General features: G+C 41.4%; 7 protein-coding genes across 9 annotated transcripts in view; 5 read left to right on the top strand and 2 right to left on the bottom strand.

Moving 5' to 3' along the window:
* The first annotated feature begins 1233 nt into the window (after positions 1 to 1233).
* dhx58 (DEXH (Asp-Glu-X-His) box polypeptide 58) lies at positions 1234 to 7941 on the top strand. Its single transcript, XM_061712737.1, has 12 exons — positions 1234 to 1338; positions 3180 to 3370; positions 3478 to 3682; positions 3765 to 3955; positions 4039 to 4152; positions 4959 to 5091; positions 5221 to 5406; positions 5976 to 6226; positions 6333 to 6644; positions 6890 to 7080; positions 7169 to 7268; positions 7352 to 7941. Exons 2-12 carry the CDS (start codon positions 3194 to 3196, stop codon positions 7535 to 7537), a joined length of 2046 nt encoding a protein of 681 aa, XP_061568721.1. The 5' UTR covers positions 1234 to 1338; positions 3180 to 3193; the 3' UTR covers positions 7538 to 7941.
* Positions 7942 to 32144: 24203 nt separating this feature from the next.
* Positions 32145 to 191739, top strand: znf385c (zinc finger protein 385C). Of its 3 annotated transcripts, XM_061711748.1 has the most exons (10): positions 32145 to 32198; positions 91119 to 91454; positions 159258 to 159400; positions 169598 to 169708; positions 173593 to 173836; positions 182479 to 182856; positions 184000 to 184187; positions 186650 to 186748; positions 187163 to 187252; positions 188598 to 191739. In XM_061711748.1, the coding sequence occupies exons 2-10, from the start codon at positions 91130 to 91132 to the stop codon at positions 188826 to 188828; spliced, it is 1809 nt and encodes a 602-aa protein (XP_061567732.1). In that variant the 5' UTR covers positions 32145 to 32198; positions 91119 to 91129; the 3' UTR covers positions 188829 to 191739. The 3 variants fall into 3 exon arrangements, with proteins under 3 accessions (XP_061567732.1, XP_061567733.1, XP_061567734.1); XM_061711749.1 differs by lacking the exons at positions 32145 to 32198; positions 91119 to 91454 and adding an exon at positions 132913 to 133053; XM_061711750.1 differs by lacking the exons at positions 32145 to 32198; positions 91119 to 91454 and adding an exon at positions 133522 to 133601.
* Positions 191740 to 197262: 5523 nt separating this feature from the next.
* On the bottom strand, positions 197263 to 201993 carry nkiras2 (NFKB inhibitor interacting Ras-like 2). Its single transcript, XM_061711328.1, has 4 exons — positions 201925 to 201993; positions 199772 to 199893; positions 198810 to 199051; positions 197263 to 198616 (listed from the first exon to the last, which is right to left on the bottom strand). The coding sequence occupies exons 2-4, from the start codon at positions 199863 to 199865 to the stop codon at positions 198374 to 198376; spliced, it is 579 nt and encodes a 192-aa protein (XP_061567312.1). The 5' UTR covers positions 199866 to 199893; positions 201925 to 201993; the 3' UTR covers positions 197263 to 198373.
* A 34-nt stretch (positions 201994 to 202027) lies between these two features.
* Positions 202028 to 210397, top strand: dnajc7 (DnaJ (Hsp40) homolog, subfamily C, member 7). The gene is made up of 14 exons (XM_061711030.1): positions 202028 to 202083; positions 203424 to 203512; positions 203619 to 203743; positions 206370 to 206483; positions 206676 to 206750; positions 206833 to 206951; positions 207214 to 207367; positions 207788 to 207952; positions 208107 to 208198; positions 208335 to 208408; positions 208574 to 208720; positions 208823 to 208975; positions 209091 to 209153; positions 209273 to 210397. Exons 1-14 carry the CDS (start codon positions 202028 to 202030, stop codon positions 209308 to 209310), a joined length of 1464 nt encoding a protein of 487 aa, XP_061567014.1. The 3' UTR covers positions 209311 to 210397.
* A 3170-nt stretch (positions 210398 to 213567) lies between these two features.
* Positions 213568 to 236542, top strand: tbcd (tubulin folding cofactor D). The gene is made up of 39 exons (XM_061711187.1): positions 213568 to 214021; positions 214117 to 214167; positions 214272 to 214369; positions 215015 to 215116; positions 215302 to 215448; positions 216318 to 216373; positions 217886 to 218018; positions 218721 to 218766; positions 218945 to 219077; positions 219702 to 219844; positions 219954 to 220014; positions 220240 to 220314; positions 220481 to 220575; positions 224849 to 225005; positions 227264 to 227321; positions 227425 to 227454; positions 227762 to 227847; positions 228239 to 228319; positions 228443 to 228516; positions 228646 to 228763; positions 228927 to 228987; positions 229073 to 229095; positions 229185 to 229216; positions 229307 to 229369; positions 229452 to 229525; positions 229643 to 229724; positions 229840 to 229958; positions 230060 to 230151; positions 230494 to 230634; positions 231293 to 231376; positions 232407 to 232565; positions 232764 to 232902; positions 234652 to 234773; positions 234879 to 234956; positions 235064 to 235150; positions 235244 to 235331; positions 235976 to 236085; positions 236194 to 236278; positions 236372 to 236542. The coding sequence occupies exons 1-39, from the start codon at positions 213838 to 213840 to the stop codon at positions 236393 to 236395; spliced, it is 3591 nt and encodes a 1196-aa protein (XP_061567171.1). The 5' UTR covers positions 213568 to 213837; the 3' UTR covers positions 236396 to 236542.
* znf750 (zinc finger protein 750) lies at positions 220640 to 224430 on the bottom strand. The gene is made up of 3 exons (XM_061711186.1): positions 224289 to 224430; positions 221639 to 222892; positions 220640 to 221533 (listed from the first exon to the last, which is right to left on the bottom strand). Exons 2-3 carry the CDS (start codon positions 222883 to 222885, stop codon positions 220954 to 220956), a joined length of 1827 nt encoding a protein of 608 aa, XP_061567170.1. The 5' UTR covers positions 222886 to 222892; positions 224289 to 224430; the 3' UTR covers positions 220640 to 220953.
* A 44240-nt stretch (positions 236543 to 280782) lies between the features above and the next one.
* metrnla (meteorin like, glial cell differentiation regulator a) overlaps positions 280783 to 288358 on the top strand; it is a 10165-nt gene continuing 2589 nt past the window's right edge. The window contains exons 1-2 of the mRNA XM_061712241.1: positions 280783 to 281109; positions 283462 to 283847. Of these exons, the coding sequence (XP_061568225.1) occupies positions 281012 to 281109; positions 283462 to 283847 (484 nt within the window). The 5' untranslated portion in view covers positions 280783 to 281011. The remainder of the gene's footprint in view (positions 281110 to 283461; positions 283848 to 288358) is intronic.

Raw genomic sequence — 288358 nt, forward strand, 5'->3', positions numbered from 1 at the left:
GTTTTTCCTTTGGATTTTTGTTTGTCTGAAGATCATTTTAAAGATGTAAAAAGTATGACTTGTAATTGTATGATGAAAATTACAGACCTCATCTTTTTAAGTGGGAGAACTTCCACAATTGGTGGCTGACTAAATACTTTTTTGCCCCACTGTATGTTATTTCTATATTTAATTTCAAAATATGCTATTTCATAAACGAGTGAGGGTTTTTATATCTACTGTAAGTATCATTCCCTCCTGACGCTGAGTGGTGGGCCTGGAAACAGACTAATTAAATTAGATAAACTGTTCAGCCTGTGTTCAGATTGCAGCTTTATGATCGCAACTTGATTTAAACTTTAACTTTTTGTCTTTCTTTCGATCTGATAGACTGTAAAGTTTGTGCTCATAATGCCTTAAAATGCTACACAAACTTGAATCAAGGGTTTTTACAGGATACATCAGTCACTTTTAGTTCGCTTAATACTGAAAAGAAAGATATGTAAGTTGTTCATGTGCCAGCATTTGTTTTGTTTGATAAAACATATGTAAATGTTATTCCTTCAGTGTCCAACAGAGCTTTTACTTTCCATGACCATCAGCTCCACCTTAAATCACAATTTATTTACTGCAGTCTGCATCAACCAGTGTGAAACACCTGGCCAAGCACATTATGAGCAGTTTAATTGACTTTATTCTAATATATTCTTTAACAGAATATATTATTGGATATTGGATGGACATCATTCTGTTGCCATTCAACTTATTCTGGTGGTATTAGTTCTGATATAGTCCTGGTTCCTGCAAAAGTCTTGTAAACCAACCTGAAATGAAAACATTAACTCAGTAGTCAATTTCCATACTGTTGGAGGGTGGGGTGGGTGAGTGAGTGTAATGCTAAAATGTGTGCAGACACGGGGATTTCATGAAACTGCCTTTAAGTTTTGTTTTCCTGGAGAGCAGCAATGGCAGGGGGCCAAGTTAGGGGACACCAGAAGGCCGGGAGCTTTTCAGGACTCAAAGCATTACATCTAAAACCAATAATGCAATACTTATAAAGATAAACAGGGTTTAACATGGGATTGAAGTTTCATTTTAAAAGATATAAAATGTTTGTAAAGTGTGTTTTTTGTTGTTGGCACTGTTGTTTCAGCCCTGTCACTGCATTACAGCGACTGCTGTCGCTCCTCACGGAACCCCTTCACTAGGGCCTCCTCCCACACTCATGTGCCTTTCGCTTTCGTTTTCCCGTCAAAACCTCGCTCAGCTGACGATCACAACAGGGTTTAAAAACCCCCAGCTGCTGTGTGCAGTGGTAGAAGCAGGAAACACCACACCGAGCACCATCACGAATCACTGGTGAGTTTAAAATCCCCATTTCCTAACAAACGCAAATGAAAATAGCAGCTCATCTATAAGGCTCTATTGTAATTACTCTGTTATTGTTATTATTATTAATTGTAGTTCTAGTAGTAGTCGTGGTGGTGGTATATTATCACCATCTCATCATTATTATTATCATTATTATTTACCCCTTAATGCTTTTGTGGGAGCTTAAGACATCATCAGGTCTGACGATAATGTACAAATTCCAACGGTTCTCAATAACTTATTGAGAACCGTTGGAATTTGTACATTATATATAATAAGTGTTTAAAAAAGGTTCAAATATGGTGCCACCTAATGTTCATATAAAATTTAGCCTTTCTAATGAGTTTTGCTGACATGCACGGAAATGTGTGGGTTTGTGCAGAGTTCTGATTATGCAGAGACTTTATAAACACGAATGTCTAAAATGAGTTGACGCAGAAAAGACGTCCACATCTGGACTATCATCACTTAAACAGACGTCCAAAAGGGGCGTAGACTCAGGTCTTCATGCATCAATGTGTCCCAGGGACCAAACTCAGATGCATATGACAGGACACCGTCCTGTACCAGAGTAGTACCGCTCTGAACAATCGTATATGCGCCTGAATTATGGTTCTGCGTTAAATCGACGCAGAGTCTACGCAGTAGGGTTACGGCGTAGGTTCTGCGTTGGTGTCCAATCAAGTTCAACCTCACCACAAACTCTGTTCACCTTAATTTCATTCATGCAGATTGGTGAAACGGTTCACATATATTTATAACAATTGGAAAAATGAAGCTTTTTTTATTACAACTTATCTAACTTAGCAGAAATATAGCTGTATGTATCAGCAAGAGCTTTTTTTTTGTTTTTTTCCTGATTTTTTCAGGAAATGGTTGAATTCTGATGATTTTTTTTTACCATATTAGAGGGCTTTGCTGTGCAAAATCAGCTCAGAGGTGTCTGTAGCAGTGGCTTTAACTCAGTCATACATTGTTTAATATACCCCAAATTTGATGTGCATGATTGCAGCCCCACTCTAACCTACGGTAAAATATTCAGAAACAGTCGTAGTGCCACGTTAGTAAGAGGAAATATCATGTTTACCTGGGATGAGGCAGAAAAAACAAGTCAAACTTGTTAAAGCAGTTATAGGAGACTAAATTTAAAAAAGAATAAGAAAGTGTTTTGTGACTCGTGAGTGAGTGAGTAAACCTTCTGAAATTCAAGCTTTAGTCGACGGAGCCAATAAATCGATAGAATTGAGTTTCAATCAGAGGACCTTCCGTGGTGGTGTGATGAATTTCAGTGTCTGACATGAAGATTCAACTCACTCCAGTTCTGGCATGAATTGTCCTAGAGGCCTCAGGCGTCCTGTGCAGGATCAGAGTCCTGCTTTGAACATATGCCCATATTTGCTCATACTCATAGCGCCACCTTGTGGTAAAAGGAACTGGCTCGCATTGCCATCTGGATGTGGCTGTGTCTCTCAGAATGATCGGAGATGTGTCAAACATTGCGAGAAACTACTTAAGCAGTTGATGATGCTTGACACAAATAAAGGAAAGTAAACATTTAGGATGATGTGATATTGTTGCGAACTTGGTAACAGGTTGCTGCTTGCTTTTTTGCCTTCTTTCAGCTCTATATTATAATCCACAGCTGGATGAGTGCTGGTCCCCGGTGGCGGTTGGGGGTGCGAGCCTCATATCACTGCATGCAGCTCTTACAATTGCCTGTTTTTTGTTGTTTCAGCTTTCTTATGGTCAAAATGACACAGCTTTAGTGTGTGATTTGGTGTCTGTTTCCCCCCCTAATCTGATCCTAACTCTAACGTGTCATTGACCAGGTGGAAAGTGCAGAATGGCAGATTTTGGACTGTATGGTTATCAGGAGGAGGTGGTTGAAAGGGCGATCGACGGAGAAAACATCATAATTTGGCTGCCAACAGGAGGCGGAAAGACTCGAGCTTCCGTGTATGTGGCCAAAAGACACCTGGAGACCAAAACCAACGCTAAAGTGATGGTTCTGGTCAACAAGGTACAGAAAACAAAACAAAAAAGAACTCCACTTTTGTATATTATTAATACCTGTGTAGTTGAAGTTGACTAAATACAATATTGTTTTAATGCCATTCTCTTTTATAGGTTCACCTTGTCGACCAACATTACACCAAAGAGTTTAAGCCTCACCTGGGTCAGAGTCATAAACTGGTGAAGGTCAGTGGAGACAGTGAGGAGAAGGACTTCTTCGGGTTAGTGGTCCAGAGCAGTGATCTGATCATCTGCACGGCACAGATTTTGTATAATGCTATGATCAACACGGAGGAGGCCAAACACGTGGAGCTCTCAGGTCAGTGCCAGAGATTTTGATTCTTAGTCCTTATTATGGGATGATTGCAAGGCAAACTGACCAGTGATGCTTTCATGCACAGATATTACTCTGCTGATAATCGACGAGTGTCACCACACCCACAAGGAGTCGGTGTACAACCAAATAATGAGATATTATCTGGAGAGGAAGCTGAAGGGAGAGCGACCGTTGCCACAGATTCTGGGTCTCACGGCGTCGCCGGGGACGGGCGGCGCGAAGAGCCTGCAGAACGCCGTGGAGCATGTGCTGCAGGTCAATTCTCATCTTACACGGAGGACAAACGCCTGCTGCAAATGTCTACTCTTTCTTCATCATTGTCTTTTCCCCTTTAACAGATTTGTGCTAACTTGGACTCAGCCATAGTCTCAGCTAAAACCTACGCCCCTGAACTGAAGGAGAAGGTACCCAGACCCATCAAGACCTTTGACATTGTGGAGAAAAGACTCTTGGTAAGTCGGATTCTCTCCCTATGACAAATCGGATAGATTTCTAGAGTTTTCAAAATCGAGACGGAGTAACAAAGAGATAATGTCAGGCGTGTACGCGGTAAAGAAGACAAGTGTTTTGGGAGAAATCTCAATTAGGTTCTAGGAGTGGTCGGCTGTATCAAAATGAATCACACACACACACCTCGCCTTTGCTATAAGATATGAATACATTTATTAGCAAAAAGCAAGCATTTACATAGAAGACATCCACAAAACTGCCAGTTTGCTAGAATAATTTGTCGAGTTATCCCCCGCAGACAGCAGTACACACAAAATTACTCGTTTGCTAGGATAAAGTGTCAAGTTACCCCCCGCAAGTGGCTGAGCAATATTCATCACAGACAACTACAAAGGTTTTTAAGGCCTATCTTACCTCGACAAAGGGACTGGAGAGCCGGGACAGTCCGGTTTGAGTAGGCCAAGGAATAAAAACCGCGCCGGGCGTTCTGACTAACCCACGGCAGACTCTGAAATCTACTTCCGGCCACCGGGTCTTTATACCTTTCCCTCAGCACCTTGCAGAGGGGGGGGGGAAGGCCTATTCGCCCCCCCGTCCGCAAGCTCTCAAACTAAGTTTCGGCTCCCACGGGACCAAAATCCCGTGCGAACCAGGCTCTTTCTCACAGAAAAACAGGCATTTGCTATGATAAACAGCAGGTGCGTGGCTGACTAAAACTAAAGCTGTGTTTTGGGAACCCAGGGCATCTTCAGGACACCAAATTTATTTTTTCTCACTTCAACATGGTTGCCACCCTGCTTTCTTTCAGGATCCATTTGGAGATCACCTGAAGGAGATGATGGAGCTGATCCAAGGGTTCATGGACCTTCCTCCCGACGTCAAACTCAGAGAGTGCGGTACACAGGAATATGAGGCCGATGTGGTAGTTCTAGAGCAGCGAGGTAGGGGCACTTCTGAGCTATTTTGCGGTTGTTCAGTCGATACAGAGACATGACCACAACTGTTGTTGAGACTCACACGAGAAGTGAAGTGATCACGAGTTGACACTCCTGTTATCTGTGTTGTTGCAGGAGTTCGAGAGAACAACAGAGTGCTGGCACAATGTGCGCTCCACCTAAGGCAGTACAACGACGCTCTGCTAATCAATGACACCCTACGAATGATGGATGCCTATGGCTCCCTGGAGGACTTTTACAACACCAAGTTCACCACGGCCATTGATGGGACAGACTTCTTTCTGGTGGGACTTTTTCAAGGTGGGAATCATTGGTTGCCTGACTGCAATTATTATTATTATTATCATTATTATTATTATTATTATTATTATTGTATTATTATGATGATGATTATCATCATCATGGTTACTATAATTATTACTTATTATTGTTATTATTATTATTATTATTATTAGTAGTAGTAGTAGTAGTATTATCATTATTATTATTTTTTAATTATTGTTATTATATCATTATCTTACTATTATTATTGTTATTATTATTATTATTATCATCTTCATCATCAACATTATTATTTATGTATTTATTATTATTATTATTATTATTATTATTATTATTATTATTATTATTATTATCATTATTATTATTTTTTAATTATTGTTATTATTATCATTATCTTACTGTTATTATTGTTATTATCATTATTATCATCATCATCATCAACATTATTATTTATGTATTTATTATTATTATTATTATTATTATTATTATTATTATTATTATTATTATTATTATTATTATTATTATTATTATTATTATTATTATTATTATCATGTCAGGGGATGTAACAATCAGTGTCTTTGTTTCAGAGAACCAGGTGGAGCTGAGGAAACTTGCAGCAGATCCTCGCTTTGAGAACCTGAAGATGGCCAAACTTGAAAGCACTCTGCTGAAGCAGTTCGGCCCCGCCGTCCAGTCAAAGGGGATCCTCTTTTGTAAAACCCGCAAAACTACTCACTGCCTCTCCGACTGGGTCCAGAATAACGATGCCTTGCAATCAGCAGGCATCAAGTCAGCCGTCCTCACTGGGGCTGGCAACGGCATCACGTACATGACACAGGTGTGTCCCAATCTCCTCCAGATCATTCAAACTCAGACTCCCTTTAAAGCCTTTGTGTCAGTTCTCCGTCTTTACTTGCTTTTATCTGCGTATGTTTTTCCTGCAGCACGAGCAGGTGGACACTATTCGCAATTTCCGCAAGGGCACTCTCAACCTCCTGATCTCCACCAGCGTGGCTGAAGAAGGCCTCGACATCCCTGAATGCAACCTGGTGGTGCGCTATGGGCTGCTTACCAATGAGATCGCCCAGCAGCAGGCCAGTGGCCGCGCCCGAGCACGGGAGAGCCAGTATTCAGTGGTCGCCCAGGCGGGGGGCCGGGAGGTCCGCCGAGAGCTACTCAATGAGTGTCTGGAGGAGCTGACAGGGAAAGCGATCACCCGTGTCCAAAGTTTGAGCCCCCAAGACTTCCGCAGAAAGGTAAGAGTGCGATCATTTTATCACACCTTTTTTTTTTTTTTTATAGAGAAGAAGTGTTTACATTTGTGTATGTGAAATTTGCTATACAGAATGAACAGGTTTATAATAAAAGTGATGTCATTTTCTTCATGGACAAAATAAAATATCACACTCCTACAGTCAATTGAGATGTTTATCTTGAACGCACCGTTGCACCTTGGTGTCACTATTCAGCGTCTCTGACGTCATTCTTCCTCATCTTCTAGATAGCAAGGCTGCAAACAGAGGAAATCATCAGAAAGAAAGTTTCAGAGAAACAGAAAGTTGAGAAAAAGAGTAAGTATGCTGCTTCCAGCGTCCAGCTCTTGTGTCGAAACTGTTTCCATCCAGTGGCCTGGGCCAGTGACATTAAACTTCTGGAAAACGCCCACTTCGTCAACATCAACCCGGACTTTGAGTGAGTTCAGAAGTCATGCAAAAGCATACTGTATATAAGAGCATATATAAGAGCAGGTAAAACATCATTCATTTTCATGTGTCTGCAGGAATAACTACAAAGTCGGTGGGCAGGTGATGCTACCGAAGACCTTTGAGGACTGGGAGCCCGGGTGCACCATCAGCTGCAAAAACGGCCAATGCAGCATGGTACGGAGCTCAGCGCTGCCGATCATCAGCGGAGCTGATGGTGTTCATGTTGAACTAAGTGTTGTTTTTGTTTAAATTCACAGAACTGGGGATTTCAAATGAAGTACAAGAAGATTGCCTTGCTGCCAAATCTAGCCATTAAGAACTTTGCCCTGGAGACTCCAGACGGGAGGGTGACGGCGAAGAAGTGGAAGGATGTTCCTTTTATGGTTGAGGACTTCAGCTTTGAGGAGTACTGCCAAAACGTCCTCCATGACTTTCTTGACTAAGACCTGATGGAGCTAAGCCCAAAGGGGCTAAAAAAATAATAATAATGACGCAATCTTTTTAAAGGCACACTTTTTTTTAAAGGGACTGCTTAAAATGAGCAGCTTTGCTTCTGCCCGCGATGGTAACCTCTTTGCATGACACTCCGTTTTACTTCTCTTAGCTTTTTAAAATAAGTTTAATCAAACAGAAATGAAATATATATGCAGTAATATGAGTGTTTGTTTGTCAGAAGATATTGTTTTATGTTTCTCTGGTGATGTCTGTAATTTATGAACTAGAACTAAAGCTGAAATCTTTTTTAAATCTTGAACACATTCCCTGTCGTTTTGTTGTGTTTTTAATCCACTAGGGGGCAGTGTTGGCTAACTAATGACGGCGTGCTGCCTTTCTCACCTGTGATGGCGTTGCATCTAATAAATAGTGTACATACGTCCAGTATGGAAGTTTTATTTATTTATTTTTTCTTATGTTTATGCCAAGAGCTTGTGATGTGAGAGATGTGCTTTAAACATGATGACGGAGACAGGTAAATGTGATGTTTTATACTGAGGAAAATCTTGCGTATAGATCTGTGAGTGAGAGAAGTGTCTCAGGAGCCACAAACACAAGATTAGAGGTGTCTCTGGGCAGATCTTGACGTGTGTTTGGAATTTCTAAGAAGACGAAAATGCAATCACTTAGTAAGACATAAACTTTTCCTCCTGTCTCTTTCTGCTTATATGTAAGTAAATTTGAGCAAAACCAGATTTGAAACCACACTTCCTGCAAAGCTCTACTCTTATAAGGCTGCAAATGTCACACTGAGTTCTGGAAGTGAAATGTTTTGAATATTGCAGTTCAGTTTTACTGCAATCCTGCACCAGCGGATCACTACACAGTAATGTGTTTCATCTTGGATGGTTTAGTACTATCTAAACAATCTACATTGTGAATATATTTAACGTGCTTGCAAACCGGTGTAAAAAAAAAAAAAAAAAAAAGGTTACTGCATTATAAGATGAGTGTTTAGTGTTTTTTGGAGCCTCTACAGCATGATTCCCAGAATACAGATTTCGACAGCTAATCAGAGCTTCATTCAGCCGCTCCCTTTCCAATATTATAGAAGAGACCAGATTTGGCTAAAATAAGCAATTTCCAAAACAAACTTGCATTGTGAAATCAAAACAACTGCCAAGGAAAACAGTAACGAATAGTTGGATGTTGACAGTCACATTGGATGGATTCCTATTTGACCTATAAAATATCTGCAGTTCTCCGAGCACGGCACACTTAGGTCAGCCTCACAGTGCCACATGTGCCGTAATCCTTTCAAATCTGGCAGGGAGCTAGAGTCAGCCACACTGCCCTGGACATAATCAGACTGAAAACCGTTTGTGTTTGGTGTCACGGGTTGTGGAGATGCAGGCTGCAGGGAGGACCTGTGCAGCTCGAGAGCAGGCTCCACAATCACACCTGATTGCTTCCTCTTACTCACTGACTCAACGGGGTCGTGCATCTTAATTGCAATTATTGGTTTCCTGAAATCAAAGCAGGTTGGAGTTAAAGCAATAGGTGATCTTTTTTTTTCTGTTGTCATGCATACGTTTGTGTAAATGCAGAAGATTGTTCTCACAAAACAGACTTTTCTCAAGTACATATTCAACATATGCAAAAGTAAGACAGTGTTTTTTTTAGAGAAGCATTAATAGGAGAAAAAACCACTGTTAGATATGATGCGAGATACAGAACACAAGACCTTTGTCTGTAAACTGGTGTTTTAACATGTTCTGTCATTCGGAGTTTAGCTGATCACCAGATTATTCAGTCATTTTACCAACATAAAAGCCCAAAACAAAGACGAGACACAAGTACGGTATGTATTCTAGATAGTAAATAATGCTCGGCCCAAACTTCTCAATTTTCTTTGGGCTTCTCGGTCACAACACTTGCTGTATCACACATCAAAGCCTGCTGATGAAATTTGGTCCACACCTGACTCATATGACACCTGGCAAAGCCCAAATTAGGCCCGGTTCATCAACTTCGGGACTCATCTGGACCACATTGCATCTGCCAGTGCCGTAATTGATCCATAAAGGGCAGAAGTAGCCCAGATTAGTTGACAGATGGCTGAAAGAGATAACAGGGTTGTTTCACCTGGCGCTGTGCTCCAGGTGAGTGCTCGTAATATAGATGAAATATGAATTAGCGCCTCATTTTTAAATCAGTTTACTTCCATAGGACATATTTTACTTTCACAGCTCCGGGTGTTAACTGCTTGGTGGTTGCCAAGGTAACGAGAGATGGGAACCCTAATGTAGTTGAAACAGTTTAGCACATGCTGATAAATGATCTGAAACTGAGATAAAAACAAAAACAGCAAAAGTTCCTCTGTTTGCAGCGTCGCCAGAGCCAGAAGAGACTTAAATTTATATTTTTTTAACTGTTGATTACTTTGTTTGGTATGAAATACAAATAAAGTTTCATTGACTGATTGAAGTTTGATTATAATTTGGTGAAATTTATTTTATTCCAGTCAAAACCAAGAAAACAACAAATAAAACAACATTTCACAGCAAAGGTATCCATAGTGGATCATAGAGACTTTAGAGATTTTAATGCTGAGGAGTGCTACCTGTTGGTTAGAAGGGCTTTGATATTAAACAAAAAGTGTAATTTATGAATTAATTTATTTGAAGCTTTGTATGGATGATAAAACAATTCAAAAATTGCAAGAAATCATATGGTGTACCTTTAGCAAGTCTGACAGACAGATGCTACCTCCCACCTCAGTCGCTGATAAACAGCACAGGTGCCGTCGGATGGTTTTCACCTCTCACACTGTTCTCTGCCCCACATTTAAAACAACTCTGGCTTTATTATCAGATCGCGAGGAGCGTAAACTTCCGTTAGGGACCAAAACAAAGTCAATTTGAGCAGTTTTGAGTGAGAATGAAATGTGTGTTTGCACTTTAGCACTTAGGACGATTGAGCCACATCAAAAGAAATTGCTATTGCAAACCTCCTGCAAGACTCAAAAATGCCATTAAGCTCCGTGTGGATTGGGTCGCTTCAGGCGAGCTAGGGTTATTTTAAAATTGTGTGTTCTGAACGTGTATTAAAAGGACTGTTTGTGCAGGGATCTCCTTCCAGTCCATCCAGCAGAGGCAGAAGGGTCTCTGTTTCAAACACTTCAAAATCACTTCTATGTGATGTGATGGACGCTGAAAACGTTATTATTAGGGCCCGAGCACTTACAGTGCGAAGGCCCTATTGTATCTGTAGGAGATGTTCTGTTTTTTTTTTTTTTTTTTTGTTTTTTCCGACGAAATGAAGGCCTTTTTTCCCCCTAAACGTGCCCCAAACGTCACCAAATTCTGCACACAAGCCAGGCCTGGCGAAAAATTTGATATTTAATGGTTTGCATTAATGGGCGTGGCCTAATGGCTCAACAGCGCCCCCCGGAAGACTTTGTGCCACAAGCCCCACAATACGATGCACGAAAATCGGTACACACCTGTATCATGGCCCAACTTAAAGAAAAGTCTCTTGGCACCATGGCCGAAACCGAACAGGAAGTCGGCCATTTTGAATTAATCATGTAATTTTGGCGCAATTTATGCCATATCTTCGGCCGCTTCTTCGCCCGAACCATAACGTGCACCCAGGTGTGTTATACATCAAAATGTGCGTCTCGATCCTGCGACGATGGGCATTTACTTTACTTATTTATAGATGCCAAAAAGCGCGCCCACCCTTCATCTGATTGGTCCATATGTGATAGTTCCTACTTTCTGCCATAACTTTTGAATGGTTTGACATAAAGAGTCATGGGTGGTGTCATCGGACTTAGTTTTGAGTCCTTGACTTTTATCGGTGAAACTTGCACGTGCGAGGCCCTGTTCATCGGTGCTTGCAGCTTTAATTATTATTTTTATTACTTTTCACGTAATGGCTTGACTGTAACCACTTATTTGTGTCATATGCAGATTTGTCAGGAAAAACATTGTATTGCCTTCTCAAACATCTGTCGTGTGCCACAATAACAGACGTCTACAAACGTTATCATTTGGTCAAGTTTCCCGCTGTGGTTAGAAGTTCCACCTGTCGAGCCATGTGTCACACTGGTCCCTCACAAAGCCACGCTGCTGTCATCAGTTTTGACTCCAGCACTATTTTCTTCATTCATAGTTCCCCCACACACTCACCTCGGGACATTAGCAGCTACTCGTGCCGCCTGGAAGCCCGCTGTGAAGCTGTCAGCCTTCTCGTCGAGGCGACGGGACGAAACCGTCTCTATTCTCATCCCAACATCGCAGGGTCAGATTACTGCCACTGACGAGCTGCTCGCTGACATTTACATTGTCTTCCGTATGTCGATATCTATATTGTCTTGACCTTATTTATAGTTCACAGCGCTTCTAAAGTGGCTGCCCGCCCTGTGTGAATGCCAGCGAGCACGAGTCAAATGTGTTGGGGGTTATTTGTCATCCTCTGTCCGTCTCTTGACCTTGACCGGCGGCGTTAACCCTGCTGCCATCAATTATTTCACAGCAAATTTAATACAGAACAGCCCTTTGTTCATGTTAATTAGAACTCCCTGACACTTGAAAATGATTGTTTCTGCATTTGAGGCAAAATGAACACGACTGCAGGACATTATAGAATCTTCATGTTGTTCATCTCCGTCTGGAGCGTCCGAGTCAAGAGTCAACCAGAATATTTCATGCTTTATTACGGAGCAGATAAAAGAAGGGCTCCTCTCTGTCCGCCACTTGGTGCTTTGGCTTCCGTCCACCGCTGCGCTCCTTTCCTCTGCCTGCTTGATTATCAGAACCTGCAGGAGCTCCTGCTAGTAAGGTCCTCATCAGGCGCTCATGCACGGCGAGATGATCCACATGTTTCACTTGCATAAGATTTGGTCTAAAAATCCAGAAAAGGCTGGTTTTTATTTAGTTCATGAAACATGATGGCTTCAGATTAGTTCTGTGTATAAAAAATAGTTTTCTCTTCTGTTTAGACAGAAAATTAAATTTGCAATTCCTTTGCAAGTCATTTAAACGTTTAGTGCAGATTAAATTATTATGTGTTTTCACCAACAAATATGCGTAAATCTAGATTTTGAATCCAATATCTCACTCAAAAATATTGTGAGGAAGATAAAAAAAAACAACAAATGTAGAGAACTGCTTTGATGACAGGTGAGGGAGCCACAGTTGGATATAAAAGGAGCATCTAGCAAAGTCTTAGCTGTTCCAAGTACTTGCTGCCAAAATCCTGCAGCTTTCTACATCCCTATTGGTTAATATGATGGAAAGAGCCAGAAATCCAAGTGGCTGGAAACCATTGTTAGACACTCATGATGTCTAACAATGGACATAAGAAAGTTTTGGAAAACCGTTTTCTCTCCTTGTCATCCAGAAATTTAATCTGAGACTGGTTTAAGTGGAAGTCAGACGTCAACTGTGAGCAGAAAGGCTGCAGAGCTCTGGCATCAACATCTAGATTTATCTAAACTGTTCTAATACAATACAGCTGGTTAGTGCCGGCATTAAAAATAACTTTCTTTGTACTTGTGTTTTAAATAAAGGTTCACATTACACAAGTTCCCAACTGAAAGACGAACCTGTCTCCCCTCCACTGATGTCTCCGGTGGTAACGGCAGCTTCTCTGCGCTAATCCCTGTTATTAATCTGTGTCCAGTCTCTTTGACTCATTCAGGTTGGTGAGGATTATTGTGAACTCCAGCAACGGCTCTGTTTGAGTGAGCGTCCCTTTTTTGAATGCCTTTATTTTATTATCTTTTCAAATTGAAGGTTTTTTTTTATCATTACTATTATCTGACTGTAATTGTACCAATCATGGAATAACAAATCAGAATTATGTCAACCAATAAGCCTTTATGGTAAATGTATTTATACATTTAACATTTTAAAGTACTTGTGAGATTGTCACTTATTCACATGGTGCTGTGTCACTAACTGATAATTGTTTAACTCTCCGTGTGCATCTGCGTGATAGATGGTTTTAAATCTGCTCCCCTACAAAGGGGTTTATGGGGAGTTTTCATGGGCGACACAGTTGGACACACAAGAGGAAGTGAACAGGCGGTCCCTGAGGTCACTGCTGAGGGTATCGATTACACCATGAAATCCTCTTTAGTAGGAAGCAGTCAAGGCTCACATCTGCCCGTGCCGTCGTTTCGCATGCCAACTGCAAACATGAGAGAGATGATAAAGGCAAGAAAAACAACAACAGAGTCCAAGTGTTTACCGATTATACGTGACGGATGGAGCGAAAAAATGACATTAAAATGTGGAGCTGGAGAGAAAAGCGGTTCAATAAAAGCCAAAAGAGAGTGAGCAGCGCACGTCCTGGAAATGAAAGCCCTCCCGTGAAGTCAGTCAGTATTTGTAACTTTAACGGGATTTAGGACGAACTGGAAACCCGATGAGATGACAGCAGCGCTGGCAGAGCAGGCCATTCACGTCAGGAGTCGAACCCTTGTTTCTGTGTTCCAGTGTAGCCAGAGATAAACAGGGGGCTCATGGAGCGTAAAAAGATTTCTGCAGATTTATTGGGATCTGGCGCATCGAGGTATTGATCCCTCTGCTCTGTCTGGGATGGGTAAAGCTGAGAGGATGCTGCTGCAAACCTCGCCGAGGTTTTCTTACAGTTTGCTTTGGATCAGTTGCTCTCATTTCCAGTCAGATGGGCTGTAACCGGAGAGCAAGACATTAGTCGATGACTGTGATATACATGTATTTACTGAACTCTTTTTTATGCTTGTTTGTGCCTCATGGTTTTGTCTTTTTTGTGGTTTCTTTTGAGGTTTTGTTAGTTGTTTTGCTCCACTTAGGTTTCTGTCTTGTTAGAGTTGGATTTTCTTGTTGTCACTGAGACAGTGCAGTTACGTGCACATCTAAATCAAGCTATTGGCAACAATCTAGCTAAGGATTAAACTTGAGCTTCAGAGAAATCCAAGTATACATGCGTGAGAAAACCATCGATTAATGAGTGAGGTGCGTTCGACTCCGCGCCACACGCACTTACGTGTTAGCATTCATCCAGTACAATTAGTAAAAAGTGCGAAGGAAGATAACAAAATGCAAAAAAATGGATGCTAATGATGCAGCAGCTCTGTAAATTTCGTACATACTAAGCCTGATCATGTTGCAGGTAAGATGCACACAAAGTCTCCCTCTTCTTCTTCTGGTACCGTTTTATTATTCCCGCTGCCGCGGCTCGTCACTTCCAGAAGGAGGAGTCCCGGGGCAGTCAGTAGCTCGGCTAAGCGTGGTTTGCATATACATGCTGGAATAACTTGAATTACGACCGCATTATCTGGCACTAAAAGATCGATCTCAAGAGCTTCAGTTCAGTTCGACTAAAGCCCGACTAAGGTGTAAACGTGGATTTTAAAAATTCGATATTGGTCGGATTAAGCCAACAATTCCTATGTCTTCTCATCGTTGTCACCTTTGCTTTGTTATCACATTAGCTCCCAGGGTGTGTTTGTACCTCGTCTTTCCCTTTTGCTTTGTTAGTCCGTTTGTTGTCCTCTTGCCCTGCCTGGAGCTTCACTTTTTCAGTTACCCTCAGTTACTTAAGCAGTTTGTTTATTTTTCTAAATAATCTTCAGCATTTTGCGATTCTTTGCTTTCTCATGTTTATTTAATTTCAAAACAAAATTCATTGTAACAATACAGCTTATCTTTATAAAAGCAATCACTTTTCTTAACAGTCCATCCCATTTTTTTTCTTCTGTATGTATACAATGGAGATATAAACATAGTTATTGCTCTTGTGTTTGGGGACGACACACACGTATGTGGCACTGAAACAGAAATACATGGAAAAAGTCTTCAAAAGAGTTTAAATTGTTTTAACACCATTATTATAACCAATGACAGTAACAACAGCAAAAAGGAAACCTGAGCAATTGATCACGCGCGGAGAACTGCAGGTCATGAGCTGAAGCTTTGCCTAATAGAGGTACTACATTTCCTGGTAGCGGGTTTTGACAGATCCATTTAGAAGCAGCTCCATACTTCTGCCGGTGCAACCCGGAGTATAAACGTCTCCATGGTGGCGTGTCATTCACAGGGCCCCTCTTTTCTCTTTGGTGTTCTTGTCATTTAACACATCTGAATATCAAAGTGATCTTAAAATCTCCATATATTGCCACTGGTGTACTGGATCATTGTGTGTGTAGTTTGGAACAATCTGCGGTGATGATGTCACATTCAGCAAACGGCAGGCTACGCAGGTTAACTTTGTTAATAGGCGCCACAGATGGGAGTTTGCAGCCCACAGTCCAATATCCGAGGTGGAGATGTGCTTCTTCAACGTTCACCCCCAAAAAAAAAGAATTATTGCGTTAGCCCAAGTCAAACTGCATCTTCTCAAAGTCGAACTGACAGATTCAGTTGGCATGGTTGTAAAATAAACTCCTCCTTATGTATGTATGTATGTATGCAGCTTTTAACCCAGAAACAATAGAAGCAGCCGATATATAGAGAACAAGAAAGAACTAAAGCGTTAAAAATCTGCGAAATGTGCAGAACTGTTTAGTCTACCATTGTATCCATGGATACAAGTGGCAGAAATGTGTTTCCTCCGCAGGGTGTCCTGCCCCTCTAGAGACGGGGTGAGCCGGAGGAGGTGGCTCGGGTCAGGTAAGATGCCCCAGGATGCTCCAGGTGAGGTTTTCCAGACACATCCAACTAAGAGGAGACCCAGGGAACACCCAGGATGCTGATGTGGAGGGATTATGCTTCTCAAATGGCCTGAAAACATCTTGTGATTCCCCCAGATGAGCTGGAGGAAGTGGCTGGGTAGAGGGAAGTCTGGCTTCCCTGCTTAGGCTACTACACACGACTCCAGATAAGCGGTAAAAGGTGCATGGATGGATGCTTCACAGTATTATATAGGTGCGTTACTAATATTTCTATGGCGTCCTTGTCAGTTTTCCAGATTTGTCCATTTCATTTGCCAGTGATCCCACATTCCTCATGATGATAGGCTGATCCCACATAGAGTAGATGAGATATAGGGTGATGGAAGGAGTGAGTGGTGTCAAGGTGTCAAATATGACGTCCGTCAGGCTTGAGCGTGGTTCTCCAGCTGCTACACTGATGCTAATGCATGTATGCATGCTATAGTATGCTGCAGTCTCTTGAAGTTGCTGTCAGAAACCTGGAACAGTCTGCAGCGTGGGTTGCCTTTGTGTTTGTGTGGCATCATCACTCGCTTCATCATGTTACAAAGACCCACTGATGATCCCCCCTTCATTCCGCCTACGTTCTCCAGCTGTGATTCACAGTAATCCCACAATAGTGCCATATTCAGTCCCTAGTGTGTGCTTTCAAAAAAAAACATGACAGTGTTCTGCAATTTAAAGATTCCTTAAAGGCTCCTTTGTCGCTGCTGGCGTTGGGCTGTGGATGCGGGAGGGAGACACTCCAGCTGGTGGAGGCTTCTTGAGGTTGCTGAGGAGGGAAGCAGGGTTCACTGAGTAGATACTGTCCCAAGTCGAGTGGCACAATTCCCAACAGGGCGAGTCCAGCGGGTCTCTGGCTGTCCAACCACAATCGTTTAAAACCAGGTGGCATCTTTTTTTCTTTTGCTGCATCTTTAGTTTGCATGTCACCTGGCCAGGAATTCTGAGGGCAGACCTAAACACGGTTGTTCCACCAGGCGGTCTCTCACCAGCTCTGCGATGGACCGATTCCATCGTCTGCAGTTTGCAGCCATCCTTGCACACTTGTTCTTCCTTTCTGAAAAAAGCCAATTCACACAGCGCTTATTTTGCACCACTTATTCCCCTGTCACTACATCCCAAGGTGGTGCAGAAGCGTAACAGCTGCAGGAAGAAACGTTATTGCAATTTGCCTCCTTGGTGACGGCACAACAGGACATTAGAAAAGCACTACAGAGGAAGGAGAAGCAAGGTTTTTGATCCTCGGTGGGAAGTAGATGGACTAATTTGACCTAAATATAGCATCAACTATGGGACCATTGTGAGCCTTGTTGACTTTTTGAAGTACTGCGCATACGCTTGTCTGCTTTAGCTGAACTCTGAGAACACACTGAGCGAAATTCATGCAGACTGAATGAGCTCTTTTTTGTTGACATTTCGGCGATATAGAATGACATTTCCTCGTCACCATTTAGCCTACTATTGGTGCAGCCAGTGATTGGTTTACCACTGCATAGCAACATGCAACTGTGGATTAGTTCAGAGGGTCGGGCGGTGCACGGGAAAGTGATGGTAAATGGGCTCTCTGCGAGTCGAAAACTGATGCAAAGTACCATCTACTGAGAACATGTTGCTTCACGTTGCATATTCACTGCGCTCTCTTTTTCAGCATCCCTCAGAAAGTCTATTCGTGTCTTTGGTAGAGCTTGCATTTCATGTGTCTGACCACAAATGTCCAAATGATAGGTTTTCTGTCGCAGGCGAAAAGGGAGCCATGTTTCACAAGATGGAACACAGCAAAACATGCGACTCCTGCCAAGGAGGCGAAACAAAGCAGGCTCATTTCTGCAAAGTGTATTCTTTTGTGCTCATCTGCGGCCTCTTTTTCTTTGTGTACCCTTCAGTTTCCCTCCAGCCGCTGTCCTCCCTTTCAGGGCTCTTGTCAGTCTTTTCCCTTTCAGCAGCTAATGGTCTGTCCTCCTCAGCCAAACAATTAAGACAATTAATTCGATCAAGTTGTTTGAAAGTAATTTTCAGCCACAACAGGAAGGCAGCGACACACTGACAGCGCGACTCAATGTGACTATTGTTAAAAAAAACGAGAACCGAGGTAAATTAGCCTGAAACGATCCAGGATTGTTCAATTTTATTTTGATGTGCACCGTTTTCCTGTTGTTTTCTTTGTCACACCAGACGTTTTTACACTTGGCCGTGTGCTTCTGCTTCTTTTGACTTTTAGTTCCTAGGAAACCTCAGAGAGAGTGGGACATCTGTCAGCAGTGCCCTGCAAGATGATGAGTAGTCCAAATGGTGCTGGATGAGAATTGTGTGCAAATAATTTTTCTTCCCTTTTCTGCTGATGTGAGCTATCAAGCCCCTGATGCAGGCCTTTGATGTGGCACTCCATTGTCTTCCCGGGCTGCAGGAAATTGAAAGGGATGAGCAGGAGAGCATTAGTGAGGAGAAGAAGAGGCGGAGGGACGGGAGTGACACGAAGCCCATCAGGGTGTTTCTGGGACACGACACGCGGAAATGAAATAGCCTTGCATGACCCGGGGGAACTCATTCCCGCACTGTGAGGATGTGAAGCAGAGGAAAAGATTTGTTTTAGAAAACACAACATCAAATACGTGTCTTTGCTGAAAGGACTGGTGGCTACGATCCAGCTGAGCATTTCTGCAGCATCTTTTCAAGCTCATAGATCATCTCCTGATTGCATAAAGGGGTCTTTTCTAATTCAAACAAAACACCTTACAAATAGCAGACTCAGTGTACCTTAAAAGCAGTTTCTTCCAACAGAGTAGAATATAAAATTTAATGGAACTAAATTTGATTTGAAATTCTCGTTGCCTTGAAGATGTAATAAAAATGTCTTTCCTCCGTCATTCCCCTCAACAGCGCTAAGTACTTTCTTTGTTTCTGTCAATGAACACGCATTACCCGTACCCTTTTCTCGTTCCCTTCCTCGCGCTCATGGTGATAACACTACAAACAGTCAATTTCTGCTCTATTGTAAGCCCAGGAAAGTAGAATTAGCATTTTTCAACACCGTTGTTGCACACAGTGCAAATATATTAGAATATTCCAGCCCTGTTTCAAAGCTTGATTTATAAAGTTCGTCCTTGAGCGGGCGCAGGTGCAGACATATAAATCATGCAGCGTTATTCTTCTTAATTTTAGTTGCAAGCCGTGTCATTTTCAAATATTACTTCAGCTCCTAAGAGCAAATGTCAATCGAACATGCAAGGACATTTATCAAGACCAGGCTGAACAATCAGGAGGGAAAACTGATTCGTATTTGCATGACAGTCTGCAAGTGTTTTGAAAGCGACTCAATATTTTCTTCTGTTCTTAATTATAATTTTGCAACTGAAGCTTAATTAATTAATTAATTAAGGTTTGCCAAAATCAACCCAAAAAACTGATTAACTGTTGTGGAATTACTGGGACTTTGTTTTTCCAAAACAGGCCGCCAACTGACTGATGAGCAGTTTCATAGTCATTACTTCCCTGGTTACACTCAAAAAAACAACAAAAGAAGATTAGACATTGCATTAAAAACTTTTAACCGTCCCCAGTTGAACAGACAGATACTTTAGACTTTAGGCACAAGTTTAGTGTTATGAACAGAGGTGTATAATCTAGGTGCCATAAAGTAAAAATCCTGTCCAGCAGTTGTTCCAACCCTCTGAAGAAGCATGTGAAGACAATGCTACAGCAATTTCTGCTGTTTGCAACATGGGAATTGGTTGTTTTTTGCAGAGGTGTTTAATCCAGATGCCATAAAGTAAAAAGCCTGCTGTGTTTCTGGATCAGCCTGTACATTTAGAACAGGTGTTTTCACTAAGGACCTACCATCTACCTGCAGAGGAGCTGGTTTAGTATTTGGTTGGAACAACTGCTGGACAGGATTTTTACTTTATGGCGCCTGGATTATACAACTCTGGTTATGAAAAGAGAAGAGTAGGAAAAGAAAGACTCTTGATCTAATGGACATCACTGCATTTGCCAGCATGACAGAAGGAGTATTAGGACATGAGCCCGGAGAGTCTCGTGTCCAGGAGTAACTGAAACCACCAGCCTGTGACATCACACCTGGCCAGTCTCAAGTTTTGTCTCAATATTTTTGTTATAAGTCAGTTTTAATCAAAAGCATGATATTTTCCTTCCTTATTTATTAGAACCGGTCTTGGTGCGTGGATACGACCAGATGGTAAAAGTTAAAAAACAGACTTTGCCTTGTTTCACACTCCGCTTTGTCCTTGAGCGTGCACTTTTTTCACCTTTATTGTGGCAAAATGCAACATGGACATGTTCTCCTGTACTGGACCAGCAGGTCGGTTAGATCCTAGAGAATCCTTTGCTATGATATCATGATGATGAGCCAGTTGATTTAAACCAAAAAGGATGAATCGCACCACATATTAAGCTATTATTAATTTACATCTTGCCCCTTTAGTTTTCTATGGGAGCTACTGTGGTCGCCTGCGTGTGGAGGGACTGACGGATCAAGGGTTCTGACTGCTACCCCATCACTCCCCCTCCAGTTGTGGTGTTTTATTTTCGTTGAGGTATTGCTGTGTCCTGTGTTTACCACAGAGAGCAATGAGCGCTCTGTCACAGTCAATCTGCTCCTGCTGTTTGCACTCACGGGCGGGTCCAGCAGTTGCTAACAGAATCTTTTTACTGCATTTTTTTTTTTCATATATTGACTAATATTAAGAGGTTCCTGGTGCCTTTCTGGGAAATATTTTGATCCATTTATCAAGTATGATTTTTAGTTCTTTCATTTTCACCACCCCCTTACGTCTGTACACGTGCTGCAGATAAAGCTGATTGGGTTTGAGTAGCAACTGGGCCAGACCGATGAAGTTACCTCTACACCTTCCTCTCATCTTTGCAACAGCAAATTAACCAAAACATACAGGAATGTTCTTAAATAAGTGATATTCTGTTCTTAAAAAAAACAAACACAACAAAAGAAACAAGACAAAAAGAAAACAGTCATTTCATTAAGATTTTCCTGCAGTCATAATGAAATGCCTGTGACATGCTTAGGTCACAATCACCACAGAGAAAAAGTACTACAGCTCCATTTCAATATGTTTTTTTTTTTTTTTTGTTAAAAGCCAAATAGCAGCAGGATAAAATTAAGTGAAGTGACCCACTTTTGTCCCCACACGATACCATTTTTTTTTTTTTTTAAAGGTGTCATTGCAGTTTTTGCTCAAATCACTTTCCTGAAAACAGTGAATGAAGCATGACGTAAACTTGGGTGGAGAATCTTTCTACCCAGAGCTAGGCCTGTGATGTCACAGTTCTCTAAGTGATGTATCTTCACGTCCACGTTGCTTAAACTACCTGACAAGGTTGCATTATGTTCTCAATAACAGAAAAAAAAGGCAGTCACCTCGCCGTGGAAAAAGTGAGAATTTTTGTGAAAAAACCTTGAAACCTTTTTTGTGATTTACAGACATGAAAACATTAGCACGCCTGCTTTTAGTCCTGTTTTTGTGTATAAAACCATAGATGGATTCACACTGAAGCCTTGCATGCGTCTGCGTTCGTCACCGCGGACTTTGATTTGGGGGATGTCATCTGATCCTAAAAGGAATTGTGGGCTGCATGTGCCAGCCAATCAAGTCGCAGCTACAGCCTAGCAAATGAACATGACACAGGGGTGGGGGGAACTCCATCACTGTCAACCGTGAAATTCTCCCCTCTACCTGAAGCTTCTGACGAACAGAATGCTCTTGAACACGGTTGGCAGATCGCCTATAATAAGAAGCAGAGATGATCCCAGGCCATGACGACGGTGTCGTCAGGACCGTTACCCCAAACTCCGACCCTACAGGCCTCAAAACAAGACTGAACAAGGGTTTCTATCCTTTTCTGTACTCAGCACGACTGAGGTTTGCAAATCTGCATCTGAATGGAGAGCAAGACAGGAACAATGTGCCATGGACAGATGAGACCGAAGCAGTTATTTGCCCTCGGTGGAGCTATTTGCCCTCCGTGCTCAGTTCTGTCATCACCCCCACTGTCAATCAGGGTGTACAGTCTTGTTTCATTATCCAAAACCAACAGCCAATCCTGGCGGCTGAGCTTCTCCCATCTACATTATGTGAACGTAGAGTAAGAAGTAATTGAGTACAGTGAACAATGGCAGCAGTCACTCCCTTATGCCCCCCCACCCCACCCCTGCAGTGTTCAGGTAGCAGAGTGGGAGGTGGGACGCGCAACGTGTAACATGGCAGGTCATACACGGGAAAGTGGGTTTGCTCTGGCGGGAAATGGCTATTTACGTAGCTGGAAATGGAGTGTGCCTTTCTGACATTTTCATAGCCCTGCAGGCAAACGTAACCTTCAGTGGAAAACAGAACGATTAAAGAAATGGGAAAGAGAGAGGCAGCAGCAGAGGTGGGGCAGAAATCGGGGGGGAAGTTATTGCATGTGAGAGTTAAAAATGCCTGGGAACTGAATTCTGCTAAAAGGGGAAGCGAGAGGGGAATAAATATGGCCAGAAATAGACAAAAACTCTTTGGAGGTCACAGGAAGGTATTAAAGGAGAATTCAGATGTTTAGAGTAAAAAAAACATGGCAGTTAATACAGGACAAAGCTCACTTGAGTCCCTTCATAGTTCAGCTTTTACTCCACAATTTAGTTTTTAAGTGCTATGCTTGCAAATATTGTGATGATGATACCATCCAGAGCAAGTTTCAAACTCTTGAATGATATGATATAGTGCAGCGGTCGGCAACCCAAAATGTTGAAAGAGCCGTATTGGACCAAAAACACAAAAAACAAATATGTCTGGAGCCGCAAAAAATGAAAAGTCTTGTATCAGCCTTAGAATGAAGGCAAATGGCGAAAGGCGAAATCAAAATGTTGAGAAAAAAGTCGAAATGTTGAGGAAATAGTCAGAATTTCGTGAAAATACTCGAATTGACGAGAAAAAAGTCGAAATGTCGAAAAAAAAGTCAAAATTTCGAGAGAAAAGTTGAAATGTCGAGATTAATGTTGAAGTACAATCTTGAGAAAAAAGTCGAAATGTTGAGCAAAATGTCGAAATGTCGAGAAAAAAGTCGAAATGTCGAGATTAAAAAGGAAAGGAAAAAGGAAGAAAAAACAGAGAAAATGGAGAAAAAAAAGAAAAAAAGAAGAAAGGGAAAAAAAAAATTAAAAAAGAAGAAAAAAAGGAAAAAAAAAGGTCAAACATTTTTGAAAAATTATCCAGGGAGCCACTAGGGCGGCCCTTAAGAGCCGCATGCGGCTCTGGAGCCGCGAGTTGCCAACCCCTGATATAGTGCAACCGAATGCAGGTCCTGAGGTTTCCTCACGGAGCTCTGTGGAATAACGCTTTCCTCCCCTTTACAAGCATCTGTATCTCCCACCCTCGTGGAAAAAGGGAGTTGTCCCTGTCAATACTGTAAAACTAACTTTCTTTTGAGCAAACGTAACATGCCCTCTGAACATATGGGTTCGTTCAGGTTTTCTCTGCTTCCAAAATACACAGAGCACATTCTACCTGCATGCTTTGCTCCATTGAGGCTGATCATATTCAGCCTAAATGACAAACCTGGTCGCCACCAATGTGCTGGCATCTTGGGAGTTTGATGAGTTGGAAAATGTGGCCCCAGGATGCCATCTATACTACGTTAAGCACTTTGTAATATTGTTTAGAAAAGTACGTAGATATAGATTATTATTATTATTATTATTATTATTATTATTATTATTATTATTATTATTATTATTATTATTATTATTATTACTGGTCCATTGATCTTGAGAACCAGCTCCTCCATGAAGTAAAGAGGGGTGGTGCTGGTCAAGGCAGTGACTGACTGATCCATTATTTGATTTAAGAAGAAAAATAAGAAAGTCCTACTGTTTTCTATTTTGAAAATTAAATGTTTGCATTTTGCAGCATCCTTCTTGGGTGGAGTTAAAACAACATGCCTATGATGCAGGATGAGAAAGAAGCAAAGGCCATCCAGAGAGAAGCGAGGGCCCACAGCTTTATGTTTTAGAAGATTCAGCTGAACGTGTTGTACAAATTAATTTCAACGTCACTTTGTAGTCAAGGAGCTTTAATTATATCTAATTAGAAGAACCTAATTTCCTACAAGTTATTCCTTCAGAGTTTTAAGGAGCGTACAAATATTATTTGTCTTTAATCCACACTCTTTCCTTGATAGAATAATAATGTCACTGTAATGAGAAATGTGTTCAAGATATAAATATTGGCTGCTCACGTTGATGTGGAGCATCCATCTTTCCATAATTACGTAAAGGTGCAGGTTCATGAGCTATGCCTGTTTCATTTATTTGAATAAGACGAGGGAAGATGAAAATGGGTCAGGATTAGATATCAAAATACCCACCATGCTACGGCACAAGCCTTTTATTAATAGTGTTTTATCATTTCCTTCGTTCGTCTCATCCATTGTGCTCTCAGGTCTATAAAGGAGAAAAAAAGCAACATTTTTATTGGATGATAATTTGGTGATATATTTATCCCCTTTGAGGCCTAGTTTTGGTTCGGATAAAGCCCTTGACATGCTCAAGTGTGGTGAAATCTGAATGAAGACTTTTTGATTGTATTGTGTTGCTGAAACCTGCACTGGATTTCTTTTGATAGACCAACGGATGAAGGATAAAGGTCGGTAGTTGTTAATCATTATTACTATTTCTGCATGGTGAATCGCTTTTCTACATCTCTATGCAGGGTTATTGTCTGGATGGCACTGAACTGCTTTTGAAACCCCCCCCCTTTTTTTTTTTTTAGCTAAATAGCCAACAAATTCTTCGTTTGCCAGCAAAAACATGCGCACACAAAGCCAGAGTGGAGAGCCTTTTGTACACCGAAAGCAGTTCAACTAAGAAGCAGACTTGTCTGTGTAAGAGATATGGAAACAGGTATTTGTACCTATTAATATGTATAGCTTTGGTTTCTGCGTGTTCTCACAGGAATGAAAATCTGAGAGCAGTGAATTGTTGTTTCCCTCATGGGGAGAAAAGCCATGGAAGTCAGCATCAGCACCAGAGGTTAATTGCTAAGTGATAAATCACACAAGACAGTTCAGCTGTAGGCGCTGTTAGCTTATGGCTGCAGTTAGAGGTTACTGTCGCTCAACAAAACATTATTGATATATCTTTGTTTTGTCGTTCCACATGAATAAAACATGACGGCAGAAATACTGGGTGTAATTTCAGCTGATATGAGACCCTCTTGTGGTGAGTTTACTGTGAATCCAGTTCGGCTCGATCCTCCGTGATTACGTCAGGTGGTTTGGAGGGACTTGGAGGGAGGAGTTTGTCAAGATAACTGGTAACAAATACTGATTATGGAATGTTATTGATGTTGATTGTGCCTTGAAATTAAAGGCACCCTATCTAGTAATATGACTCCAAATCAAACGGAGAATGTTAGAGACAATTTTGTATTACGTTGTGCTCCCCATTTAATAACTTGTGTGGGTTTGTGAATTGTTGTGCCATTTTTGCACATTTTACCACAGTAGTTGGTATATGGAGTTTGGGGGAATAGGTTTCATAAAGGTGAGGCTAATCACAGGCAGGTGTGCTGAGCTACACAGTTTTTTGACCGTCTTAACTTTGGCGTGGCGTTGTTGCAGTTTTGGTCTCACAGCTTTACTGATTTCATGCAAGTTATAGTTTTATAAGTGCATGTAGTTCGCTGAAAGGAGCTCGTGTGTACAAATAAATACCGTTTTTGAGCATCACAGAGGATGTTTATGGACAATCATTCATTCAGCTGAAATGCTGCCCAAGGAGACACGTCATCTGTTACCGGTAAATCAGCGCCTCAGTGACTTGTACGTTTTTTTCTTGTTTGGGTCAAATCAAGTCAAGTCACAACAGAGAGGGTTCATGATTCTATCTGAGTTTTTTACAACACCTCCTCCTTCCTCACAGGGACCTCACCCCATTCTTCTCTCACTGGCTGCAACTCAAATGGAGATTCTCTGATGCTTCTAGGCAGTACTCGAGTTGTAAAAAAAAATCAGGGGGGATGGTGGATTTTATCATATGGGGACAGATCATTTGTGCTGATTACAAATAATATAATATATTACAAATAATAGCACTGACCAAAACACCTGCAGAAATACTGCAGGAATGACATAGCAGCAGTTAAATGCAGCCTTCTGTAAGCTTTAAATATCCACTGGGCTTACATCAAATACATCAAAACACAACAATAAAAAACAGTTTTCTGAACTTATCAATATGTCTCTGTCCTTCACAGGATAAGTAAAATGGATCACTGCAAAAATTCTAAATCTTAACAAGAATATTTGTCTTATTTCTAGTTAAAATTTCTCATTTTAGTAAAAGAATGTCATTACACTTAAAACAAGACTCATCACTGGAAAAAACAACAATTTTCACCTGTTTCAAGTAGATTTTCACTTGAAATAAGTAGAAAAATCTGCCAGTGGAACAATATTTTTTTGCTTGTAATGAGAAGATAAATCTTGTTCCACTGGCAGATTTTTCTACTTATTTCAAGTGAAAATTTACTTGAAACAGGTGAAAATTGTCAAATAAGTTATTTTTCTGGTGTTATTCTTCTGGTGATGACGCTAAATGTTGAAATAGCAGTAAAACCACATTCATTGATGAAATGACATATGGGATGGAAAGTGGGGGATGGCAGTTTTACAGGGGGGATGATTTGGACCGTTTTTATTTCAGGGGGGGATGCCATCCCCCCTCATCCCCCCTCAACTCGACTACTGCTTCTAGGTAAATACAGTCAGCGATGGCTCGCTGGCAAGTGTGGTTTGTACGTTAGTGCAACGACTGTGTGATGCTGGATGGTGACGCCTCATTTATTTTCCCCCAGTCATTCTGTCAGGTTGGCCTAAATGGTTTAACCACTCAGGACTCTCAGCATGATTGACATGTGAGTAGAATATCTCCTCTTCATTTCAATGTGTGAAGGTTGAACACTGCAATGATTTTAAATCATCTATATACTGATACTAAGTGTTATAAAAAGGTCAGAAATGTCTCCAACCTAAGCACGGTATTTTCAGCAGCTCTTTCAACACACAATAACAGTTAGGGTATAAACAGGCAAGGAATTACACTAAACTACATGTTTTACCGTCAAATTCTATACATTAAGACTTTTATGATAAAAGTGCTGCTACTTGTGGCTGCATATGGCGCCACTAAACATGAAAATCCCATTTTTCAGTGATGTTTTATTTTATATGGTTGTTTTTACGAACAGTACATCCATATTTATAATTCTGCACAGCTTCCACTCTCCATTTCTTCTCTCGGCCTTTTGCAGGGATTCTTCATTTGCTGACTGCCAGTCAAACACGACTGCCTCACCGCTGACATGTTGAAAATTAGTGTAGCTGTCAAAGTCTGTGGTGTCGATTATTAGGCAATTTCTCCTCTTGGGGGTAAATGTCTGCCTTGCCCTCAGTGACCATCTTACCTAAATTATTTCAACAAGCTTCCCTTGATTTGGCACCAGCCTGTTTCTGTATTTGTGCCTTAATGAGCAGTCAATATATTTAGATTTATTGTCATCTCCCTGGGGTCATCCGTAATTAAAGAAAGGCAAGCCACAATGATCGGAGCAGCGGAAAGTGTTCCCACTGAAGGGAACGACAAAAGTAAACAATGACTTTAGTTCTTGTTGATTATGAGAAATAAAATTGCTCTATTTACACTAAATATTGGACTCAGTCATCACAATGTGGAAGCCACATTAATCATGTTCGGTCATAGACAGCTGCTCTGGCATCCTCTCGCACAAGCGTTGGTTATATTGGATCCTTTTACTTTTCACAGATTTTCAGTCTGTTTTCTGTTCGGATGCTGTGGCGATGAAGAGATGTATTCTACTACTTCTGGTACCAGCGTGAAGTTGCACTTTTTGTTGTATAGCGGCTAAGTCCTATACTGTAGCACTACTGGCTCCTAAATGTTTGCTGTCATGGTTTTTATGTGGACACGAGCAGAAATAAGCACAAGATTTTCTTTCCTGTCTGTTTATCTTTGCGTTTATAATGAACCAAAAAGGAAAGAAACCTAGGCGAGCACCGTTTGCCCCTTCCAATTAACAACGCCTGAGTCACATCACAGCTGCCCTTAAATAACTCGGCATAACCACGTGCCAGGGTCAGCCGCAGGCAGCGTACAAGAAATGAAAATACAGCCCCCTAGTGGTTGGGAGGGAAAAACTTCCCCATATAAAAGTGAAACACGGATCTTACAGATTGTTTAGATATATAAATGCCCAAGAGAGATTTCCAAAGCCCAACTAATTCTTGGTCCAACATCCTAAATCCACACGACACTGGAGATGCAGGGCAGGAGCAAAATGGCAGGAATGTTTGTTCTCCAAAAGATGGAAAATCTGAGATCACTTGCTGACGGGGATTTTTAATTATCATTTTGACGGCAGCATTTGAAATAAAGATGATTGGACAGTTATGATCAGAATCAATCCAATATAATATGAATGAACATCACAGATTAGCAGAAACGAAGCTAGTCGCTAATAAAAATGGCTAATTTGCCGTGACTGAACTAGGGTGGATGTGTCCCAGGCAGCATCCAGGAACGCTTGTCCTTCCTGTTTGCAACAAGGCAACATGCACTAGGAAGTGTAGCAGAAGTTAAATTGAGTTTTATTCATGTAGCTTCTATTACAATACAAACTGCCTCAATAGGTGCTTTCAGAGACCCTGAGCGTATATTAAAATAAACAACTGCATGTAAGAAAGTTATTGGACATAACTGAAGGAAAGTCTGTGTACCCCGGATTTTGAACCGTGTTCAGTAAGATGCCATTGATGCTGTTCACCTATTTATACCTGTCATTGTTCTTATCAAACTACAAACACAACAGCTCCACTTACGCCTTTTTAAGAATTTCTCAACTGATTGTTTATCTTCATAATTATTATTAGTTTTTTTTAGTCACCTGATCATTCAGCAAACACGTTTCCCTTTTGTGGGATTTATAAAACTGTAGAATGTCACCATTTACAAATATTTCTGTGATGACATATTGAGTCTCAGAAAAAAGGCATTTCATTCCAAAAAAAGATAAAAATATATTTGTCTTTACAATTCAGCATCAAAAATGTCTTTCCCAGATGATACCATTCAAAGGTGGACATTTCATACTTATAAAATACTCAAATAGAAGTCTGCAATCCCTTCATACCTGCATTGTGTTGGAAACATACTGTTATGAAGTGGAAAGAGATGTTTGTGAAAAGAAATCTTGACAAGACTCTTAATTCTGTTCTTCTTAACAGCTTTTAATCTAGCCTTTCCAAATGACTTGTTTTCCACCTTCATTACACACAGCACTTGAGGCAGTTAGCCGGCTGCCTGACGCACATTCGTTCCTTCACCCACACTCGCCCAGTGTCTTGCTCCTCTCCGTGTCTACTCACTCTCATCCATCAGAGGCTCCTTTTTAAGATGGGTTTAAAGTTCCCGTCTCGTAGCTTGCATCTTGTGCTGCCATGGGAACCTGGTTGACGCAGGGACAGATTGAGTTCAGTGTGAGTGGGAGTTTTGAGAGGCTATAGAAGCCTCTCAAGATTTATGGACTGTACTGCACTTTATCCACCTGAAGAGGAAAGGGTGTGTTTGCGTGCAGAAAAAAAACCCACGTAGTTTCAGGCACTAAATTTGAAAAAGAAAATGCTTTACACAACCTTTTAACTGGTGAATCAGACATAACATTGATCAGAACATTTTGAAACACTTGTCTTAGAGTCAGATGAGAATATTTATTCCAATTTCCTTTCAGGATAGTAAATATGAAGTGACAACAATCTTTAGATTGGTGCAAGCAGCAAAGTGGACCCTTAAACCCTAAGAAGACGGTGGGCTTCCCAACTTACTCATTTAGTTCACGCTGTTTTCCCGAGTGTCTTACGAGTGACGAGCAGGGCTCAGAAAGAAAAAGTACCAAATATTTTTATAAGACAGAGGACAAGTTAAACAGGTGGTTGCAAAACAATTGTGACTTGGGAGTATTAATAATTCATAGGTGTTGGGTGAGAAGGTGTTCTTGAGAAATTGGCCCTCAAGAGATTCTGGAAGATAAATGGAGAATCTCCTGCTCTGGCGGTGTTTGGGGGCTCGGGACCGACTTAACATGCCCTGACCAGCACCCACATACCGACAACAGAGGCTGGAAGACTGGTTATCTGACGTGATTTACATTTTTTCCTCTCTTTCAGTTTGCTGTTAATAAATGAGGCATAAAATCCTCTGAGTTTTGAATGAATTCTGCAATAAATGTTTTCATTTCAGCATCTTCTGAGCAACTGTGTAGTAATTTATTATTCCTACATTTAATTTTTTATGTGATTGAACAAGCAAAAGTGTCATTTGTTTAAGAGAGAGTGAATTCAGCACTTATCAGATCATGACTAACTTTCTAAATGACAGGCTGTTTCCCCCGTGGACGCTGCTGGACAAAGGTCAACATGTTGACCCATCTTTATACAGATCACAACACGCAGGCTATAAGCAACACTGTCAGCACCGAAAGGGCAAGCTGAATCCACAGCGTGGTCTGAACCGTCCTGTGAGGCAGCGGCGAGCGAGTTTAATGGGGTGCAGGGCTTGGACAGTGACCAGTCAGATACCTCTGAATATGGCTTCCATCCATGCAGGCAGAAGGGATTAGATCCGGACCCTAAAGTAAACTCTACGGACACTGAGCACCATTTACCCATTCTGGGAGCAGGTCTTTTCTCCACAGGCTTAAAGCAGCTGTGCAAATGATCAAAATCTGCACAAATACACTGAATTCTGATGGAATCTGAGGCGGTAGTGGCTGTCGTTGGTGGAGAGTGATGGTCGTGTTGTGTTTCAATCACTGTAGTCCACATGTTCTTGACTGGAGGTTATTTTTACGGTCACCGCTCGTGCCAAATCAATTGCATCAAGACGGGAATACATGTATCTATTGCTCATAAGTATGAGTGCATGTATCCATCACTTCACTGGCGACAGGCTGCTCTTTGCTTTACTCTTGGCTTGTCATGTCACTGCGAAGGCGTCCAGCAGGCTATAATCAGGATGATTGCTTTCCTGTTAGTCACGTCAGATTAAAATCAGTAAGCCACTAGGGAAATCAAGGTTATGGGACAAATTCACTTCAAAAATGACCTGAAACTGGTATTTAGATGATATCAAGCGTGAATTCGGCACACTAAAATGCATCTGTTGGTTGTTGAGAACATGGCTGGAAAAGCTGGATGACTAATGTTCCTGCAGTAACTATTTAGGAGTCTGGGAAAACATTCAAATCTGCAATCCCCATTTTTGACTAAACTATACTGAGTTGAGAAAACTTTCTCTTGTTTTTAAGTGTGTTTAATTAGATCAACTGGTCCTGAAAGTGGAAGAAAGAAATGTCATAAACTTGTGAAATAAAATCAGATAATCATATGAAAATTGCATTAACATTATATTACAGGACCAGATTTTAGGGACAGTTTGATGTGTGAAGTGTTGATGCCTTGCTGGACTTAAACCAGCGCTTGAGTATGAGCCGACCTGTCAAGAGGAATATATAAAATACAAGTATATCTGGTTTGGATTTTCAAAATAAAAACTCTTTTCACGTATGAGGAAAATAAGAATTCAATATATAACTTCTAACTTTTTTGTGAATCTAGATTTGATTAGATTTTTTTTAAATAGCCTATCTGAGCATGTTTTAGGCCATGCAGTAGGACTGACCTGCAGGGACACGCATCAACAGAGCGGACTTGTTTAATGCTCTTATTGTGACGAGACGCTTCCCTCCACGGTTTGTTCCACCACCTTGGCACAAGCGCGTCTCTGGACAGGTTTGCTGTCTGCTGGCTGGCAGTCTTTGGCCATCTGTTTCCTCTGCTGCTGCGCACGGACGAGCACCGAGGAGGTCGGGGACGGAACGGGACCGGTAAGACAAAGAGCTTTCACTCCGCACTGTTCCCTGTGCGCACACGTGAGATGCGCTGCCACTGGGAGACATAAAAAAAAAGAAAAACAAAAAAAAAAAGTTTGGATTTGAGTCGACTGATCGTTGGTGCGATGTTTTGTGGTGTTCTCCTCGCTTGATTTCAGACAGACTGGAATAAATGAAAGCACTCCTGTAAAGTTTTATGTCCCCAACTGAAATATTAGCTGTACTTGAGGTTTGGAGAAGGAAGTATGGCTTTTGTCATTCATGCGTAATTGCGCACCGGCAGCATCATCTACGTAATCCTCTTTCTGTTCTTTCGTTTCAAGGGGAAATATTAACTTCTGATGAAATCCTTTATGTTTCAAACTAATATAAAACACATATTGCACAGTCTGAATTTACCATCAGTCATTTTAAAAGGTACCCTTTCGAGTATAAATTTAATGATATATGTTATTGGATATTGTGAATTTTACTAAGAAAATGTGGGAATTAAATATTAATAACCCAGAAAAAAATCATTAACTTTTATTCATATTATATAACTTTGACACAGATATACAGATGAGTTCCACAGTTTCAAAGAAAAAGTATTTAATTATTAGAGTAATCCTTGTAAACATTCTCCAAAACTGACTTGAGGGACATGCATGTCACATGTGATAAAGCGTTGCAAAAGATTTGAGATGTCTTTTGCTCTAGTTTTTGTTTTGTTTTAAAGTGTCTGATCAATCGTGTGTGGAAAAGAATCACATAGTTGATTTAGAGACGTAGATAAATTGAAAAAAACCTTTTTGGAATTGTTTTTTTCTGCTAAATGGCCCAAGCTAATGAATGCATCAGTCTGTCTCACTGCCCTGATAAAACGCACAGCTGCTTTGTGGGGTTCATTTGGGTTTGGGCTGTTTTGCCTGTGGATGTTGGATTGGGTTTCAGCATTTTATTTTATTTTAAATGGAGCAACAGGAGATGGTGTGTGAATGTATATGAATGTTTCATCCACTGACAATGGGACTTTTGGTTTTGGTACAGTGCACATTTCACTTGAAAATTACATTTTTCAGTTATTGTCTGTTACACAACAATGTAAATTAAGCCAGTCACATCATTATTAAACACACAAATGATGTGATTGGGGAAAATACAGAAAAGAAAACCCTCACATTTGATTTGCATATCCTGCTTGGCGATATGAAATTTTCAACAATACAGGATGGTGATCAAAAGCAGTCTTGATTAGCTCTGCAAAGCATTTTTACTGTTTTCAATCTACCCATTCACACACACACAGAATAACCAATTGTGCTTATTTCCGCCAGTATGCCTTCTTTTTAAGTGGAAAAACTCTATAAAGCTTAACTGGATTATGAATTCATATCGAGCAAGCAGGAGGTTCTCAATAAGGAGGAACTGTTAGCAATGATTTTCTTAGTTTATTTTTGTAACTGCATGTATCTTTACGCTAAAGTGAGTAGGGCCTCGCTGCAGGATGTGACGAAGTGGCACTCAGGTGTAGACTGGAAAAATTTCACTCTGTGGAGGATCTTTCTCTGACACATTAGCGTAACCTTAACGACTCGAGAATGGTAGGTGTAGTCGTGTTTTAAAAGGGACATTGTATTTAAAACAAAGCAACATTTTCTTTGCTTGAGCGCATATTTTTGGATGTCTGAAGTGACTAGAACTGCAAATGAGCATAATTCAGTCACTTTGTGGCCACCTAGCTCTAAAAATATGTGGTGTAGGTGTAGGTTTTTTTAAGGGTGCATGTGAGCATCTTTTTCCCCTCTCTGCACAGCACCCTGTCGGCAGGAGCTGTTACAACCTGACTGGTTAATCAACTGGAACTCATCCACTTTAGCTCAGTTAACACAAGTGAGCCATTTTGGCCTCGCTGTCTTTCTTGTGCTAATCTATGATGCTAACTAATGTTTATACTGATCATATGCTCATCGTTCTTCCTGTCGATTCTACTGAAACAATACCTGAGCTGAAACAAGGACTGATGGAGCTCAGATCGAGCTCTCAGTGAACTGGCTCGGCCTTTGGTTCCACAGGGCTCCATCATTGTCCTGTGATCCTAGCTAGCGTTACCTTACATTCACTGCAATCAACTTTACCCATCCATCCTCATTTCAGATGTGGGGACTGGAATAGTACTGCCAGAGCTGCAAGAAGAACCGGGGGAGCACTGATTGAGCACAATGGGTAGCCAATGCTTACATTAACAGATGAACGCCTTTAGGTCCTTGAAGACCCCCAATGCCTGCAGCTTCGCCAGGCTTCATCATCGGACCCTTTCAGGCCAAATCACAGCCACCTGCGAGTCAAGCCAGTCTGTCAAATTCAAAATTACAACATGTGAAATAAGGCCCATGCACTGTTTAAATATGATTATTTTATGTGTTTCTTTGATTTGTTTAAGACATTTGTGTTTTCCGGCTTTGCGGGCAGCCACATGCGCGACTATATGTTTTGATAATATTTCATGACGTCACCCCCTCGTCTTTGTGTGATAAAAGCCCACACACACGCCCTCCTGCATACTTATGAATGTGACCACATGAGCAGCAGAGGATGCTCAGTGTAAAATGTTTTTCTTTGAATCCGTCTTATTTTACATCGCGTTCAAAACTCAAATTATAACCCTAGAGGCACTATAAAAAGTTTGTAGCTTTTTAAAAAACGTTTTCTCTCACTCTCTCCCTCTCTCTCTGTCTTTTTCTAAAAAAAATTCTTCACTCTCTACAAAACACAGCCATTACACCAACGTGCGGTTTGTTGAAACTGTGACTTTTGGATGTTGTTACACCACGTGCAGTCTTTTTGTTGGAAGTCTTGCTTAGGTTTCTTGGTTTTGTCGTTGGCAGCAGTGATCTGGAGTAACAAGAGACAAACCCAAAGCCCATCTGTCACTGCGCGATGTTACTTTTAGTACTTACTGTTTCCACTTCAGGAGGATGCCAATAACAAAAGAAAGAAAGAAAGAAAGAAACACTTTGGCAGAATACTTTGAAGTGACTTTATTCTTCATGGATGACTCAGTGCTGAGGACACTGTCGCAGGCTCATTGACTGTAAGAGAGAATAAAGACGTGATGTAACTTTACAGTTTGTCCGCTTGAGGTCAGGTTCAACTGGACTCCGACCTTTCTGTTTCTGACCTTCTTGCCATCTTTCCCCTTGCTGTTTTCCTTGATGCTATCGTGACCTGCAGCACAGGTAGCAGCAAGATTCTGCCTTGCTCAGGACTGAATGTATATACATACTTTTGGGGTTATTGGCTCCTCTGGCCCTGTATTTCTGCATCTCTCAGTGAATCTTACACTTGATTTCATCAGGCATTGAAATCACACACAGTGACCTTCAGTAGGTTCCAAAGTTTTGTGCTAAAATTGTGATGTGCTTGCTGATCTCTGTGCTGTTTGCCAGTTCAAACACGCAGCTCATTTCCTATTAGCTGATGGAAGCTCGATACTGGAAGATAGCATTGCTCTGTAACAGTCAAACTGAGCATCTCTGTCATATTGTACTGGGTTTTTGTACGCAGCAAACATTTGTATGTGACAAGCCCTTTGGGATTTTTCACTGGATTGGATTTATTTTGTTAAATCTCCCCCCAAAATTCCCACCCTTTGTATCAGGTGTTGTTTAACAATTGGCTCCAAGAGGCTAGCTTGTTGCAGAGTGAAGTGATGGGGGAAGTGCACGCTGTGCAGAACTTTACATGACAGGTGAAATGAACAGAGACATTTATATTAAAAAGCAGTCCTACTACTAAAGATGGAGCGATGGCGTGATTGTACTCCTGCACCCCTGAGTGCAGGCCTGCATGGGTTGTTGACCCGTATGAGGCTGGAGGGGGCGAGCAGGCGAGTAGTGGACTTGCCAGTGGTCTGGGATTCTGACAGCTGCATGGCGCATGTCTCAGGGCATGCAGACTTGTCCTTTTGCTGTGGTGAGCACCCTCGCTCAGCCCCCCTGCCCGCTGGACTGGCACGGCTCACTGGAGGCGCGCCGCCCGAGGACAGAGGCAGATGCAGCCTGCTGCTCAGTGGGGCGCTTGGAGGTGACATTCGTGACCCTTGTGAGACCTGGTTTCATTTCAGCCTCTCCTCTAACCTTTATTCTCAAACAGGACTGGAGCGCTGACAAAAGAGAGGAGAACGGGAGTCGGGTTTTTGCACGTACAGTAACGTCAGAAGGCAGAGTCTGTTCAGTGACCTGTTCAGCATCTGTGTTGATAATCATCTCATCTAATTTTGATTTGTTGTGAAATCATTATCCTCATTAACAGAAGGCAGCAGGACTCAGCCTCTCAGGCATACACCCGAATGTCTACGCTAACACACGCTCACACGTGTAATGACTCACACTCACAGTGGCTCCAGTGTGCGTTCACTAACACAAACACATGCACGTACACAGTGGTGCATTGATGCTGCTGCTGAATGACGCCGCTCTGGGGACGAACACTGGCTGAGTGTTTCCAACCAGGTACACCTCCTCAACCAGTCCGCACAACAACAAAAACTAAATGGGCCGCTTGTTTGGGTCCAACCGAACTCCCCAGGAAGGGCCGTGGCTGGATCATTTGATCAAAAACACACTATTACGGACCGTTTTCATGAATATTCAGATGTGGATGTATTTGGTGTTTTCCTTTTTTTTCTTCATTTATTTATGTAGGGATGGCTTTTTTTTTTTTTGGCAACGCCCTGCTTTACATACAGTCATATGCATTCACATCTGGCAGCTGGCAGCACAACTGCAGCCTTTCAGTGGAGCTCTGTGGGACCTTGTGTGGGTTACTCGCTTAGCTCCAATTCATAACAGTCTTCAATATTGATGAACATAAGAGCTACTCACTTGCTTTCAGTGTGTCTAGATCATTTATATTTGAGGTGACTAGTTTCTGAGTCAGGTGGTGTATAAGTTTAGTCTCTCGGTTTTATAATAGCATTATCTGAGAAGGATTTTTTCAGTCATGAAACTGCAGTGTTCAGATTTAAGCTTTATCTTTTTTTTCATACAGTTTCCTTGGACTTTGCTTAAATATTCTTAGCTCTAAATGAAACATCTCTGTCCTGCCTTTGGTGATAAACACCACAACAGTTCAGCCGTGTCTTTAAAGTTGTGTTGCTTGCAGCTGGTTTTAAGCTCTGTGCTGTCGGTCTTCTTTGAGGTTGTACTTCTATGAAAATATACTTTTTGCACACACATTACTATCAATCTCCCTGGAGACACTTTATTAGGTCATGACAGAGTATGCAGAACGTGTCGCTATCGCTCACGCTACCACACACCAAACTGATGGAGAGATGACTCGACTGGCAGTTTTATTCTCATGTGCTTGTGTTTCCCATGTCACATGGCCGTTTTAGTGCTGATTCCTCTTTCAGGCACAGTCTTTTAGCAATGTATGCATTGAAGTTGATCAAGTTGTTACAACACTGAACCATGGATGGAAACATTCAGCTAGTAATTGACAGACAAGTTAACATTGCACTCTAATACATTTGTTGATTTAGGCTCTATTAAACTTCCATTATTCTGTTTTGTTCATGTTTTTAATGGCTCACAATGCTTTACTTATTTTATTTGAACTGCTTTTGCAGTTATTCAGATGCTTTTATATAAAGTGACTTACAAATGAGGCACAATGATCAAGCTACACTAAATGCTAAGTCAATTAAATACATTCAAAAAGAGAAAGATATAAAAGTGCAAAGTGAACCTGTGGAGGAAGTTCATGTAGAAAAGATCAGTAGATGTGAGTTTAGTTGGGACAAGACTGCAGTGTGGAGTATCAGGGATGTGTAGTATCTCTGATGGTGGACGGTGGGAGGGGGCTTCCTTTTTGTCCACACTTAGCAGTCATTCATGGCTCCTCGTAGTTGTTTGTGTGCGGCATAAGCCATAGCCAGGACTTCGACCGGCCACCTTGTGTGTGAAGTAGGGCTGGGCGATATATCGAGGATAGCCGATGTATCTCGGCTTCTACTCTGTGCGAAGTACAAAATGACTCTATCGTGCATATTCGAGTATAAATTTTCATGCATTTTGCTTTTAGTCGCGGGCATTAAATGACAGACTTTTCTCACTCTCTCATCTTGTCTCTCCTTCTCTGAGACATAAAACAAGCGCACCCTGTTACACATGTCAGTCACGTGCTGTCGTGTGTGCATTATCATTGGCCCCCGACCAGCTGCTGGTGTCAGCGCTGCTGTCCGGGACCAGCGCTCACTTCCCCGCTTTAACTTTACTTTAACTTTCCTAAACTCGGCCTGTTTGCGCCGTGAGCTCATCTGCGCGGTTGCTACGCGCGGCGGACTCTTTTCAAAGCTAACCGGCTTAGTAAAGACGGGAGGGGATGTTTTCCCCTCGCACGGCTCTCTCCGAGCCGAGGAGCCGCTCAGCGCGACACGCGCAGCCGAGCCTTTAGGCTGATTTATGGTCCCGCGTTACACCAACGCAGAGCCTACGCCGTAAGTGTGCGTCGCCGCGTACCCTACGCCGTAGGCTACGCCGTAGGTTCTGCGTCGATTTAACGCGGAACCATAATTCAGACTTTTCTCTTCCAGAACTGAGAAACGTCACCTAGTGTTGCTTAAATGTGGCCACATGAAATTAATCACTATCATTGAAACAAAGTCAAACAAGACTATATGAGGTCATATTTCTAACAATAAGTGAAAGTGATGCAAAGTAAAGGAGGAGAGGATGAAACATTGCAGTCCCTGCACCTACAATTTAATATAATAATAATAATAATAATAATTTAATATAAAAGTGCTCTAAGGGGCCCTTTATTCATCCTAGTAAAACCAGGTAAAACCAGGTGAAACCTGGTCATCCTGAAACCAGGACCAGAACATGTTCTTAGCAGATGTTCTTCAGACGGGGAGTCAGAGATGCAACGTGCACTTTTGAAATTACACTTTTTATGTTTGTGCCACTCACTGCTTAGTAACTGTTTAATAAATACATTTTTGGTAAATTTGACTTATTCCCCCTTTTTGTATGAAAGTTTAAAATGAGCATATATTAATGCAGTATGAACAAGAATGTTTTAATGTAGATATAGAATCATCATACTGGTGTGATTGTAGGCATCAAAGTGTTAATTCAAGGCTAAGGCAAAATATCGAGATATATATCGTGTATCGTGACATGGCCTAAAAATATCGAGATATTAATAAAAGGCCATATCGCCCAGCCCTAGTGTGAAGACTGTGGATCAACAGAGAAACATGAGGTAGGACGTCTTGGTCATCAGCTGTCTCCATCGCTAGTCCTCTTGACCTGGTCTTGTCTCTGGACTCACAGGGTGTGAGTCACAGGGTGCTTAAAGTGTGAGTCAACATACTGACTTTATTAGGAAAACCATAATTCTCTTAAATGACATCAAACAGGAACATACTTATGAAGTATTTAATTTTGGTAATGTTTAATGTACATTTTTGAAAGGGATGACTGCCATTTGGTAATGTTCATGTCAAAGGTCAAATATTTGACCTTTGACCTTTACACAGCAGTGCATTGATCTGTTATAGATGGAAGGAACATACATTTTTCATATAATTTGTGTATTTTTTCAGTAAATAGTTTCAAAAAGGTCTCGTGCCATTGACAAGAATGGTCATAAAAAGGAATTTTAATAATTACATTTTTTTATTTTTTTATTTTATGCCTAAAAGACTCACATTTATGCCTTTTAAAAAAAAAGATCCCCCTTGATTTATTATGCCAACATCTTGCTGGTAATTTGTGAGGCATTCCTGAAAAGCCCCTTTGAAGTTTGCCCTTAAAATACAATATTTGGTCACTGTCGTGTATTTAACTCAAATATGAGTTGGGGGTAACTCTGACAAATACATAAGACTGATTCAGAAACATCTAAGTATTTGCTCTGAAGTTATGATTCCTCAGTTAACTCAAGTCTTAAAAGCACCAGTAGCTCAATGTTTGACAAAATGATGCTGCTTTTATTGGGGATCTGCACACACAATAACTTAAAATGCATTCTGAATTTAACTAAAGCTTGCCAACTCCATTAACTAAATAAGCTATGTGTATTGGCAGAGTGTGCAAATGACAAAGTGCTTTCATGCTCTGTTTTATCCTCTGCACAGCAAAAAGCTCCACTCCCACCTCCAGCAGCTCCAGATATCAGCCATCAGATTCATTACAGCCCACGGGAGGTACCAAAGCTTCCTCCACGCCACCAAGCCAACAGCCCCATCTCTCATTGATCAGTCTGGAAAGATGCCTAATCCATGCTGATCACAGTATCCTCCGCTATCTGGACAGTTGGATCTCAGGCACACGTTCCGCTTTTCCCGCGTCTCTTATTGAACCATGTTGGTTGCAAGGAAAGGAAGTAAGATATTGATCGGTGAAACTCAGGTCGCCTCACATTGTCTGATGGCTCTGGCGAAGTGAAGATGGGCGATTCACGTAGCAGTTGGACTCTTTCATCCGTGTGCCGTCTCCTCACAATGATCCAGGGCTTAGCAAGTCAAATAGAGGCGGTCTGGACTTTGATTAAAAATCAGATTATCACTCTCTTGCTGCATATGTGGGCTAAGCAGCTTTGGAAAGTAAGACTGTTTATCCTGTCCACTGTCTCCGGGTGCTTTCACAGCAGTCATTTTTGAGTCTTCTGTTCACCTTTTTCCAACAGTACCTTCCTCTCTCCATTTTCTCATTTGTAGCTGAGGGGAACTTTCATTTTCCTCTGCGTGTGTGTGTGTGTGTGTGTGTGTGTGGGTGATGCTCTGCTTGAGGCCTCTTATCATCTGTGTCAAACCGGTGGGCTGAGAGTGGATCAGGAAAGCAAGGCCAACGCTCTGCTCTTCAAGATCCCACATTAACTCCACTTCCTCCAGTTTAAAATCCTTCTTAGCCCTTCAGCCCACAGCTGACGCAAACATTGACTCACTGATCCACTCAATCCTTTCTGCCAACAGCACGGATTCACCGTCCCTCTCCATTTCTTTCTTTTTTTTTTAACATGTTTCTTTATTGGGTAATCCATGTAAATTATATTACACAGTAAACATTTCTTTTAAAGGGTTCGACAGAATACCCCGTTTTATATTTTACCATACACACTCAAAAAAATAAATAAATAACTAAATAACTAAATAGAATAAAAAATAAATAAATAAATAAATAAGGACACAAGACTTAACATAACAAACACCCCAAAACACACACACTGCAAAATACGTAATTATAAACAGGTCCCAAAGTAAGTACCGATTACCAATCAGACTCTGACTGAAGACAATAATAATAGGAAAAATAAAGTAATAAACTAAAATACAGGACACGCAAAACAGCAGCAACAAAAAAAATTAAAAAATAAAAATAAATTAAAAAAACAAAATAAGATAAATAAATAAAAATTAAAATAAACTGACGTAAGAGGAACCCTAAAAAAAAAAAGAGACATGGTTAGCAATATCATACTTCTCTGTAATTAAGTTAAATCAGATTAAATTAATCTTCCAAGGATGCCAAAGAATTAACAAAAGAAAGAATAGGTTCCCAAATATAAGAGAACTTATCAGAGCCATACCGTATTTAATTTTCTCTAAATATAAAAATGACATCAGGTCTTTCAACCAAGAATTGGGAGATGGAGGTTTTTGGTCCTTCCATTGAAGTAGAATACGTCTTCAAGCTACAAGAGAGGAAAAAGCAATTATATTGATCTCCTTCTTAGTAAAACTATTAAAATCTTCAGGTACACCAAAAATAGAAATTAAAGGGCTAGAATCCACCAGTTTATTAAGGGCTTTTGAGAGAGTATTATAGAAAGATGACCAAAATGAACATAGCTTTGGGCAGGAAAAGAACATATGTGTCCCTCTCCATTTCTAACCTGTTTGCCGTCTCATTGTCTCCATGGTGCTTCCGTCATATCCGTCGAGTTGACCTGCAAAGGCGACATAAAAGACTCATCGATCTTCTTCATTTTAAATGGAAAAGTCTAACTTTTTCTTCACCCTGTTTGTTATTCTGACTCTTCATGAACGGTTTCTGAAGGAAATGAGTCAAACTCACAAATAAACTACACTTTTACAGGGTTAGTTATCAGCTTGACTTTGTCCCTCCCAAGCTCACCTCAGGACATCGCAAACTCATACGGGCCTGACAGACCCTATAATTGAACCATATATTTTTCCTGCTCAGTACAAAGAGGAAGGGGCATTTCTCAGCGCAGCGCTCCTGGGAGCATTTCTGCTGACAACACAGGGAGGGCTGGGGTTGGGTTAACAATTGCAATGAAGCTGCTGTCAGAGAGTGGGCACGGTGAAAGATAAACAGAGAGGAGGACTGGAGGAATCTTCTCCCGGGTAGAACCAGCTTTTTTTCTTTTTTTTCCTCACCTAAAGCAAGAGAGGAGAAGACAGGCACCGAATTTAAAAGGTTTCCTGAAAGCAGCATCCAATAGACTGCTTGTTCTCAGTAGGTTGTTTTATTTTTTTAGGGGGGGGCTAAGAAAAATACCTCATAGGGATGTGTTCGTTATGATAATGGATATGAAATGCTGTTTTGGCAGTGTTGCCATGATGTAAAGTGTAGGTCTGTGAGGTTGTTTCTTCGTTTTTATGCACGACATAATGACGTAAAGGACCCACTTGTTGGAAGAGACAACCAGGATGGGAGTCCAAAGTTACTTTGGATAGAAGATGCTCCTTAAAGTAATCAAATAAAATGTGTTTCTCTAACACCTTACCTTGGCACTGATTTGTGCATTTTTGCTCTTAAGGAGCTCATGGACTTATACAATCGATTAGATTGGATTAGATTAGAGCTTTATATGTCACTGAGCCAGTGTCCTGTCACAGTGAAATTACTGCCAGTACAACCCATCAAGAGAACAGATGACAACATATGACTTGGCCACACTGGTGCAACTAGCTGAGAAAGGATGACACTGGGATAATGGAGGGAAAAAAGGCATCTTCACACTGTGTATAAATACACACTGTGAAAGTGCAAAAAACACCTCGGCACCAGAAAAGAGACGTACTCATAACAATTTTAACAACATCAATATCGAAGACTTGCATGTGTGGAGGGGGTTAGGGTGGAGGGGGGAGGGGGTTCCAAGTGAGCACCGCAGCCTTCATGGCGCATCTCTCCAACCTGGTGGTTGTGTTAGGAGCGGTGGAACGGGAGGAGCCAGGGAATGCGTTGAATAATGAGGGAAGTGTATTTATTATTATGTGCATGTGTGTGTGTGCGTGTTTGTATGAGTGGTAAGTCTGAACTAAGTTCCAGAGCTACTCCTCAGCCATTGTCCATGATGTTATCAGCCAGCTCGGTTTAGTTCTGATACAGGTCCACAGGCAGTACTGGAGTTGAGGGGGGATGAGTGGGGATGGCATCCCCCCCTGAAATAAAAACGGTCCAAATCATCCCCCCCTGAAATAAAAACGGTCCAAATCATCCCCCCTGTAGAACTCTCATCCCCCCTTTCCATCCCTTATGTCAGTGTCTCCCAACCTGGGGTCTGCCCCCCCCCTGGGGGGGGGGCGCCAGGGATCTCTGGGGGGGGCGCGAAACTTTGTCTGCTTTGAAGATATGCAGTTGTAAAAATGATATTTGCGCATGTTAAATATATAAAAAATCATAATAACACACCTAATGGAATATTGTAATCCATGTCTGTATAAACCCACTTAGAAATATATTTTGGTCATTTTAAAAAAGTTATTTAGCAGGATAAAAACTTAATTATGTCATTATTCAACATTTAATCATACTACTACTCTGACAGGTTGTTAAAGGAAAAATGTTAAAAAATTTTGATCTCATATTAAAAGAGACATTTTTTAGAAATGTTTTTATGTCCCAGCAATTATTTTTTGTGCGTATTTTATACATTGGTGACACAAAAGGAAGGTGAGAAAAACAAAGTACAGGGTAAACCAAATAGAAATGTATTAAAAAAACATAATTAATGTTAATTTTTTTCAATTAAAGATTTTTAACGAATCACTTTACTCTTTTGGTGCCAGTACGTACGGGTCGGGGGGCCCGGCTGGTCTTAGACACAAGGGGGGGGAAACGAGGAAAAAAGGTTGTGAACCACTGCCTTATGTCATTTCATCAATGAATGTGGTTTTACTGCTATTTCAACATTTAGACTCATTACCAGAAAAATAACAGCAGAAAAATAACTTATTTGACAATTTTCACCTGTTTCAAGTAAATTTTCACTTGAAATAACTAGAAAAATCTGCCAGTGGGGCAAGATTTATCTTCTCATTACAAGCAAAAAAATCTTGTTCCACTGACAGATTTTTCTACTTATTTCAAGTGAAAATCTACTTGAAACAGGTGAAAATTGTTGTTTTTTCCAGTGATGAGTCTTGTTTTAAGTGTAATGAGATTTTTATTTACTAAAATTAGACATTTTAACTAGAAATAAGACAAATATTCTTGTTAAGATTTTGAGTTTTTGCAGTGATCCATTTTTGTCATCCTGTGAAGGACAGAGTCATATTATATATTATATAATATATATTATATATATTGATAAGTTCAGAAAACAGTTTTTTATTGTTGTGTTTTGATGTATTTGATGTAAGCCCAGTGGATATTTAAAGCTTACAGAAGGCTGCATTTAACTGCTGCTATGTCATTCCTGCAGTATTTCTGCAGGAGTTTTGGTCACTGCTATTATTTGTAATATATTATATTATTTGTAATCAGCACAAATTATCTGTCCCCATATGATCAAATCCACCACCCCCCCTGATTTATTTTTACAACTCGAGTACTGTCCACAGGTGTCATGAGGGGAAGGGGAGGGCTAGTGGGAGCAGAGCGTTTTGTTTTCATTCATCCAGGGAGATTCTGACTAGACCAGCCTGACAAGCCGCTCTGTCAGCGTCAGATTGTAGTATCAACAATTGTATTTGGGTCAGGCCAACTCCAGTAATTTTCTGTCTGCCTTAAGTCTCTCCGGTTCATTTCAATGGCGATTCCAAAGAGACAAATTTATGGTCAAATTGGAGAAATTTTTATCACCTTCTTTTTATGTGGGTAATGGTGTGCGACAAGGTAACATTTTATCTCCTGGCCTTTTACACGTGTACATGGGTGATTTATCTACGTTGTTGAATCAATGTAGGGCTGGCTGTCGAGGTGGCAATAGAACCATCAACCGCCTGATGTATGATGACGATCATGTGATCTTTTGTCCATGTAGCGCTGGTCTGCAGCAACTGTTAAGGGTTTGCTCTCAATATGGATTGGACTTTGATATTACATATAATGCAAAAAAGAGTAACTTCATAATTGTCAGGAGCAAACACTAAATGATCTTTTCCTGGCTTCACTCTGTCAGGCAGCATCCTCCAAGTCAGTGATGAGGTGAACGGTCTTGAGATTTACATAGATAGAGAGATGGAGATATTTACAGGCAGCGTTGTATGCAATATGTACAAGCTAACATGCTGCTTTGGATGTTCTCCATGTGCTCAGTACAGTATATGTCAAAAATGCACTCTTTAAAGCATATTTTACCCCAATGTATGCTGTCCACCTATGGCGGCATTACAGAAAAAGGAGTATTGTCTGAATAAAAAGGGTGGATTGATTGATGGATCTTATGAAGACTTTGTCTCAAATTATAGTTAGTATAGCCTTTCTGATGGTCAGAGTTGATGTCCTAAAACAAGCAACTGAAAAAAGCTGAGGACTACTTGATGCTTCTCAATGTAGTTAAGCATCTGCCTTCCAAGGACGCCTCGGTGGCTTTCTTTTATGAATAAAAATCACTCCCCACAACACAGCTTTTTTTGTGCACCTAAGAAATCAGTAGCCATATAGCTGTGGTGAAAGGCAAACGTCCAGGCTCTCTTGAGCTTTTTCTTTTATTTACAGCAAACCGAATAGAGTGAGTAAACTTGAGGGCCTCTCATGTTCCCATTTTCTTTAACCTTCACAAACACTGAAGAGTAGATCGTTCACATCCTGCGCTGCAGACACTAGACTTGTGCAGGACACACAAGCTCGCTGTACCAGAATCAATATCAAAATTGATTATATTCCAGGCAAAATTCTTTTTAGGACTTAACTAAGCAAGTAAAAGTCTACATGTTAGTCTTATTATGGGATTTTGTATGTCCCCTCTGTAATATCTACATTAAATTAGCACTGATTTAACACTGGACAGATCTCTGGGGAGCATTCCGCACAGCATTTGGTCACCGTCTTCAATCCTTTCAATCTTATAGAAGTATAAAAATGCATGAAACTAAGTGGATTTAAAGATGAAATTGAAAATACAAGGAGTTGTTGTGTTTATAGCTTGGCAGCAGCTGAGGTGGCGATGTGACATGCAGCTCCTGCAGGTAACACAGGAGATGAACTCCCTCAAATGATCGCATGGACAGAAACAGTTCAATATCTGTTCTTAACAAGCAATTTTACTTTTAGTTGTTTAGCTACGTCTACAGTTTGGTAACTCTTTTGGAGAAAAGACTCATGTTGTTGGTGTAATGTCCCCTCGTACAACCATCTGTATGAAGAAAGACATTTTTTAAATTTTCTTTCCTGTTGTCCGTGAATATTAGTTAAAACGTTTGGAAGAATTGACCTTAACCAATAATTTAGTCGATTTGTATCCAGATCAGAAATTGAACCAACTTTTTTAAATTATTTGATGCTTGGAGAAGAACTTGGTATGTCAGTGTAAACAGGAACAAAACAACAACCTGGATAACCAACCTGGAACACTCTCACACCTCAATTTCCTGCAATGAAAAATCTCTAAACGCTTCACAATTCAATTCTGGAATGTTTAAAGTTTAAACGAAGGTATAAATGCCTGGTTGAACTGTACCCCTGGGGTGTTTGAACCAAAGCATGTCATAGGCATTTCTTTAAGACATCAGAAACTAAATACTTTATAAAACCTTTGAACAAAAGGAGCAGAATGTGTTTCCTTTAACCCTTTTTGGAAAAATTGTTCCATTAACGTAAATGACACCAAATGTGTCCACTTTAATCTCATTGGGACACCCGACGAAGGGCACGTCCTTCTCTACTGTCTCCATATTGGCAGTAAAACAATATCTTCATGTCTGTGGGCAAATATGTCAATGAGTTAAAATAATTACAGTCAGTGTTATCTGAAGTTACCCCGGCTGAACATCCTCATTATTTTCTGCTTCAATAAAACATTTACTCTGGATTCGGCCTTGAGTTCCAGGGGCCGGTACTGATGGACGCAGGAGAAACTGCCTTGAATGACATCGGATAAGCATACACGTGAGAAACAAAGAGAAACAAAGCGTCAGACTTTTGTCAACAAAAGATATTCAAGAATGGCATGAAGTAGGAGCTGGGTGAATGACTGTTGATTTTGTAGGGAAAAAAAATGTTAATCTAAGATTTTATTATCAATTCTGAAGTCATCTTGGGTGTTAAAGTTGCGGCTCTTGTACTTTCCTGTCGGAGTTATCCCGTAAAGCCTGGTATGTTCTGTACCAGTGGAATTGGCTGTGAATGTGAGGGGTACCACCTTATTTCATAAGAAATCTTTACGACAAAAAGATCTATGGCTAGCCAGGCTAATCTGGGGTGAAAGTCGGCAAGATAAGCCATGTTTCATCAGATGAACAGGTGCAGTTTTAAGTGAAAAATCTTGTGGCATCCTCTTAAATATATTTGCATTATTTAAACTGAAACAAAAACATGTATTCACAAAAAATAGGCACATGAATGAATGAATGAATGAATGAATGAATGAATTGTTTATTTCGGTTACATTACATTATTTGCAATTCAAACTGTGTGTGTGTGTGTGTGTGTGTGTGTGTGTGTGTGTGTGTGTGTGTGTGTGTGTGTGTAAATGACAAAACACTTTCATACAAGTTTACACTCATCAGTTTCACACAAAAAATAATAATAAACTCTGTAACCGAAAAAGGAATAGGCTGAAGCCAAAGCTTATATTTGCCTACCCTGTACTTTCCAACAGAAAACCCAGATTATCTGCAATATGAAAAGAAACAAAAAGAGAAATCTCCCTTTAAATTGTTCTGCTTAACCAAATTATACTCCAATCATTTAGCATTGTAATCCTTAATTATTTTACTTTTCAATATTTTTTTTAAATTCAACAGAGATTTACACAGTTTCACTTCATCACTAAGTTGATTCCATAATTTGACTCCCAAAAATGAAACACATCTATATTTAACATTTTGAAACTATGAAACATGAAACTATCTTTGCTTAATACAACTGCTTGTGAATCAGGGCCTTCTGTGAGACTCTAGCAGCAAGTATCTTCTGCCACATAAGGTTTCTTCTGTGAAAGGACATTTGTCCCACACCTTTTTTTTTCACAGTATCTCACAAATTTGCTTAAATCCTCCTGGCAATAGAAGTGAAACTTGGTCCAAGCGCAGTGAATTTGTTGAAGTTTCTTGATACTGTGTTCAGTCATGGGCTCTACCGGATCTGAGCCTCTACCCACTTCACAGGCAGCATCTCGGCACTCCTCCTTTATGGTAAACTTTCCTGTGGCAGCAAAACACGCAGCCCTCCACAGGATTCATTTTTAACCCCAATAGTATCCTCTAAAAAGCAGTTTGCCCGCCAGACTTACTCCTAACAGAGTATAGGAAACACAGAGGACAGCCTTGTTCCCCCGCTGGCCCAGGACAGAGGCGTACATTTGAGTCTTCAGGGGGATGAGGGCATAGGTACCTGGTCAGTGGAAAGGACATACATTGGAGCTCTGTATTTCTGTATTTACCTTTCTCTGGCATATAGCCCTCTCTCTGCTCCATCTTGTTTTTCTTGCTTCCAGGCAAACCCTTCGGAGACGTGTATCACTCGTTCTTGTGATCTCCTGAGCCCAGATGCTTTTGCCCAGTTGATCCAAATGCCACAGCACAGAGCCGGGTTAGTTTTAATGGCATGGAGGAAGAAGAGTGAGTCTTTTCAAAAGAGAGGAGTAATGGCAACTGAAGGCCCTTCTCAGCTCCCTCGGCTTTCAGCAAGCCAAGAGAGATGCTATATAAATCACAGAATATCCTCGATTGCCACTTTTTGTGTGATAAAAGCCTTCTCCCAGGTTGGTGTTGATATTAATGATTTCACTCGGGGTTCTGAAGTGCTCGGGTGATGAGCAGTCAGCCTAGAAATGAAGGAGTGGCTCTGACCTTGTCCCACTTCACAGATTGCTCTGGTTTCTGACTAATAGAGTATGCCTTATTCTTTCTCCCACAACATGCTCTCAAAATAGCTCTGGCATGCCCCATTAAGCAGTATTTTAATTGTTAACACGGCATACTCTGTCCTTGGCACCCATTAACTACGTCATTTAAATGTCAATCCCAATTAAAGAAGGGCTAGGAAGATAATTGCCTGGTGCTACACGGTGCTACAACTTCAAAGGGTTTTATTAGTATCTAAGGGTGACTGTAGCCTTGGATGTTGACTCTTTAAAAAAAAAAAAACTCAGTCAAAAGAACCAAGCGTATATCATAAGAAAAAAGTGTTAAAAAATGTAGATGTTAAGACCAGGTTAATTTGACAATTTGTCTTGGAAAAACAGAGCATTTTCATCCAAACACCAGCTTACAAAAAGGAAGCATGGAGTTTAAAAGGTTTTACAGTGAAGCCTGTCCAGAGTCTACAACTGATTGGCTGTCATGTTTGAAACTGATCTAATGTCTTCTTGCTAGTTGAAGGTGAGCTGGTGCAGCTGTTATCTGTAAAAAATTAAAGAGAAACTCCAGAAATGCATTCATGTTTCATTCATGTCAGTGCAGAACAGTGTGTAACGTGATGTAAGGACTGTGGCAGGGTGGAGGATTGGGCGTGGTCTGCGAGGGGGAGCAGCGCATAGGTGGCGCGGGTTGGATCAGCTGATTGGGCACAGGTGTGTCCAATCAATCTCTCCACCCTTGTGCTCTTAAGGAGTGGGCTGATTGTCCTGGGTGGGGCTGTAGAGGGTGATGACACAGAGCTGTTTGAGACCCGGACACGACGGCTGTCGCGTGTCGTACGTGTATGTACGTGTATTAGGGCTGGGCGATATATCGAGATTTTAATATATATCGATATATTTTCAAACACGATATGGTACGAGACAATATCGTTTATATCAATTTAAAAAAAATATATATATTTTTTTTTACATTTTTTTTTTTAATGATTTTGATATATCTTATTTTGTGACAAATTGACTTGAATGTTTTATTTGAGATTTGCACAAATGTTTTGTTATTTGCACAACTGTCAACCTCAGTGGAAAAGTCTGCCTGTTACTGTCTACATTGTTTTAATTGCACAGTGTATTTTAATTTAATTGTTATGCAGGAAAGGGATATTTGTTTTATTTTATTCAAGAAGCATTTTATTCTATATATGCAGGCAGTTTATTTTTATTTCATTTGTTTTATACATTTTGATATTGTGCAGACCTCTGTTAATAAAGGTACCTGTGTGACATTTGGCACGAGGCTTTGTATTAAAACTGACTGTTTTTTTAAGGGTTTGCCTCAGAAAAAAATGAAGCTAACAGAGATGCTATGCTATAATGCTATGGGGGAAACCCCAATTATGGCACAGAAAAAATATCGAGATATATATCGAGTATCGCCATTTAGCTAGAAAATATCGAGATATGACTTTTGGTCCATATCGCCCAGCCCTAACGTGTGTGTATGTGTCTGGTGACGAATAAAGCCAACCATTTCTCCGCTAAACCACGTGTCCTCATTCCTGTCGGCTGACCCCAGTAGCACGAGTCGGCTACAAGGACGACTGAACATTCATCCGTTTTCCGTACTCGCTGTTGTTGTCGATATTCTGGAGAAGGTTCAGCCAAGCCCAACTGTCATCAGAGTCTAGGTGGGTTACACCCTGGACAGATCGCCAGCCCATCACACAGCCACACGAGACAAGAAACACTCTCAAATCACAAATCACCCTCATTTTCTCTTGGACTGTTGACAAAACCTTGGTAGAACGTGTCAACTCCACAAAGGCCAATCATAGCTTCATTTTTGGAAGCATTTGAGCACCAGACAAGCACTTGTCTTAGAGTTGACCCCTTTATGGAAAGACAGTACTGATTCCACCTAAGTTGTCAGTTTCATCTATTTTTCTACCATCAACCATATTCTGCGTGATGCGTGAAGAGATTATAATGCTGTCGCAGTAGTTTGGTAAGTGTGTGTGGTTTGATGCAGGCTGCTGTACAGTTTCCAAACTCAGGCTGCTGTACAACGTACTACTGTTTGAATGTGTGTAATTGTCCTATAGAGCTCGGGGCCGTGATGTCAGAATTTCCAGCGTGCACCAGAACGTCACATTAGCAGTAAGGCCGAAGCGGGTGAGAAAGACGTTTCCGCGCCGGTAAACAGTAGTAACGATGCCCGATAGGTGTTGTGCAACGGGATGCCAGAATATTAAAAAAGGGAAACAGATAGAGCTTTTTGTCGGATTCCTAAAGATCCAGAGAGGCGAGATAAATGGATTTATGCCAAAAAGCGTGGCAACAAGACAGCTGACGCAGTGGGCTCCAAGCACAACACCATCCTTTCTGTCCACTATCCATGCTTTCAACTGAGGGTCATTTAGTCTTTGAAAATGACTCACCTAAAAAAGAAAAAAGGCACCTGCATTATAAATATTCATCATAGACGTAAGAAATTAAGGCTTGAGGTGGTGCCTTAAAATGTTCATTCAAACAGTAAACGGTCTAATTTATTAAAGAAGATTTGATTCTAATTAAAATGCCGATTACATTAGCCTACACTGACTGTGTTGGTGCCTTTATTTTTTTTACTAATTAAATGAATGTAGTGCCACTTACACTTCCAGTCATGATATAAAAATAATTTGCTGAAAGATTCCTAAGCTCTGTATTGTTCACAAATCCAGGGCATAACGTCCATTTATACCCTTCCAGGCTTTTGTAATTTTTTTGAGAGAATCCCCGGAGAAGGACGAAGGTAAGTTGATCACGTAGCTGTAGATGTCGGGATATTGGAGGTCTGGCAGCTCCATTTGCAGTTGTTATGCTTTTAACAAGTACTCCCGGAGCTTTGTAAGGGTCAGTAATATTGAGCCTTTCAATTTCAATATCCTTTGAGTTGTAAATGTGCGTAAAACTAGAGTGAAAACTTCCATGTTGGGTCTCCTGCTTCTTTATGATCACGGTTTACCTCAATGGTCCCAGCCCCCTCCCCCAACCCTGGGGACCTGCTCAACTGTGCAGGGACACAAACATAATTTCCCCTGAAGAGCAATAAAGCGAGCTTTAAGTTCTGCACAGAGAGATGCTGGCACACAGTTGCCCCCTGCTGCAAACACAAGCGCACAAACACTGAATCCAGTCCCAGCAGCAGAGTACCAGATGGATGGCAAACAGGGATGCTCCCAGGTCCAAATCACCTTCTGCAGCTGGATGATAGCGTCCCGGGGGGAGGGGGGGCAAACAGGGACAGGAACATACTGCCTCTCCTTCTGTGTTCCGTTTTAGCTTTCACATTTGCTCTTTTAGCTGTGTCATTTCTTTTGTTCCCTAGTGTGTTTCTGCTGCTTTGTTGTTTTATTAAGCATATTTTCAGATCATCTATTTGATAATGGGAAATGCACCATGGGCCATCTGGCTGATGACTTACAAAGTTAGAGGTGCTCATACTGGCAGGCAAGCATAGTGTTGTCATGGGGATGACATGTGGGTCTCTCCTCCTGTACCAGTCCTTGACAGCCTACCACCAAAATCCTCAGAAACACACACACACACACACAAATGCTTGCACACACACAAAAGCATTAACATTGCAGTACCAGCAGAGCGGATGGAAAAGTGAGCTCTTGAGCATCTCAAAGAGGAGCGGGGGTGGTGGAGATGGGTTGTCTTGGTTGATCTAGGCACAGAGAGCAAGCAACAATGAATCAGTGCTACCTCTGTTTTAATCAACACTCTGAGGGTACAAATGACTCACCCACATCATTTGCATTACTGTTTGCTTGCTCACTGCTAATGTGTTCTCCTGTGCCCGCCAACCTACTTCAACACACTTTGTAATTTACTCTTTCCTTTTATAGCATCTCTCTTCCTCTATACAGGCATCTCTTCTTTTCTGAACCCTGCCCTCCATCCATCCATCGCCCCCATCTCACAGCAGCCATGTCTGTCTGCTGCCATGCTGCCATGCCTCCCATTAGGAAAGCAAATGAGGCGAAGCACCCATTCAAATAGCTCGGACTCCTTGCTGCTCCCCTGACTCATCACCCAGAGACAGAAACAAGGATGGAGTGAAGACGAGGGAAGGGATGGGAGGGAAGGAGGGAGGGGAAATGTGGAGGGGTGCTGCAATTAGACAGAGAAACAGATAACATGTAGCTGATTGTTACACAATGAAAGAACAAGGGCGGAGGGTGTGATCACGCTGAAAGATTTCTCCGGCAAGGCAGGACAAGAATGAAATAATAAATTCAAGCTCATCTCTTATCAGTTTTCTCACTTTGCACTTCCTTACGGTGCAGCTGACGGGTTATTCCAGCACAACCTGGGAAACCATCCGAGTCCTTTTCCTTTGTCCTTTTGGGTTTCACTGAGATTCCCAGGGGGCAGGACGGAGAAGAAACTGCCTCTGGATGCCGTTGGTTAGGCATACAGCTCATCAGAGAAATTAACATCAAATAGGGAGAAAAACAACCAAACTGAGATCCAAAATGGTTTGCAGTGGAGTCGGAGCAGCGAAGAATGACTGCAGTAAACCTTGCTGATCCAAGCTGGTGTTGGCAGGTCTGCAGCGATCTTGGCCATGTTCTTGGATGTTCTTTTCAGTTAATGCAGCATTGATGATGTTTGGTACTGGTGGAAATGGAAGGGGTGCCAAACACATGTCAGAAGAGAGGATTGTTGCCATGTTAGTTAATTTGCCTGGACATTTCAGCAGTTCTGAAGGCTGTTATTTCTTTGTTTAAATCTAATTTGTCTTGTGTACTTCTTACTTTCATATTGTTCTTAGGGTTATACTACAAAGTGCTCACCATTGCAACTTTGTCAGAAGCTAATTGTGCATCTCTCTGCGTTCAGTTACTGTGTGTGTGTGTGTGTGTGTGTGTGTGTGTGTGTGTGTGTGTGTGTGTGTGTGTGTGTGTGTGTGTGTGTCTGTCTGCTGCGTCCTTGCACATACATTTCTACTATCATTATGTACTTCTTGTGATGGAGGCAAAAAAGATGAAAGGGTGTAATTAATTTGACGAAAGAGTACAAAAATAAAAATGTGTTATATAATTTTTCATAATTACCCTAAAGCTGGCAAAACTTAAAACTCTGACAGCCAATCGGTCGTACGTGTGATGCGACTCGGTGCGCGCAGCGTGTGATTATCAGAAGCAGCTGTTGCATCAGTATTCAGTCAGGAAGACTTAAATGTGTTGCTCATTAGGTTTTAGCTGTCACTTTGCTCATCTGTGGGATTATGGAAATTAGGAAGAGCATCGGTGTGTCACACACATCCACAATAATACCTGAAGGATAACAAAGAGTCCTCAGTTGCTCATGTTCTCTGTCAGTTTCTGCTACTGCAAAATATTCAAATTGAAATTAACTGAATAATACTTTATTAATCCTCAAAGGAATGTGATATAATTGGAGAGTAAATTCAAATAAACATGAGGATGGTATGAAAATCAGCATGGAAGAAAACGTTTTTTAAATCATTGTTTAAATGGATAAAATCCCAGCAAAAAATCCCAGATTCTAAGACACGATTTGACCGAGCAACCGCAACACGATGCCACTCATGTGGCGGATTTTTGAATAAAGAACAGATGAGAGGCTTGGAAAATATTTTTTACGTTGGATACCATTTATTACTTTAAGCAGTCGCTTTTCTGGCCTTTAAGCTACATTTTTGCATTTTTAGAAATGCAGGACCCAAGTGCAGGAGACTGGAGGCAAGAGTTTAGTTTACAAATCAATGGATTTTGATGAATCAATAAATGCACTCTGCAACAATATCAATATCAGGCAGGAAATCCAGAAAGAAACCACAAACAGAACTCTGGCGAACAGAAACCAGGGCAGTAAGGGAAAACCCAGACGTTAAATAAAGGCAAACTCACTGCGTTGACGAGACAAGGGTGCAGATGTTCAGGCGAGGTTTGGGTAAGGGAACTAAAATAGCTCAAAGCAGGCTAAAGACAGGCTTTCAAAATAAAACAAGAACTAATAAAACCCCAAACCATGACACGCTTTAGTTAGCTGCAAATAAGTTGCTGCAAAACTGAACTTCACATATTTGTAGAAATATTTGACAAAAAACAGAACAGGGCTTCATGCGGGTGTGTGAAAGAAAACCATATAATCAGGTGTCATTTAGTGATCACTTGATTTATCTTTTGAAGGAACATTCTGGCATTAAAACAACCATAGGTCTGTTATTAGATGGTAACGAGACGTAAACTTGTGTCAGAGACCCAAACCACGCAAATCAAAAGAGCTTTTAGTCAGAGCGGGAGATGTGTTTGCTTACTTAAAACTGTATCAGAAGTCGTATATTTATGACTAATTTCTACAAATATTACATCTGAAATGCTAAAGACAGTTTTGAAGCAGTTCTTTGGCGGACTCTAGCACTACTGATCCACATAAATGAAACGCATTTGACAGAAGAATCACTGTTAAAGCGGGCACTTCAGTTCTTCCCTGTATTTCCATTTGGATGAAGGTGATGGATGGAGCAGGTCTAAACTGTGCATTTCTATGTCTAAAAATAAGACTGAGGTCGAAAAATCAAATAGATTCTTGCTTCAGGTTGGCATCTTTTGTCAATAAAGCGACAATTCACCGCCATGCGAGGACTTTTGTCCCAGTTTGCTGGATGGTGCATGACGCGCTGCCTCCAGCATGACAGCTTTATCTTAATTACACGTGGCGCCCAATGATTTGAGGACAGCACAGTAGAATCCTAATGACTGTGGCGATTATCTCTGCGGCCGGCTGAGCCATTTACCCGGCTGGACGGCGGCTTTGCCGGTTCCTGAGTGCCGTCCGTACTGAAGTTATGTACGATCAGAAGGGGGGAACCTTTTCTCCTTTTGTCCTTCTGAAGAGAAAATAGCCGCCATACAGACAAAAATTGAGATGAAAAACACTTGGGTGGCCCGTGGGGGCACAAATACAGGTGTGTTTGTGTGGACGTGCACGCTGCACTCGCCGCGGTACGCTTTACCTCCAGTGTTTGGCGGTGTTGCTCACATTTCCCATGAACCCTCCTGTCTCACCTCCCCCTGGACTCCACCACGTCTGTAGGACCTAACTCATCTCCTAAAACCTTTTACATAACTCTAACCTTGAAGGCTTGCAACTGGCTTGCAAGTAATAATAACCATTATGTGAAAAAATGAATTAGTTTGAATTTTTGTTATTAAAAAAATATTTAGTTTGCCCTTTTGTCCCTGCAGTGATGTCAACTGGCACGTGTAGCTCACCTTCTTCACTGGGACGGGGAGGGGTAAAGTCATGAGGGTACGAGGCCGCTGCTTTTGGCTCTGTCCTTGAGTCTGGTAAAACGGGCAGGGCCAACTGATTCAAGGTGAATATCCTGATCAACATTTACCTTCACTCATTAAGTGTAGGCTAAAAAAGGAGTGAAACGCAGGCTAACACTCATTTGGAGCTCCCTTATTTCACTTTTGACTTTAAGCTAAGCTCTACCATTCCTGCAGGCAACCCACATTACTTGGAAAAAATCTGGATCGGATATTGCTGCCCCATTCTTTCCCCCCTACTCTCTTTCCTTTCTTTCCTTCGCTTTCTAAAACCCAGATTTTCGAGGTAGCATGATCCTGAGTGGTGATCGTAGTAGCGCTATGGGTAGGGTTGCCACCCGTCCCGTAAAATACGGAATTGTCCTTTATTTGAGAAAAAAATGTTGCGTCCCGTATTGAACTAATATGGGACACGATTTGTACCGTATTTTCATTAAATTTTACACCATATTCTAGTTGAATTATTGAAATAAATTAACTTTTACACCATATTCTAGTTGAATTATTGAAATAAATTAACTTTTACACCATATTCTAGTTGAATTATTGAAATAAATTAACTTTTACACCATATTCTAGTTGAATTATTGAAATAAATTAACTTTTACACCATATTCTTCACCTGTAGGCTATATTACATCTTGGCTGATGTGGACATACAGAGCATTTCAGTTACTAGTATGCTATTAAAGCACTTTAAACTTTAAATCAAAGCATTTTGTTTTTTCATATAAAATAAACACATTTTTATTCAGTTTAGAAGTTTTGGGGCTTTTTTTTTTTGGCTCCTGCGCTGCTGAAATCGGGGCGTCCCTTATTTCTATTTCTGAAAGGTGGCAACCCTAGCTATGGGCCACTACTGGCTGCTACTAGGCATCATCACTGTCAGTGCGGTGAGGCAGCACCAGACATTTTCATGCAGACGGGCTGCTCTGACAGGATGACATTCCTTGGTCAAAGGTTGAGATTTAACTTTTACCGCCAAAAACTAGTAAGAACAAAGACACCATTAATTTCGTTTGAAAAAATACTCTAAACTATGATGGTTTATTCATTCTGAATTCATTTTGAACTCATCATCCTAACTTTGCTATACGCCGCCCCTGATCATGGGTAAATGGTAAAACGGTGGATAAAGACCAATCAAAAAGCACTGCATCCATAAATGTATGAACTGATGGGAGACTGGGAAGATGCACCATTGAAATCCTCTCCGCCTTGAGGTGTGAGCTTTTTCCTTCCAAAAGTTTCCTTTCCTCATTCTTCTGCGCTGGATCACAGGGGGTGCGGGCGAACTAAGACCCAGCTTATTAAACAAGTGAGCCTTAAAATAACAGCAGACCGGCGGTGCATGCATGGGTGACTGTCAGAGCCCCTTTCCACCCCCACGTCCGCTGTGAAAACACACCAGGGATGCGCTGAGCTTTGCCCGCCCTTACGTTACGTCTAGTTCGAGGTGACCTGAGCTCACAGGACTGTCAGGGTGATTTAACATGGTGTCAGTGTGTGTGTTTCGTTAGAGAGAGACGGATGAAGCCAAATGTTTAATATTCTGTTAAGTATTTTTTGTCTGTTTTGGATGCGGTGTGTGTTTTTTATGGATGTGTCATCGTTGTGGTCTGGAGTTTTTGTGTCTCCATCTCTCCGTGTTGAAAGATAAGCATGTTGCGTGATAGAAAGGGCTTTATCGAGAGCAGCGAGGTCAGAGGATATCATTTTGTGTCTGTGTTTTTTAGTTATTGTTGCTGTAAGTGGTGGATGTTCCAGAAACATTTCAGAGTTAAAACAACTCGAGGTCTATCATTACATGGTAAGGAATGTAAACTTTCATCTGGGGACCAAAACAATGTAAATTAAAGCCTTTTTGAGTGGGAATGGAAAATGTGTTTTACAACAAAATCATGAAATTGAACGTTAGCAATTAGTGACCCAACTAAATTGGTCTCTGACACGACTCGCGTGTCATTTCAGTTAAGTGGTGGTGTGGATAGGGAACTTACATACAAACAGAGTCAAATTGAACTCATAACATTGTTTTGTTTTTTTAATACAGGTTACAGTGACTAGTGTCGTACAGGGAAGTGATCAGGAAACGGAGCTCTATATCTGATCCTGTATGTACTTTGAATTAGTGATGCACCGAATGTTCGGTAACCGAAATTGTTCGGCCGAAAATTGCAGAAAAAAACACTTTGGATGTTCTGTGGAATAAGTGGGGAAAAAAACCAAACAATTAATAACGGCATGTTTAGATGACGCAATCAAACAGCGAACAGCGTGGAGTAAGGGCCATGCGGTGTAAAATGCAGCAAACATGTCAGCATGTCAGATCGTTACTTGGATGTGGAGAAAAAGCAGTGGACACGAGAAATGATCCAGGCTGAGTTAGATTTGGGAAAGCCGCTTGGTGATGGAGACGGTCACGGGATGCACAGCGCAGGAGATCGGGGAGAGAGCAGAGAAAAGGGCCCGTATTACAGATGCGCAAACCCTCACTGTCTGATATGTTTGACAAGATCCTCCAAGAAAATAACCCAGATTTGTACAATTATTATACAAGGTTTCAAATTGCGGAGATCAGCCCCGCCCCACCGCGACCCGATTAATTGGATTTGAACGGGAGAAAATGAAAAAGGATTATGAGAAAAAATACAATAAGTACAGTAAGACAAATTGTGACTGGCGGGTATTTCACTGCACATTTATTTGATTTATGCAATGGTGAAAAAATTGGCAAAATAAATGAAAAACTGCGAAGACCCATTGTTCGGTATTATTCGGTTTCGGCCACAAATTTTCATTTCGGTGCATCACTACTTTGAATCATGGATATGCTTCAAATCAGACATGGCTCGGTGGAGTAAACATAAATGACATCAGCACTGATTTAACCAGATGTTTGTTTTTTTAAAGCGTTTTAAAGAACATTTGTACCACACCAAATAGTTTCAATATCTGTTGAAAATTGAGTGAGTCGTAACTGTTTTATTCATTGTGTGTGTGTATATATATACATGTCTCTGTTGATTTAAAACCAGACTTGAAAGCGAGACGAGACACTGTAACAGCTGTAACAGCTGGGATGTAATTAACTAAACAAACAACAGTCTGATTTAAATCGTAAACTTGTGCTGTTCTCAAGAGATCGAAGTAAAGAGATATAGTCTTTGTTCTGCATTAACCTGTACGAAGTACATCCTTGTAGGTGCTTAGTCGTGCTGGCAGGCTTACAGACGTTACTGCCGGATGTGCATTTCAGGTCTGCAGGGCTACCAAGGTGCTTTTTGTCCATAAATGTTGCATAAATGTTTATTTTCTTTTTTCGAATCACTGTTAGGTACTGCTAGGGACAACTCTTTATTTCCACGTCTCAAACACCCCCCCACTAACCAACATACTGTAAAAACATGCTATGAAACTTTCCTGTAATTTTCCAGTTGTTCATCTTGATCTTTATAATCTTGCAATTCTCAGTGGGTCATGCAGTTGTGGCATCACTATTATTTGTTTACTTATGGGCAAATAACTGTGGAACGCCCACCCGCCGCTGTTCAACACAGTGTGTTTGTTCCTGAATGAGGCCACGCATCAGTCACATCAGCTCTTTAGCCCGTGGTGTCGGTGACGCACCGAGCTGCTCTCATCGCTGCTAAGGAAGCAGATACAATGTGAGAGAATTATGAATACGCTCTCTAACATCAGGGCTGTCCGCAGCTCAGATGCTTCATCCACAGGGGACCTTGGGAACCTGCATGTAGAGGAATTTGAGTTTTGTATACATCCAGCCGGTCTGTTCAATATTCTGTGTGTAAGCTTTGAACTGATTAGTTACTAACGTTGACTGGTGCTGATATGGCTACGGTTTGACAGAAATGAGTCACAATGTAAAAGGATGGAAAATAATTTGTGGATAATTGAGTTTAATAAACTAATACATGATTCAATACATGTGGAATTTGGTTCCTCTACCGGTGTGGAGGTTAAGGAGCTTTAACAAAGCATTTACTCTTCTACAGCGTCTTAAAGTCAGTCTCTAATTTTCTCTTTGCTTTCTTGAGTCTGTTAGGGTGTTTTCTTGATTCCATTATGATGTCCACCATACCTCTGCGAGCCACTTTCCTTGTTGCCGACACGTGACACGGTTTTCTAAAGCGATATGAAGCTTTCATAGGATGTGACCGGGGCTGGAGTCCAAAGTTATTTTGGCTGGCTTTTGCTGATAGCAGGGACGGTAGACGGTAGACGAAACAACGCTTCCTAGAGGTAAACAAATGCAATCAAAAACAGTATTTTATCTTGAAAGAGTCTTTTAAGCTGCTTTAAGAGACCCGTATGTAGGATGTACATCCAGACAAGAGTTTGAGAGTTTGTGCTCCACCTGCTTCTCCCAGATATGTCAAACAAACCTCACCATCGATGGCAGCAAATGGTCCCATTTGCTGCTGCGAAGAGATTTAATTTCTGTCTGGTCTCTATGATGTATTAAACTTGAATTTTACTTGGCAACAGTGATGCTGCAAGCAGTCACTGAGTATAGCAAGTAGTGCTACACCAAAACATAATTCCTTATATCTATATGTATAAGAATGTCAAACTTCATTTTACATGGTTATTTTGCAGAACCTAAATGTGCTTCTGTCACAACATGTACGAGACTAAGACTAACTACTTGAATGACTCAATGAATCAACGGAATAGTGGATAAAATACAATAATCAATAGTTGCAGCCCCATTTCACATGCGTTCACAGCCGGAGCTGCTCCAGATTCCTGCCATCATGCGGCTATTTTCTCCTGAATCTTTTCCTCCATCATGTCTATTATTTTATTAGATCCCTGAGTGGTGTCAAAGCTAAGTTGATTGCTACTACACATACAAATGGAGACTTTAAAAGTACCTGGCGCTGGGCACTCTAGTGTCGTTTCGGCCCATCATGCTCCTCTTGTCACACACTGCATGACTGATGATGGAGATGCTTGAGGGAGGCCCATCTCTGCAAGCATCAACTGTATATGACCCACATGAACTAAACTTTACAAACAACTGTTTCAAATGTAAATAGAGGAGTCAAAACTGTGGAAGGATCACAGTTGTTGTTGGAATCCTGCCTGGGGCCTCTCTGTCTGGAGTTTGCATGTGTCCTTGTCGGTGTGAAGGTGTGTCTGGACTGGAGACCTGGAGCGTGCGTCTCGCTTCTCGCTGGGTAACTAAATACTGTCATAATTCACATGTGCAAAGACCAACGTATCATGTATAAAGCCGGCTAAAGCCTCCATTCTGAAGACTGAAATAGTGAAACATATTGAAGTATATGCTCTTCCTGAGAAGCTGTGTCTAAGTTCACCAAAAGTAATGCCTGTGTCTTATTACAGATGATCACAGGCTTAAATATATATATCCGTTGGTGTATATAGAGACTTTTCTTATATTAAGACTGGTGAGCAACTTTCAGAAACATAGACACTCATCATGGAATATGTATAAAACGTTGACGCAACAGAGGAGAGGAGGTCATGGGCAGATGACAACATGTCCAGTTGCCACCTGATTGACGGAAAGCAGTTTACATCTGAAACGGGGTGATAAAAATGATTTGAGTAATGCACTCTTTATTTAATCCCCTGTATTTTGGTGTGCAGTGTGTGTTTCCTTGTGTGTGTGTGTTTGTGTGTATAAACTAAAACCAAAGTAATCGGCTAAAACGTTGTGCTTCAGGGCTTTGGATTGCCAGTACGGAGGAGTTAAGTATCTATGATGCACAGGTTTTTTTTTCTTTTAAGGATGTAGGTGTAACAAATGTTTGATGTATGACTGAAGATTAGGATAGTTTTCAGCCTTATCCATATCTTCCAGGATCATATGCCATTGATCATTTAAACTGTAGACTAGTGATGCACCGAAATAAAAATTTGTGGCCGAAACCGAAAATAATAATAAACACTTGGCCGAATACCGAACAATACCGAACATGGTTCTTCAGCAGTTTTTCATTTATTTTGCCAATCTTTTCACCATTGCATAAATCAAATAAATTTTATTTAGGCATGCTTTTCAAAGAAAAAAATCTTTTACAAAATTACAAGGTAGAAAATATTTATTGAACATAAAAATAGATTGATTTATGTTGTTTTGGTTCCACCTCCTGGTGAATGTTAGGTAAAATTCTTATGTGGTTACTTTTTGGTTGGCCAACGATTTATGTTTGTGGTGCGCAACCGTTACGGGAGCGGCGAGTCTATTTCCTTATATTACAACGCCGTTATTAATTGTTCGTTTTTTTTCCCACTTATTCCACCGAACACCGAAAGTGTTTTTTTGCCATTTTCGGCCGAACAATTCCGGTTACCGAACAATCGGTGCATCACTACTGTAGACATTTACAAATTTGGCTTCAGTCAAAGTGAGGGCATAAACCAAACCACCGTACAAGAAGAGTTGGACAAACCCCTTGAGAGGGCCTCGGCTGCAGTGGCCTGTAGGTCCGGAAAAACTGCTGCTGTCGGCCTGCAAGTCCCACTGGACGTCCGCGTGTTCTCCTTCCAGCTGTGAGAGCGCTCGCTCCAGATGTCAATGCCTGTTTGTTAGGCCTTTGTTCACAAATCAAGTCCATCAAACGGCCACGCCACAAAATATACATACGTTTGTTGCTTCATGTCACTTTAAATAAAATATAAAAACTTATTGACATGCATTACTTTCCATTCAACTGTACATTTTGTTGTCTTGTCACACTGACACTCCCCGTGCTTTATATTTTATATATTTTGCAACAGCAGTTTTCAGGAGTTTCATGCTGCACAAGGAATCAGACTAATAAATAACAGTGCTGTCTTGCTCTGTTTTTTCTCCCGTGGCGTTCAGACCAAATTAGTGAAAGAGAAAACTGATTAAAAACGTTTGATTTTCTTTTTCTGCAACCAGTTTTCTGTAGATTGCAATGTCGTGTACTTGTTAGGTTGAAATTAATTTTTATGGCAAAATGATATTTTGTTGAAAACAGTTGAAACTTTTAAGTTTTAGGACTTAGAGGTTTTTGGGCGGATATTGGGCTTTGTACTTCACTTTGTACATGACGTTGGAGATAATGATATTAGCTGTTACAGTGGCGCAATCAGACTTGAGCAAGTGTAACACTGAATGCTCTAAAAAGTTAAAAGGAAAGTGTTATAGGAAAAAAAACACAACCATTTGTGTTTGTGTGTCTTCAGTGACTTCCAAAACAAAACCTTTGGCATAAATAAACCTCGTCGCTTTGTTAGTGGATGTCCCTGTTTTCTTTGCAGGGTTCTGTGACATCACAGATCCAGACCAGACCAGTGTTCTCCAGCTTCCTCATCTGTGAGTTTCACATCACGCTGTATCGGCTGTGCTGGGGTCACACTCTTGGGCCCCGTAAAGCTGTAACATTTCAAAAAATGCAAACGCCACATAGAAGGGTGGAGGTGAGTGACTGGCTCCACCTCCCAAATCCAGTCGAGCTGAAAAGGCACTACGGTGCTGCATCTTTATGTGATTTTGAGTTTTTCACAGACATTTAACTTAGATCTCACGATATAGTGTCAAAACAAAAGAATGAACATCCCTCATGAGGAATGTTTATTGAGGAATGTGGTATTTTATTTTATTTACAGACAGATCTCGCAATTAAAGACAAATGTCATGGATACACAGGGGCTCTCCGTGGCACTATCACAGTTTTGTATGAAGCATCAGAAAAAACACTGATTGTGTGGCCAGTGTGCAAATGACTTCATGCTTTCTCTTTAATGATTTCTTGACGAAGACATGATGCTGATGTTATGTATCTTATTTCAGAGAAGGGTTAAGACAACATGTTCCCTCGCCAATGACTGACATGTTAATCAGGCCGTCTTAGACCTCCAGTCAGTACAAATGAGATGGAAAAGGGTTTGAATTACATGCAAAGCCTTTGCGTGCCTGTAAGCCGCTGTCCGTCCCTGGGAAAGGTCATCCACGGGGTAAATAGTGTGTTTTCTACCACGTGTAAGGATGTGCCTTCACGTGAGCCCACATTACCCGCCCCACATTAACAAAATCCTAATTGTTTGCTCTCCTCCTCCGAAAACATCCAGCGTCATCAAAGTCTCAGTGACCTCATCTGCTCATTCTGGGCTGAGGAGACACATTAGTGCATTAATGTTATTACGTGTGGAAGGCTGGAGAGAGCATTAAAACATGGAAAAGATGGATGGAGGGATGATCTGACAGACTTGCCATCCCCTTGCTGTTTTCTGAGTGACATCTAATCAGTGGGTCTGCCCCCCTCGGAGCCACAGATGGCCTGCATGAAGATAGTCTCGCCAGAGAAGCAATAGATCAGTATCTCAAGGACAGTTTACCCCCACACTCATCACCGGGTAAATAGAGCACAGGCTTTGTAACAGGTGTTTTTACCCTTTTTCTGTCACTCACTTCTCACATCACCTCGTAACCCTCTCTAATACGGTGTGGTATAACGATCCGTCTGACCCCTTCCTCCCTCGTTACTCATCGTTTCTCTGCCAGGTGGCCGAGGTTACATTATCAACGTGATTAACAGATGGTAAATAATCTGTGCTGCCATGACTAAAATTCCTTCAGCAGATGAGGAAAAAGGTGAAATCCTTTTAGATTGGGCTCAGTTTGAGATAAGTTTGTGGTTGAACATGTTGGTAAAGCATTTATTACTTATTAGAGAGCTGATAGAAGCTGTCTTGTTGATGGTTTCATGTAAAATTCACACAGCTGAGCTTCAGATTGTCGAAACTTTTTCAGTGAATGAGTTGGGACTTCAGGTGCAGGTATAGTTTGCTTTGAGTGGGGGGGGAATGGGAATGGCAGATTTGCAGGCGGATTGAGGCGGAAGTGTACTGGTCCTTAGTGGTTGAAAGGGGGAAGCGCTGAGGTTGGACGCTGTCAGTTTACCGGCTGATGTACAGTCCAGCCGGCCCCTGTGGTCATGAGATGTGGGTAGCGACGGTAGGAGTGAGGCCGAAAAGAGAAGTGACCAAAATGTCCTTCGTTTGAGGAGCGGCTGGGGTCATCCTTCAGGCTCAGAGAACAACTGGTCATCCTTCAAATCCAAAGGCGCTGGTTGCGATGGCTTGGACATCAAGCCAAGATGCTTCAAAGTCTCTTTCCAGGGAAGAGTTTGGAGCAGATCCCATCGGAAGGAGGTTTCAAGACAAACACAGGTTTTGTTGGTAGGATTATGGTCATTTTAAAACCCATATACTGCAATGCAACCCTGAAAGTGACTGCACCAAAAACCAGAAGCTAAACCACTGTTAAAGCCTTCTGCTGTAGTGCATTATGGGATACAGTATGTGAAGTAGATTGGTCAGTTGCAGAGTGGATTTTTATTTTTATTTTTTACCATCTAGGCCAGGGATCAAAAACCCGCGGCTCTAGAGCCCCATGTGGCTCTTTAGCGCCACCCTAGTGGCTCCTGGAGCTTTTTAAAAAATGTTTGACTTTTTTTTTTCCTTCTTTTTTTCTTTCTTTTTTAACTTTTTTTTTTATCCTTTTTCCTTTTTTTTATTTTTTTTCTCGACATTTTGACTTTTCTCGACATTTTGACTTTTTTCTCGACATTTTGACTTTTTTCTCGACATTTCAACATTAATCTCGACATTTTGACTTTTTTCTCAAAGTGCATAATGAAAAAAAAATGTTCCCCCAGTTATAACTAATATAGAAACATGCAGCATGTGTTGCCTTCATTCTAAGGCTCATACTCATACAAGACTTTTCATTTTTTGCGGCTCCAGACATATTTGTTTTTTGTGTTTTTGGTCCAATGGCTCTTTCAACATTTTGGGTTGCCGACCCCTGATCTAGGCAATAGTGGTACGGTAATGAATAAAGTATGAGGTTTTAAAAACGGCTGATATTATCCCTCCCTTGATAAGACATGTGTCACCCAGTAGAGCTGAGATGGATGGAGAGAATAAGGTCTGGGATTTCTTCTCAGACTGGTGCATCTGTGACCTAGTCCTGGATAAGTGGCTCAAAATGAAACATAAAAAGAGGAAATTTAGCAGCATTCACTGTACTGAGCAACATCAAACAAGCAGAGAGCTGTAGTAGTTGCTGATTATGCGTCATCGAATCAAGATACTGTGAAGGATTTAAAGAGAAACGGGTCGACATCATGTTAGATGCTGTGAAATTTTGGTGTACTTTTGGCCGTATGAAGTGGATGCCATCTGTTTCTGTTTTAATTGGAGTGGGATCATCAATCTTTGTGGCAGAAATTTCTGCAAAATGCAGTCATGTTGCTTTTACTGAGAATTATGTAACTACAAAAGCAGGTGCTGGCTGAAGAGTGCAACTTTTGTCTCTCTCAATAAATAGACTCAGGAGATTTCAGGACAAGATACTATACTCCCTCCAGTGTTGCCAGGATGAGCGTGCAAAGTGGTGTCTGCGTATAACTGTGCACATGAAAGCTTCATTGTTCTGCTCACCTTGGAGATGCATCAAGCAAATATATTAAATAAGAGACGTGCACACACATCCTCAGCCGTCCGCTCGCGAGGTGTGTGAAAGAGTGTTGCCGTGTGACGGGGGGGAATCTCAGAGGGGTAATTCTCGTTCACACATCATTAGCCCTCCTCATCCTCATGCGTGCACGTGAGTTTACCAGCTGCTGCAGCCAATCAGAGCTGCCTGTCGGTCCAGCTCCACGTCTGCATACAAAGGCATCTCATTTCTGTTTCATCTCTAAATCTGGATGGGCTGTCGCCGCCTCCTTCTCCCGATGATGGAGGGCCACAATCAAAGTCGCCGCTGTTTCTCGCAGGCAGGCAGTCCATTTCGGTGTTGCAAAAGTGATTTCATTTCTCTCTCTCCTCATTCAAGCAACCTCCTGTTATCATATGGTGGAAAATAGGTTGTAATGGCCGCGCACTGGCGCTCTGCTAGCGGGGGATAATAATTGAATGAATTTATAAGTAATGGGGCGATAATGGCGTAATGGGTGGAAGAATGAATGTGTTCTTCCTGCCTGTAGAAAGATCATTTTTGAACCAGGTAGTTACTGTGAACATTTGGAAATCTTTTTTCTTCCATTTGCTTGCAGAGGCGGTCCTCTCCACTGCTTTGCCATCTGTGCTTTGCCATTTGCCAACATGTCAGTGATTACTTTAACAACCAAAGTCATCATGATAATTACTGAGATTGTTGTGTGTGAATGCTCATAGCTTCTTCTCTCCTGACTGTGATCTACTTAATGTAATGGCTAGTATGGCTAAATTGTATAAATAATAGTAGCTCCACACCTAGTTGGAAGAGTGCTGACGGCAAAATGAGCACATGGGCAGCAGATGGGCGTATCACACTGCAAGAGCGCTTTAATTGTTTCAAAGGATGTCACACTTTCCTCTTCGGTGAGAGTCTCCAGTGAAATGTCGCGTAACTGTTAATTGACTTGGCCACAACTGCAGCTGTGTCACGAGAGTGGGGAAGAAGGAATGCCTGCAGTCAGTTTTCCACGTGTTTCATGCCACTCGTCCGTTCTGTGCGTGGCGACGTTGCCGAGCACGATCACATCATCCTAACATTTCTAATTCCTTCCATATGACTAACAAGGCTACGGTTGTCACCACAATATTTAAAAATTTAAGATACCATTTAAAGTTGTCAGAAGGCTCATTAAAATGGAAAAGAGTTCAAGCCCCAGTTTCAGATCCATTTTTTCTGCACAACTGCAGTCAGTAGTTATAACCAGTACTCGAGTTGAGGGGGGATGAGGGGTGATGGCATCCCCCCCCTGAAATAAAAACAGTCAAAATCATCCCCCCTGTAAAACTGCCACCCCCCCTTTCCATCCCTTATGTCATTTCATCAATGAATGTGGTATTACTGCTATTTCAACATTTAGAATCATCACCAGAAAAATAACTTATTTGACAATTTTCAGATTTTAGATTTTCACTTGAAATAAGTAGGAAAATCTGCCAGTGGGACAAGATTTATCTTCTTATTACAAGCAAAAAAAATCTTGTTCCACTGGCAGATTTTTCTACTTATTTCAAGTGAAAATCTACTTGAAACAGGTGAAAATTGTTGTTTTTTCCAGTGATGAGTCTTGTTTTAAGTGTAATGAGATTTTTTTTACTAAAATGAGACATTTTAACTAGAAATAAGACAAATATTCTTCTTAAGGTTTTGAGTTTTTGCAGTGATCCATTTTACTTATCCTGTGAAGGACAGAGGCATATTGATAAATTCAGAAAACTGTTTTTTATTTTTGTGTTTTGATGTATTTAATGTAAGCCCAGTGGATATTTAAAGCTTACAGAAGGCTGCATTTAACTGCTGCTATGTCATTCCTGCAGTATCTGCAGGTGTTTTGGTCAGTGCTATTATTTGTAATATATTATATTATTTGTAATCAGCACAAATGATCTGTCCCCATATGATAAAATCCACCATCCCCCCTGATTTTTTTTTACAACTCGAGTACTGGTTATAACATTCAAATCACACGCCTTACAGTATATCAGACAGGACCCCATTATGCTGCTGATACAGGTGTTCCCTGCTGTCCTGTGGATCACTGTGTTCTGGGTGTCCATAAAATAGATATTTGATATGTTTAGTAATATAATATAACTGCATAATATAATATACATGACCAATTTGTAATGTGACAAACTAAAAGGTGTTCTGGCATTGAGAAGACAAAAGGCATTTTTAGATTTGACCCCGTTATTACCTCCCTGCATGAAGAACACGGCGCCTGAAGACGAGTTTAGGGGAGTGAAGATGACCTGAGACGTCATGGAGTGGTACTACGTACCACAACAGCCTGCCGTCTGGTCAGCCATGCTGGCTTCACCCACATCAGAGGAGCTGGCCGATGCAGGAGATGAGCGGGTGGCGTGTCCATGCTGAAGAACAGCCGTATTTGCGTAGCGACTTCCCCCGAATCGTGTTGCCAAATATAAAGCAGCAGTCTCCCTCTGCTGTAGTGTTCGTAGACCGCAATAAATAATCATATTTATTGTTCAGGATGAGGAACTTTGTCATCAACAAATCTCGCCACTCTGCGTCAGTTTTGTTTACATTAGTCCTGATCTGCGATTAAGTGTGCCCTGGGGGGCGAGTTATTGGCTGGGTCAGCTCGACACACTAGATCGGGGTGTTAAACACACCATCCGCCAATTTAAAAGCGGCTTAAGTGTGGAAGAATTTGAAATACTATCTCGTCCCAAACTTCCTGCAAACTTGTCTAAATGTGCTGTTGGACTTGTTTTTGTTTTGCTTTCAAACCTCTCAGCACATCCTCGGAACATGTAGGACCGCAGGCAGGCCAGCCTAGTACCCACAACTACGTCTTCCTCAGCCAGGCCCGTAGAAAATGTGCAGGATGTGGTTCTGCAGCCGCAGAAAAGATGTATGTATAATGTCATCTTCAAGTGCAGTTTAGGAGGTTGAATAGAGAGCACGGTTAATGACAGAAGGTTTTCTTGGGGGAGGAAAGAGAGGGACAACTCTGCTCTTGTGGCCACTGTTCATCTAAAATCTATGTGCACTGAAACTAAGTGATGTTTACCGAGGCCACTATTAACAGAACCTGTATTTTGAAATAATTTATCATATTTCTTGCAAAAAAATTATCTGGAATGTTGATTCATCCAACCCAACTGCATATTGTGATGTTCCTCTGCTCCTCAAAGGCCTGGATCATCCCAAATGCCTTGGACGATGCCTCTGGACAAGGTCAAAATAAGGCTTTTTTTAAAGTGTCATCTGTGAATGTAGCTCTGCATTATACCAAAGTATCCCAACGTGGTCCCTCGCTCATGTGATTAAAACAACTATTGATGGATGACGGTTCTTGAGGCAGTGTTTCACCTTTTATCCAGAAAGCCCCATCTGAAATCTGAAAGGTTTGACCACAAGTCTCCACCTCATGCCTGGTGTCCACTGCATGATATCGTTGGTGAGAAGATGAAAAATGACAATTTCAAAAGACTTGGGGTGATGTCTTTTGTCGTAGCTCTCAACAGGAGTCCTTTTTTTGGATGACAGTCGCCTCAAAGGTCTTGTGACCAAATATCACCTGCCGTCATTTTCTGACATTAACAGGAATCCAACAGAACTTCATCTACTGACTGAACTGAAATAACATATTAGTTAATGTCTCTTACTCTTCTACCTCACCATAAAGCTGAGACCTACGTTACCCTTCTCCGCCTCTTCTTTTATTCAAGCATTTTTGGTACACATGCAAGTGGTCCAATTCCTTGTCTTGCTTGGTTTAGATTATCTGCAGCGCATGCTGATGACACTACGATGTCATACAATTTGCACATAACATATACAACTCAGCTTTGTATGTAGTTTCTGGTGACCACCTATAAATCAGACAAAAATGGATTCTCTTCACTTTTTGTGAGGTTTAAATGCTGTCTTCAGGCCTAATGTTGCTGCTCTGTATGAAGAAGCTTATTAAAGTCATGAAACTGTTAGATTTTGTTTAATCTGGATTAGCAGAGGTTGGAGGATGCTGTCACACTCCTGCTGAATCCTCTGTTCATGCATCTGCAGGGCTGAAAGACTCAGGCCAGACTTAGTTTGGATAGCCAATCAAATGTTCAGCCCACATGTTCTAGCAGATAAGATGCCGTCATGTTGCCTTTGACGTAAATCTCGTGGGCTGGGTGAAGGAGGCATTACGACTAATTAATCCCATCAAGCAGGAAAATAAATGGACAGCTCTACATTCCTCTCATCTGCTACCACAGCTTTACCACAGCAGTATTTGATATTAGATAACCAGAAAAATATATAAAGTGTCAGTCTCATGTCAGTTGATATTCTACCCCTGCCGTGTGGCCTTCAGGGGTTTAAAGTCCAGAGCTGTATTTCGGTGCCCAGGGAGAGACTGGGCTCCGTTAGCGACGAGCCCCCCTCCCTCGATCGTTTTTAAAAAAAAGTTCTTGTGTTTCAAGTTTTGCATCAAGCTTTTTCAGCCAGAACCAGGTCAAGAAACTGAATTTACTGTCTGGCTAAATCCAGACAATTGATCCAAAACAATCCGCATAAAAGGAGCTGCAGAGTCGAAAGCCAGCGGCTGATCCCTGTTAAGACGGCAGTTGCTGATGATTTGGAAATCACACTCTTTGATAGTTTAGGCAGGCAGAGTTTGCAGCAGCCAACTTCCAGAGTGCCTGTGCAGCGCTGCCATATATCAAATAATTAATAAGTATTTTACTGCTGCAGCCCCCCGGTGACATTCTCGTTTGTCACCACTGTTTACTCTGATCCATCACGCTATTTTATGAGCGTCAACTGCACAATTGCCGACATGGAAAAAAAAAACAGCTCTTCGCTGTGTCACACTGACCCACCAATGTCTTTAACGTCTGGTTGGCTGCCAGGTTGGAGAGTTTAGTTTGAAAATGTGTTACATGACCACACATTGTCACTTTCCCAGATTGCTGTGCTGCCAAATGTGTAACAAATATCATGGCTGTCAAAATGATCACTTAAATACCCGTAATTGTTCTCCTTACAGTATATTTTTAGTTACCATAATACTGGAAGGTCATTGTTTCAATAAAAAGTAATCAGAAGATTTATGAGCTATGCCATCAGGAAAATAAATGACTATTTTAAGTTCTGGAAGACCTGTCCACGGTTTACCCCTGCCTTTTACCCAACGAGAGCCAGCGGACCCCCGTGACCCTAAATTATGATGAGTAGGTATGGATGGATGGATGGATGGATGGATGGATGGATGGATGGATGGATGGATGGATGGATGGATGGATGGATGGATGGATGGATGGATGGATGGATGGATGGATGGATGGATGGATGGATGGATGGAAGTTTATGGAAACCAGAAATCAGTGCAATGTGTTTATTCCACATGTTTTTTCCCCTTTTTTTAATATATTCTTTAAATGAAAAGTGTCAACATGCCTTGTTAGACATCAACAGGGCGGGTTGTTGATGCCAATAATTAAACAAACACATGTTTTTTTTGATTAAATCGGAGTTTTTATTTGACTAAGAAGTCACTGCTGGAATCAAACACTACTTCACAAGGCTGGTATTCCACACATCGTTCCCACATTTGTCCAAAAAGTAAAAACAGCACATGAGAGGTAATAATGTTAAACACACTTATGTAAAATTTCGATGTTGTATATATTTTTGATTTACAGAAACATAAAATGGCATATTTTCCTGATGACTGAATCGCTTTTATTGATGATTTGCTTCATTTTTAGTTTAAGTATTTTTCAGATTTTAATTTTTTTTTAATATCATTCATATTTTTTTATTTTCTCTTTGTAAATAAAAAGAAAACAAAAAAAAATTCTAAGGACTTAATCACTTGTGTTGACATATAAATGTACATGTTTTTATTGATTTGCACTGGTATTTTATGATGATTGATATTGACGATGACTTGAAATATTATAATTTTGTAAATTCATCCAGGATTTTACACCTGCTTTTATCCTATTTCATACTTTCCTATAGATCTTGTTCATTGCACTGCTTGACATTGTCTTGTATGATTACAAAAGACTCAAATTGAATTAAAGCTGCAAGCAGCGATGAACGGGCCCTCGCACTCACGGCCACCGCCCCCATAAGCATATCAGAAATAACACCACCCACGACTTCCTATGTCAAACCATTCAAAAGATATAGCAGAAAAAAGGGACAACCAATCAGAAGAAGGGGCGGGGCTAATTCAGGCCAATTAAGGTCAAGGACTCCATACAGAATCTGATGACACCACCCACGACTCTCTATGTCAAACCATTCCAAAGTTATAGCAGAAAATCGGGACAACCAATCAGAAGAAGGGGCGGGGCTAATTAAGGCCAACGAAGCTTAAGGACTCATTACAGATTCCCATGACACCACCCACGACTTCCTATGTCAAACCATTCCAAAGTTATAGCAGAAAATCGGGACAACCAATCAGAAGAAGGGGCGGGGCTAATTAAGGCCAACGAAGCTTAAGAACTCAGTACAAAGTCCCACGACACCACCCACGACTTCCTACGTCAAACCATTAAAAAGTTATAGCAGAAAAAAGGGACAACCAATCAGAAGAAGGGGCGGGGCTAATTCTGGCCAATGAAGGTCAAGGACTCCATAAAGAATCTGATGACACCACCCACGACTCTCTATGTCAAACCATTCCAATGTTATAGCAGGAAATCGGGACAACCAATCAGAAGAAGGAGCGGGGCTAATTAAGGCCAACGAAGCTTAAGGACTCATTACAGAGTCCCATGACACCACCCACGACTTCCTATGTCAAACCATTCAAAAGTTATGGCAGATAAAAGTATTCTAGGGGGCGCTGTTGAGCCGTTAGGCCACGCCCATTAATGCAAACCATGAAATATCAAATTTATCGCCAAGTCTGGCTTGCATGCAAAATTTGGTGACTTTTGGAGAACTATCAAATATGGACCAATCACATGAAGGGGGGGCGCGCCTTTTGGCGTCTAGCGTCGCCACGGTAATACTTTTGAAAGAGAAAAGTAATGCGTGGTGTCGCAGGATGTAGACGCACATTTTGATGTATAACACACCTGGGTGCACGTTACGGTTCGGGCTGAATTAACTGCCGAAGGAATGGCATAAATTTCGCCAAAATGACACAATTTATTCAAAATGGCCGACTTCCTGTTCGGTTTCGGCCATGGCGCCAAGAGACTTTTCTTTTAGTTGTGACATGATACAGGTGTGTAGCGATTTTCGTGCATGTACGTCAAACCGTATTGTGGGGCTTGAGGCACAAAGTTTTCCGGGGGGCGCTGTTGAGCCATTTTGCCACGCCCATTAATGCAAACCATGAAAGATCAAATTTATCGCCAGGCCTGGCTTGCATGCCAAATTTGGTGCCTTTTGGGGAACTATCAAATATGGACCAATCAGATGAAGGGGGGGTCCGCTTGTTGGCATCTAGCGTCGCCACGGTAACACTTTTGAAAGAGAAAAGTAATGCGTGTAGTCGCAGGATGGAGACGCACATTTTGATGTATAACACATCTGGGTTCACGATACGGTTCGGGCTGAATTAACTCTCGAAGGAATGGCATATATTGCTCCAAAATTACGCAATTAATTCAGAATGTTCAAAATGGCCGACTTCCTGTTCGGTTTCGGCCATGGCGCCAAGAGACTTTTCTTTTAGTTGCAACATGATACAGGAGTGTACCAATTTTCGTTCATGTACGTCAAACCGTATTATGGGGCTTGAGGCGCAAAGTTTTTTCTGTCTGAACCAACCAGATGAAGGGTGGCCGCGCTTTTTGGCGTCTAGCATCGCCACGGTAACGCTTTTGAAAGAGAAAAGTAATGCGTGTAGTCGCAGGATGGAGACGCACATTTTGATGTATAACACACTTGGGTGCACGTTACGGTTCGGGCTGAATTAACTTTCGAAGGAATGGCATAAATTTCGCCAAAATGACACAACTAATTCAAAATGGCCGACTTCCTGTTCGGTTTCGGGCATGACGCCAAGAGACTTTTCTTTCAGGTGCGCCATGATACAGGTGTGTACCGATTTTCGTGCGTGTACGACATACCGCATTCTGGGGCTTGAGGCACAAAGTTTTCTAGGGGGCGCTGTTGAGCCATTTTGCCACGCCCATTAATGCAAACCATTAAATATCAAATTTTTCGCCAGGCCTGACTTGCATGCAAAATTTGGTGACTTTTTGGGCACGTTTAGGGGGGCAAAAAGGCCCTCCTTTCGTCAGAAGAAAAAGAAAGAAAGAAAGAAAGAAAAAATTCCTACAGATACAATAGGGCCTTCGCACTGAAGGTGCTCGGGCCCTAAATATAGATGACGTTTCTCTCATTTTGTGTTCAAGTCCAGTAACTACTGTAACTAAGACCTCTGAAATTGACGTTTGAAATGAAAAGATTTATGTGAAATGAAAACATAATTAGTAGACTGTTTACGCCATCTGCTTTTATTGTACTCCTGCATTTCTTGGTTAAAGCCGTTTAAATCACCTTAATAGCAAGAAAGGGAGGGGTTTATATTACAGATGTGATCTGATGAGCTACAGTTATGAGCATAACAGCTGGGCGGAAACATGAAATAACTGCAGCTCCTTTTAACAAGTGCTATCGGGACATGAAATATAGATGAACATCAACTTAAAAAAAAATTGAACTTGAAAGAATTGTGCTGTAAAATGGTATTAAAATAGCAGCAGGAGAGATGCAAGCGCTTTATGGTCATTTTATGTTGTATTGTAGTGCAGTTAACATATTAGATGGAGTATATACGAGTAAATGCACATTTTACACAACTTTACAGGAAACTTTTACTGTTAATCTACAAAGGCAAGGCAAGTTTATTTGTATAGTGTATTTCTTTCAGGAAGGCAATTCAGCGTTTTACAAAAGCATTCAGAGATAAAGAACAGAAAAATGTAATTAAAGTAAGAATGTAGATTAAACTGTCAGCAATGAACCATTCAGCACACAGTGAGCCATCAGAGGTTTGAGACTGTTTGATACAGTCACCGTGGCCTGTTTCTCTGCTCCAGAGTATGTTTATTTGCAATAATCACCACTTATCCAGGTTTGTTTTCTACATAAAAAAAAATCAGCTCGGATTATAAAGATCCACATCCAGAAAGCAGCTCATCCTTGGATGGAGTGTTTTGACTGGAGTGTTTTGACTGGACCGCAGGCCTAACCTCAGACCTCGCCGACCTGTCTGGTTCACACGCTCGAGGATAATTACAAGGTGTCAACCGCTGTCCATAAAACACCAGCACGGGGTAAAGGATAATGCAGTCCATGCATTCAATGCTTACACAGCTATAACCAAGTCAGCAGAAAATACTTTATCTGCCGTTGTTTCATCGACCACATCAGCATTCACGTGTTCGCAGGATTTCTGCAGTCAGAATATCGCTTAGTTGAATTAACTTAAAAATGTTTCTGTCAATCCTAATCCGCAGAACCTCATCCATCCGCTTCCCGTCGACTACTCCCTGAACTTTTCCCACTACACCTGTTCCCTTGTCAGATCTTCGCCATCACATTCCCAGCTTCCACAAGCAACCCTGGTGTGGTTCGGCTAGTGGTCTTTGAGCACCAGGTGGCTCTGGACATGAGACAGTGATGGAGAGAGCCCTTGATCCAGGACTTATCCAAAAATACATTAGGAAGCAGACAGACTACATTACCAAAGGGGAATTGTCCCGACAGCCATAAAGTGCATGCGGTTGTGTTGACTGCCAAGTGGTGAATAATTGATATGGTGATAAAACTATTTTCCTAGTGGAGTCATTCCGGCAGTTATGGCTGTTGTGGCGCACACAGCGGAGCGTTTTGTTATTAATAGCTCCATAATTATAAGTGGCAACCTGATTGATTCACTTCACTTCCTGTGAGAGCAATTGACGAGACACACATAATCACACATCGTACACAATCAGACGGTTGTGCCTTCTTGCACACGCTCATCTCTCTCTCTCTCTCTCTCTCACACACACACACACACACACACTTGACTCAGTGCTGGAAGTGTCTGCTTGATAATTAGCCCAGTTTAACAGTGTTAATAGGTTCCTCTGGGTCTTTTATATCCTGATACAAAAGACCAAAATGTGCAAGCCACTGCAGGAAGTGTGTGTGTGTGTGTGTACACGGATTTGTGCATGTAGAATGACAGCTTGGGCCTTTAGCGCGACATCTTGTCATTACACACATACATGCTGCAAAGCCTTTCCTCCCGAGCCTTCTCTGACCTCCATCTTCCCAGGCTTCCTTTGACCTTCTCACATCCGACGGCAAATTGGCCTCCCAGTAACACGTGTCTGTGCTGTGCCAAGTCACAACACGCTGCTGAGAGACGGATGTGGTGACACTACAGCGAGGAATGGTGAGGGTCAACTTTCTTTCCCCACAGAGATCAGAGGTCATACCTGTTTTGTCTTTAATGAAAACATGGCACTTTTGTTTTATAGGCACCACTAGGGACTTGAATGAGGTCTCAAGTGTGTTTGTCTGTGCATCTGCATTGGTGTGTGTGTGTGTGTGTGTTGGTGCACTCTATCAATCATGCTGTGACAAGCGACTCCCTGTTGAGTTTCTGTAGGCAAAAAGATTGCAGGTGACCCAGATACCAAACAGAGGTGACTGAAGGCTGATTTATGATTGTTTACGAGTCTTTTCATTTGTTTTGCTTTGCCCGCTCACTTTAGCCTCGCAGCTCTGACTCGTTTATGGCCCTTTTCTTTTTGGAAAGCATCCAATCACAGAATGTGTGAGCAGTCTTGACTGTGGGAGCGTGGGGGTTAACAAAGCAGACAGACTCCCTCATCAAAGTCCAGTTGTGCCTCCATTCAGCCTCCTTCTTCCCTCCCGCTGCTGTCCATCTCTGGCTGTACTTCGGGGCCAGCGGGGTAACGCCTCACTCAGATTGTTCTGACTATCGATCACAGCGGGGCCGCCGCCGCCGCCGCCTGAAACTCACGTGGTCGGTTCCTCTGTTCTTCTGCAGCATATTAAAGGGAGAGCAGCTGCAGGTTTTGGATTTGTGTCAGAAATTCTAGCAGATTTGATATTGATGTCCAGCCACTTTAAAACTCACAAAAAAAAGAAAAAAAAAGAAGGTTGGCTATAAGTGACAAACAATAACTTATGATACGGCACAAGAGCATTATGATACATCAGACATTACCTTTCACACCAAACTTGAAAGAGTGGATGGTGAAAAGATAGTCACATTATGTGTAACGGCTAAATCTGAATTTGTTTCAGAATTGTTTCAGAAAGAATTGGACTCTTTAACAAGTTTTTCTTTTTCTGATATAAATAATCAATCCACCTTTTTTCATAATTCTTGCACTTTCTTCTCTTTTTTTTAAGATACAAGGATTTACTTTGTATTAGTTGCAGTTGTACCGAATCATCCATCCATCCATCCATCCATCCATCCATCCATCCATCCATCCATCCATCCATCCATCCATCCATCCATCCATCCATCCATCCATCCATCCATCCATCCATCCATCCATCCATCCATCCATCCATCCATCCATCCATCCATCCATCAGCTTCCACTTCCCTGGTTTCTGTGTGTCTTAAATCTGCCTCAAACCCTTCCTCCGGTCGCCCCTTTATTTATTATCATTAATAGTTTTTTTTTCCTTTAATTTACTTCATACAAATTGAAATAAATTCTGACGAAACAAAAATCTTTCTCAACAACACAAATTATGTTGTTTTTTTTCTCAGAATTTAAGCTGTGATTTTGTTGCTTTATGTAAATCTGCGACTGAATCCGTGATTCAGAGATCAGGCCTTAGAGGGGACACGCCATCTGTTGCAGGACTCCTTGCTCTTCTTGTCACGAAACGTTGTCCTCTTTGACCCTGGGAGTACGCTCACTTGTTGTTGTTGTTGTTCTGCCAAATACATTTTAGACCCATCAAATTCCTCCATGATAGTCTTCTGTGATAAATACAAATTAAAAGTGCCTAAAACCTTCGCACATCACTGTATATACTGCCTCTAATAATCACTTGCTTTATTGTGTGTCCCCTTGCGTAGCATGGCAACATAAATAACAAGTGCTTCAGTTCTGGGGAGGTAATCCTTCCTCTTATCGGAGCTGGCAGGGACTGATGGATGCAGCGGCAGCTTATTGGCAAGGACAACTTGCATGCCAGCATCAACAACGCGGCTGATCCGTGGATAATACAGTTTGATACTCTCGCCTAGAAACAATAATATATACACACACACACACTCACGCAGAGATAACTTTGCTTTTTGGTCAGAGATCACATCCTGGAGAGCTGATGGGGTTCAGTCATGTGTATGAATCTGCTCACATTTACATGGTCTTTTTTATTTGAAATCACAGAATCGCTGTGTTAGAGTAGCGTTTCTTCCCCTTACCAGGGGGGATTCACTACACGATGCAGATGCGCACTGTCGAGCCAGAGTTTCTATGCTTTCATAAGTATCATCAGCCTTACGAAATTAAAACTTGTTTTTCAACGCAGCAGGCGATTTGTCAGTGTGTCTAACCGCATGTGAGGGAGACCACCTCAGCTCTCTGTAGCTAATGAATTTCCTCCTACAGAACTAATGTTATTAAAAACAGGTAGGGATGAAACTAATGCAATCAAATCCTCGCAGTAATTACAACTCTCCCAAGCAGGCGCAGATTTACTACTCTGATAAATCGAAGCAGCTCATCAGGAATGTGTATCAGCAGTACTGCTTCCTTAACGGTACCATCAGAGAGAAGATGATGGCATGTAGAGAAGATGTATGAAGGAAACTATCTGACGATCGCTGTGCAACGCCCCAGCCAGCAGGTCCATGTGGGCCCCATCTGGGCTGAAAGTCGGTTGTTTGAGTACAAATTGAGCTTGAAATAGACAAATGGCTTCAGTTCCATGTGATTTCAGTATGATAGGCTCCAAATGGGAAGACGACTATTTGTACAACACCACAAAGGGTTTGAAGTAAAACAATCAAGACGTGATCAAAGTGTAGACAAAATACATCCATTTAGAAAATGGAATGAAAAGAAGTTAACCAGCCAGGTGTGATCCATTCCTTCATTACTTCAAGATAAATGAAGCAGATAAAAAGTCAGGAGTTGATATTAGATATTGAGTTGGTGTTTGGCTGTTTTCAGACGGTGACTGGATCTGGATCTGTTACTGGCTACTGAGATCTCAATGTGAGTGAAGGAGGCGGTCAAAAGATAGAAACAGCACAAATCTACGAGAGAGACAGACTTCAGGAAGTCACTGACTACAAAGGATTGTCTTCCAAGAAGTAAAAGTAAAAGTGGTTCATTTTACGATTGTCACTTTTTCCAAATACTTTTTAACTTCCTTAAAATGGAAAGGTTTTGATTAAAATGGCTGGTCAAGGCCATATCTTTGTTAAACCACTGAAATTATAGCTGAAAGTCTATATTTCGATCACATATTGATGTCACTTCAGGTGTATTATAATGTTACGCAAAATCATAAAATAATTCTCTATGTCCAAATTCTTCTGGTCCTGCTGTTTGTGGGGTGAACAATTGGGACCTGTTAGGGATGCAAATGGGTTAAATGGGTACGGGCCAAGAACAGGGAATGTTGTGTGGGTCCACTGTAGTCCCATGTCGTCCCACCATGGAACCCGTGGTCAGATTAACTTGGGACACATTTTAATTGGTTTACGTTTAATTGGTTTACAGCATATAAGGTGAAAGGAGGAGACAAGAGGACAGCAGAGGTTTTTGAAAACCAAAACTGTTAAGGAAAACCGAGTCGTCAGAGTTTTTGATGCATAGATACATGAGTATGAATATGAAAGCAAAATTGAAAGTTCTTACATGACCCGTTTTCAGACATGGCTTTGTCAAGCAGTTTGCAATAGGACTTAAAGATAAAGACTCGTCACTTTTAATGTTTTTTCATGGCTTCATTCAGACATGTGCGTTGCAGTGACTGAGAGCGCTAGACTGCAGAGAGACTAAGTTAAATGAATCAAATCCATTAATACCTGAGAGCAGGGTTTCGCTCCTGGCACAAGTCACCATAGGAATTCATATTATGATTGTCAAGTGTGCAGCGTTAATGCAAAATGTGTTAAGGGAGGTTGAAATTAGCTGAAAATAATCACTTTTCTACATGTTTCAGCTTATTGAACTGCTAATGTTATTCTTAGTTGTTATAGCTCCAGAAAAAATGTCTTTTATTTCATCTCAAAACACTGCTGCTCAAGTACGGAACTAAACAAAACTCTGTAAATCCTTGTACAAGTGTAGGCTGTAATAACCTTTTCTCAGTTTTCTGTATTTAATTTGGCTCAGATGAAAAAAAAAAACATCAAAGCGAAAACCATCAAGGAGGAAAGTTTGCTAAGAGCTTTTTAGTCATTTAGAAACCTGTCGGATTTCTGACCATATGTCAGATTAAGTCAGCCCACCGCTGCTGATCATGTCTGTTAAAGTCAGAGCAACACTTCAGAATTAAAAAAAAAAAACAAGACTTGGATGAACTCGACTGAATTGAATTTATTCGCAGCAGGGAAGAGAATCAGCCTCCAAATCTGAGTTCTCAGTAGGAAAAGAGTGGCTTGCCTTCTACAAGGATTGGGATGAGGTGTTTCCTCATGAGGATGAGTTTGAATCTGAGTCTTGAGGCTTTGTTCACAAGTGAGGCATGTATTTGTATTTGACTGCATTTTGGTAATTTGCTTTGTGCCTTTAGATGACTTTTGCTTTGAATATTTTCTTTGAAAATAAAGTGAGTTGTCGATGTAACATTTTCTAAAATACAGCAATTGGGCAGTCGTTCAAACTCAGACGTGAGTTTTATTGTAAAGAATTGAATGTCTGAGAACAGCTTTAGAGAATCAAATGAATAAATGTAAGCTATTAAGTTCTGCGTTCTAGCAATCTTGTCTTTTATTTTCTTGAAATAAGTTATGAAGGACTCTGCAGTTGGCTCTGATAGAGAACTGCCTAAACTATTATTGTCTGACTTTTTCACAAATTCACAAAATAGAAATTGAAACAAGCAATTAGAAGCATAAGCTCATTAGAGCATTTTTACAGCAGGCACAACTTTTGCTAGGCGTCTTTTTTTCAGCCTCAGGAGCACGATTCATCTTCCTAAACTGATTGGTTGGTTGATTTTTCTTCTCTCTCATCTCCGAACTCCTCAAAAAAAGTGCGAAATACAGTTACTTGTTTTGCAACGTTTGTTTATCAACTGTTTATGCAAATGAAAACATATTTACGGGCATTATTTTAACTGAAGACATCATTCTCTTTTATGATCCGACTCCTGGGCCTGGCGGGAGTTTGCATGTTCTCTCCGTGTTTGCGTGGGTTCACTTCGGGTACTCCGGCTTCCTCCCACAGTCCAAAAACATGCATAGTAGGTTAATTGATTATTCTAAATTGCTCGTAGGTGTGAGTGTCAGTATGCCTGGTTGTCTGTCTGTATGTGTGGCTCTGCGATGGACTGGCGACCTGTCCAGGGTGAACCCCTGCCTCTCGCCTGTAATGAGCTGGGATAGGCTCCAGCAGACCCCCGTGACCCTGCGAAGGATAAAACAGGTATAAAAAATGGATGGATGGATGGACATAATTCTCTAACTATGAATAATCGGCAGAGGAGGATTCTTGCATAGATTTTACCCAATAATTCCCTTTTTTAGTTTGAATATATGGAATTTCATAATTTATTTTTATTGATGAATTATTTTGTGTATTTCTAACCCTAACCCATCCCAGCTCATTACAGGCAAAAGGCAGGGGTACAGGTTGACAGTCCATCACAGGGCCATATATATATATATATATATATATATATATATATATATATATATATATATATATATATATATATATATATATTAGGGGTGTAACAATATATCGTGCCACAAAATTTCGTGATACAAAAACGTCACAATACGTGTCGTGGAGGTGAAAAAGTGTATCGCGATATTGGGTTATTAATATTAATCTATTGTGTTGACTAGTAACGCGCATCCGAAAAAAGAAAAAAGTCAAATCATACATGAGAGAAACTATTCAGTTTGTGGCAAAATATTTTTACTTGTATGAAACTGAAGATGCATAATGCAAACCTGACATTGACTTTTAGTTCAGTTTGTGGAAAATGGTTGGCCTGGCTTTCTCTTTAAAACTTAAACAGTTATAAAGCATTACAAACTGGAACAATAGGGCAAACGCACAGTATTGTTTTGTATTTTGTGTCTTTCAAATAAAAGACAATTTTTTCCAGTCATATGTTCCTCATTCAAGGTTGTTAAAAAAATACTGCTATAATATCGTATCGTATTGTATCGTTATCGTGACCTCAATATCGTGTATTGTACCGTATCGTGAGATTAGTGTATCGTTACACCCCTAATATATATATATATGTATATATATATGTGCATTTGGGTCCTCCTTAACTCCTACATCGTGACACCATGATACCTCTTTGCAGGTTTATTGAGACGTACATCGTGTCATGTAACTATATGAGTGGGAAAAAAAAATCCTCCAGAGTCCAAGACTTAATCAAAATGATTCCAGTATTGTTTCAGGGTAAGGTTGTGCCCAGAGTTTGCCCCACAGCCACGTCACACTGACGGTTTTTGAACGTGACAGATTGATTGGCTCCTGTGCTGATGTGATGCTGGAAAAGACAGACGTGATTGTTTTAATGTCAGCCCAGGGGGAGTCTATAACCGTCTCGCCCTCTTGCTGCCAGCTGAAGAAGCTGTCTCTCTTGTCTAAATAGAGTGTGATAAAAACATCAATGATCCCTCTGTTATACAGCTATAAAAAGCTGCATGAGAGAATGTCTGCTCCGCATATTTTCTCTGGACCTTAAAGCCAAACAGACCAGAAGCTATTCTTGGCCGCTGACGCCTGCTGATTCACGGTGTCCGTCTTTTATTTCAGGACTTACAATCAACCACCCACTTGAAAAACATATTAGTGGCATAACATGTTTACATGTGTCAGTGTGTGTGTAGGACCGTGCACGCTGAAAAGGATGCTCTTAACAGAACACTTTCAGTGCTTCTTGTAAACATTATACAAGGCAGCAGCAACTGCACCTGTGCCTGACTCCCATCTTCCTCTCATCTGCCCTGAAGTCAATCTGTTTCCCTCCATCATCAGCAGCCATGCCCTGTTGTGAAGCCTGTTGTCATGCAGATTTGGTGTAAAAAAGTCATGTTTCTGTCTCTGGAGCGCAGGAGCTCATACGGGCTCTGCAGTTAATTATCAGAGCGTGCTAAATGACAAATCCGTCGATGTTTTGAGAGATTTTTAAGTGCATGCTGGATTAGACTAATATCTGACGGCAATCCTCTGTGCATCTCTGGCTTATTCACATATTCACACCGACACAGAGGGCTGTAAATATAATTACTACTTAAAATGAGTGAAATAATATGGTAAGGGTTCTCCTTGGGAGCACTGGGCTGTTTTTTTTTTCTGGCTCAGTTTGGAATAACAGTGAGGGAGGAGACGCCGACACGAGTCAGCACTAATCATTCTAAGTGATTCTCTCAGCCGTGCAGGTTAAAGCCGGCGGTGGCAAATGTCCTTGATGCTATTTCTGAGCGCGGCCACTGGGATACCTCTGCACACGCCAAACACCCCTGGCTCTCGAATGTTGAGCTTTTTGTTTCAAACCTCCGGCAGTGGATTCCTCATGGGCTCAAGATAATCGGTCATTAAGAGGCATTAGATTAATTTCTGCATCGATGTTGGTTTAACCTCATCGCTGCGGCCTGACGGTGCTATTTACCTGATACTGATCTTATTAGGCTTTTGCTGATACAGCGAAACGCTGATAAAAGTTTAAATTCTTCAGCCCGTGCAGACTGCATATATTTCCAGACCTGTGTGCGAGCAGCTGATCGACTGTCCAGTGTGTGTGTGTGTGTGTGTGTGTGTGTGCATTGTCACTGTGGCTGAGCCTGGGTTAGTCTATGTCTAAGTATATCTGGTGTTGAATGGAGCCGCTCCCAGTCCCTGTGGTTACTCCAATCGGGCATTTTCCCAGAAGTTCTTGCGGTCAAATGTGAACGAGGCGAATATGGGCTTGTTTTTCCTCCTCCGGCTAACTTTAGCCCACTACGGGCTGCACAGATGTTTGAATAGCGGTGGTCAGACTGGTGCGTTTTGTGTGGTTGAACAATATAAAGGGCCACACTCGCCTGTTCAGCGTGCTGGGTTTTTCTGTATCGTTTGAAAACTGTTTGAACCTGTTCTCTGGCATCAACTCCACCTGAAAGGCTCGACGGGGTGCAAGATTTTAACGGGTGAAGAGATATGTGTAATTTCACAAAAAAATATCACATTAGAGAAAGGCACGTTGGGAATGTGGGCCTGCTTCCACGAGCCTAGATTACAAAAGTGGAAGTTTTATTCATATTTACTGGTGCAATTATACCATTATATTATTTACAGGTAAATGCCTATTTTATTTATTTTAATCTACTGAATTGGCCAAATTGATTAAACTGGATATAACTGGAGGAGGAAACTGTACACCTTTCTATAAAAGATTTATGTTTACATTCACAGTAACTTATTGTTCTACACTGTCTGCATCACTGGTTACAATGACACCGGGCTTGCAGTCCTTTCTTCTCTTTTAAGCTCTGCAAACAATGCTGCAAGCGTTCATGCAAATACACTGCTCACACATTTCTGTTTTATTTCACACAGTTTCAGACCATTCGGCACACCTTATTAGCTGCCCCCCCGAGGTCTGCACGTTGGAGATGTTGGGAATGTATTCACATGTGAATGAGCAAAGAAAACAGGGAGGAAAGAAGAAGGATTGTTATCTCTTTAGGGTTTGGGTCAGTTCACTTTGAATAAAGTGGAGAGCCAAGCTCAGTACTCAGCCGCTAATTGCTTGTTTTTACCTGTTAACGTGCCACTGTGAGACAGGAGCCATGAATATTAACTACTTCCAAATAAAAACAGGGTTTGTATCAAATTACAGGCTTCACTCCAGCAAGACAGCGCCTCTGAGCAGGGCGTCTGCCAAATCAATATTTTTGTTCAGTGTGAAACAACCATGGATGGATTATCACAAGGCATCTTACAAACTATTGACTAAGTTGCGACCTGTTGTTTGCTTGCAGTGCTTTTACTGTCACGAAGAACTCAAAAAAAGCACTTGTTAATATGTAGAATGATGTCACAATGTGATCATTTCCCACCTGAACTGAACAAATGGCTTCTACTCAGAGTCACGTTTACATGTGAGTGGTTTATACTGAGAATTTAAAATGCTGCAAACAGAAGCACAAGCACGCCAACAACTGGAACCCCACATGATCATAATGAATTCTGCTAAATGTTTTTGTTTGGAACAATAGAGAATAATCTCTCAGAATTAGAACCTGGTGTGATGAAACTCCTGGCGGTCCTCTGTCGGGACCATTGCCTTCTTTTAAACCTTTAAAGCCATTCAGCCCATCTCTTTATTATATAATATATATATATATATATATATATATATATATATATATATATATATATATATATATATAATATATTATATATTATATATATATATATATATATAATATATAATATATATATATATATATATATATATATATATATATATATATATATATATATATATATATATATATATATATATATATATATATATATATATATATATATATATATATAATATAATATATATATAATATTATTACACTTGCTTGTAGGTGCTGCACCTCCAAACTTATTTTTGGTAAAATCTCTGCAAATGATAAAAAAAGAAAATATGAACGCTAATAAATGTCACCTAAGTGAAGGATTAAACAACTAAACTCAATTTATGGTGTCAGGTGATCGTTGGGAGTCTTTTTCAAAAGCAGCCTGGTGCTTGTTTTTGCATTTATAACTCCCAAAATACTTTCTTTGAAAATATGGATATGCAAAACTATACTATTTACTTGACATGCACTTCAAAGAGTTGGTTCATGCATCCCATCGCTACGTAAAACTGAACATGCATGAAACGTTCACTTTAGATTTACTTGTTAAAGAGGCTGTCTTTAATAGACAGAAATATCTCCTGTGGTGCAGCTAATGTTCTCTCCTCTCCACAGTCACATTCATACACAAATGAAATATATTCTCAGTTACAGAATCACTTTGACCCGATCAAATTATCTTTCTTTTTTTTTTTTGGTTAGGGCACACACACACACATATATGCAAAAGCAAACACATATCACACACACCCAAACAAATGTGCCCCCTGCGCTCTGCCAAAGAGGCACTGCAAATAAAGATTAGAGAAAACACACGGGTTTATGTGCCACTGCTCTTTATTTCCTCTGCAGCTCGGGCAGGGGTGATAGGGGGAGCAAACAGTCGCTCCCGACTCCCGACAGCCTCGCTGCAGCTGAGGCTTCTTTTTCATAAGCTCTCCACTGATTCCTGTATAATTGCACTCATTAGACGACCTCTAAAGCCTGGACTTTACATAATCAACACCGATGCACTGGACACAAAGACACAGACTTTCAAAGACCTCGGGCCGGTTATGTAGTTGCAGCGATAACAATACAGTTGCGATGACGGTAATTGATCTTTGAAGATGCTAATTATAAAATTGCCTTCGTTCACCTCTCGACAGTCTCCCCCTGAGTCTCGTTCTGCCTCTCTACCATCCACGAACGGATCTGGTAAACGTCCGGGGTTCTGGTTGATTGTGAGGAGAAGCAGATGACCCCCCCCACATAGGTTGTTACTTACAGTTCTGTATGCGCTGGTCAATGCTGCTCAATCAGAAATGTGTTTTTCTTCCACTTTCCCTCATATTTAACGCGCATATATCCATCCATCTCCTCAGTGGCAGCGTGTGATGTGGCTGCGATTGCGCTCGATTATTTTTCCACTTCTGTGTCTTTATATTGCTGCGGCCAATCAATGTGCAGTGTTCAGTGGATGATATATGAGGTCTAAATGCCTCTGTTCTGTTTGCAGCTCATACATTTTTGCAGAGATGCTTAATCTTTGTTTACAAAATCCAAGGGCAACTGTTTGTTGGCCTCCATCATCCTATTGGCTTTCCCTTGCTGGTGTCTCATCAGTGTGATTTAGGAGCAGATAACAGCCTGCAGTACTTACATCTGAACACCTCGTCCGTCAGAAGGCCAGTTTACCCCCTAACCTGGAAGAACCGACACCCCCCCGTGTCAGCTGTGGCCACGGAGGACGGGTGGGGGTCCTTTTCAAAGGTGGGCTTGTGGTGAGAGCGGCTTGAAGCCGGGGAAGCGCTGTAGTATTTCAGGATCAGTGAGTAACAGACGTACGATCATAAATAGTTTTTATTGCTGAGCTGCTATGCGGGGTGCGCCCTGTTCTTTCAGCGAGATCGCAGCAGTGATTGATGGTTCCCATGTGCTGAGGGAGGAGGGGGTGTATCAGGCAGGGGAAATGGCGAGCCGCACCATCCACCGCTTCCTCTCCTTCCCCAGGGTTCGCCCCCGACAATCTTCTATCCCGCCTCACCCTACAGATCTCTGTGCGGGGACACAGCATGGGCTCTTGTCTCACACAGCTTCCACCTCCAGACGGAAGTCTTTAATGTCACTCGGAGACATATAGTGCAAACACGCTCAGACAGATGTGAGAAACCTTTTAGTCCCGGCGAGCCTTCATCCAGCAGGTGGATTCACAGCTGATATGCATAAAAGTCACCCAACTCATCCGCTCTGCTGCACACAGTCCTGACGGTGAAGAGCGTACTAAAGTTAAAGTCCTGCCTCTATCGCACAAAAATCTTTGTAAAATTACAATTAATTTGTACGAGCACTTTTCTCACTCTACCCGGCTCAGCTATGAATATATTACCATTACATTTCCCCCTTAAAAAAATAGAAATACAAACGGGATTCATGCACCTGACGCAGATTACATTTCAGGCTAAATGACTTTGCTCTGTGTGCTTTCTGCTTTCGTGACATGCCGTCTGCTGATGCTTTAAGGCTAGTCATATTTACAGCCATTTACATGAAAGAACAAATCACAGAGGAATCCAAAATGAGTTGTTTTTTTTTGCAAAGGTCTAGTCGGCACAGATCTGTCGGAGCTGCTCTGGAGTGGTTTCTGTGGTAACGGTTGTGTTTAGGCCTGCGTTAGTGAGGGCAGACTGTGACATCCTGAAACACAAATCCTTTTTCAGGCGAAATATTCAACTTTCCTCTCCAAAAACTGAGCCTTTTTATTTGAGTATGATGAATGCTTTATTTTCTATAAGGAACAGCGTCTTGACACCTGGTTGCCATGGAGGACGGGAGGGTGTAACATGCATGTGTATGACATTCTGGACTCCTTCATTTAGAGTTGTGCTATGCTAATCTGCCAGTCGTGCTGTTTGGCTGGCGTGTGCGGAGGTTGCCTCGGTTAAGGACTACAGAGGTTTTTTTGTTATTTGGTGCCAGAGAGCAGCATTACTCAGCTTTTGAGAAAACATCTGATGGAGCCTCTTGAGTGCTCCCAAATTGGCAATGTGAATAGCAGCTTTCACAGAGCTTGCTTGCTCTAATGTGTTTTTATGAACCGTGTGCTGCGTGTGCACTCATGTTGGTGTGTTTAAGTTGTTTTTTTTTGTGTGTGCATACATGTATGCGTGTATGTATGTTTGCATCATGGTCTTTTTCTTCTGCGTGCGTGTGAGCGGTTTGGGGTTTTACATAAATAACTGAAGTGAGAGGTAGCAGAAATTCACAGCTGTGTGTGTAATTCAGGAGCATATTTCCAGTGGTGATGTCTCAATCATTCACAAAGCTCCAGTAGACCTAGCCTTTTATTTATTTATGGGGGGATAGTAGCTAACACAACAAACAACTCCTCTCCCTTTCTCAGTCCTTTATTGACCACAGTGCTCCTTTATATCTCTGCTGGTATCCGACTTCCCCGGGAAGTCTTTCCAGGTACTCTCACAGGCATAACCCTCCAATAAAACCAGTTTTACTTTAAAATCCTACCAACTTGCATTTCATTCATCATTCAGTCCACGATTCTGTTCTGATTTGAGCGTTCCCACCAGGAGACTTGGTCAGAAGTGTTTCTGTGAGCTCTATTATTTCAGCTGTTTTCCTCTCCGCCGGTCTGATCCAGCAACAGCTTGGCCGAGAGCCTCTACAGAGGCTGCTTAGCTCCTGCTGCAAGTTTCTTTGGCTTGCAAGTGGGCACGGGCATGGAGTCATCACTTGTGGAAACAGCTTGGCAGAGGGTCGCCAGCGCTCCTCCTCAGAGAGCGGCGCTGCAGCACTCTGTCTCCCCCAAGTGGTGCCTCGTAGCACCCAGAGAGCAACCCAACTCGGGTTTCCCAGCGTGGCTGTGCATGAATTTGTGCCAGGCCTTTCATTTCAGCGTCCTAATGTCTTCATTGATGCGTACGGAGCAGGTGTTACTGTGTTTGGAGAGTGCTGACAAGCATTAGTGACATGGGACATGAGTGTGGTTGGATTCCACACATCCCACTGCAGAGCTTTGGAATCAGGAGTATTTCTGCCTGTGTGTCCTTTGCTGCTATCAGGTTTTAAGAGGCTGCTTTTGTGAGTTTAGTGAGCTTATTTGTTGACCAAAATGGGGGAGAGGATAACTCCCTGCTCGTGAAACAGAATGCCGTTCATCACTCTTATTCCAGAGACAGGGAGACAGCATCAGACATGAGTCCTCTTAATAAACACAGACCAAAAAGTAACATAACAAACAAAAAAATCTTCTGAGAATGACCTTTTGTTTTCTATTCACCGTCTTCTCCATCTTGTCCTCTTTAGCCGTCACAGTTATGAAACATCCTTTCAGTCCGTCATCTCGGCCGAACACGGAGCCAAGCCGGAGTGGGGTCGGCGCGGGAGTCGTGCAGATGGACGGCGAGCCTCGCTCTGAAACGCCGGATCAAGGTGCAGTACTGGAGCAACAGGCACCGGGGGGCGCTCTGCACTCTTCGCTATGCAGACCCAAGCGGGAGAGGAAGCAGCGGACCTATACATTGTGTGAGGTCTGCAACATTCAACTCAACTCGGCTGCACAGGCCCAGATCCACTACAACGGCAAGTCCCACCAGAAGAGACTCAAGCAGATCAGCAACGGCAAAATACCGAGCAACACAGGTAGGCCCGGCGTGCTGCCCGGATGACCGTTTCCTCGTTGCAAAAAATGAGACACAACAGCAGAACATTGCCTTCAGTGGCATCCCAGGGGAGTTCGTAATGCTGTCTAGCACAATAGGGTCATGCAGATTTAACAGAATCCCATGCATATTTCTCAGTACATTGACAGCAGCCTCCCTCTGCCAAAACCCCCCGTACTCGTACTCAACAGAAGTTAAACAAATTGGATTCTACTTGCTGAAATGTGTTCAGACACAGCCTTGGGCTGAGGAAACACACACTCACGCACAAACACGCAGGAGGAGCAGAGCTGGGAGAAGTCAGCGAGTGAGAAGCTAATTAAGTGCTGGTTGTGTTTTGATGGTGGTGTTGCTGGGAGTGGAGCTGCTGGAGTGGACCGTTTTTATTTATTTAGTTAGTTATTTCATTTTCCGATCTAGTCACAGTCTCGTTTTGGAGGCAGCTGCTGGGACTCGTCCTTTTGGTCTCACGCGGCTGAACTCTCTCCGAGTGGCAAAAGTCACTCCAACCTTACCAGTAAAACATGCAGTCAGTGCGTAAATAAAAGGGCTGCACCTGTGAAAAAGTGAGACCATTGGCATGTCACATACACATGCAGTTTTTATTTAATTACAGGGTGATCCGTCTTGGAACAGAGGAGTCATATTTACATAAGACTGCTCATTTTTCGTCTCAACAGAGACACGCGTTGATTGTGTGTTTGCTTGAGGAACATAAGCTGCTGCACATCTGCCCTCCAGAAATGAAAAACAACTGTCAAAAGGGTGTGGCAGATCATGTATTTGGATGCCTGTGTGCGGGTGTGGGTTCGTGCATTTGTGGGTGTCAGCCAGGGTTTTTCTAAAGATGTCTGATGTAGCAATATTTCAACACCACCACCCAACAGAGGCATTTGGTAACATCAGGGTGAAGAAGTGGAGTAACCTCATCTAGTAGGAGATCTGTGAGGTTCACGCTGCATCTAGCGTGAGGTCGTAGGCGTTCTCAAAGCATGTGAGGCCCCGATATTTTTAACCAAAGTACTTAACTGCAACTAAAAAAACTCAACCGTGAAGCTGAAGGCTATTTGAAAGACTTAAATAGCAGCACTATTATGTAAAAAAAAAGGATTAAGCTATTGAGAATTAATCCTTAAAATAAACTTGAGCAGATGTCTGAGCAAGCTCCAAGAAACGCTACTTTTAAAGCCATTAGCGTAACTATTTGACTTGAGGAAATTAAAATAGACAAAGGTTTGGGAGGCTGTGTGAACCGCAGAACGCTACGAGCGCTTCAACGTGGAATATTTGCACAAAGTCAACAGTGGCGATTTATTTCATTCCAGATAACTTTATTTAGAAAACCGTTTGGCTTTTCTCGATGTTTGAAGACTGACGCATTTTCTCAAACAAATCACTGAACGTTTATTTTTCATGTTTCACTTCCCATTTGGCTTTTATTATAGTTGGAGGGGACGTGGGGGAAAGTAGCAGAGGAATGTTATTCAGTAAAAGTTCTGCTGGCTCGGAGCTTATACAGACTCGGTTTTTCCTGCTGTTGAGTAAAAACTTCTGATAAACAGTTAAACATGATCTGGGTATCAGTTATTTTTACTTTCCGGCAGAAAAAAGAGATTTCCTTTGATTGCATGAGGTTGATCAAGACTAAAAGTGAAGGATTCGAGGTGTTAAGAACCAAGAAAATGTTTTTTTATTTTCTTATGATACTGACTTACTTAAAGCCAGGGAGGATGACTAAGCTTTGATTGCACAAGTCTTCATATCTTCAAACTAAATCCCTTAGAAGAGGAGAATGGCTGGCACCCTTCCACCCTGCAGGAAGCACTGAATTACTGCAACTGATTCAGTCATCACATTTGCTCCTTCAGGATCAGTTAGATCTAAGAGACGCATGAATAAACTTACCGAGACATCATCCGTGTGCCGTTTCCTCATTCATGAAGCCTTTGTCAATCTGTGAGTAGATTTGCACATAAATCGCCTCTTAACCTAAAACCTACTGGATTAGAACACGCGTACGTTTATGAATGCCATCAGCGTGACTCCCCACCCAACGACCACCACGTGTGGAGGTGCGAAGGCGCCTCCTTTGCACCTCCATATTAATGTGTGTCTACCTGACACATATTAAAACACAGAGAGAGAGAGAGAGAGGAAGAGGTTTCTCAAACCTGTTGATATAACTAATTTGAACTAAAGTGGAGCGTGATGGGGGTGCCACACAGCTTCAGGTGACTCCAGCAGCACGTATGGACCAGCTGGTTCCACTCACATCATTATCAGGTACCATGTTATGTTATGCAGTGACATCTGGGACCAGGGGGCGGTGGATGACGAGAACACCGGGAAAGAAACATATTCTGTGAAAAGAATATTAAACTAATACAGTGGCTGTGTGTTGATGGAGGAAGCCATAGTAACTGAATCCTGCAGCACGGGTGTGACAGGAGCCTTTGAAGCTCAGGCCTGGCGAGAGGCGACTAAAGCCATGTGTCATTTTTATTTATTTTTTCAGATTTGCTTTTAACCAACACCTAAAGAAAATATGCGTTGGACGAGCTGCATTAATCTTTCTTATTTAAAGTTCAGTTGAAGTTTGGCAGCACACAAACATTGCCTTTTTTTTAGCTCCAATAAATCAACCTGCGGGAAACAAGATAACACGTTTTACAAATATACTTTCGCAGTTTAGGTAGCCTAACCAGTGCTGATCGAATCATTCAATAAGTCGCTGGCGGGGCCACGTGGCGCCATCAGGGTTATTGTGAACTGCTTCTCCAGGCGCTCATGTGCATTCAGTTCTGGTTCGGCAAGGTTTCTTCTCTTTTCATGACCATGTCGTAAAGGGATTTAGCCCTTAAGTCAACATCATTTTGCACACTCTGGGTTTATAGAGGAAGTCCAAGTACAACTGCATCACCCTCACGACAGCAGCGGTGAGCTCTATCGCTGCCCGAGTCTTTTGCAGGAGTGTCTGTTGGAACATCAAGTCCATTTAATCCATCATTAATGTAATATGAAGCTTAAATATGCAAGATGCCGATCTAGTGCGATGCATGTGCTGCATACCTTTAAAACAAGTTTTAAATATCGGGAAAAATAGCCATTAGCGTTGTAAAGCTGGTGAATGATCATTAATATTTAGGCGCTCTCCTCCTGTACGTAAGCTCTACACGTAGTTGGAGGCAGGAAGAGATTTTGTTTGTGTCTATGAGACGTTCAAAACTACAGTACTACAACATTTTAATGAATGTGAAGAAAAAAGTGTAAATTTTGCTTTCTTCAAAGTTTACACTCAAATTCGTTCTGCTCACATTATGAAGCACCCAAACCGTTTTATCAATAGAAAGAGTACGTGGCGAGAATGTGTGTAATTCATAAAAAAGGACATTTCTGGTATCTGTAAATGTTTGTGCGCCTTTAGTGTGGTTGCTGAATAATGTATTAATAGGCTAATTGAATTTTACTAAAGAGGGGGAGGACAGTCACTTCATCTGACCACCCAAGGGCAAATCAAATAAACCTTATTTGCAGGCTGAACAGAAATCATTACACATCCTGCCTTTCATTTTCTGTACCTGCTTTGTCCTGTTCAGAGTCACTGGGGGCTGGAAACTAACAGCCGTCATGTGTTCGTGATGTGGGGTGGTGGTGGTCCTCCACCTCAGGACCACACAGACACAAACCAGCTCCAACGCCCACACTCACATCCACGGACGCATTAGAATCACAGATCGACCTGACGTTCATCTCTTTGGATGGTGGAGGGAAGCCGGGGAAGCTGGAGAAAAACCCACACAGCCAGAACCAACAACTTCACAAATGTCTTTCAAACATCAAATATGTTATGTTTTTCTGAAGTGGCAGTTGTTGTAAAAGTAACACCAAGAAGTCTTCTTTTTAATGTTTAAATAATAGTTTCATTGTATTTGTAGGAATATTTGACTATTATTTTGTAGCACGTTGTTACCCGAAGTAACTTTTAACATCATCTCTTGCAACAACTTCACTGCATGTTGCTACGTGAAACGTTGCAAATGTTTGCTCACAAAACTGCAGTTGATATCATCAGAGGCGACTAAGAGACTCAAGAAAGCAAGAATTCAAGAGAAAACAGACTGGTCGAGAGAAAGAAGAGGGGTGAATCTCTGACAGTGTTGTAAGAGCAACTTCCCCTCCGCACCTTTAGGGGGAGCCTCTGAGCAGAGTGGCATCTTTTCAGTGGTCAGGAAGGATGTCCATTACTGAGCAACTGGATATCAGTCCATAACTAGCATCTAGGATTTGTAGTTCTACGTGATCAATCAAAGCAGGCCTAAAACGGCTTAAAGTCGGACAATATTGCAACGTTTTATCTGAAATATTCTTGACCGCTGACACTGACACAGATGCATGAAAATGTAGCTTCCTTTAAACGACTTTGCCTCCTAAATCTGGATGTTTATTATCCTAATCGCCTCTGTCCTCTACTGTCCTCCACATTCTTGCATAAAGTGCAGGACACACACACACATTGCGTCAGCTCTGTGGTCTGATGTTGTGTGTCTGTGTACCTTCTAGCAAAGGATAGGAACTAATACAAAGTGGCGTTTGCATGGAGGGCATTTAGATGGAGCAGATTAGCAAGTGCAGAGCAAACTATTTTCTACAGTACGCTATATCTAAAACTTTTTCATGCACTCGGGCCACGTGTCGCGGTCTACATTCTCTGTTTTGGTACGCTGCTGCAGGGAACGTAGACTGCATGTATAAAGGTTTGTTTTTGTGTGTGTGTGTCCTTGTGCCGTGTGTTTGGTTTGTGTCGTGTGTGTGTGTGTGTGTGTGTGTGTGTGTGTGTGTGTGTGTGTGTGTGTGTGTGTGTGTGTGTGAGGCACAGGGCTTGCTGCACTGTTGTGGTGTGCAGATTCTCTCTGACACACAGTCACAATCGCACAGCTTTATCTCTACTCACCTTCTGCTGACTCCCCCAGGCAGCCAGCTCTGCTGCGTCCTCAGCTCCACCGCCGCCTCTGTGCCCCCTGTTTGTGTGTGTTTGTGTGTGTTTGTGTGTGTTTGCGTGTGTACGTGTGCATCCTGCTTGTCTGCTTCTGATATTTTTAGAGCTCCTAAATGTTACAGAGCCCGCGACTTGTCCTGTGGAGGCAGAAATACATTCTCGGGCGTATATGCATGCTTATGTCAACCTTCATACTGTTTGTAAAATGATGCATCTGGACCTGGTACGCTTGTTTACAGGTCTAAAGATTGCATGAATAAAGAATAAATGAAATTTGTGTGGGTTTGTATCCAGCATGGGCTCTGTGTGTGTGTGTGTGTGTGTGTGTGTGTGTGTGTGTATGTGTGTGTGTGTGTGTGTGTGTGTGTGTGTGTGTGTGTGTGTGTGTGTGTTACTCCCAGCGAATTGTCTCCATGTCGGCTTTAGTTTCCCCCCGTCTCTGCTTCACTGAGCTGACAGTGGGTCCTGGCTCTTCTTTCGCTTCCTTTCCTCTCTCTGGCATGGATAGTGGACATGTGGAGCAGCAAGTCGTACTGGACGATACATTTGCCCATTATTTAGAGATTTTCCTTCATTATTATGGAGAATATGTTGAGAGGCTCGCTTCCACGTCAGGTTGGTCAGATGAAATCCAAGCGTTTTAGTGACAGCTTAAAACTGACAGAGGTGCAAAAGTCATAATATCATTATGCAGGCTGCTAGTTTTCAGGCTAGAACAAATTGCTCTCCCGAAAATCAACTTTTGCAGCTGGACGTCATTTTTTAGGTTGTCGTGGTTTTACTACAACTTCTAATGGTGGCTATATTTCATTCTGTCCATTTAGAAAAACAGCCACAATGTTTTCTTTATTGAAAAGCTGCGGTAAATGTTTTAAACAGAGCAGGAACTCACAATGAACACATATTTTACAGTTATTGGTATGTGATTGTGTATTTGACAAACTTATTTACCTTAATAACAGAGAAACAATTCCAACGAAAGCAAATAATCAATTAAACTTTAAACATTATTATAATTTACATATGAATCCAATTGGAAAACAATCTAATTCAAGTCCAGATGCTTTAGCTCAGTATGTTGTATTTTTTTAAATTTTTTGCACAGGTTTTCGCCCCAGCATGATCCGTGTCATATGTGAAACTGACGTGTACACAAACATGCAAACACAGAAACGTGTCTTAAGGAGGTCACATTGTGTTTTTCACTTCATGAAAAGCTGCAGGTTAAAACCCCAAGTCTGCAGTTGAAAGGGAATTATTCCAACTCCATTCCAACTCTATTCCAAGATGCTGCTCCCGAGCTTCTTAAAATTCCTCGTTTGCCAGTAGCAGCGTGTGTCTGAACCAGAAGAACCAAAAGTAGCCCTGATTGGGTTGTGAATTTGGATTTCCCTTTGGATTTTCGTTTGTGAAACATCCGTGAAACACTGTCAAGTGGATACAAGAAGAAACAACACATTATAAACTATAAGTTAAAAAGTAACTATAATCTCTATTATAATAACCAAATAAAAATAATATTTTAATTTACACAGCACTCTCTTCTTTATGTACTGTAAAAACTGTGTGGGTTTAATCGTCGAAACAAATTACTCTTTGCTTTGAAGAAACTCACTAAATTAACTGGGATAAACTTAATTTGCTTATCAATGGAAGCAAGTGACTTAATCAGGATAGCATTGCTGCCACGGCTACTTTGAAGGCTTTTAAATTACGACCAAAGTTTTTTGACTTGTGAAGGACAATTAAAACCAATTAATCCATAATTAAAATTAAAAATTGATTAAGTGCTCTTGAGAACTGAAAGTACTTAGAAGTCAGTTGCAAGTCTTTTTGGTCATTATTCTGACTAAAATGATATTCATGAAGCTATAGGTTGCTTAAAATCATTCATATAGAATACTATAGTATTATAGGGTAGTAGTATCATTCAGAGATCCAGATGTTTTCAACTTTACAGTGTCCTTGTGTTTCTTATTGGCTACTGCTCGACCTTGCTTTTCCTCCAGTGCCGCTACCCTCAGATGTGTAAGGAAGCATCAGAGTTCTTCTGACCCTCCAGTGAGCCAGGAAGAGTCCAGGTCTTCAGAGAGACATAGGTCTTAATCTAGTATTATGGTGCTGTCATGAGTGTTGGCCGAATGAATAAGCCAAAATATAGAGACGGTCATTTAAAGCGTACTCTGCCCTGAAAACTCTCGCTTTTGCATGAGCTCATACAGTCACTGTGACATTGACGAGCACGCCGCTGCTGTAAATCACTTATTTTCAGGGCAGTTCATCAAATCATGACAGTGAGAAGAGAAAGAGTGGGAAGAGGAAAGGGATGAAGGGAGGAGGCAGCGGACTGGACTGATATGACCCAGAATCATAAATCTCAGTCTGACAACACACCAATAAGGCCGCGTGAGGTGCTTTGTGTTTTTTTGTTGTTTTTCATTCGTAGCCATTAAAAAGGCATAAATGTGGGAGTTTTCTCTGCCAGTCGTAAAGAGTGAGGTGAGAATTTGTTTTTGTATTTTTGGGGGTTTCTTTTTTCTCTCCTACGAATCTCACTTCCTTTTAAAATGTGCACATTTTCTTTCTTTATTTTTATTTTGCTGTGTGTGTGTGTTTCTGTAAGTTTATGTAACCTAAGCCACCTTTCCTCATAATCGTCTCTGTTTGATTCTGCTGTCTGGGTTCGGTTTTAACCAACTGTGTCATATTGGATTACAGGTAAGGATTTTCTACATGAATGCTTTTGCACATTTGCAGTTTATTTTTGCACTGCTTTGCGATTATACATTTTTTTCCACTTCAAACAGTAATCTTTTCCCTTTCTCCACGTTTTTCAACATGCATGTGCATCAGCTCTCTATGTTGTATTTATTCTGGAACCACTTTATAGAACTTTACGATATCACTATTTTCCAGACTTTTTTTGCATCTATTCTCAAACATTCCTGTATTGACATTTAAAAATTATTTTTCCCTAGGCTCTCTTTTTTTGTCATGTGGGTTTGTAAAATGTCCTGAAATGTGACATGATTGTGGAGTCATGTACTATCGTTGCCTTTTCTTCACCTCTGATCCCCTCAGTGTCACTCCCTCTCACCCTTTCCCTCTCTGCCCCGGGGTGCAGCTTTATTTGTGAGAAAAAGGTCGCCAGGCAAACCAGGTCGGCGCACTGGGCTCCGCGTAGCAAGAAAGCAGGTTCTTATGGGGTCGCAGAGAGGGACACATCTCACAGAAAGCATCCGACATTTGTGTTTACCCGCGTTCTGACAGGTCAACTGGCGGCGTCTGTGAAGAAGGCCAAGCCAGTTTCCCAATCAGCCGTTATCTGACTTGTGTGATACACAAACCCACACTGCCACAGCTGCTGCAGACATATCAGCTAGATGCGCTGAACTGTTTGTGAATTTGCTAAATGTCAGAAAATATCAGGCAGTTTCAACCGTATTTTGTCAATTTGGTCACCTAGCGTGACAATCTTTCCTGCTCATCACTGGCCTCGTTCTCTCAGATCTCAGAAAGAGTTTAATTTATCTTTCATTTGACAAATACCGGGTGTGCTTGGGTCGATGTGGTAGTGAAACGTGTTGTTTTTTTTTTTCGTCTCTGGCATTATACTGAACATCAGTAGACATATTGTACATTTGATGCAATAATCTCAGCGTGACTTGATGCAAGGCTGCACGATGTGTCGCCGAGCATCAGCGCCATGATGTGCACATGTGCCACATCACAGGAACTGAAATGTCAAGTGAAGCTAATGAATTCAAACACATCATGCAGCAACTTTTCTGCCGCTTGATACAAAAGGAAAGCCAGAACCATTCTCAGTTTTTTTTTCTTACAGATTAATTCTATAAATGTGACAGAAATGAATGAATTCACTCTGATTTAAAAGCCTAGGATGCATATACCGGTAACTAAAATAAGCTGAACATCCCATACCTCAACCTTTGTCAGTTGTGAAAGAAGAACTGTAGTGGCTGTGAAAAACACAGCAAAGTCAGAAAGGAGATAGCGTGTGGTTAGTTGCTTCTGGATTTACTGTAGCAATGTTGTACTGCAACATGCTACTGATTTTTATGGTCTTTCATGGTTACCGCAAATTTCTTTGCTTCTTTTGCTTAAGCTGGGAAATATATATATGGAAAAAAAAAATAAAAATAAAAAAAAATATATATATATATATATATATTTATTTATTTATTTATTTATTTATTTATTTATTTATTTATTTATTTATTTATTTATTTATTTTTACTTACTTATTTATATTTCTTTTTCTATTTTTATTTCTCATTTCTTATTGCTTAGTGGCGCTGTTTTTACCAGGTCAAATTCCTGTGTACATTGTACATTTGGCTAAATAAAGCGCTATCTGATTTCTGATTCTGATTCTGATGAAGCTTTAATTGAATTAGATAAAATGAAATGAAATTGTTTCGTATCACTGGTGTACCATGGAAAGTGTAATTACCCAAAAATGAAGATCATAGTTCATCATTGTTCATATCTGTTGGTGCCGTTATTAGTTTTTTTTCCTAGGTAGAGATCGCATGGCATCATGGGTGGAGTAGTAACACCCCTTCAAGGAAACACATTCTTAAAGTCTAGCATTATAGGATCCCAATCCACTCAGTGGTGGATTGGGATCTGGGACCCCCAGAGTAGAACACGGACAGCATCTCTAAATCTTCTTTTCACTGACCTTTGTTGTTTTTTTTGGGTGGTTTTGATGGGTTTTTTTTTTTAAAACCAGTCTGTAAATATGTTTATTTTGCCGTTAAAGTTGGACATTTTGACATATGTGTCCATGGAAAGTCGTGTTCTTTCGGGGCCATCGGGGCCTAGTGGTGAGTGAACCACAAGGGGATTGGAGAAAATTGGAGAATACTCAAATTTTCTTCACTTTCTGGAATCGTAAACCAGGGTTGAAACAAACCTATTGATCTTCAACAGATGCTGGTTCAGGTTTTTCAGTTGCACCCAGATCTTGTTGCAGTGAATTGAAGAGAATTAGTTCATTTATTCTTTAGATTTGAAGGATTTTGTAGGACAACCATAGCCTATTCCAGTGTTTGCAGTCCTAAGTTGATGAGTCTCTCACTCTCTCTCTGAAGCTAACTCTCTTTTTGGCAACCTTTGCCTTTTTTTTTTCTTTTGGGCCCCCCTCTCAGTCTTTCACAGCAAAAAGCTTCATGAAAGGTTTTTTTTCTGAGCAGAGATTGGGTCCTTTATGCACCCTCATCTCACCTCCACCTTAGCCATCCTCTGATCCCCATCATTACGGGCCTTTGGAAGGGCTAAATTACAGCAAAGTGACTTATTAGCAGCTGCATCTAAGGGCAAGAATGAGAGTTAGAGAGGCAAAAAGGAGACAGGACTAAAGTGAAGATGGAGGGTGATAGAGTGCATGAGGGAGAGGAGAAAGGAAGATGGAGGTTCTAAGAGTGGAGCACATCAGCAGGACAGTGAGCATGGCTGGAACAGAGAGGGTGGGTGGTGTATGTGAGGGACGGTGAGGGGCAGACGTAGACAAACACTGTCATTTACACTGCCGGGCAGAGCTGTCTACTAATGGACTCCTGATATATGGCCCCTGAAAGTTTGCTGTGCCTCACAGCTCTCAAAGTTCACGTCCACCTCGCATCCTTCACATTCTGGCCAACAGAGCTGATGCACCACGAGATAACAGCAGCATCTCTGCAGAGAGTCGGCAGGGTTTTTGTTAGCAGGAATTAAGATGTTGAAGTATCTTCGTTGGGGAATTTGATCTGATCTCACGAGAGCCTTTTGTATTATGTCCAATGATTGGAATCAGCTGCGAAGTAGTCTGACAGCGTCGGAGCAGTTGCTTGTGTGCAGCGTGGTGGAGCTCCAGAGACCCTTGCTGTGTAGTACATGTAACTGAAGTAGACAAGCGTTGGTAAACAAATGTAATCTGGGCCGAATGAGACGAGGATGAGGTTGGGAGGATGCAGGGTGCACTAACGAAAGCAGAAACAGACGTCTCACTGGGGTGGGCAACTGGGCCTTTGCCGAAGACGCAGCGTCACCTCTCATCCTTGCGTCCCGTTGCCATACGGAGATACAAACATGTTTATTTGTGCCTTTTTTTAATATAATGCTAATTTATAGTTGGCAAAACACATGCAAATTGTAATTCTATAAATAAAAAACAGGAGAAAAATCAACAAGTTTTCATAAGGCCAAAAGAACTACGTGGAAGTATTTGGTTTGTTTATTGACTTGTGACCTTGCTAACAGTGCTGCATATGTGCCGCTTCTTTAGATTTTATGCAAATAGCAAGATAAAATCAGGACTTTGATGCACAGGCATACACACACACACACACACACACACACACACACACACACACACACACACACACACACACACACATACACAGAATGCCATTTAAAGAGCGAGAGCGGCAATTCATGGCTGATTTTCATTGTTATTCATGTATTAATTTATTCGCTCATGGCTGACGTGAAACAGGGCTATAATATGCAGATGTGGGTTTGTTTCTCGATGGGAATTTTCCGGTCCACTGCCTTTAGCTGCCACTAATAATAAAGACGGGCAAAAGAGGTGGGGGAGGAAGGGGCGAGGAATAACAGATAGAAGGCTGGAGTTGTTGAGATGCCTCCAGTCATGTGCCGGGTCTCAGATCTCCTGCTTCTTTTTCTGCACGCACGCGTGCAGACGGTGGCCAGGTGTGATCGAGCTGTGAATGATCTTGTCCTTGACATGAAGGTGAGCGTGTCGTGCTGCCCCCCCACCACACCCCCCGCCGGTGACGAGACTCCTGAGCGGCTGCAGGGTGCCAATAGTCCAGCGTTCAGCTGGTAAGCTGATTTTAAACTGACTGTGCATCATGTAACGCCACATGATATAAAAAAAGGAATGTCTTTTATTAAGTTCATACATTTAGCGTGCGTTTCTATCTCAAGGTGTCGGCACCCGGTGATACTAACCTGCAATGAGGCTTAAAAGGTTTCAGTCGACTACTTTCTGAGGTCATAAAGAAAAACAGCTGATAAGAAGCCTCGGACTTTTCCTTTGCGTCTTCGCTGACATTGTTACGAGTCTCTGCAAATAACAGTAAGCAGCTGAGGAAAGTGACTTTGTCACTTCCCAAGACATAAATAGGCAAAGAAATCCCCTGTAGGCAATTGGCTGTGAGACATGTTGTTTTCTGCATGTGTTGCTGCGTTGTTGGGCTGGGGTTAGGTCCTGTGGGAGGGTCACAGGAGTCGAGCACTCACATGCCGGAGGAGTAATGATGTCAAGGACGAGATGCCAACAGGCAGCAAAGGATTCGGTCTATTTTCTCTTGGTTGCTGCTTTTCTAAAAGATATTAACCCCCGCCTGTCTGAACCACAGAGTGATAGAATAACAGCCAGAGGAGAGGAACGAGAGAGTTGCTTGTGGGAGAGTTCACGCAGACATGGCTGAAGTCGGAGCCAGGCACGCAGCAGCGTATTGTAAATTACATTTCTGCACACGCTCACAATAAAAACTGGAATAAGTTCATTCATCCACATTTCAAAAATGTTTTTTTTTCATGGAGGGGAGCATTCAGTTGACATGATGTGGAGCTACAACTACATATTTATTAATATGCAGCTCTGATCTTGTTTTATTTTGTTTTTTGTTTTTAATCTAACGCTAACCAACCACGGCTGATAGTGAAGTTAGTTTTCATCCCTTCTTACTTCCATGTTTTTGAACATATTATACTTGTGCAATGTCATCGTTGTTGCATTTTCATTGCTAAATTTAGGGACAATTGCGTGCATGTATGTATCATATTTTGGCCTTTGAAATATAGCCTATTCATTCGAAAGTTCACATAATGCAATGAATGTTATCATTTTAAAAAGCCAACATCGACCTTTGACAATGTTTTGAGCCCAGAAAGTTCAATAATTTTATATCTTTGGAGCTTTTATTGTGAAACTGCTGCATTTGAGCTGTGCCATTGTGGTCTCCTAGAAATTATGGGGTGAGACTGTTTGAAATTAGCTTTTTAGAGTAACTACTGCAAAGTGACCAGCTTCAATGTGTGCCTTGGCATAGTTGTTTATAAGATGGTTTATTATACACTAACCATGCCCACCGGACCTAAATGCAGTACACACTATATACTACATTACAAGTAAATTGTATAATATTTTGTCAATTCCTTTATGTCCTTTGATGTTTTCTGATCCATTTTCTTTTTTTAATGCTTTTTAAGCTCTTTATAGCAATAAAAGGCCTCAGTTGGCTACTCCTGACTACCGCCTGTCTGCATTTGGATCCTTGGATTTTGTTACCTTTTTTTGCCCTGATTTATAATTATAAATCTTAATAAGTCTTTTTTTCAATTATAGGCTTATTTATCATCATTCTTTTATCTTAATGCATTTGTGTATAAGCTATACCAAAAAACTATCCAAGTCCTTTTCATGAGGGAGAAATTGGACACTTATGTTCCCAAATGGACATTTATGTAGTCAAAAACTGCATAGCTGATACATTTCTTAAATTGGTCATATAAGAAAAATATGTGAAGGTTTTGATTTCAATCCCAGAAACATAAAACATTTGCAACTATGTTTCTAATAACGTTTTTACACATGTACAATTTTACTACGTCTTTATATTTTTGACTCCGGCTTTTTTCTGCAGTTATTAGCACAGTGACAGCCATGTCCTGGTTTCATCACATGTTTGCATCCAGATGTGAGCAAATGACAGAAAAACAGAAACTGACTCTAACACTCCACTAACAGTATCTGCATCAGTGTAATGGAACAAGTACTCCAAAATAAGTACGATCATATTAGCATGAAAATCTGTCAAAACAAGCAGCAGATTTTCTCATTGATTTATTAGTCAAACAGAAGCGCAATAAGCACCACAATATTTCCATCATAAATTATGCAGAGAAAATAAACGCCATAAAATAGAACTAACAAAGCAAAGTACCTATAGCAGTGATGTTGGTAGAATATCCTGAGATGCACTGAGAGAGTTATGCTCCACCGACATAAACAAAAGCCTCACAGCAACCTTCATGCATGCTGACATCTCCTTCCCCTCTGATTTGGAGACACACATGCATGGCTATCTGGAGCTGAAGCCCACGGGCATGCGCCCAGGCCGTAGTCCAAGCCGTGTCAAATCAGCAGAGTCTTCACCAGAGGCCAAATCTGTAGCGTATAATTAGCTTTTAATCAGCACCCTCATTCAGGCGAGCGGTGAAGATTAGCCCAGCTTGGGCTCTGCTTAAAATAAGCATTCATAAATGCGTGTGAAAGCCTCTGACCCATCGCATCCAATCATACATACACAATAGCAAGCTTCCTCCCTGCGGTGCTCGCTCTTTTCTTTTTCCCCTTCCTCTCTCCATGTTTCTTCCCTGAATTTGTTTCAAATCCTCCAAGGATGCCGGTCTAATTTTCCACAGGAAATGCACAGCAGCCTCGGCCGTTGTAATCCCGCCAGCTGCACGAGAGCCGAAATGGACACACGAGCCTGCACATACCGCTGCAAACGTGACCTTAATGACGCCTCCCGCGCTGGAGAGTCTATTTGGATAATCCAATATTGAGAATTTAAAATGAGTGTCTTTATTAAAAAACTGCTGGGGTTCAAGAGCGTAACATTTTAGATGAGCTCGTCTCATCTAATCCCCGCCTGTCTCTGGGGTGAGCCACGGCATTTATGCCAGTAATGAAGTGCAGTGAGATGAAAGCCTTTTTAATGGGATTTAGTTAAACCAGGACACAAACCAGAAAAGTCAGGGAGAGGGGGGGAGAAAAACACTTCCTCATCATTACTGCCAACGTCATTGTTATTTCTGCTCCCATGCATGACTCATTTGCAGGCGTATTTTTTTTTTTCTTCATATGAACATGTGTGTCAGCTCTCTTTTTTTATTGGTTATGGGAAATGTCAGTCACAGAACTCTTGTTTTAGCATCATAATCATGTTACTCTTGTGGTTCGTCTTTTACGCTGGTTTAATTTTCCAATCATCCCAGCGCTTTCCCCCCACCCCTTCGTTAGTCACTGCTCAAACATGTTGGTTTTGTTTTTTTTTGCACATCAAAGGACTGCTCATCCCGCAGCCGTCGCTGTATTTGTGTGCATGCTCTTCGGTGACAGGCTGCGGTGGCTCGTCGGTCTCGGTTCACCTCGTAACATGCACGCGTGTGCTGATTCAGTTCAATATTATTTGCGTTTGCATGACACAGCGGTTGCTGCTGCAGACATCTGCAAGGTGGCGTGGTTCGGAACAGAGCGCGTGCAAGTGCAGGAGCTTGTTTGCCTCGTTCAACTGTTTCTGCGATACATCAAGACATGCTGATGTGTGCCGGGACGCAGTTGGTGTGCAGAAGAGAAGATCCTTTGCTGAAAGGTGACACGTAAAGCTGGCACCCCCGGGCAGCTCCTCTCTTCTTTGATCTCAGGGATAATGTAGATAGAGATAAAGACCGTCATAGTTTTCTTTCTTTTTTTGTAAAGCTTCAAACAAGAAGCCTGCTTAGTAGTACATTGCTACAAAGCTCTCTATATAGAACTACCCGTGTACAGAAATGCATTTTAATTAGATTTCAATGTCTTATTGCAATATGCCAGGCTTGAGTCCATTTTTTTTTCACCAGTTGTAGCTCATTGTTGACAGTGTGTCCCAATTATCGCCACCATTTCCATCCTGATTTAGATTTCTTTTTTGCAGCGCCGCTCTCTCCTGAACCTCTCACGCTGCAGACGGAGCAGAAAGGATTTTGCTTAGCAGGAACCAAATCATTTCATTTAGCCTTTGAGATCCAGTGTGTGTGACGAGCGCCGGGTCCAGCTTCCTCCTGCCAGCCAGCAATCCTGCTGCCGGGTTTGGCTCATGACCTCTTCGGGGCCGCGCTACAGTATAGGCCCCCCCGCTTATTGTTCTGTCAACAGCATCTGTTAGACCCGATAACAGGATTAGACCAGCCCCCCCGTAGGCCCGCTAAAGCGAGCCCGGATTAGCCAGAAAGGCACGTCTGTGTTTGTATTTGCGTCTGAATGTGATTTTAAAAGTCTGTTTTTCCTTTTCTCCTGTAAAAAGCATCTAAACCACAGCAAAAAAGACCACTCGTGCTGTTTTATAGAATGGGATGTTTTTCATATTATTATCACTGTCTGCTGATTTTTACAACTTCGAGAAAAAAAAAAGTCCTGGCTGTCCACAGAAGACACCTCTGGTGGAGAACATTAGCATCTTTTACATAACAAAAAAACCCTTCACAACATCCAAGTTTACAACACTCTCAAAGAGGGAGGCATATTATCAAAGTCTTCCACAAAAGAGAAGACATCACAAGAGGAAATGCCGCACAGAAGCGCTCACCGCAAGGTGCAAATCATTTGTACGCTTCAAGAAGTGAGAGGCCCAATTATACGTTGCCAAAAGTGCCATAAAAAGCCCGGACAGATGAAACTAACATCAACACGTAGCTGAATAATAGGAAGGAAAGTGTTTGGAGAAGGCATGCAACATCTCTCATTTGATTTAATTGTTGGAGTTTTTCATCAGAAAATAACTCTGGCACCTGACTGGGATGCAGAAGATGCAGAGGACCGGCACGCTGCTGGGACAGACTGCTGGGCATCTCGAAGCGGCATGGCAACAGCACACCCAGCCTCCTCCACTTCCCCCAGGAATACACACAGCTCCTCCTCCCTGTTTTTCATCCTCTGAGAGTCATCCCTCCCAAACCGGTCGTGCTCCTGTGAAACTTTGCCAAGCTACGCGCCTGCTAACACATTCGCTTTCACTTGAACCAGGAATTTGGCAGGAATCTTGGTCATAAGTGGAAGAGATATTTTCTAGGCCATGTGAGAGCAAGTTTGATGTGTGTTTTTCACACGTCTGTGTTTTTTGCGTCAAAAAAATAAATACATTTTAAAAAAAAGACTAGAAAAAATGTGAACTCTGCCCTCAGGGTTCAAAGCGGAGCAGTGTCTGTTTAGGAGAAAACTAAGGAGACAATTTCTCCTGAGCTGCCTCTTTGATCTCCATGCCAGTCCCATCATCGGGGAAAAGACTGAGTCGTTGTGGAGCTTTACATCATCCAAAACCCCACAGAAGACCATCCTTTTTCCGAGCTCAGACTGGTAAATGACTCGAGACGTTTCACAGTAAAGCAGCTCTCCCATGTCCTCGTCAGTCAAGGGCTGCGTTTCAAACGGCTGGCGGATGGCGTACTGCGGCGTGGCGACTGTCGGCGTGGACGGCGTGTCACCGAAACTCGTTGTGTCAGGCAGCGCCATTCATTTCCGACCAGTCAGTTTAATTTCTTCAGAAGATGCCCGCTCGTCTTTATCTCGTGCCTCCTAACGGAAGCAGAGCAGAGGAGCAGAATCCAGTCTGAATCTCTCCTGGCTCTGTGCGCGCTCCCACTCAGGCCAGCCAGTCACTTTCCACATTGATCAAACAGTCTCAGTTTTCCTGGTCGGCAATACATGAAGCATAAAACATCAGTCCTTAGTTTTATGAAATATGTACGTGTTTACACTCTGAGTTCGCATTTTGATGCCGTGCCAAATAAATAGACAATAAGCTGTGCATCCTTGGTGAGACTCGTCCTGATGGACCCCAACCTGAGAAAAACAAAAGCTCACAATAAATCCTTAATACAGCACAGCCAGACAAGAAGGATGAGGAAATATTTGACCCTGCCAAGCAGGTTTAAGTTGGAATCACAATTAATCTCTCCAGCAGACAGTTATACAAGTATTGCGTTTATCATTGATTTTGAAGACCATATTGTCCAGTAATGGTGAGGAGGTCAGGGTGGTGAAGGGGCCGTCACGCTGGTGCCAGACTTACATGTAAACTGTTCGAACTGCAGTTAATGTTGGCTTTATTCAACCTGAAACATGACTGTTCCTCAGTCTCAACCTCAAATCAAATCAATCAATTCAAATAATCTTATTGGCTAGACCAGGGGTCGGCAACCCAAAATGTTGAAAGAGCCATATTGGACCAAAAATGTAAAAAACAAATATGTCTGGAGCCGCAAAAAATGAAAAGTATTTTATAAGCCTTAGAATGAAGGCAACACATGCTGCATGTAGCTATATTAGTTATAACTAGGGGAAGATTTTTTTTTTCATTATGCACTTCGAGAAAAAAGTCGAAATGTTGAGAAAAAAGTCGAAATGTCAAGAAAAAAGTTGAAATGTCGAGATTAATGTTGAAGTACAATCTCGAGAAAAAAGTCGAAATGTTGAGGAAAAAGTCAAAATTTCGAGAAAAAAGTCAAAATTTCGAGGAAAAGTCAAAATGTTGAAATGTTGAGATTACAAAGGAAAGGAAACAGGAAGAAAAAGAAGAAGAAAAAAAGGAAAAAAAAAGGTCAAACATTTTTGAAAAAGCTCCAGGAGCCACTAGGGCGGCGCTAAAGAGCCGCATGCGGCTCTAGAGCCGCGGGTTGCCGATCCCTGGGCTAGACTGTTGTTTTTTTTCTTCTTATGTATCTCACAAGCATGTAAGTGATTCACTTGGTATGCACATGGCTGAGACCTGAAAGAGTGAAAGGTTGGATTTGAAGATGTTTGAATGGCAGCCTCTTAAGAAACATTCAAAGATCCAGTATTCAATGTTTTGAACCTTACTGCAGCGGCTGCAATGGTGTGATGAAGAGCTAAAAGAAAAGGTGTTCTCCCTCCGACAGCAGGGGCAGCAGTTGTGATGATTTGTTCCAAAACTAAAACTGACTGAATAAGTACTTCATAAAAGTTGTGGGGACACAGACATATGGAAAAAGATAAAGTTCTGTTTGGTGTGTAACCTCAGACATGAATGATGTTTGTATTTTGTCCACATGCTGAGATGCTCCTGTTAAGGAAAGACCAAAAATAAGTTTGTTGAGGCTTTAGAAGAGAGGGCGTCTGGCTTTGGATACCTTCCTTGCTTTAATTATAAAGCCGAGAGAGTTGTAAATCCGGAGCATCTTTCTGTCCTTCGTCTCAGTACCACACTCCCTGCACGTCACTACCTCTGTGTTTTATCCAGACTCTTCTGTCTTGTTCTCCTGAGCCTCTTTCTATCAAACAGTTCTTTCTTCCTGTTTGTTCTTTATCCTGATACTCACCCTAAAACCACATCTCCCTCAGGCTCGAGTCCGCTCTGGGTCACTTTTGATGACGACTTCACACGTGTGATAAGTGCAAACGCGTGCAGGTCCACCTCAGCTCCGGAGCACGCCTGCTGTAACACAGGCCTACACATATGATGTACACACAGATACATGTGTGACACAGAGCAGCTAACAGTTCTGCCTCCAGTCCAGCTTTCAATACCAAACAGCTCCGGACAGATTCCAAAGGCGCACTTCATTCCTCCTTATGGCTGTTTGCTTCTTTTTTTTTTCTTGTACTTCTCAGAATATTATTGCCTTGTATCTACCAGTGGGCCTTCTGATGCTTTCCGAGGACTCTGTCTTATTTTTTTATTTACCTAAAGATTGACAAAAAAATTCATGGTTGTACCCTCGGGTCTACCTCACATTTGTGTTGTAGTTACACGGTTACGCATGCAAACGCAATGGGTTTGCGGTTTGCACAGTGGTGCCCACACACCACTGCTTTGTGGTTTGTTGGTTTTTTTTGTATGTGGATGTTTGTTTATCTGTGTTTGCATGTGGAGGAGGGTGCAACGGTCGCAGATTGTGCCTGGTCCACTGGACCCCCCTCAGTCAGAATGAAGCTGTCTCAACACGTCAGCATTAGACACGCGTAGCATCCTAATCTACCCTGACAGTCAGCCTCAGGAAATGATGGGATGTGAAACCACCCACAGCATCCATGCGACCCGGCGCACGGGGGTGGACGAGTATAAGGAAGGCATGTTAGAAGGGGATGGACAAACATGAAGGCAGCAATGAGATGCTTTTTCACAATGGCAGCGGCCCCAACCCAGCCTGACGCGCCACACAGATGGACTACGCTACACACTATGAACACGCACACACACACACACACACGGTGCCACTGGGCGCAGGCCAGCACTGCTGTGATATTTTATCTGGCTGAATGGCGGTGCCGTGAATCTCAGCGTGCCTGGCTCTGGACCTTTAAGATTTGTGCTTTTGCTTTCCACTCCACGTGCCTCAGCTGCTCGGATAAAATACAAATGCAAACGGTAAAAAAAACAAAAACAAAAACTGATGTAAAAACGTCATTGCTTGCAATATAATATGTCTATCCCAAAATAATATTCCATTGATAATTGCCAAGATGACTATTCACATATTTTCTTGTTTAAACTGCTTGACATTGGAAATCAGTGTGCTTTTATTAATTGATGTTTTATGAATAACTGATTCAATTTGCTTAGAAACTATTATTGTAAAATTATTGGTTGAGAAAAACATGTTCTGCCTTCATGTTGAGTGTCTACCTCCTCCCAGCAGGCCTGTCACAGTTTGGTTATTTAGTTCCTGTTTTATTTTGAAACCTGTGTCTTTGTTTCAGTTACGTCTTGACTTCCCTTGTTCCCAGCTGCCCTGATCATCTGCACCTGTGTCTCGTCAACCCTTCTGTGTATATCTTGTCTTGTCTTGTCTTGTCTTTCCCTTGATCCCGGCTGGTCCGTTCTGTCACAGTGTGGTAGAGTTGGACCCAGATGCAGGAGACCTGGGGCCTGTACTACGAAGCGGGATTTGGGGTTAGCGAGGTAACTTCAGGTTTAACCCTGGGTTTTCAGGACTACGACGGTGGTTCACTTCTCACCGGGGTACATCGCCATGGTAACTTATGCTGAACCGCTAACCTGCTCCGGAGCAGGTTATGTTCGAGATACAGATCGCCGGGTATAAAAGCACCGCCCACTGACCAATCAGCTCTCTTGGAAAATGACATGCCCTTTCGAAGAGAATCCAGTGGAGCTTGGTGCGCGGATCGTGAGAGGATCCCTCCGAAGAGAACGCGTATTCAGGGACCACCAAAACCCCTTTGCTTTCCCTGATGAGTACCTGTATGAACGATCCAGAAAAAAAGAAAAAAGAGGTGGAGGAGAAAATAAAAAATAAATCAATCAATGAATAAATAAAACAAATCATCACCCACAATCCGATGTACAGTCAATCCAAAACTAATACCAATTAAATAAATAAATCAAGAAGAAATCAAAAAGAAGATGCATTTGTAAGGGGATAGCAAAAAAGGGATTTTCAATTTCGTCCCTCGAACATTCTGAGAAGTCACTTTAAAATACTAAATACCCCCCTCCTGAAAAAATAAAAAATTAAATAAAATAAATAAAAAAACCCAATTCTTTGGTACAGCATCAGCACAAGTTATCGGTCAACAACAATAGTTATAGAACCAATATATACAGGACTGTCTCAGAAAATTTGAATATTGTGATTTTCTGTAATGCAAACACAAAAACAAAAAAATGTCATACATTCTGGATTCATTACAAATCAACTGAAATATTGCAAGACTTTTATTATTTTAATATTGCTGATCATGGTTTACAGTTTAAGATTAAGATTCCCAGAATATTCAAATATATGTTTATATCCCTATGAATTTACGCATTTATACAGTCAGCGATCTTTTGCCAGCTATCTTTCCTGCATTTTGCAGCTGCAACTGTGTTGCTTTTTGCCTGTATTATATGCCTATACTCATCATATTTCCGTAAAATTATTGTTTGCTCTTCGCTACTGAAATAAGCGGCTCTGACAGCGGACTTCTTCATGCTTGCGATTGGTCATGCGCTGAAAACACCGCCCCTTTTATGTGCACGCGCTCATATCCAGATTGGAGAAACCTGGGTTGATATACCGAGTTGATAACCACCGTCGTGTGACCGCTTAGCGTGATTGCAATTGTCCGGGTTAGTGAATCTGGATAAGGAAAAGATATCCTGGGTATGTTGAACTTGCTTCGTAGTACAGGCCCCAGGAGGCAGGAGGTTCAAAAAAGGTGTGCCAAAAAACAAACTAAAAGCTCTGCAGAGCAGGGTTAACAAAAAACATAAGAACTTACCAAAAACCTGACGAGGATCAAACAATACGGACCAATACGGGAGCAAGGGAAAGACAAGAAAAGATATACAAAGAAGGGTTGACGAGACACAGGGGCACACGATCAGGGCAGATGGTAACAAGGGAAGTTAAGACGTAACTGAAACAAAGACACAGGTTTCAAAATAAAACAGGAACTAAATAACAAAAATATGACAAGGCCTTCCCAGATGGGGCGGAGAGAGGGTATGTGTCAGCCAGGGTCGTAACTTCAGTTCGGTGTGTTTTCACACAGGGAGATTCACTGTTCACTTTTATGGGCATTTTTCTATTTTTCTATTTTTCTATTACACATTTCCCAGGGCTGGCATCAGGTATGTCAGACTCTGTCATACTCTGTGACTTTATGTGATGGTTTGCAGGTGCCACATTATGTAGATCTGATAAAACCACACTGGACTCTTTTTGTATCTTGTTTTTTTTTTGTTAAAAAAAAGTCAGCGAATTACCATTTCTGATGTTTCAGAAACTGCAGAATGCTGTACTGTGTCTCTATGATGTTTTTGGATGAAGAATATCTGTAGGAATGCTCTTTTATAGCGGTATATTCATTCAAAACATGATGGGTTGATGCCTGCCATCAATAAACATGTGAAGATGTTCAGAGTGGCTCACTTATTACAGTTCAGTGTGACATGCATCTCATGGCTCCTTTCATACTTTAGCTGTAATGTAAGTTGACCTTGCCGGTGCCAGGATGAGCCCTTGCCTTCAACTCTGAATGGCCTTATCTTCAGGGTACAAAGCAGCATTCTGCCTTTACAATGACTCTCTTTATCTGACTCAAAAAGCACACGCACGTCTATTATTTATTAGCACAAAGACACATGCTCTTTCAAGGTGAATTCTAAAACATTGCAGAAGTTGTTGTTTTTTTCCTCAGCATTTTCAACAAAAAATAGCAGCTTCACAGAGCTTATTTGATATGCTATAGCCGCACTCTCACAACCAAAGTGTACCCTTCTGTTGGAATCTTTTATGTCACGCTTGTTTTTACTTGATTTCATAGCTTACCATTTCTAAATAAAGGTGAAAAAAATCTCTTCCCTTTCATCATTGCCTCCAGGCGTTCCAGACTCAAAAATCTGGCTGCATGCACAGACATTCATGTTGACTTCTTCTTGTTTGTTTGGTTGTTTTTTTTAAAGCACACTAAATGTGAATATCTTGCAAAAACAACAAGGCAAGAAAAGTCTATTATGTGGTAATGTATAGCCTGGAGCCACTCTACTGATAATGAAAAAGAGATTGATTTTTGACGTCTTGTAGCGTTTGTGCAGTAATGGACTAAACAGGAAGATGATTCTGTATTCAGTGTCAGTCAACCTGGCTAACGTCACTTTTATTTTTATTGTATTTTTATATAATTTGCTGTATGGCTAAATGGCACACCAGCCTATTGAGTGTAAATCAATCTTCAGTTTCAGCAGATAGTCATGGATGTATGCTAAAGTAGTCTGAACTCTCCCAACGTAGTATTACTCATTCCTTGCTGAGTATTAGTCACTTCTGTTGTCCAATCGAGAGAGTGGGAGAGTGAATGACAGAAGACTTCAAGTAAATCACATCGTGTAAGACATTTAAATATTTCAGAAAATATGCAAAGATCCCAGTAAAATGAATTTGATGTTCAGGTGTTTTGGTTTAGCGCAGAAGCTCAAGAACATAAGTCTAGGGCTTTGTTTCTCACTGTGGCTGAGATTGTGTCGCATTTGATGGCTCAGTTTCCCATCTCTGACAGTGGAAAAGAAAAAAATGAAAGTAGCTCAGATAAGGTTTCCCATAACAGCAATTTTTTAAAACATTTTTGGTGTGGGGGGGTTCTTTATCACAATCTAAAGGTTGAAAGTGACATGAATGTGGGTTCCAGCTATAAAAGGACATCAAATTCAGCATTACACTTCAACCACTGGCAAAAACCTTAAAGTATAAAGTGAGAGCAGTAATGAACATTTTATAAACCAACCCGGAAAACTGGGATGAATCTTCTTCCTGGCAGTTCAGTTTTTTTAACTCCTCTTGAACAATCGGCGGAGGTGGTGGGGTAATATCAGTATTTAAATCAAGCTTCGGGTGTCAATGGGCACCATCTGACTCATTCTCCGGCTTTAAGCTACAAACATTTCTAATCACTTTAAGTTCTCCTCTTTACCGTCGGCTAAAATTTAAAAAAGGACATCATACAGGACCTTGCAGACTTCACGACAGGAGAAACAAAGAATTATGATTGGTTCCTGATTATTGGCGATTTTAATATTCACATCTGTTTCAAATTTAGACCCTTGATTGAAGAGTTTCATAATCGTGCTCAATCTGTGGCTGGAAAGACTCATGACAAAGGACACACATTGGAGTTGTCCTTTGGTTTAAATGTACATGCCAGTGACATCTGTGGCACATGTATTTCAGACGATTTAGCTGTTTTATTCATTTTATTAAGATATAACTGCGTGCCCAGGCACTCTGTAGACACACGCTTAACTCTGTAACAGCTTTAGGTTTCTCTGCAGCTTTTAGGGACTTTTATTTTAATATCAGGTCTGATGAGTTCAATCTTTTTAATTCTGCTTATATTTTATAAATTGGGCTGAATGATCACATTTGTGCTCTCAGATGCACTTGTAGAAGCACTGAAAATGTTTAAAAGCAGCTTAAAGGATAACCAAAGAGCAGTGAAATCTTCGAAACCCTTGTTTTTATTTAACCTTGTGTCGGACATTATTAACTATCGTCAATCTTTTTAAAATTCTCATTTCTCTTATGTGTGATTCAGATGTTCTATCAGCTGCTCTTTGTAACAAATCATTTTTCAAAGAAAAAGATTTCTATGATTAGATTTTCTGCCTATTTCTGTTTAGTTCCCAATTCTTTTCCTGCACCTGCAGTAGTTTTTGAGAACTGTGAGCAGGTGTCTTTTCCCACATCTGAAATGTTCTCGCACATGCATGCTACCATCCCACCTCGTATTTTTAAGGAGGCTTTTAATACCACTGGGCTATGTGTTGTGGGTCTGATCAATTCTTCTATGAGATTGTTGTGTGTTGTGGTGTTCCTTTTTCTAAACTGCCTTTCTTGTCTACACTTCTAGAAAATGTTAGTTTTAATCAGTTACACCTGGACTCAAAAGGCCTTTCTAAGAAAGTTTCTTTTAAGCTTTTAAGTTTTGCCACAGAACAGAAACAGTCTTTTTAAGTTTTTTGAGTTTTGAATTGCCTAATTTTAACTGTAACTTTCAGGTAGCTCTGCTTCAGAGCTGGCTTGATCAGCCAGTTGGATCTTTACTGCCACCCAGCTGCATTAATATTGAGAAACACGTCAGTGCAGTGTTCGGTGATCAGCATTTTTCACTTAAGACTCCTCATTAAGGTGAAGGCCGACCTCCCTTTACAGGATTTCAAGAGAGTTATTTAGGCTTTTATTACATCTCATTTAGATTATATTAGTAATTCTTTGTACAATGGTCTTGATCTTCGACACCTACAGGCTGAACAAAAACGGAGCAGCTCGCATTCTGACAGGAACAAAAAGACGGGATCACATCACTCCTGTATTGGCCTGTTTCCTCGGCCTTCTGTCCACTTCAGGATCTATTTGAAGAAGTTATTGTTTGTTTTTAAGTGGCTCAAAGGCACAGCACCTTATCTGTGTGAACTCCTGAAGCCTCACTCTCCGACTCCAGCGCTGAAGTCTACAAATCAGTTACTCCTGGAGGTTTCCAGATCCACATGGAAAAAACAGAGGTGACAGAGCAGATTAGGTGGTACCCCCCCGACTGTGGAACAGTTAACTGTTCAACATCAGAGCCGCTAACAGCCTCAATCATTTCAAAACTCTTCTGAAAACCTACTAATTTCCATAACCTTTCAGTACCGGCTGAGCAAAGATTTATTTTAATATTGCTCAGTTTTATCTGTGCAATTTAAAAAAAAAAAGCATTTTGGTCAACTATAAATTAACTGGGACTTTGAGTTGAAAGTGCAGCTGTCAGGAGACGTTCCATTCAGTGTGAGGCCCTGATACCCAGAAGTACAGTATGTTTCCTTTTTTTATTTCTGAACGGTAGGATAAAAGATTTATTGAAAGACTAAAATCCCTAACTCACAGAAAATAGCTAACTGATGTCTTTTTGATTTAAACAATGTGCATTTACTCTCTAAAATGAGTTCAAAGATATTTTTCGTGCATCAAATAAAAAAGTAAAACAGGGAGCCAGTTGTAACACATATATATTGGCTGCATCTTAATGCGAGAGCTTCAACCTCTGATTCAGATTCAAATAAATACTTCAAGGATTGCATATACAAAAGGTTTGGTATTGACAAAGGATACACAATCATATGAATATTGGTCAAAGGATATTCCAGAGTGAAATCAACCCTAGGTCTATTACTATATGCTAATGAGTATTAAGTTTTATTAAGAGGCAAAACGATGCGAATCTGTGCATTTTAGAGTTAGAATGGATCTTTATTCCAGGTCTGGGAAGGCTGTAGCCCTGAGCTGTCCTCTTCAGTTTGTGTTTATTGTCAGTATATCCAACATTTCAGCTGGTATGGACTTAAGATAGCTGTGAAGTGAACAGAAGGACATTTGTATGCAAACAGTCCTTTTTACACAAAGGGGTACCAAATAAAACTCACAAAGTTAAAATGATTTGCCTGTAGGGAACCCGTCCAAGCTACTTGCCCGCTGGGCTAACGCTAAGTACATTACACTGCAAAAACATTTTCCGTTATATCCTCACTGATCGTTTTGCTCTCCAACTACAGTTTACACTCGTTACTGTCTAGTAATAGATTTAACTCTTGAATATTCCTTCCAGCATGCAGTTTAAGGTTAATGTTCCCCTTGCAGTGCATGCCTGTTAACGTGATTGTTAGCTTTTAATGAAAGGAAAACTGTGACTGACTGTGATGCGTGTCCTCATGGTTACTAGGGGTCACAGCTTTCTTGTAGATATACAGTTGGTGGGGACAGGAAAAGTAGCTGGGAATCAGTGATCTACAGTATAACTGGATGGGTTTTTAAACAGCTGAAGCCTTTAGTCGCTGTTGGCAGGAGATGTGTCGGTTTAAAAGCTGACCTCATTTCTCATTTCTGTTTCATTTGAGGTACAAAGTAGACATCAGGATTCCCACCTGCCTTCTTCTCTCAGCCAACAGCTTCCCCCTCGACATGATCTGTTTAACTCTCCCCTACCTCCTCCTGTGGTGGTCCTCGCCTTCATCTCCCCATCCGTGAACTCAGCCATGGTGACGAAACACAATGATGATTTATTTATGTAGGCCCATCTTCCCCTCTTTTGACTCTGTCTATTTCTTAAACACACAAACACACGGAAACACACACCCAAGAACTGTCAGTCTGTCTCTTCTAGTGTTTGTCTGTCTGTGAAAATGTATGTGACAGTGATGCTAAATGGGGTGTCCTCTCTCCTGTTGTGATGAGATTAAATGTGCAGGTGCCAGAGTTTACAGTCACATACACACATCCCTCCTTTGCAGTGTCTTGCTGAGATGATGGCATGTTTCTGCTCATATGATCTGAGTATTTGACACTATCTGCTGCACATTTTCTTTTTTAAGGACCGTCACATTAGCAGCTGATATGATGAGTGGCATGACGTTACGTTTTTCTGACATAAGAAAACATTTCAGTTGGAGACAGTTTTATGAGATCCATATACAGTATCTGTTGTATGAAGGCTTATTTTCAGAGCTATAGTCTGGAACTACAGTCTCGACAGCCGTTACCTACACAATAAGGACGGCTTGTGAATTCATATTTGTATCTTTACATCCTTCTCTTAAGCAACACGTCTTAATGTGAAAAACAGAACATGTATTTTACTAGTGGTGTGTAAGTTATTTATTAATTCTTGATACAGCTCTTAAAAATCACTATGTAAAAAGAAACAAACAATACGCGCTTGTGAACACCCATCTGCAACAGTTCCTCTGAGAGTCAGGCAAGAATCAATCACGCTAAAATTGTTACGGTCAGTTATTGATAAAAGTAACTGGGTGCAATTTTATGGAGATCCCTTGTAAAATGAATGATAAATAAATGTGGATAAAAGGAGAAAGCAGATTATTATAAAGGATGCATGTCTTCCGAACCAGTTAGTTCATTTCATTCAGCTCTATATTCATAGCGTCAAATGTCATCTCAAGGCACTTCAACAATACAGTTCAACTCATTCCAAAGTTGTTCCAAATAATACAAAATCAATAAAATAACAATAATAATTAAAGCTGCAAGCAGCGATGAACGGGCCCTCGCACCCTTGTGCACGTTCAGGCGTGCTGCAGTGGAAGCGCTTGTATGACTTGCATGTAGATGTCTTCAGGCCTGGGGCCTCATTTAAAATGGACTGCGTAGGAGTCATACTAAAAGTGCACGTACGCTCAAAAGCCGAAAATGCCGGAAAATCCGGATCAATAAAACCATGTGCACGCAGATTTGCACGCAACGTTCCTTTATGAATCACAGACCTGCGCAGCTGACTCCGCCTCTAATCCCGCCCTCAGTAGGTATGCTCAGTATGCTCAGTAGGATGAGCCTACTGAGCATGCGCAGTGGCTTCCTGCAGCCAGACTTTCACGGAGACAGAGATGTTGTAGATGATGTGGAGGACAGAAAAACCACATTATTTGGTGGTCACAGTAAAAGTTAGAATAACTAGCCTATATAAATAGTATACAATAAAATAAAGTGAGTGGGTGGCAGCACGCCGTTGCTGCGCTAAACGCCGTGAGTTCCCCGGCGCAACAGGGGGGGGGGCATGTCCCCCCGTCTTTTCAAAATCATGTTTTTTTTCCCCCTTACTTTTTACAGTTTAAAAACTAACGGTAGGCTCAGCCTTAAATTGCAAATTATCAAGACACTATGAAAGCGATACGAAAACGGCCCCGCAGCCCCGCTTCACCCCCCGCACCCCCTCCTCCTCTCCCGTCTCCCCTCAGAGCTGCTCAGGGCGGGTTTATGGTTCTGCGTCACACCAACGCGGCGTAGGTGCACGTCGCCGCGTACCCTACGCCGTAGGCTCTGCGTCGTTTTAACGCGGGACCCTAATTTAGGCACCATACACCTGCACGTAAAGGTTTCACGCGCGCGTAAAACTCATATATATGAAACAAAATCTGAGTCCCTTTAGGGGCTCCGTGGGGCTCCCTAAACGCAGCCCCTCATTTGTTCTGTCCTAAAGCGGGTGAAGAGGAGGCTGCAGCTCCAGCAGCACCAGAGTCCTGACAGACTGAGCTTCACACAGAGGAACACGATCAGCGCTATTTTATTTTATTATTTTAAGTCTGATATATGTTGTGATATGTGATGACATTATTAAGAGTATGACATGAATCTGGCTTCATTTCACCACCTCAATCCCTGCGTCGCCAGTTCCCCGTGTCTTAAGTAAATTCTTACGGGAGGGTCCGAGTTGCCGTAAAGATAAGCAGATTTTTCGGTTAGTTTTTTCTTTTTAGATCCGAGGATTTGCGTAGAAGGTGGCTTCCGCAACTTTCAGGCGCTTTTTCTGCGCAAGCAAGCTTTATAGATGAGGCCCCTGGACATTTAGCGGATGACACCACCCACGACTCTCTATATCAAACCATTCAAAAGTTATGGCAGAAAATAGGAACTATCAGATATCGACCAATCAGAAGAAGGGGTGGGGCTAATTTGCACCAATTAAGGTGAAGGAGTCAAAACCGAATCTGATGACACCACCCACGACTCTGTATGTCATACCATTTAAAATTTATGGCAGAAAATAGGATCTATCAAATATCGACCAATCAGAAGAAGGGGCGGGGCTAATTCATGCCAATGAAGGTCAAGTACTCAATACCGAGTCCGATGACACGACCCACATGTCTTTATCACAACCCGTTCAAAGGTTATGGCAGAAAATAGGAACTATCAGATATCGACCAATTAGATGAAGGGACGGGGCTAATTTGCACCAATTATGTTCAAGGACTCAAAACCGAGTCAGATGACACCACCCACAACTCTATGTGAAACCATTCAAAAGTTATGGCAGAAAGTAATGCATGTTGCCGCAGGATGGAGACGCACATTTTGATGTATAACACACCTGGGTGCACGTTACGGTTCGGGCCGTATTAACTGCTGAAGGAATAACATAAATTGCGGCAAAATTACACGATTAATTCAAAATGGCCGACTTCCTGTTCAGTTTCGGCCATGGAGCCAAGAGACTTTTCTTTAAGTTGCGACGTGATACAGATGTGTACCGATTTTCGTGCATTTACGTCAAACTGTATGTCAAACCGTATTGTGGGCTTGAGGTACAAAGTTTTCTAGGGGGCGCTGTTGAGCCGTTAGGCCACGCCCATTAATACAAACCATGAAATATCACATTTATCCCCAGGCCTGGCTTGTGTGCAAAATTTTATGACTTTTGGGGCACGTTTAGGGGGGCAAAAAGGCCCTCATTTCGTCGGAAAAATAAAAAGAAAGAAAGAAAAATTCCTACAGATACAATAAGGGCTTCCCACTGTAAGTGCTCGGGCCCTAATTACCAGATTGCATACAATCCCCCACCCTGAGCAAGCACTGGGTGATTGTGGGAAGGAAAAACTCCCCTTTAACAGGAAGAAACCTCTGGCAGAGCCAGACTCAGGAAGGGCGGCCGTCTGCCCCGACTGGTTGGGGGTTGAGAGGACAGGAAAGAGGAGAGAACAGCAACAACAGATCAGGAGTGCCTGCTGGGAAGAAGACGGGTTTTACATCAACAACAATAGTGTCATTAATACAGTTGGAGAGGTGCATTATGGGAGGTCCCCCTGCAGTCTAGGCCCATAGCAGCATAACTGAGAGATCTTTCAGGGCTGCTGAGCCATATAAGCTTTATCAGAAAGGAAGGTTTTAAGCTTAATCTTAAAGGTAGTGAAAGTGTCTGCTTCCCGAATAGAAACTGACAGCTGGATCCGGAGGAGAGGAACCTGATTACTGAAGGTCCTACCTCCCATTTTACTTTTAGAAACCCTATGGAGACACAAGTAAACCTGCTGTTACAACCTGCCCTCCCAAAGGTATTATAAAAGGTTTGTTACCATTTAATCCCATTTACACATTAAACAAATGTGCCTTATCCGTATTAAGGGCTAGGAGTACAGTGTTGCTGATGTTTCAAACATCAACAGACACCACCCGGAAATCGCTTACCTTACCATTTAGAAAGAAAAACAAACTTTTTTTTTAATTCCCCTGTAATCAAATTACCCTAACTGTAAGGGATGTGTTACATATCACATGTATTCCATTATTAATGGAGCGTTGAATAAATGCATAAATACATAAATACTCAAATAGATGTTACCAACAATGAATAAGGATTTAATATGTATATAATGGCTCATTTGTTATATTTTTGTTTTTCAATTTTCAGCTGCAGTCATTCATCTTCATGCCAATAACCATATTTATTTACTTCATCAGTCTTTAGAGTTGTCCTCAGGTGCTGTAATGGGAATTGGGGTCTATCACCGTCAACCATCAGCATCTGCCTTTCTTGTCTGCCATTCTTCAAATTACTGTAGCTCCTCACAGCCAACCCTTTCAGTGCTCCCAGAACCTCCTGTCAGTCTCTCTGTCATTTAGTTAGTCTCCCCGTCAGTCAGTCAGGTAGACGGCCTGGCCGTTACGCTCTGAGGATGTTCCCTTCCACTGCTCTTCAATTCATTTGTTTGTCAAAGTAAGAAGCTGAGAGCGATTTTCATCCAGCGAGAGACTGTGAAGAGGAAAAAATATGCCACTGAAGTAAGCAAATTGACAGAAGGATTAGGGAAGAAGGAGATTGGAAGATGTCAATTTAGAGAGTGAGAGCTTTGTGTCAGACTTTCAAAGTTAAGAGAAGTAAATGAAGAAAAAGTCTGAAGTTTACTTTAGTTAAAAGGGGTTGGGACGTTGAAAATTGATAGTTTTGAGAAAGAAAGAGGGAGAAACGATGGGTGGCTGTTTCTGTGTTCAGCTGCTGCCACTCATTACCTATCTGAGGCTCGGCAGCAGGTTGGCAGAGCGAGCTCTAATGAGGAGGCCGGTGGCTCGGAACCACGGAGACGGGGCTGGATTTCCTCTTTTCTTGTTCATAAATGAGCCTGTCACTCGTTACATCCCGGCATCTGCTTTGGATTAGAAAAAAGAACAACACAATTTCAAAACAGATATCCATTTGTCACAAATTCTTTTATGATTTAAGTCACGACTGAATGTGAGTTTTCTTTTGTACATTTTGTTGCATTTGTTTTAGACCTTGTATTTACGCTTGTTGAAAGCTGTTGAGTAAATTAGACGACAAAATATGACTTCTGTACAGTGAGGTGTATATATATATATATATATATATATATATATATATATATATATATATATATATATATATATATATATATATATACACACACACACACTTGTACATATACATATATACTCGGAGAGGGAGAGTTACAGATGCCTGCAAAATACACCCTCATTATAATAATTACAATAATTAAAGCTGCAAGCAGCGATGAACGGCCCTCCCACTCTACATGTATGACTTACATGTAGATTCTTCAGGCCTGGACATTTAGCGGATGACACCACCCACGACTCTCTATGTAAAAACCATTCAAAAGTTATGGCAGAAAATAGGAACTATCAAATATCGACCAATCAGAAGAAGGGGCGGGGCTAATTGGCACCAATTTTATTCAAGGACTCAAAACCGAGTCCGATGACACCACCCACAGGTCTTTATGTCAAACCATTCAAAGGTTATGGCAGAAAGTAGGAACTATAAAATATGGAGCAATCAGATGAAGGGGGGGGTGCGCTTTTTGGCGTCAAGCGTCGCCACGGTAACGCTTTTGACTGAGAAAAGTAATGCGCGTCGTCGCAGGATGGAGCACACCTGGGTGCACGTTACGGTTCGGACCCTATTAACTGCCGAAGGAATGGCATAAATTGCGCCAAAATTACACGATTAATTCAAAATGGCCGACTTCCTGTTCGGTTTCGGCCATGGCGCCAAGAGATTTTTCTTTAAAGGAGCATGAGGCAGGATTGAGGCAGGATTTATGAAAAAAATTCGTATACGTTTTAAGTTTTCTAGTAATAATGTCAGATGAAGCGTTCCAAACCAAAAAGAATGAGCCCTCTAGTGTATCTCTCCGTTGCCTTGAACAGGCTGTGTGCTGCAAAATGTGCATCATCACACCAACATAGTAGGGCTGGGCGATATATCGAGATTTTAATATATATCGATATATTTTCAAACGTGATATGGTACGAGACAATATCGTTTATATCGATTTAGCTTTTTTTTATGATTTTGATATAGCTTATTTTGTGACAAATTGACTTGAATGTTTTATTTGAGATTTGCATAAATGTTTTATTTGCACAACTGTCAACCTCAGTGGTAAAGTCTGCCTGTTACTGTCTACATTGTATTAATTGCACAGTGTATTTTAATTTAATTGTTATGCAGGAAAGGGATATTTGTTTTTTATTCAAGAAGCATTTTATTCTATATATGCAGGCAGTTTATTTTTATTTCATTTGTTTTATACATTTTGATATTGTGCAGACCTCTGTTAATAAAGGAACCTGTGTGACATTTGGCACGAGGCTTTGTATTAAAACTGACTGTTTTTTTTAAGGGTTTGCCTCAGAAAAAAATGAAGCTAACAGAGATGCTATGCTATAATGCTTTGGGGGAAACCCCAATTATGTCACAGAAAAAATATCGATATATATCGAGTATCGCCATTCAGCTAGAAAATATCAAGATATGACTTTTGGTCCATATCGCCCAGCCCTGATATAAATTGGCTCTGCCAGCTGTAAATCAGAAGTCCACACCTTCGTCAAACATGTGTGGTCTCCAAAAACATGACCCTTGTTGTCATTGACGTGGAATCTATCCATGGAAACCAGAATTGTGTTTTGAGCCAAGCTGCTTCTAGGTTCAAATTTTAACTTGTATGTTGGCCGTTGGAGATTGACTCACTTTTGGAGCCAGCCCCCAGTGGTCAGTTGAGGAACTGCATGGTAGTATTCAACTTGGAAGTTGGCATGTTGCCATGATGCTAACTTGGCAAAACCAGCACAAGGGATAGCAGTAGTAAGTTAAAATGGTCAGACTGTCTGATAGTCATGCTGCATGGACCTGTCTTTTCTGATCCACCTTACTGGTTCATGCATTTGAAATTTCAATTAGGTAATTTATGGCAAATGATAAACAACTATTTAATTACAGCAATCTTAAGTACTTGTGCTTAATCAGACCAAACTGTGTGTTTACCCGGCTATAATTGGCCAAATGAACCCAAGGTGAATAAAGCAAACAGCTGATTGTCCTGATGCTCTCTGCTCTCTGTTCTGATTAGGGATGCAAATTATCGATTATTTCATTAATTGATAGTTGATAACCTTATCGATCGATCATCGATTAGTTGATAAGCAGCGTTTTTCCCCCATCTGAGATACAAACATAATTTTTTTTGCTTATATAAAATACAAAGGACATTTTAATGTATTCCTTAATCAAATATTTATTTGATACAAAAGTAACAAAAAGACATTTTTGTACCACAAGGAATATAATATAAAGTGCACTTCAAGGCTATTAGTAGTAGCAGCAGCCATAATAGTGTCATTTGTGTCAAGCAAATTTTAAGTTCTAGTTACGTTTTAAGTTAGAGTTTCTGCAGTGTTCAAAATAAAGAGACCTGCTGTATTGGAGCACATTTTCTTTTAGTTAAAACTGTAGCGGGGACAGATGTTTAGAGAAACCTATGTAAGTACCGGGTGAAGGCTGATTTATGGTTCTGCGTTACAACATCGCAGAACCTACGCCGTAGGCTACGGCGGCGGCTCTGCGTCGATTTAAGGCGGAACCATAATTCAGGTTTTAGGGGGACATATCGGAGAACAACCAGAAGAATATAGAGTGGATTAAAAATAAAAGTTAAGCACTGAGCTACATGTGTCTCCCGTCTGGGTCATTGCAGACTCATTGCCTGAGCATGATGTTACTAAAACCAAACATATCCGCCGTCTCTTTCTTCTGTGCGCGCCGCGGCGGCGGCGTGTTGTGTCGCATTAAATGTGGTCCGGGCGTAATACCAGCTGGTGAAATTAAACGAAAAAAATAAATAAATAGATTAATTGTAATCGTTAATTTTAATGGGGTAATTTCATAACGGCAATTAATCGAAATCGATTAATTATTAACATCCCTAGTTCTGATGCCATGTGTAGCTCTTGCTTTAACCTTTTATATGTTGATATTATGTATATAACATTATAATCATGATAATAACTTATATATATCGATGAAAACGTGTCATCATTGCAGTGAAGTCAGAAACTTGGTTTGCCAGTATTGATGTGTTGCAAGTAATACGTAGTGATTTATGCAGATGAGGTTGTAGAACACACACTGACAGGTATGTACCAGCAATGTGTTTCATACATCGTCTCCTGCCTCCTGTATTCAAAATGAGCTCACAGAGACAATTTCCTGTTCACTGGTACACACGTGGTAAAGGTCATCGGCAGGTAACGTGTTACAGAGTTCCTGTTTGAAAACAGCTATAGACTCATCTTCATCATCTCTTAAAAGACGGCTGAGCCACTCTTATCTCACTGGATTCTTATCCACCCGTAATGGAAAGAAAAACGCCGGATAGGGTTGTAGCACATTGACGGTGGGATGCCCTTCACAGCAGTACCAGAACTTCATCCCCCTATCTGGGGGAGTTTGTTGCTATCTGTGAATGACTAATAAAAGTTGGGACATGATGGGTGGAAGTGAAGAAGAAGAGGAGCTTACAATCTTTAGATAAATCCTGGATGCCACTGCTTAACAGATGTAACTGGCTGTTGGGGCGATTCGCCTCTACAGCGTTCAGCGTCATATACGTTAGAAGTCGTTCACACAAAAATCACATCCAAGCATATATATTTTTAACACAAGTTATACATTTTTTTTTACGTGGAAACATTTGTTTCCATGTTTTTCTTCCCGTGTTTCACATTGAAGACAAAACATGCAGAGTATTACCGGTCCATAGCAGAAAACTACAGGAAAGAACACCATTGTGGAGAGACAATACAGTTTCATTAGACCTTTTGAGTGACAGCTTGACCTTCTCTCCTCTCCAGGGTCCGTCACTCGTCACCATAGCTACTTGGCTCGCAGCAACTCTAGGCGCTGCCGTAACGGCCCACCACTGTTAACTCTGTAGTCGATCTTCTGCATTCACAAAGCGGCGTTGGACATTTCTTTCATTATAACGAGCCCATTTTCATGTCAGTCTAGAACGAACTACTATAAGAGCATTTCCACTGCTCTTTCATATGTTCGGTTTGCAAAGGAGTGTAAAGTTCAAATCATTTGTAAAAAGGGGTTGTTAGTTTTGTTGTTTATTTGCTGGCCTGATTTGGAAAGGTGCATTAACTTGAAACTGCTATCATTTCAGCTTTGACGTGAAATTAAATCTTTGCTGGTGCTGATCTGTTCTCTTTGTTAAGCACCGCCTGTAAAAATAAAGTCACCAACTGGAACTGCTGGTCAATGTCCGTGTGGAGCTCAGGACAAACCTCATTACCTCTAAATAGAAAAAAACAACAGTCGTTTATGCTAATAAATAGACCTGTACACAGTTTATTACATCCAGTGAGTAGTACAAAGATGTGAGAAAATGAACGTGTCGAGAAGCAAAGGTTTGAAGTAAAAAGTGACTAATAACATGATCCTTTTTTGTTTTCAAAAATGAGATCAAATAATATAAAACATCCTAATCTTAATAGCAGGACCAGCGGTTAAAGATACAGCTGTGTGTTTGGGTTGCACGCTTCACCGTATTCTGAATTTTAATTGACATAAAATAATTGATAATCATGTTCTCATAGTTCTCGTGCCTCAACGTTTGTCCTTGGCTCTAAAAATGCTTCCAGACCACACACATGCACAATATAGCCTGAGGGCCAGATGCAGGCCCCGAACTGATCTAAATCCCACCTTCTTTAAATCAAAACAAAATCCCACACACACACTCATGGGGTTATGGAAAACACTCCACTATTTATAATGCCTCTTCATTTTGCCACAAGAAAAAAACCATTGTCTGTGCTTTAGTCGGACTGAAAATGTTATCTGGTCGGCACTGCAGCGATTTTGATGCCAGACCCAGAAATAGTATGAATGCTTCAAAGACATTTCATTTTGATTTTATTCTCCGTTTGTCACAAGGATGGATTCATCAGCAGTCGGCGTGCTGAGTCGAGGTAGAGTCGCTGTGTTCAAGGAGTACATCAAGATGCTTGAGCAGCAACAGTCAACTAAAAAGCTGTTCAAAAAGTGAGAAAGCGTCAGTCTAATGTAGAAAAACACATCCGACCCTATCTATCTATCTATCTATCTATCTATCTATCTATCTATCTATCTATCTATCTATCTATCTATCTATCTATCTATCTATCTATCTATCTATCTATCTATCTATCTATCTATCTATCTATCTATCTATCTATCTATCTATCTATCTATCTATCTATCTATCTATCTATCTATCTACATATTTGTTAGAACACAAACTTTATGCACTCTTCAATTTAAAAGATGGTTGATATAAAATTGGATGAGAACGGGGCAGCTATTAGATTACTTCAGCAGTTTTAGAAACTCATATATGCTGTCAAAGTGGAGAAAAATATCCTATAATAGAGTCAATGACTTCTTTTCTCTTTCTATTTTCCTTTTCCAATGCTTTTCTGTGGATTTTATCTCTTGTTTTTTCATTCAAATGAAGTTACCTTCGGTAGGAGGTCGAGTGCTGCATCAACATCTGACCAAATGAATTTGACTTTTTACACCAGACTCACTTTTACCTGGTTTGATATTATTACTCTTCTTTCTTTTTGTGAGTCTTGTCACAGTCTACCGAGACAAAGACATCAGATTTTACCCCACAAATAAAAGGTAAACGGTTTGTGTTATACCATTTGGACTCAGCTGGAGTTTTTAAGGCAACAGACAGCAGCTAAGAAGACTTGAAAAGTACCGTGTCATAACTAAATAAACAACAGCAATTTTTTAAAGGAAATGACAGATCGTCATCCGCTGTCCTCTTTTTGAAGAGCAGAATTTTTCAGCTCAGCAGTACATGTGCTGAATTTCTGCCGAGCACAACACATTAATTGTGTCTTTTCCACCAACTCGTGAGGGATGACTATAGTGTTTAAAGTTGTAACCATGGTAACTGCCAAAAAGTGGCTACAAGTGTAGTCTAAAAGTGCTTAGAAGGATGAAAAATGACTAAAGGCGTGCAGCAGAGGGCTGGGACTCGATTACGCGAGGACTGTAAAGCTGTGTTCATGGGTCCCAATCACTCACCCGGGCTGTGTGGCTCCACATGATAGTTGTTTTTTTATTGTTCAAAAGTAATCAATTCAGACTTAAAAATTATTCACAATTCTCAAATATGCGTAGTTGACAACGAAAAGGATCTGATTATACTACACTGGTGTTTTTTTTCTCTTTTGTTTGTTTTTATTAGATTTGTTGGACTTGACAGGATTGATAACTGGATTATTCAAGGATATTTACTGCAATCTAACCTTTTCTATGATATGTATTGGGCTGATTCTTTTAAATTATAGATGATATATTCTTCATATTGATCAGGCAGCATATTAGAATCTGTTTTTATTTTATATTGTCTAGATTGTGCCACCTATGAAGCCTCTATTTTCTGGTTGCTGTGTGAGCAGCGTCCACCTCCCTCTCCCCCCTCTGCTCCCTCTCCTCCCCACTCAATCTGCTGTCATTGGTAACATTCCTCAACCAATCAGGCACGTCACTGCCAGTCATGTGCCACATCGACGGAAATAAATGCCAGGCGTTTTGTAGTTGAATTCACCGTATTTAAAGGGGGGCAGTGCTGACGTCACATCCGGGGTGGTTGCATGGGCCGGGTTGATCTGCACTTGGACTTTGGAGGACCAATCTCCTGATGCAGGAGGTCGCTTTGAAAAGCAAATTGCGGAACATAACCTAACCCAGCTCTCTCAATATGTTTATTTGCTGCTTGATCATTTGTGCATCTGTTAAAATGAAAGCCAGACAGACTGAAAACTGGGTAGCTTAAAGGAATTTTCAACCTTTTAAAGTCAGGGAGAGCCTGATGCGGGTCCCTCTGGTGACATTTCAGTGACCCAGCATCTGCAGCTGTTTCTTACAGCAGCTGGTTTTAGGGGACCGAGTCAAACATTCAACTCAACTCCACCTTCCTCTTCAGAGCAACGCTTCTTCTGAAACTCTGTTGTTAACCTCCCGCCTCGTTACAGTGAGTGGAGCTCAGAAAGATAATATTTCCCCTTTTAAGCTTCTCTGTATGAACGCACAGTCGAGGCGGCTCACCAATGCTTAATCACACCTATGATTTATTCATTAAAAGTGTTAATAAAGTGTGTGAGAAATATTTAGATTACTTTTGCAGCAAATTGCTGCGAAATGCATATTCATAGAAACGGTTTTGCAGTAGGAGCACAGACCTTTCCTGTGGCGTAATCACGTACTCGTTTTCAATTTTTTTCAACATACAGAGCAAATAGGCCAGAACAAATCATCTTGGCTGAGGCTGACTGATGTCAAGCTTGGAGCCATTCCCATGTTTCTAATTAGCCCCGGCTCTGACATGCCAGCCCGCGGGCCGCCGGTTGGCATGAGGCAGCAGGACAGCCCAGCTGCCCCTGTGTCCTCCACGCTGCCTCCTGGGAGAGTTTAGGTCCACTGCTGCCACTGCGAATGGTAACAAACAGAAACCTGGATCTGAGGAGAAAGGCAGCTCACACCCCACATAACACTCTGTCAGGGGCAATATTTCTTGTTTAAAAGGGAGCTCTCCATCAGCAACCCGATCGCTGCAGCCCCTCGCTGCCATCCTCCGCTTTCACACTTGCTGCGTTACAGCACTCTGAACTGCATGATAACAAACCGGCAGATAAAGAGCATAGATTAGCTGTTTGCTGGTGTGAAATTAGACTCTTTAGATGCTCAGCTGAGACAGGTGATGTGCATTTTATTGCTTTTCCGGTTGCCAGTCAGAGAGAGCTGAAATACGCGTGGAGGCCTTTCACGCCAATGATTACAGGAACACAGCAGCCCCAGCAGGCACTTCCACAAAACCAGCAAATGTAAGAAAACGGGAGGGGGGGGAAAAATGAGTGATGAGCATGGGGCCACAAATGTAGATACACAGTTTCTGGAGAGGAGGGGTTCAGCAGACGGAGGGAGACGGCTGGAACGGGGAGGAAAGGGGGAAGAAGTGGAAGCGGATTGCGAGGCAGAGAGGGAGCAGTTTAATGCTGTAATTAAGTTCCTGATAGCACCCTGGGAGATGTGCTTTGGCATAGCTCCAGAACAGCTTAGCATTGCACCAAGGCTCTTCAACCCACAATCTACATCCTCACACTGTTTGAGCAAGCAGGAGTTTTGAAACTAGCAGCCTCTCTGTTCTCGCAAGCCAATTCCAAACACCAGAATATGTGTCAGCTTCACCGAAAGATGCATCCACGAGAAGAGGCTCAAAGGAAGAGAGACGCCATGTGAGAAACCAATGCTTGCTGTCACTCCCATTCACGCGCTGCCGTGCACGCAAGGCAAGCTGCTTTGAGAGGCACACACACAAACGGCCTGTTTTATGAGCACAAGTGGAAGCTGTCTCAGAAAACACTATTTTTTTCCTCCATTTATCTTCCGTGTTCCTGTCACGGCAGAGCTGTTCGTTAATTCTCTTCTTGATGCAAAATTGTGCTTCCCAAATCTTTTTTCTTCTGGTGCAGCAGCAGCATGGCAGGACGTGAACGCATGTCCAAAACATATATGCTGCATGTGCAGCCCTGACCTGTGAGGCAGAAAGTTTGACAAGAGGGTTGATGTGTTGCTAAGTTGTAGAGGGATGAGGATGAGGAGGAGGAGGAGGGGGGGGGGGGGGGGGGGGGGGGGGGGGGCGCGCTTCTGTCAAGTCAACAGAGAGGAGAGAGAGAAAGAGGTAGGACAGAGAGGAATGGATGACAAGGAGACTCGGAGAGAGCGAGAGAGAGAGAAGGAACGAGCGTTGCGCGCAGCCCCTTCCTCGCCTCCTCCAAGCCGAGCGGAGCGGCGCGCAGAGACGCGGGATTGTAACTGAGGAGAAGGCGCATCAGTGGGGATCTGATATATTTCTCGGGGATTGGTCACCAAAAGCCGCGGGAGAGAGGGATACGCTGTCGGAAAGAAGAAGAAGAAGATAAAAAAGCTGTCATTTCAAAGACAGGAGGGAGGAAGAGGTCACCGAGAATCGGCTCGTAAATAACTCGGGGACTCCAGGTCTCACCTGCGCGCCGGCACGTCCTCTCCCCAGGGAATAAAAGAAAAGTGCACAGAAAAAAAAAAAAACCTTTGCTGATTTGAAAGCGGAATACGGTCCTGGAAGCACGATGCTGATCGGTAAGTGTTGAACACCTCCGGCACCCCCGTGTTTTGGCTGCTGAAGTGCGCAATCCCTGGGTCGGATGCATGAAAAAACACTACCAATATCACGCACGAAGGAGCGCCGGTCAAGCGGGATCTAAGATGTTTAAACATGAAAGAAAAACTACCCGGGTTTAGCTCATCAACTCGCAAGATGATCAGTCAAAGTGTCGCTTTTATGTTTTCATTTGGCGTATCAGCGCAAGCACTCGTGCCGAAACGGTCTCATAAACGTAGACTTGTTTCGGTCGCTGCATCAAGTAAAGGCTGATTTATGGTTCCGCGTTACACCAACGCAGAGCCTACGGCGTAGGGTACGGTGCGCGTTTTGCGTAGTTCTGCGTCGATTTAACGCAGAACCATAATTCAGGCTTAAGTTTTATGAGGCTCTAAATTCGTCCGCTCAAAGCCAAGTGTGCACCGCGGCGCTGGTGCGGAGCTCCCGACGGCAGGACCTCCTGCTCGCTCTCAACCCACTGCGGGCGCCTGCTTCCATCATCGGACGAATGAAGTGCACCTCCACGGTAGAATAATGCTGACTTTTTTCTTATTGAAATAAAAACTATAAAAATCTGCTTTATAAAACCTGTGCCTGCAGAAACTCCACTAGTTATCAGCATTTTAAAATATTTCAACCTATGCTTTAACATTTATTGTGAAGGAATTATGGAAGATTTTCCCAAGAAGGTCTCCAAAATATTTTATACTTATTGTCTAATTATTTGTAGCTTTGATCACTGATTTTATTCTTGTGGTAATATTCTAAAATTATTTATTTTCAGATTTCTCAGTGTTGCTTTTGTGAAGTGCATATTGATTTGATTTTGTTGATAAAATGTATCAGCTGTTTTCATTATAAAGAAGGGGTTTCAAAGCCATTAAAACGCTCATAATTCACCACAGGGACATTCTCCACCTCATTTGCATAATTAACTCAGTGTTATCTCTGCTGATGTGAGAGAATGAAGGTGCTCTTTTGTGTGGACTGAGCTAATGGACCTGCTCTGCGGGGCTCCTGTGCTCCACCTGAAACACTGATTCAAGTCATCTTTACCTTCCTTCTGCTTAAACTGCTCTTAATAATTTGTGTTTTATTGGATGAATATAAGTTGTAGTTCTGGAAAAAAAAAATAAGGGAGAAGGTGAATACCAGATTTTGAAGGTTTAAAGGACTGGCGCTGATGGCCCTGTTTACTGGCTTGGATGCAGCGGTTGCACGCCTCGGAGTCAGACTTAGCGGACCTCTGGGTATGATGGATGTCGCCAGAAGTGAGATTGTGTGGTGACTTGAAAATTCATTGCTCTTAAAATGGCTTCGGTGCTTGGGCAAATGACTCATGCAAATGGATGCCACATTAGCATTCCTCCAGATATTTACTTCTCCTCCCAAACACCATCTACTAATCCCCCCCCCCCTGCGGGCTGAACCACAGAACCACCGCCTCCAGCGTGGATCTGCTCGGCTAAAATCCCAACGTCTTTTCCCTTTAAATGTGCTCATGAAGGGCTGCCCCTCTGTCAAATAAAACCCTATGCTTTTCACCTCAGTCATTATGTCGCCTTAAAAACTGATTGGGTCACAGGAGAGCGCTGTTTCTGCTGTTGCTTCTTCTCAGTTCAACACTTTACTGTGTGGTGGCCACTATAATTCATGCTGCTGCCTTGTGGGAGGCAGGACTAGGATCCAGTATTAGACAGAAACCTTGAACACCTGGTGGTTATGGGCTTGACTTTGTCTCACTTCACTGTCCATCCGTGGCGCTGTCACTGTCCCAACAATCCATCCATGCAGGCGACAGGTTAATTATAGGCATGCTCTCTTTGGAACGGGTTGTCATTCTTTTTTATCAGTAGGATCTGAGATTTTGGAGGAGGGGTGCATGGGAAGCACAGTTAATCTCCACTAAACAGGTTCTGGAGCTCCATTGGGGTAATTACATGAGGCTAGGATTACAGCCCCGTGACCCCTCGGTGGAGGTTGGCCACTCCCCGAAAGTGGAGCTGGGGAGAGATTAAAAAGATTGGGTGATAGATATTTTAAAAAGTTGGCCTGTTTGTTAGAGATATTGGCCGTTTATTTCCAAGCCGCCCTTTACTTTGAAATAACTCTATCCACTTGCTTCCATTTTTTCAGTTTGAACCCTTTTAAAGGTTCCCAAGCAGAATAGAGCAATAAAGCATCTGTCTGGGGTGGCAGTACAGGTGGAGGGCGGGTAAATGAGGAGGGTAATGAGAAGGCACGCCAGTTGGACTGAGTTTTGATCTCCTCAAAGTGCACGTTGTCATCAACGTCTTCATCAAACCACTGGCCTCTTAAACAAACAAACCCTTCCTGGAGTGTGTGTGCTTCACTAAATGCCCGCATCTATTTGTTGAAGCAGCTGTTAGCCGGGCTGACTGAGTGCACATGGGAGCGTGTGGGTCTGAGTGTGTGTGTGTGTGTGTGTGTGTCTGTGTGTCTGTGTGTATGTGTGTGCATCAAAGCAAAGGCAATGAGACATAATGATGGATGGATCTCCCATGCCTCCTGTCTTTTCATTCATCCTTCATGGACCAGAGGGATGAAGGTGGCAGCTCTCCAGCTCCCGTTCAGCCCTCCTCTGTCTTCTCACGCATACACACGAATACACAAACACATGTACGCCCAAGAAAGACAAATAACCCGCTCGATTAGCCCAACAAATGCCTCTACTTACAGGGCGAATCTGTTGCAAAACTGAATTTTGTATTTTTCATGACTCCAGCTCCTAGCAGACTGTGTCATCTGTGTAATAAAAGCTGTTATGTCTAGTGCTGCCACTGACAGTTCTATCGCATTATTTCACATTTATTGTACCTCGTCTTACTCCATTTCATACTGTCCCACTGGAGAGAAGTTATACTCCACCTGTACGCAGTGTTCCATGTCTGCGGGTGGCACTTTTTCACTTTAATATGCCACTCTGCCATCGCCTCCAGGTAGGAGTAACAATGGGAATGTGTTACGACTCCAGAACCCCCTCTCTCCACCAGTCACCGCTCTTGATTTTGTTTTATGTTTCCCAGCTGAGAGCCGTCCGCGAGGTGCGAGTTCAAAGTCTGATTCTATTCATGGAAGCTCTCACACTGTTATTTATCATCACTGTATCATTTATTTATTTATTTTTTACTGCTTTCAGAAGCAATTCTATGATGAAATATCAGTATTGAAGCGTGAGTCACATCTCCTACTCACAACGCGGCAGCACACGCGTGCCGTCTTTGATCCTACTGTGTGAAAACAAAAATATTGGACGGTTTGGGGGTAGATCGCGCTTTTAAGGTCAATCACCGATTCCTGAAAATGATATTGGCCTTTAATGATCACTGATCATAATTCCTTTGAGATTTTGGCCAATTATAAGGCTTTATTTAATCATTTATTTAATCAGTTTTCAGAGAGGACGTGACGTGGTGATGAGTGCAAGAGTTGACAGGCATGAGGTCCTTATCCTTTGTTTCAGAATGTCCAACGTTGTTATTGTCATTTGATCTACTTTACTTGCATTGAGCTGTAATGTGCATGAGGCATCAGTTTTTAGTACGATACGGTATCCTCCAGCTAAAGCTCATACATGTAAGAATTATATTCTTAAATGTTTAAAAGGTTTAAATGACTGCAGCTATTAAAAAAAAAAGCCAGGTTAAACACAAAGATCCCTGAGGTTGGCGGTATGACTTGTCATACCACTTTGTACCACCAGGGGGGAACTGCACTGCCAGGGGCTGATACATGAGCTGTTACAAATGTAGCACTTCTGCATGTAACAGCTACTGTTTTTGAGGGCTGAGTGAGTTTAACCTCATAAAGTCACGTATGACAGTCATAAAACTGGACGGTGGGGGCATAAGACACTTCATGTCCTCGGCGGTTGCAGTCGGAAGTGGGACACTTGTTAGTCACATTTTTAGTCCAAAAGAAGATAGCGGCACATCTTTGGCACAGAAGCCAGCATTACTTTAGTCTTTCATAAAAAAATAGGAGGGAAAAAACAGGAAAATACTGAGGCAATGAGTTGCCGTGTTGACAGTAATCATTCCTAATTTGACCACCACGATAGCATTTAAAAACACTGTATATCAACTTTATTGTGATATGCTGCCCTCTTCTGATCAGTGGCGGTATTGTTACTTAATAGGGCTTTAAAGTCTTTCAGGCGCAGAAGTGTTCTCCAGAGATTAAAATTTTCATCGTAGTGTCAGCATTAAAGCATACTTTAACAGGCATCAGTGCTAAATACAGTGTAGGAGCTGTGTGGCATCATGCGTACTTACACCCTGTACGAGACATGTAGAAATACTGGAAATGTGAGGGAGGTCGAGGTCCTCTTTCTCTTTTGGTAATTCATAAGGATTCATACTGTTTTCAGTCTTTCTACTGTAGAGACGAGGTTTATGAGCCGTGTTTTCTAAATCAAACTCATTGTCTGCATGAGTAGACTGCACAAGCATCAATATTATGCCAGCACCATATATGTTATATTATAAAATGTATAGTTCATAAAGTTACTTTTGCTGCAACAGTTTCTGCAGGAAAGTAAATGTAGGGAGAAAATAGATAATTGCCTGGTTTCAAAGCAACACAAAGGATAAATCTAATACAGTGTTGTGAATTGCTTAGATGGTGAAAAATCGCTCCTCTATGGTCCTCACTACACTGCCCATCAAAATTCCCCCCTTATTCTCCAGACTGAGAGCACTGTAATTTCCATCCACTGCCGGTAAGACATTTAGTACTTAAAAAACAACCTATTTTCCAAAAAAAAAAACACATTTAAAATGCCTAGTCAAGCTGTATCAAATTCAGGAAGGAGAACGCCACTCTTCCTTGCATGAAAGTCAGAGGAACTGGTTCTGCTGCATCATTTACTTTGCATTTAGCCTTTTGACTGTGAATTAACGACGTCGCTTGACTGCAAGTCTAAAATCAGTGGCGCGCCATCTCAGAGAAGAACTCTCATCTGAAGGTGCTGGAATTGTCTCTTTATCTCCTCAAGAAACTCCATCTCTGTAAGCCAACGAGGCTGTAGCTGGATTTAGAAAGGTATCCAGCACATCATAAATCACAGAGTCGTCCATCATAAAAATAAGTGAAGCTTCATACTTGTATAATAAACAGGTTGTTTCTGTTGGTTATGGCAATGACTATGATGAGACCTGTTTCCATTTAATCTTGCCCCTCGTATATTTAATTGGTTTTTAGTGCAGGTTATTCACAAGGGAGAGCTGTATTTGTTTTGTCGCACAAAATACGAGTCTTCCTTTTGGACTTCCAGCCTTTTGAATATGTGGCTTATACAGTATGTGCCCCTTTTCTTGCCTCGGGGCCCCCCTGCGGGGAAAACGCCTGGCATGTGAGTGACAGTTCAAGTCATTTCAGTGAAGTGACAGTGTGGGTTTGATTGGCCCGCCTGCTGGAGTGATGTCTTCTGGATGCTGAGAGCTGTAGGCATATGTGAGCCTCAGCGGGAGCTCTGACAACATGAGAAATGTCCCACGCTGCTCTCTGCACCAAAATCTCAACACTTAGCCTTTCATTCCCCGGGTGCTAAGGCTAAAGACGGAGGCCTTGAAGTGAAACAGCAGCACGTCGCGTCCCAGTGGAGTGTGTGTGTGCGTGTGTGTGCATGTGTGTGTGTGTGTGTCCGTGTGCACTTGTATCTTCAACAGATAAGGTCGTTTTCTGCTGAAGTGGGCGACTGAAAGAAAAGCTACAGGCCTTTAATCAGAAAGGACTGGAAAATGAGAAGAAGCGTTAAGGAGGAAAAAAGGAAAATACAGCTAAAGGAATTGCACTAAATACTGAGCGGTTAGACACATAACTGAAGTGCGACTGAAAAGCATCAGGAGTAAGACCTCTTTTATTCTCTCTCGTGCCTCTTAAGTCCGTCCCAAGTGTATTTGCAGGACATCAAATACGACTGCCTATTTAATTGCTCTAGCCCTCTAAACACGGCTTACTTTCACGGCTATGAAAGTAAGACAAGCCATTGATTTTACAGTCAACTCTCGCCATCAGACCCCGGTGCCCGGTCACCGGTCTGCAATCCCCCTGGGTCCGATGCACGTAATAGAGTGCAGCTAGTGCGTAAACGGTGGGAAGTGTAAACAGAACACGCAGTGGTCCAGCTATAATGGCCGTCTTTGTTCCAGTACTCGGTTGGCCGCCGGGTTGCTGACCTCCACCTGTACTGCACCAACATCTTATGAGCACTTCACAGCCCACCGCTTTCAAGATTAATTACAGTTGCTGGGAGTTAATACCCAATTATTCTTCTCGATGCCGGCGCATACACAAGCGCAAGCTGAGAAATACCGGATGCATGTTAGGACTGAAATTGCTGTTGCACAGGCAAAAGATCAAAACTATAATATGCAACATCAAGACTTGCCTTTCTATGGAAATAACTAAAGATTATCATTTGCCAGGTGATTAACAGCTAATTCAGTTTTCTTATCATTCCTCTGGCCTGCAATCCGAATTCCTCTCCTCTTGAGAATTAGTCTGAGTCCTCTGGGTTTGACTTTGATTTCTAGGGGCAGTACCAACGGGTGCAGACAAAACGCCATCAGACAGACAATCAGACAAACGATGCATGTGACGGAGTCAGGTCCACATACCAGTAGGGGTGGCTATTGGGAAGGACCTCACGATACGATACCCATCACGATACTTGAGCCACGATACGATACACATTGCGATATCCCGATTATGCGATATCCCGATTATTATATTCTACATAGTTCACCAAAAAATTTAAAAATGCATTACACATCTTAAAATCCAAGTTGTATATATGTACATCAGATGATAGTGATGGATCTTAAAATCCGAGTTGCACGTTCATCAGATTATAGTGACAATTCATGGGACAATGAGTCAAAACAATGTTTTATTATAACCATACAAGCTAAAGTTACAACATATTTGTATATGTTTTTCATATTATTTACATCATATGAAATTAACATTAAATTTAGTATGAGGTTGCTTTAATTATGTGGCAAATGATAATAAACACAAGAAAGATGGGTACTAAAACCAAGGACAGGCACAGTGATCAGTCAGTATAGATATAAATCCATAAATAAATAAACCTCTGTCCATTATTTTTCATTTTTTAAGCACGGGCAATTGTGTTATATAAAAAATAAATTATAAAATGAAATAAAACGTGAAATAAAACCTGAGCTCAGTGCAGGGCCCTCCCAGGGTTGGTAGAGAGTGGCAATGCCCAGGACTGTCACTTAGGTAGGAGCACTGGGTGATATAATGGGAAAAAGATCGGGGATAAAAAAATAAAAAAAAAATAAATAAAAAAAATAAATAAATAAAAATGAAAAAAAATCGATATTCAAATTTTGAATATCGATATTGAATCGGCTGGAAAAGTATCGCGATATATTGCCATATCGATATTTTTGCCCACCCCTACATACCAGACTATGGTCGAGAAGATGGGGACCAGTGGAGAAGAAACGGCGGGGCATGGCTGTCGTCGGTTTTGCAGTATAATATGTTGATCTCAAGGAGTTACCAGCAACTAATACTACCTGTACCAGTGGAAGCGGCTGCGACTGGCACCAGACCCTTTTCACAGGAGAGACATGTTGTGAGGTGAATGGTTGTGGCTGGCAGGATTGTCAACAGACACAAACAGCAGCGAGTTCACGGCCTCCATAGACCTGGACTGGTACTCACTGTACTGTATATATTGATGATAAAAAAGGAACGTGTGAGACGCTGCGACTCTGTACTCTCCTCCTTTTCTATTGACAGTAGTTTCGGGGACATTGAGTCTATATACTTTTAACAAGACCGCAGCAGCCTGAACAAGCAGCCCTTTATGTTCGCATACAAAGTTGGAACGACCTCAGTTTGCCTGTAAGGACTCTGCTCCGGCGTGTCAGTGGAATGACGTTTCCCCCTGTGATAACATTAATTGTCTTTTTGTTGCAAACAAATATTCTGTTCTTCGAATCACATCGTTTTGGTCCCTAGAGAGGTTGACACCATCTATTGATAGACGCACGCTTGTTTTCACTCAGTAATGGTCCTAATTAACTATTAAATAAAATGTAAATGCCAAAAGAAATGAGTGAGATATGATCCGAGATTTAAGTTTTTGTCGTGTTTTTTTTTCTCACAGATAGATAAAGATGCATTATTATCTGTGTTTAGATGATTGCAATACAGTTGCATTTAATTAAAGAAATGCTAATATATTCTGGAGGGATCTTTTGTTCACTCAAAGAATCATAATGAGTGATGACCTCCACTGATTCTGAATCATGTAGACAACTCAGAACTCAGCAGCACATCTTCCGACTGGGATGAAAAGTGTGATAACTCCAGTCCTGGCATCCCTCCACTGGCTCCTTGTCTGATTCTGAATAGATTTTAAGATTTTACAGCTTTTCTATTAAAGTTTTAAATGACTTGGCACCTTCATATTTATCACATCTTCTTTACTTCTGACCCTCTGTGAGAACACTGCAGTCATCCGGCCAGCGCCTCTTGGATGGGAGGCTGCAGATTAAAACGTCGAGCTGTTGCTGTTGCTGCTCAAAGATGTGGAACGTTTTATTCTTCACAAGAAGCCCATCAGACTCCTGACATTCCTTTGACTCGAGCAGAGCACGGATGGATGTGTCGGGCTGCAGATTTAACATTTTCGTGCCTCTGTTTGTTCCAGCTTTGTTGGTTTCTTTTAGTGTGTAATGGTTCTTCTGATTGTAAGCCACTTCAGGCGTCCACGTTGTTTTAAATATGGTCTATAATAAACTCTTGACCTTGGATGCTGTCGGCAGATTAAAAACAAAAATATTGTGTAATGAAACGGCAACGCGAGAGTTTATGGATGTAAATTACTTTATATAAAAGCACTGCAGGAGCATAAATATAGCGCATGCTTTTAAAGGTAAAACCATAATTACTTTGTATAATTACTAGGTAGGACTTGTGGAGACTGTTCAGGAGCCTCTCAGCAGTCCCACAGCAAAGGTATCCCGTGTGTGTTTGTGCTGGCTTGCGCTGATGTAAACTGGCTTCCTCACTTCTTTTATATCGTTGCAGAGCCATTTTAGAGAGCCTGATGGAGAATGATCAGCTCTAACGATTTCATGAGTGTCTACATGATTAATGTTGGCACAGCAGTATGTTTGCGAACAAACCCCTCACTCTCTCATCTTCATATCCCCCCCTTACCTCCTCACCCCCTATATTTCACAGCTACTCCGAGGGAATATCCAGTCTCGGTGTGTGCCGATTTCCGTGGCACTGGCTGTCTTTTGCCACATTAGCGTGTGACAATGGCTCTCTTTGAAGTGGGTTATTCTAGCACGGCTCACGGCTCAGCGCAGCGGGGAAGATGTGCCAGCTCGCTGTGCAGACAGGGCCAACGCTAAGCACAGAGATAAACAGGAGGTGTGGATGTGCACATGCACGCCTGCACAGACTAAATACTGGGGTCAGCACAATAGCTTTCACACCCACATCCTCAAAATGCTCTTTATGTAAGTACTTCCACTGCAGACAAAGGCCACACACTCCTCCTCAATTTAAAACATCTGCTTCACACAACAGCTCTAAAAAAAGATTTTGCATCATCCTCCCATCACTCCTTTATCAACAATTTATCATCCATCCATCCATCCATCATCCATCCATCCATCCATCCATCCATCCATCCATCCATCCATCCATCCATCCATCCATCCATCCATCCATCCATCCATCCACCCATCCACCCTCTCCTCGTCTGTTTTCCCCATCCCTCTCTGTTCTCTCTGCTGGCCCAGTCCAATCTGCAGGCTTAGTTAGGGCTTCGTCTCTCTCAGGCTTATCTCCAAAAGCTGCCTCTTTCATTTGAGTAAATGCCTTCATTCCCAACTCCTCTATGAGGAAGCTGATAAGGGATGTCTTTTTAATCCACAGCAGATAGCACCTCCCACCCATCCCCAGCGTGGGTGTTTGTGTGTATTTATACGCCTGCACAGCATATGGAAAATTATCTGTGACAGATTTTTTTTTTTGCGTTTGTGAGTCCTCTGTGGATGTTCTTTTATACATTAAATAAATATTTCTTTTTAAATCCAAGGATTCATCTAATAATTATACGGTGTAAACAGGCATTGCATCGTGTTTTTTTTCCCTCTTGTCGCTTATCATTCAGAAGTGACATTTCTATGATTAGGTGTAATCACATAAGACTGTTGCAGCCTTGCAGGTGTCTGTTGCGGGACGTGATTAAGTGGGACAAGCTAATCATCGCAGTACCTTACTTCTGCGTGGATATGTGTGTTCAGGGAGAGGCTGTACAACAAATTGATTAGGGCTGCACAGTGGATTTCTTGCCAGTCACTGAGAGATTAGTTTTGTCTGTGTTTCTTTCTTCAGTGTAAGCTGTTGCCAAGCGCTAGACTTCACCGCCGGCTCTTACAAAGCAAATATATTGATTGGCCTCTGATTCCGTAAATGTCACAACCTCATTGAAAGCAATTTTAGAGGAGCTCAGAAGGAGGCTGAAGGCAGAAGTCGGTGCTCTCAAACATGTCACTTTATAGAATTTAGGCTCCTGTCTGAGGAATATTTCCTAAGACTGTTGTTCTGTGCTTGCAGTCCCAACAGTCACATCCTGTTGTGTCCAGTAGTCTGAAGGATATATTTCTTCCTTGATCTGATTAGAGAAATCTCTAAATATTTAGATATTTTGGAGCAGAGGAGCTGCCCTGGCTCTTATTTATCTACAAAAGAAGACACAGCTTGTCTCCTTAAATTACCATTTTCTCGCAGTGCCCTGCCCATCGGGTGTCTCCAACCTCTCCCTCGAACACGAGCACGCCATACCCTTTCTCTCAGGGGACATATTAATAAAATTTGTAAATCTATTGGAGTCGGCGCGAGAAAAATCCTTGTCGCCGCTCCCTGCGGAGCGCTAGCCTCATTGACTTGGGTTTGTTTGCTCGAGGCCAACAATTGTGTTGCGGTTGATCTTAGAGGAATGCCGGGCGCAGAGTTAACGAGAACGATGCATTAACAGCTCTGCACCTATTAAAGCTGCTCGCTGCGGTTGCAGCCAGACACCACTTTGCAAGGATTTATCAAGCTGCTTACCAAAGAGATGTGATTGAATTCATTTGCTTGCTAATGAGAGGGGATTGTGAATTGTACACTTCCCCAGCTACACTTCCACCTGTTAAAGTCATTTGCTCATTATTGCAATCAAATCCAATGTTTGTTCTCTATTACAATCAAGCTCAGTTTGTCACCTCATCAGCCGCCTTTGTGCCTTCAAGGATTTCATAGGTGCTTGGTTCTGTTGGCTTGTGTCAATAACCCTGGGAGATAATTGTGCAGTTTTTTCCTGTACAAATATGATTTCAATATCAATCTTGTCACTGAGGCTTTGAGTTTATATGTTGTGGAAAAAGGAGATAAATTAGCTTGTAACATATTTACATTTTACCCTTTCCTTGTCAATGTTAAGAATTTAGGGAGGTGACTATATTTTCTCTCTGTGATCCCAAACAAAACACACAAGTCTAATCTAGTACAATCAAATGGCCACATCAGCTCATTTGTCTCTCAGTCACTCAGGAAAATAGGTTTAAAAGAGGTAATTGTTCCCTGTTTGATGTGCATGATGTCTTGATTAGTCCTATTCTCTGGAGTGTTGTTGTGGAGTGCAGGCTCTCCTGCTGTTAAGGCCAGATTAATGTGTAATCCTCTTTGTCTCAGCAGACAGCAGCAGACAGAGTGGAGTGGGTTAGCCGAGGCCACAGTCAGATGAGGTTAAAGCATGCAAGCCAAAGGTCAATGATACTCAGCAGCGAGGGATCGATTCCTTTGATGTTAAGATTGATGTAGCTTTGGTGAGATTTTGTCCCAGCCCATACTCTGCATTAACTTTTTCCATTAGTCGGGTCCAGAGTAAACTCTGGAGGCTGGAATAGTACTAGGTCCGACGTACTCCATTTGACCATTCAGCCGCCGTGTTTCTATTGACAATAACAGACCCGGTAGGATCTATTAACCAAGCAAAGTACTTTTGCGGTTTGCTTACCATCAGTGAATGAAAGAAGAAAATGGTAATGAATAGAAAAAAATTTGAAAACACAGGATGGAATGATGGGATCAGCATTGAAGAAGCTGAGATGGTTGCTGCATTTCTATTTGCTGTTTTTATTCACTGCAACGGTTCCGATGAATAGGAAGAGATGTCTGAAAAACATAACCCACGGGCCACATCGTATTCATACAGCCCCTAGTCAGCACAACTCACCACCCTGCAGTCTTTTTTTTGACCACAAGAATAACTAACCCACATCAGGGACATGTTTCAGCCCAGTAAAGCTTACCAGAAATCCTCATTTCAAGCCCATTCCTGATAATGGAGACGTGCATCAACAACTGAGACCCGAAAAACCATCCTAGACCCCGTCTACTGGAAGTGGGCCTGTTATTGTGAAGGAGCTGGATTCTTCACACACTAACAGTCACAAGGGAATCCATCGTGAAGAAGTACAAAAGTTTGGGTGGCACCTGTTAACAAACAGACATCGTTTGTATCTTTTGTCGATTAGATGGGTTGATGTGTCCCGCTTGCATTATAACAACACCGATAAATGTTTTCATTTTAAAATGTTTCAATTTTAATTGGAGGATTTGTTTGATTATTTTTAGTAAGTGTCGTCTAGCTCTCCCAAAGTCTTGTATCTATCTGCAAAAACCACCCAGAGTGCCTCTGGACTCCGGTTCCGGTGTTATCGCTTCACAGCACTATGTTGCACATTGAGAAAACTGAGCCACAGTATTATTCTTGTTTTCTTGGATTCTCTGTGCTTGTCAATTTTTTTCTGTCCTTTTTTTTTTATATCAGCTAGCTTTACTTGCCTTGTTTATGTAATCTTTCCACTTTTATATATTCTGCTCAGTTCATGTCTAGTTTCACTTACTAATTTTATTTTTCTCTTTGTGCATTGCATTTGATGTTTACAGTCAAGCCTGGCTTAAATGTCTGCGCAGCAGCTACACGCGGCGCCTACACCTTATCTGCGTCGTCCTGTAATTATACCACCAGCCACTAGTAGGCAGTGCAGGTTATTTTTCTGCAGCACCTGGAGTGTCGCGTTTCCTTTTGTATTCTTCCACATAGCATCATGGAAAAAAATTGCCTATATGTTACACAGTCTGGAGCTGATAAATGTCGTTTAAAAAGACACAGCAGCACTATATTGTGTATGTATGTAACTATAGTTCTACCAGTCTGGAAAACATGACAAAGAAATAGTGGCAGGAAATTTGAAAACGAAGAAGAACAAATCCACCAATCACGTTTTTTGTGCGTAGTTACCATAGAGTGTAAAAAACAGTGGACGAAGCATTAGGTTACTTGGCCCATTGGTTTTGGAAGAGCAGTTTTGAAGCTTCTTTTTCTTCGTACATCGGTGATCCATGATCTCAGCTTTGGAAACTTATTTTTTGAAGCTTGTGCAGTAAAGTTTTTACACCTACATTAATGCCAGGGGAAGTCTGAAACCGTGCAGCTTTGCAATCAGCAGAATTCTGCTGACTTTTACGCATCATGTGCCTTAGTTGCAGATCCCACTTTGTGATTTTGACATTGTCTTCCACTTCGTGGCCGAATTGCTATTGTTAAGATCCAAGAAAGTGTTTCTGACCTGAACCAAAACTGTGGATGTTTGAAAAGTCATGCAGATCTAACAGCAGTAATCCAAATGTTACGACAGACGACACAAGCAGAAGAAAACATTTCACATGCTCCAATCTACTGGGGTGCAATTTACAGTATTGGCCACTTTGTGGATGTCCGTCCGTCCCAAATGGCCAGCAATTATTTTGTTTCTCTTCTGTCCATCGTCTCCGCCGTGCTCTGTCTCGATAAGTAGCAACGCTTTGATGCTTGAGGACACTTCAGCAACTTTCAATCGAGATTAATCTATCTTTGAGATCTGGCAAGGTCTCTGTGGATGCACAGCTGAGGGAACAAGAGAGGATGGTTATAGAGATGGGCCATTTGTAGCTGCTGTCTGAGAGATGTGCTTCCATTCCCACTTTGCAACCAGAGGGGACAGCTCACTACATCATTCAGCCGTTTGTTATTTTGTCTGAAGCAGAAGTTGGCTGAAGGGGAGAAATGTCTGTCTCTTTCCCCCCAGTTGCCTGAAGGTGAAACCCATTCATCACTTTCGCTGGGAGTCTGTTTGCTTTTGCGTGCATTCTTGCGAGGGGTCTGTTCATGCAGATGTCCACATCAATGTGTGTGCATAAAATACAAGGCTTATTCTCAAGCTATGGGGTGTCACAGACTATTGTTCAGGATGAGTGAACCAGAATCCCTGATATTCAGTTTGGTTATTTCTATGCTGTTAGACTAAACAATCCCACCTTGTACACAATTCTTTCTTTCTTTTTTTGACATCCATGACAAAAGCCGTTGCTCTCTCTGTTGCGTTCAACCTTGATGCTGTCGTGTTGAGTAGTCATAATCTACACTCTTTGTCACCAGACCTCACATTCTCTGATATACGATGCATCTTTCACATTTTCTTGGAGCTGAGGGTCAGCTGTGAAACTGAAAAGTGAAGCTGCACCCACCCGTCTGTGTGTTTATTGGCTCTGCGTAGCTATGAGCGACAGAATACCTATTTGCAAGTCGCAGTGATCCATGATTCTGGCGTTTCCGTGCCAGTTATTAAAAGCCAAGGGAAAGGTTACAATAAATGCCGCTCAGCTGCCGTGTAGCTTGAGGCGCATCTTCCATAACGTATGAGAAACAGTCATTTAACTTTACAACTCTAGCCCCACTTTATCTTCAATAACTTTCTATCCAGCTTGAAGTGAAAGTCTGAAACCTTTACTACCTGCCGCAGAATTAAAATGAAAAGCATGAAACCCCCGGCCTCTCCGTGCACCTGAGTCTGACGAATTGACGGTTTCATGTGAATCTCTTCCCTCCTCCTGGTCCACAGCACCGTCCCTCAGAGCGATCCTTTCCCCCCCCTCCTTCCCTTCCCTTGCCACCACTTCTCAGACACCCTGTGCGCTCATCACAGAGGTCACGCACCTGTCGCTTGCTGTAAACAGGAAATGAATAATTCAAGACTCGGCGCCGGTCGCCCGCAACAGCTGATGGTGTCCGTGTGACGAGCGAAGATTCCTCCACAGATTCGTGGGGTAATCTTCGGCTGGAATCGCACTAATGAAAAACACTCTCCAGATAGTCTGAGGACTCACTCAGAAGCTAACTGTGTGTCCTTGACCTCTGTGGGCGACAGAGTTAGTTTAAAATGGCAGCCTGTAGTGAGATTCTTTTTTAAAGGCTCCCTTATCAGGGTTTAACTGTTAAAAGAAAAGAAGAAAAAGGTGCAAACAAATCAGCATGTATCCAGCCTCTATGTCTCTTGTGTTCCTGAATGTATCAGCCCACAGAAGGAGTAATGACAAAGTCCAGATATATTAGAGGGAAATGCCACAGTTGAAAATCGAGAGGCGTCAGTTGAAGCCGCCGGCGAACTGGAGTGATTGGTTTTCGCTCCTTATCGTCAAACCAGCAGGTGTCCAAGATGTGGTTCACCGCAGCACTCACGGGGGATTCACAATTATAGCACACAGGCCACAGGCTCACCTGCGAACAAAACATGCAACTGCTGCCCTCACCTCCACCATCCATCTGCAGACCTTTTATTTCTTTTTCACCCCCCCCTCACTCCTTTTTTTCCTGCTGGCCAATTCCTGCTCTGGAATGCTGTTATGGCTTTGCTCCACCAAACACCTGCATGGGCTGTGATAAGAGCCCTTATCGGGTTATTCCCAGGTCTCCTCTCTGGACCCCGGCGTAGCAGGGGGGCCCTACGACGGGAAGTGGATGGGAAAATAACGCCACATTGGCTATTTCTCCGCTGCGTTATCCCATCATGTTGGAGTGGGTTTGAGGCACAAAGAAGTGGGTGGCTGTTTCAACAGAACGGGGTGTTAAATCTTCTCCTCTGGTAATGTTGTCCTATTTAAAAACCTGCCAGCTGCCGGGGATCGGGTGTGCCGCCCGCAATACAGCGCCTCATAAAACTCATCCCTTTGTGCCATTCTCCCGTTTTTGTAATTAAGCATGAGGAATGGGAGGAGACATCTGCATGCCAGCACTTTGAGGAGAGGAGGAAGGAGACAACAAAAGGCAAAGCCGCTTCTCACAAAGCTTTCCAATTTGCTGCCTGCAGCTGTTTTTCTTCAGGCAGCTTGTCGAACGGCCCGTCCTCTCTCAGCCTTGAAGTGGTTCACAATCCAGTTACTGATTTGTCAGCCACCGCCGGTCGGAGGCTGGCGTCTGGTACATGATGACACTTCTCCTCCTTTGTAGGAATTTGTTAACTGCGCCTGGAGATGAGTCCTTTCGTTTATTAACAAGAATTTAGACGTGATGAGAGACCAATCGTGTGAGAAACAGAGGGTCAGTGGGGTGACGTGTACTGTTCATCAACATCAGCATCTCCCACGCCTCCGTACATTGGGACACAATCATTGCGTGCATCTATAAAAAAAAAAAAGGCTTGTGTTTGAGACTGTGTGAGAACACCGGGCAGTTTTCCCTCTTACATTTGCTTGTTTCCTGGCATCCTCCCACCATTGTGTCACCTCTGTTTAGCTGCATGCGCTGCGCTGGACTAGAAAGCAAATGAGTCTAATGGATCCACGAGGCCCAGCATCGCGACCTGTAAATTAAGTCCCGCAGATGTGCTTCTGTAGATTAATCTTCCTGCTCATGAGCAATTATTCTGGCACTGATGCTGAGGCATGAGGCTAATTTGAAACAATTACAGCCCAGGTTGGGCAAAATTAACGGGTTCAATTCCCGAGGCTGGTGCTGATTGGAAACGAGGACGATTGAAAAAGCAGCGCAGTTTTTAACGCCATCCTTTAGCCTGTTCCATGCATGTGGACACATTCTGGTTAAAATCATTGGATTTCTAATCATATGTGGGGATTTATGTCCTTAATACGGAAAATATAAATTATCCACGAGCTTCTGCCACAATTGCTTATTCTTGTGTTCATCCATTTTCAGTCAATCTGTGTCTCAGCTCTCCCTCAGCCTGTGCCGTAACCATCGTGTAACTTCATTTCTGTTTCTCAAATAGTGAAGTAGTTAAGGAAGAAAAAAAAATGGCCCTACAGCTAGTACTTAAAAAGAACAGGAAAGCTTTGTCTTTTTATAGTCAGTACACATTTCCATTAACAGTTTTAATTGACTGTAGACACACGCCTGAAAGCAGAATTTAAATTAGATGTATTATACCAAACCTGAAAAGAGGTAACGAGTTAAAAATAAATGACTGGATTTTGCCGATCGGCAGGCCATTCGATGGCGAGAAAGAAAAGTACGCTCCGAAAGGCAATTTAGGGAAATACGGCTTGTTTCACATACGCCTTTACATAAACATTGGATGGACTAGTATGCAAGTAATGTGCAGGACAGTTCTTTCTGCAAGCAGTTTTCTATTCTCGTTTACATAAATAAGGCAGAGATTGCTGCCTGGCGTACCTGTGGATCTCACACTCTCTGCAAATGTATCACTAACTCTGAAAGGATTTTCGGTTTTGAGTGTTTTGATTCTGGGTTGTTGGGGATCTCAGGAGAAGATCCCTCCTTTCTGTATAACAACAACTTCATTTCCATTCTACACCTTCATCTTCCTCCTACAAAAGCCTCATGGTCATTATTGTGTCTGGGCAAATGTTTTCATCTCCTCATCCTCTCATCTCATCAGCTGAAGAGTTAGAATTAGAAAGCAGCCGCTGTCTTGTGCTTATTTCCCCCTGTACGTCTCATCCTGCTCCTTTTAAAGATCCCGTCCAGCCCCGCTCGCACACCACATCCAATCAATTTATAATGAGTTGTCAGAGTCAGCATGACGACCGTGTGATGCTTGATTGACCAGCTTGATATTTATTCATGTAAAAGACGATGTTGTACTTAGTGCCACTTACACAAATTACTCAATTTTCTGCGGAAATGAACCTCATCTGAGTTCCTGTCAATCTCTGCAAGTTTTTCCATTTGCAGGAATAGCTCAACTTTGAATTAGTTTCTTCAGTCATTTTTTTTTTTTACATTACGAGTTGGTAATGCTTAATATGATTAAGATGGTCAACACGGGGGAGGGGGGGGCTGATGCGTGAGCTGAAGGCCACCCTGAGAGCGCTTTGCTACGGGGCAGCGGGCCGCAGCAGCACCGGCTGCTCACTGAGAAACGAGTGAAAACGACACTTTCACATTAGAGTCTCCAAGAAACTTGAAAAGGTGTTTGATTTGTCAATAGAGGTCTGAAAACCTGATAATGTAGCGTAAAAGTTGATAACACTGCTGCGGTGCTGGCAGGCTTGAATCAGGTGATGTAAAGGCGTCTTGTTATCGGTTGGGGGAAAAGGCAATGGCAATGCAGCTCTTGGGTGAGTTGAAAAGGAAAATGGGAGCATTTCTTCAGGATGCAGCTCGTGAAACAAAATGCAGAAAAATCATTGTCAATTTGAAATGAGATTGCAATTCAACGATTTTATTGTGCAGGTCTAGTGCACACGTATATATAAGGCTGAAGGTCTGACAGCTGTTGTTATTTAATTTTTTTTGTAAAGGAAAAGAATGGATGAATCCTTTTATTTTCTGGTTTTTGCCCTTTTCCCTATAGTTCATCATCTCTGGAAGTTCTCTGCACATCTGCTGCTGCTGCAGAGCGATGAGTGGCCATTGGCAGCATCTGAATTGATAAATGTGTTTGATACTTCCCTCCGATTCATCCTCTTTCCCGTGTAGCGTCAGGAATCAGTAGCATCTCTGTCGGCTGCCTGCGGCCATCTGCCTGGTAGGGCTTTTGCAGCAGGGAACCTAAGCAATTTGTTTCTGGATGGCTCCAGGCTTATCATCTCTGCTTGACAGATGGGCCTCGCCTCTGCCTAGGCTGGGTTGGGTTGCAGCGCACCGCTCACTGCTCGCCTGACAGAACTCATTATAGGCACTCCCCAGGAGGAGACGCATCTCCACGAGGTCCTGCACTACGCACCGCTGAGTTAAATACTGTAGACCCAAACACGCTGCTGAAAGCTTCTGTTTAGTTTCAGGTAAAACCCAGGAGTTCTTTCAAACCTGATGCCAGCCATGCCAACATTACTTCCAATGTTAGGATTCAACTTCAAGCCTTTAACTATGATGAAAAAGATCAACTTATGAACATGTTGTCCTCACTCTGCCATTGTAGTCCTTACCTTTTCAATTGTTAAACCTTCAATTTGTCTGTCGCTCCTGATGTCATTTAATCATGTTGATCCACTTTAAAACTCGGTGTCGGGCAATGTTTTATTAATACATCATCAATTAGTTAGACTGTGATGGAGAGACCCAAAGATATCTCCCCAAAATAAATAAAACTCCTGCATATTTAAAGCTATCCATGCATATTTTCAATTTGTGTGCTTTAATTGACAAAGCACCAATGAATCTGTGAGCAGAACAGTGAGGGAGCAGAGAGAACGAGCACTTTCACTGTTTGACTTTGAATGTTTCCTCCAAAGTTGCATGTTTAAGAAAAGATGGTTAAGAAGAGATATCCCTTGCTGAGAGTGCTCCACTTTCTGTCGCAGGTCAAACTGTGCTTAGCCTTGCATATAATCAGGCCACATGGAGCAGCCTGGCAGATTCTGCAATCCATAGAAAAGAAGGAGAAAGAAGGGCAAAACTACATATGGGAGATTTTTTTTTTCTTTTTAAGGGGAAGATTATCTCAAAATAGTGCCATGGACAGGAAGTGGCTATGCTGGGATTAAATCCAATCCTCTGGAAACATTCTTGGAAAGCTTATTAGCCACCGACTCAAGTATCTCTGCATGAAATATCCATGATATGGAGTTTTAGATCTGTTTTAGCTCCTAATGTGTCACACAGGCACACGCGCCGAAGAGGAAAAGAACCTCGTTAGTGCTCAAATAGATGACAGACACTTGACTGTTTTACACCGAGTGGGCACTCCGCTCCGATCAAATATTCCCTGCGTGCATTTTTAGCATGTACTATATGTGCCTCCTGTGCATTCATTGTAAATACGAACTGTCACGTGCGGCATACACTTTGGTACACAAAACAGAGCAGCCCCCCCAGTAGGCTGGGTGACCCAGAAAAACAAATATGTAAGTATGAACAACCTAAAAGGCCGGAGGTAAGGAAAGCAAGTGAGAGAAAAGAAGCAGTGTGGGGGTGTTAAATGAAAGGGTTTTTTGTGAAGAAATTAAATTGCATGCCAATATGATAGTTTCCAATTCTCTGCTGAATAACGAAAATATAAAGACTTTCAAAAAGGTGAAATTAAACAGGAAAAAGCTTAAACCATTCATTTTTGCCTCTTTTCAGCTGTGCAGTTCATATTTGGTATAATGCTTTAAAGTATTATTTCGACATAACTCACCCAGCTGCATTTAACTTAACGGGCCCATCACATTTAATTATGAACTCTGGTGTACAAATTGACATTTTCCTTTAAGAAAATGTGGAACAGAGAAGTGAGGGAAGAGTGGTTGGAGATGGGGAGGAATAAAAAGCATCAGTATGTAATTAAAAGTGATTGTGGTTAATGTTTCTGTCTGCGCTATAATAGTCACCTCGGTGACCTTCACCTCACCTGCTGATCAAGCAGAAGCTAAATGGCTAAGAGCCACTCTCTGCTCTCTTAGTGAAGTGCATCCACACATCGAGCAGCAGCATAATGTAATGTTGCGCTCTGAAATGGGCATGAAAATAACCAAAGCAAAACAGACCCTTTCTGAATTGTACAAGCTAATATCCTCTGTAAACTCCATCCCTATCGAGTCCTGGCAGGAAGATCTAATCCCAGACGCAGGCTCTGGAAAGAAGATGTTCACAGAAATAGCAAGCTAGAACTAATACAGTTTAAAATACTCAGCAGAACACACCGGTCAGCACAAAACGTAAATAATGCTCATCGTAGACTTGCTTATGAAAGAGATAACCCCATCCAACCCTGAATCATAATTTCTGGACAGAAGTTATTAACCAAATAAACAACAACACTCTAGTCTCTACATATATTTGCCTATTTGGAGATCTGATTTTATAAACCCAGAAGCTCAATCCCAAACTAATAAAGCAATCCTTCTAAACTGCAAAACAAACAAGCAAAACAAAGAAATACCATAAACTTGTTCCGATGGTTCAACTTCCTCAAACAATTAATATCGTTGAATTAAATTCAAAATCACATTAAATGTAGTTCGCAACTAAAACTGTCGTAGGACAATGCCACAAGGAATCCGGGGTGTAATATGCCAAGCACTTGTGGGTACGTCATGTGACAGTTTTATAACAATAAAATCAACTACTTGGAAATATTTAATGTTGTTTGGAGAATCGCAACTCAAACCTCTGTTCACTGTCTTCTTTTTTCTAAATGGTATCTGTTGATATTTTTCTGTATGTGTGTGTGTGTGTGTGTGTATATGTGTATGTATATATATATATATATATATATATATATATATAAATATATATATGTATATTCATACTACATTGAATTAAAAGGAGGAGGAGTACGGTATGTGGGAGTGGACCCAGTGAATGCTTGATGCGTCATGGGTTATTTCACAACTAGGTCAAAATAAAATAAAAGCCTGTGTTGGTTTGGTGTATTGTTATTTAAAAAAACCTCCCTCCACATCTGTGCAGAGTTGTAGTTTTTGGCTCTTCCTGCGCTGTCAGATCCACTTCCATCACTTCTCGTCTGAGGTAGGGCAGCACCCACCGGGAAGTTGCCGTGACTGTGCATATCAGGACTTGGCTCTCCAATATCACTTACCGTGCATGAGGGGACTCTTTTGATGGCTAATCGCCATCAAAAGAGGTGGTGTTATGTGTCACTGCATTGCAAACAAAAGAAAAGAATCTTCCACGTACTGGATGGTAATTATGCTCAAATTGCTTTTGCATCTCCATCTCGTCGTTTCACCGGCGAGTGGCGTCCCTGAGAAGTATCTGTGTAACACATTTAAGTTTAGATGTGTAGATACTCGTTATCACAGCTGGATAATCAGATCAGAGCCTTGATGATGAAGGCCTAACTCACAGTCCAACTGTTAAACAGCAGGCGGTTGGAGCTGAGCATCAGAGATGTGCTGCGAGATGCCCAACATCCAGCAGGAATCCATAGAAATCATAGAAAGAAAAAGCTATTAGCCCAGCAGAAGAATTACAGTGGAAGGACTTAAGGGTTCGCTGGTTAATTCTTTAATAACAGTATGATGGCTTTTGTACGCTGGAATCCATTACTCTGTCAGATGAGCATGTGGAAAATAACTGTTTGAGCTCCAGCTTAGAGCCATGATGATGAGGGTCTTACTGACAGTCCGGCTGTTAGCGAGCAGGCGGCTGCAGCAGAGCATCAACCATGTGCGGCGTGGTTCACAATTATCTGCAGGAATCAAAGATTAATTCCTAAGAGCAAATAGCTCTCACTCCACTGATGCCAAAATCATTTCTACAAGGAAAAAGGAAGAAAGCGGAGAACATGTCTCATAAAAGAAACAATACAGGCAAAGTCATGATGGATATTGCGGTTCCACAGCAGTGTGACGTTCTGCAGGCTCTGGAGTCTGCAATTAAGACCCAAAAGAGTTTTGTCAAGGTTTTAAATTGAGGAGGGTTGACCTGATTCAGTACCTCTTTTTAAACACATTATCCCTGAGAGAGATTATATGAGAAGAAGGAAGGATAAGACGATGCTGTCACCCAGTTGCAAGCAGCTTTCACCCATATTATGCCGGATCACAAAAGGAAAGGTGGTTTTCGCTCCTTGCCAGCCTTCCCTTTTCACCTTCCACCTTAGCAGCAGGACAACGTAAAGCAGGGAGGTGGTGGTAGTAGTGGGTGTGGGTATCTGAAGAGAGGGGTGTTGGATGAGACATAAGTGAGTTTGTCAGAAATCAACAGGAGCACAGGAGTAATGACATAAGAATTACGATGAAATCAGTTGAGGGTTAAAGGTCTTACTCGGGGGCATCTAAAGAGGGGGGGCTCCGTTAGTCTGCTCGTGTACATTTGAATCCATTATTTTCTGCCAAGAGCATGTAGAAAATAATTGAAAAATCAATGTCTGAAATCCACGGCTCAGCTGAAGCACACAAACTCACGTCTGAGTAGATGCAATGTGACGGTTGCTGTTGTGTAACCAAATCCAGTGAGTCATGAGAGGGAGGAATGTGTTGTTGTGATGGGTGGTGGAGGAGGAGGAGGAGGAGGAGGAGGAGGAGGAGGAGGAGGAGGAGGAGGAGGAGGAGGAGGAGGAGGCCAGCCTGGGGAAGAATGGGCAGATACAGTCCGATCCGTTAGCAAAGTCACCCAGGAGAGGGAGGAAAGGGCTGGGTGTTTGGTTTCGGGTCTTGCCTCAACCTCCAGTGGCTGTCTGGACTCCGGACCGCAAGTGAGGCGTAAATAAACCTGATCCTCGATGCAGACATAACTCTGGTCAGAAAGAGCATATGTTCACACAAACACGGGGCAAGCACATATGTGCAGGAGCACAGACACATTCAATCGGTGAGAAATGACGCGCAATGATGGGAGGAGGCAACCAGAAGGAGAAGGTTGAAATAACAAATCCACCCTCTGGCCAGAAATGCAAGGAATGTGCTTCAGCTTACTTTAAATTCTACTCCCATTAGATTCACGCACAATATTTGCCAAGTGTAAAAGTAGCCCTATACCTTGTTTGATTTGTGCATGTGAGTGTGTGTGTTTTGCGACTGTGTTTATATTGACTTCCCCTTCGCTCTGGGAGCTATTTGTTTGCAGAGATGTGTAGGCAGTACTGTTTGTATGTGTTTGTGTCTGTGCGTATGATACTCCCCTAGTACATGCAAGTGGAGCGCACACACTATTGCGCTCTCTCTCTGTCGTACATGCCTGGATTCAGGCAGTGTTATCATCCAAAGAGGCAAACAGCCAGCCACTGATTTAATAAGCTGCCTAGGGAGCCACGGAGAGGTGGGAAAGCACTATCAGCTGATAACTGTCCTCCCTGCAAGCCCATCTTTTTCCTCTGATAGCCCTGCCAAGAGAAGACTCGGCTTCTCCTTGTGTTTCGTGTGAAAGTGCACACTGTGTGTGGGAGCGATCCCCCACCGGCTGCTGCCCACGTGTCTGTAGGCTGCATCCGTGCCGCGCAGCCTCGCTCCGGGTATCAGACAGACGGCAGAGGAGAGCCCACACATGGCAAAGACAGGCCTGATCCCGACACTGTGGAGCATATGCTCGGAGCATCAGTTGTTCAGCTCCCCCCACCCTCTAAACACTCATGCACATACAGATTTTTTTTCCGTCTTTCTCTCCGCCGTGAACCTCACACGAGCCATGCATCAGTATCATCGTCATACCGTCATGCTGACAGCAGTTCGAAGAAAAAGAAAAAAGGAAAAAACGGCACTGCTGAAATCCCACAACAAACAAGAAAAAAATACACCACAAAATTTTGCAGAGCAACTGCGGTACTTTACTTTGACAGCTTCTGTTAGTTTATTATTTGCGACGCCTTTGAGCAGTCAGTGCTGCACCCTGAGTGGAATAACTTTCTATTTCATAAAGCCTAGTCTTTGTGAGTATTGTGTGTAGAGTCACTGCAAAGTCAGTTTACATAACCAGCCAAAAGCAAAAATACAAATAAACCCCTGGTCAAAAGTATGAAGATTTAAATTGGTAGAAGATGACCTGTTTACCTCCAGAGGCCTTACATTAAAGATGGACTATTATTGATCATATTTAAAGACAGAATAAATATCATAGAGCAAATAAAGCTAAATATACACTTGTGAAAAAAAGATGAAAAGGATGACCTCTATGAGAAGATTATCAACCAAAACATAGCTCAAAATCAATAATGGATAACCTTGAGAGAAGCAAGGTGGAGGCTTTTCAGTGACTCTCAACGCCCCTGGTCCAAGCATCTTTGAAATGTTGTGAATAGCTCTCAGATCAGCGATGCAACCAAGAAGGTCCAGGAACCTTGTGGAGTTACAAAACCCCCAAAGAAGTGAAAGACCAAAGCGTTTCTGACTGAGTAGTGACTAATAAGGACTGATGATGTTCTGCTTGAACGATGAAAGGTGAATATTGTTGAAAATATCAAGGAAATGTGTCCTTTTTTTTCAACTTCATGTCGTTGAATCATTCAGTCCATGTAGAAATGTTGACCAGACATGAATCCCCGTCGGAGGTTGACATTTATACATGTGGCCATGATTCTTTTGCTTCTACCACCTTAGAAAAATTAAGCTATTTTCTGCAGTGAATACCAAATAAATCCAATCGCAGTGGACACTGTTTCGACAATAGATGTCGTCCAAAGCCCACATGAGTATTTCAACATGGGTTCAGGGTTTGAGTGATTCTCTTTTATGCACCAGCTTTTGTCCTTTTCTTTTTCATTTGATAAATTGGTATTTCTGTGAGGTCACCGAGAGCGTTCCGGCCTGGTATGATGGTTTTCACACACACAACAGTGCAACCACATCACAGCCTGCATGTTGCACGAGGGCTTCAATGGTAGGTGTACTTTGGCGGTGGCCACGGTGACCCGCAGCTGACACTGATGATTGATCCCGGGACTGGAATAAGTGCCTGCGCACCACCGAGCGCTACCGGTCCACTGAAACGCAGCCAGGCGGAAAATTAGAAATCTCTTCATCCCTAGTCCATTTGAAATCCGATATCTCCTATCTTCCCCTCAGCCGCTTTTCCTTGACCAATAAATCAGTAATTAAATGACGTGTTTATGTGTCTGTATGTGTGTGTGTGGGGGGGGGTTTAGGTGTGTGTCTTTGAGGGGTTTAAACCTGCACAGTTGGGGATGCTAAGTCTCCAGTAAAATTCCTCTGTTCACGCATAAACTTCTGCCTGGAAAAAGATGTCTTAAAATGTATCCATGGGCACACACACACGAGCTGTGCATTGACAGCTGGGTGTAAGATGGATGTGACTGGGCCTCTGGTCTTTCTAAGCACCAAAAGCCATCCAGGCTGTTCCTCCTGTGTGAAACAGAACCGTCCTTTGTGTCTACATGTCCTCTAACATCTGTCTCTCTGTGTTCTCCAGGTACGTCAGCCCAAGGAAGCCCCCTGCTCGCTTCTCTCCCTGTCCCAGGACGGCCTCTGCAGCCTCAGCTCGACCTCAAACACCTCCTGCCCTTCCGGCTCAATGGATCCTCCCCCCTTAGCCTCTTCCCCAACTTCAACACAGTGAGTCTCTATATCATAAAAACTATCAGCCAGATAAAAGGGAAAATTAAGAAGACGCGACTTTAAGTCACAAGATGTTTTGGCTCCATTAAAGCTTTTCAGCCAAGCCTCAGACAGGCTGTAAATAAAATTATAGCCCCAGTATGAATATGTAATTAAGTAACTAATTTCATCACTCTATCCTGCTTTTGAAACATTTCTTACTTTTTCAAGCTCTTAAAAGATAAAAATAAGTTATGCTGTACCTTTCACACTTTTAAAAACGTACTTATTTTAAAGTAACAAACTGACGTCACACCAGGAGCAGGAGTCCTGCTTCTAAAGAGTAATGATCAGGGTTATGAGCCACATATCTCCTAATTTACGCTTCATTGTTCCATCTCTTACTGGCAGGTTTCTGTGGGAGTGTGATATGAAATAAAATTTACGATGCTAATATTAGCTAGTTACACTCCATAGTTCTATCTGCTCTGCCAGACCAGCGGTGCAGTTGAAATCTTCAGACATCTTTATGAATGTATCATGATCTTGTGTGCAGCCTGACAAGGATGGAGGTGATGATATCACATGTAGCGACAGCAGGTAACACATGTAAACCTCCTTGGTAGACATGTTAGATGGAGGCTTACAGCCAAGAATTCAATATTGCAGGTGCAATGATGCTCCTTCACAATGAGATATCCAGGATTAGACCACCTACTTTTATGACGTTTTCCAATCACTCCTTCTTTGCTCTGTCTGGCCATTGTTTGATAACGACAAATACACTTTTTTAAGTTTAACTTGGTGCTGGGATAGGGCTCTGTTTATTATTTCTTTCAGTCTTATGATCAAAGTGTTTCAGTCAGACTGGTTAGTATCTTGTTGTATCATTGAATTTGTTCAGCACTTTGGACAGCGACCATTTTGCCAGGAGACAGTAAAGCTTGGTTTTAGCCTCATCATCAAACCGGTGGCATATGCACGTTGTACCGTAAAAATCCTCCGTCATACATCTTACACAACATATATATATACGCCTCTCCACAAACATTCGTACAGGTCAGGTCAATGCGGATCCTCAAGAAATTTTACTGGTACATGTTCTATCTCCGTGTTGTTTTCAAGAAAAGAGAAAGATAGATTGCTGCGACGTTTGTCAAAATTACTGTTGCTCAAATATTTAACAGCTACATAATACATGCTTTATTGGCTCTGTTGCGTGTGTCTGAGCTTCATGAAGGAAGTGAACAAGACGGAGCTTCAAAGAACCTGCACTTACACCTAATGTTGGGTGGCGTATAGGGCTGTTCGATTTTGCCCAAAAATAAAATCTCGATTTTTTTCTCTCAAAATCCGATTTTCGATTATTTTGTGAATTGACAAAAGGCAAAGAAATGATTTCAAATATGCTGTTTTTTTATTGAACATTTGCCCCATTGGGCTTTAAGTGCAAACTTTGCTCTTATTAAACCAAAAATGAATGAACAAAGTGCAAAACTCTGTAAAAAAAGTTGAAAAAAAGTTTTAAAAAATCTAATAAAATATAAAGTTTTATCTCTGAAAAGAAAAATCAGCAAATCAGCACTTGCAAACAAACAGTAAGTTATATTTCCAATTAAATAAAACAAGATATTTTCTTATTAAACTAAACTGGGTCTTTGCATGCTAAATAATAATGTAACCCATGAAGGAGGTAGAGGTGTGTAATGTCAGTCATTACATTTGCTATTCACATTTGCAAGTTTTTTGCAAGGAACACGAGCCGTCTACCGCATCTGGCTTGAGGGATGCCCGGTGGCGTGTTACAACGCCCCCTCCTACACTAAAGAGCCTCTCCGATGGGGCACTTGTCGCAGGTATTGAGAGGTATTTCCATCAATCATTAATATGGTATCAATCATTAATATGTGTGCAGACAAGGTAAAAAAATAAATAAATTTAAAAAATAAAAAGTGAAAAATCGATTTTACGATTTTCACGTTTTAACATCGTTCTAATTACATAATCGCGATTCCGATTTAAAATCGATTAATCGAACAGCCCTAGTGGCGTACTAAGAGAACAACTCAAATGACAATCACGTCAACAACAAAGTAGGTACTATGACTACATAGCTTACGTCCATTGTTGCTTCATAGGTCCATAAATCATGCTTTAGTTTATTTTCCTCTAGCTTGAAACAGACATGACTTAACTTTAATGATTGCTATGTTTTGCTGGATAATCCAGCAGCGTTTTGGGGACACCATAGCATCAGTTTTCCTGAATGTGAACTGGTGCCATCCTCATGGTTGGCTGTCCAAATACGAAAACCAGTTCTCAGTTAGGCACTGGCTCTGACACCACTACTGCAACAGATTTCAAGGAAATGTCCTGATCAAGAAGCGTTGGAGTTGGTGAAATGTTCCTGCAGCCATGACTGGGTAGGACGGATAATGAAGCCTTCCTGATGTCCCCACTGTGTTCCTCTGAGCACTCCAAGCACATCCATTTTACCTGCCAGTTGTACTTGTTGTTGTGACAATAGAAGGAAGGGTTGGCGTAAACTTCTCCCCCTCGTGCTCTATATTCCTCCTCTCTCTTCAATCCTCAAATTCAACTTGTCATCTCATCTGGATCTTGATTCTTAATTCAGGTATTAATTGGGCTTTGAAAAGGTCAATCAGCTGCTGTCACATGGAAAGTTACTCACAATTACTCATCATAATAGATGCTCAAAAATGCCAGAATTACCCTTAAAATTCACTTTTGCAGAACAGCATTCAACAGAAAGTCAAATAAATATTTCAAACATCATGGCTGTGATGGGAAAAAACAACTCGCTAAGACACACTATGAGCAGAAGTATCGCAACAAATTAATGCAGCATTAATATCACATGAGTATAAAAAAACATTAAAACATATTTAAGGGTATAAGTATCAATATTATATCTTGAATTGCTGGATAAAACCTTTACTCAAGTTGTCTTTCACCTCACTGTATAGTCATTGTCACCCAGCCGTCAGCATCTACAGTTGAGACCTTTATTACTTTGTTTCGAGCATCAGCAACAAGCCTATGGTTTTCACACGGCTTAGTGCTCTGATGCTTACATCGCCTGCATGCCTGGAATTAAAACATTGTGTCTTTGATCCTTTCCTTGCCAGCGCTATGCCCATTGTCGTTTGTGTGTCAGTGTGTACAGGCCCTTCTGATTTCTTTTGATGCTAGTTTCAACACGCTGTGTGTGTGTGTGTGTGTGAGTGTGAGTGTGAGTGTGAGTGTGAGTGTGAGTGTGTGTGTGTGTTTGCGCGCATTAGTTTCCCTCCCTTCGTTGCGCTGCAAATCTATCTCCAATTCTATGGTCTATAAATGGAGCATAAGCCAGAGCTTTGGCTCCAGCGTACACTTCCTTTTCAAACTGAGCAAAAAAACATGTAGGATGAGACTGAGAGAAAAAGGGGCGAGGGAGGATGCTGACATCTGCTTGGCTCTTAATGGTGGAGGGCCTGTGTGAGGGGGTGGATGAGACATAAACGTTTGCTGTATGATGAAAATCTAGGGTGTCGCCAACCTGAGAAGTTCAGTCTATTCATTTGTTCTGCCGCCCACTGTACTGTCTTGTGGAGGATTGCAGATGCCACTGTAGCATCAAAGGCAGCGCAGCCAACCGTCGTCCTACCTTTTTATATATTTATTTTAGTGGTGCAGCCGGAGGGGGCGGGGGGTTTCTGGTCACTGCTCTGTCTGTGTTTTACGTCAGTAAAATGGCCGTTTTTCTGTTGTCGAACCAATGTCTGTGCAGCCGCACTGTTTAAAGTGCAGGTTTATTTTTGCACATTATGTTTCCTTTTTAGACAAAATAGCAGTAGTCGTATTAGTAACCACAGTTGCAGAAGAAATATGCAGTTGATGGGGAGAATGCAGCCAGCTGCTACATAAGGGAAATACTGTAGGATGTGGAACTTGGAAATCTATCGCAACCCAATGCGGAAATTTATGAAAAGTGCGAAAATAACGTCAAATCAGTGTCACTCCAGCCCCAGGAGGAGACGATTAGACTGCATAACACACAGCCTGACAGTGCAGCTGTGGCATTAATCACAAAGTCCATTCAACAGGGAGCCCCAGGTTCTCTTAGTTCTGATAAGGCTCACGTTGTACCAGGCGTGTGCTGGGGGAAGATGAATGCACCTGTCTCCAAACCAAATATCCTCCATTTCCCCTGGTGTCCCTACTCACATCCTCCCCCACCTCAAACTCTTCTCATCTTTGTGTGTTTTTGCGTGTGTGTGTGTGTGTGTTCTCCTCTCTGCCTTTTTCCTGAAACCCCATCACCGGATCAGTCGTCCAGCGCAAGATAAGTTCTGCGAGCACTTGGATGGAGAGGGACAGCGAAGGGCTCGGACAAAAGGCCCATTTAAAAGCAGCCGGTTCAGGATGGCTGCAGACGGACAATGGACACATTCTTCAGCTCCTAAAACAAATGACTGTGTGTAGCCTGCTCTGCAAAGGTGGGTAGAACAGGAAGAGCTTGGTTTCTGTGGTCGGGCTCCAGCTAGAGGAGGCCAAAATGAAGCGACGTGAGGGAGGGAGGGCAGCTCGAGGTCCAGCTTTGTCAGGTGTGTCTGTAGTTCCTCTCACACCTGGCACGGAGGAATCTGGAGTAAACAGACTCCGCTTTTGCCGAGGAGCCAGCTGCCCTGGACATAGCACCGCTTCATGTGGTGTGGACAGATCTGAGGCAATGTGTCATTCTCCCTGTCAACACTCTTTGTTCTCCGGGCGACTGAGTCTGTCGGCGGTGTCACCGGGCCCCCGGCCCAGTGTGTGAACAGCGATCTCCCCGAACATACTCCGAGCGCTTGAACGGGCCCAACCTTGTACCCGCCAATGAGAATACCCAACATGACAGTCATATGTGATACCACGCTGAAGGGATCCAGCTGTCACACTGGAATGAGGATCTTATAATGAAGCTGCGGCTTTCACTCCGCTGTTTATAGCGCGCCATCCTGGGAGCCTCCGCAGTCTTTTCACAGGCAGTTAACACTGCATTAGTCTTTTTAAGACCTTTTCCAGAAACACTTTACTGTGGGCAGCTGTGACTCATATTGTGCTCAACATATGCTGTTGTACGCTCTCAGTCATCCAGGTCAAGGTAACGTCAAACGCTTGAACAGAACTGGACTTGAAGAGCCAAGAAAAGAAGTCCTGCTTTTTTCTGCTGAAGCGTATGGGATCAGACTGAACTGTTTCTGAGAACAAAATCACCAAAAACTCACTATTCTTTCGACAATAGTGTGCCAGCATTTACGCGTTAACATCATGTTACATAACACAACTTTTCTTGTTAAAAATGCACAAGAACATTTGTATTGAGCATTTATTTTTCCAGTTAAGACAATTTAGAGACAAAAATTGCAGCTACTTTACTAATCAAAAGTAATTTTTCTAAATTAAACACTTTTTTTTTTACATCACGATCAAACTGTTTTTAAGCCCCTGAAACATAGCTTTTAGGAATAATAAGCTATCCACATAGAAGCAACTTAATCAGTCAGTGCGGTTACATGCACATCTAAATCAAGCTATTGGCAACAATCTAGCTGAGGATTAAACTGGAGGTTCAGAGAAATCCAGGTATACATGCGCAAGAAGACAATCGATTACTGAGTGAGGTGAGGTGCGTTCGACTCAGCGATGCTAGGTGGCGCCACGCGCAATTTCGCCTAGGCATTCTTCCGGTACAATTAGTAAACAAACACGAAGGAGGACAGCAACATGCAAATCAAATGGAAAATAAAGATGCAGCACTTCCGGAAGGGAGAGTCCCGGGGCTGTCAGTAGCTCGGCTAAGCGTGGGTTGCTTATACATCCTGGAATAACTTGAATTAGGACGCATTATCTGACACTAAAAGCTCAATCTCCAGAGCTTCAGTTTGCTTCGACTACAACCCGGCTAAGGTGTAAACGTGGCTTAAAAATTCGATATTAGTCGGATTAAGGCAACAATTCGACTTTCTGTTAATGCATGTAAATGTAATGACTGTAATAAACTTATGTCTGGCTGCTGGAGCAGGCATCTTTTTTATATACAGTACCTCAGATGGTTGCAGATGCAGCATCACTCGAGTTTTGATCCAGTTGGAAGCGTGTTAGGAGCTTCCGCTGCTCTCCGCTGTCTGACACTCTGGCCCCAGGAGGCAGTCGCGTTTGAAAATGCAATTTTAGCACACACAAGTCCTGACTTTAAATGCCGGTTGGTGTTCAGCACTCACCGAAAACCATCATGGTCTTTCTGTATCCAGAGATGACAACGTTCGGACCAGAAATGAGATCAGGAAATTGATACGTGAGATTTCATAATAATTTGTACCTTTTAAGGGCAAATATCTGTGGAATAAAGGAAATTATTTCCAGAAGGACCAGCGGGACAGCAGTCAAGAGTGAATTGAGATAATGACATTATAATTAAATGCTTTTATTTTGAGAGAAAATAAAGATTTTGAGATTTAAAAAAAAACATAGTCATTTTTCTCCTCCATATGATCATTGAAAAAAATTGAGAAAAGAAGCAAAACTGAAATTTTACTCATTATTATATTACAATATGATCATAGCTTACAGGGATTTGAGGTCACGGCAAGCTGTAAGCCATCAGATCATGAAATGTTTGTAGAAAATAGAACTACTGCTCTTACAACTCACTTGCAATATTCTGTGTTTAAATACAAAACAGCTATTTTAGGAATTAAACTTGTGCAAACCTCAGGAATTCAAATGAAAAGGGAAAAAAATAACAGGGGGTGAAGACAGGTGAAAAAAGAAAAAAAAACAATAATTAGCTTGGGAAATACTAACTGGCAAAGTGAGAACAATCACATGCAACCGCAGATGAAGAGAGTTTGAGTTTTAATGAGCATCTGTAATCAAAATACTGCACATGTTTACAGAAGAGGCGTTAATGACCAGGAATAGTCTGCATAAGGCCGTCATTGCATCCGGGGACCGAGACATTCCCTTCACATCAAAGTATCCCTCTAATCCTCAAAGTAAAGTTTTTGTTTGTTGCAGATCTTCACTGAAATAGCGTCTCTGTATGATGCTTAGTCTTTGCTTTAACTTTAAATGTTAATGTACGAGAGCAACCCCAAAGCATAAGTGTCTTGAGATGCCGACATTATCATATCATGTGTGTGATGTTATTCTAGGATGTTTAACATTTTCCCAGCGTGATATTAAATGACCCCCCTCTAAAACATATGTGAACACTTTCCCTTGTATTAACTACGATGCACCGCTGCACAAACGTAGGAGACATAATAAGCCCTTTTTTTTTTTCTTCAAATGTGGATATAACTTTGTTAGGTATTATTGAAATATCTGTAACATGTTTTACTCAAAAGGTGTCACAGACATGGAGACCACCGACTTTACAACTGTGTTCATAGCAGCTGGTTTAAGGGGGCGGAGTTAGCATCTTAACACAAGAAATGAATCAAAGACGCCTGGGTGTGTGATGTCGCAGTACCAGGCTGGTGTTAGCTCAGACTTTTTTATAGTTGGTAGTCACTTCAGACATAAAAAATATAAAAACTGATTTTTTCTGTCACATTTAATGCACTTAAAGAAAACTTGGTGGTATTAAAACATAGGCCACACATGCATGAATGAAAAAAAACCATCAAGTATGTAAAACTAAAAATACTTTAAAAAATACGGGGAAAAAATGTGCGGTAACTTTGAGACAGTGTGATGAACCAAAGCATGCACTTTTAACAGGACATCACAGTCTGAGTGGATAAAGACAAAAGTTGTGTCACTTAACAGCTGTAGGCTGAGATGTTCACAATAAAAATCCAAGTAAACCAGGCAACTGGCACACTGGCAGGTCCTGCAGACGCTGTGGCACCAGATGTCAGCAAGATGTGAGGCTGAACGGGTGGATGAAGGCAGGGGAGGGAGAACATGTGTTTGGCCGTGTTCAACAGGAGCAACAGTTTATCTGTGAGTCCCAGTTTCCTGGTTTAAATGCATCGCTGCAATCCACTGAGCGTAACGCCGAGTCTAGATCACATGTGTCAGCCAAGTTCCTCACAAACTTAACCTTCTGTCTACTGAAGGCGCTGCAAGGCCTGAGAAATGAGATATACAATCTGAATGGGAATTTCTAGGGAAAACAGAGGAGAAGAAAACATGGCTGGATGACAATCAGGTGGAAAAAATATTTAAACAGACTGGAAGAAAACAAAAGGATATAGAAATGAGAAAAGGAGGCACGGGTCTACGTATAAATGCACGATAATTGGCACTAATCAAGGGCTCGTGGATACAGGTGGGAAAAATTAGGAACCGAAGAAGAGAGGAAGTAAAAGAGATACCGCACAGAAGAGAAACATGTCAAAATAAAAATAAATACATTAAAAAAATAAAGCCAAATAGAAAATAGGAGTATGAAAAACAAGACACACAATTCTCAAAAGAGAAGAACCAACGAGAACTCGAATAAAAACCACAACAAGACAGTTCTGTAATTTCTGATGTGCAGGGAAGGAGTCACAAAGAGCCATTGATGTAGGATGGACAGATAGCAGATTTTATTCTAGAAAGGCACAGCTGGGTGTCTTTTTCTTGAGGTTTTCTGTGGCTTTTATTTCCTTTTAAGATACAGATTCGTGAATCACTTTCCCCACAGGTTTGGGTGATTTGCTGCTTTACTGGTTCTAGTGGTAGTAAAAGGTTTCCAAGTCTGAATACGTTGAAGAAAAGACATCGAGTAAGTCAGGTAGGAGTAAAATGGGGAGGAATTTTAAACAACTTCTGCTCTCAGTTGTCATGGAGCGTTTAAGATCACTGGCACATAAAATGGAAGCACTCGGACGACTGATGGAGACAAATTGGGAGTGTCTGGAATCAAGTGCTCCGTGTTTTTCATCAAGACATGGCCACAGGAACTTATTCTGGACTCCTTTCTTTCCAGCTCGTTGGGGGTAAGGAGGCACAACATACACCCGAAGTAATTCGTAAGTCAAAAAGGTTTTGTAAGATTACTGTACCCACGACCAGTAGAGGACAGAAAAAGGGTTTAATCTTAAGGTTCTCTACATGAGATCGATCAGATCTCAAATTACGCACAAAGCTCCAAACGACAAAAACCTCTTGAAATGCGTTGTCTACCCATACTAAGCATGCGCTGCACAGAGTGAAGTCCACAAGTACACGAGCACTGCCCAGAGACACGAGTATATAAAACACATTGTAAAACACAAGGGTACAAGATCCCGTTAAAGAGTTACGGCGATCTGAGAGACACTGAGCCAGCTAGCCTGAGGGGGAGGATGGCCTCTATAGAGTTTGAAGTCCGGGCATTCGCAGGATTGGGTAAATGGATCACTACACCTCCAATGGTCCTTGAACTCAACCAGTCAGGGACAGGGAACCCAACAGCATTATTTTTCTCCCTGATTGCCACAATCAATAGAAAACTACCAACACACGAGTCATTTACAGACTCAGGGCCGTAACAATTCATCTCTTAATGTGAAACCGCAAACACGGCAGTGAAACTAAAAGGGGAGCGACTGCAGAGCCGGGTAGCGGCAGGTGCTGTGTTCCCGGACTCGTTTCTGTGGAGGATCGTCTCTGTTACCTGATTTTGAACCGTTGGCTGTGACCTGTCCACGTTATCTGCTAAGAGTCTTCCCCTGGGTTACCTGCATGTGATGTCATCAACTCAATTGTTGCCAGGCAACAAACCCAGCATCCATGCTTTCTAATATTTTGACGACTAATTTATATTTACAGTTATTTATTCTCAATATACACTTCAACAATACAATTTCTCTTTAGGTTTTAACAAAATATTATTCAATTAATTAGTTTAGCAATTGGTTTGTTAGATGGGGATGGATGTTTGTATTTAGTATACTATTAAATCATCCTGTCCCATGATGTGTAATCATCTTCAAGTCAAATCATCTTCTCATTCATGACTAAGGGTTTAAATGATTTCTTTCAGTAGAAATGACTTTGACAGAGGGTTATTCCATGCAGCCTTCTGATTTATTAGGTGAGACATCACGAGAGCAGAGACACACTGAAGATTGAATCTTGCCCTGATGGAAAAACGACCCAACATCGGAGGGAAAGTTGCTCTTCTCTTTCTTTGAAATATGAAGGCTTCCAGTACTAATGCTTTCTTTGTGTCTGTCATTTGTGTATGTCTCTCAGATGGACCCTGTCCAGAAGGCAGTGATCAACCACACGTTCGGTGTCCCCCAGCCCCTCAAGAAGAAACAGATTATCTCCTGCAACATTTGCCACCTGCGCTTTAACTCGACGGTAAGAAATGTTTCATTGGAGGATGGTTATGGAACAATAACGGAGAAAAGAGCGACAGTCTGCTTGACACTCCGATGTTGCTTTAAAGCTTGTTTTCATTGTTATTATTATTATTAGTATTATTTTTAATATTGTGCTTATTTCTGCAGTAACATGAAAACTGAAAGTGTGTCCCTTTCTGCAAATGCGTGTACCTTTTTAAATAAAATTTTTTTTTTTTTTTTAAATAAAATTGTTTTGGCACTTGTGGCCTTTATTCAAAAGAGGTGGACAGGAAATGGGGAAGACGCGCAGGAAAGAGCGACAGGCTGGGATTTGAACCTGCGCTGCCTGCACGAGGGCAATAGTCCTCTGTAGATGGCGCCTGCTCAATCCACTGAGCTAGCCAGGGGCCCGAAAGCTTGCTTTTTTTAACTGTAATGTTTGTAAAATGATGCTCAGTTTTCTTTTCAGTGAAATCTTGTGTGCAAGTTGTTTTGCTCCGAGGGATTAGACAGCAGGGGGAGCTTCCGTTTATCAGCAAAGTGCAGAAACAATCAGCTGCCGCAGCAGGAAACAACATTCTCAGCTCCCCTTTCCTTTTTTTTTTGCCATCTTTGCTGCAGCTCCCTATACACACAAACTATGCAAACCTGTACCCCGGAGACACGCAGGCACGCATCCCATGATAGTTCTTGCATATTATTAAAAGACAAATAGATAATAGTCCAGAAAGCCTTAAGAAATCTTTGGTCTGGGCTTAGTTAAACACACAAACGCACACTCAGGCATACATTTTTATATGGACTTCATCTTCAAAGAAAGTCTAAGGGCACCAGAGACTGGGAGCTGATGGGGGAGGAGACGCAGACGTGTTCATCACACGCTGAAGCAAATCCTGATGCCTGCCCACACACACCCATTTAAAGAGTGTCAGGTTGACTCTAGCTTTATACTGCATGTCTCTTAAGCAGCATGACTACTCTCAACCCTTCCACGCACCTTCACATGCTCAGATATTATGAACAAAGTTATCCTTATGCATAATGCTCAGAGGGTAAGTTAGATTACTCTCCTGCTTAGTGTCATAAAAATGACTCATAGAGCAAATTAAAGTTCTAGTAGGTTACATTTGGATGAGCTATTGGAGGAAATGCAATATAATATTCATAACTATGTTTGCATTAGTGGAAAACCCATTTAGAATAAGAGTTGTTGTGTTTTCATTACTGTATAACCGGCAGCGTAAGTACCCCTCCACCCTGCACCTCCACGATGTTGCACCTTCATTCCATCAAAGCAAACACTAGCTCTGGAGTGGGAAAGATGATCCGGGAAGCCTGCAGAGAAAAGGAGGTTCGGGTGGATGGATGGGTTAACACAAGGGATCGCAACTATGGCTGCCCCCCCCACCTCGGTTTTATCTGTTTAAATTATCAGTGGGAAAACACCTCCAGTTTTAGTCTGATATTCCTGTGATATCTGTGTATGCAATGCATTTGCAAGATGTGTAGGTGATGAGCAGGGGCAGCACAGAAACCGGTTTACCCGGGCTTTATGGCCCACCTAGGATACACCAAAAGCCCATGATTATTTCTGAGCAACAAAAATCGAGACACAAGGAGAGGCCCCTCAGCCCAAGTGGTTTCAGATTGGTCCTATTCCTGCAGGCTTTGCAGTGTCAGAGCTAGTGGCACACAACTCCCGTTTTTAACTTTTCAACAGATTATCAAAGCTGCGTTTTTAACAATGGGTGCAGATAAACGCCGACTCATTCAGAAGACGACTCCATCAAGAGATAGAATCCAGTGCCCGAGCTACTGTTGAATCCATAGTTGCCAACAATCAGGGCTGTGTTGCCACGACAATCAGGGAAGTGCAGATGCATTTACATCTTTTTTTTCAGTTGTGGTTCAGCCAACGTCTAGCTTTGAAGCACCCCAGACTTGATCCTTGTAGCATGAGTCTAATGAGTCTTTGTGCAAATTCATTAACCAGTACCCCGTGAAAAAAAAAAAAACCTGTTGACTTCGTTACTGACCCAGATAAACAAAACGCACATTTCTTTGGATATATCTTCAAAACGAAAGCAAAACACTTAATAAGAAGTCCCAGCAGGCCCACCAGATCAACCTATTCACTCTTTGCTGCACGGTCGTCAACTTGCTCTGTTAAGATTACTGCAGAAGCTGTGACTGAGAAAATGACCATACAAGGAAATTGAAGGCTAAAAACCAACATTAGAAACAACTCTCCAGAAGGACGCGTTCACTGCAGCCTGAAAAGCAAGTATTTGGTGGAATACTACAACATTTGCCACATTTTGAGCATTTGATCATGTCTACCATGCCATGTCATCACCATAACACTGCAGAGAAGTCCACATTATGCCCCCTTTAAACAAAACAACAGACAGTTGGTTTGGTTCAGAAAGTTAACGTCTGTGTCAGTGGTGGAGGAGAAGATCCTGTGCCACATTCCAGCTTTTTTTAAGGGTACATGCAAAACAAACAGTAAACAGTATGTCCATACACTGCGTAGACTCCCTGTAGTTCTTTCTGACCTGGGTTTTATGACCATGCTAATTTCACACCTTGTCGCTCTGCCTCCGTGGAGAGGATGTTGCAAAGGAAGCTGCGGGCTGAGCTCGTCACATCAGCCGGTATTCCCAAGCCCTTGCACAGCAGAGTAAACACTACACTCCCGTTTTTGAGAGGTTTTTAACGGCTGCGTTGACAGCCACGTTGTCTTGAGGTCTTCACTCCAACATACCAACAGGGTCACTGAGAGGACACGGCTAACGCAGCGTACTCAGAAGGCTAGTGTTTCCGTTTGACTGTTGACGGCAGGTTTATCCGTCTCTCACCTGGTTCCTTAACCCTAAAACTACTGAAACGGTAATCTTTTTAAACTGGCTATGGGCCTTTAAATATTGTGGGTTCACAGATAATCTGGGAAATTGGCCTTCGCTCTGACTGAAAAGGCATGAGGAAGGGATTTAGAACGTCTCTTATCTTACTTCTGGTTGTACTCTTCGCTCATTTAAGACTAATTCATAGAAATGTCCAGTCTCTTTATTCCAGTTGTTTAATGCTGGAGGATTTGCATGATTTATTTCTTGAGGAACTCTTTTCCGCTTATAAAAGTTTGCTGTCTTTGTGGCTCCTTATTAGCCATATGTCAAAATCTACAAAATCTACTTTATGGCTAATCCGTCGTCCTTAATCCATCCACTTTTTAAATACTGACGGTAGGAAAACGAAAATGAAAATGCAAGCTCACCGTTCCCTTCCTTTTCGCCCCAGCACTGGATCCTTATTCTGTTACTATAAACAATGACCCAATGGAGACCAGCGTGATCCGCACCTTGATTTCTCTGCTGAATGCATGCTTGCTCCGAAAACAAGGCCTCTGTCCTCAGATTGGGAGGAGAAAAGTGAGAATGATGAGAATTTGAGGGTAAATTGTGATCCATCCGGGGGGAAATTTCCACCTTAACTGGTATAGTGCAGTCAGTCAGAATGTACTTTGCATCCGATTAGTGCATGTGTGCTCACGAGGGCTCGAATGTGTGTCAAATTGGTATGTATTGCCAAACGTGTTTGCGTTTTGCAGAGGCCGAATCTCACAGTGCGCATTAATAGAGTAGCTGTAGAGATGGAATCCTCTCTCTTGTTGCATATTACACATGCAATTATACCTCTGGCCTCCCAATGTGCCAGCGCTGTTATCAGGTGGAAACAGACTCTCCTCCTAGCAGCTTCTGGATGCCTGCAGGAGAGCACATACTCAGGCCTGCATTTTTAGCATTTATTGCACGTTGGCTCCGGTCTTTCCAGCAAATAATGCTCTGATTCCTCTCTGCATTCCTCTTTTTAACTGGGTTTTCTCTCATTCACCCGCAGAACCAAGCAGAGGCCCACTATAAGGGCCACAAGCACGCCCGGAAACTCAAAGCCATAGAGGCCCAGAAGAACAGGCAGCGACGAGCTGGGGAGGCCTCGTCATCAGGGAGGGAGAGAGAGCGAGAGCGGGAACGAGAACGAGAGCGGGAACGAGAGCGAGAGCGGGAGCGAGACAGAAGCAAGACATCATCTTCTGAGGCAGCTCTTCCAGCACTTATGGATACAAGCTTAGCGGAGGGAACAAGTAGGTGTTGAGAAAGAGAAATGAAAAAAGAAAAACAGGCACCGGTATGAGTGTGCACTTTATAACTGATCCTTCTCCAACCCCCTGCACCTTCTTGATAATTCCCCTTTCTGCTCCACTGCCATCAGTCCACCTCTCACACTGACATTATACTCCTCTCTTACTTTGGGAGATTACATCTTCTGTACATCTTATCCCTCATCCTCACGCCCTCCGATCCCCTCTCTATTTCTGATGCATTCAAACCTCCCCGGTTACAACTCACATTGTCTTCATCCCGACTTCTGTGACCCGGTCCCTCGTTCTTCTGCTTCGTGACTGATGGAAGGCTCCGAAGTAATGGGATTTTGGGAAGTCTGAAAGCATGGCCCGTTGTCTAGATAACTGGCTGAGATCTATTAGAGCCCCCAGTGGGGTCTTTGTTAACCCCCCTGCCTCTTGATTTCCACTGCTCAACTCCCCCGTATCTTCCATACTTTATCCGATTTAAGTCAGAACGAAGGAATAGTGGCATAAAGTGATGCGCTTGGTCAGCATGAAATGAAGAAGAGCAGAACAGGAGTGCAGGGTTTTCAAATATGAAGTTGAAAAAAATTAAGGGGACTTATCTTTCAAATGTTCCCACATTGTTGGAGTAAATAGGCATTTTACTTTTTCCAAAAGAAGAGAGCCTTTTTCTTTTAACAAAGAAATTAAAGTTGCACAGCTGTGACTCGAGCTCCGAGATCACGCATTGCCTCACTGACATTTTGACTGCAAAGTGAGCCCATTACCATCTCATGTTTCACTCGTCTGGGTCCACACTTTTCATTTATCCATTTGAGGGGACAGGAATGGATAAGGGCCAGAGCAATCCCCCCACCCCTTTGTTCTACGTTTCGAGCTTCCTGCCCCAAAGACGTTCTCTGTCTGAGCTGAATTTCCAAAATGTGCTCAGATGCAAGACGGAGTATCAGTGAAGAGAGATATGAAGGTACTTGGAGAAGAGGGACACAATTTATCCCCCCCAGACAGACATGTTCACACATGGTCACACACACATACGCACTATTTTGCCTTGAGCGCCCGAGAATCTCCTTCAGAGAGGAGAAAGTGGACAAAAGACCAGGAGTCCGATAAGACTCTCATCAAGTCTAATTTTAATATTCTGCCAGTGAAAAGGCAGTGAAAGAGGAGAGACGAAACAAGATGATGAGAGGAAAATGAAAGATAAGATGAAATGAATGGGCAAGACTGAGGCAGAGAGAGTGGTGGCGGGGGGGGTCAGTGAAGAGAGGAAGTAGATAAGTCATTGCGAGTTTCTATGCTGTGAATAATTGTGTAGTTCCAAGGCAATTTTGTGCTGAGGAGCGCTCGTTAATAAGCCCAATTGTGTGATTGGCCTAATGTGAAATTGAAATGCAACAGTGCGAGCCATCCCCGGCATGTGCCACAATGCCAAACTGTAATAGAATAGCGCTCCAAATTAACACTCTCTGAAAGGGAATTATGTCTTCTATAAAACTAGGAGCTGTCTGAGGAGCTGTCTGAGGGCGATGCCCCCGCTGTCGGCCGTCAGGAACCAGTATCAAACTCCTACCGGCCGCTCCTCCGAGCATGTCGACTGTCTCAAAACAAAGACTGTCTGAGCCCACAAGGGCAGCCTCTTTAGCACCATTGAAATAAATACTAATCCATATTTAGACACAGCAGGGAGCTTGTGTTCATACACCGCCTTGTTAATGTGAAGGATTCAATGCAGTTGGCACCTTCCATGAACCGCGCTTAGTAACATCCCTTGGTTAAGTTTGAAAACGTGTAAACTAGGGCTGTTTGATTTTGCCCAAAAATAAAATCTCGATTTTTTTCTCTCAAAATCCGATTTGCGATTACGATTACAATTATTTTGTGAATTGACAAAAGGCAAAGAAATGATTTCAAATATGCTGTTTTTTTATTGAACATTTGCCCCATTGGGCTTTAAGTGCAAACTTTGCTCTTATTAAACCAAAAATGAATGAATAAAGTGCAAAACTCTGTAAAATAAGTTGAAAAAAAGTTTTAAAAAATATAATAAAATATAAAGTTTTATCTCTGAAAAAAAAAAAAATCAGCAAATCAGCACTTGCAAACATACAGTAAGTTATATTTCCAATTAAATAAAACAAGACATTTTCTAATTAAACTAAACTGGGTCTTTGCATGCTAAATAATAATGCAACCCATGAGGGAGGTAGAGGTGTGTAATGTCAGTCATTACATTTGCTATTCACATTTGCAAGTTTTTTGCAAGGAACACAAGCCGGTCTACCGCATCTGGCTTGAGGGATGCCCGGTGGCATGTTACAACGCCCCCTCCTACACTAAAGAGCCTCTCCCATGGGGCACCTGTCGCAGGTATTGAGAGGTATTTCCATCAATCATTAATATGGTATCAATCATTAATATGTGTGCAGACAAGGTAAAAAAAAAAAAAAAGTGAAAAATCGATTTTTCGATTTTCACGTTTTAACATCGTTCTAATTACATAATCGCGATTACGATTTAAAATCGATTAATCGAACAGCCCTAGTGTAAACGCTTTTTATATTCAGGTGAGTCTCTCAGCGATTGATGGAAGGATTTTTTCCTCCATTCTCCCCTCAAACAGCCTCCTTTCTCTTAATTCTTACTTATGCTGAGAGATTCTTTTCAGTGATATTTATGTGAAGGTACTGTGAGGGCTGTGTCTAATCCTTCAGACCGTTACCCAGATGAAGTTACTATTTTCACAGTGTGACGTTTCCTTGTTGAATTAGCTCATTTCAACCGGTGAAATGTTCCCCATGCCGCAGGCTGCAACAAAAGCCCAAATCATAATTAAGCAAGCTCCTTGCAAGTATGTTCCAGTCAAATTTAGATTTTAATTTCCTTTTCTTGTAATCTTATAAGCAGTTCTCTTGGAAAGTATATTGGTCTTCTAAATACCTGGTTCCTGTTAACTAGCCTTAATATAAAAACTAATATAGAAAAAAAGGGATGTATAAACAGACCTCTCAATCTTTAAGATGTGTCTGTTTAAAGCATTCCGATGCTTTCCTTGTTTAAGTTTGGAAAGTCAAAGTGAGATAAGGTTAGAGTTTTAAAACAAATGAGTATTATAGCCTCTCGGGCTGTGATGAAGCCGTAGGCCAAAAAATCTGATCGCTGTCTGATGTCTTAGGGCATGTCCAACTGGGGAATGGATGGATGGATGGATGGATGGATGGATGGATGGATGGATGGATGGATGGATGGATGGATGGATGGATGGATGGATGGATGGATGGATGGATGGATGGATGGGTGGATTGATGGATGTTATGTTATGTTAGTTATGGATAGAAAAAGTTTCAATAAAATGAGAAATAAAGGTTTGTGAGGGGTCTTTCTATAAATTTCACCCATTGCCATGTTGTATTTTTTCTGGTGAGTTAACACCATCAGGAGTAATAAGAAAGTTCATTAATGTGCTAGAAACATGGTAGATCGATTCAAAAATAGAGCTCCAGATTAACTTCTTTGCCGGAGGATTATTGGGACACTTCCAAGAAAAGCAAGGGCACTTTGGCCAATCCCCTCCAAATATTTGTATTTGTTTCGAGTTCAGCTGAGAGGCCCTTCAGCAATCTGCAGAAACATATTTCATGTCCATGAGGGAAGAAAAAAGGCGGCTGTTATACAGCTACAAAGTCCATCGAGGTTTACGTGACGTGGAACGTTCAAGCCAAAAAATTAAAGTTGCTTTTTTTTTCCTCAATGAAATACTTTTGTGTTTAAAAGTTTCCTACATGAACATATTCCAGTGTAGTGGCTACTGACAAATAACTTGTGTAACTTTACAGCCAAACGTATCAGGCTTTATAGATATTCTGTCATGTCATGTTCCACAACAATTCATACAGGAAAGAGACGGGAATGAGCCGAGACTGGATTTCCAGATGGACAAAGAGGCGGATCGATGAACCTCGTCTAACAGAGGGCCAGACCGGTGCCAAGAGACGAGGGGGCGACCGTCCGTCGTGACAGGCATCAATCACCCCCGGCTTTGATTGACTCCACGGTTGGAGCCATCTTTTCAGGGGCTCTTCCTGTCATCACAGTAATAATGATTTAAAGGAAGGGCCTTCCCCCGGGGAATTTGTTTATGATCTAAGGCGCCGTGAGATCAGTGCTCGCCTGCTAAATCGAGTGCTCGGGTTCTGAATGTGGAGGCAAACACATGATGAGTCCCGTATTCACATTCATCTGCTGTTTGGCTTCGGTTAAAGCTCTTAGAAGATCGATGTGCTGAATTTTGATCTCTTCAGATCTGTTTACACTCTAAAACCTGCCAGATTTAACCAGACTTTTGAAGACAGAAAATTAAATTCCTTTCATGTCAAATAAAACTGTGGATTGCCTGCACAGCAATGATCCACATGTCTCTTATTTGCTGGTGTCTGTCCGAGGGCTCACTGCCAGCATGCTGGTCCTGGTCCTGACAGTATTGACAGCTTTGGTGGCAGTCTGTGCAGTCATGTAGATGCCCAGAAGGCAAATAGGACAAACTGATGAGGAGAGAATCGAGGCAAGGCTGCGAGTCGAGGCATTAATCAACAAAACGTCGTGTTCTTCCCTGGGACATCTTGAAATTGATGGTTTGGTCCTGAGAAGATCGCATAATGAAGGTCCAGAGGAGGTCCTTCCTTTTATTGTTTAGTTTTTTTAAACTAATGTCCAAACATATCTTCCCAAAGCCAGATTTAATTCTTGCTTTTAGACCTTTTTCTCACCTGCAGGGATGTTATTTGGTTCTTAACCTGAATAGTTTTACCACATTCTGTTTTTATTTACTTCAAAAAAACGAATAAACTACCCTCAAGCCAAATTGGTATTTTCATATGTCGCAGAAAAAATTAGATACAAAAAAAGATTGGATACAAAAAAGTAAACGAAAACATGAGCTGAATACAGACATAGATATATATATATATATATATATATATATATATATATATATATATATATATATATATATACACACATATTAAATGGAATGAAATGAAATGAAAATGAAGACACCTGAACTCAGTGGGGTCAGTGCTTTGATTTCCACCAACTTCCATGTCTTCCATTGTACGTTTTCCCCCTAAATCCAGTGATCGGTATCACACCCCACTAGAGACTTCTCAGATGGCCCTATTTTCTCACAGACTCAGGATCACAGCGACCCTCATCCCTCCCACAGAAAGGATTCTGAATCCCTCGAGGGTCACTCTCATTACATCGAGGGGACTGCCTAATCTTGCTTCTATATAGTTTCTTTTACTTGAGTCGGAATGAGAAAGGCAGACCCTTATCTCCAATGATGAATTTACTCTAAGACATAAAAAGGAAAATCAATAGGGCCCGGTTGCTCTGAGGTGGGCTGAAGGTGTGTGTGTGTGTGTGTGTGTGTATGAAGAGAGAGCTCACTAAATGAAATGGAGATATTCGGTGAACGTAGCGCGCAGTGCTCTGGGGTGAAGTGTGTGCAATTCCCTCAGGAGGGCAACAGGGTGAAGGGGGGATGTGTAATGGAACGCCACTGACTTATCGGTGGGGTCCTACAGTCAATGGGTTTGTTTATATTGACTGAGACTCCAGATCCACTTGATATTTAAATAGTGAAGGAGAGGGAATACAGAAAGAAGGAAGGTAGAAGCTGATGACATTTACTTCCCTGCACTAAATGAAAATGCCATTAGGCTACTCTTAACATGGCATCCAATTTTTTACTGAAAGACCGATAGTAATGGATAGATGACTCCAGCCTGCTCACTACAGCTCAGAGGCCTCCACATGTCCATTTATGTTGATTTTATGCAAATAGACATTTAGATTTAGGCTCAAAATACTTTTTTTTTATGTGTGATATTTTTCCAGAAAATGGTTAAATTGCCCAGGTAGAAATTCTTAAAATATAAATTATATACATTATATTAATACATAGCTATTTAAAAAAAATGCAATTAAGTCTTAAAACTACGGAGCCCCTAAAGGGACACGGATTTTTTATTTTTTTTTATAATGAGTTTTAAGCGTTCGCGTGAAACCTTTACACGCGCGCGTAAAACCTTTAAGTGAGCATGTAAAGTTGTTTACGTGAGCACGTAAAACGTTTATGCACTCGCTAAAAAGTTTCACGCGCTCTCGCAAAACTTATAAGTGAGCGCCTAAAAGTTGTTCTACGTGAGCGCGTAAAAACAAGTACATGGGAGTATTGCTGGAACAGGAGACCCTCCAGTTGCGCCCTGCTCTGTTTATGAATGGAAATGACATTACAGGATTTAGCTGAGCTATATTTTAACCTGGGACTCCATTATAAGGACATAACCACTTTGCTTGCAAGTAAACAACTTTACGTGCTCACTTAAAGGTTTCACGCGCGCGCGTAAAGGTTTCACGCGCGCGTGTAAAGGTTTCACGCGTACGCTTAAAACTCATTATAAAAAAAAAAAAAATCTGTGTCCCTTTAGGGGCTCCGTATAAAACAGACTTATTATGCCCTTTTTTAATAAGCTGATACAGTTCCCAAAGGTGTTGATGATTGCTTGATGAGGCTTTGGTTTGAGAGATCTAAAGTCAACCATTCAGCTCCATCTCCCTCTTCTAAGAAATGTACCTCATTTGAGATCTGTCATACAGCTTTGTGCTACCTTTGTCTGGAGTAAAGCAAATGTAGAATGATGTGTAATGTATAATTATGTATAAAAATGGTGAGGCTTGAGGAAGCTGCTTTCATGCCAAACGATTTTAAGACCGGTTTTCTTGCTGCTGAGCTTACCGACTGGTGAGAGGCAAGCCAGCGCTCGTCACCTGCCAGTTGTCACTCCATTGTTATGTGTGCACAAGTCAAAGATGTTCCCTGCAATGTCAGCTATTGGTGACAGGCTATCATCAATGGTTGACAGATATCTGACATGCTAGATCAACTGCATTTGATACAGTTGATGCCAACATTCTTTCACAGAAGCTTAAACGTGCTATTCTTATCTAAGGAATTGCATTAGTTTAGTTTAAATCTTGATTTATTTGACAGATTCCAGTTTGTTTATTGTGAATGGGGAGTTTTCTGGCATATACCAGAACTGGTTATAGTGTTCCACAGGGGTCTTTACTTCGACTGAAACTTTGTATTCTATACAATATATGCTTCAGTCAGGTACTATTATTAGGCAGCATGGCATAAACTTTCATACCTATGCAGATGATACTCAGCTATACCTATCCATGAAGTCAGATGAACCCAGTAAGCTAAACGGACTGAAAAATGTCTTAATGACATGAAGACCTGGATGACTGCTAATTTCCTGTCAGTAAACTCAGATACGTCTGAGGTTTGTTGTCTTTGGACCTCTGCCCTTTAGAAATAGACTGTCTAGTCACACAGTAACACTGGGTGTCATTACTTTGGTGTCCAACTGCTTTAGGGAACATTTTACCAGGATTTGACCCTTCATTCCTGATAAATTCAGGATAGAATTTAAAATCCTTCTCCTCACATTTAAAGCCCTTAAGGGGCCTGGCTCCTTCATATCTTAATAAACCTCTGGTTCCTCATCATCCCAGTAGAGCACTTTGCTCTCAGATGGCAGTCCTACTTGTGGTTTCTAGAATTTCAAAAAGTAGCATGGCAAAGCCTTGAGTTAAAGAGAAAACACCGTCTGTACCTTGACAATTATCCTGTATCTTTTTGATAAAACCTATACTATGACGTATATCTCATTTTACGTTGTCTCTTTTCCTGTCATCTAAAATCTCCAACCAGTCAAGGCAGGTGGCCATTGGAGGTGGATTATGATTGAAATTGAATTGGGTTTTGCAGGATTAACAATAGATTAGACTGAACTGGTATATAATAAGGACCTAACTGGGTTTAACTTTCAGTTCTCTCTGTGTAAAGTTCCTTGTTATAGTTTTGTGAATTGGAGATATACATGAGCGCAACGTATGAGGTGAAGACATGGTGATAACAGGAAGACCACAGTGACAACAAAAAGACCACCACACGAACAGCTTGCTCTGCTCATTCATTCTCTCTGTAAGATTTTAGATGAACAAATCCTGTTTTTAACATTTGGTTTTGCGTCATTATTCATTTCAGTTCTAGCAGCTGTTTTGTTGACAAAATGTGGTTTGAAGACCAGCTGGATGGCAAAATCGTTGTGAGATCATGCGGTGTGCGACTCCCAGTTGTCAGTCACTCGTGTAGTGTGAACACCACAGTGACTTCAATGACTCCCTGTTACAATACAATAAATCATGACCTGAAAGTGATGTAGTGTGGATGTGTGATGTCATAGAAATCTGTAAATATGAATGGTTCACTAAATAACATATTCATATGCATATTTTTTCTTTTTCATAATGCATCCTCATTAAAGCTTCGGCATTAGTTGTCAATGTGAACCCCATAATAAGTTAAAAAAAATCAGCTGATGTCTCATTTTACTTGTTCTCGTTGGTTTAAGAAGCCACACCAGAACATCTAACATTTAAATGAACTACCAGTAGTTGCATTCCCCCTTGGTTGGTTTAAGCTGACTTCTGCAGACACTGAACATAATAACGCTTACTAACAACAATGAAATGAGACTCTTTCGTTCCTCTTTTTAATACAGGTCTTCAGTGTGACCTAGAGCCAAGCACCCAGGAGATTAAGCTGGAGGAGAGTCCCAGAAGTTCAGTTATGCTGACGCCAGTGTCCGAGGTTTCCTCTGTGGAGCTCGTCACCCTTTCACCTCCTCAGATTTCACCGTCCTCACAGCTTTTTGAGACGGCATCAGACACCAGCGCCCCAGATGTCCCAGAGGCTGCAGAGGCCACAGAAACTATGGGCCTGACCAACGAGTCAGGCAGGGCTGCGGACATGCCTGGCACAAATGAGGAGCCACAGGCAGACGACGATAAAGACCCCAAGAAGAGCAAGGCTCACCTCCATTGTCCTGTTTGTAAAGTCACAGTCAACTCCATCTCCCAAATGGAAGCACACAACAGCGGTAGGGCTGCGGTGTGACCGCAACATGCATACTTTCCTGTTACATTCCTGGTTTATTTTTGACATTGCTAAATAGGGGTGTAACAATATATCGTGCCACGAAATTTCGCGATACAAAAACGTCACAATACGTGTCGTGGAGGTGACAAAGTGTATCGCGATATTGGGTTATTAATATTAATCTATTGTGTTGAATAGAAACGCGCATCCGACCGCGACCGCATCTCGACCCGCGGACCAAAATCTTACTCCGCTCAGAAGAAACTAGTCCCATTTTGTGGTCCCGTTTTGAGCTCTGAACTTTTACTAATGTAAGGCTGGTGTAGAGTTAAGCCTTACCTTATTAAATTAAACCTTTTTGGGGTTGTGAATAGCATAAACACACAGGCAACTTCTGCAGAGCTCCAGTGTACTTTAATGTCCGCTCAATAGTGTAGGATTTTAGAACATCAACACAGCACCTAGTACCGTACTGTGGCGTATCACTCCGCCCAATCTAAAACATACTAAACACTACAGATAAACTGGCTAGTGTCATTATAGTCCCTGATTTACATCAGAATATATAGAATATATTTATAAAATAATGAACCCTGAATTACCAAAATAACCTTCTTAACAAAAATAAATCTCCTCTTACACTTATAAGGTGAGCATGAATCAATCTTTTTTATGATGTAAAATTGTATGTATTTATTTACTTTTATTTATTTATTTAATTTTAGTTGTTAAATTAGAAAGAAAAAAGTCAAATCATACATGAGAGAAACTATTCAGTTTGTGGCAAAATATTTTTACTTGTATGAAACTGAAGATCATAATGCAAACCTGACATTGACTTTTAGTTCAGTTTGTGGGAAATGGTTGGCCTGGCTTTCTCTTTAAAACTTAAACAGTTATAAAACATTACAAACTGTAACAATAGGGCAAACGCACAGCATTGTTTTGTATTTTGTGTCTTTCAAATAAAAGACAATTTTTTCCAGTCATATGTTCCTCATTCAAGGTTGTTAAAAAAATACTGCTATAATATCGTATCATATCGTTATCGTGACCTCAATATCGTGTATCGTACCGTATCGTGAGATTAGTGTATCGTTACACCCCTATTGCTAAACAGCGTCTGGTGTGCTCTCTTCACTAGGTACAAAGCACAAACTAATGCTGGAAGGTCACAGCGTTCTGCCACGACGCCGGGGGAAGGTGGTGGCAGCTCGAGCCGGCTGCAAGAGCAAGCGACTGGGCAGCAAAGGCAGCGTCGGGGTGCCCAGCAAGAACTTCCAGTGTGAAGTGTGTGAGATCTTTGTGAACTCTGAGACTCAACTCAGCCAGGTAAAATAAACTATAATCTACACATATTCAGAGCACTACAGTAAAACGTATAGCCACTATTTATAGTCCTTTAGTAGTTGCAGTCCATCGTTTGATTTTCCACCTGCCCAAAGTCCACGTATTCTGCACAGTTTCTCACAATTCCCTGCTTAATGGTGTCATTTCCATGGTGAGCTGAACTACCAGGTCTTGAAAGTCCAGTTGGTGTTTAAAAAAAAAAAGAAGTAGTTTTTTTAGGTACTTTATAAAAACAGATCAAACTGGACAGTACAGTACAAGAACAGTGCAACACGTCATCAACATGGGAGCTGATGCGGCACTGAATAGCTTAAACAGTTGACCAGGTGAACCCAAGAAAATAAATGTAACTGGTGCGGGGAGTGAGGGAACACAGGTTCTCTGTAAGGTTTAGATCCTCTACTAACTTGGAACATTTCATAACGTGGGTCTTATTCGTGTATTTCAGGCACAAGTAATACAAACTGCAGTTTATGAAAAACATTGCAATTCATGTTTTTCACTCTGAAAATCTATACTTTTTCATTAAAAACCCTTTCAGAAATGATCCTCCTATTACTTTCCAGGAGAATTAACAGATCTTTCAAACATTTTGCTTTTGTTAGATTTGCAAGGAGTCTTTCAGCTCTTGCAGTGAAGACTTCAGATGCTTTCTTAGTAACAAAACACTGAAGCATAAAGCATAAAGGCTTTAGACAAATGAATCCTTACTTGTTAGGCATACATAGACACATTTGGGGTCAACAGGAGGCTACAGGTGGAAGCTGTGAGCTTGGAGAGAAATATCAGGAGACATGTGAGGAGCAGGTCAGGCAGGTCTTCCTCCTTATCAAGACCTGTGAACGGAATGGAGTTATTGGAATAAACAATGCAGAAGGCTGAACATTGGCCAGTATTCATACCTGAGGAGAAGAAAGAAAACAATGCTGAGGTTGCTGGGGTCCAGTATCCACAGTAGTCTGCACAGCTGCATACTGGAAATATTTCCAGAACTAGTCTTTCTTTTCTTTTCTTTTTGCATACTGCATATTGGGCAATTGTTTGGACACCGCTTACAACATTTTGACAAACTCAGTACATATTAACAGCTTTCATCTCTTTTCGTCTTGTCAAAGTTTTGGTCTCCATATCCATCTAAATAACAGTACAGAGATTTAGTCTCCTGTCAGGGGGAAACTGTAAGACATGCATGAGAGTATTATTGATTTCTAGGTGAAAGTTTTCATACAATAACTAATTAAATCTGAGAGTAAATTAAAAAAAAGGAAAGAAAGAAAATGAGAGAAATGTTGCATGAATTGTCCACACAACAAACATGAGGATCACACCAGCCCACAAATACCTCAAAACTTAGAAGAGCAGGAGTTTAAAATGGCAGGAATTCACATTCTGGGACTTCTCGTCACTCTCACGGTGCACGAAATGAAAGATGAGGAGGGAATTGGGGACTTGGGGAAGTCCGGTAGATTTGTCCAGGCATACCAAGTAAGAGTGTAGTCGACCTGATAGGATTCTGTTTAAAAGGGCAAGGAAGGGAAGTTCAGCCTCTGGGGTAAAACACTCCAGTCCAATCATGCCAGGCAGTGAAGAAAATGTTGCACACAATTACCTCGGCCCCACAGAGAGATGATGTGGTGACAGAATTAATCAGAAAACAGTGGTGCTCGCAGATACTTGGCAATTACCTTGGACGTCAGGAGATTGATATTACATATTCAACTTAGATCACATCGATCTGTAATGCATTGTATTAGAGTGTACAAAAGTGATGTGTATTCAAGTGATGAATGGGAATGATTGGAATTTAAAGACTATACTTAATCCAAGAGACAATTTTATCATCACATTGATGAAAGAAGTGTGTGTGTGAGCGCTTAAATCAAAGCAGCCGTTTCATTTACAGCCACACGAGTGAAGCCGCTGAGTGCAGGTTGGAGAGTTCAGAGTACATTCAAGCAGCTATTTTTCAACACTAAACAGATATCGTTGAATGCTTTAACTAAGTGTTAAGTGCGCAAGGATGTTTATTTTTTATTTTTTTGGCTCATTACTGATATCCACAATGCCTCACGTATTTATTTTAGAGATATCAGCATCAAACCTGGTTATGAAAAGGCTGTGTCTGCGTTTTATATTCATGTAATATTAAGTCAGGGCCAGACTTGAGTCTGGAAGGAAGAAAGAATAGGCTGGTATGTGTTGGCACCTGGGCAGCTTTAGCCTCTAATGCATCCCATCAGTCTTGCGTGGACATCCTCCATCCTGGGAGGACAAAAGCCTGGAAATGCTGCAGCCAACCAAAGTAATAGGATGTAATTTCTGTGCACTTAGGTCACACTCGCTCTGTTCCCGTTATTAATTCAGACAACTTCTGAAGTTGTTTCGCTGCGGTTCAACAGATGCTTGTTAAGCTTTCTTAATGGTACTTTTGCTGGTCTCTGCAGCACATGAATAGCAGACGGCACAAGGACAGGCTGGCCGGCAAGCCGCCCAAACCCAAGTTTACTCCTCACAGCAAGAGCCAGCCCTGCTCCAGCTTAGCGGTAAGCCCAACAGATGAGATCAAGACACCGTCACTCAAATGAGCACGCCTACACACGCAACACATAAGGACGGCGAACAATGCCATTATTCGGTTTTAGATACATTTGAACGTGTATGTTTTTCCTACAGCTGGAACTGCTTTTATATTATCACAATGACTTTTAACTGACTTGTCAACATGCAGAGCTTCTCACACTGATACTTCTACAGCATATCCCGCTGAGGCAGCATGCCTTTGTGCCTCGACTCTTATCGAGGTTAAGTGTGCTTTTTTCTCTCAGCGAGTCCCCGACCCCTGAGACGGGTCTAAATGAGTCCTGCTCTACCGGTCCTGAATCAGCACTCCAGATAAATCACCTCCCTGCTCCTGTCATATATACTTTTCCCATCTCTTTTCTTCCTCCATCCTACAGAACGCGAAGTGGAGTGGCTACGCAGGCTTGGCTGTGTCCGCCATGAAGAAAACGTTCACCCAGTACAGCCTCACCTCGCTCTCCACGCAGGTCAGTGGAAGGAGAGGCCGCGACCGGGGGTTGGCTCGGAGGGAGAGAGCTTGAGCTGGCTGAACCTCGGGCCTGGCCGTGGGCAGGGGACTGAGAGGGGAGGAGGAAGGGATGCCGTGTGCGTTAAAGGGATAGCTCTGATCTTGTTTTGTTTTTTTATTGTGTTGTCAGGGGAGTTGGAAACTCTGGTTCAGCACGAAAAACTAACAAAAAACAAAGATATTTCCTAGACAGTTGACGTTTTCTGCACCAATCTGTAAACAAGAACCAGATCCTTCAATGGTCTGGAATTTGTTGTGTTTGTGTCCCAAGAACAACACAGTAGAAACTCTGCAGAGGAATCGCTTTTCTCTTCACTTGTAATGCTTCATCGACAGATTACAAAAACTATGCAATGATCATTGATCAAATGTGCCTACCTGCAGTGAGATTAGAGCAGCATGCATGTCAGCAGGGTTCAGAGTAGTTTTCTGCACAGGAATGAGGTTTCTATGAGTACGGCACTTTCTCCTAAGGTGCATCTCAGGACGTACATGGGTAACAGAGAGAGAGGAATTACTCTCAGAGTCAAATGTTTTTCTGTTAGTTAAAATTAATGAGATTGATGTTTGTCACACAGACACAAATGAGGCTTGATTATAAATACTGAATGTGACTCCTTGAGTAGTTTACAGCATTTCACTCAGCAAGGAAAGGTCAGTCAGGAACACTCCAGTAAAATATTTCATTTCCATTTCCAGTCCTTTATATTTAGCTGTGTACTCGGACTCCCCAGCACTTCCACGTGCATACATAAGAGAGTCTCAGGCAGTTAGTGCAGGTCTAATCTGACATCAGTGACAAAAGACACTGATTAAGATGGACACAAGATGCCGCTCTGGAAGAAATGGGAAGAGGGAAAGTGGTCAGCGTGGATGTATGATGATATTTACTAATATGTGGCAAAGAAGCAGCAGTTTGTGGCTTGCGAACGGCTCATACCCCATGCATCTACTGTATATCATGACCAGCGAGTAAAACTTTTCATCATTGGTTAAAAAGATCAGATCTATCTTTTTAACAGCGGCGAGCTCTAGAGGTAAATCTTGCAAATAAATGATGAAAAAAGCTGTGTACGTAACATAGTCATACAGATTTAGTCTGTTATGTAGTCATATGCAAGTTTTTGACACCTGTTGACAAATTAATACTTTTCTGTTTTTGTATCAGGAGAAGAAGTAAATGTAATTTGCTCAGAGGTGTTTTGCATATAACTGTACTGCAGCTAAGTGTGTGCTTGGGCGCATGTGTGCGCAGTAACTGTTTTTCTCTTGCTTCTCACCGTTCCCCCTCCTGTCTTCTCCAGACCAAACTGGCCTTGCAGAAGCAGCTGACCAAGAGTTTGACAACTGGCTTCCTGCCCAGCCCCCTCACCCCTCCAGCTCTGTGCACCCTGGCAACTAACCCGCTGGCTCTGCGCCACCCGGTGGGCACCGCCACCTTCATCCAGACCCCATTCCTGGGCCCCGCACTGTTCCGGCCTGCCCCCGGGCCGCTGCGGGCCACACACACCCCCATCATCTTCTCCCCCTACTAAGGACTTAACCCCCCCTCCCAATTGAGCTCCGCCCTTGTCCCTTTACCAAAATCCAAGATCCTTCTTTAATGTGCGCCGCACAACAAAAGGCCACATGCAAAACTATGCAGCCCACCTGACTTGACATGGGCAGAGTGCACAAGTCTTGATACTCGCCAGGCCTGATGACCTGAGAGCTGTTCTGATCGTAAACGGCCAAGATCCCCCATCATGCCTTCTTTCTGCTCCTCTTATACTGACCTAAGAAGCAGGAAAGGCCTCCAGACAGTGACTGGTGATACGAGGCCATTTTATAGCCATTTCGTGGGTCAACATGGATTAAATTATGAATATTATTGTGTAATTTATTAGAGAACAAATATAGACAAGTCTAGATGTAGGTTTAGTGTGGTTGCCACAAAATAAGGTCCCTTTACTTGATGCTCTTATAAAACATTTTTAATTTATATGTATGGAGATGATGATGATGATTAACCCCTTGTGGGTCATTGAAGCAGCTGAACCCAAGAAGTACCCGCCGGGCAGCACAAGCCAGTCTCGCTGATCACTGATTTCAGCTAACAAGCTTAACGTGTGCAGTCACATGGTATCCTGGATATGGCAATTATCAAACAAGTCTCTAGACAGTTACCTCCTCTGAAGGGCGTGAGTTCCGCTTTGTTACGTGTGGTATGTCTTTTTGTTAAAACCTCCCAAAAACCATTCGTCAGATCCAGATCCTAACACTGTTCGTGGAGCTCCTGACTCTTACTGAAAACATGTTTTTTTTTTTCCTCTCTCTGAGTCATGGCCCCTCAGACTTGTCTCCTGACCCCCAGGACTAAGCAAAGGTCAGCTTGTCAACTTGTTTCATCTTATAAATCTGTCTCCGGAACGGTTTCTCGCTCCAGCGCATCATTCACGCAATGCGACTTGAACGTTGTTTCTCGGAGACATTTTGCAGCCACGAGTGTTTTCCGCTGCAAAAATGTCTTAATTTCCTCCCCCATCCCGACTACCGTTTATTTCCCGCTTCCCTCACCTCAATGCCACCGCCAAGCTCCCTCCCCCCCTTGATTTTCTGTGTCGTTATCTCAGTGCGAGATGTCGACGGGCAGGGAAGGCGCCCCTCACGACGCACGCAATCACGCACGTAATGAAAACACAAAAGGATAACTTGAAGACTTGATGGGATTTCGGAAGTAGATAAAAAAAAAAAAAGTTTGGATAACTGTGGGTGGGAAAGCTGCTCAGCCACAGTTTGATTGACATCCAGTTGCAGCGACTACGCACAGCGTGGGAGGGAACAAAGCACAGTGCCATGGCAACCACATTAAAAGCACCTTAAAACTGATTTACCTACAAAAGCAATGACAATTGTGTTGCTGTTCAGATTTTAATTTGCTGTAGCTGTATGTTTTAGTCTCATGTCAGTTTTTTGATGAAAATGTTTCTTTGACAAGAAAAACAATCAGGTGTGAGTGATCACGTTATGGTTTATCCATATTATGACGAGCCTCACATTTAAAGCAATACATTCATTATGTTTATGGTGTGTTTTTTGGTGTATCTCTGGCTTTATATATCGTCTGCTGTAAACTCCTGTAACCGTGTGATACGAACCCCGACGCGGCCACGGGCCAGTCATATGAAATGATAAGTTGTCCTGGTGCTGCCCTTGATGCTTCATGCTCATGGTCAGCCTCCACATGTTGTGACTGCAGGCTGAGACGTTCTATTTATAGCCGCAGAGAGGGGGCTTCAGCACCTTGAGGCAGTGGCGCTTCACTTTTCTCCATCCGGGAGCAGCGAACCCCCTTCATGTGACTTCCACTCAGCAAAACACTGAGAGACCAGTGATTTGGAAAAGTGTCACAAGTGCATCATCAGCTGTCACATTGCTGTTCGTGCCCCCGTGTGCTGACTCACCCCACCACCACAGGACACTCAACCTTCCTCGAGCCAAAATGAGCTCCTGGCAAAGTCTCAAAAAAGGACTCGGAAGGACTGCATCATCCTCCTTTTAAAAGTCATACCAAATCACGTTCTTTTAAATTACAGTAATGGAGCAAAATCCCCGTGCATTTGTGCAACGTGTGCAGTTGTGCGTGAGGCAACAGTGCCATCTGTCGTGGAGAAACCTGTAACTGCCATCCAGTACCAGTGCTTCAACAAGACCATTCATCTTATGTGCATTTTCTGTTTGATTGAGGACCCCCGGGGGCCGTTCTGGATCTGGCAAAGCCACCGGGTCTCCCCCCGCCACACTCCTGTGATGCTCCCCAGTCACACTACTCAGTGAACCAGCCAGCCTTTAATCTTCACTGTATGTTTGTTTCTATTGCTCAGCAGTAACTCTGACATAGGCAAACGTTTGTTTTTTTCTTTCAATAAAGAATCTAGAAGAAAAAACAAGCTATATGTAGAAAATCATAGAGTAACTATAGAGATTTAACCAGAGTTGCTATTGTTATCTGTATCATAATGAACTGTTATAGAAGAGAGTACCTGATCGTATTGTTGGCTCTGTAGTCATACAGGGAAAGGGAATAAAAATGCTTCTTTTTTTCTTTTCTTTTTTTTTCTTTTCTTAATTTACATGGTTTTATCAACATTTTTTTTTTTTTATGTACAAGACAAAGTCTTTAAAACATGAATTTTTGAGTGAGCTTTTTCTTTCTCCTTGTTGACAACAAGTGAATTATTGATGTAATTCAAGGCCTTTTAAGACAAAATCCTGAAGTAAGATTAGCCAGGCCTTCTCAGGGGTGACAGGTTGAGCGAAAGCAAGCGTGGCCATCCATTCAGGGTATCCCTCCACAGCTCCAGCGGGCAGGAAACACTGTATGCGTGGATGGATCGACTAAAAGTTCATACCTAACAGTGCTGTACATTAGAGAGAAAATGGATGGATTTTGGAAAATAAAGCTTTTAGAACTTGTACAAAATATTTTGGAGGATCTGTGTTTGTGCATGTGTGTGTTTGGCAGGAAAAACAGCAGCAACCTGAGATCGTACGAGTGTGGGAGGCAGCTGAGTGACGACGGGGGTGCTCACACTTACAAAGACTGCTTTTCTTTGTTGTTTCTTTTCTCTTGGGTTTCAAATGTGGTTCAGACTGCTCATTCCTCAGAAAGCCTGCGCCATCCCCGCAGCTCATGTGGCGGCCTACGTGTAGCAATTTCCAGTCTTTTCCGGGGAAGGTAGTGACAGCTGGACAGGTGTTAAGCTGAAGCAAAGTAAATGGAGTAAACCGAGATGGAATAAAGTCACCGTGTCCAGGGTCGGCTGAATTTCAGGTGCTGCAATAAAACACCCGGGACGCTGACATGGTTTCGATGCAGGCCGGCCTTCGTCACAATGTGGAAACGGTCAACACAGAACATCAGATTGGCTTCATAAAGTGCAGAAAGATGCAACTCTGAACAGGGGGGGGTGAAACAGAAGCTGTACTTAAACATCAGTCGTGTGCTTTCTTATATCTACGCTTTTATGTGCCAGTCTTCATAATCGTGTGGTTAGCTGAATTGGCGGTGCATTCATTTCCCAGCTCTCTGGTTTGTTTGAAGGAAGCCCCTTGAAATGTATATTGATGTTATTTGCGTCCAACATGCCCACCCAGGCTTTGTGGGGGCAGCAGATAAGCCACATCAAGTCCAGCGCCTGTTGTACAAATGAAAGGAAAGCCATTAGATCCTCATCGCTTAGTAGAGCCAGGCGTGCGGCAGAGGGACGTGACGACCTTAAGCTGCGACACCGGCGTGTCCTCTGTATTGATCCACACCCCAGATCCATTATCTTATCTGAATGTCGTCTGAGGAGGAGGAGATGCGCTTCTCTCCTGCTGCTGTCAGTCACCGCTGATAAACGCTGCATCCCTGTGTGTGTGCGCACACGTGTTTGTGTTCGGTGTAAGAAAGAACATTGCATGGCTTTAATGATGTTCATCTTACATCTTCCATCTCTGATTATAGCTGCTTCTTCAAAATAACATCACAGTGAAATATCATTTTATTTCAGAGGGAAACTCAAACTTTGCATTTATCAGCAGTAACATCAAAATAAGACATGCAAGCATCTATTTATACTACACAGTAATGACTGTTGGTGATTGTAATCAAAGGAAAAAAAAATCAATGTGGAAATTTCTACAGAGAATAATTATGAAGACATTTTTAAGTAATTTTGTACTTTATACTTTGTAAAAAAAAAAAAAAAGAAATCTTCATCTGCACACTAATCAATATTAAATGATAAATGCTCTTATAACATTGGTTTAAAATAAAAGTGAAGTGGCAGAAATGTTTCACTTTAGACTCTTAGAAACTGTTAGAAACTTAGAAAAAGGTTTCAACCAATTTTACCTCGAGAGAAAATAAAGGTTTGAATTGTTTAACTGAGCTCTAAAATGGTTTGAATGATGCATCGTCAGTCATCTCTTGTGGATGTATGATGTGTTAAAATAAACTGAAATCATTCTGGATCTGGACACGTCACAAAGAAGCTCACAAATGTTCTCAGGTGTGAGAAAGCAGGAACAAGTTTCAGGCACCGGAAATAAAGAAGAGCACGCTCTTAGAAATAATGCAACAAATACTTTTGACTTCAAATGAACTTCATACAAAGCAACAGCATGAAAACTGGCTGAAATAGTCATTAGGTATATAGGTATTTGGCAGGAAAAGCAAGCGAGATGCCACTTCAAGGAACATTCGGGAGTAAAAAGAACAACTGCAGGTTTGTTATCAGATGATGAATGTAAGGACTTCTTGACCTCTATTTCCATAGAACCAGGTCAGTACTTCTGTATTTATAACAAACCGGGCAAATGTTAGAGGCTGAGGCCATAAACTCTCCACTTTTTGCGTCTAATGGCAGTAGTTTACGACACAAGGTGGATTTATAACAACGTGCTGGAGGCTGAGAAAGGAGATTTCATCCTTTACTTTCTGCACACTTAAGTTAAAATGACCTTGGTTGGTCTGCGGGCTGATTCACACCGTGGAATAACGTTCTGATTTGTCAGAGGCTTAAAGTCACTTCCACACGTACTAACATGTATTTCCATTTTCACCTAAAACCGCCTTGATTCAGGTCATTTTTGCTGCCCGACAAACAATTACACTCCTTACCATCCAATAATAACCCATGGTTGCTTTAACTCCAGAATGTTCTAATCGTTTGGGAATTTGTTGTAGAAAACGTGCAGGCTATAGTAAAATATGGAGGGTTGCGGTACCTAAGAAAAAGAAGATCACTGACTGCCTCGTCTCTGACTCGATGATGTTCAGGTCAGAATCTCCTGATCGCACCGCCTCCTGCAGGACAGAAGCGCTTCTTTCTCGGGCTGTATGTTAGCGTTCGTTGCAGTGGCGTAACATAATGGTGATAGGCCCCCACCCCAGTCCTAAACAAAAGCGCACACTGCAAGCACACATACATGCATAGCCAATAGAGACTTGCTGTTGTCGCCATGTAGGCTAACGTTGTGACTGGCCACTCTCCCCCTGCAGAGCAGGAGAAGTCTCCTCCTGGCCCCCCTGGCGGTCAGGGCGATGCTGTTTCATTTATGGAGGTAGCTGGTAAACCATCCTCCCTGCTTTGTCCTCAGTTGCAGTAAAATACGTATCTTATTTTGTCATTTTTGCTTTAACATCATCCTGGCTCTTTTTGCCTTTTCTCTTTTGAGCGCCGTTTTTTTTTTGGGCTTGCTAAACATGATGCTGCGCTTTTTTTGTTGTCTATTTTCACGCTACAGGATGAATTTTGGACCAATCAGATATCTCCTTTAAGATATTGGAAAACTGTATTTATTTCTAAGATCAATAAAATGTTGTTTCTAGATTTGTTATTTCTACAGAAGGGTCCTTTATCCTGTAAATGCAATGTCATCCTCGAGGTAACTGCATGCAAATAATTTTCGTACCTAAAGGAAGGGGAAGCGATGCCATGCAGTATGAAACCAAGATCACTTATTGGAAATCTTCAGTGAATATCTGCTCACTGCAGGAAAAAAAACAAAATCCATCTTCCCCTACCCTACCTTTAACGCTCAATAATGCGTATTCACCTACTCTGCTCACAGCTTTTACCTTGTTTTCTTTTAAAGAGGCAACAGGGAGTTGTTTCTGATTAATCAGTCTCCTGACAAAAACAGGGTTGCTTAAAGGGAAAACTCGGCTATCTTCCTTTACATTATGGTGGCATCAGCATTACTGGTATAGGCTGCTGCATATTTGCACGTTTTACAGAAAACACAACCAGATAATTGAGAGACAGATGGAAGATAGAGCAGACTCGGCAGAGAAATAAATGAGTTTGTTCTTTATCTTCAAAACTAAGCCTTAGTGAGGGACATTTTTAACGTACCCATGTTTGTGATTTGACGTGAATACACGAGCACGCAGCAGAGTACAAGACACAATCATTTCTTGCTCAGTTCACAATGCTGCAAGCTGGACTTATTAGGAATGACTCACTCGGTGCTTTCAGGGCAAATGATCCGTCTTAGATGCCCGTGAGCAGCCAGCATGACGACTAACATTTGACACAACTGATGGCTGAAGGGCAGCTGATATTTCCAAGTCTGGACGTGCCTCTGCCATTTAGGCTGCGTGTGTTCACTGCAGTGTGGAATTGTTTTGTTCATTTGACTTGTCACGGTGGTGACTGTAAAAACAGGGTCGGGGGAGCAGCTTCCAGGGTTCGAGTCTGCTTTTACTTCACACAAAAAAATGTGGATCCTCAGCCAGAGTCGTGCCACTTGCTGTGCAGTGTTACTGACACAAGGGAGACGCCTTTTCGCAGCGTGAATGACACTGGCAAGCAGTGATTTGTCTTTTGGGTTAGTGGTGTCAAGATGAGCAGGAACGTACATAAGTTATACAGGTAAGTAACAAATCCAAATCAATAAAACCATTGAAACATCACAGAGAAAGACTTCGACAAATCACCTCAGTGTTCGAACGTCAGGATGGGACCACTGAACTGTCGCTGTGCAAATATGATTCAATCACTAAATCATTTTGAGTGAAGTAACATAGGCGGACAGGCTCACCTTTAGTCATTACGAAGAACATGACTGAAAGGAGACGATTTGTGCTGATACCCTCTGGGTAAACTGAGGCGAGGCGGGATAATGTCATTTCAAAAACGCTCCAGCCGAGAGGTTCTCATTATCTCAACATCCCCGTTTGGAATCAGCAGATCATAATGATGATGAAATGTCTCTGTTCTAGTCCATCATCTTTTTGTTCCTTATCACCTTCAAATCAGTTTATTGATGGTGCCAGATTAATTCCAGCAACTACAAGGTACAGTTTTCTACCCATAGGCTCAGGTTTGCAGGAGTGCTCTTCGGAAATCTGTAAAACACAGATGCTTTTGGAATCTTTGTTTAAACTGAACTGACGTATTTCCGCTAATTAGTACATCAGAGGAAGGACTATTTCTATTCCTGGGTATTTCACCCACATTTTCTATATTTGCACTTTGGTTGAACCCAAAGTCCTCAGATACATTGTACATGCATGAATGTTTTTAACAGAATGACTCATTTTTCATCAAGTTTTAGTTTTACAAATCATACAAAACATGTGCACTTTATCTTGAAAAACTAAATGTAAGTTCTTTTATGACAAAAAGAAAAAAAAATCATCATTAACTTATTATACATGAAAGCCACCGTAGCCAGTTCTGTTCCTGAGTTTAAAAGCATTGCATGTAAAAAAAAGAAAATGCATGTTTTGAGTTTTACGACACTGGCAAGGCCATATATTTTTAAGAAGAGCAGTGTCATGATATCTTAGTACAGCTTAATATACAATTGGCTAGAACAGTAGTGGTTTATCACTACTGTGTTATTATTACATTGACTAAATACAAGCAGTCCCTGACTACTACCACTAGAGGGCAGTGAATACCAAGGATCTGAAGTAGCTCTGAGTGCAGATATTAATAAATCGTTATTAATAATATATCGTAGCATTCATTTTTCGGTCTGTTATATTGTTAGAAATATACTAATGAAACGCTTTCCTGCTCTAAGAAATTATTTTCATATAGGATTTACTGGTACTGAGGCAGTCTAAAATGCATCAGCCAGTGTAAACTGCCTCTTCCTTTTAGTCTTAACAGATGTGACTAAATTAGACAAGGTTTTAATGCCATATGTGCACACTTAACTATCTATTAATTTATTTTATTTTACATTTCATTTGAGAATTGTCATTAGCCAACTCTTGAAAATAATCATGCAGTGTGATCTTTAAATACGAGTTGATCAGCACACTTTGAGAATTGCCAAAAGGTAGAGATGATGTCAGCTTTGTTTAATCTGGACTTTAAACTTGACCTGTTTTAATGGTATGACGTTTCCAGGCTGTACTTCCTCGCCATGATGAGATGAAACGTCTCCTGTAATGAGTTAATCAACTTCGACACAACCACATCTTTTGCACAGGCGCATAGAAGCTTTTAATTCATTTACAAAACTTGCAAACAAATATAAACTGAATAAGCTTCATAACTGGTTAAACCTGAAAGCTTGAAACTTCAAAATAAAAGCAGCACACATGATACAAGCGTTGATATTGATGGCACAAATGTGAAACATTAAAAAATAATATCCAGTTTCCCCTTTTTCAATGAAACTATAAGCAAAGGCTCCTCATTTCTGATATGCAGGCTGAATAAACAGTTAGATGACGGTCATGCACATTAAGGTTTTATCTACTACAGCAGTAACCCGTTTATTACAGTGTTGATGCTCCAATCTATCATCAATATCTTTCAAGTGGAACAGCCAGAAAAAGTAACACCCGATCCTGCAGCAGCATCTACTCGTCAAACATCCTGAACATCCTGCGCTAAAGGCTTTACGTGGTAAGGAATGTCAATCATCCAGCAACATTACACGGTGAATCTCAGCAACAAACTTGAACAACGTAACAAATCTCCACCTTTCACATTGTGCTACATCCAGCATTGGTGTGATGTGGTTTGAAATGATTCAGTCTGTGTGCTCTTTTAGTGTTCATGAACATAATACAAGCCAGTGTCCCAATGTGCAAAATCCACATTTGTTTTGACTATGAGCACAATGACTATGATTTCTTAAAACTAGGGACTCCCCAAAGATAGAACAGCATCAAAATGTTGATTGTAAGATGTTTAAGAACTGAAACTTATAAATCCAAAACATACTTTGTTCCAAACACAGCTGATGTTATAAGTGAAATAATGTGATCATAATTCTACACAGTACATTTGATTTTACAAAGCGGTGATGTCTTTTTTTTCATTTCAGATAAGCGTTAACTCTCATAACATCAGCAGAGATCGAAACAAAGATGTCTCAAAGCGACCAACAGTGCTCGCTGGATATAAATATTTTTACAATCTTCCTGACTTTTCTCTCATCATCACTTCTTCACATTCTCAAAACCTAAAAACTTACTGTCTCAGTCCCTCCTAATATCAAAATTGTTTTGTTTTTTTCCGTAAAACAGTGTTCCCTTTAACATACTTCTACCCTTCACTTTAAACGCGGCAGCTGGGTCAAGCATCTAGCTGTCAGTTGATCCACTGCCCTTATTCTTATTGCGACTCAGAGGAAAGGTTGACTTGCTCTGCGGTTGGGTCATTTTACTGGCCAGGTAGACAAACGGTTCAATGAGTGTGCGACGGTCCACCACCGACACCTCCCACAGACGCACCTTCTCGTTCTTTGCCCAGTTCTGGGCATAGTTAGAGTCAATTCTCCGCTCATCCTGCCTGTCCAGCTTGTTACCCAACACAACGATGGTAACCTAGAAGTCAGGATGACCAAGTTAGTTCATATCAAACACCACACTGTGCTTCAACACGTCTGCCATAGCTCTAACTATGGTATAAAGCATGAATAACAACAAATCAGGAAGAACACAGAAATGAATAAACTTTGGGTTAACAACACATCACAAAGTCAACTACTCCTAGCACACGGCTGTATTCAGTCCTCACCTCTTTCTTGTCTCTGTGACGATCAATGTCTTTCTTGAGGGCCTCCATTCGCTTAAAGGACTCTTTGCTGTCGATGCTGTACACGAGTACAAAGCCATCAGCAAAAGTGTAGTAATGCCGAGGGAACTCCATCCCATCCCGGAGTCCGCGGGTGTCGTAGAAGCGCACCTGTTCTCGTGTGCCGCGGTCAGTTTCTATGGAGCCCATGTAGATATCCTCAAGGGTCTCCATGGGCTCTGAACCTGATAAAGGATGAAAAAAACAGGCCATATATGGCATGACATGCTGCTTGTATGTTGAATTATACAAGTAGGACAAATTATAAATATATAATACAACAAATCTGTATATGGAACCTAAAAATATCTCTTCAGAAACTATGAAGCATCCTGGATTACGCCACCCACCCCCTCCATCAGCTGCTGTTCCAACATTGGACCAAAAGACTCACGCCACCCACCTGAAAAACTGAGAGCCATAGAAGGTCTTTCCTTTCTGTGGCAACAAATCTGTACAACTCCTCACTGTGAAACCCCTGTTTTACCATATACCGTCACTTCAATGTTAACAGGTATACAATCCCACCTATTTTACAGTTTACCAATTGTTTGCACACTGCTAAATTTGCACTATGTTTATAGCCTGTTCTTAAATTTATTTAATTGAATTTATCTTTAAGTGTAGGTTAAATGGAGCACTGTTACAAATAATTTATTTTGGGAATAAATACATTTTATTGATATACATTACATACATACATACATACATACATACATACATACATACATACATACATACATACATACATACATACATACATACATACATACATACATACATACATACATACATACATACATACATACATACATACATACATACATACATACATACATACATACATACAGAGAGAGAGAGAGATCTTATCAAAAAGTATATGCAGAAAAAAGGCACAGGCGTACCTGCAACATGGTTGGCATATAGTAGTTGTTCCAATATAGCTGTTTTTCCAACAGCCGACTGGCCACACACGACCACTTTACAGCTCTTCCCCATAATATATTCCTCAGTCTTCAGCCAGGACCTGTTGATAAGAGAAAAAAAAACAACCACACAGATTTTAAACTAACAATTTAAATTACTTTCAATGAACAGCTACTGCTTGTGCAAGTTATTTGCATGAATACGTTAATGAATAATAATTAAAGTGTTCGTCTTTGTCCAGGGGATCTTCTATAAATACTTTTACATTTTTTGTTTCTTAATTTGACAAGTGGAGTTCTCCATAATCATAGGTAATAGAGACTGATCAGAAATATCTAAAGAAAAGTGGTTAATCGAAAGAATAAAATAAAAAACAGAATGACGAAGAGTTGGAATGAAACAACGAAGGGGTTAGAAAGATGAGACTGAATATCTTAAACACGAAGAAAAGCATAATAAAATCATCATAAAGAAATGCAAGCAACCACCAAGAACAAATTCATAGAAAACATCCCTGACAGACATAAACACCCAGAACCAAATAAACATAAAATAACATTAATCATATTCTGCGATTTTGGCAATAAACATTGACGTTATAATGTATCCAGAATCTGTTTCAGCAGATGTCAAGTGTATTTGAACTGAGAGGAAGCTGTATGTTCACAAAAACAAAAAAACAGAACGGATGTCAAACATAGATGTGTTTCAGTTTATGGGGTTAATCTGTGGAATGTTTTGGAAATGGAAATTAGTACATGCCAAATATTTAAAAAAAATACTGAAGAACAAGATGCTACTTAAGTATAATCATATTGTATGACTCAGATTCAGATTCAGATTCAGATTACTTTATTAATCCCTTTGGGAGGTTCCCTCAGGGAAATTGACATCTCCATCTCACACACACAACACTGCCATTTACAAATCAAACATAAGAAAATAAGAACATTTAAAATACAGATAAAAATGAAAATAAAAGTAAAAGGTAAAAACAAAAATAAAAATAAAAAGTGATTGTTTAAGTGTCAGAACTTAAAGCAGCACAATGTAACTTTCAGCTTTTGTCGAGTTTGGCGGCTTCTTTGGACAAAAGCGGTAGTGCTTTACCAGTAGTGTGGAAGGGTTCCTACCATCCACCTCCAAGTTACATAGTGCCAGTGAAGGCGATACAGACCCCTCAGACCATGACAGAGGTGTCATTACACCTGTTGGAAGTTGATGTACCATCACAATGATGATGATGAAATATTAGATTAAGGTGGAAAAGTTACATTGTGCTGCTTTAAATAGATAATAGGTATATGCAGTATATTGAATGTTTTCAATATACAAAAAGTATATGAAATGTTTTTCATTTAATTGATTTACTGCTTTGTATCGATATTTGTAGGACCTGACAGAAATGTATTATAAAAAGGTTAGGAGTAATAAGCTAAGATTCAGCCTACACCTTTTCAGTCTTGGTTTGTTGTGTGTCCCAAGAACAAGAACCAAGCAAGGTGAAGCAGCGTTCAGTTATTCTGCTCCTCACCGGTGGAACAAACTTCCTGTAGACCTGAGGTCTGCTCCAACTGTCAGCTCCTTTAAATCAGGCCTAAAAACATTACTGTTTACTGAAGCTAATCTTAAATTAAATACTTACCTGCTGTACTCTACTGGCCTTATGTTTAACAACTTGTGCTTTTTATTATTTTACCTCTTTTCTTATCATTTTATTTGTTATTTACTGTTTAATTGTGTATGGCTGCTTTTAATTATGATGTAAGTCACTTTGGATTACTTTGTGTTGAATTGTGCTATACAAATAAACTTGCCTTGTTTTGTTTATATATTTTGGTCTAATGCAATATTAGCATTAACTTCATGTTTATTTGTTGTTTTCTTTTCTTTCATTTCTTTTGTATTTGCATTATTATTTTGGAAATGAGCGAAATAAACAAAGAATCAAACGTTTTAAACTGGCTATATTTGAACTGGAATAGCTTAGCATTAGCTTCCAGAGAAATATATACCCACAGCATCACGCATTGAGTCTCTACGGTAATTTAGATGTGAATAACCCAGTTAAAACATATATACCAAGCTAAAAAACGTAAATTATCACAGCGAATGTGTCAATATGCGTCACCTTTTCGGGTAGTTTTAAGAGCGTTGTCCGCACCTCACGGAGTACTTCCTGTTTACAAAGTACGTCACCGGCGCAGGCCACGCCCACCGCTCTTGACGGCAAAATGGCGGCGGAGAACATGGACCCCGACATGGAGCTCAGCGACGAGGAATTAGAAAGGTGTGACAAATGAAGGCTTGACTGTCAGTGGCAAATTTAGAAAAATAATCACGTGTTTTACTGCTTGGTGTAATGCAAAGCCACTGCCATGTGGATTTTCTGGTCCCTTTTTTTTGAACGCCACCGAAGGCGCTACCGCTAAGGGGCTGCTAAATGTGGATAGCGTGGCTGTCCTCCACTTGGCCGGTTTCTGCGCCTGTGTTGTGAACAACCGTGTCATCACATCTGCAAATCGGTGCTTTCAAATGAAGTGTAAAAGTTGGTCGTGCTGATAGTTTTGCTTCCACATGATTGCCATGTTCTTGTGGTGGTGTATAGCCGGCTTAGTGACATCATTCATCATTCAGTCACTGTGTGGTCGTGATGTGAAGCATAAAAAGACCTCCAAAAAAAGTCATGGCAGCAGCAGCAGCAGCAGCGTGGTGTCAGATATTCCTGGCTCTGCTTCGCTAAATAGCTGGGTCTTTGCTGGGAATTGACAGCCTTTACCTGCTGTGTTGGCTCTTTCTGTGTTTGTGTGGCGTGGTGCAGAATGAAACTGTCCTCCACTGCACATTTAATTTGAAGTTTATTTTAATTTGGTCTGCAAAGAGCAAATATATGAATCAGAATCAGAAAGGGGGTTTATTGCCAAGTTTGTCAACACACACAAGGAATTTGTTGTGGTGATTGGTGCAATACAGTAAGAATAAAAATGAAAAATAAAAATATAAAAGCAAACAAATATATATGGAGATAAACTGAGAGATAGAATAAAGTAAAATGTATAACAGGGATAAGCAGAAATGTACAATATAAGGATTAAAAAGTACCGGATATGAATCTTTACAAAAAGTGACGTAGGATGACAGATGTCAGATAAAATGTATAAACAGAAATGAACAGTAGACAGAAATGTACAATATGGCGTATTAATCATCACAGTAGATAGCATTGGTTGCCTAGATAACACTACATTTTTCACCAAAAAAAACAACCTCTTACCTTAAAACAAAAAAAACACTCAGAAAATATCACATGAACTGGACCTGAGCTGTACTAAATTAAGTGTAAATTAAACTTGTAAATAATATAAATGTAGGTATATCATCCTACTGATGACTCTGTGTGTCACATTTAGCTAACTCATGCCAGGAAAATCTCATGCATGGACACCGTCAGTCAAAAATCATACATGTAGTTTCTTTACATGTGACAAACAAAAGGATATAAATAAATAAAAAACACAAGGTGTGAATCACCGCATGTCATGGTCCCTTTGCAGCTCAAATCACTTCATTGGTCTTTTTTTTTGGTAAATTAAATTGATTTGTTTTTGTTTTCTGGCCACTTTTGCACAGGGAAGCAGAGGGCTTCAAAGAGCAAGGCAATGCCTTTTATGTCAAGAAGGATTATGCAGAGGCGTTCAACTATTACACCAAGGCAATCGGTGAGTGTTCCAGAATTATTTTTGGACCTTTCCTTTTTGTGGTTTCGTGTTTGAATGACCTTCATATTTATTGAATAGCCATGTTTTGTTTTTTTTTCTTAATCAGATATGTGCCCAAAGAATGCAAGTTACTATGGAAACCGGGCAGCCACACTGATGATGTTGTGCCGGTACAGGGAGGCTTTAGAGGACTCCCAGCAAGCAGTACGACTAGATGGTACCTTTGTGAAGGTGGGTTGGGTTCGGCAAGGCATTTCAGGCTGACAGAAGTTAAAATTCTTCTTTTTGGTTTCTCCGGCATTTGTCTAATGTCTATAGCTATTCAAACACCTACTACTTAATTCGGTACACCTGATCTAAAGTCATAAAGTGATAAGTACCACTTTATTGGGTATGGTAGGTTAACCTAATAAACTGGCTGATGAGATTTGACAGTCTGGCACAGTTCTTAATATTTATTTCACACAGATGATCATTTTCCATTTGAATGTGGCATTACTTAGTTATCTTCAGATAGACAAATGCAGGTGAGAAGCATGGAATTATACGTATTTTTGTTTAGTGGTTTATAATACTATGCATCTTTTTTCAACACTCTATGGCATCATTGTTGGTAAAATACTGATTTTACCTGATATACTGATTGTAGCATAGGGAAAGCTCACAGATACTGCAGGTATCAGTAAGTGTTTGCATTTATGCCCCCATCGGATTCTGTGTTGTTTTTATAAACAGAATCCCAATTCTTATTCCTTTCTCTAAAAGCTAGCACAGGAATTTATGCAAGACTTGCAACTTCCTGTTTTGAGTTGGCAGGTGGAGAGGCAGCGGCATGTGAATGTTGGATAGAGCTCCCTATCAAGTATTAGCATTATGTCAGAGGTATGGCATTATTTTGAGCTGGAAAATTCTTAGCAGGAAATATCTGACATGCTCATTTTGCGATTTTGTGGTTTTCAAATGTGGCACTAATGTTGTTGATAATAACAAAGCAAACCTTGTTAAGCATTTAATACCATTGGGTGAAATATGAGTTTATCAAGACGGACATACCGCTGCAGCAAAGTCATTTGTTTACATTTCACTGATGCTTTGATCCAAAGTGACTTACAACTGAGAAAAACAATCAGGCTACAATACATACTACTACTACTGTCATTTAGCAGATGCTTTTATCCAAAGCGACTTACATCTGAGACGCACACACCATGGAGCAATAAGGGTTAAGGGCCTTGCTCAGGGGCCCAAGGTGGTAACAAGAGAGAGTTGTTAACTTTTCAGAAATGTCCTAAAGGAAGCCATAACTCAGCAGTGACGGTCAAGCTCTGGAATTCATTGTCCTAGATGAGCAGCTCTTGACAGTCATTGGATTTAAGTGCGTAATTGAACAGTACACCGTTGTACCATTTTCCCAGATCAGAGATTCATCTCTGAAACTGCCCTCTCCAAAGCTATGAGACTGACTGAACATATTTCATGTCAGCTATGAGAAGTGCAGACGGACATTAAAGTAGTATAAATTACTTTTTATTTCACCTTTTTGAGCCTTGATTATTCCAGGTTTTTTTGTATTTGATATTCCTCTAAAAACATTAAATGTGTTCATTAAAAAATTTGAAATTAAAAGTAACATTGGAATCAGATCCGTGTTCGCTGTCGGACAATATCCAAACTTTCAGTAAAAAAAAAAAAAAAAGGTATTTGAACATATCTCTTCTTTACAACTGCTCTGATGTATGTAATGTATGCATATGTAGCAACATGTCTCAAAACCTGCATTGACCGATGTGTGGCACATTTTATTTTGTCCGGGAGTCTTCATACCACTGAAAAAACCTGTTATGAAAATAATCTAATTGCGATTTTTTTCCTCAATATTGCGATTGCGATTTAATATGTAATTATTTTTTCAAGGTCCTGTTCTCCTGTATTTTTAAACTACACAAGCAATAAATCAGTCTGTTTTCTAATAAACAATGTCAGATTTATTTAAAGCACAGATTATAAAGAAAACAAATTTGTGGCTTTACATCTTTAACACATCTATACACACTAGTGTTATGGGTAATTTCTCTGAACCCAATCGCATGACACCAAACCGTGTTAAACTTTAGCCAAAACGAGGCGTAGTTTAATAGAAAAACACAAAAACTCCCACAGGGAACAAAAAAACCTTCCTCATAGGGAACTCAGAACGTCTTCACAAATAACTCAAAAATCACAGGGAGAAAAAAAAACACCAGCAAACTAACAAACAAAGCTCACAGAGTTAACAAAACGAACCAGCAATGAACAACTCGCAGCCCTGCTGTTTAATCTCTTCTCCTGATGAGCTGACGAGCTGCAGGTGTGGCTCAGAGCACGACTCCACTGTCCGCCAGCTCGTGCCCAGTTCGTGCCCAGCTCGTGCTCAGCTCGTGCTCAGCTCGTGCTCAGCTCGTGCTCAGCTCGTGCTCAGCTCGTGCTCGTCACCGCGCGTGCAGCTCCTCGCCACGCCGACACCACGCTCATATATAAAGCCCCGCCCGGCCGAGCCCTAACACTGAGGCCATGGTCGATAGGTTACGCGGCACTGTTGACTTTTTTCCCCTGCCGGCTCTCCTCTTCCCGCTCTGCTCACTCGCACATTACGTGACCAGATCACGTGACTGGTCAAATCGCAGCCTTTGCGGTTAGAAATCTTGTTTTATCACATCGTGATATTATCGCAAATGCAATTAATCGTTCAGCCCTAGTCTGTACTGTGCAGAGCTCCTCTAAACTTAAGTTGTTGCTCATCCCTATTGTACCTTTTAACTAATGTGATTTGAGAGAAATTGGCACACGACTTAGTTAATTGGAGATCTTTTACTCGCAGGGACATCTGCGAGAGGGCAAGTGCCACCTGTCCCTTGGCAACGCTATGGCGGCCGGCCGCTGTTTCCAGAAGGTTCTGGAACTGGAGCCAGATAACAGTCCATCCCAGCAAGAGGTGAGTTGACCTCAGTTTTAGAGGGCATGATCTGACAACGTGGGCTGCCACTGCAAATAGAGCACACGCATCTCATGCTGAGAGGTTTATGGGCTGGCCAGGTAGAACTGCTGTGGCGAGGCCTGTAGTAGTTCTTCTGTACCTACTGCGAGTCTTACACATCGTCACTGATACTACAAATTCCTTCGGCAGCTGAAGAATGCCGAGTCTATCTTGGAGTATGAGAGAATGGCAGAGATTGGATTCGACAAGAGAGACTTCAGGATGGTAAGCACCTTTTTTATTTGCGTGGTGGAATATTTATCATGTGAAGTAAAGCAAACTGTGACAGTTCTGCTGTTGTCTCAAGGTTGTGTTCTGCATGGACCGTGCCTTGGAGTCTGCCCCGGCCTGCCACAAGTTCAAGATACTGAAAGCAGAGTGTTTAGCCCTGCTGGGGCGATACTCGGAGGCCCAGTCTGTGGCAAGGTAAGAATTGTGAGAGATTTAGCTGTTCAGCTTTATAAGGCATTATTTGAAAGTCTTACAAATAGGCAGTAAATGAAAATAAAGTAATTTGAGGTATGTTTATATGGTTTGACAAATGGATACAACAAATAGGAAAGCAATGATCTGCGGTTTGAAACCATTTCCAGGGTTTACTTTAGTTTTTAGATATAAATTACATCTGGGAACTTGGATGTAATGCCACATTTTTCATTAGTATTCATGTTTTTTTACTCCTACACAGTGATATACTGCGGATGGACTCTACTAATGCAGACGCTCTGTACGTGCGTGGTCTCTGTCTGTACTATGAGGACTGCATTGATAAGGCTGTCCAGTTCTTTGTCCAGGCTCTGCGTATGGCTCCCGACCACGATAAGGCTCGTCTCGCATGTAGGGTGAGCGGTTCCACACAAAAATTTAAGAAATCAGACGAAAGTGTGTGTGTGTGCGCGTGTGTGCGCGTGTGTGCGCGTGTGTGCGCGTGTGTGCGCGTGTGTGCGCGTGTGTGCGCGTGTGTGCGCGTGTGTGCGCGTGTGTGCGCGTGTGTGCGCGTGTGTGCGCGTGTGTGTGTGTGTGTGTGTGTGTGTGTGTGTGTGTGTGTGTGTGTGTGTGTGTGTGTCAGTCAGTCACACAATTTCACTGAACTCGTTTAGCAACAAAAAGACATTTAATCTAATATATATATGGATATGTGTGTGTGTACATATGTATGTGTGTATATATAGATTAAATATACATCATTCCTTTTTTATTTTATTCATTTTGGGTCAGATTAAGTGTACTCTTTAAGGCTTTTGTGCCTGTTATCTTCCTAGAATGCCAAAGCACTAAAAGCCAAGAAAGAGGAAGGGAACAAGACATTCAAGGAGGGAAACTTTGAGGCGGCCTTTGAGCTGTACACTGAAGCACTAACAATAGACCCCAACAATATCAAGACAAATGCCAAGCTGTACTGTAATAGAGCCACGGTCGGATCTAAGGTGAGTAACCAGCATACAGTTAATTTCTTCTTCCAATTATGCTTTTTTTTTCTTGTTAGGTTGTGTTTTCTTCTCTGATTACAAGAACCACATTTTTAGATATTCTGTTATGTGTCTCTACTTTAAATAACACCACTTTTTTTTTCCTTGAAAGCTGAAGAAACTAGACCAGGCCATTGAAGACTGCACTAAGGCCATTAAACTGGATGAGACTTACATTAAGGCCTATTTAAGAAGAGCACAATGGTAATTCTGATGTTAATAACTTCATTGTTCATGAAGCTGAGCTGCATTTGGTTGTCTGACTTTGCCAGACACCATGGTGCGTTGTGTAATTTATTTTTTAAGCTGCTTTAACAGAGTTTTGCATGTCGTGTTGCAGCTACATGGACACAGAGCAGTATGAAGAGGCAGTCAGAGACTATGAGAAGGTTTACCAGACAGAAAAGACAAAAGGTGAGAGCATGAAGGTGGTGTGCACCTTAGGGAGTATCTCAGAGATCTGCTCTGAAAAACATAATAATGCAGCTTTGCTTTTGAAGCAAACTCCTGTCAAAGTGGAAGGTTTACTTGTGTCCTCAACTGCATGTTCCTAATCATATTTATTTCTTTAACATCTAGAACACAAACACTTTCTCAAAACTGCTCAGCTGGAGTTGAAGAAAAGCAAGCGGAAAGATTACTACAAGGTACTCGGGGTTGATAAAAACGCCACAGAAGAAGAGATCAAGAAAGGATACCGCAAGCGGGCACTTTTACATCATCCAGGTGCCCAGTTTCTGCTCGTCAACAACAACCATCATGAAACCACATGAATACTTTAGAATTAACGAACATAACATTCCCCCCCCCCCCCCCCCCCCCGTTTAGATCGTCACAGCGGAGCTAGTTCTGAGGTGCAGAAGGAGGAAGAGAAGAAGTTCAAGGAAGTCGGTGAGGCCTTCAGTGTGCTTTCAGACCCAAAGAAGAAGTCTCGCTATGATAGCGGGCAGGATCTTGAGGAGGAAGGCATGAACATGGGAGGTGAGCGCTGGGCCAAGTTCTGGCGTGGGTGAATAGATGGACGTGTAGTTTTACGCAGAAGTATTGCAAGTTCAGCATCTTCTCTGTGTTGATTTCTGCATTTTGTTTCTGCCAGATTTTGATGCCAACAACATTTTCAAGGCATTTTTTGGAGGACCAGGGGGTTTTAGTTTTGAAGGTAATTTATTTAATCTGAACCAAGCTAAGAGGAAATGTGCTAGTCTGCAGTCATTTTTTGACTTCTTCTTTATAATTATTGATTTTAATATTTCGTGTTTATTTTTTGTTGCATTTTAGCGTCAGGACCAGGAAATTTCTTCTTCCAGTTTGGTTAAGTGGAGGATAAATCTACCTAAATCGTTGCTACGTCAGGACTTTTCGGCAATGTCAGCCCCTCAACCCACCATCTGTATTTAATGACTGAAAGTCAGATCCTTCTCTATGCCATTGACTCAATGAATGCAACCCAATGACCACATGCAGTGAATGATATAACTCCCACTATAGGAAGGACTCCAAGATGGTTCAGATTGATTTACTATTACTGGTTTTAGTTTTACTTCGAAGCAAACCTGAATATCAGTAATAGGTACAAAAAACACTGGTCCAAATGTTCTCTGGATTTCTTTTTTTTTTTTATATATATATATATATGAAGGACAAATTGTGCAGCTGTTATCAGTTTGTAGGGATCCATGCAGACAGTGCCATCCCAGGGAAATCCATGCCATGCAACTATTATCCTTTTCATCTTAGCTTTCAGAGAGTGTTTTCTGCATGAGAGTTAGAAACCACGGTTCAAGTTACTGAGTGAAATCACTGAGCAAGTGGCAAATTTGTCTTTTGAAGAATTTATTAGAAAGCTGGCTGCTATCAATTCACTCTGAACGTTGCGTCATTGTCACACCCGGAGGGAGCAATCAGTCATTTTCTATATACATGAAATCAATTGCATCTGGATGCAGACCTACACAAGCAGCAAAGCCAGAGCAAAACTAGAGAAGTGGCAGTGATGACAGCTTTGTTGCCAGAAGTCACGCGTTTTTGTCGTCACTGGTGTTATGTTTGACGTTGCCATTCACGGATTGCTGCATTGTACATTTTACTGGAATGTAAAGTGTTAATTTGTGATGTTAGTTAATTTTGTTTCCATGTTTTTTTTTTAACCATATATTTATTGTATGTTTGCTTTCTTATGAAAAAATGTATGTAAGATGATGATACTCTTCTGTTTGAGAATAGTCAAACAAGCATTTCTCATTAAAAGAAAAAAACAAAACAATTTGCCAGATCTGCATGAAATGTTTTTCTAAAATGGATTCAACCGCTTGTGTTGCCTGACTGAGTTGAGCTGTCAATGTTTTAGTTGGAAGAGTGTCCTCATCTTTGCTCAGTTTTGCCCTCTTTGGTGAAACATCCTTTCTTGACCTTTAAAATACCAGCTGTGTCAATAAAGTTGGCCTTCTCTGGGTTTCCCCTGCTATATTATTTTTTTTCCCTTTTTTGGAGTACAATATTAATTAGATGATAGGGTCCGTCACCTGGTTTGTTTTCTTAACAAGGGACTTAAGTAAATGTGTTGCACTGCGCAATCTGTACGGGAGGGGGCGCTTTTCTTGCTTGTTCGTGGTTGCCTGGATACCAGGCAATGGAAGAGCTTTTAGTTTTGAATTATTTCTAATTGAAATACACGTTTAAAGCATTAGAACATTTTAGAGACTGACCAAAACGTCGAAAATCCCATGTTAAAAGTCCCATTCTCAACATTGTTGGACAAAGGAGAAGGTTTTTAACTAGAGGGCAGTACCAAAATGCGTTGGAGTTTTTCACAACGGTAAGTTCCTGATTTGGCACAGTAACTGTTGTCTTCAACAATAACTTTTTTAAATGACATACTAGTTTGTTTTTTGTTTTTTGTTTTTATATATTTTTTGAGGCGTTGACCTTAAAACCAGATGACAAGAAGTGCTTTATTGGTCGAGCCAAATGTTACATGAAAATCGGGCAATTTCGTCATTAATGATTACAATTTTTATGATACCGGACACATGATTCGGCGTATTTTAATATTCATAGTAGGCTTAACAGTAATAGATATTGTAGCAGGATGAAGCACGACTCCAGAGGTTGATCAACAAGCCTTTTATGGCTGATTTATGGTTCCGCGTTACACCGACGCAGAGCCTACGGCGTAGGCTCTGCGTCGGGGTAACGCAGAACCATAAATCAGGCTTTATTCCAGACAACGAACTGACAATTGACAGAGAAGATGCGTAACGTAGCAACCAAAAATCTCCCACGTGAATACTCTGAGTATATCGAATGAAACAAGATTGGTTGGTTCTATACAGTACTCGAGTTGTAAATTTTATTATTACAAATTATTATTACAAATAATAGCACTGACCAAAACACCTGCAGAAATACTGCAGGAATGACATAGCAGCAGTTAAATGCAGCCTTCTGTAAGCTTTAAAAATCCACTGGGCTTACATCAAGTACATCAAAACACAACAATAAAAAACAGTTTTCTGAACTTATCAATATGACTCTGTCCTTCACAGGATAAGTAAAATGGATCACTGCAAAAACTCAAAATCTTAACAAGAATATCTGTCTTATTTCTAGTTAAAATGTCTAATTTTAGTAAAAAAATCTCATTACACTTAAAACAAGACTCATAACTGGAAAAAAAAACTATTTTCACCTGTTTCAAGTAGATTTTTCGCTTGAAATAAGTAGAAAAATCTGGCAGTGGAACCAGATTTTTTTGTTTGTAATAAGAAGATAAATCTTGTCCCACTGGCAGATTTTCCTACTTATTTCAAGTGAAAATTTACTCTAAATTGTCACATTTTTCTGGTGTTATTTTTCTGGTGATGACTGTTGAAATAGCAGTAAAACCACATTCATTGATGAAATGACATAAGGGATGGAAAGGGGGGATGACAGTTTTACAGGGGGGATGATTTGGACCGTTTTTATTTCAGGGGGGGACGCCATCCCCCCTCATCCCCCCTCAACTCGAGTACTGGTTCTATGATTATACGCGGCACAGCGCTCTGGCATCTTCAACACTGTTCTGTCTCATGCTGTCGTATGGGGAGGATGACCGCTCCAAGATGGCGGCCGTATTTCTCGCGCCCCAGCGGTCGATGAGGCGTCTTGCTACCTTTGATTGATACGACAGTTGGCAAAATGTGCCTATCCTGCAACCATAATAAGAATAATAAAACAATTAGAACTTTATTTAAAAGGGATGTCTCTGCAGTTCCATACGTGATCCCATATTGGAATAAATGTAGAAAATATGAACTGGAAGAAGGTCTGGTTCTCACCCAACCAAAAACAAAGTTAAAGAAATTTCATTTAAGTTAATTCATATAATTCTATTCTACAAATGATCACATTGTAAAAAGATTCGAAAGAAATATCGATTGAAAATGTACTTTTTGTTATGCAAATTCGGAAACAATGACTCACGTATTCTGGCTGTGCCCCTTTGTTCAAACCTTTTGGAGTGATATGTGTAATTTTGTGTCTGAAAGCATTGAAACTGATTTCAAATTATTTTGGAAGGATGTGTTGTTTGGTGTTTTTGACCATGTAACGATTAGAACAAAGCCAAAAGAAACATTTATTATTAATTTGTTGATTTTCCTTGCAAAATTCCACATCCACAAATTCAAATTCTCACACGAAAAAAAACTATTTTTTTTACTTTTCATTGTGAATTCAATCAGTATCTGGACTATATTAAGTTTTCTACAAATTCAATAGCAATCAAAACCATAAATGTATGTAAATGTTTAGGCTTTTTGTTATGATTTCATCCCCCCTGGCTGGTTATAATGTGTTGTGCTTTTTGTTTTGTATTTTATTTGATTTATACTCTCTTTATATGTTATAGTTCACTTGACATTGCATAATGTGAAGATATATGAAGATATGTAATCATTGCAATTTATTTTTGCAAATGTTAAAAAAAAGGTCGATGAGGCCATATATAGAATAGAATAGAATAGAATAGAATAGAATAGAATAGAATAGAATAGAATAGAATAGAATAGAATAGAAAAGAAGACTTTATTTATCCCCCAGAGGAGAAATTCAGTCGTGCAGCAGCCAAAACATACACACACTTTATACAAAAAATTTAAAATAGAGATAACCAATAAGTGGTTAAATAATAAAAAGAGCAATATAAAAAGTAGAAAAAGAGTATGTACAAGAGAGAAAAAAATAGTAAACACCAAAAAAAAGGATAATATTTACAAAAAAATTTACAAATATTTTCAAAAATACTTGAGGTATTTGAGGTATTTACTGGTTATTGCACACACATATATATATATATATATATATATATATATATATATATATATATATATATATATATATATATATATATATATATATATATATATATATATATATATATATATATATATACATACATATACATATATATATATATATATATATATATATATATATATATATATAAAGCATTTATATTCTATATATGGATGAGGCGTCTATGGTATTTCCCGTGAGTCTGAACCACTTCGCTTGCCGTAGTGGGGCGGGTGTCTGTCGCACAACAGTAAGCGACGTTATTATTCTTCAGCATCCCTGCAGTCAAGATGGTAATGCAATAATATGTGAAGTTGAACCCATGTAAATCTAAGTGTATTGATTTTCTACGTAAAGACTCCTTTAGACCAACTGATAAACAGGGTTATTCTTTCAGAAATTCCGTCAAGTTATACACATTTACACCTGTTCAGTTACATGGTCTATATGCTAAGCTAGAAGAAGAGGTCTGCTACTCTTTGTTTTGGGAAAACAAATCTATCAGAATGTCCTCAATGGAGACGGAGAAGGGTGATAATGGCGGTGAAGAAGCCGAGACGGACGTCATTGTGAAAGCCTGTGCCCTGAGCGGCTTCAGTGAGACCAGCGAAACCAGGACTCTGATCTCGCGTCTCCCGGAGGTCCACGCTGACTCGGCAGGACGCGAGTCCACGACCGAGCGGTTCTTAGGTGAGGCCAAGACTTTATGACACTTTATGTATCACCACTCAGGATCTGTGGCTTCAATGTAAGCAATCCATGACATTCTGCCCCTTTCTTCTCAGTGATTATGAACGGATATCAAGAGCAGCCTCATCTGCTGGATCCACATCTAGGTAAACTACAAGAAAGTATTATTTTTGATGTTTTTTTTTCTTGCACAAATGCTGTTTCTCTTGGACGTGGGGATGTACTCACTCCTTTATTTTGTTTCTACTAGAATGGATGCTGAACATGTTGTTGGATATTGCAAGGAGTGAAAAATCTCCACTTTCATTGGTTCACTTGAGCTTCAAATTTCTCTACATCATCTGTAAGGTGAGGGAAAAAAACGTACTTACATCTCTTTGCTTATTTCATATCTGGTATGCCAGAAAAAAAAAACTCAGATATCACACATTTACAAGCTTGTATCAGTCACTGATACAAGGAGGAGAGGAGAAGTCCTGTAGTGGTACTTCTAAGTAAAAAAAGGCTCATGAAGTATGGATGCGGAGTAATAAGTTAATTCAAATTTAGCTGTTGCAAATCCGCAACGCCTGCCTTGAGAGGGTTAATCAGACTGGTTGTCAACAGCCATCTAAAGTTTATCACTAAATCCGCCTATTACCACCTGAAAAACATTGCTAGAATTAAGGGGTTTCTGTCTAAACAAGACATGGAAAAAAGCATTCATGCATTCATTTTCAGTAGGTTGGATTATTGCAATGGCATCTTTACAGGCCTTAACAAGAAATCTATCAGGCAGCTCCAGCTAATCCAGAACACTGCCACCAGAGTCCTTACAAACACCAGGAAAACTCTTTTCTCATCATTTTACTTAATTTTATTTGTTATTTACTGTTTAATTGTGTCTTGCCGCTTTTAATGTTGATGTAAAGCACTTTGAATTACCTTGTGTTGAATTGTGCCATACAAATAAACTTGCCTTGCCTTGTATTTACATATCCTTTTTCTGACTAGGTTAGAGGCTATAAAATCTTCGTTCAGCTTTTTCCTCATGAGGTGTCTGACGTCCAGCCAGTTCTGGAGCTGTTATCCAGACAGGATCCCAGCGACTCAGAGGTAAGTGTGTCATTTGTCTTTGTCAGCCAGATTCATGACATGGCAGAGGATGGATGAAGTGATGGAAAAACAGAATGGAAGTGGTGATTGAAACGTGAACATTTAAAGGTGTCATTGAGTTGTTTTTTGTGGAGTTGAATGAACATGTTTTTAGTGTTATGTGTTTTACCATGCATTCATTCCAGACTTGGGAAACTCGCTACATGTTGTTGTTGTGGCTGTCCATGACTTGCCTCATTCCATTCAACCTTTCTCTCCTGGATGGCCATCTGGAGTCAGATTGTGGTAAAGCCAAAGAGCCCATCATGGACCAAATTCTGGCTATTGCAAAGGTAAGTGGGATATATCACATGTAATTCTGTTATGCTGATCCGACTCAAAGAAATTCGTTTTTTGGTATATTTATGAATGTCAGGTCTCAGGTCTGTTTATGTATGAAACAAAGTGATGAATTGTTTGAAAGTTTAGCAGCTGTAATAGATGTGTCTAATCCTGTCAAAAGGATTACAGTTATCATTTATGATCATGGTCATTTCTGAATAATTTAAATAAGTGCAATAAATCCTGATTTTTATGTAACAGTATTTGGTCATATAGTTTCCCTTTGGGATTAATAAAATATTATTGAACTGAACTAATCTGTTACCATAAAGGGGTGTGACTGTCCTATTTTAATGTTATCTTGTGGTAAACAATTCTTTCTCTTTGGTGTAATGGCAAAACCAAAATTAACTGTTGCAGTAGTCACGATTTAGGTCTCTTCAGAGACATTTGTTTATGTACAAGTGTTTGATTTTCAACATTTAACTGTGACACCTCTGAAAATAAATCATCATTTGCATTGTGGCCTAAGTTGTGAATTAAATGTAAGTGTGGACTTATAAGGCACTAATACCAATGATTAAAAAAAAAACAAAAAAAAACATGCAGCTCCAACACCCCACATATTTATCATAGGGTGTTTATATTTTTATGTTGGTTTAAAAAAAAAGTACTGTAAAGGGAATTAAATTGTTGAATAGATTTATCCAAATGTCAACCATTAAGAAGATTTGATTTGATCCTTGTAGTGTTTGTTGACAATGATGCTGTTTGACAGCCACATATTTGTACAGTGTGACTAGGTTCTGTAGTTATGTAGGTTTGATTGTTTGTGTATTAACATATCTCTATTCCCTTGTTCTTTTCTTTTTCTTGACAGTTATATCTAGCTGTTAATGACTCTCCCAGGGATGCCGCAACTGTACTGGTATCAAAGTGAGTGTGTACACACCATACAGGAAATCACTTTTTTAGTGTAACCAAGTCTGTATGACACACACTTTAACACAAGGCATAATTTTAATAAAACAAACACATTTCACCTTTAATTCATAAAACATGAAAAAAGCCCCCCCACTAAACAATTTATCCACCATCTTGAGTGACAGTGAGAGGGAATGGAGAGGGTAAATGCGAGCCTGCTGTTGCCATACCAACGCTTGGTTCCGTCAGAGCCTTGTGTGTTGAGATCAGCCTGTGTCCCGTCTGCATCTCTGTTACTGTTGACCTCCTTTGAAGATCAAATACTTTTAACTATCAGTTCATTTTACCAAACAAAAGATGGATTTTTACACTCCTGTCCCAGATTTTGAATGATTGCCTGTATTTTAAAGAGATGCAGATATATAAAAAACATTTACCGTATTTAATGCTACCCTGATGGTCCAACATTTGTCACAACACTAGTTTGCCCTTTCACAAGCTTTAAACCTGAAACAGTCATAAAACATAACAACAGTGTGAGAGTTAAACTGTTGAGGGACATACGCACTGGTGGAACTGTAATATTGATGTACTGAATCCTACTTTCCCACTTCTGTTCTGATACCCAGCGATACCTGGGCTTTGCACATCGTCCGATACTGTTCTGAAAGGCTGGTGCTTGAAAAGGTCTGAAAGCACCAGGCTTGATTGACAGAGTTGACTGGATTTCCGCATTAATTTTCTATAAAATGGGATCTGTTCTTCATCTTCATTACAATAATAAACAAAAACAGTTTGACTGAACTAATAATACAAATAATTGTACGGATGTAGCGCGTGGAAGGATCACGTTATATAAAGCTCTTAGAGCATAGGCATCCCTGTCCACCTTCATAAACCTCTTGAAAAACCCATGTTAGAGAATATATCCTTCTCTCTCAGCCCCTAACTGTGCGTTCCCTGCACTTTTTGATGTGGAGAAATGTGTCAGTTCGTGGCTTCCATTATTTCTTTTTTTTGTTTGTGTGCACTTAATACAACTACAGGTATAAAACACATTTTGCTTTTGGTTTAATTTCTTTCAGTAGGCATGAAGTGTGGCTTCAATGAACTGTAGGTGTACTGATAAATGAATCTACGCCCTGACAAATGAATGAATGAATGAATTTATTTCAGACAATTACAACAAAAGTGATTGGTATACAGTATTTACAAAGGAAGGATATGTGTATATATATATGTGTATATATATATATATACACATACACACACACACACACGTATATACCCACACATGCGCTTACCAACTGTATTCAAATCCATCCACAAGAGTCCCCTGAACCCTGACCCCTGCAGCCACCGCTAGGCACAGAGCAAGGACCAAATGAATCCAGTTGTTATTTATCTGTAATACCATTTCTTCGCCAGTAGAGGGCAATAATGCTCTGTGTTCATGTCTGTGTTTTCTTGTCTTTACCAAGCCTTTTGATTACTGGTCCTGTCTGATTGTACATGATCTTACAGGTTTATGACACGCCCTGACATGAAGCAGAAACGCCTCGGAGACTTTCTGGATTGGAACCTCAACACCATATCCCAGACGAACGGCGGTTCATTTGGAGACATTCAGGTCCTGAATGGGGCTCTGCAGTCCCTGGTAAACGTTCACACCCGCTGTATAGTCAGCACACCTGCCTGTATGGGTGTTTGAAGACAGTGTAATCTCTGCGCTTTGTTTTAATAAACCTGCAGCAGGTGCTTTACAAGAGCTGACATGACTGGTATGTTTCACACAATGCCCCGTGAGGTTTTTAGCAGGTGTGTGATACACCTGTTGCCTGAGTGGGATCTGTTGCTCTAGGTGACTTATACCGGTTTAACCCAGCGCCTTAAGATGAACAGTTTTTCCAGAGAAGAGAGCAGCGCTGAGAGTACTTAGTTTCAAGAGGTTCATACTTTGTAACTTCACGTCTCATGCAATACCTGATTGCAGATGTCTGACGGAGAACAGCTGTTTTAACAGTTTGATGTGCAGTCAAATATAATTAAATTCTACCCTTAAGCAAGTACATTTAATCCACTGGCACATAAACCAGTGCAACATGTTTTGAACGCGTCGCTTTGTAGCTGTGTATTAAAAAGCCGAGCCTAGGCATTGCTTAAGGGGTTCAAAACTGGCTGCGTGTGTTCTGTCACTAGCAATCATTTTCATTTTTCTTTTTTATGGCAAGTCAGCTTCAAAGATGAAAAAGTGATGCACAGTTGGCTGTAAAGAGAGAAATGACAGTTATTTTAATTTATTTTGTCAATAAAAAAAAGATACACAATTGAGTGTTTTATTTTCTTTATGTCTTTATAGGCAAAACTCTTCAAACATGGAAAACGAGATGACCTCTTACAGTACGGTAGGTTCCTCCTCCACTGTTATATACTTGTAGAGTAAAATGATCTGTGATCAAGAGCAGCATATGGCACATTTCTTCGTGGACAGTCAACTATGAGCTGTATCTAACACTTACATGCATGGATTTAGGCGTAACTATTCTTTTGTCACCATGTGTGTTGGCTGCTGGGGTCTTCTAGCCCCCCCAGTTCTGCACTGTGTGGAGGAGAAACATCTGGCGGAGAGCAGCGAGGCCATGCTGCGGAAGCTCGATGTCAAACTAACCCAGAGGCTTGCCCTCACGTTCCTGAAGCCGCGTTTGGCTTCCTGGAGGTCAGACATAATACCAGCCGAGGGTATATTCTTTTGTCTCAAACCAGAGATACAGTGGCAGAAGTACACTTTGGTATTTCATTCAGTTAAAAGTTAAAACAACCAGATGTCCATTGTTAGATGGTAAGGAGTCTAACTCTTTGTTAAGGAGTAAAGTTAAAGTGTTCATGCAAATAGAGTTTATGGCCTCAGCTTCAAACACTTGCCATTCTTTGTCATAAACATCTTTAATATTGATGCAGTTCTATGGAAACAGGGACATGAACTCTCCTGCTTTTGCATGTGTTGATAGTAGTTTATGCATCATTGGTAGTCGACTTGTACAGACTCATAGCAGCAACCAGGCAGATATTCCTGCATAAACTGTCCATTTTATACACTTTCTGTTTAAAATACTTATAACCTTGATTTAAATGATCTTAATACTCATAGGGGCATTTATGTAATCAGGTAATGCACTTGGTTTAGTTGAGGAAAAATGATTAATTGTCTGTCTTGTTTTTAATCGTGTGTAATGCTCAGGAAGTATCTGGGAAACATTCTGTCATCCTTAGTGAGTCAACCCAAGTATTAGACAACAGCACTGATCTAAGTGTTTTATGAAGATAATGTGCATATTTCCAGGTACCAGAGGGGCAGCCGCTCTCTTGCAACAAACCTTTCCATGTCGCAATCTGCTGGAGATGCTGAGGCTGTGACTGCAGAGATGGAGAAGCAACCAGAAGAGGAGGACTATGACATTCCTGAGGAGGTGGAAACTGTCATCGGTCAGTTAGTGCCTCTATTCTGTTTAAAATATTTGTGATTACAATAAAATGTTATAGATTCAGATTAACATTGTGTTTTTGTTTGTTTTGTTTTATTTTTTCCACACAGAGCATCTGCTCGTTGGACTGAAAGATAAGGAAACAATTGTGCGTTGGTCTGCAGCAAAGGGGTAAAGATTTTTTGATACGACACCCAGCATTTTCTGCACCCGTGATCCGTCTTTTTTTCTGAACTTCACTTTGTCATCTCTTTGTCATTTTCAATGTCTTCATATGTCATCCAGCATGCCTGAACACCTGCCAACTAAACACTTGTCACTGCTTGTCTTTGGCATTCTTCATGTAAAAAGCAATTCCTCTCTTTTGTGATATGATAATCAATTTCTCCCTCTCAGCATTGGGAGGGTGACTGGGAGGCTCCCTCGGGAGCTGGCAGATGAGGTGGTTGGATCAGTACTGGACTGCTTCAGGTAAGTTTCTGCTTTGGGCACATTAGCTCTAGCCATCAGTCACTGTCACTCATTTCATACTCAAGACGTAAAGTGATGCCTGGAAGATTGTAAAACGGTTCCGTATTCACTAACGTGTTTTAACTTGAGATGCACATGCTTTTTTTTTTTTTTTTTTTTTCTCAAGTTTTCATGAAACAGACAATTCTTGGCACGGAGGCTGCCTGGCACTGGCAGAGCTGGGTAGAAGAGGACTGCTGCTGCCCTCCAGACTGCCTGACGGTATGTGCTTTAAAATGGGATATAAATGGATATTGTTAAATACTTACGAAAGACAGGTTTTGCTATTTCTTTATTCAATATCTTTATATAGATTTACAATGCAGCCTCTGTTACCAATTTACATAATAAAGTTCAATAATATTTTATTAATACTTAACTAATGTTTGTCTATAATACAAATGTGTCCATTTTACATAATAAATGTGCCTGTTGTGAGTAATAAGACCCTATTTCATCCCTCTTTTAAATCTATAAAACAGTTTTAAGAGCAAAACATTTACAGTATCCACATACATATGAAATAAAATCTTTACATTTGAACAACAAAAAAAATGTTTGCAACAAGTCTTTCTTTCTTATATATCTATATTCTAGTTATCAGCAGCAACGAGGTCTCCTCACAGACCTCCCGGTTGCTTTTGCTCTCTTGTTCCGTTTAAGGCATTTGCCCTCGACTTGGCCGCTCTTCTGTCTTTTCAACCCTGTTGCTTTGGTCCTGGTTGTGGGTTTGGTAGTCTTTAGGGTAACTGGACTTGTGGAGTCCACATATTCTTCTGAGGGCTTGCTCGCAGTAGTGAAGTTACAAGAGGAGACAGCAGAACTTGCCGTTGCAAGCTGACAGAGAGCCAGAGCTGCAGTCTGCCTCTGGTCACATGTTTCTTCATCCTGATCTCTGTCAACTTTCTGTGAAAGATCTGAGGTGTTTAAAGTGGAGCTCTGTGCCGAGTTTACTTGAGAGGGTCGAAGGCTGAGGTTCAGAGGAAGCTCATTGTCCTTCAGTTTGACTGCGTCTGCAGCACTCGGTAAGTGCTGGGTTTGTTTTTCTTGACCCTGGTTTTTCGTTGAGAGGTTGAGGGGTGCCACATCGTCTGTGTCGTCCTCGTCATCTTGTTCTGACATGGTCCTGGGACATGGCTCTGGCACAGACGCCGGGGAAAGTCGACTGCTCTCAGCTGACCTGAAAGAGGCAGGTCAAAGAGACAGTTAGAGACAAACCACTGCAATCAGACAACAGAAAAGTCTTTATAGATTAAAAAGGAACACATTTGGGAGTTGAACCTACCCCTTATCCATGTGCTGAGGTCTTAACTGCAGTGAGGTTTCTGCAGACCCCTGTCTTTGCTCTTTTTTGATAAGATCCATGGCTGTTGCTGTGTGTCCAAGCTGGAGGATGGTCTGTGACTCCCCCTCGACGGTGTACTGTGAAGCTTCTGCATCTCTCTGTATGACGTTTGCCTGACTGGGTTTGTCAGGGGAGCCTAAAGCTGAATACCCCTCTTTAGGGCTTTGGCTTGTTGCCTTTTCCGCGTTTTGGCCGTGGTGGATATCTTCTTGAGTGGAGTTATGCGGACGGTTGTGACTGGGACGCGAAAACATGTAAACGTCATAATCCTTGTGGCCGAGAGTTTGGCCATAGAAATCCAAAGGATGATAGCTGGGTGCTGCGATTGGCATGGGAAGCTCTTGGGGTCTGTATAGGGTGTAATGCAGAGCAGGGCCGGGGTGAAGAGTGTGACAATATCTGTATGGATAAGGGTGGAAGGGTGATGCATGTGGTGGTGGGATGGGTTGCTGTACCACAGGTCTTTGGGGATCTAGAAACTCTTGCTGGAAAGAAGAAGAGTTGGGCTCATTCACATGTCCTGGGTGGTAATATGGTGGATACAGGGGCCGGTTAGACAAAGTATAAGGAGTGTACTCGGGAACCATGAGAGAGGGGAGTGGTTTTAAGTCAGCCGTTGTTGGAATCATGCCCCACGGAAAGCTCGCGTGGCTGATTGCAGGAGCTTGTGCTTCCTTCGCCGGCTGAACAGGTGACTTTAAGGCCTCGGCTCCGTCACGGTTGGGTGTGACAAGGGAAAAGGCAGATGTGCGCGGCAGATCTTTGGTGTCATTGCTTTCCCTGTTCTCCGTCTCTGTGCGTGGACTCTGTCTTGACTCGCTTATATTGACAGGACTGTCCGACCCGACGTCTAGTTCTTCCGTATCATCTCTGAGCTCTGGCGTGTCCTCTTCAGCTCCTTGTTTCCTAGGACCTTCGTTCAGAGTTTCTGAGGGGACATCTAGACTATCAATAGATTTCTCAGCAGCTCCCTTTTCAAAAGCCTTGATCTGGCGGGCTGTTTGCCCATTTTTCTGTGACACCAGGGAGATGGAGTTTTTACACAAGTTGTATTTCATATGGTTGAAGAGGTGGGATTTTTCATTGCAGGTGAAAGGACACTGGAAACACTGGTACTTGAAAGGCTTGCCTGGCGGTCGGGGGATGTAGTGGGGTCTTTTTGGCTTGCGCTCTGATATAGCGTCCATCTCGACTCTGAAAGTAAAACACAGCACATTGGAGATGAAGAATGCTGTAGTGTAATACTGTAATGCATAAGATGTTTTGTGGTAACTCTTTCCACTGCATCTGAAGCTTAAGTTGGTGAATGTGACTCAATTGTTGCACGGTTTAGATCTGAGTTGTGTCTGAAGCAAAGAAGCTATTGCATTCATCACGAGTTGTTCAACTGGTTCAGGTAGAGAGTTGTTGCCGCTGGAAAGTTTAACTCTGAGTGGTTTTTTTTTTAGCTGCGCGGTCAGAGAAATATCCTGCTGAACAAAACAGCGCACCCTCAGGCTAATGTATTTCTACATCTCTCACCTCACGCTGGCATAGATGTCAAACAGGGACAAAAACATGAATACTGGTCTTTTTTTTTTTCTTCCTTCATTACACAAATCTCCAACTAACCTTTTCCACCTGTGAGTTTTGTTTCGATATCGTTGTGATTATCCTACGGAGTTAGATGGCCATTTAGTAACCAAGCAGACGAGCTGCACACTTAGCTGCACAGACCCAGGAGGCATGCAGCGACTTGCTTTTTCTCACAGCCTCACTAAACTCTGCGCTTTCGGCGTGGGAACCACCAGCCACCTGCTTCCCATGACTACACCTGCAGGATGAATTCATCATTTGATGATTTCACCGGCTTTGGAGAGCTATTGCTCACCCTCAACGTTAGCGTGTATATGTAATCATTACGGTTTGGGTGAAACTGTGTCGCAGGCACCTGTATGAGACACTTCATGTCCTTCGTTGGAAATGAACATCACCTGCAGCTGTGAGTTACGTTTTAATGAGCATGCATTGAAGAACCTGCTTGTCGTGCGCTGTCGCAAGAAGTCGTCTCTCAAGTTTCAGCTGAAGTAGCATGCAGAGACACTCCCTTCCAAAGAACTCAAAACCCCTCAAAAGTCCCTCTTTAGCTTGATAAAACTGATAAAATTAAGCAAAATATATATATATATATATATATATATATATATATATATATATATATATATATATATATATATATATATATATATTTTTATCACTATAATATAGTTTATTATAGTATAAGAATACAGTTGAATCCCAGAACCCACTATTTGTATGATTTAGCATTTTAAAAGACTGTTTTGTGATGTATACAGGTATAAAGCTTATTAATAAGGCATTCACCTGAGCATAAGCCGCACCAGTGTAAACAGGGTCTAATTAAGACCTGCAGGTAACAGGTGCACACTTAACTTCTACCTCCCCCCGGGTACACTCCACAGACTAATTAACAGTGTCGCAAATTCATTGAAGATTATTATAACTATGACAAACCGATTACTTTAGGTAAGTCTAAGGTAATTCTGCTCTCTTGCGAATAAAAGAAGGACGAAAATTTAAGAAAACTTACCTCCTACTACTCGATGCAGCAGTGTATTCTCCCACTTTAGTCCCCAGGTTGGTCCCCAGGTGACAGTCACCGCCAGTACCTGGTCAGGATGCCCCGGTACAATACGTGCTGAGAGACTTGAGAGTGCGTCGGTGAAAGTGTATGATGATGAATGTGTGAGATATTGGTTGTGTGGAGACTTTTTCCTCTCTTAGGTGTGACTGAGTGGGTGGAGCCTCAGCCCAAAACAGCAGGGCCCTCGGGCAACAATGATGTACCTGATATTAGCCAAGCCTGAAGCGATGATTTAAATGAGGGGGGGTGGGAGGGGGACGTACATCTCTCTGATCTAAATCTTCTTTTATTCTGGCTTCATTTCTGTCCTTTGTTGAAACGGCGGCCCTCATCTAATTGTTCCTTTATGTCATTTTAAAGTGCAGTTCAGTTGCACGCTGACTAGATGCATGTGATTTTGATTACTCTGCTTATTTCCTACATGTGTCACTAAAGGGAGGGTTGACAATGATTTTAACATGCTCCTCTCTCTCTTCTCTCTTTTCATTGCGTTATGTATTTTGCAGTTGTTCCAATTATTATCAAGTCCCTGACCTACGAGGAGAAGAGGGGGGCTTGTAGTGTTGGCGCCAATGTTCGAGACGCTGCCTGCTACGTGTGCTGGGCTTTCGCCAGGGCGTACGAACCCAGGGAGCTCAATCCTTATGTCACAGAGATTGCGAGGTAACCTTCTTAATGTTTTTGCTTATGCACAACTGACTGGGTCCTGCAGGGTCCCTTAAGTTGGCTTTTTTTCTGTCTATACATTATTTTGCAAAGAAAGAGAGCAGCACTTTTACAATGAAATGATGGTCACGTGTTATGGGAAGGGTATGTATTGAGCCGGATGAGCAAATGAGGACACATTATGGCAGCTATCTCATCTTCTGTAAAGGGTTTTGTTTTGTCCGTCCACTCAGTCCAGAATCCTGGCATTTGCAGCGGCTCAAAAAAGCGGATTGAATTCGGTGGACTAGTCTGGATACCTTACAAAAGTTTCACATTTTAAAATGAATCTACAGTAGTGTGCACATAACATTTGGTACAACGATATAAGATCAAATGCACTTTTAAACTACGAAGGTGTAACGTCTCGGTATTATATATCAAAGTTCAATAATTCAAGCTGTAAATCTTCCTTAGATGCGCTCGCATACAAACGAACCGCGCTGACATACAAAACCTTGGAATGGGGAGTGGACTACTTTGTTTTTCTCAGCTGTATGAATGAGAAGTAAAAACATTGAACACATGAACATGTTTGATGATTGCATGTCATGGTGAGTTGTGCTGTTTTTGCTATTTGCATAGAAACTGCACAGTTTGCCTTTAAGCTGTAAGTTACTGCCTCAAACCTGTTTTTCTTTACATGCCCGTACGCAAACCGTACCGTCATATTTCTTCTCTAAATGGAGCATTTCCATATTGTCTATTTGTAGTTATAAGAGATTCCAGTAAATGGAGAATTAATAGATGAAGGAATCATTTATTAGATAAATTGTAAGACTAGTTTTGATATATCAGAATCAGAAAGGGGTTTATTGCCAAGTTTGTTAACACGCACAAGGAATTTGTTGTGGTGATTGGTGCAATACAATAAAAGTAAAAATATAAAAACAAACAAATATATAGAGATAAAATAAGAGATAGAATAAAATAAAATGTATAAACAGAAATAAACAGAAATGTACAATATATTGTCGGTGAAAGAACATATCAATTAAACTGTATGAGTGAAAACTAATTTCTTGTCAGCTGGTATGAGTATATATGCAGGTGTAATTGTATAATAAATCTTCGGCTTTCAGTTCAGACTTGTGTAGTTTTGCATTAATTTTACCAATGTCCAAACTAGTAAAATTAGTAAAATAGTAAAATTACTATTAAAGTGATAAAAAGGGGGTTTTGGTTAGGATCAACCAGATCAAGACTTTAGTTTGGGCTGTTGGCCAATTAACAGTTTCACTTTGGTCTGTTTTTATAATGCGACAAATCTGTCGGCACAGGACAAAAGTTGTTCCTTTCGGTCGATAGTGTATAAGAATCAAAATGAATCCATAACTGAGTTATAACATTTATTCACACGTTATATCTGCAGCCGGGTTGGAGAAGTGCAACATCATGCCCTGGCGTACACAGCCTCTTTGTCGACAGTAACGGTTTGCGTCGCCTCTCTTTTTTCATGGCTTGCAAGTACAAACCTGTGGCCTCTGACTGTGCAGACCAGCTCTGCAGTGTCAGTCGTAACCCCCCCCTGCGAATTAACAACACCCTTCCTTTCCCGAACTCACAGGATTGCCAGGTTTCGCTCACTGCTGTAGGTTTCGGTCGCCGTTTGGCAACAGAGCTGGGACAAGCTGGTTCCTGCTCTATTCATCACAGCTTGAATACATTTACAGAAAATTGTCTTTGCCATTCGGGGCCACACACAAACACTTGCATTTCTGCTAAGTCAGTTAAAATAAATAAATAAATAAATAAATCTCCTTTTCAGCCGTAGCAGGATGCAATCAGGATATCCATTGCAGCATTACCCCGAGTGCAATCAATACTGTTCAGTTTCCAAGCCCTCAGGGCAAGGGCAGTTATTTCAACCAAACTGGGGCAGTTGGGAAATCTCCATGCCTGGATCTCCCTGTTAGGAAGCAGGGGTTCATGGGAGGAGAGCAAACCCGGCCAACGGCAGTTTTGTTTCAGGCTGTGACCACAAAGGCTGCTCCCCCTTAAACAACTGACATTCTCACACCCACGCCTCATGAACGGGCTGAGGCAGTGCAGTGTGGAGGGATGTTTGGGTCAAACACTGAGCACATACACCTTCTTTTTTTTATTGCTGTGTGAACCTGTATGTGCTTAGAGGCAAGCCCTCTTCCTTTGTATGCAGGGAACAAGTCTTTAGACCCGTTCTTTATCTGATAAGTCGTATTTCTGTCTCTGTGCAGTGCTTTGCTGATCACAGCTGTGTTCGATCGAAATGTCAGCTGCCGCAGAGCTGCTTCTGTAAGTTCTCCCATCAGTCTATTCGCCATCCTCTGGTTGCTTGACTAAACATCTACAGTAACGTAACAGAAGCTTGTTTTTTTTTTGTCCTTTTTTGTCCCAGGCTGCCTTCCAAGAGAATGTCGGCAGGCAGGTTTGTGACTGACGTTCTTACCACCTGAACACTGTGGCAAGCGAAGTTATACTGATTTGATACTTATTTGTTGCCCATTTTTAATAACTTCATGCTCAGACTTGCCTCTTTGGTTGAAACCTTAAAGGAAATACACTTCAGTGTTACCACAAGGCATGAAGAGATCCTTGATTTGCCAACAGATCTTGAACCGTAACCCGAATTTGGAACCAAATCACCTCATTTCCATCTTAAAATGTGCTCAGCGTTCATCAGTATACACCGCTCTTAAGTGCTCTTAAGGGTATCTGTGCTCATATCTCAACAGGGCACATTCCCTCATGGTATTGACATCTTAACAGCTGCAGATTACTATGCTGTAGGAAATCTCAGCAACTGCTATCTAAGCATCAGGTAGGAAACTGCATGTTTATTTAAATCATTCTCAAAGGTTTTTCTATTTACCACAAATGCTCAAGTGAAGATGTACCTCAGAAAATGCTGAAAACTTTACAACGATATGAATTTTCAGTCATTTTTGTCACCACATCTGAAATTTGTCAGTTAAATCTAACAAGAAAAAAAGAAAGTTATTTTCCATCAATATAAATGGAGCAGAACTGTTTCCAGTGATGGTTGAAGAAGACTTTAAGACTTTAGCCTTAAGGTGTGATTGAATGCATTGCTGTGCATACTGGAAAAGAGTATCCTGAATAGTTTTTGTTAATTTTGGTTAAAGTTTCAGGAAGGTATCAACACATTGGTTTTGTGTTGTTCACAAATGTTTTTGTTGTTGTCTTTAAAGTGTCCACGTAGCTGGTTTTCCAGAGTACACCGAATGCATGATCAATCATTTGATCACCAAGAAGATCAATCACTGGGATGGGTGAGTGTTTCTTTGTTATCGCTTGGTACTGAACCAGTGGGTCCACCGAAGAAACCGATTTGTAGTAATGCTCCCGAGTTTTTTTCTATATCTCGAGGAAACACTACTTTTTGTGTTTTGCAGCGTGATCCGAGAGCTCGCCACTAAAGCGCTCCACAACCTGACGCCTCAGGCGCCTGATTACATGGCAGCAACAGGTAAACAATGTCACCTTACCTGTTACCCTGTCGGAGTCACAGCACATGAAAAAAGGCCCTCTGAGAAGAGTTATGAGAGAACATACCACACTTTTTGTCTTAGTTTTTTCTTCCTTTTTCCTTATTAAGTTTTGCCGCAGCTGTTGAGCATGGCTGTCAGCACCGACCTCCACAGTCGCCATGGAGCCATCCTGGGCTGTGGAGAGGTCACTCATGCACTGTACAAACTGGGTCTCCAGGATAACAGGTTTTTTTTTATTGTTAATAATATTTATATTTTATAAGCTACCTATAAGCAGAATGTTTAAAAACTGTCAATGTGGCCACAAAATAATCTTCTGATAATAAAACGGATATAACAACTCTCTTGAGTGAGATTGTGACTTGAAGGAGGATGATTTGTCCCACAGGACATTGTTGGACATGATTTCTCCAGAATGTGTGGACGCATTAAAGAACATTCACTACACAGTAAGTGACTGAAAGTTGTTGGATAAAACCTAACGCCTAGATAAACCATTGTCTTGCTGACTTTTATTTTCTGATGCACTTTCAGCTACAGGAAAGGAAACAGTACAGGTCAGTGGAAGCAACACTCTTAATGCCGTGTCAGTGTAGTAACATGACAAGATGCTCATTCTGAAAAACTGACTTTTTCTTTTTTACAGGGGTTTTGGCGGAGCACTAATGAGACCTGCAAGTACGTTTTAAGGCTTTTATACGAATTGATTTTTCTGTAAATTCCTGTTTCTTTTTTAAAATTGATGAACTTGTATCTTTTCCCACACAGTTTGCAGTGTAATACAAAAGCTGTCGCTGTCCAAAATGCCTCTCAAGAGCGACCCCGTTATCAGTGAGCTCATTCTTTTAACCGCATCCTGATATGATTTCATTTTCATCCCGCATCAGAGGTGAAAGGCTTCATTGTGTTTCAGGTGGCTGGCAGTGGATTATTGACGACACCATACAGACTCTTCATCTTTTTGCGACTGGAGCAAAGGACATAATTGTAAGCTTTAATTTTTTTATGTAGCCTCGGTCAGTGTTAAACATTCAGAAAGAAGCGCATGTGTTTGGCAGTAGCCGAACAAAGGGACTATTCTCAAGACGTGAAATGGGTCCGCAGGTTGCAGTTGTGTCAGCTTTAACGGCTTTATGTGAGGAGTACTACCAAGACGAGACAGGCCAGGCCGATTCTCACATGCAAGGTAAGTTTCCTCGCTTTAAAACTTGTTTTGGAGGCTCCAAATAGAAATTTGAAGGGTTGGCTGCATGAAGGTTTTTCTCAATTGTATCTGTCCACGTTTGTGTGATCATCCTCAGATGTCCTGGTATCTCAGTACATCGAAGGGCTGAAGAGTCCACAGATGCTCACTCAGAGCGGATCTGCCCTTGCCCTCGGCTGTCTACCGGAATTTATGATCCGTGGCAAATTGAAGCAGGTGTGTTGGACATATATGCACATCTTAAAGCTATCTTATGGCTCACCGCTTCAGTATATGAGCATTAAGTGATATTTCTGCTGTTGCTCTGTCTGTATTAGATCTTGGAAGGCCTTCAGCAGATGTGCATTGTCAGCCAGAAAGAGGGGACTTTCACTGATGCGAGGAGAGACGCAGTCAGATCAATCGCTCAGTGAGTCTTCATGCTTATTTTTAGCGATTTTTCTTTTTTTTTTTTTTTTCCCGTGTTCCATCTTCACCCCCCACCCTTTTGGTTTAGAAGTCATCTATTTGTCTCTCTTTTGTTCCTTGTTATTTGCAAGTTAAAACGTGCAGCAGAGTAGACAGTAATGCTAAGATAAACATTTGACTGACTGTACCTGCAGGACCTGAATGGCATGTCTGTTAATCTCATTTTGCATCTTTCCTCAAAACTCTACTTTTACCTTGTGGGTTGAATAAGTCACGATTCTTCAGTTTCTAGGTATTGTGATTTTGTCTTGACTTAATGAGCTTGTTGATTTTCTCTGGTCAGAGTGTGTGTGAAGGCAGGTGTTTGCACCGACGGCGCCCCCGACTCTGCTCTGTGCTCGGAGAACATAGCTGAGGTGTTCAGTGTTCTGCTCAGCTGTCTCAACGACTACACAACCAACAACCGTGGGGATGTGGGAGCCCAGTGAGTACTGTACTCATTAACACGCATTTGTAAATGCATAAAACGAGAAAAACCATCCACACACCCCTTTTTGATGTGCCCCAGGCTGCAGGAATGCTCCCTGCCCGGGGCCTCTGGTGTCTCTTTTTCATTTTTCTGACCCTCCACACAGGCGTGGAGTAAAAATCCTCTCCTCACTAGTAGCTTCAGGCCATGCTTACGGACTCACCAGGAATGTCACCAGGCTTGTCACTTGTCTCACTAGAGGAGAGGCTGCCGTTTTCACACTATCTCTAGTAATCTTTTTCTTTTCTGTTTTCCAGCTTCTTTTGTTTTTCTTGTACCTCTACCAACAGCCCACTCTACTCAGGATCACAATGCTGTCTTTTTTTTATTACATTATCCATGCACATTGCAACATAGATCTCCATTTGCCTGAAATGACTGCCTATAGGCCAGAAAGTAGAGATTTCCACCACTGTGTGAGCATCTGTTTTAGGGTGTGACTTTTGTATGAAAGTTCTTTTCCCCATTTTCCATGAACAAGTTGTTCTCTGCAACCTGCTCATTTAACTATGAAGCTGCTACTAACACTGGAACAGGCTCTAAATCAATGAGGTTGATTAAAACACATTTCACTTTAAGACTTAAGTCTCCTCTCTTTCTGTCTCTTCGTCAGGGTACGAGAGGCTGCGATGACGAGTGTGATGGAACTCACCATGTTGGTGTCCAGCAATGGTCCAGACATACTTTCTCCAGACCTGTGAGTTGGAATCTGAAAGTTCGCAGCTATTTTTTGCTCATTTATTAACGGGTATATGCAGGTATCTTTAATATGAATGCTGTTGTGACAGTATTCAGTATCAAAGCAGATGTTTTTTCTGTTGGGGTTTTACACATAACTTTTTTTTTTTTTTTTTTCTCGTATTTGTCCTCTGTATTTGTTTACCCAAACCCAATTTAAAATCAGTAGCTGTTTGATTGTATGCAGATGTGTCAAAAGTATTCACATTCATTACTCAGGTAGAAGTATAGATACTAGAGTTTAAAAATACTCCTGTAAAAGTTGAAGTATCAACTCAAGTTGTTTACTCAAGTAAAAGTATAAAAGTACTGGTTTCAAAACTACTTAAAGTGTAAAAGTAAAAGTAATGTAAGGGGGAAAAAAGCCATTAAGGACAAAAGCCATTGAAAATGAATGCGTCTTAGTATAATGTAAATATATTAAAGAACCATATATATGTACTATTGAGCATTAACATGTGTTTCAGAGAGCAGAAGATATGATGACTAGTTGCCTATAAGTATTGTAATGGTGCAAAAAGTCAAACTTCAGAGGCATGTTATCATTTATCCTAACCTTTATTGGAATGTACATCCAAGTTTAGTTGCAGGAATCTGAGGGAACGGATGTAAGAACAAAACTGGACAAGAACATCTGAAACAACCACAACCAAATTCACTCTATCCGGATGGAGCAATTTAACTGGATAGTTTTTTTTTAAAGGGCGAAATGAAATAGAGTAGAGGCTGTTTTTAAAATGTAAGGAGTAAAAAGTACAGATAATTGCGTGAAAATGTAAGGAGTAAAAGGAAAAAGTCGTCTGAAAAATAATTACTCCAGTGAAGTATAGATAACCAAAATTTCTACTTAAGTAAGGTAACAAAGTATTTGTACTCCGTTACTTGACACCTCTGATTGTATGTAGTAAATTCCTACAACTTAGTTAAAATTATCTGCATAGATTTCTGGTTTTGCTGAACCCCCCCCCCCCCAAATGCTCTGTATGCAGGGTGAAGCCTGTGATGTGCTGTCTAGCTCAGCAGGCTGCAGAGAAGATCGACCGGTACCGGGCACATGCTGGTAACATCTTCCTGAAACTGCTGCACAGCACCGAGCCTGCAGTACCTCACATTCCCCACCGGAAGGAGCTGTTGGCAATCCTACCTGTGTGAGTTCCGTCCTTAAAAGCTGTAATGACTTAACTGGATTTTTCCTTTCTTTTTTTTTAAACCAGGATTTAAAGATGTACAACATGATAATTTTGGCAAAGACGTATAAAATTAGATGTTGAACATTTATATGTATATATGTACAGTACATGTACATATATGTGTTGCTTTTATACTCCGTTTGCTGTGTCTTTCAGTGAGACCATAACTACACTAAACTGGAACGCTCCATCCCAAGCTTTCAAATACATTGCACAACTGCTTGGATTGCCTGAGTATCAGTACCACACCCTCCTGGGGCTCTCGGTGTCTGTGGGAGGAATCACAGAGTCCACAGTAGGTGGAGAAGCAGAATATTGTCAAATCACAATTGTATTATGTACAGATGTGCGATGAATTCAAGGAAATTAGAGCTACAAACACTGTCTCATCGGATGCTATGCTATAAAATGTTCACTGTGGCTTTTGCATGCACTAAGCCTAAACATATTCTTAAATATTAACATTAAAATACTAAATGTGTACTTTTTCAATTCAAATAGAGTTTTCTATTACTTTTATGTCATAGAACAGTGCAGCTCATGGTTGCCCTTTCCTCACTAAGGCCATCGTATTCTTAGTTTTGATGTATATATTATATAATTGATGAAATGTTTGTATTGGTTTTTTTTTAATCAGGCATCTTGATGATATTTTATGTTTTATTGCTTTTATTAATACAGAACTGTAGAAAGGTATGTGCAAATGGGACATTTGATAGTCCGTCTTTGTTTTCGGTAGAGAGCTGGGATGTTTGTGTTGCTTGGTTTCATTACATCAATGTTGTGGTCCGCATCAGCATGACACACTAAGCGAATGCTTTCCCTGAAGCCATTAATGACTTGCCAATCTCAGCTTGTCGTGCGTCATTGTTAAACAGTGCAGACCAGCAGGGGGAGCAGTGTGCAACATTTAGTCTTCAGCCTGGGGTCCAAGTCTCTGCACACCACCTGCCTCTCAGTCGAATCATAATTGCACAGATCAGGCCCTATTGCTCTTCTCTGGCATTTTAAAGCTTTTCATCCTTTGGTGGCCAACTGAGCTTGAAGCATTGATCCTCACTCCATGGGTTCCTCATGGTACTGGCAAGAGTTTGTCACAAGTTCAGTGTGCAGTGGAGAGCTACAGGCTCCTTACACAACACACCTCCAGAGGCTCAGCCCGAGCTCATGACTGGGTTTGATCAAGTTCTCCTTCCTCCTTCCTCCCCCAGTATGACCTAACATGTTAGAAACACTTATTCAGAAGAACTCCTGCCCCACAAAGGATTTGAGCTTATTTTTAACTTTTAACGTCTCTGGATGCCATAAAGAAAATATGCTTAAAGCCTGTAATAGCAGCACCGAGGCCAATAAAGTTAAACTAATCTGCCAATGGTGGCTTTAAACATGTTCCCTCAGGGATGATCGAGCTCTCCTCTTATATTTATCTTCTGCTCTTCTAGCCTTTCCCCGCTACAGATACATCCTCAGAGACGAGGTGTACTGATATGTTTGTACAGGGTTGCATTAAGGCAGGCGAGCCAAGACTGCAGCGATTCGTTGGCCAAGGTTAAGATTCTCACACCACAGGCGCACATTCACACAGGCTGGAGAGAAATAGGGCATCTACTAACTTTACAGGAGTTGTCTCAACAGAGATGGATCGAATAACCGTGCAGAACCCAAACTGTTAGATTCCCACGAAGGAGAAAATAATGTAATTTGCCTTCTTTAAAAAACGTATTTTCATTGTTTCAGTTCTCAAGTGTGTCATTTTCACTGGACAGCATTTGTGAAATGATATTCAACCTCTGGCACACGAAGGATGTTATTGTGCAATGTCATGTTCAGAGCGTTGCGTTACTTTGTTGCAAATGTCAAGACAGCACGATGTTACTTTTGCTGTTTTTCTAAGGTTTAATTTCACCTCTTCTTTTGGGGGGGGAAAGGGCTCCCCGTCAGCTCAGCACCAACCCCACACCGAGTGTGTTCCTTTAATTCCTGCTTCTCCAAAATTCAGGCTGTGGCTCCACGTTGACTCTTTGTCCCGTGTGCTTCCATTCAGGTGCACTTTTCCTCCCACTCACTGTTTGATTTCATGAGAGGGATCCAAAATGACAGCGCTGCTCTGACAAAGTTTGCCGATACTTTGCTGAGCGTCCTCAGAGACAATGTTCAAAATGTCAGGTATATAACTGTTATTTCAGGTCCATTATATCCAATTAGTGTTTGAATTCTCAACATACATGTATACGTTTACAAGCCTTTTTTCTTGTCTTTTCATTTTTTTAGGGTGTCTATTCCTTTCCTCAAGATGCTCAATCAGATGCTCGATAACGGCTGCTTTGAAATTTTCACCACACAAGAAGAGTAAGTCTCTACATATCTCTTTTAAAAAAAAAAAAAAAAAAAAAAAAAAAAGAAGTACACATTTCCTAGAAATTAAGTTCTTTTTTTCCCCCTCTGTGTTTCCAAAGTCATCAGTTCTGTCTGGATCTTTTGGATCTTTGCAATGAGTTCAGGAAGTCCAAAGATGTTCCCAAGCTGCATGCCTGCATAGCTGTGTGAGTGTCCTCCTCATGTATAAATACGTGGATCATGTGCAGCTCTCAAGTAGAAGTGAGCATCTGTGTTGACTGCTGGGTTTGTGTTTCAAGTTTCTGCGGGCTCATCCAGTTCCGGGGTCAGGTGAGGCAGAAGGTTTTGTCCCTGCTGCTGCTGTTACTCTGCCATCGGTACCCTGTGGTAAGTTGGAGGAACAGAAGTGTGCACTGATTATTAACACATGTTTGTGAACCATTAACATCTTTAAATGACAGTGAACTTTGTTTTTAACTCAGAAATATGAAGGTGTCTGTCAGTCTGAATGATCTTAATAACTATTAGATGAGGATATGAAGGGGCCGCTTGGTGGTGTAGTGGGTTAAGCAAGCGGCTCATTTACTGAGGCTACAGTGGTTGCAGGTTTGAATCCCGGCCTGCGCACCTTTACTGCATGTCATCCCCATTCTCTCTCTCCACCCCCTTCCTGTCTGTGTACTTTGAATAAAGGTGGACTAGAGCCCAAAAAAAAGAGACGAGGATATGAAGATTTTATTTAGACCTTTATACATCATGATTTTTCCTCTTTGGGGGGTTTTGAAAGATTTAATATAACATTTTATTTGGAAATTCATGTCCCCCTTCTTGATGAATTGAAGTGTTAAAGTTCCATGACTTTTTGTCTTTATTATCAACAAACACTACGACAGGGTGATTTGTTGCTATGCAGACGGGAGCAGTCTGCTTTTGTACCATCCTTCACAGAAACTCCAACTCAACAGAAAACAGTTTCAGTGTCGTTTTTCATTTTGACAGAGAAATAAGCTTTTCCTCTCTTCAAACTGCAGATAAGAAAGAGCACGGCCAGCCAGATGTATGAGATGCTTGCGATTTACGATGATGTCGTTGATCCAGAGGTGTATGATGATGTCATGACCTTGCTAAGTGATACTAATTGGTTTGTATCTCCGCTATCACAATGGATTTAGTTGAGTTTTTTTCTTCTTTTTGATAGGTAAATTCATGCAATATTTTGAATGTTTGTCTTGCTCGATGTTCGTTCCAGGGAGGATGACCTCGCTACTATCAAAACGCATAGGAATCAGCTTTGTGATTGGATAGGAGTGCCCAGGCCACAGCTGGTTGCCAAGGTAAAACATTATTAGAGTCTATGGATGGAAACGATTCGGTGGGCAGAAATGAAAAAAGAGACGTTTGTGTTTTATGTCCACGCCTTTCATCAGCAGAGGCCCGTCCAGGATTCCTGAACACTGGCAGCTGCGTAAAAGCAGCAGGAACTGACGGATAACATCCGGCAGTAATTATTAACGGACTCTGAGACCTATTCCTCTGAAGCCGCCCGTGTGCCAGAAAACCACATCAGCCAATTCAAAAGATAATAAATTAAAAATTCAGCAATAAATTACACTTGTTTTGTCATCACTTAAAAAAACATGTCTTTTTCTCTTACTGCAGCTTCAAAACAAGAACCAAACATAATCACACCTGTACACGGCTTTGCTTGTCCATAACACCTTTGTCGGATTTCATGTTCATACCACAGTCGAGCTACACTTGTTTACAGTGCAGCAGTTTACTTGTAGTCTCTACGTGACACAGCAGCGCTATGTGGAACCCAAGCTGTGATCAGGGTACACTCGGGGGAATTGGTTGCCATTTAGCCATTTTTGTCACACATCCTGGAATGTCCTTGAGGCTCTGCTTCCCCCTTGGGAAGGCAGGCTTTCCACTTGAAGGAGTCTCGGGCCTGACGGCGGAGGCTCGCTGGCCGCCTCTCAGAACAGAGCCCGTTGTGTCACCATTGGTCCAGATTTTCTCATTACGAGGCGATAGTAGCCACATTGTGGCAGGCAGCTTTCCCAACAAAGATGCAATTGTTGCGTTATGTCAGAATTAGGTGCTTCTGATGGTTAGTCATACGCTGCTGAAACTCCCTAAGCTAGTAAATCCCTATATTGCATTACATTTTTCTGCAGTGTATAACACGATTAATGTAATATGATTCATATAACTAGATTAGTCCTTTCCCATGGAAACTGACATTTATTTTGACCCTTACAAAATTGACTGAAATGATTGTTATTTTTATGCCATATGTTGCCTGCTTGTATTACAGCGGGACATTTTGTGCCAAAGCAATACAAGCATTTGTTTATTGTTACCAAACCCTATAAAAAAAACGTCCAAACATCACCATAGCACAAAATGCAGCAATTATTATATTCATCGTGATCATTGCAAAGAATGGAATCTCAGCATCCCAAGTGTGAAGTCAGTCTACTTAATAATAGCTGCCAGCATATCAGCGAGCTTCATAGGATGCTCAACAGCACCACATTTATTCCTGCCCTCCACGGGGGTTGTGTTGAACCCGTCTGGGTACTCCGACATTGCTTGCGGCCCATAATTCGACTTTAATTAATTCCCAGCCACATGAAAATTCCTATAGATGCTAATGAAAGAGGCGGTGTGTTTCTCTCTCTGGGTGGATTGCCGGTGAGGGGAGCAGCTCTGCTACAGTGCTCGGGCTACAGAGGAATGCTAATAATTCTAAAAGGCTTACAGTTCACCGGCAGTATCCATGGCGATTCTTCTCATACAATGGTGGCCTTTTTCGGAGGAGTGGAGGAGGGAGGGGCTGCTTCCTCATTGACTGGGTTTGGTGTGATATTAGAAAAGACCTCCTTGCACTTTTTCCACTGTTCTGGTTATTAAGAGATTAAGTGTTCCTTCGTTAGTGATGATTAAGGCTGACTCTGTCGTAGTTTTGGGGAGTCATATGTGTCCATATAGAAGTTGGCTCAATCTACATAATATTTGCATGAATACTGTCATGTCAGCAGAGAGAGCGTAGTCATCCTCTACGCGCACACGCAAAAAAAAAAACAAACAGTAGTTGTATCACAAATTGTGAGTGCATCACTTGTCAGATCTCAGCAGCATTTCCCTAACAAACAGTGGATTAGGGAACTCGCAGGGCAAATGATTTTGATTATAGTTCATGCTTGTTGTGTGCGTCATGTCGCTGGGCCTGCAGGGAGACAATGTGAGCGTCTGTGCAGCTTCACTGTAAATAAAAGGAGACTTCTCTTGGAAGACGGTGTAATTCATATTGCTCAGAGAAAACTCTGTTTCTAATTTTCCCTCATGATCCAATGATTGCTATCAACATTGCAGAGCACGTATAATCAAAATCACAGAGGCCAATGTTACGCTAACCGCTGCGAGGATAACCTTTTATTTATTCATTTAATTACTTAATCTACTGAGAGCTTTTCTGGTTTTGACCAAGTTAAAGCTTTTCCAAGCAGGGTGGCGAAGCATTTGCAATTTTCAGTACAAAGCAGTTTTGTTTTCAAGTTTTTACCTTTTGATATAGTTTCATGTGACTGATGCTGGTTCTGCATTGTGATAAATAACAACTGAAGGTACTTTAAAATCATGATTCAAAAGTTAAAACGAAAATTCAATAATGACACAGAAATCCTGGAAACTGTTTGGGATTTTTGCACAAAACGCTCTTTATTACTACCTGGTTGTTCCTACTATTGCACCTATCTTTATGTTCTGTCTATGTAACGTTTACTGTGTTTTGGTTTCCTGGATTGTCTGCATGGGGAGATTATCATTCCCAGGTGTTACTCCTGCTGAGACTTCCTGTGCGTGACCTCAACACCTGGTGCAAGAGCAACAACCCGATTCCTGCCTGTTTGTCAGCTTCATTAGTGGGAGTCGAGTCTTAATTGCCCTAAATTTATGGCGCGGCCGTTCTGCGGAGCAGCTGCTGCAGCTCCTCGCGAGCCTGCCAAATGAACCTTAAGCATCTCTTGAAAAGTTTTCAGGTTGATCTGGCACAATCTTGGATGATAAAAACAGATTTATTTTCTCATGCTTTGAAAAAACGATAGATGTAATGAGACAAAAAGCAGCCTTTATTTTCTCAGAATTACCCTTGTACAGTCCAAAACCAAAACATTTGCAAGTGATTAAGTCAAGTGCTCAAAGTGGAACTTCCAAATGAAAATGAGGTGAAAAAGAATCACTCACTTTCCTAAATGTCCTGTAGGTCAATGATCTTCAGCCTCATGAAAACGTCAAGAAAGTTCAGACACAAAGTTTTTAGTCAAAATGACGGAGGATGGTAATTACATGACTGATAGAAATAGCAAATATACGATAATTATATGATTGATAGAAATAGCAGAAATGCTATAATTATGAATATGACAGCTGATGCGGTCTCCCTCCAGGAAACCGCAGTCTTTATAAGTTTCCAAAAAGCCATAATCAGCAGCACACCAGGCATACGCTCACTGCTGAGGAAATTACCATGTTGTATGGAATTATAGTCATTTGGACATGGAGGCAGCTGTATAGGTTCGGGAATGTGGGTTAATTGCTAACCCCGTGTCCTTTTATAGACCACAGGTTAATGAGCGGTGTGATTTTATATCAACAAACTTAACATGTGCTCTTAAATGATACGGTTTAATTGAAAGGAGACGCTTGTATTTTCTTCTTTTTTATTTCTTCTGGGACAGCAAGCTGCAGTTATTGTCACAAAGTGACTGGGCTCCTTTGACAATGTCTTAAATTTTCATGCTCTGACCATCTTGTTGCAGCAGTCTGAGTCTCCTCAGAGGAGGATGTGACAGGCCTGTTAAGCAGTTTCCTCGCTCTCTGTCGTCTGAAGACTGACTGCCCTTGTTTGAGAGCTTGGAACAACTAATTAGCTGTAGTCCTGGATGTGTCTCAGTGCAAATGTAAGCCTCACATTCATTTACACCATTTTTATGGGCATTAACACCCACTGGTCACTGTACTTCCTGTGTATGTACTGTTTTTTTTTTTCTTACCTATAAGGGAGAGGAACATACGCACCTCTGTTACTGCATAAAGATGTGGAAGAGGAGTTTATTAACGGGTTGACCCGCAGACAGTGGTGGACAGTAACGGAGTAAATTTACTTGAGTACTGTACTTAAGTACCTATCCAGAGGATTTGTACTTTACTTGAGTATTAGATTTCTTTGGTGCTTATTACTCTTACTTGAATACATTTCCAAGACAAATATTTTTACTTTTACTCGAGTAAATTTCTAGGAAGGCTGAAAAGTACCTGTTACTTTCAGGTCTGCTCTTTTTTCTTCTTCCCTAAAATCCTATTGGACACAAGCTGTTTTTGTCAAAGGAGGAGACTTATCACAGTGCACGCTCTCCACTGGGATGTACGTAAAGCGGAAATACGTCAAGCCTCCTCAAAACCATACCGCCAAAGTAGCCTGCGTTTGTCAAGACAGAGCCGCAACAATGGCTACAACATTGAGTTATTGAAAGCAGAGATGTAGTTTTTTCTAAAGCAGTGGTCTTTGAGGGGGATCCAGACTTAGTTGGATGGTGCAGTTTCATTTGGTTTCAGTTCATGATTGTTAATAAACTCTGCATCATCTGCTGTCCTCTTCATTTGATTTGTTTTTGGTGTTTCTGCAGGTTTTATATAACATTGTGGTTCTAAAAGCAGCACATCAGTGCAGCTGGTTTCAAAGAGTTAATTCTCAGAAACAAGAGTTAAAAGATCCTTAAATTAATTTAGAAAAAATATACTCTTACTCTTACTCTTACTTTTACTTAAAGTAAATTTAAAAGCATTTACTTTTGGATACTTAAGTACCTTTAAAAGCAAGTACTTTTCTACTCTTACTCGAGTAATATTTTGACTGAGCTACTTTTACTTGTAACGGAGTAAATTTTGACCAGTAGTATTTGTACTCTTACTCAAGTACTGGGGTCGAGTACTCTGTCCACCTCTGCCCGCAGAGTAGAAACAATATCAAAGTTCTGCCCTCTAAGTTCTCATTTTTGATGTCTTCATGATGAAGGAGCTGCTGCGCTGCATGTGAAGGTTTTTCTGTCAGATAAGATTTGCTTTGTTATGTCACAGTAGCCACTTTATGGTTAAAACAACTAAATATAGCCCTTCCATCTTTTGATCTATTTTGGTTCTGTTTCTTTGCCAATCCATCCTTCGCGAAAACATCAGCCGTGTACATCTTCGAGCTTTGAGCGAGCACGTTCAGTCTCAGTCCAGTGAAGATGAACCTCCTCTTCCTGTCATCACGCTAACCTCAGATGAACTTCAGAAACTCTTGCTGATTTTTATTTTTTTTCTTTTGAAAATGAGCACAGAGGATGTCCTGCTGCTGGTGCTGCCGCCGCCGCTGTTGCTCTGTGTAAATCTCTGCAGCAAGAGTGACTTCACGGAGACTGCCCACACGTCAGGGGACCGGCTCGCCTCTCATTTGAACTTTATCCAGAATGAGCTCATCCGCGACGGTGGGTCTGGCCGCTCGGCCGTGTCAGCGCCGCTCCTTCTCCAGCTCCTCGCCGGGCCGGGCTGGTGCAAGGATGGGGGTTAGTGGGACACTGTTCCCCCGAAGGTTCCTCTGAGGACTGACCCCTGGCAGCCTGCCGGCCCTTCGGCGCCTGCTCCGCAGCGAGGCCTCAGGCCTATAATGTTCCCTACGGGGAGGCCCAGTTTTCTCTGGACGCACGCCAGAGCTGAGCAGTGCGGGGCACGAGGAGGTCAGCTCTCAGGGGTGGTCTTGTCATCCATGCGTGTGAATATATGTGGGATGTATTTGGAGCCGTGATGATTAGCCCATGTTTTATTTCAGTGTCACTCTGTTGCTGCTGCTGCTGCGGCGCTAAGCTCTTGGGCAGTCAAAGCTCTGCTTTCATCAAACCAACAGTGCGCCGTCAAAATAAAAAGGTCAGCGTGTAAATTATTTTGGTTCTAACGTACTCAGCTGTTTCAATGAAGACAAATACGGTTGGGCTGTTGGTAGGGTTGCCACCCGTCCCGTAAAATATGGAATTGTCCTTTATTTGAGAAAAAAATGTTGCGTCCCGTATTGAACTAATATGGGACGCGATTTGTCCCGTATTTTCATTAATTTTTACACCATATTCTAGTTGAATTATTGAAATAAATTAACTTTTACACCATATTCTAGTTGAATTATTGAAATAAATTAACTTTTACACCATATTCTAGTTGAATTATTGAAATAAGTTAACTTTTACACCATATTCTAGTTGAATTATTGAAATAAATTAACTTTTACACCATATTCTAGTTGAATTATTGAAATAAATTAACTTTTACACCATATTCTTCACCTGTATGTATATTATACATCTGGGCTGATGTGGACATACGTAGCCTAGGAGGATATTTCAGTTGCTATATGGTTGTCTGTCTCTACAGTCATGAAAGTTCAATGCTATTAAAGCATTTTAAACTTTAAATCAAAGCATTTTGTTTTTCATATAAAATAAACACATTTTTATTCAGTTTAGAAGTTTTAGGGCTTTTTTTTTGGCTCCTGCGCTGCTGAAATCAGGGCGTCCCTTATTTCTATTTCTGAAAGGTGGCAACCCTAGCTGTTGGTCCTGACCAAATGGTTTGCCAGCTAACTCGCGCTTCATCACTTCCTGAGTGGAAGAGTGTCTTACTGTTCACTGTCATATCAGCGTGAGTTAAAGATCTCTGGCTCGTTCAAGGTATCCCCCTCCCCTCGGGTGGAGGACTGTTCCACTGGACTATACGGTACTCTGTCACTCCTTCATCTCCCGGCCTTACAAAGACAATCTGGTGTTAATCTGTAACAAAACACACAAGCTTGGGGGCAGCCAAGGGTCAGAACCTGAGGAAGAGTCATATCTCTCTGCTCATCTTCTTCTCGTCCTCCTGATCTGAAGCTACCTCCTCAACTGAATCACTCCTGCACAAGTGGGCCATTTGGTATGCATTATCCAGCCCAGTCGGAGTTTTCTGATACCTAAAAGTCGATGTTACTCATGTTTAGGGTTGCCACCTTTCAGAAATAGAAATAAGGGACGCCCTGATTTCAGCAGCGCAGGAGCAAAAAAAAAAGCCCCAAAACTTCTAAACTGAATAAAAATGTGTTTATTTTATATGAAAAAACTAAATGCTTTGATTTAAAGTTTAAAGTGCTTTAATAGCATTGAACTTGCATGACTGTACAGACAGACAACCATACTAGCAACTGAAATATCCTCCTATGCTACGTATGTCCACATCAGCCAAGATGTAGAATATAGCCTACAGGTGAAGAATATGGTGTAAAAGTTAATTTATTTCAATAATTCAACTAGAATATGGTGTAAAAGTTAATTTATTTCAATAATTCAACTAGAATATGGTGTAAAAGTTAATTTATTTCAATAATTCAACTAGAATATGGTGTAAAAGTTAATTTATTTCAATAATTCAACTAGAATAGGGTGTAAAGGTTCATTTATTTCAATAATTCAACTAGATTATGGTGTAAAAGTTAATGAAAATACGGTACCAATCGTGTCCCGTATTAGTTCAATACGGGACGCAACATTTTTTTCTCAAATAAAGGACAATTCCGTATTTTACGGGACGGGTGGCAACCCTACTCATGTTCCCTCTTAAATAACAGCGGTTTTCTTGCATCAAGCCAGTGGGAGGACTTGAGCAGCAGTGAGATGATTGGAGGTTGGGATGCTGCAGGAGCAGAGGCTGGAGAGGCTAGGTGTTCTTCAGGGTTTTTAATCATCTAAAATGTGACTGTTGTAACTGATCTCATATAACTCAATCAGATAAAATCAGTTTAGAGGAAGTGCGTCACATGCGATATGAGTAATTTTCTCTTCACACATCTTAACGCACCTACAGCACTCCCTCCATTTCAACTGTGTTTTTGTGCATATGGTGCAGACTGCAATGCAAAATTTGTACTATTATTTCATAGCAAATCTTCCAGCCAGGTTTCCGGCCTCACAATAGCACTGAGACGGCTCTAGTGAAGGTCTTTAATGATATCCGCTCCAATACGGATAGAGGCAACATTTCAGTCTTATTGGATTTCAGTGCTACATTCGACACGGTCGACCAGAACATCTTGATAGACCGGTTGAAGAACTGGGTGGGTTTTTTCCTGGCACAGCCCTTGCCTGGTCTGAGTCCAGCTTTTATGCTCCTCACCTGTGGAACAAACTCCCAGAATGAATCAGGGCTGCTGACACAGTTGCTTTAAATCAAGGTTGAAAACCTTTTTATTTATTGCTGCATTTTAGTAATCTCCCACAATGCACTGCAACCTTTATTTCTTGCATCTCATTTGTTTAATTATTTTTAACCAATGTCTGTCCGTCTTTAATTTCTGCTTCTACACTACTTTTGAATGCATTTAAAAAAATATATTTTTATGTTAAGCACTTTGAATTGTCTTGTACATTAAATGTGCTACACAAATAAACTTGCCTTGCCACCCGTTGTTGGGGTTAACCGGAACACAGGCAGCCGCTTGTTTGCTGCTTGAGCATGTGATGATGAGTGAGCGTATCTGATGACAGCGCAGGCAGAGCTGGCATCTCCAAGGCAGCCCAGGATCCGTGACTGCTCTTGAACTTTTGATATGCAACCTGACCAAAAACTTCTCCGCTACGGGGTCCAGAGCTCATCACAGGACTCCCACATCAGATGATATTGTGGCTGATTCTGTCTTTTCAAAAATGCACTGATTGTGGCTCCTTCACAGCTATGTTCTGCTGTTCTGCTGTCATGTGACGCAGGAGGCAGTAACTGTGATTCAATTTGCACTTTGTTTCATTTACAGCTGCATTCGGTGATCACAGTTCAGATAAAAAAATTAATTCGTTTTCATGGCGTTGCAGAAAAAATCAAGTGAATGAGATTTTCAGAAGGGCAGAAATATTTTTAGGAAGATAGGAATGCAAGAATTATTCCACACTTTTATGAAGCAAAGGGCTGATTTTTACCTTCTTTCACTTCACTCCAGTTTATTTCATTTATTTATGTTTTCATTTGGTTAACCTCAGTTAGGGTGACGAAAAGCTGCATGCTCCTTTTTTCCTAAGATCGCTTCTTTTCCATTAAAAAAAAAAATTCAAAAATCAACATGTTTTCAGGTAGAAATCCAAATTAACAGGTTAAAAGAGGTGACTTTCGGCTGGTAGGTATGCGCTCTCTGCTTCTTTTGACAAGTTTCAGCTGCTCATGCTTCATTTCCTGTCTGCTTCCAGTGAACACAATGACCTGAGTTCATACTCCGTGCCAGACGTGTGCGGTTTATTAAGATGATGAATACGCCAGCTACGGAGCCACCAGTCACTCACAGTTTCAGGCAGAGCATTAAAACACATGCTTTATAAAGTATAAACCCGCTTTATATAAACCCGAATAGCAGTCTTAAGACCGGTTGCTGGAATCTTTATGTGCAGATGTTAGTTTGCAATGACACATTTGCAATGACATCCTCTTGATAATGAGCTGACAAATCATAGGCTTACTGAATATGAGTCAAAGGGTGTTTTAGCAGATTACAGTAGTCCCAGCAATGCCACGCACCTCTCCCCCACATGGCTGGTCCACTGGTGTATAGTCACAGTAGGGATGGGCGGTATGGACTAAAAAATGTATCACGATAATTTCTGGCTTTTATCCCGATAACGATAAAAATGACAATAAAAAAAATACCAATTCAACTCCACCTTTGGAACTATAAATCTATCTCACTCTCAGATCCGCCATGTTTGTTACACAAAAACGTCATCAACGGGAATTTATCTTTCGATCTTTCCTTCCTTCCTTCCTTCCTTCCTTCCTTCCTTCCTTCCTTCCTTCCTTCCTTCCTTCCTTCCTTCCTTCCTTCCTTCCTTCCTTCCTTCCTTCCTTCCTTCCTCCCTCCTGCTCTCTCCCTTCCTTCCTTCCTCCCTCCTGCTCTCTCCCTTCCTTCCTTCCTTCCTTCCTTCCTTCCTTCCTTCCTTCCTTCCTTCCTTCCTCCTGCTCTCTCCCTTCCTTCCTTCTTTCCTTGTTTTCCTTCCTTCCTTCTTTCCTTGTTTTCCTTCCTTCCTTCCTTCCTTCCTTCCTTCCTTCCTTCCTTCCTTCCTTCCTTCCTTCCTCCTGCTCTCTCCCTTCCTTCCTTCCTTCCTTCCTTCCTCCCTCCTGCTCTCTCCCTTCCTTCCTTCTTTCCTTGTTTTCCTTCCTTCCTTCCTTCCTTCCTTCCTTCCTTCCTCCCTCCTGCTCTCTCCCTTCCTTCCTTCTTTCCTTCCTTCCTTCCTTCCTTCCTTCCTTCCTTCCTTCCTTCCTTCCTCCTGCTCTCTCCCTTCCTTCCTTCTTTCCTTGTTTTCCTTCCTTCCTTCTTTCCTTGTTTTCCTTCCTTCCTTCCTTCCTTCCTTCCTTCCTTCCTTCCTTCCTTCCTTCCTTCCTTCCTTCCTTCCTTCCTTCCTTCCTTCCTTCCTCCTGCTCTCTCCCTTCCTTCCTTCTTTCCTTCCTTCCTTCCTTCCTTCCTTCCTTCCTTCCTTCCTTCCTTCCTTCCTTCCTCCCTCCTGCTCTCTCCCTTCCTTCCTTCTTTCCTTCCTTCCTTCCTTCCTTCCTTCCTTCCTTCCTTCCTTCCTTCCTTCCTCCTGCTCTCTCCCTTCCTTCCTTCTTTCCTTGTTTTCCTTCCTTCCTTCCTTCCTTCCTTCCTTCCTCCCTCCTGCTCTCTCCCTTCCTTCCTTCCTTCCTTCCTTCCTTCCTTCCTTCCTTCCTTCCTTCCTTCCTTCCTTCCTCCCTCCTGCTCTCTCCCTTCCTTCCTTCTTTCTTTCCTTCCTTCCTTCCTTCCTTCCTTCCTTCCTTCCTTCCTTCCTTCCTTCCTTCCTTCCTTCCTTCCTTCCTTCCTTCCTTCCTTCCTCCCTCCTGCTCTCTCCCTTCCTTCCTTCCTTCCTTCCTTCCTTCCTTCCTTCCTTCCTTCCTTCCTTCCTTCCTTCCTTCCTTCCTCCCTCCTGCTCTCTCCCTTCCTTCCTTCTTTCCTTCCTTCCTTCCTTCCTTCCTTCCTTCCTTCCTTCCTTCCTTCCTTCCTTCCTCCTGCTCTCTCCCTCCCTTCCTTCCTTCTTTCCTTGTTTTCCTTCCTTCCTTCCTTCCTTCCTTCCTTCCTCCCTCCTGCTCTCTCCCTTCCTTCCTTCTTTCCTTCCTTCCTTCCTTCCTTCCTTCCTTCCTTCCTTCCTTCCTTCCTTCCTTCCTTCCTTCCTTCCTTCCTTCCTTCCTGCTCTCTCCCTTCCTTCCTGCCTTCCTTCCTTCCTTCCTTCCTTCCTTCCTTCCTTCCTTCCTTCCTTCCTTCCTTCCTTCCTCCCTCCTGCTCTCTCCCTTCCTTCCTTCTTTCCTTCCTTCCTTCCTTCCTTCCTTCCTTCCTTCCTTCCTTCCTTCCTTCCTTCCTTCCTTCCTTCCTCCCTCCTGCTCTCTCCCTTCCTTCCTTCTTTCCTTCCTTCCTTCCTTCCAAAAATCAGCTTTACACAAAAACGTCATCAAGGGGAATTTATCGTTTTTATCGTGAGATGACAAATTCTTATCGTGGGGAATTTTTTTGACGGTATATCGTGAACGGTAAAATATCACCCATTCCTAAGTCACAGGAAGAGATCCACCTAATAGCAAGTTGCTGCTCTAATCAGAGGAATTCAAACATATGCCCAGGCCAGCCGCCCTCTCTTCTCCATTCCTCTATTTTAAGAGACAGACCGAGGGGGGTGGAATTACACTCCAGTAAACTTAATCATTTCCACCAGTGATGTGGGATACAGAAGAAGCAAGGATGGAGTCCTCCTGCCGCTTCAAAGCTGTGTCAGCGAGAGACATTTGCTATCCGCATTAATGTTCTCCAAAAAGTTTGCTCAAAAGACTTTGTAATTGTCAGTGATGTGCGTCAGGTCTGCTTTGACCGAGCTGGAGCGATGTTGGCTTGTGCTGAATGATTAGACTTAAGATGAAGAGATTTGGGGTAAATGGGCAGGGAAAGGGGAAAAAAAGACAGTTGATGTGGTCACAGTGGCCCATGAGAAGCTTTCATCCTAAATGAGTGACTCAACTCTAGGAAGTGGCTTTGCACATGCAGTCAAGAGTAAAGGAAGTGTGCACAGTGCTCCGGAGTTATTAGCTGTTTATCTGCTTATATTCTTTCCATTAAAATAGCCTGAGCCTCGTGCCAAAGCCGTCTTATTGTTACTTGTGCCTTTTTTTTGACCCCTAGAGGTTTTCTGCGGCTCATCACTGAGATAAAAAATAAAATTGCAGGATGTGGGATTCCCCGATGAAATAATCATCTGTCTTCCTGCTCGTCCTCTCATCTCTGCGGTAAAGGGAGGGCAGAGGAAGGGGGGAAGAAAAAGCACGAGCAGGAGCACAGATGAGGCTGCGTGCTGTTATAGGAGGATCACAAAGATATTCATGGGCGGGGGGGGTTGTGGGTGGGTTGGGTGTTGTGATGTGGCGACAATCTGATACACATGGACACCAGTCTGTCCCGGTCTGTCTCTTGGGGGCAAGATTGCGGCGCTGCTCACAGGAAATCATCAGCAGCCTGCTGAATGACATAAAAAGTGTTGTGAAGAGGCCTAGGATGTCTGGTCCATACCTCAGAGGGGGCTGATGGGAAACTGGAACAAAGCACCAGACAACTGGAAAAAAGTGCAACACGGTCTCACACTTTGAATTCAGAGGATTTGGCGCAGGTTAAAATACTCTTCACATTATAAAACCAAAGGGTGCAGGACCTGAATCACACCTAACAGAGTCACTTAACAACATTTCAAACTTAGAAAAAAGCTCATATCATCATGTGTTGCTGTGGCTCCGTTGTATTAGTGCTCTTTGCCAGCATAAATCATCACACCAAAGCTCTCTCAATGACAGCTGCAGGTAGACACATTTATAGTGTTTGTCATGATGACAAATGTATTTCTCAGCACAAAATGTGAACATATACTCATATTCCAGTGGGGGGGAAATAACACCCATTGATTTTGAAAACGAGAAGGTTAAAGTCAGCGTAGGCGCTTCTACACTTGGGACACCTAATTACTGTAAATAGGTCGGAAGGTGTAACGTGTTATAAAAGAAATAAGGGGATTTTTGTTTTTCAAATTTAAATTCTATTATTCAGGATTAGTTCCTGGCTTTTTTCCTAACAGTATACATTTTGTCTTCACAGAAGCATTCATCCTGCATTTTTATTAGAAACCCAATAATCAAGTATGGTCTTCCTCTTTGATATAATGGCGGCACAAATGACTCTTTAACGAATGTATTTATTGCAGAGTTTACTATAAATGTCAAGAACACCCAAAAAAAAGTAGTCAAATGAAGAAGCTGCTAAAATAAAACTGCAGGTGTGCTATTTGTTTTCTCTTTTTAATATTCAAATGATGTTTCAGTTTAATGGTGCAACGGAGTAGGAGCAGTTTTTACTTTGTGTTTCAATTTGTTTGGTTATTTCAGTTAAGTTTGAGTTAGTTTAACAAATGCACCAGAAGTTTTAGTTTAAAAAAAGCTGGTCAGTTATAATTACTTTTTTAGCAGTTAGTTTTAGTTTTTCAGGCATTGAGATACGGACAAAAATGTCTAGGATGAGAGAATCCTGTAAACAGGGCCATACAGAACAAAAATATTTTATCCTTTGAGTAATTAAATATATGAAGTGCCATTTTCCTCCCAGTTTTATTTTGGTCGAGTCAGTTTTTCATTGTTCATTTTAGTTTTTACTTATTTTTCATTTTATAAAAAAACTTTTTTTTTTTCATTTCAGTTGAAGGGATTATTTTTTTGGAGTCAAGTTTCAGTTTTAGTCTTAGTTTTCTGTGAACTATAATAACTGCACCGAAGGGATATTGTCAACAAGTTCGTCATGTCATCCTTTCATCTTTTCATCTGTAATTTAACTGCTGTATTTCACATTTGTTTACATGTGTTTTTCTCTTAGCTAGAACATTTTGCCACAAACATTTGTCATTGGACTGTTTTGGACAGGATCCATCCATTTACACTGGACACATTTTAAAAAAAGTCACTTTTGCTGCCCTTTAATAAAGCATTTATTTGTGTTCTCTGGAGGGACTTCTAAATCAAAGCCTTCTTTTTTATTTTGCACTATCTAGATAGGAAAATGTGTCACTATACAAGCCCATGAATATGCACTGTGACATCACGGATGCAGATTGCAGTATTATCTAACTTCCCATTATGTAATGTCTCTTCACACCATGCTGCATCGTGCTTGTGCTACCATCAGAGGCGGGCAGCGCAAAGGTGTAACAATCTCAAAAGAGACGCCACTCACAGAGGAAAGGCTGGATTGAAGTTGAGTGTCTGACTCCACCCCCTAAAACTGGCAGCTTTGAATAGAGCTGTACATTTATGGTAAGAATTGAGCTTTTATACTGTTATTGTTGTGGTATTTTTAACCAAACATGTCACCAAAATGTCATTAGGACCCTAGAAAACTCTCTTTTAACTGGATCATTGTGGGAGATATGAAAATAGAGGATATCTGGAGCAACAACAAAACGTACATTTTTAGACTCACCTTCAATAAATCTACTTTCACAAGAAAAACACCCTGAGAGATTGACACCGAGATAAAATGTCATTATAATTGATAATCTTTTTTCCCAGGTTGAACTGGATTTTTAGGAGATCTGTATGAATTTAAATCTGTAATTTGATTAGAGGATTTTAAACTATTGTTTGATTGGTCAAATTGTACAAGGGGGTTATCGACCACTAAAAACAAAGTAAGTGCAGATTAGATGCCGATACCATTGCTATAGTTACTCTAGATGACATTACTTTAGCTTCCAGACTTACAGCGAGGAACCTTGGAGTTTGTCCTTTGAGTCAAACATGAAACAAATTTTTGGGACGACCTTCTTTCACCTTTGCAATTAATAATGTCAACAATAAAAGAAAAGCCGCTCCATGGTCTTGTAACTCCAAGTTGGAGGACTGTGATTCTTTATTATTAGTTGTTTAAAAATTCTCCTGAGTTCTGGCGAGAAGGACAAGGAGAGATCATATTTCTCCAGATTCGGCTTCTCTCCATTGGCTCCCGGTGAAATCCAGAATAGAGTCTAAAATTCTTGTCCTCACAAGTAAAGCTCTTAATGGCCAAGCTCAGTCATATTTTTCCAAACAGAGCACTTTGCTTTAAACGGCAGGTTTACTTGTGGTTCGTAGAGTTTCTAAAAGTAGAATGGGACGTAGAGCCTTCAGTCCTCAGGCCCCTCTCTGCGCAACCAGCTGCCAGTCTGTGTTTGGCAAGCACACACCCTCTCTACCTTTAAGATTAAGTTTAAAACCTTCCTTCTTGATAGAGCTTGCAGTTAGGGATGGCTCAGGTGCCCCGAAACATCCCTTAGTTATCATGCTATAGCCCTGGACTGCTGGAGGACCTCCCACCATGCCCCTTTCCTCTCCCCATTCTCTTTCACTCCAACTTTATTCATGGCATTATTAGGGCCCGAGCACTGAAAGTGCGAGGACCCTATTGTATCTGTGATGTTTATTATTATTAGGGCCCGAGCACTGAAAGTGCGAGGACCCTATTGTATCTGTGATGTTTATTATTATTATTATTATTATTATTATTATTATTATTATTCTCGCCGTAAATAAATTGCCTTTTTGGAGGCCTTAAAATGCTCGAAAACTCACCAAATTTTGCACACGCTTCCAGAGTCGCGTAAAATTACGTATTTTATGGGCGACAGGCATGGGTCCACAAGAATGGGCTCTATAGCGCCACCTATTTTATGTTTTTTGACGAGCCCCACAATATGGTTTGACTTACAGCAATGACCTTTATGTGAGTATTATATTAGACAAAGAGCTACAAAAAAGTCTTTTGGACCCATGGTCTAAGTTACACAGGAAGTCCGGCATTTTGAACAGAAAATGTCATTTTTCATGAATTCTGATCATTTCTAGGCCTCGTACTTTAACGAACTCCTCCTAGAGATTTTATCGAATTGGCTCACAACTTGGTTTGTACAATCTAGACACATGGCCGACGCTAAATTGCGAAGCTTTTAAGTTTCTGCCAGAGGGCGTGACCGTAGTGAACCGGCGAAGTTTGAGGTCATTTTTAAGCTTCGCCATCAAACATCAATTGGCTGTAATTCAGCAATACATGATTTGATGTGGTCGAAAACGTATGTGCATGCTTGTAGGTTGAGCCTGAACCCATCTATGGTGGAATATTCAGGATCGGTTGTAGCGCCACCTGTTGGCACCAGGAATTGTCATGTCTTCTAGTTTGCATCTGTGCTCCAAACGAGACCAGTTTCTTGATCTCAAAGTTGGTCAGATAATAGGTAAGACATTGACGATGACTGACAGAGAAAACTGTAAGTTCTTATCAAAGGGCGTCGCTGTCAGAGGTTGTCAAATTTCGGTGTCTCGCCATGAACATAAAAGTTGTTGTAACTTAAACATAATTGGTCAGAATCAACCCAAAATCAATACATGTAATCAGGCTTCCATTCTGAACAAGTGGATATGACAATCTTGGATGAACTCCATAGCGCCACCTTTTGGTCAGGTATACATTTTTCATCAAATTATGTGCTTTAGTTACTGTTTGGTTCATCCAATCACAATGAAATCAATACATGTTATTGTTGTAAGTCTCCTTATTGACTGCATAGCCTATTGTGGTCAAAGCTTGAATGGAATTGCCATTTTTCGTCACTCTGACTTTTTTGGTAAAATAATAATTTAAAATCAGAGGTTTTGTTAAATGTCAATTAAATGTCAGATTTATATACCTTTCAACATGACTAAAAAATCATACACTGGTACCTATAGGTTTTTTTAAAGTTTGTAACTCTATTTTTTTCAAAATATGAACTTATTTTAAAATAAATCACATTTTTTTTTCTTATGTCCTACAACCTCCGTAACTCCCTAAATATATTGTTTAATGTGTTGTTTAAAGCTACAGTTAATTCTATGAAATTGTGTCGGACAGGTGATTTTTCCTTAATATTTATGTTCGATCAGTCTATCTGACAGTCTATCCTTCTCTGTCAGCAGAGTAGAGGAGAGGGGAGGGCTGCAGCTCCCGCAGGAGGACGGGGGGAGGGGGGGGAGGGGTGGTGGTGGGGGGAGGGGGTGAAGGGGGTTGGGGGGGTGGAGGGGGGGCGTTGCGCGCGCAGCTCCCGCGGGGGGAGGGGCCGATGTTCAGCGCGGCCGCCATCTTGGTCGAGGCGCCGCATTGACTGCCTGAGAACGTCGGGCGTGGCCGCCATCTTGGATCGGTATCGCTTTGACTGTAGTCTGTTCACTTCTATTGAGGAAGGAGGTGTCTGCATAAGTAAAATAACTATAACTTGCTTAATTTTCAACCGATTTTCACGCGGTTTGCTTTGTTACAAACGGCAGACATGTAGCTATGATACAGGATGCTTGATGTACGTTAAATATGCAAGCTTTCATGCTAAAATACGTTCTGCAGGTAGTCACACTTCAGGTATACACACATAAGCAAGCCTTTTATTATTTTAATATTGCTGATTATGGTTTACAGTTTAAGATTCACAGAATATTCAATTTTTTTGAGATAGGATATTTGAGTTTTCTTAAGCTGTAAACCAGTGGTCGGCAACTGGCGGCCTGCAGGCCAAAATTGGCCCGTCTCCAATAATATCTGGCCCGTCAGATGACAATTGAAAATCTGATAAATATATATATATATTTTTTTTAAATTATTTACTATCACAAACAGGACAATTTCATAGAGATTCAGCCCCCCTGCCGTGAAATGCCCCCCCTTGTCATACTTTCCCACAATCACAGTCACAGATAACAAAAATCGGGTAAATGGTTATTGATGTCATTAATTAATAGCCTGCTTACTGTGTTGTCTTCCATAATATTTGTAAATATATACTTAGGAGTTTATGTTCAATGATAAGCAGACCTTTGGAGCAATATGAGCCATTCCTTCGAGAATTAATACGGCCCGAACCGTACTTTACTTTTCTCTTTCAAAAGTGTTACCGTGGCGCAATAGACGCCAAAAAGCGCGCCCCCCTTCATCTGATTGGTCCATATTTGATAGTTCCCCAAAAGTCACCAAATTTTGCATGCAAGCCAGACTTGGCGATAAATTTGATATTTCATGGTTTGTATTAATGGGCGTGGCAAAATGGCGCCCCCCGGAAAACTTTGTGCCTCAAGCCCCACAATCCAGTTTGACGTACATGCACGAAAATCGGTACACACCTGTATCATGTCGCAACTTAAAGAAAAGTCTATTTGCGCCATGGCCAAAACCAAACAGGAAGTCGGCCATTTTTAATTAATTGTGTAATTTTGGCGCAATTTATGCCATTCCTTCCGCAATTAATACAGCCCGAACCTTAACGTGCACCCAGATGTGTTATACATCAAAATTTGCGTCTCCATCCTGCGACTACGCGCATTACTTTTCTCTTTCAAAAGTGTAACCGTGACGACGCAAGATGCCAAAAAGCGCGCCTCCCTTTCATCTGATTGGTCCATATTTGATTGTTCTCCAAAAGCCACCAAATTTAGCATGCAAGCCAGGCCTAGCGATAAATTTGATTTTTCATGGTTTGCATTAATGGGCGTGGCCTAACGGCTCAACAGCGCCCACTAGAAAACTTTTCTCTGCCATAACTTTTGAAAGGTTTGACATAAAGAGTCGTGGGTGGTATCATGGGACTCGGTATTGAGTCCTTGACCATAATTGGCGAAAATTAGGCCCGCCCCTTCTTCTGATTGGTTGTCCCGATTTTCTGCTATAACTTTTGAATGGTTTGACATAGAGATTCGTGGGTGGGGTCATCACATTCTGTATGGAGTCCTTGACCTTCATTGGCCTGAATTAGCCCCGCCCCTTCTTCTGATTGGTTGTCCCTTTTTTCTGCTATAACTTTTGAATGGTTTGACATAGGAAGTCGTGGGTGGTGTCATTTTTGATATGCTTATGGGGGGCGGTGGCCGTGAGTGCGAGGGCCCGTTCATCGCTGCTTGCAGCTTTAATTATTATTATTATTATTATTCTCGCCGTAAATAAATTGCCTTTTTGGAGGCCTTAAAATGCTCCAAAACTCACCAAATTTTGCACACGCTTCCAGAGTCGCGTAAAATTACGTATTTTATGGGCGACAGGCATGGGTCCACAAGAATGGGCTCTATAGCGCCACCTATTTTATGTTTTTTGACGAGCCCCACAATATGGTTTGACTTACAGCAATGACCTTTATGTGTGTATTATATTAGACAAAGAGCTACAAAAAAGTCTTTTGGACCCATGGTCTAAGTTACACAGGAGGTCCGGCATTTTGAACAGAAAATGTCATTTTTCATGAATTCTGATCATTTCTAGGCCTCGTACTTTAACGAACTCCTCCTAGAGATTTTATCAGATTGGCTCACAACTTGGTTTGTACAATCTAGACACATGGCCGACGCTAAATTGCGAAGCTTTTAAGTTTCTGCTAGAGGGCATGACCATAGTGATCCGGCGAAGTTTGAGGTCATTTTTAAGCTTCGCCATCAAACATCAATTGGCTGTAATTCAGCAATACATGATTTGATGTGGTTGAAAACATATGTGCATGATTGTAGGTTGAGCCTGAACCCATCTATGGTGGAATATTCCGGATCGGTTGTAGCGCCACCTGTTGGCACCAGGAATTGTCATGTCTTCTAGTTTGCATCTCTGCTCCAAACGAGATCAGTTTCTTGATCTCAAAGTTGGTGAGATAATAGGTAAGGCATTGACGATGAGTGACAGAGAAAACTGTAAGTTTGTGTCAAAGGGCGTCGCTGTCAGAGGTTGTCAAATTTCGGGGTCTCGCCATGAACATAAAAGTTGTTGTAACTTAAACATAATTGGTCAGAATGAACCCAAATTCAATACATTTAATCGGGCTTGCATTCTGAACAAGTGGATATGACAATCTTGGATGAACTCCATAGCGCCACCTTTTGGTCAGGTATACATTTTTCATCAAATTATGTGCTTTAGTTGCTGTTTGGTTTATCCAATCTTAATGAAATTGACACATTTGATTGGCAGTAGGTTCCTTGTTGACTGTGTCGCGTATTGTGGTTATTTCTTGAAAGGAATTGGCATTTTTATGTCACTCTGTATTTCTGGAAAAATATTAATTAAAAATCAAAGATTTTGTGTAAGGAAAATCAAATGACAGTTTCAGATAGCTTACAACAGGAGTAAAAAATCATACACTGTAACATATTGTTTTTGAAAAACTTGGTCACTCTAAAAATTAAAAAAATGAACTAATAACGTAAAAAGCTATGTCTTTGTCAATAAATGTCATAGACATATGGGACTTCATAAGTATATTGTTTACTGTATTTTGAAAATGTCCTGTGATTTTGATAAACCTAATCATTAGACGTGATTTTAAGTGAATATTTATGTGTGATCAGACTGTGTCTCAGTCAGATGCAGCAGGACTGCTGCCGCTGAGAAGACTGCAGTAGCACTGGGAGGGGAGGGGAGGGGTTGAGCTCCCGCGGGGGGAAGGTGGGGGGATGAGTGCAGTTTGGAATGCGCGCGCAGCTCTTCGGGGGAGGGGGGGTGGGGCGCGGCCGCCATCTTGGACCGGGCGCCGATCGATGCGGCCGCCATCTTGGACAGGGCATTATTTGCGTCTTAGTGCATCATTTCTACTGAGCATGGTTTCTCCCGGACTACAATCATTCATAACTCTCAGACTCTTTACCCGATTTCCACACAGTTTGGTTTGTACAAACGGCAGAGATGTAGTTATGATACAGGATGCTGTCACACGTTAAAAATACGTACATTTATTCTGAAAGACTTTGTATTATGCTCTTTTACAAAGACATATGGTTTTTGTATAAATTGTATAAGGAAATAAGTTTGATTGTTTATTTGAATTTATTTTAAGAGGAGAGGGGTGTGTTGTTGTATTTATATATATATATATATATATATATATTTATTTATTTATTTAGTTGAGAGTGAGAGTGACCTCATGCAAATATCTGAGATTAATTCCAATATCTGCTCAACAAACCACTTGCTCAGAAGTTGTTGTCTGTGTTTTGAAATATGTATACACTGTTGACATCCCACTTGCATTGGTTGTCGCTGTCTTGCCTGTCTCACTCACTGTTTTTTTTTTGTTTGAGTCATTTTTCTTTATTTCTATTATTATCATAGCCTGTAATTCCTGTATATAATCGAATTGAATCAATGTATTTTACAATTAGCTGTGATGTACAATAATTGTCATTAAAACCGATAATATTCCTATTTGTTTTAATTGAAATGAGAGAAAAACATTTAATTTTATCAAAATAGAAAAATAATATTTATAGCTTATAGGCTATAAAAATAATGTTCATTAAAGCAGTATATAAATACCATGTTATAGCTATCTGTTTCTGGTTATTTTCATATAAAAGTACGTTTTTCAATGTTTATAATTATTCACAAGTATGCAGTGTTATAACTACATCTCTGACGTTCATAACAAACTAAACTGTTAGAAAATCTTTAAAGGGGGACCTATTATGAAAAACACGTGTTTTCTTGTTTTAACATATTTAAAGTGGTCTCCCCTCAGCCTGCCAACACAGAAAAGATGAAATCCCATGAAAATCTGCAGGGTCTGCTCGCCCCCACCCTTACAGAGTCCCCCAGTGTCACGTGGTTTCTGTGAGCCGTTAAGATTGGTGCATTTTCTTAACGTCACCAAAATGCACACCACCCCTCGGGTCTCCTCCGCTGCTGAAACCACGCCCACCACCAGCTCTGCCGCTCGAGCTGCAGCCATTATTACAAGCAGGGGCTGTTTCCACAGCGAGGGAGAGTTAAAATGAGGTTTTTCCTCGACAAGGCGGTGCCGAGAGGGAGAGAGAAAAAAAAGGCGCTGGAGGAAGACACGGCCAAATGTCAAAAATTGGTTGATTTATTCAGCCCCCTCCACAGCAAAGATGCGTCCGCACGTAAGTTGCAGTTCACTTTCAGGCTACACAGTGTAAATATGCAGCCTATAAACCCTGGCCGTTAAATAAAAATAAGGATTGAGATTTTAAAATTATTGATTTATAAGACACTTTATTATAATCAGTACTCGAGTTGAGGGGGGATGAGGGGGATTTCCCCCCTGAAATAAAAACGGTCCAAATCATCCCCCTGTAAAACTGCCATCACCCCTTTCCATCCCTTATGTCATTTCATCAATGAATGTGGTTTTACTGCTATTTCAACATTTAGAGTCATCACCAGAAAAATAACACCAGAAAAATAACTTATTTGACAATTTTCACCTGTTTCAAGTAAATGTTCACTTGAAATAAGTAGAAAAATCTGCCAATGGGACAAGATTTATCTTCTCATTACAAGCAAAACAATCTTGTTCCACATGCAGATTTTTCTACTTATTACAAGTGAAAATCTACTTGAAACAGGTGAAAATTGTTGTTTTTTCCAGTGATGAGTCTTGTTTTAAGTGTAATGAGATTTTTTTTACTAAAATGAGACATTTTAACTAGAAATAAGACAAATATTCTTGTTAAGATTTAGAGTTTTTGCAGTGATCCATGTTACTTATCCTGTGAAGGACAGAGTCATATTGATAAGTTCAGAAAAGTGTTTTTTATTGTTGTGTTTTGATGTATTTGATGTAAGCCCAGTGGATATTTAAAGCTTACAGAAGGCTGCATTTAACTGCTGCTATGTCATTCCTGCAGTATTTCTGCAGGTGTTTTGGTCACTGCTATTATTTGTAATATATTATATTATTTGTAATCAGCACAATTATCTGTCCCCATATGATAAAATCCACCACCCCCCCTGATTTCTTTTTTTTTACAACTCGAGTACTGATTTTAATTATTTACTGATTTTGAAATTATTTATTTGGGCAACAAATGGGATAGCCTATAATCATTCAATTAGTATGTATATGAATACAAGGCCAAATCAAGTGAGACAAAGGCTACACTATCTTCCTGTATGAACTATACGTGTATGAAAAAACACTGTAAGCATATTGGCTGTTCAAAGGTGGTGATGGTGATGACACCAGTCCTGCTATTGCTTCAGGTATTAACGTTTTACTACCTCCTCTCGAAACACTGAGCCAGGCCTGGTGAAAAATTTGATATTTAATGGTTTGCATTAATGGGCGGGACCTAATGGCTCAACAGCGCCCCCTAGAAAACTTTGTGCCTCAAGCCCCACAATACGGTTTGACGTACATGCACCAAAATCGGTACACACCTGTATCATGTCACAACTTAAAGAAAAGTCTCTTGGCGCCATGGCCGAAACCGAACAGGAAGTCGGCCATTTTGAACATTTTGAATTAATCGCGTAATTTTGGCGCAATTTATGCCATTTCTTCGGTCATTAATATGGCCCGAACGTAACGTGCACCCAGGTGTGTTATACATCAAAACGTGCGTCTCCATCCTCCGACACCACGCATTACTTTTCTCTTTCAAAAGTGTTACCGTGGCGATGCTAGACGGCAAAAAGCGCGCCCACCCTTCATCTGATTGGTTCAGACAGAAAAAACTTTGCGCCTCAAGCCCCATAATACGGTTTGACGTACATGAACAAAAATCGGTACACACCTGTATCATGTCGCAACTTAAAGAAAAGCCAGGCCTGTCGATACATTTGATATTTCATGGTTTGCATTAATGGGCGTGGCCTAACGGCTCAACAGCGCCCACTAGAATACTTTTCTCTGCCATAACTTTTGAAAGGTTTGACATAAAGAGTCGTGGGTGGTGTCATGGGACTCGGTATTGAGTCCTTGACCATAATTGGTGAAAATTACCCCCGCCCCTTCTTCTGATTGGTTGTCCCTATTTCCTGCTATAACATTTGAATGTTTTGACATAGAGAGTCGTGGGTGGTGTCATGGGACTCTGTAATGAGTCCTTGACCTTCATTGGCCTGAATTTGCCCCGCCCCTTCTTCTGATTGGTTGTCCCTTTTTTCTGCTATAACTTTTGAATGGTTTGACATAGGAAGTCGTGGGTGGTGTCATTTCTGATATGCTTATGGGGGGCGGTGGCCGTGAGTGCGAGGGCCCGTTCATCGCTGCTTGCAGCTTTAATTGTTTTTGTTATTAACATGTGTTCCTCCTTTCTAGCAGATGTTCCTGATCGTATCTTCTTGTTCTTGCTCTCTCCTCTTTCCTGTCCTGTCAACCCCTGACTGGTCCAGTCGGACGACTGCCCTGCCTGAACCTTCTCCAGAGGTTTCTTCATGCCGGCTTTGCATTAATTGGACTAATTTTGAATGAGTTGAGAGGACATTTGTTGTGATTTGGAGCTACATAAATAAAGCTGAATTGAATTGAGTCAGCTATAACACCGTAAAGTCTCATATATCAATACCGTGCAAAAGGATATTCCAAAGTGAGCTAAAACCTTTAAACAGTCATAGTTAAATGGAGGTAGTCAGAGGTGTCAAAAGTATTCACATTCATTACTCAGGTAGAAGTATAGATACTAGAGTTTAAAAATACTCCTGTAGAAGTTGAAGTATCAACTCAAGTTTTTTACTCAAATAAAAGTATAAAAGTACTGGTTTCAAAACTACTTAAAGTATAAAAGTAAAAGTAATGTAAGGGGGAAAAAAAGCCATTAAGGACAAAAGCCATTGAAAATGAATGCGTCTTAGTATAATGCAAATATATTAAAGAACCATATATGTGTAGCCTACTTTTGAGAATTAACATGTGTTTCAGAGAGAAGAAGATATGATGACTAATTGCCTATAACTATTGCAATGGTGCAAAAAGTCAAACTTCAGAGACATGTCATCATTTATCCTAACCTTTATTGGAATATACATCCAAGTTTAGTTGCAGGAATCTGAGGGAACGGATGTAAGAACAAAACTGGACAAGAACATCTGTGCCACAACCAAATTCACTCTATCCGGATGGCGGAATTTAACTGGATAGTTTTTTTTTAAAGGCCGAAATGAAATAGAGTAACAAGGCTGTTTTTAAAATGTAAGGAGTAAAAAGTACAGATAATTGCGTGAAAATGTAAGGAGTAAAAGTAAAAATAATTACTCCAGTGAAGTATAGATAACCAAAATTTCTACGTAAGTAAGGTAACGAAGTATTTGTACTTTGTTACTTGACACGTCTGGAGGTAGTGTGCAGTATTGTATAAGCATCATTGCTGAGTGTGAGACAGTAACAAAGAGCTTTGAGGGGAGTTCAGGTATAGTAGCTATCAGAGGGGGGTTGTAACAAGTTACATTTACTCTGTTACATTTACTTGAGTAAGTTTTGGGAGATTTTGTACTTTTAGGAGTAGCTTTGAATCACTATACTTTTTACTTTTACTTGAGTAGATTTGTGAAGGAGAAACTGTTACTCTTACTCCGCTACATTAGACTACGTTGAGCTGTTACTTTTCTTTTATCCCTTTTATCCGCGTACGCGTCAATCTCATGACATCACTGGGTCATTCTTTGGGAAAAATGTTTGTTTTTGCATGTTTTGTCACATTTACACAGACTCAAACACACACAGAGTTTCTATGAGTTCATGGGCTTGTTCTAGTTCTGCCTGGTTAAAAAAGACAAGTACAAAGTCTTGACATTTTGTGCTACTTGTGCTTAATTTATTTTTTTTTATTTTTTTTATTATTTATTAAAGTACTTGAATTTACTTTACGATTATTTTAATGTAAGCTATTTTTTACTATTTTTAATTTATTTTATTATTTTATTGATTTCATTTGCCTGAAGATGATTATTTTGTACTTTTGTCTGTTTGAATGGTTGTGTTAAAAAAATAAATCAGACGTTACTCAACAGTTACTCAGTACTTGAGTAGTTTTTTCACCAAGTACTTTTTTTACTTTTACTCAAGTAATTATTTGGATGACTACTTTTTACTTCTACTTGAGTCACATTATTCTGAAGTAACAGTACTTTTACTTGAGTACAATTTTTGGCTACTCTACCCACCTCTGGTAGCTATATTGTGGATGGTCAGTTGTGCTATTTACAAACCGTGAATGCCTTTGACTTCTCCCCTCCTTTCCTGAACCCCACCATACGCCCTCCACCAAATCCTGTATTTATTAAAGAACCCCACCACCTGTGTGCGAGAGGAATGTGCGTGCTGTCAGGGTCCAACAACCGCGACTCCTGCTGCCAGTTTCTGCTGCCATTTTCAAAGCGAGGGAGAGGCAGCAAAAGGTTTAACCGCTGGGCCTGTTGTGGTTTCAGGCCTGCCTCACCGGACCCGGCAGCCTGCTGGTTCTCTCATTAGCCTGTTCTTTCCCCTTCTAAAAATTTCTTTATCCTTCATTGCGTTGTGATGTGCCAGTGGGATTTTGGAAAACTGAAATAAGATGTGTCTTCTTTTATTTGTCAGGCATTCGGTGAGAATTCCCCCTCCAACCCACAGCTGGCTCAGGAATGTCCTCCAACTCCCCTCTCAAGTCTCTGCTCACATCACCTCCCTTATCCCCTGCTCGCTCTTTACTTCTCCTCATCTCCTGTGCTGTCCCTCTGTTCTCCTCCTCCCCCTACATCGCTCCACGGTTTATCTCTTCCCTGCATCATCTCCTTCTTTCTGTTCATCTTTTCAGAGATGGCCGTTAGGAGGGGGCTGACTTAGGGAGAGGCGTCGGTGCCAAAGCTCACAAACTGCTCGCTGCAAACACAAAGAGTTGCTATGGAGATGGGTTCACATATGGCTCAACTGGATTTGTTCACTTTGTCTCCTCCGCTCGCTTTTATTATTTCTCTGTCTCTGACTTTTGCCTCTCTCAGTGTTTCTTTCTTTCCTTTTTTTTGTACATCCTGGTTATTCACCACATTGAGTTCTAAAACTTTAAAGTAGGCTTCATAGTTTGTCTAACAGCAAAGAAAGTTGCAAGATATGTTCAAGCTGGCTTCCTAAAATAATGGATTTGGTGGAAAAGAATAAGTTTTACTGGATGTACTAATTATAGTTAATCATAAGCATGGAGCAAATAGTGACATGATGATGCAACAAAAATTTTAAAAAATCAGCAGTTAATGGTTTAAATGAATAAGTGCAGGTGTATGAGGTATAATATAAGTAACCTGATCTCAGAGATTTGTTAAATTGTCATGAAATGTAATCCTTTCATACACAATCTTCACGTTTTAAAATTGTATCATTTATTTACTTTCTGGCAGAAAGAAATAGCGTATAAAAGTCTGAAGAGAAAATCCCCAAATCTTCAAAAACTTAATTTTGTCTCACATGTCATTCATTTTCACTTTCTTATTCATCCGCCATTCAGTGACTCATTTAGCTGCATCTGGTTTAAGTATCATCTGAACTTCTTAGCCAGAGCTAACCGAGCTCATCTGGGCTTTCCATGTTGATTTTTAATTGAAAACTTGGTGATGCGTACCATGAATGTCTGAAAGCTCTTTTCGTTGTGGTGGTTCATACTGATGAATGCAAAAGCGGAAACTTAATGCTTGCACTATAATACACAATCATTTCTGCAGTTCTGCATTTTTGGTACACTGGAATTGTAGCTCAGGAATGAAGTCTTCAAGTCGCGCAAACGCAAGCAAAAAATAAAGAAAAAAATCTTTTAAACCAGATTAATACCATACCAATTTCTTTCTTTCTTTTTGTTTAAACAAAAAAACAACAACATATTTCTAAAAAAGTTAAGATCACAGTGTTCTGAAAACATTGGGGCTTGTCTTCAGAAATACTTTCTCACCAAACTGTCTGACCAATGCTCCCATCCAAACCTGACTTGTACTAAATGAAAGGAAAAACAGGCATTTTATCTCCATTTGCACAAAGAAAATGACTTTTCTTTTTGTTCCTTTCATGATTTTTCATTAGACCAGGCTTTTATAGCGGCAAAAAAATGTTGTCACGTGAAAAATGTGTAATGGTACATGCATAGATATGTTAAAAGATAAGTACAAGGGCCGCAGGACATGAGGATGCTTTAGACGTCAATGTATTTCTTTCTTTTTCAGCACTTTTAAACTAATGCCAATGATCATCCTTCGTGTTAAGGTTACCTACAACTTTTTAAAACACCATTGATCAGTTTTTATATCTATTATCAGTGTAGTTAATCAACTTGCATTGGAGCAATGTTGATCTTTATCCATCCACAATTAAAACTGCTACTTTGGCGTCGTGGGGGTCTGCTGGAATCTATCCCAGTTGTACTCAGGCAAGAGGCAGGGTACACCCTGAACAAGGTCCCCAAGCCATCACAGGGTACGTTAAATCACTAATGTCAGTTTAGTCCAACCAGTTAAACCAACATGCTTTTGGACTGTGAGAGGAAACTGGAGTACCCGGGGAAAACCCATGCAAGCATGAGGAGAACATACACACCGCACAGAAGAAACCCAACTGGGATTCAAACCCTAACCACTTAACCACTGTGCTGCCCTTTTGACCTTGATTTCTCTTATATATATTTAGAATCTCTCCCTGCTTGAATAATGCAAATCCAATACTCACTCTCCTTTCAGAGCAGTTTTTCTTTTCTTTCTTTTGACTGTGAAATTATCCTGCTGCTGACTTTATCTGCACTTTTATGCATAGTTGGAACTAAACACAGTACACAACGGTACAGTCTGCACCGCTCAGAAACTGCCCCATGTGAGCAAAACTGAAGGGTTTCAACTCAGATGGTAAAGCACGAAGATCGTAATATGATATGTTGATCTTTGTATTTTACACAGGAATTTCTCCTCAAACGTCTAGAAGTGCGATTCCCTCTGATTCCTCCACACAGAGCTACAATTCATGTTTATAACAAAAAAACAGCGTTGATATGAACCGGGGCGAGCACGTGCTCCCTCACAGGCTACCTGCACTCATCTCGGTGGAGAGCAACCACCAGCCTGGAGGAGATTTGCTCACGGGGCCGATACTCAGCAAGCATAACCGCCATAAACTATGACTTAAACCTGTGACCTCGTCTGTTTCAAATGATTTACAGCATGAGACCTCCTTCACTTTCCACTCTTAACACGGCGAACAAAGGGAGTGTTGTTCAGAGGTCATGTTAAGGTGGTTGAGTGAATGTGTTATTTTCTTCTGAGCGTACATCAGCCGGGTGAGGGGAGTTGACGGCGAGTTCCTGTTTTAGATGTCGAGAAATTATAATCCTACATACTGCGGCGTGTGGAAGAAGTTCAATTTCTTTCCACCACATGGTGCACTGGCATATAAAGTTTTTATCATGCTGCAGCGTTTTCCAGACTTCACAACCTCACCTACCGTTTCCAGTTTATTCTCACCTTTCCTCCGCTCAGCCTTCCTATTAAACCTGAGTCATTTTCAATTGAGAAATTCCACAGAATGAATAACACGAATTCTTCCACTAAAAATCACTTAGTACAATTATGAATGGACTCCTCCGGGGAAGAAGGGCTTACTGTGGGCTTCTTTTTCTAGAGTATATGTATTCCTATCCTTCACTAGTGCACCATGAATCTATTGTTCAGCTCTCCGTCTCCCAAACAACACAACAAAGCAGACCGTCATGAATAATATGACATCTAATACCTCATGAAATATACATTAGTTGAAATGTTGTCGGGGGGAACTGCAAAGCTTCACGCCACATCATCCTACATGCTTCATACTTGCTCTTTTTTGTGTGTGCAGGAGAAAGAGGAAAGGAGCACGCAGCAGCAACGTGCCGGTGGAAGCACTTGTTGACACTGCAGTTAAAGTGAACCAGATGTATTGGATGGGACACACTGCGTTACTCTGCACTGAGGTCATTCTTGGGTTCTAGTTTGTGATCATATATAATTTGCAAGCTCACGTCCGAGTAAACTTTGAAGACAAACGAGGAAGTGTTATGTAGAGGCGTTAAGAAGCAGATTTTCCTGTCAGTATTTTGAATGATGTCCAAGGAGCAGAAATGTTAAAGTTAAGTGGGTATGGAAGGAAAATACACTGCAAGCCATACGTTTGTTCATGTAGGCAGGCTTTTGGCAGAGTTAGGAGCAGGCCTGGGGTCACTTTCCTGAGGAGTAATGCATGCTAGGAGTGAAAATAAAAAAGGAGGGCCAGTTTTTTATCGCATAAACCTGCCAATCATACAGTAATAACCATATAACTTATGAAATAAGAAGAGGCTTTAAAGGAAAAAATCATACTTAATACAATGCTTAGTCTATTATAAGATAGTGAGAAGTGAAAACTTTCAGTTATGAAATCAAAACAACATGAATTGAATCACTTTTGAGAGATTATGGCATATGCATTTGCAGCACAAAGGCTATTAGAGTCCTGCTTACATCAGAAAAAAGATATATTTTAACCCCTTGACAAAAAACTCAAAAATCATTCCACTTGCGTGATACGTTCGACAAGGAGGGTAAAGCCATTACGTACATCTAACACTTGCCTTTTTTGTCATAAATATGTAAAAACCAATCCAGTTCTACGGAAGCAGAGGCCATAAAACCTCCTTTTGGAACCTATTGACCGGCTCTTCGCATCATATCTCTAGTCATACAGACTTGCATAGCAGCAAAAGGAAGAGTATTCTTGTACAGACAGACAGTCTTTTTTTAATGGACGTTTTGTACACATACTGAGTTACAATTGCCACAGTTTGTCCCCATCACCAGTGTCACTGCTGGAATGATATTTTAGAGTCTTGTTAGAAGTTCAAAGTGGCAATTTACTCTGATGTACACAGATTGTCATTTTGCAGCAAAACATAATATTACATCATCACTCATACCTGCTTCAAGCGTTGTTGTTTTGGTCCCTAATGGAAGTCTACCCACATCGAATAATGGACCTCGCCCTGTTTTAACCCTGGAATTTCCCTTTAAACAGTTATTTAGAAAGGATACGTTTAAGATGTCAAACAACCAAGTGACCCTGAATAGGAGATGGTATGTATAGATAATAGATGGTTGGAAGATGTCAAAGAATGCACGCACATTTAAAATAAAAGGGAAAAAAAGATGACAAAACCCATTCTGTTCAGGATCACAGGAAGACTGATCACACAGACATCAGTCAGATGATCAGACTTTGTACTTTGCCCTCAAGACCTTGTACTCAAAAGGCCTCAGACAGGACTTGGTTTGTTTAGCAGCACGAGTTTTGCCATTGTATTCTACAGGAAGGAAAATTAAGAAACGCTTTGAGACCCTGAGTTTTGATTGAGACACCCAGCAGGGTCAGAGCTGTTGTAACATATGCTTTCTTATCACTGCATGTAGACATGCAGAGCACATAACACAGACAGGAATGTAGAGATAACAGTATCACTTGCAACTCAAGGTTCCTCCCACTTCAAATGCAAAACCAGGTAGTTTTTGTAGCTGTGCCTTCCCAGTTCTGATGCATAAGCTAAACCAAACAGTGAGTGAGAACAAAGACAGAATGGATAAAAATAGGTGAAAAACTAAACTTGGACCAGTATTTTATGTCACCACCTTCCCTCTATTTGCTGATGGAGGTGCCGCTTGTGACTGGATTATTTGCTTTTTGTGTCAAATTATTTGCTTTACCAATTTTTAATAAGTGCTTTATTCTGTTTTAGATAACCTGTTTTGCTCCAAGGCAATGGTGTTAATCACCGCTCTGCACGATTCACATCACTGAGAGTACAGCATCTGTGCTTTTAAAAACTAATAATGCAGCGTTACTCTTTCCTCTTTGGCTGTGTTTGATTCAAAGCTTTGACAAAAGCTAGACTGTACAGGACAAAAAATGTTAGATCACTGCAGTGTTTAGATCCAAATCTGCTTCATGTACGCAAATGTCTGGCTGAACTAAAAGTTTCTCTGAACTGAACTTGTTCGGTAGCAAAGGTGCTCAAATGCCATTTTTCACATTTTAAATATGTCCTTCCATAAAAAACTGATTTACACCTTAAAGCCAAATATTACATCCATCTGTTGTGAAAGAAATCCATCCTCCACATTCCTCCCTAACAGTCTTTGATATATGTGCTCCATTTCTTCCAAGTCTGAAATGCAACTTGAAAGAAATTCAAGTTTAATAGAGTAATCTTAGTGCACCCATTTTTTTTTTTTTTTACAATTTTATACTTTTATACTCTTTTATTTCCTTCTACATCCCCCTCCTCACTCCACTGTCCTCAGTTCTTTACTTCCAGCCATCTTGCTACAGTGAATCAGCTGCACCCATTATTTATGGTTTGCAGGAGAAATGGGAAGAAACTGGGACCCATCGGCGTACCAAAGTTACTACTATCTAGTATGAAATTGATATGATATTAATACGATATGTTGTATCACAAACTAGCACCCTCACTCATCAGACCTTTCTCGTGTCACGTCCAGCAAAGACAACATGCAACAGGTCCATGCAGACACACAGAAGTTGTAAAGTGGAGCCCTGCTGTCCTCGCTCATTGTCAGGGAACCGCAGGCGTGCTTGAATGCATCAGCCGAGGATCAGATTGCTTTTGTTGGGGCTGTTCCAGGTCCACGCTGCTCTTCATGACATGAAAGGGCCTTGTCAGTGTTTGTTAGCGAAGATGAGAGGAGGTGCAGGCACAGCTCGGCAGACTGTGATCAGAAGGGGCCACGGTGCACCCTCAGGACAACACCGTGCTGTGTTAGCAGGCAGGGTAGTCACGCAGCACTGACCAAACACCCGTACAAGAGCTGAAGCAGCTAACAAAGGTGCGCGGGACAAGAAATCAGTCAAACAGGTGGACGAGTGGAACGTTCGTCCAGGAGGTCTGAGGCGCAAGACTTCATACGTCTACAGATGTCTCCAGTGGATGTATGTACTGCATTTGAAAGATGAGCCAGTACTAGGGTTGCCACCTTTCAGAAATAGAAATAAGGGACGCCCTGATTTCAGCAGCGCAGGAGCCAAAAAAAAGCCCCTAGACTTCTAAACTGAATAAAAATTTGTTTATTTTATATGAAAAAACAAAATGCTTTGATTTAAAGTTTAAAGTGCTTTAATAGCATTGAACTTGCATGACTGTACAGACAGCCAGCCATACTAGCAACTGAAATAGCCTCCTATGCTACGTATGTCCACATCAGCCCAGATGTATAATATAGCCTGCAGGTGAAGAATATGGTGTAAAAGTTAATTTATTTCAATAATTCAACTAGAATATGGTGTAAAAGTTAATGTATTTCAATAATTCAACTAGAATATGGTGTAAAAGTTAATTTATTTCAATAATTCAACTAGAATATGGTGTAAAGGTTAATTTATTTCAATAATTCAACTAGAATATGGTGTAAAAGTTAATTTATTTCAATAATTCAACTAGAATATGGTGTAAAAGTTAATTTATTTCAATAATTCAACTAGAATATGGTGTAAAATGTTAATTTATTTCAATAATTCAACCAGAATATGGTGTAAAAGTAAATTTATTTCAATAATTCAACTAGAATATGGTGTAAAAGTTACTTATTTCAATAATTCAACTAGAATTTGGTGTAAAGGTTAATTTATTTCAATAATTCAACTAGAATATGGTGTAAAAGTTAATGAAAATACGGTACAAATCGCGTCCCGACTTAGTTCAATACGGGACGCAACATTTTTTTCTCAAATAAAGGACAATTCCGTATTTTACGGGTGGCAACCCTAGCCAGTACTAATGTGGCACAGAGCCAGTGTTATGTGGCGTAAGTACCATCAGGCTGAATGCACGCGCAACATTCAGCAGTTTGATAAGAGCCACAATAGGACAGAGGTTACACAGGTTGGGAGAGGATGGTGGAGGTCAGGAGTCACAACACAGGAGGCAAAACATCCTCTCTGATACTCCCAAAAAACACATCCCCTGGAGTCGTTGCGGCCAGACCTGGACATCCTCTCCACGGTCCAAACACGGCGACTGTCTCCCTGTAAACTCAGTTTGTAGCCCTTAAAATTCAGCTGTAACAATGTTTGGACTGCTATGCCTAGGAGGGATGGCTGTCATAACTGAGGGTTCTTGTGTGCTGTTGAATATATTAAAACTACTTGCTACACTGTATGCTGCTCTTGTGGTGATGACATTTGAACTTAATACATTAGAATCAGAGGTGTCAAAAGTATTCACATTCATTACTCAGGTAGAAGTATAGATACTAGAGTTTAAAAATACTCCTGTAGAAGTTGAAGTATAAAAGTACTGGTTTCAAAACTACTTAAAGTATAAAAGTAAAAGTAATGTAAGGGGGAAAAAGCCATTAAGGACAAAAGCCATTGAAAATGAATGCGTCTTAGAATAATGCAAACATATTAAAGACCATATATGTGTACTATTGAGCATTAACATGTGTTTCAGAGAGCAGGAGATATGATGAATAGTTGCCTATAAGTATCGTAATGGTGCAAAAAGTCAAAGTTCAGAGGCATGTTATCATTTATCCTAACCTTTATTGGAATGTACATCCAAGTTTAGTTGCAGGAATCTGAGGGAACGGATGTAAGAACAAAACTGGACAAGAACTTCACTCTATCCGGATGGCGCAATTTAACTGGATATTTTTTTTTTAAAGGCCGAAATGAAATAGAGTAACAAGGCTGTTTTTAAAATGTAAGGAGTAAAAAGTACAGATAATTGCATGAAAATGTAAGGAGTAGAAGTAAAAAGTCATCTGAAAAATAATTACTCCAGTGAAGTATAGATAACCAAAATGTCTACTTAAGTAAGGTAACAAAGTATTTGTACTTCGTTACTTGACACCTCTGATTAGAATATATAAATAGATTATATATTCTCATGTTTATTAAGGTGTAAGTTTTCACCACTTTTTTTCTATTGAAGTTTTACCAGGAAGAGCTGTTGTGTACAAGATTGCAGGTATTTCCCACCAGGTTGAGCGAGTGTGTTTAGTGTTTGCGGTAACAGTTCCTTGTGCGCAGAGAAAGAGGTGTTTAATCGGCAGGTGTGACTCCTGACCCTACGTCTGTCTCTGCCTGTCAACACATCCAGGCTTGACGTCTGAGCCCGGGCATGGGGAGACATGTCGCGTCACCGCAGTCTTTGTCTGCTCACCTGCCTGCAAGGATACAATATCAGCTCCGCGAAATGTCAACAATGCAGAACTGGAACTGTTTTTCAGTTTTTCAGTACAAGGCTACTCTGGAAAATCTAAAATTGCCAACTTAAAAGCCAAGGAAATGAAGATGGCTGAATAAAGGGCTCGTTCTCTGACAGGATATATAGTCCATTTTCACAACAGTAGATGTGACACACTTCTGTGGCACACCGCCCTTCCATGAGTAATAAGGAGGGGACTGATTGTAAACTGATTGGCGGTGTTCGACAGGAATTTATTCACTGCAAATGATGTCAAAGCCCAAACATCTTCTGGCATTTGACCAATGAGTTTCCTTGATTTACTTTTTGGACAGCAATGTTAATCCTTACACAATGATAGCATTTCTGGCAAATCTCCTGGAGGGAACATACACACAGAAATACGGGGCACACAGTTTGATACAACCAGCAGATGTTTCCAGATGCTTCCTAAACGGATGGAAGGCGAGGAAGCTCCTCGCAGACCTGCGTTAGACTCAACTAAGAGCTGGAAGCGGACCAGCCACAACCACCCATGCTTTTTTTTTTTTTTTCCTTTGCAAGGGCCCCTCCTTCTGCTGGAGGCCCAGAGATGTGATTTATATCAGCAGGAAGTGTCAGGCTCGTGGGGAGGATGAGCATACTGACATATTTATCATTAGATATAAAGTCCCATGATAAGAGAGAGTGGATGGAACGAATAAAATAAATGGGGGAAAAAAAAAAACAAAAAGAGAAACATGATCCCAAAAGTTTGTAGATTTACTCTTTTCACCCCATTTATCTATCCAATGTTGAACTGGCCTGCTTTTTGGCAAAATGAGTAGGAATATTATCTCCTCTGGGGCCTAAGACTGGCAGCAAGGACTTATTAAACTTTTCCAGCAGACGTGTCTTTAATCAGAGATCATTGATGCACCTTGTGGAAACATCAGGCTGATATTAAATCTGCCATTGCAGCTCTGTAGAGCTTATTATCCGGAGCTATCGTCTCATACTAGAAAATACAAATAGCAGCTTAGTTAAGCCAGAGGTGTGCGGGCCACCTACGCTTCTCCCCCATCGCATCTGATTAATGGAACAACTCTGAAACCCCCAAAACCTCTCAAAATATTGCTGGGAGTCAAGAGTGGGAGTGCCTTTCACCTGAATGGGAAGACTGTAACAATTATAGCGTTACCTCGGCTCACACAATGGGAACATTGTGCGATGCATAACTCTCCGGGCCGCTGGTGGATCTGAGGCTTGGAAAAGATGGGAGTGAGACAGAGTTTAGGTGTGGAGCGAGCCCGCCGCTGAATCGCTGGCTTTGTCTGCACACATGTCCTGGGATTTGATCATATGGTTGAAATGGAAGAGGCTCAGAGCTATGTGCTGCATCAGACAAGTGTAAAAGCGGGTTTAATCTAAACGACTGACCTTTCAGAAAATCACCCAGATTCAGTTTCAAACAGAGAAATAATGGTTTAAAGCCAAGTAAAATGTATTCAGTTTGAATTTCCACATGATGATTGATTACAGTTCCCTAAATAGGAAGGTGTGAGCAGGCTTTGGGTAATATATGGATGGAGGGTGCTGGTAACATCTGGAACTGCTTGAATCCTGAACTCAACCCTTATGACTGTTTTTGTGAGCAAGTGTGTGTGTCCATGCACACGGTGCTACCACCTGCTGCACCTGGCTGTGATTCACCTGCACAGACTCGTGTCTCATCATGAGTCTCCTGTATTTCAACAGGTGTCTGCTTCCATAATAAGATGAACTCTAGCATGAGGGCCAATTCAAGGCTGAAATACAAATACAGACTTTGGAAAGAACAGCTCAGCAAAATGGAAAAAGTCGACTTGAAATATCGGCACATTGATACACATTTAACTGTTTTAGGAACAACTACTATTTTGCCCTGCAGCGATATGACTTTTAACCTGGTGAAGCGTGTCTACAAATAGGATCATGTGACCCGGGAGTGTGTGCGGAGCGTGCCAGCTGCCGTGTGCGTCAGACACACAAAAACCGGATGGACAACTCACTGATTCAGCCCTGCGGTTTCTAAAGGTGAGGAGTCACGTGTGTTGGAGATGATGAGCTGCGTAGCAGGGCCGAGCTAAGCGGGGTAGAGATTTTAGCGGAGGCCAGACTACCACAAAGCACAATAATAAGATCACAAAGCACAACTGCCATGCACAGTTCCCATGATCCCTCAGCTGATCCTGCAGCTGATCTGGCAGCGACTGCCTCCTTGTTCCACTCCGTCAGCATATCAGCCACTTTGTACTTCGTCCAGGTTAAGACAGGGAGATTAATTCTCCCTCTAGGTCCTACACCACCTGCTTAAACTGTGTAATGTCTTGATATGAATGTGGCCATTCAGCACAGACTAATAGAGGTAATAATGTGGGAGCTCTTGTAGTTTGTGTGTAATGTCGCTGCTTTCCAACAGAAGCTTTCAAGCATCTGTCAGGTGTCAACTATTTTCTCCAGATGTCAGAATATATTTCTTCCCTACTTTTGGATACGTATTCATGTCACAAAGACTCTTTATTTTATCTCCAGGTCTGCTGGCAGAGGACCTGAGAAAAAGTTACAGATCCAACAGGTTATTTTTGTGTGTTGGTGAGGCTCTTTATTAATGCCGAGCTTCACGTCTCAACTTGCCTCTGTTGTTTTTACCAGGTAACACAATGAAACAGATGTATTCAGAGTGGTGTAGGAGATTGCTAAATTCTCCCATGTTCAAAATATGAAGGTAAAATGTAAACATATGAAGCGCTCAACATGTCTCCTGAGGATATATGCGTTACTTTTTCACTTTATTTCATGTCAGTAATTGACTGTTTGACTTTTTTGACACTTTTGGGTTTCAGTTTTACAGAGGGGAGGTGATGAAACCTCAGTGCAACACCTAAAATAAGCCACTGAAACATATGCAACAGATAAAAGTTGATCTTAGGAGGCTTTTATTGCCTGGTATATTTTTGATTTTGCACACAAGTCATAAAAGACAGATTGGCACAACTATAGTGGCTTAATTTGATCAGTTGTTCAGAAGACTGCATGGATATTTTTTTTAAATAACAGTACTGGTCACATTTTCCTCCTCCGTGGTTTTACCTAAGCTAATTCACTGCAGCTTCTATTTTTCCCCCAACATCTCATTCTTTCTGTTTAATCCAAATGTTCCAATAGAAAGAAAAAAAATAGCTTAAAAGCAGTTTTAGCTGCAGATGACACATCTGCTGTGACTGAGGAGGTGGTGTCTTCCTCCAGATGATAGCGACTTGAGTATAACACATTGGTAACAATAAGCTTAAACATTTAAAAAGGTGTTATTTTCAGCTGCCTCCATCCAGTGAAGGTTTGGGGCCTTTTGAAGCCATGTGTAATTGCATTGGTGAACGCATCGATGGACCTGAGCTCACAAACAGTTACACATGTTTACAAGTCCATGCAGTGATTTGAACAACAGAATGTTTGTTTATTATCCTGCTCAGCCTGAGTGCCTGGAGATCAGAGCATGCCCATACTGGTTTTTCCACCTGCCCCCTGCATCCAGGAAGCACATTAGTGCATTGTTTTTGAGTTTTACCTTGTTTTGTTAATACAATTCTGAAAATACTGTTTAAACAGAACTTAAGAAACCTTTTTTATTCTTTTTTTTCTTGAGAATATTCCGCTTTCTGATAATGAAAACTGTGTCCGAACTCTGAGGCAATCTGATATTTAACAATAGAGATTGTTTAGATACAGAGATGTTTACATTGCTTGGTTTTCTGGTTTCTTTTGGACCTCTCCAGGATATCCAGGTTTCTATAAAGCAGCAGAAATCCCACTTTCGGGAAGGAGAATAATATGTTTACACTTTTAACACAACTATGGCACGCCAAAATCCCATCAAATGTTCTTCTTAAACTCTTGAATTATTTTCCAAGCAATCTTTCACCGAGTGGTGAACCACTTCTCATCTTTATTTCTGAAAGACTATCTGTGCCTCTTTTAGTATTACACAACATTTCCAGTCTTTTGCTGCCACATCCTAACTTTTTCTGAACATCTTACTGGTAATAAATTCAAATATATACTATTTTCAGAGGACAATAAGATTTTTCTGGTTTCAGAAGTCAATTTGCTGTTCTTGTACCATTTAAATTAAATACAGGCTTTAAATCATGGGTACTATTTTCACATACATTTTCCTCTGAATCCTTGTGGTTTTGTAAAAAGGGCTGTGCAAAGTAACTCCATCTGTCAGTCGATCGCATTTAAGTTTATTACATTCTTGTTCTTTTCCAGCATTTGTGTTCACAATGCATTGTTAATGCATTATTACATTTGTAAATGTGAAATTGTTTGCTCCTCCCAAGCCTTCCAGTAGCACAGTTTCCTCATTTGTCCCAGGTCTTGATGCCCTCGCCCCTCATTTCAACCAGGTAGTCAGATATCTGGATGTGGCTTATGACAAAACTTTTAACAAACAGATCAACTCTGTTGTCAGGGCGAGCTTCTGACAACTTCGACTCCTCGCAAAAGTCAAGCCGTTCTTTAGCCGTGGTGACCTTGAGAAAGCCATACATGCGTTCATTAGTTCCCAGCTTGATTATTGTAATGCCCTTTATTTTGGTATAAACCAAACTTTACTGTGTCGTTTGCAACTTGTTCAGCTTCTGTGGGCTGACCGCTCTTTTGCAGTAGCTGGTCCTAAACTGCCGAACCCGCTGCCCCCTAGCATAGCATTGCTTTTTAAATATACTGTATATATACTTTTATTTATTTTTCATTGGATTGGAAGTCTCTACTGAATGTGTCTTATGATTATTTTTGTAGTCCATGTTTTTATTTGACTTTAACTGTGAAGCACTTTTAAAACTCGGTCGTTTTCAAAGTGCTATACAAATAAAGATTGTTTATATGAAGGGGGTTTAAATGTTTTGGGTTTTTTTGTTTGTGCAAGAATTTGAAACTTGAGGAAAAAAAGACTAGCGCACACGGAATTTACATAATTTAGTTAATAAGCATTGAACAGGTCTCCAAAATGTTCAAGAGACTTAAACGTTAGCAGTTGCACAGGAATGGTGCCAGAAACTTTCAAATCGAGGAGCTGATCTCCTCTTGTGAGCAAAACAACTTAAGAGTTAACAAAGGAAGGTGCTCTTCCTTCTTTCCTCTCACCCCTGCAGTCTTTTAGTCTATCATGGCTGTCACCGAGCATCAGCATGCATAATAGCTGAAACTTTTTGTGTACAGCATCCAGGACTGATCAGAGAAAGAGTGTACCCGTCAAGGAAACGGTCATGTCACAGTGGCATGAGGAAGAGGGAGGTATAAGGACCAAAGGATGCCATCAGGGGCTAATCTGGAGAGCAAAAATTGTCTTGTCAGCAGTGGAGAAAGGGTGCTTTGAAAATGCAGAACCCTTTTCCCGAGAGTCAATCAAATTTGAAAAATACTTCTTTTTCTTTTTTTTTTTCCCTAACCCTTGCCAGATTATTCTTGCCAACTGGCTAATCCTCAGAACCACCTGGACCCGGAGGCCTGGTTCATATCTGATTTCTGTGAATCGTGAAGGCATAGCAGAGTTGAATTCACTTTTATTGTGCTGCTGCTTTAATAAGTGTCGCCCATCTGCCAGCACGTTTGCCCTGTCAGAATGACCCGTGACTCAGATTCCTCACAAGAGCGCTCAGCGCTGGAGTTCCTCAAGTTTCATGAGCTACTGACAATGAGATGTGGAGACGATGATAACGTAGGGGCAAAACAAACAGTTCCAGGGCATCAAAGTATGCCACGGACTTGATAATGTCACTGCGATGAGGCCTTGGAAACTAATCTTATCTATGCCCTGCTGCAGTCGAAGCGGAGAGAAAAACTGTTTCTCTGTTTTCAAGAATGTTTCTCTCTCTCTTGGCTTTATGCTGTCATCAAAAATGAAACCAAAGACAAGCTTTGTCTCTGCCGGAGTGCAAAAACTCCAGGGAATTTGGAGTGAGATGACCCAGCTGCCACATGCTTTAAATGTGTCACTTTCCTCCCACTGACTGGCACTGCAATCGCCGACCGGGGCTGATGGACAACACTCCAATCTGTCTTATGTTGTCGACGCAAGAAAGAAACAGAGAAAGACTGACAATGCCTCGCAAGGTGTTAGACGAAATACAAGCACCATGTCCGTCTTCAGATACGACTAACACTTTGAAATGACAGCGTTCTTGTTTACTGAGAGGAATGCGATGCTGGTCTGAGCTCTGCTGCATGTCTGACAGCCTGGAAAGAAGCCAGATAGGCATGATGACAGGCAGTCGGCCTCTCGATGGTATCAGCACCTTGCAATCAGCTCGTGCATACCAAGATATCGGACATGCTTGTGTAACCGCAGGTTGTGTACAATATCTTAATAACCAAAATGGTGGACTTCATGAAACAGAGAAACAGCTGTTTGTTTAACAAACTGGTTCTCTGGCAGGAAGGCTGTTGAAAATTAACTTCGAGAGAGACATAAAAATCACGTCCTGTCAGCAGCCCATACACTTTACGACTGCTTTGTCACCTGCAGCCTCGCTCTGAGCATTAGTCCCACTCAGCAGCTCTTGGGACAACAACCCTCCTGGGGAGAAAAACAACCCTTCCCCCCCTAAAACTTCAGCAGCCTCCCCTTTCCTGCACTACTTAAACTCCCCTGGTTTCTACCTCGCTGCACCCAGGCACAAGCTTTTGAAACCCTTTTAATCCCCCGCTCTACACCACCACTCTCCGTTGACCGCCAATGTCCTTTGCAAAACTTCAGTCTAAAACCCAACAACCAGAATGTTGTTTGATTAACTTTCTGTTTTCCAGCCCCATAAAAAAGATCCCCCCCTCCCCCCAAAAAAAAACAACCTTGAGAGACTCCTAACAGGTGGAGAGTGAGAGTTGAACCTGCTTCTTTTAAGCTGTGATGAGAAAATAATGAACGCTGACAGTGAGTGATCCAGCAACTGCCATAACACAAGGATGGGAAAAAAAGAGAAAATACCCCCTTCCCCCCCTTATTTCAAGGTAATATTAACATGTTTATCATGTTTTTGGTCAATTGTTTAGTCTTTTAGTCTTTTAAATACCAGAAAACCGTTCCTCTGGTGACATTTTCACACGACTTGTTTTGTCTATCTGACAGTTGGAAAGTCAAATAGTTCCCTTAAAATGTTCTGAAACTGAGATACAGCATCTCCCAGATGTGGCTTTTTCTCTCTCTTTTTTTTGGCAACTGATTTAAGAGATAATATCTGTTAATTGGGCTTTGTGGGTGCTGTAAGCTCACTCATATACATTAAAAAAAACCGCTGTGACACTTGTTTAGATGTTGATATCTTGCGTAAGTAGCTGCCTTTAGCCTGGAGCCAGATCATTTCACCTGAGGATGTAGTAAGAAACTGGGAGGCTCACGCTTGTGCAGCAGTGCAGGTGTCTTTGTGATAGATGCATTTTCTCCTGCCTGGACACGCATTGTGGTTGTTACCTCATCAAGAAACTTCCCAGACAACCTGCGATAAGGTTAATGACAACACACAAACCAAAGCAAACACTCGCCAGCCTAATTTCCAATCCTGATTGTGCAAACAATACTTTAAAAAGAAAATAGTTGCTCAATTTCTGGAGACTGGCCGAGGCTTTATATTATTGTTGTGGAAGATAAAAAAGCTTTCAGACAAATTATAAGCACCTTATCCTTATGTCTGGGGTCTGTTGGGCCCTTTGGTGGCATGCGGACCAAGTACAGACATGCATGTCGGGTCAGTGATGTAGCTGAACATCAACCTGTCACAACAAATCTCAATCCCCAAGAAACTAGAGAGGAAAAGCAGCAGTTACACACTGCTCTGGTTTTCCTCGTCAGGCAGGTTTCTTTCCCATGAAAACACTTTACGCACAAAAAAAAAACATCTTCCTTGTAAGAGTCATTGCCCAGGATCCAAGGCATGAGTGATGAGTCTGTTTGTGTTTACATATGCAGCCCCAGAAGTAACGGACCCTGCTGCTCAACAAGTCCCTGCAGCTCTTGTTGTACTTCCAAACAGAGTTCTGCGTAAGTTAAAAGGTTCAGGTGAGTCCAACCATGGTTAAGTCTTGAGCCACTTATGATTTTAAGTCGAAGATGAGTCGTAAAAATGAACTAATAATATCTTTACTGTCTCACTGGATGTCTGAAAACTACCAATTAAGTAGTTTCAAAGCGAAGCCCATGTTTCAGCTTTCTAGATGGTGGTTGCAGAATTCCACCCACATGAACTCCAGCAGAGCAAATGAAGATCAGAGCACTCTGGAGTCGTTATTCACCGACGTCATTTTGATGTTGGTTTGTGTTTACCAAACCAATACTCAACTTTGATTCATCTCTTCCTTCAGATGTGTGCTGGGCTGTGGTCACAGGAGCAACACTGTGTCACCGATGCCCTTTTTAGCCTATAAATCGCAACATGATATAGGGCCACTGAAAACTCATCAAACCTCACAGTAAATCTGAACAAAAATACACATGGGTGCAAGTAAAATGTCACTTTTACTGACTGGAACATGCTTATGACTTATTCATAGTGTTAAGTCCATTATGACACAATTTTCTATAAGTTTTCCATATTTTCTTGTGAAAGAACTCATTATATGTATCCACGATCTACAGTACCGTTCAAGGGAAGAAACCAGATTACCTGGAAAAAAAACAAACAAAGCGAGCAGTGAGAATACGCAAAAGTCCCTGCTTTGAGTCGAACCAGGAAACATTCTCCCTATGAGGCAACAGTTTTTACCACCATGACACCTAACTTGCTTTATGAACTAAAACTATCAAATTTAACTTTCAGTGTTTATACACCTTTTCTTTGCAAGAACCATATCAAATATTTTTTATTTTCTTCTCTGTCTTTTATTTGAAAAATATCTTGCTCCGTAATTACAAAGAAGAATATTTTGTAAAATATCCAGCACATACTTTATAATATGTAACTGCTTGTATATGAGCCTAGATATTAATAAGACATATTTTATTAAGGTGCTACTTGTATGTAACTGACTGATTGCACTGACTGTTAAATTAAACATAAAAAACAACCAAAAACATCTGTTATTTAACAAACTGCTGCTCTTTTTTTATTGTCTCCAATAGGAATGCACATATTCTATTCTTTATACTGTATATTCCCATGTTTATACAGCATAATGTACTACTTTACTGTATTGTACACATCTTTCATACTGTAAACTAAAAAACTCAAAACTGTTACTCACTTTGCACACACTGTACCTCATTATTTTATACCACTGTACATTCTTCACTTTCTGTTTATTTGCACTTCTGTTTAGATAGTAACTGCATTTTGTTGTCTCAGTACTGTACTCTGTGCAATGACAATAAAGTTGAATCTGATCTAATCTAATCTAAAAACTTTTAAATGAATATTTGTTGGTACACCGTTAGTTGATGATTCAAAACTCTGTTTGTTACATATGTTTTGGGATATTTATCAGATGATGCTAACTTGACCTCTGAATAACAGAATAACTCATATGCTGTTTTGTTCATGCTTCACGGACCATTTTCTGTACTCCACATGGCACTCGGAACAGAAGCTGCACAAGCATCGTTTGGCACACGAAGCTTTTAAATCCGAGGCGGAGCGGAGTACGTGAACGCCGCAGCAACGCGCCGCTGTGGATGAAGGGTGTGACGTGGAAAGCAGTCAGCGCTGCAGAAGCGCAGTTCAAATCAGTCCGACAAAGTCCGAGCTCTGAGGTTGTGTCTGCGGGGGAAAGGGCGCTTTTATCTTCCTGTAATTTCTAAGAAGAAAAAGAAAAAAACAACAAAAAAAAACAAGGAAGACGTGGAGCGGACCAGGGCACATGGAAACACTATGCGGCTGGAAAGACGACGGTGGACTTTACCTTAGTTTCACTGGAGAAAAGAGGCGAAGTGAGGCGAGATAAACATGCTCACCCCGGTGCTGGCCTCAGTGCTGCCTCTGCTGCTTCTCTGCCGGATTTCTTTTTGCCAATACTCAAGTGATCAATGCAGCTGGAAAGGCAGGTGAGGTCAAAGACTCGTTTATCGGATATCAACTGAAAAAAATAATATAAAATAAAAACAGCTTTGTTTGAAAAAGTGAAAGTTGGTGAACTGCTGGCGGAAACCTGGAATGACTGACCGAAACTGGGCTCTCACAGCAGACCACTTACAACCACAGGGATGAATTATAAAAACACTTGTAGAATAGAAATATGTGTAACTTCTGTGTAGAAACTTAAAGCCTAACTAAAAGCATTGTGGTTTCAGACACACGTCTGTTTGGATCAGTGTTGTAACTTATTTATTTATTGGATAACACAGTTGTGCTTTCTGTTCATGGATTAATATGGGCCTTGGGGTGTAGTTTTTTTGTTGTGGGCATACATTATTGCATTATCCACAGTGATAACATCTTTGAACCTCAGGCATGCATTTTTAACTGTACATCACATCAGGGGCGAAAATCCCGTTTCATAGTTGGGGGGGGGACAATAAACAGTAAAATTTTAGAGAATAAATCCAGGGGGGGACAAGGAATAAAAGTTTTAGCCTTCCTTTAATACAGCATTTTGACATTTTCAACTCTATCTCTCAAACAGGCAGAAGACCTTTCTTAGAGTAATACAAAACAATGGTATTAGGTGGAAGGTGGCAATAATACAGCACATCTGACATAATACACTGCAAAAACCCAAAATCTTAACAAGAAAATCTGTCTTATTTCTAGTTAAAATGTCTCATTTTTAGTTAAAAAAAATCTCATTACACTTAAAACAAGACTCATCACTGGAAAAAACAACAATTTTCACCTGTTTCAAGTAGATTTTCACTTAAAATAAGTAGAAAAATCTGCCGGTGGAACAAGATTGTTTTGCTTATAAGATAAATCTTGTCGCACTGGCAGATTTTTCTACTTATTTCAAGTGAAAATTTACTTGAAACAGGTGAAAATTGTCAAATAACAAGTTATTTTTCTGGTGATGACTCTTGTTTTAAGTGTAATGAGATTTTACTGTTTATTATTATTTTCGGTCGATTTCGGTTTCGGTCACAAATTTTCATTTTGGTGCATCACTACTAAATACTACTGCATTGTTCCAAAATTATTAATTCTGTCTCAAATTATTCTAGGGGGGGACAGCTTTACTAATGGGGGGGACTTGTCCCTCTTGTCCCCCCTGGGATTTTCGCCCCTGCATCACATAGTTAAGTGTCATTAAAACACAAAAAAACATACACACACAGGGCAGAGTATTTCTGAAGTCACAAAAGTGCTATCACAATATTAACTGCAGAGAATTACAGTCTAGTCTTTTAAGTGACTTAAACTTCAGGCAGAGCATACTGACTGGAAAGCTTCACCTTTCATCAAACATCTGCTGAGATCTGTTTTGCACTTGAGAGCAGCGCCTCAAATAGTGCGGTTTTGTTTTTCATCCACCAACCAGGAGGGGCAGGCAATACTTTGAGCTTTCAACCAATAATCTGTTGTTCATTAGTGAGACGTTTTGACTAATCTCCTTTAATTGCATGCAGAAGTGATGAAGTTAGAGAGGACTTAATTAGAGGCGTGCTGAGGAGAGCCTGGTTATGGGGCTTCAGCTGCATATGTTCAGCATGTGCCATGGGTTTGCTTCAGATCTATGGTGAATTTGAATTTCAGCATCTCATTTTCAGGAAACTGGGCGTTTCTCCTCCAGAATCAGACCACGAGCTTGGCATGCACATGCCAAAGGCTTCCTGCCTCTGGCTTTGCCACAGAATGACTGACACACTGGAGTTTTTCAAACCCTGACCAGGCATTAAGTTGTGGAGGGAGTCATTTGGTCATGCTGGCGCCAGGGTCCGAAGTGCTGCCCGGACAAGTCTCTTCCACTCTCTTTGGTGGCTTGAAAGCGAGGGGAGGTTCGGTGCGTGACCTGCATTTGCACTTGCATGCAGCAGACCCAGCTACTGTTGCTGTTGTCTGCCCAGAAGCCCCTGCGTCTCTCCATTCATCCATTCCTGCCTTCAGACTCTTCCCAAAGGCAGCCTGCCAGTGCTGCGTTTTGCCAGAGCTCTGGGCGGAACAATGTGGTTTGGGGAGTGTGTTGGAGCTGAGGTCATTCTGGCTGCTCCGGCTCGTGACTGGTCATGCAGCCAGTCTTGCGCACAACCTTAATACTTCATGAGGAATGTGGCCCAACGTCCTTACAGTCCACCAGAGGTCTTGACCTCGGTCAGTTAATTCAGGCCTCAGATGACAAGAAAATATTATTCACACCGGTGAATAAATCTCTTTATACTTCAGCAGGAAAAAAAAGGTTCACATCAGCTTTCAAAACGTTCATAGTGAAATATTTTTGACAATTTTGACTTTCCCTCCCCTTCCAGCGGTCTGACTCATGAAGGCCACACCAGAGACGTGGAGCAGGTGTACCTACGTTGTTCGCAAGGCTCCCTGGAGTGGCTGTACCCCACCGGGGCCGTCATCGTCAACCTGCGACCCAACACGGTGTCTCCCGCCGCCTCCCGCCTCTCCGTCTGCATCAAACCCTCCGCAGACTCCACCGGCACCAACATCTACCTGGACTGCAACGGCAAGCTGCGCTTGCTGCTGCACGAGCGGGACCAGGCTCAAGGGAAGGTGCACTGCTTCAGCATCCAGGAGGGGGCGCTCTTCATCGAGGCCGTCCCGCACATGGACATCAGCCGGCGAATCACGGCTTTCCAATACGAGCTGGTCAGCAACCGGCTGGGAGACGTGCACTCACTCGATGGTAAGATAGGTTTTGTATCAAAATTAGGGGTGGGTATTGGGAAGGACCTCACGATACGATACGCATCACGATACTTGAGCCACGATACAATACACATTGCGATATCCCGATTATGCGATATCCCGATTATTATATTCTACATAGTTCACCGAAAAATTTAAAAATGCATTACACATCTTAAAATCCAAGTTGTATATATGTACATCAGATGATAGTGATGGATCTTAAAATCCGAGTTGCACGTTCATCAGATTATAGTGACAATTCATGGGACAAACTGAGTCAAAACAATGTTTTATTATAACTATACATGCTAAAGTTACAACATATTTGTATATGTTTTTCATATTATTTACATCATATGAAATTAACATTAAATTTAGTATGAGGTTGCTTTAATTATGTGGCAAATGATAATAAACACAAGAAAGATGGGTACTAAAACCAGTGATCAGTCAGTATAGATATAAATCCATAAATAAATAAACCTCTGTTCATTATTTTTCATTTTTTTAAGGAGAGGCAATTGTGTTATATAAAAAATAAATTATAAAATTAAATAAAACGTGAAATAAAACCTGAGCTCAGTGCAGGGCCCTCCCAGGGTTGGTAGAGAGTGGCAATGCCCAGGACTGTCACTTAGATAGGAGCACTGGGTGATATAATGGGAAAAAGATCGGGGGGTAAAAAATAAATAAATAAATAAAAAATCGATATTCAAATTTTGAATATCGATATTGAATCGGCTGGAAAAGTATCGCGATATATTGCCATATCGATATTTTTGCCCACCCCTAATCAAAATGGTATCAATAAATCTGTAGGTTATTGATTGCTGTTTTATGTAAGTGGTGGTTGCAAAGACCTGAGGACTTCTGATTGATTAACTCTCGACAAAGTTGTACCTGTCTTGACTTCTGTGCTCAAAGTGTAGCCATCTAGTGGTGGGAAGTTGAATTAAAGTGGCCTCTTAATAGAAAGAAATACAACTTTTGGGGCGGTGAATTGTTTTACCAACATCGTTTTTATATATATGTTGATAAAAATAGATTTATCTTAATCCTTAATCCTAAAATCTGAAGGCATGTTAGTGTTGGTCTCATCTCCGCTCCTTTCACGGTGGTGCAGTCTTCATCTGACTTGAGGCCCTTCTGCTGAAGCTGTAATTGTTTTTCTTTTATTGAATGACTTATTCGTGGGGCGGCTCAGCCGAACACGGGGCCTCGAATGAAAAACAGCCATCTATTTTCATGCGGCGTACCTGCGTGACCTGCACAGTTTGAAGCAGCGCAACTGTGCAGTCGGCTGTTGTTTTTTCCACCTAAAGCAAAATACGAGCAGTGTCAGGTCCACGTGTTTTTACTTTCTCTCTTTTTGATGGCTCTCTGGCTTCACGTATCTGCATCCTGTGTCATTATCTAGCACAGCTCGGAGAGGGTGAGGGTTGAAAGGAGACAGTTGTTTAGGCTCCGCTCTAATCTGGAGCTGTGATGTGGCCTGAGACGGTACCGGATGCTTCGCAGAGACGGTGGTCTTGTGTCATGTGATGCCTGCCTGGGTGGATTGATTCCCGCTTTGCCTCTTCTCATCATCTTCACTCCATTTCTTAATTCTTTCCTCTGCCTTCCCCTTCATTCTGACCCGCTGTGCTGGGATTGAGTTGCTCACCATCAGGCTGGAATGTATCTCCAACCAGATGTTGGGAGGAACTTCTAGAAGCATATAGTTTTTTTTTTTCTTTCTCTTTTTTCTTTTTTTCCAGTCTTTCTTTGCATGCTGTCACTCCCTCAACCTCCTTTCCAGCTCGCCTAAAGTATTCTCCTTCTCCTTGCCCTTGGCCTCACGATTTCCTACCTCTTGTTTTTCTTTTGCAAGGATTTATCATTTTGGTATTTTTCTTTTTCATTCCTCTCTCCTTCATACATCTTCCCTTTCTTCTCCTGGTTGTTTGAAGTGGCTTTTGTCCATGTGGAGTGGTATTAGCAGAATGTATCTGGGCCCAGATGTTGAAGGGACTCTGTAATGTGCCTCCGCACCCCTCTTTTTTTGCTTCTCCTCCCATCCTCCTTCCCTCTCTGCTCCTGTGAAGTGGTTTTGATCCGAGCGGTGCTCCATGTGCACGGCCCAGGCGGAGATGCTGACTCGGCTCCCGGCCCATTCCTGTGGTTCTGTTCATGTTTGACATGTGTAAGCCTGGGCTGGCCCTGCTCCGGAGGAACGCCATCACTCCTGAGTTTAGGCCGGGGTTCGCCAGCGCGGTCCCGCTGCAGCAGTACGCAGTCTCAGTTCAAAGTTGAGGCTTCAGGCCCTGGACGTGCTCGCCCCGCTGAAGCCACCACCCCCCTCCCTCCTCCAGCTGTTACTAAGCCATCCAGGCTTGTGGCTGTCTGACCCTGATCTCTCTGGTGATGTAGCAGCGCCTTGTGTTTCTGCACATGCTGACCTTAAATACGACTCACCCCTGCACTCGCAGCTTCAGAAGTCAACTAAAATAAGCTCAACCCTCACGAGTAAATATGATAGAGGGCACGCGTTTCTGGTACACCGCTGCTCTGCTACATTCTCATTAATCAGGGTACTTTCTCTCCTCAATCCATCTTTATACTTGGATGTAGAAAAGTTGGGGTGGTTACCAATAGGAATGGGTGATATTTTACCGTTCACGATATACCGTAAAGAAAAATCCTCACGATAAGAATGTGTCATCTCGCGGTAAAAACGATAAATTCCCGTTGATGATGTTTTTGTGTAAAACTGATTTATGGTTCTGTGTTAAATCCACGCACAACGCACGTGAAGGAAGGAAGGAAGGAAGGAAGGAAGGAAGGAAGGAAGGAAGGAAGGAAGGAAGGAAGGAAGGAAGGAAGGAAGGAAGGAAGGAAGGAAGGAAGGAAGGAAGGAAGGAAGGAAGGAAGGAAGAAGGAAGAAAACAAGGAAAGAAGGAAGGAAGGGAGCAAAGAGGAAGGGAAGAAGGAAGGAGAGAGCAGGAGGAAAGAAGGAAGGAAGGGAAAAAAGAAGGAAGAAGGAAGGAAGGAAGGAAGGAAGGAAGGAAGGAAGGAAGGAAGGAAGGAAGGAAGGAAGGAAGAAAACAAGGAAAGAAGAAGAAAACAAGGAAAGAAGGAAGGAAGGGAGCAAAGAGGAAGGGAAGAAGGAAGGAGAGAGCAGGAGGAAAGAAGGAAGGAAGGGAAAAAGGAAGGAAGGAAGGAAGGAAACAAGGAAGGAAGGAAGGAAGGAAGGAAGGAAGGAAGGAAGGAAGGAAGGAAGGAAGGAAGGAAGGAAGGAAGGAAGGAAGGAAGGAAGGAAGGAAGGAAGGAAGGAAGGAAGGAAGGGATAAAACAAGGAAAGAAGTAAGGAAAGAGCAGGAGGAAAGAAGGAAGGAAGGGAAAAGGAAGGAAGGAAATGAGCCTGAAAGAAAGAAAGAAAGAAAGAAAGAAAGAAAGAAAGAAAGAAAGAAAGAAAGAAAGAAAGAAAGAAAGAAAGAAAGAAAGAAAGAAAGAAAGAAAGAAAGAAAGAAAGAAAGAAAGAAAGAAAGAAAGAAAGAAAGAAAGAAAGAAAGAAAGAAAGAAAGGATAAATTCCTGTTGGTGACGTTTTTGTTGTATTTTTTTTATCGTCATTTTTATCGTTATCGGGATAAATGCCAGAAATTATCGTGATACATTTTTAGTCCATACCGCCCATCCCTAGTTACCAATGCATGCACTCCACCTGAATCAACGTTTTTTTTGGTTTTAGTCCCTGCACAAGCAACTGCGTGTGCCCCTCCCTCGGGCCTCTGCTGACTAGACAGCCCTCTCCGCCCCCACCCCTCCGTTTCTGAGTGCCACTAAAGAATACCGCAGCAGCTTTCGGACTAATAAAGGCGTTTAGGTTCGGCCAGCCGCGGGACCACCTGAGTCAACTAATCATTGCTCTTTTATAGTCCGCTTCTCTCCCGCTGTAAAACCCTCTGGAGGCGGTTGCTCTCGTTGCTGCTCTCCGGGGGTCAAAGGTGAAACGCAGCCTGGGGTGGACTCTCTGAATTCTTGCTTTGCATCAAAGTATTTGCGTTTTAGTAACGAGGGCGCGTCCCCTCATTGACCTGTTGCGTATAAAGACTAGGAATGGGTGATATTTTACCGTCCCCACAAAAATTCCCCACAGTAAGAATTTGTCATCTCACGGTAAAAACGATAAATTCCCGTTGATGATGTTTTTGTGTAAAGTCGAATTTATGGTTCTGCGTTACGTACGTGAAGGAAGGAAGGAAGGAAGGAAGGAAGGAAGGAAGGAAGGAAGGAAGGAAGGAAGGAAGGAAGGAAGGAAGGAAGGAAGGAAGGAAGGAAGGAAGGAAGGAAGGAAGGAAGGAAGGAAGGAAGGAAGGAAGGAAGGAAGGAAGGAAGGAAGGAAGGAAGGAAGGAAGGAAGGAAGGAAGGAAGGAAGGAAGGAGCCAGAAAGAAAGAAAGAAATGAGCCTGAAAGAAAGAAAGAAAGAAAGAAAGAAAGAAAGAAAGAAAGAAAGAAAGAAAGAAAG

Source organism: Cololabis saira, chromosome 21 (genome assembly GCF_033807715.1).
Source record: "Cololabis saira isolate AMF1-May2022 chromosome 21, fColSai1.1, whole genome shotgun sequence".
Lineage (NCBI taxonomy): Eukaryota > Metazoa > Chordata > Actinopteri > Beloniformes > Belonidae > Cololabis > Cololabis saira.

Bases quoted from the DNA above. Each gene is read 5' to 3' on its own strand.
- znf750 (XM_061711186.1), bottom strand. From the start codon at position 222,885: ATGGACGCTATATCAGAGCGCAAGCCAAAAAGACCCCACTACATCCCC. The intron at 221,534-221,638 runs GTAGGTTCAACT...TGCCTCTTTCAG, and splicing joins CCTCAGCACATGGATAAGGG to GTCAGCTGAGAGCAGTCGAC.
- nkiras2 (XM_061711328.1), bottom strand. From the start codon at position 199,865: ATGGGGAAGAGCTGTAAAGTGGTCGTGTGTGGCCAGTCGGCTGTTGGA. The intron at 199,052-199,771 runs GTACGCCTGTGC...ATCCTTTATCAG, and splicing joins ATATGCCAACCATGTTGCAG to GTTCAGAGCCCATGGAGACC. The intron at 198,617-198,809 runs GTGAGGACTGAA...CCTGACTTCTAG, and splicing joins GTCACAGAGACAAGAAAGAG to GTTACCATCGTTGTGTTGGG.
- dhx58 (XM_061712737.1), top strand. From the start codon at position 3,194: ATGGCAGATTTTGGACTGTATGGTTATCAGGAGGAGGTGGTTGAAAGG. The intron at 5,407-5,975 runs GTGGGAATCATT...TCTTTGTTTCAG, and splicing joins TCTGGTGGGACTTTTTCAAG to AGAACCAGGTGGAGCTGAGG. The intron at 6,227-6,332 runs GTGTGTCCCAAT...TTTTTCCTGCAG, and splicing joins GCATCACGTACATGACACAG to CACGAGCAGGTGGACACTAT.
- znf385c (XM_061711748.1), top strand. From the start codon at position 91,130: ATGAAACATCCTTTCAGTCCGTCATCTCGGCCGAACACGGAGCCAAGC. The intron at 159,401-169,597 runs GTGAGTCTCTAT...TATGTCTCTCAG, and splicing joins TCTTCCCCAACTTCAACACA to ATGGACCCTGTCCAGAAGGC. The intron at 169,709-173,592 runs GTAAGAAATGTT...ATTCACCCGCAG, and splicing joins ACCTGCGCTTTAACTCGACG to AACCAAGCAGAGGCCCACTA.
- dnajc7 (XM_061711030.1), top strand. From the start codon at position 202,028: ATGGCGGCGGAGAACATGGACCCCGACATGGAGCTCAGCGACGAGGAA. The intron at 203,513-203,618 runs GTGAGTGTTCCA...TTTCTTAATCAG, and splicing joins CTATTACACCAAGGCAATCG to ATATGTGCCCAAAGAATGCA. The intron at 208,199-208,334 runs GTAATTCTGATG...GTCGTGTTGCAG, and splicing joins TATTTAAGAAGAGCACAATG to CTACATGGACACAGAGCAGT.
- tbcd (XM_061711187.1), top strand. From the start codon at position 213,838: ATGTCCTCAATGGAGACGGAGAAGGGTGATAATGGCGGTGAAGAAGCC. The intron at 215,117-215,301 runs GTAAGTGTGTCA...CATTCATTCCAG, and splicing joins AGGATCCCAGCGACTCAGAG to ACTTGGGAAACTCGCTACAT. The intron at 227,322-227,424 runs GTAAGTTCTCCC...TTTTTGTCCCAG, and splicing joins GCTGCCGCAGAGCTGCTTCT to GCTGCCTTCCAAGAGAATGT.